The 275,731-nt window shown below is 42.7% G+C and overlaps 11 protein-coding genes, 3 long non-coding RNA genes and 1 other non-coding gene across 21 annotated transcripts; 2 read left to right on the top strand and 13 right to left on the bottom strand.

Moving 5' to 3' along the window:
* Window positions 1-26,028: 26,028 nt before the first annotated feature.
* c9h11orf96 (chromosome 9 C11orf96 homolog) lies at window positions 26,029-28,031 on the bottom strand. Its single transcript, XM_071326636.1, has one exon. The coding sequence runs from the start codon at window positions 27,294-27,296 to the stop codon at window positions 26,913-26,915; it is 384 nt and encodes a 127-aa protein (XP_071182737.1). The 5' UTR covers window positions 27,297-28,031; the 3' UTR covers window positions 26,029-26,912.
* A 24,781-nt stretch (window positions 28,032-52,812) lies between these two features.
* alkbh3 (alkB homolog 3, alpha-ketoglutarate dependent dioxygenase) lies at window positions 52,813-69,779 on the bottom strand. The gene is made up of 10 exons (XM_071326635.1): window positions 69,676-69,779; window positions 69,163-69,274; window positions 68,797-68,900; window positions 68,585-68,619; window positions 68,411-68,458; window positions 67,995-68,098; window positions 62,441-62,529; window positions 61,813-62,022; window positions 58,753-58,851; window positions 52,813-53,621 (listed from the first exon to the last, which is right to left on the bottom strand). Exons 2-10 carry the CDS (start codon window positions 69,236-69,238, stop codon window positions 53,505-53,507), a joined length of 882 nt encoding a protein of 293 aa, XP_071182736.1. The 5' UTR covers window positions 69,239-69,274; window positions 69,676-69,779; the 3' UTR covers window positions 52,813-53,504.
* On the bottom strand, window positions 59,294-59,348 carry LOC139531171 (U7 small nuclear RNA). Its single transcript, XR_011666277.1, has one exon. It is a non-coding gene; the product is annotated as a U7 small nuclear RNA (small nuclear RNA).
* Window positions 69,780-77,542: 7,763 nt separating the features above from the next.
* hsd17b12a (hydroxysteroid (17-beta) dehydrogenase 12a) lies at window positions 77,543-103,563 on the bottom strand. Its single transcript, XM_071326634.1, has 11 exons — window positions 103,256-103,563; window positions 89,342-89,388; window positions 88,651-88,726; window positions 86,776-86,883; window positions 85,424-85,488; window positions 85,030-85,074; window positions 84,247-84,281; window positions 83,353-83,434; window positions 80,959-81,024; window positions 80,429-80,578; window positions 77,543-79,312 (listed from the first exon to the last, which is right to left on the bottom strand). The coding sequence occupies exons 1-11, from the start codon at window positions 103,431-103,433 to the stop codon at window positions 79,157-79,159; spliced, it is 1,008 nt and encodes a 335-aa protein (XP_071182735.1). The 5' UTR covers window positions 103,434-103,563; the 3' UTR covers window positions 77,543-79,156.
* A 1,271-nt stretch (window positions 103,564-104,834) lies between these two features.
* Window positions 104,835-138,463, bottom strand: LOC139530332 (uncharacterized). 2 transcript variants are annotated; one of them, XR_011666008.1, is made up of 5 exons: window positions 138,270-138,463; window positions 129,617-129,800; window positions 123,714-123,821; window positions 118,107-118,295; window positions 104,835-105,755 (listed from the first exon to the last, which is right to left on the bottom strand). It is a non-coding gene; the product is annotated as an uncharacterized lncRNA (long non-coding RNA). The 2 variants fall into 2 exon arrangements; XR_011666007.1 differs by lacking the exon at window positions 138,270-138,463 and adding an exon at window positions 135,168-135,606.
* Window positions 138,464-144,556: 6,093 nt separating this feature from the next.
* On the bottom strand, window positions 144,557-147,482 carry LOC139530334 (uncharacterized). Its single transcript, XR_011666009.1, has 2 exons — window positions 147,333-147,482; window positions 144,557-144,871 (listed from the first exon to the last, which is right to left on the bottom strand). It is a non-coding gene; the product is annotated as an uncharacterized lncRNA (long non-coding RNA).
* A 13,559-nt stretch (window positions 147,483-161,041) lies between these two features.
* On the bottom strand, window positions 161,042-176,300 carry LOC139530327 (apoptosis inhibitor 5-like). Its single transcript, XM_071326625.1, has 14 exons — window positions 175,948-176,300; window positions 174,943-175,104; window positions 174,623-174,716; window positions 172,617-172,682; window positions 172,062-172,213; window positions 171,435-171,641; window positions 170,861-170,965; window positions 170,656-170,745; window positions 170,092-170,276; window positions 168,133-168,226; window positions 167,900-167,956; window positions 167,697-167,776; window positions 167,109-167,254; window positions 161,042-161,701 (listed from the first exon to the last, which is right to left on the bottom strand). The coding sequence occupies exons 1-14, from the start codon at window positions 176,020-176,022 to the stop codon at window positions 161,622-161,624; spliced, it is 1,593 nt and encodes a 530-aa protein (XP_071182726.1). The 5' UTR covers window positions 176,023-176,300; the 3' UTR covers window positions 161,042-161,621.
* A 505-nt stretch (window positions 176,301-176,805) lies between these two features.
* On the bottom strand, window positions 176,806-189,007 carry LOC139530328 (sorting and assembly machinery component 50 homolog A-like). Of its 2 annotated transcripts, XM_071326627.1 has the most exons (15): window positions 188,848-189,007; window positions 186,038-186,148; window positions 185,777-185,878; window positions 185,584-185,671; window positions 185,344-185,450; window positions 184,951-185,081; window positions 184,726-184,813; window positions 184,346-184,474; window positions 183,741-183,812; window positions 183,496-183,582; window positions 183,202-183,272; window positions 180,248-180,315; window positions 180,019-180,165; window positions 177,429-177,570; window positions 176,806-177,177 (listed from the first exon to the last, which is right to left on the bottom strand). In XM_071326627.1, exons 1-15 carry the CDS (start codon window positions 188,929-188,931, stop codon window positions 177,132-177,134), a joined length of 1,473 nt encoding a protein of 490 aa, XP_071182728.1. In that variant the 5' UTR covers window positions 188,932-189,007; the 3' UTR covers window positions 176,806-177,131. The 2 variants fall into 2 exon arrangements, with proteins under 2 accessions (XP_071182728.1, XP_071182729.1); XM_071326628.1 differs by lacking the exon at window positions 186,038-186,148.
* A 386-nt stretch (window positions 189,008-189,393) lies between these two features.
* efcab10 (EF-hand calcium binding domain 10) lies at window positions 189,394-190,913 on the bottom strand. The gene is made up of 4 exons (XM_071326632.1): window positions 190,709-190,913; window positions 189,932-190,096; window positions 189,590-189,680; window positions 189,394-189,462 (listed from the first exon to the last, which is right to left on the bottom strand). The coding sequence occupies exons 1-4, from the start codon at window positions 190,809-190,811 to the stop codon at window positions 189,417-189,419; spliced, it is 405 nt and encodes a 134-aa protein (XP_071182733.1). The 5' UTR covers window positions 190,812-190,913; the 3' UTR covers window positions 189,394-189,416.
* A 143-nt stretch (window positions 190,914-191,056) lies between these two features.
* On the bottom strand, window positions 191,057-192,647 carry uqcc6 (ubiquinol-cytochrome c reductase complex assembly factor 6). Its single transcript, XM_071326633.1, has 3 exons — window positions 192,508-192,647; window positions 191,920-192,059; window positions 191,057-191,730 (listed from the first exon to the last, which is right to left on the bottom strand). The coding sequence occupies exons 2-3, from the start codon at window positions 192,025-192,027 to the stop codon at window positions 191,629-191,631; spliced, it is 210 nt and encodes a 69-aa protein (XP_071182734.1). The 5' UTR covers window positions 192,028-192,059; window positions 192,508-192,647; the 3' UTR covers window positions 191,057-191,628.
* Window positions 192,648-192,845: 198 nt separating this feature from the next.
* On the top strand, window positions 192,846-203,163 carry LOC139530329 (G/T mismatch-specific thymine DNA glycosylase-like). Of its 3 annotated transcripts, none has more exons than XM_071326629.1 (11): window positions 192,892-193,026; window positions 193,309-193,379; window positions 194,145-194,368; window positions 194,747-194,946; window positions 195,185-195,254; window positions 195,526-195,661; window positions 195,841-195,923; window positions 196,040-196,134; window positions 196,382-196,556; window positions 202,354-202,479; window positions 202,698-203,163. In XM_071326629.1, exons 2-11 carry the CDS (start codon window positions 193,324-193,326, stop codon window positions 202,841-202,843), a joined length of 1,311 nt encoding a protein of 436 aa, XP_071182730.1. In that variant the 5' UTR covers window positions 192,892-193,026; window positions 193,309-193,323; the 3' UTR covers window positions 202,844-203,163. The 3 variants fall into 3 exon arrangements, with proteins under 3 accessions (XP_071182731.1, XP_071182730.1, XP_071182732.1); XM_071326631.1 differs by lacking the exon at window positions 202,698-203,163 and adding an exon at window positions 200,922-201,006; XM_071326630.1 differs by lacking the exon at window positions 193,309-193,379 and having other exon boundaries at window positions 192,846-193,026.
* A 2,728-nt stretch (window positions 203,164-205,891) lies between these two features.
* Window positions 205,892-207,838, bottom strand: LOC139530325 (uncharacterized). Its single transcript, XR_011666006.1, has 2 exons — window positions 207,318-207,838; window positions 205,892-207,156 (listed from the first exon to the last, which is right to left on the bottom strand). It is a non-coding gene; the product is annotated as an uncharacterized lncRNA (long non-coding RNA).
* Window positions 207,839-221,368: 13,530 nt separating this feature from the next.
* LOC139530326 (G/T mismatch-specific thymine DNA glycosylase-like) lies at window positions 221,369-229,224 on the top strand. The gene is made up of 10 exons (XM_071326624.1): window positions 221,369-221,489; window positions 224,212-224,381; window positions 224,609-224,913; window positions 225,092-225,161; window positions 225,435-225,570; window positions 225,731-225,813; window positions 225,913-226,007; window positions 226,306-226,477; window positions 226,762-226,900; window positions 228,127-229,224. Exons 2-9 carry the CDS (start codon window positions 224,318-224,320, stop codon window positions 226,875-226,877), a joined length of 1,041 nt encoding a protein of 346 aa, XP_071182725.1. The 5' UTR covers window positions 221,369-221,489; window positions 224,212-224,317; the 3' UTR covers window positions 226,878-226,900; window positions 228,127-229,224.
* Window positions 229,225-239,202: 9,978 nt separating this feature from the next.
* On the bottom strand, window positions 239,203-252,536 carry LOC139530323 (E3 ubiquitin/ISG15 ligase TRIM25-like). 2 transcript variants are annotated; one of them, XM_071326622.1, is made up of 6 exons: window positions 251,886-252,536; window positions 245,399-245,494; window positions 244,953-245,186; window positions 243,085-243,244; window positions 241,427-241,474; window positions 239,203-240,358 (listed from the first exon to the last, which is right to left on the bottom strand). In XM_071326622.1, the coding sequence occupies exons 1-6, from the start codon at window positions 252,480-252,482 to the stop codon at window positions 239,835-239,837; spliced, it is 1,659 nt and encodes a 552-aa protein (XP_071182723.1). In that variant the 5' UTR covers window positions 252,483-252,536; the 3' UTR covers window positions 239,203-239,834. The 2 variants fall into 2 exon arrangements, with proteins under 2 accessions (XP_071182723.1, XP_071182724.1); XM_071326623.1 differs by having other exon boundaries at window positions 239,663-240,358; window positions 243,164-243,244.
* A 10,803-nt stretch (window positions 252,537-263,339) lies between these two features.
* On the bottom strand, window positions 263,340-275,267 carry LOC139530322 (nucleobindin-2-like). 2 transcript variants are annotated; one of them, XM_071326620.1, is made up of 13 exons: window positions 275,127-275,267; window positions 271,858-271,995; window positions 271,434-271,541; window positions 271,052-271,184; window positions 270,333-270,430; window positions 268,973-269,158; window positions 265,829-265,919; window positions 265,610-265,668; window positions 265,447-265,539; window positions 265,225-265,314; window positions 264,900-265,070; window positions 264,497-264,557; window positions 263,340-264,288 (listed from the first exon to the last, which is right to left on the bottom strand). In XM_071326620.1, the coding sequence occupies exons 1-13, from the start codon at window positions 275,133-275,135 to the stop codon at window positions 264,179-264,181; spliced, it is 1,347 nt and encodes a 448-aa protein (XP_071182721.1). In that variant the 5' UTR covers window positions 275,136-275,267; the 3' UTR covers window positions 263,340-264,178. The 2 variants fall into 2 exon arrangements, with proteins under 2 accessions (XP_071182721.1, XP_071182722.1); XM_071326621.1 differs by lacking the exon at window positions 275,127-275,267 and adding an exon at window positions 273,304-273,638.
* Between the last annotated feature and the right edge of the window lie 464 nt (window positions 275,268-275,731).

Genomic DNA, 275,731 nt, shown 5'->3' with positions numbered 1-275,731 from the left:
TTTGAGTAATTTCAATACAAGGTTGCATGATGAACAGAGGGATTGAGCTTGGGACTGATATTAAATTAGAGGCCGCCATATGGTGCTTGGGTTAGAGATAAGCTTCCCCTGGCAAATAGATAAGTCGCCAGTAAAGGACCTAGCAGATTTGTTAAACAACAGGTTTCATATTTTGACTAGTTGATGTCACAGGGACAGTCAGTACAGGACATACAGTACCAGTCAAAAGTTTGGACATACCTACTCATTCCAAGGTTTTTACCCCCGTGAAGCATGGAAGAGGAGGAGGTGTGATGGTGTGGGGGTGCTTTGCTGGTGACACTGTCTGTGATTTATTTAGAGTTCATGGCACACTTAACCAGCATGGCTACCACAGCATTCTGCAGTGATACGCCATCCCATCTGGTTTGCGCTTAGTGGGACTATCATTATTTTTCAACAGGACAATGACCCAACACACCTCCAGCCTGTGTAAGGGCTATTTGACCAAGAATGAGCTGGCCTCCACAATCACCCGACCTCTACCCAATTGAGATGGTTTGGGAGGAGTTGAACAGCAGAGTGAAGGAAAAGCAGCTAACAAGTGCTCAGCATATGTGGGAACTTCTTCAAGACTGTTGGGAAAAAAAGCTGTCATCAAGGCAAATGGTGGCTATTTGAAGAATCTAAAATCTAAAATATATTTTGACTTGTTTAACACTTTTTTGGTTACCTCATGGTTCCATGTGTGTTATTTCATACTTTTGATGTCTTCACTATTATTCTACAATATAGAAAAACCCTGGAATGAGTAGGTGTCTCCAAACTTTTGACTGGTACTGTATGTCAATGCAAGAGGTCAAAATGATAAGATTACAAGAAAAGGGCTCTGGGATTGTTTACTTTAGAAGGTGCCTATTAACAGGGCACTGTATACGCATGGTTTTATCAAGACTTCCTGCCCAAGATCCAGTAAGCTCGATTAAGATATAGAATTTGTAGGACTGATTAAGATGTAGCATAGTGAAAACTAAGTACATGCTTATTTTCTTTCGTCCAGGACTGATGGAATGTCCCCTACCAAGTTTTCTGATGAGTTTAGCAATGATTCTGTATCTCTCCCTTTGAAAGGCAGGTGTCTTAGGAGAGAAGTTAATGAGACTGTGTACTATACACTTTAAAGCTACCTGGAAGAGGCTGTTAAGGGAGCTCACAAATTAAGTAAGGCCAGGCCATTTTGTTTGTTTTTACCATACGTTTGTAATTCTAATTTTATTTGTTATCATTTACTTTGACAGGCTACTTAAAGTAACTGTCCAGTGACTGTCCCACCTCAAACTTATATCTCAAACGGACCGTTTAAAAAATGATTGCTATTTCCTCATAGAGAATGACGTCACACTGCCTCATTGGCTGAGCTGGCCAATCAGTGGTCTACTAACGTGAATATTTTTAATGAACAGTATACGCCCACACCATTCTGTTGTTGGGGTATGCCCACACCGTTCCAACACAGAAAAGGAAATGTCACGCCCGGATCTGTTTCCCCTGTTCTTGTGATTGTCTCCACCTCCTCTAGGTGTCGCTTATTTTCCACAGTGTATTTATCCCTGTGTTTCCTGTCTCTCTGTGCCAGTTCGTCTTGTGTGTTTTCAAGTCAACCAGCGTGTTTTCCCGTGCTCTTGTTTTCTATTCTCTTTTTCTGGTCTTCCCGGTTTTGACCCTTGACTGTTTTTTTCTGGACTCCGTATCCGCCTGCCCTGACATCGAGCCTGTCTGCCACTCTGTACCTCTTGGACTCAGAAATCTGGTTTTGACCTTTTGCCTGTCCACAACCATTCTCTTGCCTACTCCTTTTGGATATAAATAAACATCTAAGACTAACCATCTGCCTCCTGTGTCTGCATCTGGGTCTCGCCTTGTGCACTTATAGGAAAAGTATTTCACTCATATTGTAATTAATTATTGGTCATCTGTCATAGAAATCTGGACGCACGGGACAGTTACTTTAAGTATAATTGAGCATTTACTATTACTTTTATACTTAAGTATATTTAAAAGCAGATACTTTTAGACTTTTACTCAAGTAGTATTTTACTGGGTGACTTCACTGTTACTTGAGTCATTTTCTATGAAGGTATCTTTAAGTATGAAAATGGGGTACTTTTTCCACCACAGCAGACAGTAGCCTGCTTACACTTGGACAGAATACATGTCGGGTTATTTTGACACCACCAGATGGGTCACTTAGTTGGGTCGTTTTCTTTTTTATGACTGGAGGCATGTCTTAGTAAGGGTGTGATTTTCTGATCGTTATTTTTGGCCACCCGTAAGAGTAAGTACATTATGGTTCATGTGTTGTATTGTCATCACGCGCTAAGTTTGAGCACTGACACTTCTGTAGCTTTAATGAGGCTTACACAAGAGTATGAGTTTCTTAACACATTTAAATGTTATATTCAAATGCTGTTTTATGCTTTTATGCCGTTTTTATGTGTATACAATGATGTACAAAAACATATATGAGCTGTTTTTAAAGGAAATGTGACAAAACGTTTCCAAAATAAAAAATAAATGTTTCTCAAGTGCCTATGCATATCCCAATGTTGGGATAATTACCACTTTGTTAAAATATTTAAATAATGTTATTAAATTTATATTAAAATATGTAATGTGCATAAATATTTAAGGAAGATTTTTGTTTACAATGTACAACTTAAATTGATGAACAGGAATGACATTTACTCTCACGGGTCTCCAAGAATAACTAGGAAAGCCACACCCCCAATAGGCCACGTGACCTGAAAATTACCTATGGATTACAATAAAAAAGATCCAGCTGCTAGGTCAACCCAGCATGAGTGAATAAAAACCAAACTGATGGTTAAATTAACCTATGTTTGGGTAATCAGGTTATTTTCAGGAGGGGTGGCCTATTGGGAGCATCACTTTCAGTTCTTATTTTTTTGCAGTGTGGTTACGTTGGGGTTAAAGTTAGGGTTAGGTTTAAAATCAGATGTTATGACTTTGTGATGCTAGCTAGTGACCACTGCAGAGCTGCCTCCAGAATAAGATTCATCCCCAAAAATTGCTGAACTGCTGTAAATTTGCAGACTCAAAATGCTACTCCTGAACTCAAGATTTCTTACATCATAACCCCATCTAAAGCTCAGGTCATATGAATGATTATCAATTCCCCTTCAGGGGTCAAAAACACCTGTCACGCCCTGACCATAGTTTGCTTTGTATGTTTCTATGTTTTGTTTGGTCAGGGTGTGATGTGAGTGGGCATTCTATGTTGTATGTCTAGTTTGTCTATTTCTATGTGTTTGGCCTGATATGGTTCTCAATCAGAGGCAGGTGTCAGTCGTTGTCTCTGATTGGGAGCCATATTTAGGTAGCATGTTTGTCATTGTGGGTTGTGGGTGATTGTTCCTGTGTCTACCATACAGGACTGTTTCGTTTTGTCGGTTTATTGTTTTTGTTCTTTGTTTAAGTATTCTTATTAAAATGAATAATTACCACGCTGCGCATTGGTCCTCCTCTTCTCATTCCAACGACGAGCGTTACAGAATCACCCACCACAACCGGACCAAGCAGCGTGGTAACGGGCAGCAGCAGCAGCGGTCGAAATCTCGAGAGGAATGGACATGGGAGGACATAGCCGTATCTCTCATTCAAATGTTGGCATATTGGAAACAATTACAAGATTGATACTGTAACATAATGTCAAGTTATTAAATAAATCCTGTGACCTCTAGTCTCTATTTCTCCATCTTCTATCCTCCCGTGTGTACCCGTTTGTGGCCAAATACAGATTAAGACAGCACTATGTGCCAATGCTGACTGCTTGGAATAAGTGAAACAGAAATAGACAATGTGCCCCGGCACCAGACAAATACCAGACAGCAAAGCTCCTTTCCCAGCCTCAGTGCCCTTCCAAACAGAAAAACAAAGGCCTATAATAGGACTGAGGATTTGGGTTGTGTCCCTCTGTTAGACATGTCACATAGTAGTGTCAGTCAACAAAATTTGACCAGGTAGGCTATAAGTGTTTACAAGACTACTGAAGCTTAAGGCACATCCACAACCAAATAAGTTAATATCACCCTAGACACAAGCTCTCTCAGGGCTGGTTTCCCGGACAAAGAATAAAAGGGCTCTATTCAATCCATATCGCGGAAGTTCCGCGTAAACACTGCATATGTCGGCTCATTTGGGAATTACGCTTCAGCGATACATATTGTTAAGAGCCCTTAGCCTAGTCCGGGACTAAAAAGCATGTTCAATGGAGAATCTACATGTTAAGTGATTTTTAGTCCAGGACAGTTTTATCTGGGTCTGGTAAACCAGGCCTCAATATTTAGGATGAATGGCCTCTTCAACAAGGTAAGCAGTGATGTGAGTGTTTGTAAGCATGATTTAAAGAGTTGGCTTTACACAGTGTCGTGTCTTTGGCTATGCCGGATTAAGTGATATGACATGCTATTCTATAAAATCCTTTCTCTGTAATTAATATTACCTGATTAAGCTAATGATGTAAATGTAATTAACTAGAAATTCGGGGCACCACGAAAGAGTGTTTATAGAGCTGTTATCTTCCAAAAAAACTCTTAAAGACCTAGTAATATTTTACATCAATAGCAGTCAATATAAATCGTCACCTTATTTCAGTCTCATCGGAAAGTTTTAAATTCTTGGTTATCTTCACGAACCCTGGCTAACAAGTTGAATCAGCAATACAAAATTGGGTTTAATTATGTATTTACTAAATACCTAACTAATCACACAGAATTACATATACACAGAATGCAAATTATGTCATACAGAAAACGTCCCTGGTGGACGGAGCCGACATGACGGCTGGTTACACAAAGGAAAGGGGGTTGGGTTTGAGTGAAAAAGCGGGAAGACTGAGGAACAAAGGGAGAAGCTATGCTATCGTAAATACAGTATCTTATGCATTCTAAATTACCGCCCATTTGGAAAAGGGAAATGCAATAAATATTTACTCTGAGCTGCGCTTCGGTAGGTTGGTCGTAGATGCTGGCCGTGTTGCCCAATAGAGATCTTGCTGTCCTCGGAAGAATGTCTCTGGTGGTAAATGGGATACGTTGTAGTATCGTCGTTGTGTGTTAGACTGCATACGTCGTCCGTCCTTTCCTAGCCCACGTTTACAGCGGCCGTTTCTAACTCATAGACTAGGAGGTATCACTTCTGTAGTGAATAAGAGTTCAAAGTTCATACCATTGGCAAAAAAAGCTCACGCTGAGGTTGGCTTAGTTCTGTGATTATTATCTGAATCATTCTGACATCGGACCGTCACCCTAATGTACCCGGAACAGCAAGTTATTTGCCCTTTTAACGCAGAGGCTGCAGGCCTCGTGTACTCGGAACCGGGCGTTACATTTTCGTCAAGGGCTTATATAGTGGAGGGAGAGAAGGGTGTGTTTCATAGTTTATAACCAATGTCTCTTCACAGGGGCGGGCCACTGATTGAGCAGAGCTCTAACCTTATGAAAACCCAATTCTCTCATTTGGAAGCTAAGATTACATTTAATCTTTTCACAAATAGTTTCATATTTAAACATTTAAATTGCACAACAATTCCATGTGAATCTGATAACTAGAATGTGTAGACTTTCCCAGATACAGTTTATGTCGTCCTGCCATCAGTCATAATGTCTCATTAAGTGCCAACGCATTTTCTCCACTGGTTGGATTGCCGAAATATGGTTCCTTTCCCCCCACCGTTTGATGCTCCCAGACTCTCTATGTTTAACAAAGGCTATTCAAGAGTCCTTCAGTAGAGTCAAGAGAGAGAGGGAAGGGAGAAAGGTATATATGGGGGGGTCATAAACCTTACCCACAGGCCAATGTCATGACAACAGTGTAGTGTTGTTTGAAAGTTTTATTCCAAGCAGTTGAAACAAGGCCAAAGTGATGTCAAGACTTCATATTTCTTAGTTCCAAACCCACGAAAAGTAGCTGATAGGTTTTGAAACTTTTTATATATTTAGGTTGGACAGTTATCCTACACCTTTGTTGATACAGACTAGCTGGTGTGTGTCATCACTGTCATGGTCTCCCATCTCTGTCAGCTGTCTATGAGCAGATGACTGGCAGAGACTGCAGAGGGAAAATAGCTGGTCACTAGAGACTGTTTGTCTGTTCTGGCATGCTAAGTGAAGTGTTGAGAGACATTGCATTCCTCTATCGGCCTCTCTCTCTCTCTCTCTCTCTCTCTCTCTCCCTAAAATGGAAAATTCTCTGCTTCACTGCATTTGGCTTTGATCTCCAACTTCATGCATTCCCTCTGGTTGTCCCACCATCCAATCACTGGTCAAATCAGAAACAGATATACTCCATATGGACTTTTGATCATGCTTTACATGGGGCTCCCGAGTGGCACAGCGGTCTAAGGCACTGCATCTCAGTGTAAGAGGCGTCACTACAGTCCCTGGTTCGAATCCAGACTGAAAAACATACGTCCTTGATTGAGAGTCCCATAGGGCGGTGCACAATTGGCCCAGCATCGTCTGGGTTAGGCCGTCAGTGTAAATAAGAATTTGTTCTTAACTGACTTGCCTAGTTATATTTAGAGTCCCTGTACACACATTTGGCACTGTCTATTGTGTCACCAAAATATCAGTTTCATCACAACCAAATGTGTTATACATCAGTTGTACAACCTGAGTGTGTACTGGTTCTAAATGTTCCCACAAAGAGAGATGGTCTCTACACAAACAGGAAGCTTTTGGCATTCAAGGATCAATTATTATTGTTGACCTGAGACAGAACAGTTCACTAGTTCATGTATGGTAACAGAGCAATACATATTATTTTCTCCACAAATTTGAAATGTAAATGTCTTCTTTTCAAGCCTTTTTATGCAAACTACGGTTCCAAGGCCAGTTTAGGTTTGTCTATCATATAGGCAGGTTGGCTGTTTAGTAACAAAACCGACGCGTGTGCAACTATGGTGCAAAACAGACAGGGTTGGCTTAGATTGTTGACAACATGTAAACTATATATCGTCTCCAATGTATATTGAAAACATAAATAGATTTGCACAATGAGCTCTTGTTGTCTTTCAAATACATTGTTACAGTTGTTGGTTAGCTAGCTAGGGAATTTTAGCCATATTAGCATAGACGTGACATCAGTAAAAACACTTCAAAACAAGACATGGTATCAAGAACAAGATCAAATTAGCTGAAACGAGCAACCATGAGCTTCCTGTCATTGTTGCTAACTATCGGGCCATCCAGAATCACAACACACTGGTAGGACTGACGCTGGACAGGAGAAGCAGGTACGGGGAGTCAGACATTTATTTGGGAACTGAAAGGAAACCAGACAGGAACAGCGTCAGAACACGGGTAACACGAACATGAGACAATTAATCCCGAAGCAGGGAACAAAGCTTGGGAACAGACAGATATAGAGAAGGTAATGACATAAGTAATTGAGTCCACGTTGAGTCCAATGATTGCTGATGCGCGTGACGGGGGGGAGGCAGGTGTGCGTACTGATGGTGGCTTGAGTGCGTAATGCTGGGGACCCTGGCGCTGCGCCGGGGAGGGGGAGCTTTTTGCCCCATTGAAGTGCGCACATCGTTTCTGTGACGTTCTCAGCTAACCCGTCTCTATAGTAAACAATTAAGTACCCACTAAACTAGAGACTGCATTTATTAGCCTACTTTAAATATCAATAGATGGAATTATTAATAAGGGGGTTATCAGCAGAACATATGTACACCCATGCACACTCTCACCCGAACAATGACAAGAGCCCACTTTACATGTACAAGCAGTGGGTGGATTTTCAAAGAGGTGCTTTGAAACTACAGTGAAAGAAAATTGTTCCAAAGCAAATATTGATGTGGAAAATATCCTTTAATGTGATTAGGTATTCTACATGAGTGGCTCAACAAAAGGTCTGGTTGGCGTCAGTGCTAGTTGTAGGCTTACGTGCCAAATGGTACCCTATTTCCTACATCACGCACTACTTTGTTTTGACCAGAGCCCTATGGGCCCAGTGCACTAAATAGGGAATAGGTTGCCATTTGGGAAGCAGACATCCAGGTAATTGGGCCAGCTGGGGAACGAAACTATTAAGACATGTTTCCAGCCCACTCACAGGCCCTTTTTCTGTGTGTGTGCGTGTCTTCCTTCCTGTCTGACAGTAAAAAAGATTACACAGCCCTAAAGAAGGTTGTAGTGTATGTTACCCTGTAATAATATATCAATTGAACAACATTCAGCCAACATGGCCAGAAGTGTGTGATGGTAGTCATAATCATATAAAACCTTAGAGAAATGGGGACAGAGTGAAATATCAAGGGCCATTATCTCCAACTTGGTTGATGGCTATAGGTTATAATGATTGTACACTCTGTATGAACAGTATGTGTCAGGTACCAGAGGTGGGACCAAGTCATTGTTTTTCAAGTCACAAGTAAGTCTCAAGTGTTAGCACTCAAGTCCCAAGTCAAGTCCCAAGTCAAGACAGGCAAGTCCGAGTGTCAAGTCTCAAGTCCTAAACTTTGAGTTTCGAGTCCTAAACAAGTCATAATGTGCTCTTCACCAAATGTAATACCATTTTTAACAAGAGTAATAGTTAGTATATTACATTTACGCAAATCATGAATGCTTTCAAAAATATCTATATATTTATTACTTTCCAAATAAACGTTATATTTCCATGGAAATACATGGGTAGCCATGAGAAAGACCCCCCCCCCCCCCCCCCAATAGTGATCGACTATCGAGGATGGCTATAGGGCGCAATCGAGAGATGTAGGGTTGTACACAATCGCCCAACCTTCTCACTCTCTCTCTCTCTCACACACACACACACACACACACACACACACACACACACACACACACACACACACACACACACACACACACACACACACACACACACACACACACACACACACACACACACACACACACACACACACACACACACACACACGCTTGAGGAGGGTATCAAGTCAGGTCGAGTCATAAGTCTCAAGTCCAAGTCAAGTCACGAGTCATTGGTGTTGAAGTCAAAGTCGAGTTGCAAGTCATCATATTAGTGACTCGAGTCTGACACGAGTCCAAGTCATGTGACTCGAGTCCACACCTCAGTCAGGTACAATCATTATACGTACACCTCTGGAACTGATAGACAAATAAGATACAACCATTCAAACCCTGTTACCTCTGATCTCAAGCACAACAAAGATAGCGGTTGACAGGACAGAAATGTTCTGCCTCGCTAGTGTTGCACTTATAGAAAGGATTTCTGCCTATTTCCCAAATTCTGGGTAGAATTTCATCTAGTTAAGGACGGAATGATTGTCATCAAACAAACAAACTGTAGGCATGAATTGGAACCCAAATCACATGTAGCAGATAGCATGACCAAGAGAGTTGTGTTCATGAGGCATCAAATGAAAGAAAACGGACTAAAATAGGGAGGGACTACCTGAACTTTTTTTCCAACTGCTTACACACAAAATCGTTTCATGTCACACGATTTTTGAAACCTCTCACTCAAAGTGCAAAACTACACACCAAATATCCGAAACCATAAGCTATTTCTCAGCCTTTGACTCAGTTGTCAATTGCATAAAACACTTTTTTCAAAACACTACACACAATTCTCTACGTAAAACACAAAAATCTAACAGGAAGTGACTTGCTTTCCTTTCCCAAACACAACCAATCAAAATGCTACACTTATTCACCAGGTCACACACACACTCCTCACATGTGCAAACACTAATAGCTTAACTGATCACTAACCAATCACTGCTTTACTGTAGTATAGACCTATAAATAGGTCAAAGGTCAGATTACCTGTTTTGAACAATGGATGCCAACAATGGACAGAGAGCAAGAGGAGTAGGAGGGAGAGGAAGATGAAGAAGAGGACGAGGGCAAAGAAGAGAAGGAAGGAGAGCCATCTCTGATGAGATTAGGGCAACACTTGTTGATCATGTGATCAACCACGGTTTGACCATGAGAGAGGCTGGACTGAGAGTCCAGCCCAACTTGAGTCGATTTACAGTGGCGTCCATAATTCGAACCTTCAGAAATGAGAACAGGTATGCAACTATCTAATGACTATTTTAGCATTACAGTAATGTACTGTAAAATACGTATGACTGCATAGTATTGCATAAACATTTGTAACTCTAAGCCATCCATTTACTGCACTGCATTGAATGAATGAAGTTGGTTATCATGCTGTACTACATTTTTCTGTACATTGTTTACAGTTCCTATGCTGAACACATACTGTGTTTGAATTCTGTACAGAGTGGAAAGGCAAAGACATCATGGAGGATGAGGACGCTTGTTTACAGATGTACAAGAGACTGCAATTATAAATATGGTTTTGGCCAACAATGCAATTAGGATTCGAGAGATAAGAGAGCATATCTTGAATAATGACACCATATTTAAAGCCAGTCGACCATACAACGCATCCTCCAACGGGCACCGAGTGACGATGAAACAACTTTACAAGGTGCCATTTGAAAGAAACTCTGACAGAGTCAAGAATATGCGACATGACTTTGTAGAGGTATGTATGCAACACTACTTCCAGTACTTCAGACATACCATATTTACTCATCTGTATATCCTTTTGTCTGTTACAGAGAGTATTGGAGCTGGATGCCCATGTAATTCGCCATGAATTTATTTATGTGGATGAGGTTGGCTTCATCCGCGGAATAAATGTAATAGGAGAGAGGGCAATTACCAATGTCCCTGGACAGCGTGGAGGTAATATAACTATGTGTGCTGCCATCACTCAAAACGGGGTCCTCCATCACAATGCCACACTGGGTCCGTACAACACCGGCCATATGCTCACTTTTCTGGATGCAATTTACACAATGCTTGTCCCTGATCCAGATCAGGAGCCTGCTAGATTTGTGGTTTTATGGGACAATGTTAGTTTTCACCGGGCTGTTCAAGTCCAAAACTGGTTTGCCACCCATCCACAATTTGTAGTTTTGTACCTACCCCCATATTCACCGTTTCTAAATCCCATAGAGGAATTTTTCTCAGCCTGGCGCTGGAAAGTGTATGATCGCCCAACCCTATGCCCGCATGCTGCTTCTCCAGGCAATGGAGGACGCATGTGGGGACATAGAGGTTGCACCTGTCCAAGGTTGGATACGCCATGCTAGGAGATACTTCCCTCGATGTTTGGCAAGAGAAAACGTATCTTGTGATGTGAACGAAGTATTGTGGCCAGACCCAGGCCGGAGAAGAGATGAAGCATAGCTTAGCACTGGTGACTGCCCCCCCCCCCCTACCAATTCCTGGACTGCCCCCCCCGGGACCCCACACACACAATTGGAGTATACAGTATGCTACTGTATACAACAGTAATGTTTGGCCTAATAAATATTTTCTGTTTCTACATTGCATTGGTGTTTACAGTGTACTTGTTACCCCTCTCAGCAGATTACTTTCACTGTAGAACATTGTATTGAAATGTAGATATAAGCCTATGAAAGACCAAAGATCTTTAGATTTAGAACAACATTGTTTACATGGTATATCCAAAAATTTACTATTATGAAAGCAGTGTTTGCCATTTGATGCAAATGCTTCATTCTGACATGTGTTTATGGCATTTTGAATGCAGTGTTACATTTTGAAGGAGATGTGAGGCATTTTGCATTTTGTGTGTGCAGTTTTGGGAATTGTGTGTAGAGTTTTGAAAAAAAGGAGACCGTTTTGAAAACGTGTGTAAGCAGTTGGAAAAAACTGTAAGAATTTATCATTTTTGTTTTCTGTTGCAAAACGTTTTGCTGTGTGACCTAATGTGTGACCTAATGAATACTACCCAGCTGTATCATAATCTAAAATGTTCCCAGTTATTTAAAGGCAGAACTAATGAAACTGTACCCTAAACACTGGCACATTTCCCTTGATTTAATATGATGAGGCATGGGGGAAAAACTAACTCAAAACACCTCCAGATTGCCTCACCCATTCTTTGGGTTGTGCCTCAGAGGTGGGTACTGTAGGGGAGAAGGGTTCAAATGAGCCATGTTTTACATTCAGCATCACTCCTTTAAGGGAAATATAGTATACTTTCTAACAAAGATATCTTCATATATTTCAGGATGTTGTGTATCCCTGGAAATAATCAGAATTCATGTAAACATTGCAGTTTAGAAAACATAGCCTGTCCGAAAAAAAAGTGGTCTCTTGGCACAACTTATCCTGGGTATGGAGTTAGTTGAGCTGCGGGACAGGGTAAGTTAAGACAGCTTCAAATTTCTGTACTGAATCAAATATTACCACTACTTTTTAAAATCTGTGTCTATCTTTATTTCCCAAACACAATTCAACACTGTCACAATAGCTTTTTTGTCTTTTAATAATTTGAAGTATCTTATAACACAGGCTTAACACCTAACAAACACTTTGTACTTTTTTAACACTTTTAACATAACCCTGTTGTTACCTCATGTCACAGCGATAATGCCTTGTATTTCGCCTGGGAAGAAAACACTTCAGTTTGCTCAACTTGCCATTGGCTCAACCATTGGCTCAACATACCCCAAGGCAAACATTTGGACTATATTAGCCCACACAGCTACAAGGATGCACTTACATGCTTGGTTTGTGACCTTATATTGAAGCTTAGAGAGACCCCAACTGATGTATAGAACAATTGTACAATTATCTTCTTTGGTTTAGATACAAGCATCATGAAATAGTTAGTTTTTTGGACCTAATTTGCAATTTGTAGTTAAGCAAAAAGCAAATTAGGTCCAAAAAACTAACTATTTCATGATGCTTGTATCTAAACCAAAGAAGATAATTGTACAATTGTTCTATACATCAGTTGGGGTCTCTCTAAGCTTCAATATAAGGTCACAAACCAAGCATGTAAGTGCATCCTTGTAGCTGTGTGGGCTAATATAGTCCAAATGTTTGCCTTGGGGTATGTTGAGCCAATGGTTGAGCCAATGGCAAGTTGAGCAAACTGAAGTGTTTTCTTCCCAGACCTAATTTGGACCTAATTTGCTTAGTTTCATAGACTCCATGACATGAATACCTCATCCTAAATATTTGGTGAAATTATTAATTTTGTGTATGGTTTCCTAGAAACAAAGGTGTCTCAACTTACCTCTTTGGTTCAACTTACCCGACCCTCCCCTACTGTATGTGAGTTTATGCGCAAATTTAAGTTGGATTGCCTTGAGTGGACAGGTCAGTGAAGAAACATGCTGTTAGCCAAGGCTGATGAGATACAATGGAAGCTTGCAATTATAGGAGTGTTTTATAGTACAACATTTAAACATGTATCAGAGAAATGGGTTTGGGGGGAAAGTGGTTAAATTGTGCAGCATTAGCAATAGTAAATAAGAGTCTGTTGTGATGTGTGTGTAGCATGAATGTTCGTGTGTGTGTGTGTGTGTGTGTGTGTGTGTGTGTGTGCGTGCGTGCGTGCGTGTGTGTGCGGATGTGCGTGCGTGTGTGTGTGTGTGTGTGTGTGTGTGTGTGTGTGTGTGTGTGTGTGTGTGTGTGTGTGTGTGTGTGTGTGTGTGTGTGTGTGTGTGTGTGTGTGTGTGTGTGTGTGTGTGGATGTGTTTGTGGATGTGTGTAAGTCTGTGTGGGTGTGCGTGACTCTGACTCTTTCTACTGCAGTCCCGTTTATGTGAATCGGGGCATGTTCCCTCCTCTGCTTCCTGAAGTCAACAATCAACTCCTTTGTTTTGCTGATGTTGAGGTTGTTGTCCTGGCACCACAATGCCAGTTCACTTACCTCCTCCCTACAGGCTGACTCGTCGTTGTTGGTTATCAGGCCTACAACCGTGGTGTCTTCAGCAAACTTGATGATGGAGTTGGTGTCGTGCAAAGCCACGCAGTCGTATCTGAACAGGGACTACAGCAGAGGGCTGAGGACACACTGAGTCAGTGTGGAGGAGGTGTTGCTGCAAATCATCACAGCCTGTGGTCTGCCCGTCAGGAAGTCCAGGATTCAGTTGCAGAGGGTGGTGTCCAGACCCAGGGTTCTGAGCTTGGTGCCGAGCCTGGAGGAAAACAATAGTGTTGAATGCTGAACTGTAGTCAATGAACAGAATGATCATATACTGTAGCTGTTCCTCTTGTCCAGATGTGTTAGGGCCTTGTGAATCATGATGGAAATGGCATCTTCTGTGGATCTGTTGGAGAGGTAGGCAAATTGGAGTGGGTCTAGTGTGCCTGGCATGCTGGCCTTGATGTGGGCCATGGCCAGCCTGTCAAGCAATTCATGATGAGAGGAGTGAGTGCTGTGGTGTAAATTCTAACCAAGTGAGAGAGACTTTGTTATTTCTTCAAATAATCTATCTTTATTATTATAAGGATTGCAATAATGGAGCTGGTCAACGACCACCCATCGGTAATCGTTGAGAGCCCGACGAGCAGATTTGGGTTACAGCTATAACATCTGCTTCCAACTCACACTCTCAAAAACGTAGATCCCCTGAACGCAGCTCACTCTCCAGATCCCAATCACCTGAATTCTGATCACACACCTGTATGTCATTATCACACACTGTTTAGTTCAGTTCTTTGCACCCCATCATTGTGAGGTATTGTTTGTTTTGTGACACACTTCTATTCGGAGCTCTGTTTTTCCCGTAATTGAATCCTACCGTGTATGATAGTTTTTGCCTGCCTCACTAATGACGCCTTTTGCCTATTCCCTGCCTGTACCTTAGCCTATCGGATTTCCTGTTATCAACCTGTTGCCTGATCTCCCAGATGACGTTACTAGCCTTTTCCCTGCCTATACTGTTGCCTTTTTGGACCCCCTGTGTATGACCTTCTGCCTGCCCCTGGACCCAGCTACCTGCCTCCTCCTGTGGTCCTTTACAAATAAACACCTGCTCGCCCTGCGCTTGAAACCAGCTATCTGTCTCCAATCGTGTTCATTAGAACAGCTCTTTATAGCAAAGTACATCCTCCTGAATGTTCATGACAAACACGTTTCACACTCCTTAACACACAGATACTGCACTAATCACTCAATGAAATGCAGGCTGTAGGTTCTATCACCAAGCCATCATAAATCAATTGCTAGCGCCAAGCCCCAAAAGCCCAATTCAGTCCCACAGACACAGATGAGACAGTACTGAGAAACCTTATTCGATGCATAAACAGTATTGAAACATAATCTTGTAATTTTCTCTACCATAGAGCGATGGGGCGATAGTGATTTGGGCATGTCACCTTGGTTTTTCTTGGGCACTGGGATAATGATAGTCTACTTGAAGCAAGTGGGGACTGCAGTATGTGAGAGGGACAGGTTGAAGATGTCAGAGAAGACACCCGCAGGCTGGACAGCACACTCGCTGAGGACACGGCCAGGGATGCCATCTGGGATAGCGACTTGGTGAATATTCACTCTTTTGAGAGTTTTCCTCATGTCAGCCTCGGAGAGCGAAAGCACCTGGTCTTCCGGAGCAGCGAGAGTCTTCCTGGATGGCTCAGTATTGTCTGCCTCAAAGCGAGCATAGTATGTATTAAGCTTGTCTGGGAGGGAGGTCTTTGATATCTGTGATAGTCTGTACACATTGCCACATGCGTCGCAATCCTGAGTTGTCGAATGTCGATGCAAGTTTGAGTTTGTACTGTCTTTTTGTGTCCCTAATGGATAAGCGGAGCTCGTACCTGCTTGCCTTGTACACGTCGCGCACCACCAAGTCATCAGGGTTCCTTCTGCTGACATTGAATGCTGCAGTACAGGCTCTCAGCATTGTATGGATTTTTGCATTCATCCAGAGTTTTTGGTTGGGGTATGTCCAGATTGTTATTGTGGGTACAACTTCATCGGGGTGGCAGGTAGCCTAGTGGTTAGAGCATTGGGCCAGTAACTGAAAAGTTGCTTGATCGAATCCCTTAGCTGACAAGATAAAAATCTGTTGTTCTGCCCACATTTCCTAATGAAGCCTGTGACTGATGGTGTACACTGAGCATATCAAACATTAGGAACACCTTTATAATATTGAATCGCTTGCATCCCCCCTTTTGCCCTCAGAACAGCCTCAATTCATCAGGGCATGGACTCTACAAGGTCTCGAAAGCATTCCACAGGGATGCTGGCTCATGTTGACTCCAATTCTACCCACTATCAGGACTCAGGCTAAGACCCAGATGCAGACACAGGAGCCAGATAGTACAAGTCACAGAGTTTATTATAGTTCAAGAGGCAGGCAAAGGGTGGTAATCCAAATCAGAGTCAGGCAGGTACAGGACGGCAGGCAAGATCAGGGTCAGGACAAGCAGAAAGGTCAGAACTGGGAAGACTAAGAAAAACTATCACACAGGAACACACTGGTAGTACTTGACAGGACAAGACGAACTGGCAACAGACAAACAGAAATGCAGGTATAAATGCACAGGAGAAAATGGGGACAAATGGGAGACACCTGGTCGGGGGTGGAGACAAGACAGGTGAAACAGATCAGGGTGTGACACCCAAAGTTGTGTCAAGTTTGCTGGATGTCCTTTTGGTGGACCATTCTTGATGCACACAGGAAACTGTTGAGCTTGAAAAACCCAGCAGCGTTGTAGTTCAACCGGTGCGCCTGGTACCTTCTACTATATACGTACCGTTTGAAGGCACTTAAATCCTTTGGTCTTGCCCATTCACCCTCTGAATGGAACACATACATAATCCATGTCTCAATTGTCTCAAGGCTTAAATATACTTCTTTAAACTGTCTCCTCTCCCTTATCTACACTGATTGAAGTGGACCAGAATCCATGGATTACAGGCAGCATCTGCACTGGGCTAAAGGCTAGATCTGCCGCTTTCAAGGAGCGGGACTCTAACCCGGAAGCTTATAGGAAATCCTGCTCTGCCCTCAGACGAACCATCAAACAGGCAAAGCATCAATACAGGACTAAGATCGAATCGTACTACACCGGCTCCGAAGCTCGTCTTATGTGGCAGGGCTTGCAAACCATTACAGACTACAAAGAGAAGCACAGTCGAGAGCTGCCTAATGACACAAGCCCACCAGACGAGCTAAACTACTTCTATGCTTGCTTCGAGGAAAATAGCACTGAAACATGCATGAGAGCACCAGCTGTTCCGGATGACTGTGTGATCACGCTCTCCACAGCCGATGTGAGTTAGACAATTAAACAGGTCAACATTCACAAGGCCGCAGGGCCAGACGGATTACCAGAATGTGTAATGTGAGCATGCGCTGACCAACTGGCAAGGGTATTCATTCACATTTTCAACATCTCCCTGTCCGAGTATGTAATTCCAACATGTTTTAAGCAGACCACCATAGTCCCTGTGCCCAAGAAACACTAAGGTAACCTGCCTAAAAGACTACCGACCTGTAGCACTCACGTCTGTAGCCATGATGTGCTTTGAAAGTCTGGTCATGGCTCACATCAACACCATTATGGCAGAAACTCTAGACCCACTCCAATTTGCATACCGCCCTAACAGATCCACAGATGATGCAATCTATATTGCACTCCACACTGCCCTTTCCCACCTGGACAAAAGGAACACCTATGTGAGAATGCTATTCATTGACTACAGCTCAGTGTTCAACACCATAGTGCCATCAAAGCTCATAAATAAGCTAAGGACCCTGGGACTAAACACCTCCCTCTGCAACTGGATCCTGGACTTCCTGACGGTCCGCCCCAGGTGGTAAGGGTAAGCAACAACACATCCACCACGCTGATCCTCAACACTGGGGATGTGTTGTTGCTTACCCTTACCACCTGGGGCGGCCCGTCAGGAAGTCCAGGACTAAGATCACCACGCTGATCCTCAACACGCCCATCAGGGATGCGTGCTCAGTCCCCTCCTGTACTCCCTGTTCACTCATGACTGCACAGCCAGGCACGACTCCAACGCCATCATTAAGTTTGGCATTAAGTTTGCCAATGCCAGTGGTAGGCCTGATCACCGACAACGACTAGACAGCCTATAGGGAGGAGGTCGGAGACCTGGCCTTGTGGTGTCAGGAAAACAATCTCTCCCTCAATGTGATCAAGACAAAGGAGATGATTGTTGACTACAGGAAAAGGAGAACCGAGCACGCCCTCATTCTCATCGACGGGGCTGTAGTGGAGCAGGTTGAGAGCTTCAAGTTCCTTGGAGTTCACATCACCAACAAACTAACATGGTCCAGACACACCAAGACAGTCGTGAAGAGGGCATGCCAAAACCTATTCCTCCTCAGGAGACTGAAAAGATTTGGCATGGGTCCTCAGATCCTCAAAAGGTTCTACAACTGCACCATCGAGAGCATCCTGACTGGTTGAATCACTGCCTAGTATGGAAACTGCTTGGCCTCTGACCGCAAGGCACTACAGAGGGTAGTACGTACGGCCCAGTACATCACTGGGGCCAAGCTTCCTGCCATCCAGAACCTCTATACCAGGCGGTGTTAGAGGAAGGCCCTAAAAATTGTCAAAGACTCCAGCCACCCTAGTCATAGACTGTTCTCTCTGCTATCGCACGGCAAGCGGTGCTGGAGCGCCAAGTCTAAGTCCAAGAGGCTTCTAAACAGCTTCTACTCCCAAGCCATAAGAATAACATTTGATTTGATTTACACTGGTTTCACCTGGTCAATCTCTGTCATGTTCTTAATGTTTTGTACACTCAGTGTATGTCAACTTACCCTCGTTCTCTCACTTGTTGTTTTTCAGCAACAGTTTTTGACAACCATCTACCTCCCCACCACCACCAAATATAATAACCTTTCATTGGAACTCCTTTTGCCCAGCGGCAGGGATTTGATACCAGCAACCTGAGCAACCAGCCATAGAGCAAACTGCCATTACATCATCTGGCTCCAAGGATCTTCCCTCAGAGACGAGGCCATTCCCCAAACTATTTAATAAAATGTAATATTGCAATCCGTCTTTGTTGTTCATTCGGTTAAGACTTTACTAAATTGAACTGATATTGGGCTCCCCTGAAAAAGAAGCCCTGTTTATACCTGGTGTGTAAAGGGGTGTGTAACTGGTGGCACGGAATTCAGACGCAGCAGAGCAGAACTAGGTAGTAGCCGGAGCAGTTTAATCCAAAAACCAACGGCAATAAAAACAGAATATGGGTACAAAAACCCGACGCGCACCAGTAAACAAGTACACAATCCCACACAAAGACATGGGGGGAACAGAGGGTTAAATACACAACAAATAATGAGGGAAATGGAAACCAAGACAAAACAAATGGAAAATGAAAAGTGGATCGACGATGGCTAGAGGACCGGTGGCGCCGACTGCCGAACGCCGACGGAACAAGGAGAGGAAACGACTTCGGTGGAAGTCGTGACATGGTGCTAATATATGGTTGTCGTCATCCGATCAAGATGATCCAATCACTATTTGATCAAGATGATCTACATCTACACTTGGCATTAAAATGTGTCTCGTCTGTCCACAGTGTCTGCATTGTGACCAGATTTTACTGGTCCAGATCCGTCTACACTTGTGAGCTATCGCTACATAGTGCGTCCCTGACTACCTCCGGAGGTGGTCAAAAATATCAGATTATAATCAGTTCGCAGTGTGTTTTTTGATCGTCTACACCTGTCTAAAATATGTGAGCACAATCAGGTCAAAGGACAAATGTTAGCAGGTATAAATGGGGCTCGAGATTCTTATCTCAATGGGACTCACCTTGACTATCCTTTGGACAAGGCATGGATGCTCAAAAGGCAAAGCAATACAAAAATATTAATAAGCACGGCACAAGCAGGAGTTCTGTGCATGTTGCCTTGTTGTTTCCTCCCATTATTGGCACGACTCTTGTCCCCACCACTCTCTTTCCCTGTGAGACTCCATCTGATCTGGAACTGAAATCTTTATGTAACAGAACAGACTGTTACATAAGAAATGACAGAACAACTGATGATTCCACAATACTGCCCAGAACAAAAAAAACATTTCATTGGAACACAAACACCTCAAACAAACATTAACAGTTCTTGGAGACATAGGGTGAGATAAAATATTAGCTATACTAGGTGTATCTCAATATTCAAGTGGCCAAAATACAGCAGCACAGTGAGGATCACCAACTGAGAAACATCGTTAACAATAAGGAAACTGAACATATTGTTAAGCCGGAATGGTTCCTCATGGTCAAAATGTCAGAGGGAGTTAGCATCAGGGGGAATGAAGCGGTGTTGAGTATCAGCCTTGGAGGGAGGTGTTGCCAAAAGCGAAGGGTGGGGGTTGTTTTTTCGTAAATCACATTTTTATCACTCGCTCCCATCTCCAGGGCAACAGTAAAAAAGTAGGTTGTGGGAGAAGGAGAGCGAGAAAGGAGATATGAACTAGAGTGGCCAATCTGTCACCACGACACGAGCAATGAGAAAAACATTTATCTCTTTCTTGCTCTCCTTCTTTCTCAACCCTGCTCCCTCCATCCCTCAAGTCCTGCCCTCTGATCTTTGAAACAAATGTTTGTTGACTTGCATTGTCTGGTAAAATGAGAAAAACAGGTATGAGATACATGACACCTATAGAAGGTCATGGTAAACACAAAGACCAGCATGTTTTTTCTTTCTTTGAGTGAGTGGGGGCCTGGTGGGGACATTTACTATTTATATGCATCCAGCTGTCTGGAGTGCTGGATCTGTTTACGACATTACACTAGCAGGGTCACCAAGCAGGCTCACAACCAATTCACACAACGTTGGTGTGGAGTGTAATAGAGCATGCATGTGCACAAGCATAGATGTGCATTCACCCATAAACTTACACACACATGCACACACATGTGCACATGAGGGAGAGTGAAACGGTTATTCCATCAAACTTCAAATGACTAGAATAGTTAAAGGTGTGCAAAAGGTCTCCACAAATACCATAACACTTAATAGTAATGCTCATTTAGGCTTGATTAAATAAGCCTCAACAACATTTTTGTCTATCACTACATTTTAGTTGTCATATATACCTTTTGCTGGAGGCAGAAAAGAAGAAAGAAAGGAGGTGGTGTATGTTTCATGATTAACTACTCATGTTGTGATAACATACAGAAACTCAAGTTCTTTTGTTCACCCAACCTAAAATACCTCACAATCAAATGCTGTCCACATTACCTCCCAAGAGAATTCACTTCAGTTATAGTCACAGCCGTGTATATTCCCCCTCAAGCCGATACCACGACAGCCCTCAAAGAACTACACTGGACTTTATGCAAACTGGAAACCACATATCCTGACGCCGCAATTCAATGGCTCAGACACGAGACATATGTGGCAGGGTCTACAGACAATCACGGACTACAAAGGGAAAACCAGCCACTTTGCGGACACCGACGTCTTCCATCCGGACAAGCTAAACACCTTCTTCGCCCGATTTGAGGATAACCCAGTGCCACCAACGTGGCCCACTACCAAGGACTATGGAGGCCGACATGAGTAAGACATTTAAGCATGTTAACCCTCGCTGCCGGCCCAGACGTCATCCCTAGCTGCGTCCTCAGAGCATGCGCAGACCAGCTGGCTGGAGTGATTAAGAACATATTCAATCTCTCGCTATCTCAGTCTGGTGTCCCCACTTGTATCAAGATGTCCGCAATTGTTCCTGTACCCAAGAAAGCAAAGGTAATTGAAGTAAATGACTATCGCCGTGTAGCACTCACTTCTGTCGTCATGAAATTATTTGAGAGGCTAGTAAAGGATCACACCTCTACCTTACCTGATGCCCTAGACCCACTTCAATTTGCTTACCGCCACAATAGATCCACAGACGATGCAATCGCCATCGCACTGCACACCACCCTATCCCATCTGGACAAGAGGAATACCTATGTAAGAATGCTGTTCATTGACTATTGCCCATCATTCAACACCATAGTACCCTCCAAGCTCATCATTAAGCTTGAGGCCCTGGATCTGAACCCCGCCCTGTGCAACTGGGTCCTGGACTTCCTGACGGGCCGCCACCAGGTGGTGAAACAACACCTCCACTTCGCTGATCCTCGACACAGGGGCCCCACAAGGGTGCGTGCTCAGCCCCCTCCTGTACTCCCTGTTCACCCATGACTACGTGGCAATGCACGCCTCCAACTAAATCATCAAGTTTGCAGACGACACAACAGTAGTAGGCCTGATTACCAACAATGACGAGACAGCCTACAGGGAGGAGGTGAGAGCCCTGGTGCCAGGAAAATAACCTCTCACTCAACATCAACAAAACGAAGGAGCTGATCGTGGACTTCAGGAAACAGCAAAGGGAGAACGTCCCTGTCCAAATCGACGGGACGGCAGTGGAGAACGTGGAAAGCTTCAAGTTCTTCGGCGTACACATCCCTGACGATCTGAAATGGTCCACCCACACAGACAGTGTGGTAAAGAAGGCGCAACAGCACCTCTTCCACCTCAGGAGGCTGAAGAAATTTGGCTTGGCCACTAAAACCCTCACAAACTTTTACAGATGCACAATTGAGAGCATCCTGTCGGCAACTGCACTGCCCGCAAACGCAAGGCTCTCCAGAGGGTGGTGCGATCTGCCAAACGCATCACCGAGGGCAAACTACCTGCCCTCCAGGACACCTACAGCACCCGATGTCACAGGAAGGCCAAAAAGATAATCAAGGACTTCAACCACCTGAGCCACGGCCTGTTCACCCCACTATCATCCAGAAGGCGAGGTCAGTACAGTGGCATCAAAGCTGGGACCGAGAGACTGAAAAACAACTTCTATTTCAAGGCCATTAGACTGTTAAATAGCCGTCACTAGCCGGCTTCCACCCGGTTACATAACCCTGCACCTTAGAGACTGCTGCCCCATATACATAGACTTTGAATCACTTGCCACTTTAATAATGGAACACTAGTCACTTTAATAATGTTTAAGTAATGTTTACATACTGCTTTACTCATCTCATATGTATATGCTGTATTCTATTCTACTGTATTTTTGACAATGGCACTCCGACATTGCTCAATCTAATATTTATATATTTCTTAATTCCTTCTTTTAGATTAGTGTGTATTGTTGTGAACTGTTAGATACTACGGGAGCTAGGAACACAAGCATTTTGCTACACCTGCGATAATTGGGCTCCAGAGTGGCACAGCAGTCTAAGGCACTGCATCTCAGTGCCATCTCACTGCATCACTACAGACACCTAGTTCGAATCCGGGCTGTATCACAACCGGCTGTGATTGGGAGTCGCATAGGGCGGCGCACAGTTGGCCGGTGTAGGCTGTCATTGTAAATTAGAATATTTTTCTTAACTGACTTGCCAAGTTAAATAAAGGTTGAATAATTTTTTTTTAAACTAAATGTTAAATATGTGTATGTGACCAATAAAATTTGATTTGATTTGAAACAGCTAAAACTAGCTAGCTAAATGTTTCAGTTGATAAGACTTGTTGGATGACAAAACAAATGTATAATGAACCTTAGCTTGCTAGCCAGTTGAGCTGACAGGCATTTTGCACTGGTTTTAGTCATCAATCTAGCAAGAGGCAATATTTTATTAATGTTGTAGTGTGTGTGTCCCAATCCCCAGAAAACCTTTGGCTTTCACCTGGAATTGTTTATTTATGTCTGAGAAAAAAACACTTTTCAACACATATGATCTAGTACACAATAAAAGTATAATAAAACATATATAAATATGACGATATGATATTTATTTTTTTATGTGTGAATGAATAAGCCTTTTCATATTTTACAATATGTCCAAATATAGTTATAATCTGTTTTAGGAACATCTACCAAAAATATTTCACCTTTTCAATTACTGTACTAAATATATCATGACATTAGTGATAGTCAAAATCTGTTAAATTTGTGAACGTCTAAATCAACATTTGGGCCATTTAAACAGCATGCGTCCCTCCTATAGGGGAGAAGAGCTATGTAAAGGCCTCGCTTTTGTTGTTCTGAGCATATGCAATGTGTCTGCCTCGACGTAAAACAAATTTGACTTCTTTACTTATTTTAGGTTTAAGGAAGTGTGTAGGTTGCAATCTTTATCATAGGGCTATGAAATGTATTTAGATCCGCCTGCTCGAGACAAATTCAGCGATTGCTTTGCCATGTCTGTGCCGTGAAGCAGTCAAGCTGGATAAATGTTTTTTTAAGGACTGTCCCTTTGACGTAATGTTTCAGTGAAGTGATATAAATGGATGTAATGATGCAGCCGACCACCAGAGGGAGACAAATACAAGTTTATTCGATAGAGGACATTTACATGGTCCTAGGACGGTCTGGATGGCAGTCTTCTCACATAAAACGGTGGGAAATCAATCAAATACATCATGTAAACATATACATATATTTTTTAAGTAAACCTAGTGCCCAATGTTTTTTTCACAAAAAGTAAGCTATCTAACTGCTGCCAGAAAGCTAACTAGTTAACAAAAACGTGGCTAACTACTCAGATAATTCAGTTTTTCTGATCAAATGTTACCATGTATGGCTAGCTAGACAAATGTACTGTGAACACAAGGTTAGCTAGCTGGATAGGTAGCTAGCAAACGTTAGCTAGCCCATGTGTGGCATAGCTAGCCTAGCATTTTGTCGATCACAAATACTCTTGCCACTTTGAGATGTCCATAAATAAAGATCACTGTAAACAGTAGTGTCATTACAAGTGATTTATTATGGTTAGCTAGAAGGAGAACTGTGTATTGCCTTCTCATTCTGCAGCATAAATCCGACTGACCACCTACCTTCACATTGCAGCACAAAGGAAAAATTAAAACTACTTTGAAATCCCGGCACTGGGTTATTCCTGACTGGAATAGCTGGATAAAATGTAAAACATGAAATAGAGTTCTGATTGTGTTCTCAACAGTACAATACTGAGCATGTGACCTCAGAGATGTGTGAAATTGTACATTTAAAATCTGATAACTTTTAACCTTTTCAAATTATGGAATTTTCATAATGACATAATTTCCAAGCATTCCAGAGGAGCATGCTGACAGGTAGCGATGTCTTTTAGTCTTATACCAAGGATACAAAATCTACCCTGACCAAAATATTATTTCAGATCATTTTATGACACATTTAGCTGTTGTATAAAGAAAGGTTTGGAAAAACAGGGAAACCTTTGCCTGTCACTTTTAAGAGTCAGTGGCCCATAACATAATACACGTTTTTGCAAATTCGTAACATATTGTATGTTTTTGTAATTCTTAGCATATCATACTAAATGGGTGATGGACATTCACAAATGAATACGTACCATACGAAACGTAATATATCCTACCAACAGGAGTGTCTAGATTTACTTATACTACAGAATAATACAAAATGCCCTGAGACCAGGTTGTGCTAATAGGAATATTCCAAGTTCAGACAGAAGGGGGAATCAGATCGCTATGATCTCCAGGAACTTTACTCGTGGTTTATATTTTCACTTGTTGCATAACTAGTACTGTCTGTTGATGTTTAGGAGGCAGCTACAGTAACTGGAAGATGTTAACATCTTCAGTTTGTATTTTATTTCATCTGGGTGCTTATGTACCCTGCTAGCACCCTGGTACTATCTGTAGCTCCCGTCATCGATCGGTCTCCAAGGGACAGCTGAAGGTTTCTTGAAAACTCAAGAGGACACTATCCTTCCAGCAGGGTTTTGTTATGGTTTTGCTTGCTGACGCAAGCTGAACATGATTTAAGTGCGTCATGAAGCCAGTGAGCGTGAAGAAGAAGGTCAAGTTCCTCAGTTGAGTGTTTATATATGAACCAGACCAGAGGAGTTTAGAACGTGGCAGAAATATGTGCAGAGAGATGTGATTTAAGGATGTGCATTTGAGTGAAAAAAAGCTGTGCACCTGTTAAAAGAGGCAGTTTGCAGAACCTTTGATTCTGGGGCTGTCCCAAAAGGGGTCCCCTAAATGGACAGAAATATATGCATATCCTATCCTCTCATCAGGTAATAGATTGATTCCTATTATATCATAACTTTGAACCATTCAGCTAACATTCAAACCAAAATGTTATGTAACTAATTAACAACTAACTTCTACTGTGTATCTTCAAGTGAGCAAAAGAGAAAACAGGGGGATATCGTTGCAAATATTTATTACATATGAAGCAAACTAACAAATATAGATGTAAAACAATGTAAAAAATGATATTCATCTTAGAAATCAAGCGTGACTTTAGAAGTCAAACGAGCCAACGACCAAATAATATTTGTAGATTTGCTATGTTACAAACAAAATAAGAGAATAAATATTTTCACATCTGGAAAGGCATTTTTTTGTGAGTGGCATTCGCTAGCTGCGGAGCTTAACATAGAAATAACAGCGGTGCCAAAACGTTGCAAAATAACTCCTAACTTCAGTTACCATTGAGTATCTTTCAATACAAAGAGTTCAGTCAGTCAAATCTGAATGAGCTGTCTCGTTCGATCGTGACTGCACTTGTAGAATCTGTTTGAAGCAGAATACAAAACAGGTACAACATAGAAAAACAACATTGTTTCCATCCTTTTATAAAAGAAAGGACAAAGACATTCCACAGTTAACACATTTCAAGTTCAAAGCCCCTCCTGTCCTGAAGTCCTCGCCAGTAGAAAAGGAATATATCTGAAGAAGAATATCTCTGAAGTGGTGTACTCAACACTGCGTCATAGCTTATATGCTACACTTAGCTTCTCTAAGAGGTGTTAGCAATATAACCAGCCAGTGATATATATTACAGGGTAGCGTTCTTTACAAAAATGTGTCAAATGCATACCGTAGCCACATATGCTAATATATGTGTATGTGGAAACACATATTTTCAAGGAGAATGGCCTCTATGCACAGGAGCAGCTTGGATATCAGTTCAGTTCAGTTGAGTTCATTGGGCCCCCGTGTGAAGCAGAATTGGAAGGGAAAAGGGGCGTGTGCCAGTGCCAAGCAGGGTGCGTACACTTCTCCACTTCTCCTCAGGTCCTGCCCGTCAATGGGCAGAGTCAGAGTCACTAGAGTCCAGGCTTTGCTGTGTGGCCGTGGCCGTGGGCGTGCGTCGACCAGTCGTCGGACAGTAGAGCGCCTGCGTGCTCCGGCGAAGGTTCTCTAGGGACTGTAGGAAAGACCGGCGTGCCCTCTCCTCTTCCAGGGGCGAGGCGCCCTCCTCCTCCACCTCGGTGATCTCGGCGAAGGTGACGGGCTGGGTCTTGAAGCGGGCCTCGCGGGCCCGGCGGGGGCGGCTCTTGCCACGGGCGGGCCCCTTGGGGACGGGGAGCTGCTGGGGGAACTCCTCCATGGTCGAGGAGAGAAGATGGGCAGGTAGCATGTGGTGGAAGCCCTGGGTCTCCATGGGCATCTGACGGACAGCAGCCATGTGTGGAACACTGGGTGTGAAGGCAGGTGGGAAAAGCAGTTGTTTCGCTCCTTCGTCTCCTGGCGTCCCACAGTTCTCCCTCTCTCTCTCTCTCTCTTTGGTGCCTCCTCTTTTGTCAGATGCTCTTTCTCAGGAACGACGGTGAAGCAAAGTTCTCTTAACCATACCAAAATCTTCCAAAGTCCCGGATGATGAAACTCTGTCTTTACCAAAGCGCTGCTGTATCAGATGTCGGCCTCTATTTTCCAATTCTCTAATCTTTGAGTCCTTGTCAGTACTGCAGAGCCTGTGCGAGGGGGAGGTTGCTACATATGTCCACTCGTGCTGTAAGCTGTTCCTCCTTCTTGTTGTTGTTTCTCTATATCTGCCTCAGTCAGCGAGTGCTACTGACACAGACAGCTCCGGCACTGGCTTTTATAGCGTAGTCTCACTACCCACTCAACTTTACTACTCCACCCCCTTCCCTCTCGGGCTCGGTCGTCACTAGTTAACACAGCCACAATGCCATAAACCCCGCCTATTTCTACAATTTCTCTTCTTAAAATCAGATTTTATACCTAACCTTAACCCTTACCTTAACCACTTTGCTAACCTTATGCCTAACTTTAACCTTAAATGAAGACCAAAAAGAAAATGTTTGTTTTCAATCATTTATACATTTTGACTTTGTGGCTGTATTATCTAGTGGAAACCCTCGATATCTCTCTGTGCCAGAATCAAATCGCTCCCTCTCAGGCATGGTTCCAGCGTCCATAGCAGTTGCCCAGAGTCAGTCTCCCTAAATAGACAGAGATGAAGTGAGAGAGGAGCAAGAGAAAGAGGGGTGTGCCGTGTGGTAGAGAGCGAGAGAGAGAAAGGGAGTGGGATGGGTGGGTGGAGAGTGGGAACGAATGACAGTAAAGAGAAGACTGAAATGAACCAAAAGATTTAGAGGTTGAGGGTCCTAGAGGGGCATGAGCTGTTACTCTTCCAAATTGTTGGGGGAAACATGTAGCTAGTTACCTGTGCTTATATGTATGCTAACAAGCAAAGATAAACAGTGGCATTAAAGGGCAACTGTACTTCCTGATTTGGCCTCATTTTAGATTTGGTTCATTAAGAAATGCTATGACTGAGTTGGTTTTGGGAAGTGTTTTGATGTGTGTGTCTCTTGTGTGTGTTCGCAGGTGGGAAGAGTTACACAAATGATTTAGCCAATTAGGTTCAGCCGGCTGGTGTGCGACCGTGGCAAAATTGGTTTGATTTTGGACAGTCTATCTCCGGGTCTGGATTTACCACGCTTTACGATTGGGTGGCGTTCAGCTGCACTCCAAATTGATGATTACCTGATGGCAGGATTGAAACAAACCCAACCTTCATTTACGTTGTGATGCAGTCACGACCACAAGTCTCACCAAATTCAGTTTTGGACGATACTGATGTTATGAACAAATGATCCTATTTACACTTTTTCGGTCAATTTTGACTGTAGAATCAATGTTCCTGACTCATATCAATGCCACATAGGCTGTTTTCTAAATGAGAAGTTAGTTTTTAGGGGCACTTGCTCTTTAATAAGTTATGTGATCCCCACATAAATACATACACACATGCAGAGAACTGATTAAGTACATACAGGAGGATGCCAAGGATTTCAGAGCGTGTGTCGGACCATTTAACCATAGAGATCCTATCAAAATAATTTTCTATAATTCTCTATGCTTTTACCATTGACTTCATCATTTAGACAATGTATAGAATAACTGTACAAACAAAGATTGTAAAGACGCACACACCTAACAAAGATACACATCTACTGGATGCACATACAGTATATGGATGTATGGGATCTGTACCCATCTACAGGTAACTGCCAAAATAAAGGAAACACCAACATAAAGTGTCTTAATAGGGCATTGGGCCACCACAAGCCGGCAGAACAGCTTCAATGCGCCTTGGCATATACTCTACAAGTGTCTGGAACTCTTGTAGACGACATTCTTTGACCTCAAAATCCCTAATTTGGTGTTTTGTTAAGGGTGGTGGAAAACGCCGCTCAAGAATCTCCCATAAGTGTTCAATTGGGTTGATATCTAGTGATTGAGACACACGCAGACACGCGCACACACATACGCACACACACACACTATGCTCCTTTGAGACCCCTCTTTCAAAGTCACTGAGATCTCTTCTTTAAACAATGGTACAGTTGACAAAATAATGGGCAACTGGGCATTTTTATACATGACCCTAAGCATGATGTTAACTGCTTAAAGGTCCAATGCAGCCATTTTAATCTCAATATCAAATAATTTCTGGGTAACAATTAAGTACCTTACTGTGACTGTTTTCAATTAAAATTGTAAAAAAAATGTTTTTTTAGCAAAGAGATATTTCAGATTACCATAATTTTAACAATATCACAGTATTATTCCAACCTCATAGTGTGTACAAAACATGCTCTTTCAATGACATGGATTGAACAAGTGAATCCAGGTGAAAGCTATGATCCCTTATTGATGTCACTTGTTAAATCCACTTCAATCGGTGTCGACGAAGGGAGGAGACAGGCTAAAGAAGGATTTTTAAGCCTTGAGACAATTGAGACATGGATTGTGTATGTGTGCCATTCAGAGGGTGAATGGGCAAGACGAACGATTTAAGTGCCTTTGAACGTGCCAGGCGCTCTGGTTTGATCGTGTCGAGAACTGCAACACTGCTGGGTTTTTCACGCTCAACAGTTTCCCGTGTGTATCGAGAATGGTCCACCACCCAAAGGGACATCCAGACAACTTGACTACTGTGGGGAGCTTCGGAGTCAACATGGGCCAAGAGCTGAAGGACATACCCGCATCCAGGTACTTTTTGCAGGTGCTGGGGTTATAGGTGGACACTGCTGCTCATTCTCCTAGGTGATTTTATTATAACGTTTTGACCCATAGGTCCTCATCAGACATCCAGCATCCCTGTGGAACGCTTTCGACACCTTGTAGAGTCCATGCCCTGACAAAATGAGGCTGTTCTGAGGGCAAAAGGGGGTTGCAACTCAATATTAGGAAGGTGTTCCTAATGTTTTGTACACTCAGTTGACGAAAACCTCTCCAAAAAAAGTTGCTGTTATATGTCTTGTTGTATGGAAGTCTACGCAATAGAATGTTTGCAGGCTGATAAAGGAATGTTGAGACAAGTTGGAATGTTCACAATGGTCATTCAAAATGACTGTATCAAACAACAATGTTACATTCTATTGGATGGATCTCATCTTTAAAAAAAATTGTATTTAGTCAATTTTGCCATCAGATCAATTGATTTACCTAGATTGACTCATTATTGAAGCAACATTGTTACAAATATCAGAAGTACATATTTGTTTCAGGAAAACAACACAAGTCCAAGAGATCTACATCTGGTAGCCTAGCGGTTTAACCTGGGACGACAGGTAGCCTAGCGGTTTAACCTGGGACGGCAGGTAGCCTAGCGGTTTAACCTGGGACGGCAGGTAGCCTAGCGGTTTAACCTGGGACAGCAGGTAGCCTACCGATTTAACCTGGGACGGCAGGTAGCCTAGCGGTTTAACCTGGGACGGCAGGTAGCCTAGCGGTTTAACCTGGGATGGCAGGTAGCCTAGCGGTTTAACCTGGGACGGCAGGTAGCCTAGCGGTTTAACCTGGGACGGCAGGTAGCCTAGCGGTTTAACCTGGGACGGCAGGTAGCCTAGCGGTTTAACCTGGGATGGCAGGTAGCCTAGCGGTTAGGTGTAGGGGCGGCAGGTAGCCTAGCGGTTAGAGTGTAGGGGCGGCAGGTAGCCTAGCGGTTAGAGTGTAGGGGCGTTGGACCAGTAACCGAACGGTTGCTAGATCAAATCCCCGAGCTGACAAGGTAAAAATCTGTCGTTCTTCCCCTGAACAAGGCAGTTAACCCACTGTTCCTAGGCTATCATTGTAAATAAGAATTTGTTCTTAAGTGACTTGCCTAGTTTACTTTTTTTTTTTAAATGGTTGCCACCTGTAATTGTGTGTTGAGTTGTCCCAGCAAGTTATCAAATTTTACTGTTCACATACACATGGTTAGCAGATGTTATTGTGAGTGTAGCGAAATGCTTGTGCTTCTAGTTCCGACAGTGCAGCAATATCTAACAAGTAATCTCACAACAACTACCTACTACACACAAATCAAAGTAAAGGAATGGAATACGAATATTTACATATAAATATAAATATATGGATGAGCAATGACAGAGCGGCATAGGCAAGATGCAATAGATAGTATAAAATACAGTATATACAGATGAGTAATGATATGTAAACATCATGATTATCATTATTAAAGTGGCATTAATAAAGTGACTAGTGATCCATTTGTTAGAGTGGCCAATGATTTCAAAAGTGTATGTAGGCAGCAGCCTCTCTGTGTTAGTGATGGCTGTTCAACAGTCTGATGGCCTTGAGATAGAAGCTCTTTTTCAGTCCCTCGGTCCAAGCTTTGATGCACCTGTACTGACCTCACCTTAAAAAATATATATTTAAAAAAAAATGTAACCTTTATTTAACCAGGTAGGCCAGTTGAGAACAAGTTCTCATTTACTTAAAATTCTTAAAATTATGCTCTCTAACCTTCAACCATACACGTTATTTAATTAAATATATTACCTCGTCATTTTTAGTCATTAGTTCAGAGGGTGGTTGACAAATTTAGTTGAAATTATGCAATTGGTGATTAGAAAAAAATGCAGCCTTTTTAGCAATTGGACCATTGCTGATGCCTTCGACAACCCTCAGCAGCCACTAACCAATACATATTTCAGTAGGCCCTATACTATAATATATGTTTTTTTCTCTCCATATAGACACTATCTATAAAGGCTTGTAAACCTAAGGCTTTAATACTTCACCAATCACCAGCTATATAAGTTGATACCCTCATTATCAGGTGGTTTGTTAGAATGTTATGTTGGAATGCAATGTATGACAGATTTCAAGATATGCATTTTATATTGAACAATATGGTATAATATTGTTCATCATTCTAATCATTACAAACCAGTAAAATATCCCTTCAGGGATATTATAGATGTAAGTCACAACTGTAACTCAGCCACTCTGGAACATTCTCTTGGTAAGCAACTCGTGTGGATTTGGCCTTGTGTTTTAGGTTATTGTCTTGCTGAAAGGTGAATTCATCTCCCAGTGTCTGGTGGAAAGCAGACTGAATCAGCTTTTCCTCTAGGATTTTGGATGTGCTTAGCTCCATTCCATTTCTTTTTATCCTTAACGATTACAAGCATACCCATACCCATAAAAATATGGAGACTGAAAGTAGACTACATTTTTTTATTGAAAATAAAATGTAGAAATGAAGGATACAAATGACCCAAAATCATCAACATTTTTGGGAACAATGAATATTTTACAAAGATTATATATTTTGCAAACCAAATCGGTTATGTTATCTGCACAACCATAAATGTATTTTTTGTTATCATTAGGCATATTCCACCTATTATTGAAAGAAATATCCTAGCCTCATACGAACCATCCTGATCTTGCGAGCTCACATTCTGTTTAGCGAAACAGAATGTGAGCTCGCGAGATCAGGATGGTTCGCACGAGACTACAAATGTCCGACCAATCCAATTTAAACTAATGGAGCTGGTTGCCCTATGGTTAAATCATCAATAACTAGGCATCATTGTTTCGACTTTTCCTAGCTTTATGTAAAGTTTGGTGCACTCATTATGGGTGGGTAAGCTGTATCTCTCTGCTGGACATAAAGCATAGGGTCGTAACATATAATGCAGTGATAACCACATTTAGCTACCTCCGATGAGGTTATCATACCAAAATATAACCCACAGAGCAGGGACCTCAATAAAAAAATCAGAATTAGACTGCTACTCCAAAGCGGACAAATATGTGAAATTTGGCCCTTCCGACCCATGGATTAATAGGAACTGGCAGGGTCAGGGACGTCTTTAGGCCCTAGCTGGAAATGTCATTGTTGGCATGGCAACGCATAGCCAAACACAAGGAGTCCACCAGGCAACCCCCAGCGCAGTACATACAGTTGAAGTTGGAAGTTTACATACACCTTCGCCAAATACACTTAAACTCAGTTTTTCAAAATTACTGACATTTAATCCAAGTAAAAAATCCATGTTTTAGGTCAGTTAAGATAACTTTATTTTAAGAATGTGAAATGTCAGAATAATAGTAGAGAGAATGATTTATTTCAGCTTTTATTTCCTTCATCACATTCCCAGTGGGTCAGAAGTTTACATACACTCAATTAGTATTTGGTAGCATTGCCTTTAAATTGTTTAACTTGGGTCAAAAGGTAGCCTTCCACAAGCTTCCCACAGTAAGTTTGTGGAATTTTGGCCCATTCCTCCTGACAGAGCTGGTGTAACTGTCAGGTTTGTAGGCCTCCTTGCACAAGCTTTTTCAGTTCGGCCGACAAATTTTCTATAGGATTGAGATCAGGGCTTTGTGATGGCCACTCCAATACCTTGACTTTGTTGTCCTTAAGCCTTTTTTCCACAACTTTGGAAGCATGCTTGAGGTCATTGTCCATTTGGAAGACCCATTTGCGACCAAGCTTTAACTTCCTGGGGGGGGGGGGAAGTTTCTTCCTGGTTTAGGAGCAGTGGCTTCTTCCTTGCTGAGCGGCCTTTCAGGTTATGTCGATATCGGACTCGTTTTACTGTGGATATAGATACTTTTCTACCTGTTTCCTCCAGCATCTTCACAAGGCCCTTTGCTGTTGTTCTGGGATTGAGTTGCACTTTTTACACCAAAGTACATTCATCTCTAGGAGACAGAACACTTCTCCTTCCTGAGCGGTATGACGGCTGCGTGGTCCCATGGTGTTTATACTTGCGTACTATTGTTTGTACAGATGAACGTGGTACCTTCAGGAGTTTGGAAATTGCTCCCAAGGATGAACCAGACTTGTGGAGGTCTACAATTTCTTTTCTGAGGTCTTGGCTGATTTCTTTTGATTTTCCCATGATGTCAAGCAAAGAGGCACTGAGTTTGAAGGTAGGCCTTGAATTAAATCCACAGGTACACCTCCAATTGACTCAAATGATGTCAATTAGCCTATCAGAAGCTTATAAAGCCATGACAACATTTTCTGGAATTTTTCCAAGCTGTTTAAAGGCACAGTCAACTTAGTGTATGTAAACTTCTGACCCACTGGAATTGTGATACAGGGAATTATAAGTGAAATAATCTGTCTGTAAACAATTACTTGTGTCATGCACAAAGTAGATGTCCTAACCGACTTGCCAAAACTATAGTTTGTTAACAAGAAATTTGTGGAGGGGTTAAAAAACGAGTTTCAATGACTCCAACCTAAATGTATGTAAACTTCCGACTTCAATTGTATTTGTATAGCTGTCGTCATCCCCTTCAGTATCGTCATCTTGACTGTAATGCATAGCGGTAATAAGAAAAATGATCTAATGTGGCTGTGGATTAGATACTTGCTATCCGGGATCCTCGGGACGTCCCTAATCCATTGAAGTTTGCATTCAAAATGGTTAAGGTAAGGGTTTATGGTTAGGAGTTAGGGTTAGGCTTTAGGGGTATGGACGTCCCAAAGATCCCGGATAGCAATAACCCTGTGGATTGAGGCACATCATCTCTGAGGCAAGTTTGTCAGTGCTGCAATGAAATTGACCCTTCTGGGCAGTACGTTTATGGCTTTGATGTCATCCTAGGGTTATGGCAATGATGGCAGGTTCTAAAATGGTTTCCATTTCATCATGTACTGTATTCTTAGGATGAGACCTCAGGAGAATTGGAAGGAGACTGGGTTGCCGTATACCAATACCCTTCACTTAAACACACATCAGGGGTGTATGTAGATGTACAGTCGTAAATACACCCTACACCTCTCAACTCTATTTTTGGTAACTCAGTAGTAAGGTCATTCCCTCAGGCAACCAGTTGCCATTCAAGTGATATCACGCTCACATGACATTCTTGTTTGGTGGTAAGACCATGTGTGTGGGGGGGGGGGGGGGTGCGCAAGTGTGTGTGTGTGTGTGTGTGTGTGTGTGTGTGTGTGTGCAAGTGTGTGTGTGTGTGTGCAACTGCATATGATTTACTGCTTTTGTATCCACCCATGCTCCTAGACGAATGAGCAGTTTGCACAGTGTTGGCCCAGAGACAGGCTCGTTGTTGGGAAAGACTTGAATGTGCCCTCTGTGGCACATTGTTTTTCCTATTATGATCTGGGGGCATGTAGATGCGGTTTCGTAACGGGGCTGTAAAAACAAGTAGAAGGAACGAGAGTCTCGGACTGCTCAATTCTATCTTGAACCCAGTTCTGGTTGTGTACACTCATAGACAAAAGGGCTCCAAAAGGGTTCTTAGGATGTCCCCGTAGGAGAACCCTTTTTTGATTCCAGGTAGAACTCTTTTTGGTTCCATGTAGAACCCTCTGTGTAAAGGATTCTACATGGAACTCAAAAGTGTTCTACCTGGAACCAAAAAGGATTCTTCCAAGGGTTCTCCTAAGGGGAGAGCTGAAGAACCCTTTAAGGTTTCTAGATAGCAACTTTATATCTAAGAGCGTAGTTATGAAACCTCATTAAAAACGACAAGGTCGTCGGACGGATGGAAAACAAATGTCTGTGTTTTAATTAATGGTTAGGCTTGCCTTTCACTTTCCATTGGGTAGATTAAGTAATGCCAGATGGTTGGAGTACAGCGGTCTATGGGGGAGTAGTGTCACATGGCTCAATAGAGGCGATCCTCAGACCGGAGGGACTGCAGAGAGGGAGAGGATTGTTTTTCACTCGTTATGTCACGCCAAGGCCGGAGGATAGAGGAGGCTTGTCAATCTGTCTGTGTGTCATAGTAACGCTATGCAAGCTACAGTATACAAAAGAGGTCCTTGCTGTATGATAAAAATGTAATGAGCAAATGGTTGCTGAGACGTTATCCTAACGGTGTCAAGGTCATTTCAAAAAAGGGAAAGTAAATGCTCAATTATACACTTCAAAAAACATCAGTTATCTGCACAAAGATCCAATACTTCTACCCTGAGCCTGTCAAGGTTGTGCTGGCCTTTGAAATGAGCTCCAGACCAAAAGCACACACACACACACACATATATGCATGTGTTCAAACTACATAAACACACATACACACACAGCTCCATGGCTCCTCACGGCTCCTTGGCTCCAACCAACCTCTAAGGGGCTCCACCCTCTCTTCCTCCTCCTCCTCCTCTCCTCTCCTCTACTTTCCAACAGTTCCGAGTAGAACGTATGACCCACTCTTTTATTTTTTAAATGTAACCTTTATTTAACTAGGCAAGCCACTCTCTGGACCAGGGCCGGCTGCTAGGGGGCCCCCGACCCCCCTCTCCCTCTATTCTTACTCTAAGAATAGTAGAATACACCAGGTGTCATTTCAAATTTGATTGTGCATCAGCAGTTTTTCTCTTGTCATGATTGTCACTGACAGTCACTCAATTAGCCATGTCAGCTAACACATTTTTGGGTTGGTAGTCTAGCCAGCTATCTAAACTATGGCCGAATACTATTCAGGCACGCAGGGCACCCTGACCTCCAGGGGGCCTCCATTTATTTTGTTAGTCATTCTCACTCAGATATCAAATTAACATGGCATAAGTTACGGAAAAAATGTGTAGACTTGTAGGAAATTAGCGTTAAAACTGCAAAAATGTCTCTCCACTCCATGGCAAATGGGTAGAATTTCAGGGAATTTGCTGCAAAACTGAGAAAAAAACGTATCTCTGCACCCCGGAAAAATGTGTAGAATTGAACTAAATGTGTTGAAAATGTGCCACATTTGTAGAATTGCTGAAAATGACCTTTAAAACTGCAACATGTTCTCTATGCAACAGTGGCAAATTGTATATAATTGCAGGAAATTAACTTCAAAAGTATAAATGTTCTCTCCGCCGTCAAGTGAGGGGGGCCACCAAAGGGCCCTGCTCTGGACAAATCCCAATTGTTAGCCCAGGACCCATGCTAGTAGATACCCATTGGCTTCCAGTCATTGTGCTAACGCTAGTTAGCATTGTCTCGAGAAACTACCTCTAACTTCCTTCATACTGAACACAGAGACATACAAATGGTATCCACGAGTTCATCTGACTCACAGGAAGTAGATAAAGGGCCTCATTGTCAAAATCCCAAAGTATTCCTTCAATGCCACATAGACCTAAAACAAAAATGGGTGGAAAGTGAACGCAGCAGAATGGTGGAAATTCCACCTAGTCTACCACGTGGCTAGGCAGAGGGTTTTCTACCTATTTCCTTTGTAATCTATGAAAGGACAAGTGTTGATGGTTAGGGGACAAGGGTTCGATTGGACAGGGTCGATTCAGTTCACACACCATTTAGCAACGTCCTCTTTTCAATATGTGAGCGAATTCTCTTTCCTGTGTCTGATTTGGCATTCTCACGGTTTCCATCTGTGTGTTGCTAACTTTAAGGAATTGTAATATAATTATCATCTGCTGTCACCTGATAAATATTTAATTTAAGTTCATGTCAGAGAAATAGGGTTGCAAAATTCCGGTAACTTTCCAGAAAAGCCATTTGGATGATTTCCGGAATCAGGAAAGAATAAGCCGGGAATACGCAATCCTGTAAAACCTTGAGGAAAGTTTCTCTCAGCAGTTAAATTTATACTTGGTTTCCTCTATGGTAATCCCTCCTCTTTCACCCCAGCTGCCAAACGAACCCTGATTCAGATGACGATCCAACCTATGCTAGATTACGGAGATGTAATTCAGAGATTGGCAGGTAAGGGTGCTCTCGAGCGGCTAGATGTTCTTTACCATTCGGCCATCAGATTTGCCACCAATGCTCCTTATTGAACACATCACTGCACTCAATACTCCTCTGTAAACTGGTCATCTCTGTATACCTGTCGCAAGACCCACTGGTTGATGCTAATTTATAAAACCCTCTTACGCCTCACTCCCCCCTATCCGAGATACCTACTGCAGCCCTCATCCTCCACATACAACACCGTTCTGCCATTCACATTCTGTTAAAGCTCCCCAAAGCACACACATCCCTGGGTCGCTCCTCTTTTCAGTTTGCTGCAGCTAAGAACGGGATGAAAAAAAAAAGACTCAAACTGGACAATTTTATCTCCGTCTCTTCATTCAAAGACACAATCATGGACACACTTACTGACTCTTGTTGCTGCTTCGCGTGATGTACTGTTGTCTCTACCTTCTTGCCCTCTGACATTTTCAACATGTACCTGATTAAGTCTGTAATACCAACATGTTTCAAGCAGACCACCATAGTCCCTGTGCCCAAGAACACTAAGGCATCCTGCCTAAATGACTACCGACCTGTAGCACTCACGTCCGTAGCCATGAAGTGCTTTGAAAGGCTGGTAATGGCTCACATCAACACCATTATCCCAGAAACCCTAGACCCACTCCAATTTGCATACCGCCCAAACAGATCCACAGATGATGCAATCTCTATTGCACTCCACACTGCCCTTTCCCACCTGGACAAAAGGAACACCTACGTGAGAATGCTATTCACTGACTACAGCTCAGCGTTCAAAACCATAGTACCCTTAAAGCTCATCACTAAGCTTAGGATCCTGGGACTAAACACCTCCCTCGGCAACTGGATCCTGGACTTCCTGACAGGCCGCCCCCAGGTGGTGAGGGTAGGTAGCAACACATCTGCCACGCTGATCCTCAACACTGGAGCCCCTCAGGGGTCCGTGCTCAGTCCCCTCCTGTACTCGCTGTTCACCCACGACTGCGTGGCCAGGCACGAGCCCAACACCATCATTACATTTGCAGATGACACAACAGTGGTAGGCCTGATCACCGACAACGACGAGACAGCCTATAGGGAGGAGGTCAGAGACCTTGCCGGGTGGTGCCAGAATAACAACCTATCCCTCAACGTAACCAAGACTAAGGAGATGATTGTGGACTACAATAAAAGGAGGACCGAGCACTCCCCCATTCTCATCGACGGGGATGTATTTGAGCAGGTTGAGAGCTTCAAGTTCCTTGGTGTCCACATCACCAACAAACTAGAATGGTCCACACACACCAAGACAGTCGTGAAGAGGGCACAAAAGTCTATTCCCCCTCAGGAAACTAAAAAGATTTGGCATGGGTCCTCAGATCCTCAAAAGGTTCTACAGCTGCAACATCGAGAGCATCCTGACTGGTTACATCACCACCTGGTATGAAAACTGCTCAGCCTCCGATCGCAAGGCACTACCAGAGGGTAGTGCGTACGGCCCAGTACATCACTGGGGCTAAGCTGCCTGCCATCCAGGACCTCTACACCAGGCGGTGTCAGAGGAAGGCCCTAAAAATTGTCAAAGACCCCAGCCACCCCAGTCATAGACTGTTCTCTCTACTACCGCACGGCAAGCGGTACCGGAGCGCCAAGTTTAGAACCAAAAGGCTTCTCAACAGTTTTTACCCCCAAGCCATAAGACTCCTGAACAGGTAATCAAATGGCTACCCGGACTACTTGCATTGTGTGCCCCCCCCCCAAACCACTCTTTTACGCTGCTGCTACTCTCTGTTTATCATATATGCATAGTCACTTTAACTATACATTCATGTACATACTACCTCAATTAGCCTGACTAACCGGTGCCCCCGCACATTGGCTACCCGGACTATCTGCATTGTGTCCCACCACCCGCCAACACATCTTTAACATTACTGCTACTTTCTGTTTATCATATATAGTGGGGCAAAAAAGTATTTAGTCAGCCACCAATTGTGCAAGTTCTCCCACTGAAAAAGATGAGAAAGGCCTGTAATTTTCATCATAGGTACACTTCAACTATGACAGACAACTATGACAGCAAATCACATTGTAGGATTTTTAATGAATTTATTTGCAAATTATGGTGGAAAATAAGTATTTGGTCACCTACAAACAAGCAAGATTTCTGGCTCTCACAGACCTGTAACTTCTTCTTTAAGAGGCTCCTCTGTCCTCCACTCGTTACCTGTATTAATGGCACCTGTTTGAACTTGTTATCAGTATAAAAGACACCTGTCCACAACCTCAAACAGTCACACTCCAAACTCCACTATGGCCAAGACCAAAGAGCTGTCAAAGGACACCAGAAACAAAATTGTAGACCTGCACCAGGCTGGGAAGACTGAATCTGCAATAGGTAAGCAGCTTGGTTTGAAGAAATCAACTGTGGGAGCAATTATTAGGAAATGGAAGACATACAAGACCACTGATAATCTCCCTCGATCTGGGGCTGCACGCAAGATCTCACCCCGTGGGGTCAAAATGATCACAAGAACGGTGAGCAAAAATCCCAGAACCACACGGGGGGACCTAGTGAATGACCTGCAGAGAGCTGGGACCAAAGTAACAAAGCCTACCATCAGTAACACACTACGCCGCCAGGGACTCAAATCCTGCAGTGCCAGACATGTCCCCCTGCTTAAGCCAGTACATGTCCAGGCCCGTCTGAAGTTTGCTAGAGAGCATTTGGATGATCCAGAAGAAGATTGGGAGAATGTCATATGGTCAGATGAAACCAAAATATAACTTTTTGGTAAAAACTCAACTCGTCGTGTTTGGAGGACAAAGAATGCTGAGTTGCACCCAAAGAACACCATACCTACTGTGAAGCATGGGGGTGGAAACATCATGCTTTGGGGCTGTTTTTCTGGAAAGGGACCAGAACGACTGATCCGTGTAAAGGAAAGAATGAATGGGGCCATGTATCGTGAGATTTTGAGTGAAAACCTCTTTCCATCAGCAAGGGCATTGAAGATGAAACGTGGCTGGGTCTTTCAGCATGACAATGATCCCAAACACACCGCCCGGGCAACGAAGGAGTGGCTTCGTAAGAAGCATTTCAAGGTCCTGGAGTGGCCTAGCCAGTCTCCAGATCTCAACCCCATAGAAAATCTTTGGAGGGAGTTGAAAGTCCGTGTTGCCCAGCAACAGCCCCAAAACATCACTGCTCTAGAGGAGATTTGCATGGAGGAATGGGCCAAAATACCTGCAACCGTGTGTTGAAAACCTTGTGAAGACTTACAGAAAACGTTTGACCTCTGTCATTGCCAACAAAGGGTATATAACAAAGTATTGAGATAAACTTTTGTTATTGACCAAATACTTATTTTCCACCATAATTTGCAAATAAATTCATTAAAAATCCTACAATGTGGTTTTCTGGATTTTTTTTTCTCATTTTGTCTGTCATGATGAAAATTACAGGCCTCTCTCATCTTTTTAAGTGGGAGAACTTGCACAATTGGTGGCTGACTAAATACTTTTTTGCCCCACTGTATGCATAGTCACTTTAACCATACCTACATGTACAAACTACCTCAATCAGCCCGACTAACCGGTGCCTGTATATAGCCTCACTACTGTATATAGCCTCGCTACTGTTATTTTTCACTGTTCTATTGTTCACCTAATAATTGTATTTATTTTTTTGTTTTACTTAAGAATTGTACTGTTGGTTAGTAAGTATGCATTTCACTGTAAGCATTTTACTGTATTTGGCGCACGTGACAAATAAACTTTGATTTGATTTGTGCTGTTGTCTGTGCACAATACTGTTTGTGCCATGTTGTGTTGCTACTGTGTTGTTGTCATGTGTTGCTGTGTTGTTGTCATGTGTTGCTGCCATGCTGTGTTGTCATGTGTTGCTGCCATGCTTTGTTGTTTTCTAAGGTCTCTCTTTAAGTAGTGTTGTGGTGTCTCTCTTGCCGTGATGTGTGTTTTGTCCTATATTTTTAATCCCAGCCCACGTCCCCGCAGGAGGCCTTTTGCCTTTTGGTAGGCCGTCATTGTAAATAAGAATTTGTTCTTAACTGACTTGCCTAGTTAAATACAATTACTATTATTTTTAAATGAATAAAAAATGCATTTTGCAACTCTACAGAGAAATCCTATTAGATTGATGTATTCCCATTTTATTATTTTATCAAGAGTCACAGTCTTTTAAGAGGATCAGACACAAATGTATCACCACAGATGCCGGATCAAGAATAAATTGGCTGTAAGGTTACTTGAGTGCATCTAAGTATGTTATTAGAAAGATATCTGAAGGTATTTGCCCCAGCGTGGGAATGTCTCCCCGGCACAGAGCCCTTATCTATAAATAATCTTGTGGATCGCTGGTGTTTTCCAAGGTGAGTCGGATCTCTGAAGGAACTCTTACTCCATAGATGGGCTATATTTTCTTACCCCCCTCCCTTCCCTATCATCCCACCCCTTTACATGCATTCTACATGGAGCTCACACACGTCGTTTATATACACACACTCATAAGATCGAGGACACACGACCCACACACACTGTATGTACTGTACACACAGGCACACATCTTGTGTACAAACACACTCCCTCTCTTTACTGAACTGTGGTGTTATACACACACAAATTGTCCCTCTCTCCCGCCCTTCTTCCCTTCCTCCCTTCTTGGTGCCCTGACATTTGCAGGGTTACGATGGCGATGGATGCTGTCAATACCGTGGATATACACTAAAAACAAATGGTTCTATAGTTCCAAATAAGGGTTATTTGGCATGTAACCATAGCTGAAGCCTTTTTGGTGTTATATAGAACCCCTTTTTGAAAGTTCTATAAAGAACCATGCACATACGGGTCTAAATGGAACCTTTATGGTGCTATAAAAGAACCCTTTCCTACAAAAAGACTTCCGATATGGTTTCAACCCTTTTTGATGCTGTATAGAACTCTTTTTAATGGTTCTTTATAGAAACTCTATGGAGAAAGGTTATTTATAGAACCATTCTCAATCTCAAAGGTTCAACAAAGAACTGTAGAACAGTACAGGGTTATTTTCTCTGCTTAGCCATATTGCATTGTTCAAATTCCATAGGTGTGGTTATTATTGACAAGTTGAATCAGGTGCGTCAGCTCCGGAACATCTGGGGGTCTCTGAGGAGACAATTGAGAACCACGGATTTACACAATTGTTCTCAATTGACACAAGGCCATCATTTTTAACATGTACTGGCATAACACAACAGATTAGATCAACTGGAATGACACTCTCACTCCCGGTTGCACAAAAAGACCTGTGAGCAAACAACACTCCAAAATATTCTAGTGAGCCGCCACCCCATTATTTTTAATTATCAATAAAAGAGGAAATAACTATTTCTGAATTCTAAAGAACCATTGAAGGGCTCAAAATGGTTATTTGGGTCAGTATGGTTCCACATAGAACCATCGCCCTTCCCAAAGAACCTTATAGGAACCCATTTGTTTTGTGTGAATCGAGAGCTGCTGTGTCAGGAATGTGGCCTGTTTCTCACCTCGGACCAGACCTGTACTATTCACACACACACACACACACACACACACACACACACACACACACACACACACACTCAAAATCAAATGTATTCGTCACATACACATATTTAGCAGATGTTATTGGGGGTGTAGCGAAATGATAGTGTTCCTAGCTCCAACAGTGTAGTAGTATCTAACAATTCACAACAATACACACTTCTAAAAGTAATAGAATGGAATTAAGAAATATATCAATTAGGACGAGCAGTGTCGGAGTGGCATTGACTAAATACAGTACAATACAGTATATACCGTGCCTTCGCAAAGTATTCAGACCCCTTGACTTTTTCCACATTTTGTTACGTTACAGCCTTATTCTAAAATTGATTCAATCTTTTTTTCCCCTCATCAATCTACACACAATACTCCATTTATTTTTAATGGCCAGTCTAAGATATGGCTTTTTCTTTGCAACTCTGCCTCGAAGGCCAGAATCCCAGAGTCACCTATTCACTGTTGACATTGAGACTGGTGTTTTGCGGGTACTATTTAATGAAGCTGCCAGTTGAGGACTTGTGAGGCCTCTGTTTCTCAAACTAGACACTAATGTACTTGTCCTCTTGCTCAGTTGTGCACCGGGGCCTCCCACTCCTCTTTCTATTCTGGTTAGAGCCAGTTTGCACTGTTCTTTGAAGGGAGTAATACACAGCGTTGTATGAGATCTTCAGTTTCTTGGCAATTTCTCACATGGAATAGCCTTCATTTCTCAGAACAAGAATAGACTGACGAGTTTCAGAAGAAAGGTCTTTGTTTCTGGCCATTTTGAGCCTGTAATCGAACCCACAACTGCTGATGCTCCAGATACTCAACTAGTCTAAAGAAGGCCAGTTTTATTGCTTCTTTAATCAGAAGAACAGTTTTCAGCTGTGCTAACATAATTGCAAAAGGGTTTTCTAATGATCAATTAGCCTTTTAAAATTATAAACTTGGATTAGCTAACACAACGTGCCATTGGAACACAGGAGGGATGGTTGCTGATAATGGGCCTCTGTACGCCTATGTATGTAGATACTCCATAAAAAATCTGCCGTTCCCAGCTACAATAGTCATTTACAACATTAACAATGTCTGTATTTCTAAGACTGTATTTCTAATCAATTTTATTTTAAATGGACAAAAAATGTGCTTTTCTTTAAAAAACAAGGCAATTTCTAAGTGACTCCAATCTTTTGAACGGTAGTGTATACATACTGTATATGTCAGAGCGGCATTGGACTAAGATAGTGGCATAGTATAGAGTACAGTATATACACATATGAGATGGGTGATGCAATATATACACACAATTAAAGTGACTAAGATACCGTAGAATAGTATAGAGTACAGTTTATACATATGAGTAATGCAAGATACGGAGACATTATTAAAGTGGCTAGTGTTTCATTACCTTAAAGTGGCCAGTGATTCCTAATCTATGTCTATAGGCAGTTGCCTCTGATGTGTTAGTGATGGCTGTTTAGCAGTCTGATGGCCTTGAGATAGAAGCTGTTTTTCAGTCTCTCGGTCCCAGCTTTGATGCACCTGTACGGACCTCGCCTTCTGGATGATAGCGGGTGAACAGGCAGTGGCTCAGGTGGTTGATGTCCTTGATTAACTTTTTGGCCTTCCGATGACATCGTGTGCTGTAGGTGTCCAGGAGGGAAGTTTGCCACCGGTAATACATTGGGCAGACCGCACCACCCTCTGGAGTGCTTTGCGGTTGTGGGCGGTGTTGTGGTACCAGGCGGTGATACAGCCCAACAGGATGCTCTCAATTGTGCATCTTTAAAAGTTTGTGAGGGTTTTAGGTGTTAAGCTAAATTTATTTAGCCTCCTGAGGTTGATGAGGCGCTGTTACGCCTTCTTCACCAGACTGTCTATGTGGGTGGACCATTTCAGTTTGTCAGTCATTTGTACTCCGAGGAACTTGAAGCTTTTTTCTCCGCTGCGGTCCCATCGATGTGGATGGGGGGGGGGGGGTGCTCCCTCTGCCGTTTCCTGAAGTCCACGATCACCTCCTTAGTTTTGTTGACGTTGAGTGAGAGGTTATTTTCCTGGCACCACACTCCCAGAGCCCTCACCTCCTCCCTGTAGGCTGTCTCATCGTTGTTGGTAATCAAGCCTACTACTGTTGTGTCGTCTGCAAACTTGATGATTGAGTTGGAGGCGTGCTTGGCCACGCAGTCATGGGTGAACAGGGAGTACAGGATGGGGCTGAGTACGCACCCTTGTGGGGCCCCATTGTTGAGGATCAGCGACGAGTAGGTGTTGTTTCCTACCTTCCCCACCTGGGGGCGACCCGTCAGGAAGTCCAGGACCCAGTTGCACAGGGCGGGGCTTAGACCCAGGGCCTCGAGCTTGATGATGAGCTTGGAGGGTACTATGGTGTTGAAGGCAGAGCTATAGTCAATGAACAGGATTTTGAAGTAGGTATTCCTCTTGTCCAGATTGTCCAGATTGGATAGGGCAGTGTACAGTGCGATGGCGATTGCATTGTCTGTGGATCTATTGGGGCGGTATGCAAATAGAAGTGTGTCTAGGGTGTCAGGTAAGGTATGATATGATCCTTAACTAGCCTCTCAAAGCACTTCATGATGACAGAAGTGAGTGCTATGGGGCGATATTCATTTAGTTCAGTTACCTTTCCTTTCTTGGGTACAGGAACAATGCTGGACATCTTGAAGCAAGTGGGGACATCAGACTGGGATAGGGAGAAATCGAATATGTCCATGCTCTGAGGATGCGGTTAGGGATGCCGTCTGGACCGGCAGCCTTCCGAGGTTTAACGCGCTTAAATGTCTTACTCACGTCGGCCACGGAGAACGAGAGCCCACAGTCCTTGAGAGCGGGCCGCGTCGGTGGCACTGTGTTATCCTCAAAGCGGGGAGAAGGTGTTTAGCTCGTCTGTGAGCAAGACGTCGCTGTCCGCAAAGTGGCTGGTTTTCCACTTTGTAATCTGTGATTGTCTGTAGACCCTGCCACATACATTTCGTACTGAGCTGTTGAATTACGACTCCACTTTATCTCTGTACTGACGTTTTGCCTGTTTGATTGGCTTATGGAGAGAATAACTACACTGTTTGTATTTGGCTATATTCCCAGTCACTTTGCCATAGTTGAATGCGGTGGTTCGCGCTTTCAGTTTTGCACGAATGCTGCCATATATCCACAGTTTCTGGTTTGGGTATGTAAGGGTCACTCACACACGGTAGACAAAAGTCTCTGTCTGAACCTGTCTCTTTCTGTGTGTGTGTGTGTGTGTGTGTGTGTGTGTGTGTGTGTGTGTGTGTGTGTGTGTGTGTGTGTGTGTGTGTGTGTGTGGTTTGATGGAACGGAGCCGTCTGTCTGAGAAATTGAGCCTATTGGTCACATCGTTCCCAGACAGCAGGCCTCTTAGCGAAACACAGCAGGAGCCTGGACATCATGACCATGCATACTGCTCACACACACACACACACACACACACACACACACACACACACATATCCACACAATGTGTCCCAGTTTCCATCAGCCCATGAGTGTGTACTTTTTTTTTGAGTGCATTCTATACCCTGTCTATTTTCACACATCAGAGGTCATGGTAACTCCCTTAGGGGTGGTTTCATGGACACAGATTAAGTCTAATCCTGGACTAACAAGTATTTTCAATAGAGATTCTGTTTAGAGTTTACTTTTTAGTCCAGGACTAGGCTTAATCTGTGTCCATGAAACTGGCCCTTAGGGTTAAAACTATAATCTCCTAAATCAACTGAACCCCAGACTCCTGGCCTAGCAACTTGTCAATAGATTTTTGCAAATCTTAAGGAACCTGTACGCAATATGGCGGGAACTCCAAGGCTATTGGAAACCTAAATTGAGCCATCATCATGTTGCTTAGGGAAGAAAGGGGCAAAGGGTCGTGTTCAGTAGACACAAAACGGGGGAAAACGCTATGAAACAAAGTGGGAGGTATAGGCTATCAGTAGGTCCACTTGTCCAAGGAACGCTTGTTTTTGTTTTCCCATTGCAAAACATTTTGCTACAGTGTACCATAATGAACATGACCCTGGAATGCCTCTACTCAGTGCTCTCAACAGTGTTGCATAGGCATTTGTCAAGGCAACGACAAGTTGGCTAAAGCACGAACAGAACCATCAAGAAAATACTTCTGTTACTAAATTTACAATACTGAGATAGCCATGTATAAATCAGTTAACAATAGCATAATTCCTGTTTGACGCAAGCGTTCGAAGACCCTATCTTAGAAGCAAACATGAGCCTTATCAAGTGAACTGTTTCTAATGAAAAGTAGGCTTTGGTTCTGGGTTCAGAGATTACCTTATGAGGGACATTTCTGTCAGTGAAGGCCAGCGATAGCACAATACACGTCACGGACTACTGTAATAGCATTAACAGTAAAGTCACTGGGCTGCCCACATGAAAACATACTACAGTTTACTATAAAATACTACAGTACTTACTCTAGAATTATATAGGAAATTGTAGTATACAGTAGAATACTATACTACACACTGTAGTATCCCTTGATCTTGTGTAGTACTTACTATAGAATGGTGTAGTATACGGTAGAATACTACATTAAATACTACAGTAATGTCCACAAAAACACAACACTTATTATCTATAGTAAATATTACAGTTTTTAATGTGTATATACCCTGACCATTCCCTTCCCCTATATCGCAATTTCTGCCACCCATAAGAGAGAAACCTACATGGTAAGGATAGACCATATTGTGTTCCCTACAAGTTATAGAAAAGAGCAGAAGCTCTGAACTATTCATTAAGACCCCAGTCCTACCTACCTACAGGTTATGTAGAATGTGCTCTTTTACTATTTCTCCAGTAGGTTTCATGAGGGAGAAAGCGTCCACTTCTATGTCAAAGATAAAAAATAAAAAAATAACACTATAGTAAATACTACAGTAATATCCCCAAAAACACAACAGTAAATACTACAGTATACTACAATCCCCAAAAACACTACATTAATTACTATAGCATAACAGTTCTATTTTATTACAGTATTTATACTGTAGTTAACTGTAAATACTGCAGTATACTACAGTAAATACCAGAGTACTACAGTAACGTCCACAAAAACACTACAGTGACTACTACAGTATTTATAACATAGTACTCTATAGTATTTTTTCATGTGGGTGAGTCCAGACTATTTGGGAATCCAGTGGCTCCTGTGGCTAACACGCGATACCACAAGGACCCGTTTCCAGCTTGTAATAACAGGTGTCGGGATCAGGGGCTAGCACACAGCGGCTAACGTAGTAATTATCAGCATGACGTTTGTGTTCACATGCCAAAAACCTTTCCAGACCGAGAGGAAACGTCGAACAAGAAAAAGATAAGGCTCAAAAAGCCAGGGAGATACTGGAAGGTAGGGTTTAAAAGTGCTCAGAGATGAGAAATTGGATTTGTCCCATTAGAACATAAAACACGTCAACTATGTATATAAATGGAATATGTTCCAAAGAATTAATAAAACATAAAAGTGATGCTAAAATAAATATGCTTCAATGTTTGAGCCTCTATATATTTTTACATTTACTGTAAGGGGATGGCAATACAATTTGCTGTAAAGCCTATGTACCTATCTATTTTAGCGTGTCAGTAGAGTATAATGGAAATGGAAAGAGGAATGGAACATTTAGAGATATTGCATTTCCTGTCTAGGAACTTTAAAGCCCTTAACATATATAGGGGAGAGTGGGGTAAGTCGTGCCAAAGGGTTAGTTTAGCCACCTCTTGTTTCTAGGAAACCATACACAAAATGAATCATGTGACCAAATATTTAGGAAGAGGTCATGTCGGCTGTGAAGCAATAAACCGCAATTGAATATATTTTCAAATATATTTATTGTGTTATAGATTTCATGACGCTTGTATCTAAACCAAAGTAGATTGTTTTTAGACTTTCATACATCAGTTGGGGTCTCTAGCAGCTTCAATATAAGGTCTTAAAAACCTAGCATGAACGTGCATCCTTGTAGCTGTGTGGGCTGATATAGTCAAAATGGTTGCTTTGGGATAAATTATGCCAAGGTTCCAGTTGGCTCAACGTACCCCATACAAATTATGATTACATTTTTTCAGTAATATGCATTGTATTTTAGCAATTTGTCATGCATAAGTACTCAAGATAGTGCATTCATTCAGAATATACATTTGTAGACGTGGAAAATCTTACCACCAAGGCGGCTCAACTTTTTGGGGATACGCTATGTTTTCAAAACTTAAATTCGGACGAATTTGGATTACTTCTAGGGATACACAACATCCGGAAATATATGTAGATATCTTGGTTAGAAATTGTATTCTCAAACAAGAGCAGTATACAAGCGCTTTACCCACAAACACAGTGCGGAGGCATTTCTCTGTCCATTTGTACACAAGAGTTCCACCTTCAACCTCTCTCTAGGAACAAATAGTCCCACCACAGTGTGGGCTGGCGAGAGTTGGCTCCACACACACACACACACATCCCTGCTCAACCAAGGGGCTTTAACCTGTTACACAACATCCCTGTGCTTGCCACCCACGCACGTACGTGCTCACACAGAACAATTATTCTTCAAGGGATGTTTATTGCAAAGTGAAGGTGCCAAGGTGGCACCCACTGAACCCACAGCGTGACTCTCCAAATGTACTGGGTGTCTGTCTGACAGAAGAGCAAACAGAGTACTACCTCTCCTCCTCTTTTCCTCTCCTCTCCCCTCTAGGTCAGTCCCAGAGGAGTAAAGGGGAGGGAGGGCACTGGGTAGTGATTGGGGTGCCACTGCCCATTAAGTGTTTGGGAACACATTATTACTTTCATTAAATGCTTCAACAAATCACTATGGGAGAATAACTCACGGGCGAGCGGCCTGGCCGGAGGGCAGTTTATACTAGTACTGAAACTAGTTTAAACTGAAAAGTCTTAGTCTCTACACTGGCGGCAACAGTAGCCTAAGAAAGTGAAGCTTCGGATAAGTCACTGCCAATGTGCTTCACCAGTGTCTACACCTTGAAGTTTATCACCCTCATATCATGGTGTTTCACAGGGGTGTGTCTCAATAGTGCAGCCTGGCATCCTTTATTTTTCTCCTCTCTTTCAAAGCATAAGCAACATATTTTTCAAAGCAATGTGATGGATGCTAGTGCCTGCAGGACATGATTTCACTTGTCCAGATCTTTTCTATCAGTGGCGGAGGAGGGGGAGAGAAGACAAGGATAGGACGCCAGTTTAGGTTATTGAGATGCACCCCTCCAACCAGAGCACAGGGTCCTGTTCAGTATGCACAAAACAAAAGAAAACGGGGTGAAATGAAGATAAGAAACGCTGGTTTTCATTTTCCATTGCGAAACAGGTGCCTTAATGAACATGAACCTGGGGTGTATTCATTCGACATCAAACAGAAGAAAACTGACTGAAACGGGGTTGGTGAGACCTGAACTCATTTTCATTTTCCATTGCAGAACGTGTTAAAACATTGGGCCCTCATGAACATAGCCCTGGTCTAAAAACTCTGGCACTGTCACAAGGAGAGCTTCTGTTTGCAATGATGCAGGTAATAGATATCTTACTAACACCTATTAATAAATACATCTTCTAATGACCTGAGCTGCTGTGGTATGACTGGATTACGTGCTTTGACATGTTGATGTAACCTAGTAGCCAGAGATTGAGGTAGTGTCTATATATAAACATATAGTAGTGCATCTGCTTGGAGAGGTCCATTCAAAACCAAAATTCTCATCAGTCAACTGTAAAATCTCACACAACGTACAAGACTCAAAGATATCTTAACAGCAGGCCTGTTTACTGCAAAACACATCATGAGACTTTTTGCTCTTGCTTGCTTTTTGGGCAAGAGGACAATGCTATCTTGAAAACTTGAACGTGGGACTGTATAAAAAATGGACTGATGAAGATTTTTTTTTTTTTTTGGGGGGGGGGGGATGCCCCTTTAAGTGTGTTGCAAAAATAAATGTATTACTGAGATTTAACAACTTTCATTAAATAAATTCAAACTTACGTCCATTTTATAACATACATTTCTCTCTCCAACATCCTGGTGCGTTGCGAAATATGTATTACCTTACGTACATGTGCATGTCAACACAAATGAACCAGATGGATAACCAAACTAAGAGGAGACATTCTGCTTAGGTTGGAGTAATGAAATTGGCTACTGTAGTTACGAGGGGAGAGGGGAGCCCTCCATGGTCCACGGTTGTGAAGGGGAAACTTTCCCCATGGTACTGAATATACAGGTAACTGCCAAAACAAAGGTGTGGTTCATGAGTTAATTAAGCAATTAACATCCCATCATGCTTAGGGTCATGTATAAAAATGCCCAATTGCCCATTATTTTGGCTAACATTGGTGGAAGAGATCTGTGACTTTGAAACAGGGGTCTCAAAAGGAGCATAGGGGGTTTAAAGGGTGTGTCTCAGTCACCAGATTTCAACCCAATTGAACACTTATGGGGGATTCTGGAGCAGCACCTGAGATAGGGTTTTCCACCACCAAAACACCAATTGATGGAATTTCTTGTGGAAGAAAGTGGTCGCATCCCTCCAATAGAGTTCCAGACACTTGTAGAATGTATGCCAAGGCGCATTGAAGCTGTTCTCGCGGCTCATGGTGGCCCAACGCCCTATTAAGACGCTTTGTGTGTGTGTGGAGTGTTTCCTTTATTTTGGCAGCTACCTGTATCACCTTAGTGTGGGGCCATGACTCTCTCAGCATCAGGTCCAAGCTGTGATGTGTGTGAGGAGGACTGAGGCTAATTTATCTCTACATAAAACTTCACAGGCACTCAAATGGGACTTCTACATGCTGAGGGTGAGGTGATGGGTGTGATGGCTATACCCATGGAACCACTCGGGCCGTTGAATAAGATATTATCTCGGTACGAGCTTACTCCAGGGCACACTGTTGGGTATGTGCCTTGATAATGCCTTATAAATGGCCTTGAAAATACCTGAAAATGAAATGAAGGCATTTCAAATGAAATGTAATGGCATGAAAAAAAAGGTTGCAAACAGAAGGCAGAACCACTACCAACGTGTTTCTCCTCCTTATACACGGTGATAATGAAAGTGAGAGATCTTTTCAAACGTCTGCAAGCTAAACATTTCACTACACCCGCAATAATATCTGCTAAATATGTGTATTTGACCAATAAAAAAAATGTATGATTCTCTCGCTCTGTTTTTATTTACCAAACATTCAAAACAACAACTTCATCCTTTAGTGTTACAAAATAAACAGGGCTATATTTGGTCAACTTGGCCACTAGTTGTTCTTTCACATTTTATATAGCTGGGATGTTCTCTCAAACGGCTACAAACCAAGGGGTATTAAATTATGACTTGTAATTGTAAATAGAATACCTAACTAAACAAAATCTAAATGTGAAGCCAAAGAAATATTAACTGAAAAGGCAACCAGGTAGAAAGCCAAAACTCCATCTTCTCCTGATTAGCCTTCTCAAATAAATACATGTGGACAAATTATTCAAAATTATATTTTAACTTCATAAGGCCTTCAGAGAACTTGACCCCCGAGATTCCAGTCCACACAAACTATAGTTGTCAAACTAATCCGTTATGGGATATATTTAAGGCTAAATCTACTCCACATATTTAGTGAGCATAACTGTAAACGTTGACAACTCCTTCCAAATCTTGTCTGGTGGTTTTAAGCTTGTATTTTCCCCTGATGTCAACACTCATCTTCCTCACTATCCCATAAAGTGTATTTAACGATGTCCATCAAGGGTTGAGGTCATTTCCTCCTCCTCCGCCACACAATCTTCCATTACCACTCTTTATAGCAGTCCCACCCAGAGTGTTAAGTGTGAAGGTGTTTGTGAAGGACAGTGTGTTTAGTGTTGGGGTGGTAGTCCGGCCCTTGGTCTCGGTCCCTCAGGCTCTGGGTACATGGTGCGGAAGGTCAGGTTGATACGAGGCCCTCGGTCGTGGTACTCTTTGGCCACTGAATGCTGTCGAGGACAACAAAAGCATATAACAGTTCTGTGTATTAGAGAGACTTCACTGAACTGCGTTAGTCAAGTACCTCCACTACGTTGGTTTTTCCTGTTTTAACCACCGTCACTTTAAGGAGCCTTCCCATAGCGCAGTTAAGTCCAGAGACAAAACACATGCACAGCTCACACACTGTATACAACACAGACAGACAGTAACATCAGTCCTTTGTCCTACTGCTCCTTGGCCTTGTATCAGAGACCGGAGACTATTTCATTCTCTCTCCCTCACTTCCCTGTCACTCTCTTATACACACACACACAAAATGTCTTACTAGTGACTTGGCAGACAGTCACACTTCTCACCTCCAACTTCAACCAAAATCAGATACATTGTTCGTTGTATATCTAAAAACTGTCACCAGGGAACGAGTCTTGGCGAAGACAACCGCTCAGTCCGGATTTAGACGGGGGGAGAGTTATCGCAGCGGTTACACAACAAGATCTACGTCCCAGTCTAAATATTTAGTGTCCGTTTCAAACAGATGGGGAATTAACTAAGCACTGGGTGGTTTTGTGTGAAAAGCAGCTTGAGTAAGTGGGGGCAAGGTGGGGGCCAGACTAACTACGGCAATCCAATGTGTACTTTCCTGAATTCTCTGGGACGGGACTCCTGTCAGATGTTGCCATAAAACCCAGCTGACCTTTTTGGTCTGAATACGTTTCTCTCTCTTTCTCTTTAAATTAAGGAGTGGGTCTTTCAAGTGGCTCTTCTCTAGGGCCCAGTGCCGAGGCCAGGAAACTACGGGAACTGACTGTGGAGCGGGAGAACACGGGGTCGAGCAGGATTGGAAGACTCCACTGTCTGACAGGATAAATGGCTCCTACCGTCCTAGTGACGGAGACAGACGGTCCGGCAGTGTGATCCGACCCGAAAACACACACAATCATCCACATATACACCTATGATATCCACAGATGACCACAGCCACGTGCACACTCTCACACACACGTTGGACCCTGAGAGCAAATAAATTGCTATCGTTAAATCTGACGTCATTTTTCCTTCTTCATGCTCCCTATCAATCCCTCGGTCTGGCTGTCAATCTGTCTGGGAACTCTCTTACTTTACATCACACAGCATTCTTTGTGTATAATAGAAAAACAGCATAAGCGTAACAGTCATAAATAAGTGCAGTTTGTTATGGGGGCTAGGGTTATAAAACTGCAGACACTGTTCTATCGTTTCAGGTCACTGGAAGTGTAAGGAGGTAGTCTAGACACAAACACACCCTCTCTCTCTCCCTCTCTCTCTCTTAAGAAATCCTTGTCTGATAGAAAAGCTCAGAACGACAGAGACAGACATAATGTTCTTTACTTTAGAAAGTCTTTGCTGTTGTCTGATAACTCCTAACCCACTAGGACTAAAGCCTGTTATGACATACCATATGATTTGATAGCAACACGCTCACGTGGCTAGCACTAGCAGTCGGCTAACTGGGTTGTTGTTCCTGGCAAGGTCGATAAAACGTATGATTTTGAATACCAAAACACTTCTATTTGGCATAGATCAGTGTTTCTCTACCTTTTTGCGCCAGGGACAGGCAAGCTACAGTACCAGTCAAAAGCTTGGACACCTACTCATTCAAGGGTTTCTCTTATTTTTACTATTTTCTACATTGTATGAACTATAAAATAACACATATGGAATCATGTAGTAATCAAAAAAAAGTGTTAATCAAATCAAAATATATTATATTTGATATTCTTCAAAGTAGCCACCCTTTGGCCTTGGTGACAGCTTTGCAGACTTTTGGCATTCTCTCAGCCAGCTTCATGAGGTAGTCACCTGGAATGCATTTCAATTAACAAGTGTGCCGTGTTAAGTTTTTTTCCTTCTTAAGCCAATCAGTTGTGTTGTGACAAGGTAGGGGTGGTATACAGAAGACAGCCCTACTTGGTTAAAGACCAAGTCCATATTATGGCAAGAACAGCTCAAATAAGCAAAGAGAAACGACAGTCCATAATTACTTTAAGACATGAGTCAGTCAATAAATGTCCAGAACTTTGAAAGTTTCTTCAAGTGAAGTCACAAAAACCATCAAGCGCTATCATGAAACTGGCTCTCATGAGGACCGCCACAGGAAAGGAAGACCCAGAGTTACCTCCGCTGCAGAGGATAAGTTCATTAGAGTTACCAGACTCAGAAATTGCAGCCCAAATAAATGCTTCACAGAGTTCAAGTAGGAGACACAACATCAACTGTGTGAATCAGGCCTTCATGGTCGAATTGCTGCAAAGAAACCACTACTAAAGGACACCAATAAGAAGAAGAGACTTGCTTGGGCCAACACACACGAGCAATGGACATTAGACAGGTGGAAATCTCTCCTTTGGTCTGGTGAGTCCAAATGTGAGATTTTTGGTTCCAACCGCCATGTCTTCGTGAGATGCAGAGTAGGTGAACGGATGATCTCAGCATGTGTGGTTCCCACCGTGAAGCATGTAGGAGGAGGTGTGATGGTGCTTTGCTGGTGAAACTGTCAGTGATTTATTTAGAATTCAAGGCACACTTAACCAGCATGGCTACCACAGCATTCTGCAGTGATACGCCATCCCATCTGGTTTGCGCTTAGTGGGACTATCATTTGTTTTCAACAGGACAATGACCCAACACACCTCCAGGCTGTGTAAGGGCTATTTGATCAAGAAGGAGAGTGATGGAGTACGTCATCAGATGACCTGGCCTCCAAAATCACCCGACCTCAATCCAATTGAGATGAGCTGGACTGCAGAGTGAAGGAAAAGCAGCCAACAAGTGCTCAGCATATGTGGGAACTCCTTCAAGACTTTTGGAAAAGCATTACAGGTTAAGCTGGTTGAGAGAATGCCAAGTGTGCAAAGCTGTCATCAAGGCAAAGGGTGGCTACTTTGAAGAATCTCAGATATAAAATATATTTTTATTTGTTTAACACTTTTTTGGTTACTACATAATTTCATGTGTTATTTCATAGTTTTGATATCGTCACTATTATTCTACAATGTAGAAAAAGGTAAAAATAAAGAAAAACCCTTTAATGAGTAGGTGTGTCCAAACTTATGACTGGTAGTGTACATGTTCGGTCAATCGTTCTTGGGGGACCATGATCTATGAATGAACATGAGCTTTATAGCTAGCTAACTCAATTTCCAATATGTATTTGTGAAATGTAAATTGTGAATAAGAAATATCCCTAATAATTATAAACTCACTTTTACATTCATGTGTGTACCTTGTCGACAAAATGTAATATATATATATACACTGCTCAAAAAAATAAAGGGAACACTTAAACAACACAATGTAACTCCAAGTCAATCACACTTCTGTGAAATCAAACTGTCCACTTAGGAAGCAACACTGATTGACAATAAATTTCACATGCTGTTGTGCAAATGGAATAGACAAAAGGAGGAAATTATAGGCAATTAGCAAGACACCCCCAATAAAGGAGTGATTCTGCAGGTGGTGACCACAGACCACTTCTCAGTTCCTATGCTTCCTGGCTGATGTTTTGGTCACTTTTGAATGCTGGCGGTGCGCTCACTCTAGTGGTAGCATGAGATGGAGTCTACAACCCACACAAGTGGCTCAGGTAGTGCAGCTCATCCAGGATGGCACATCAATGCGAGCTGTGGCAAGAAGGTTTGCTGTGTCTGTCAGCGTAGTGTCCAGAGCATGGAGGCGCTACCAGGAGACAGGCCAGTACATCAGGAGACGTGGAGGAGGCCGTAGGAGGGCAACAACCCAGCAGCAGGACCGCTACCTCCGCCTTTGAGCAGGAGGAGCACTGCCAGAGCCCTGCAAAATGACCTCCAGCAGGCCACAAATGTGCATGTGTCTGCTCAAATGGTCAGAAACAGACTCCATGAGGGTGGTATGAGGGCCCGACGTCCACAGGTGGGGGTTGTGCTTACAGCCCAACACCGTGCAGGACGTTTGGCATTTGACAGAGAACACCAAGATTGGCAAATTCGCCACTGGCGCCCTGTGCTCTTCACAGATTAAAGCAGGTTCACACTGAGCACATGAGCACATGTGACAGAGTCTGGAGACGCTGTGGAGAATGTTCTGCTGCCTGCAACATCCTCCAGCATGACCGGTTTGGCGGTGGGTCAGTCATGGTGTGGGGTGGCATTTCTTTGTGGGGCCACACAGCCCTCCATGTGCTCGCCAGAGGTAGCCTGACTAGAGGTATCACTAGAGGTAGCCTCGCCAGAGGTATCACTCCTTTATTGGGGGTGTCTTGCTAATTGCCTATAATTTCCACCTTTTGTCTATTCCATTTGCACAACAGCATGTGAAATTTATTGTCAATCAGTGTTGCTTCCTAAGTGGACAGTTTGATTTCACAGAAGTGTGATTGACTTGGAGTTACATTGTGTTGTTTAAGTGTTCCCTTTATTTTTTTGAGCAGTGTATATATCCAATAAAAAAACATTCACTTTTGTTTTCTGTTTTTAAATGTTTTCCATTGTGTGCCCTAATGAACACGACCTGGTGTTGTTGGGGCGTGTCCCTGTGTTTGATTGGCTTTGCCTACCTGCCAGTCATCCTGTGTGGGACATACAAGTAAAACAAATGGAAACACTTGAGTAAATGAGGGATACAAAGTATATTGAAAGCAGTTGCTTTCACACAGGTGTGGTTCCTGAGTTATTTAAGCAATTTACATCCCATCATGCTTAGGGTCATGTATAAAAATGATGGGCAGGCCATTATTTTTGTCCACCATGGTTATCCCCACATAAGATGACAATGCTCCCATCCACCGGGCATGAGTGGTCACAATGGTTTGATGAGCATGAAAACAATGTTAACCATATGCCATGGCCGTCTCAGTCACCAGATCTCAACCCAATTTAACACTTATGGGAGATTCTGGAGCGGCGCCTGAGACAGCATTTTCCACCACCATCAACAAAACACCAAATGATGGAATTTCTCGTGGTAGAATGGTGTCACATCCCTCCACTAGAGTACCAGACACTGTCAGTTCGTGGTGGCCCAACGCTCTATTAAGACACTATGTTAGTTTCCTTTATTTTGGCAGTTACCTGTAGATGGTGTTGTTAGGGTGTGTCCCTATATTTGATTAGCCGGGCTTACCTGCCAGTCATCCTGAGTGGCTCCTTCCATCATCAGGAGAGTGCCGTGAGTTAGAGGGATCCGCAGCCTCTCCACATACGTGTAGTCCCCGTCCTCCTCCTGACACACACGAGTACACAAATGTATACACACACATACTGAGTCTAGGGTACAAAACTAACACCACATATCACCTCTGTATACTTACACAACTAGCACAGTTCATCTACATTATGATGGATGAGTGTTACCACCTAGTTAGAAAGTAGCTGAGTATAAACACGGATGTACCCACATGAAAAACGGTATACTACAGTAAATACTAACAGTATTAACTGTATTGTCTTTGCGGGCTAAAGACTTAAGTCCGCAAAAATACTACAGTTAATACTGTTAGTATTCTGTAGTATTTACAGTTAACTATATTGTAAATACTGTAGTAAAAGAAAACTGTATTATATACTAAAGTAATTAATGTAGTGCTTTTACGGATTGTAGCGGATTGTAGTATACTGTAGTATTTACTATAGTGTTCTTGTTTTATTATCTTTGACATTGAAGTGCAGGCTTTCTCCTTGAGGAAACCTCCTGGAGAAATAGTAAAAGAGCAAATGTTTCATAACTTGTAGGTAGGACTGGGGTCTGAGCGTCTGTTCTTTACTATAACTTGTAGGGAACACAATATATGGTCTATACTTGGCATGTTGGTTTCTCAATTATGGGTGGCACAAATTGGGATATGCGGGAGGGGAATGGGCAGGGTACCTTATATGCAAATTAAATACTGTAGTATTTACTATAGTTCAAAAAGGGTCGTGATTTGCGGACATTACTCAAGTACATCATACTTGAGTAAAAGTAAAGATAACTTAACAGAAAATGTACTCAAGTAAAAGTCACCCAGTAAAATACTACTTGAGTAAGTAAAAGTATTTGGTTTTAATTATACTTAAGTACAAAAAGTAAATGTAATTGCTAAAATATACTTAAGTATCAAAAGTAAAAGTATAAATCTTTCAAATTACCTATATTAAGCAAACAAGACGGCACCATTTACTTTTTTAAATGTGAATTTACGGACAGCTAGTGGCACACTAACATGCTGACCAAACCAGACGTGCGCCCTCGTGCACCATCGCGTGCACGTTGATTTTCTTCACCCACACCAGAAGCGATCAGAACACACAGGTTGAAATATCAAAAACTTTGAACCAATTATACTAATTTGGGGACAGGTCAAAAAGCAATAAACATTTATGGCAATTCAGCTAGCTAGCTTGCTGTTGCTAGCTAATTTCTCCTGTTATATAAACATTGGGTTGTTATTTGACCTGAAATGAACAAGGTCCTCTACTCCGACAATTAATCCACAGATAAAACGGGAAACCGAATTAGTTTCTCGTCATCTCTCCTCCTTCCTTCAGGCTTCTTTTTCTTCTTTGGACTTTATATGGCGGTTGGCAACCAAATTTACAGGTTACACATCAGTGCCTGGCCACGCAGACGCTCGCTGAGGCGCACGAGCAGTGGGAGTGCAATGATTGAATAACATGTATGCGTAAATGTATTTTGCAACGCTCGCGTATGGTCAGCATGTAACACTCAGACATAATTTACAAATGAAGCATGTGTGTTTAGTGAGTCCACCAGATCATCAGTTGGGATGACCAGGGATATTCTCTTGATAAGTGTGTGAATTAGACCATTTTCCTGTCCTGCTAAGCATTCAAAACGTAACGAGTACTTTTGGGTGTCAGGGAAAATGTATGGAGTAAAAAGTACATTATTTATTTAGGAATTAATGAAGTAAAAGTAGTCAAATATAAATATTAAAGTACAGATACCCTAAAAAAACGACTTAAGCAGTACTTTAAAGTATTTTTACTTATGTGCTTTACACCACTAATAATATTACACTAAAACTGTAGTATTATATAGTAAACTGTAGTATTTTTTTCATTTGGGTAATAACATTGTATGAACAAGACTATGGCTAACTGCCCAGATTTAGGCCAAAGTAATCTATGGCAAACTACTATCACAGAGGTTTCTTCCTGGTTCAAAACAGGGCATGGGTGGTGGGCGTAGCAATGAGCGTGGTTTGCACAGCAAAACATTTTTGAGACCATTTTAGAGGCACCCATCATGGTGGTGTAGAGACATTTGTGCATGTTTATGGCAATTTCCTGCAATTCTACACATTTCTCCATGAAGCAGAAAAGATTTTTGCAGTTTAAAGCTAATTTCCTGCAATTCTACACATCTTACATTTAAAGCTATGCATTTGCTATGGCTAATAGCATGTTATTTTGCTCAAACATAAAATGAATACTGCTAAATAGTTTAGGGCATTTTTTGTTCTCTGTGACTGTCTAGTTTTTATTTTGGTAATTGTGAGTTCTCAAAGATTATATTACTTAAAAAATATATATAGGTTCATTATCTTTTATAGATAATTTATATCTATTTTTAATCGTTTAAGTTTACACTGAAAGCGTTTTTCCATCCCCCACAAAAATAAATAAATACAAATGTTTTCTTTTTTGACACTGTTTGGACTAAGGCAACCCGAAAAAAAGACTTGGGCAGCCTGCCCAAGGATGGAAATGGCAGAAAAATCACTGCTCATACGTTAACCCCTGTGAGTACTTTCCATTTCCATAGGGGGTACTTGGGAAGACCCATAGGAACATAGGCCTACTGGTAAAATCAACATATGAGGTATTTCGGGGGTACTCCAAACAGAGCGAAACCTCATCCCTACACGATTGTAACCCGTCCCTCCATCTCTCCTCCAGTCTAACAGGCGTTGACTGCTTGTGGAGGCTGAACACTCATGTCCACCAGGCTGAGGGAGGCAATGGTGGGCCTTATATCCCCTGTCTCTCCCTTCCCTCCCTCTCCCCCCACCCTCATGTCTCCCAGGCTGAGTGAGGCGATGGTGGGCCTTATATCCCCTGTCTCTCCCTTCCCTCCCTCTCCCCCCACCCTCATGTCTCCCAGGCTGAGTGAGGCGATGGTGGACCTTATATCCCCTGTCTCTCATCTCTATCTCCCTCTCCCCCATGATCCCAGTCTTACCGGTGCAGGCTGCTTGCGGAGGCTGAACACCCTTATGTCTCCCAGGCTGAGGGAGGCGATGGTGGGCCGGGTGCCCAGCGCGACCTCATCGTCACTGTGCCAGCCGATGCTGTCTTTGCAGTTCCTATACAGGTTACACATCAGCGAGTTGAAACGGTGGCCACTCGCCTTCTCTACGGCGCAGCGCAGGGTGACCAGCAGCGGGTGCCACTGAGAGAGAGGGCGAGAAGGGCGAAGAGGGAGAAAGAGGTTATGCACCGCGGCTCATGTTAGATGTTAATAGTGCTCTTTTCTTTTAACAGTGTTTCACCATGTTCACTGATTATTTATATGCTTAGCATTTCTTAGGGAGGTAGTAGGGGATAGGGAATAAGTATATAGATAAGCTGCTGTTGTGTGAGCAGTACTAGTGTACACATTGGCAGAGGAGGAGAGTAAAAGGAGGAACAAGAAGAGTGAGGTAGAGCGAACGCAAGAGTCCGAGAGAAATGGTCAAGAGCAAAAGTGGTTGAGGTAAAGGGGAAACACATGAGGAAATGGTCAAATCTCTTTTACAAGCAGGCACAACGCTCATTCAATTCAGCTCCACTTTTACCGTCATGCAGCAACAGGTGCAGATATACCATACCTGTGCGTTGGCCTCCAGAGTAGAGTGGGCGTATGTGTATGGCAGTTCTCCATACCAGCAGGTTAACCTGGGCTCCTCATAGGCCTCACCTATACAACACAGTGACAATACAGTTACACTGCATGAATAACCTGTGTTCTTGAATAGACCCTAGTGATAGAAGCACATTTTCTGTACATGTGGAATTTCTTTCCTTCTTAATGCATTTAAGCCAATCAGTTGTGTTGTGACAAGAAGACAGAAGACCTATGTGGTAAATGACCAGGTCTATATTATGGCAAGAACAGCTCAAATAAGCAAAGAGAAACGACAGTCCATCATTAGTTTAAGATATTAAGGTCAGTCAATGTGGAAAATTTGAACTTTTCTTCAAGCGCAGTCGCAAAAAAACATAAAGAGCTATGATGAAACTCTCTCTCATGAGGACCGCCACAGGAAAGGAAGACCCAGAGTTACCTCTAATGAACTTATCCTATGCAGCAGAGTTAACTGCATCTTAGATTACAGCCCAAATATATGCTTCACATAGTTCAAGTAATAGACACATTTCAAAATCAACTGTTCAGAGGAGAACGCGTGAATCAGGCCTTCATGGTCAAATTGCTGCAAAGAAACCACTACTAAAGGACACCAATAATAAGAAGAGACTTGCTTGGGGCAAGAAACACGAGCAATGGACATTAGACAGGTGGAAATCTCTCCTTTGGTCTGGTGAGTCCAAATTTGAGATTTTTGGTTCCAACCGCCATGTCTTTGTGAGATGCAGAGTAGATGAACGGATGATCTCTGCATGTGTGTTTCCCAAAGTGAAGCATGGAGGAGGTGGTGTGATGGTTTTGGGGTTGTTTGCTGGTGACACTGTCAGTGATTTATTTAGAATTCAAGCCACACTTAACCATCATGGCTACCACAGCATTCTGCAGTGATACACCATCCCATCTGGTTTGCGCTTAGTGGGACTATCATTGTTTTTCAACAGGACAATGACCCCAAAAACACCTCCAGGCTGTGTAAGGGTTATTTGACGTAGACTCCACAATCACCCGACCTCAACAACTGAGATGGTTTGGGATGAGTTGGACCACAGAGTGAAGGAAAAGCAGCCAACAAGTGCTCAGCATACGTGGGAACTCCTTCACGACTGTTGGAAAAGCATTCCTCGTGAAGCTGGTTGAGAGAATGCCAAGTGTGCAAAGCTGTCATCAAGCCAAAGGGTAAATAAAATATATTTTGATTTGTTTAACACTTTTTTGGTTACTACATGATTCCATATGTTGTTTCATCGTTTTGATGTCTTCACTATTATTCTACAATGTAGAAAATAGTCCAAATAAAGAAAAAATCTTGAATGAGTAGTAACTTTTGACTGATACTGTGTGTGTGTGTGTGTGTGTGTGTGTGTATATATATATATATAGTATCATATATATATATAGAGAGCATTTAATCATAAGTTGTACTTGATTTCTTGAGAAATTACCAAAAAACATAATTTGCATCCATATTTGGCAGTGTGTGGGCTAAGTAGTGGTCATTGTTCTAAGTGCCTTCCACTGCTTTGTTTCACTCCAAGGGCGACATTTTCATGGTGCAAAAGATAAACTATTTTGTGCCATGAAACAGTCACCCCAAATGTGGCAAACCTGCAGTTCCCAGGTCATCTTTATAAAACCTTGCTCCATCGCTCTTTTCTATGGAAGCAAGCACTAATACATTTCTCACAGAGCTCCATTTGGGCATTTCGTAAAAGAAAACAGTCACAAAGCCAAAACGTTGTCCCACTGGTCCTCGAGTTGAGACTTCACAGTTCATACATTAGGCCCAAAGCAAATATTTAGACATGACTTCATTTATTATAGCTAAAAACAAAACCTTTCACTGTACCCATAAAAAAGATGATATCAGGACAAGGATAAACAAAACTCTAGTCAGTCATGGGCTGCAACCCAAACGGCACCCTATTCCGTTCACAGTGCACTACTTTTGACCAGGGCCCATATGGGTCCAGTAGCAGTGCGTGGGTAAAAACATTCGGGAAGCCAAGCCAGGAAAAAAGCCATATTACAACCGGTGTGTTGTGATAATTGCGTTGTTTGCTCTATTACCCGTTAGTTTATACACCACCGTGATATATATGCTGAACAAAAATATGAATCCAACTTGCAACAATTTCAATGATTTTACTGAGTTACAATTCATACAAAAAAAATGAATACATTAGGCCCTAATCTATGGATTTCACATGACTGGTCAGGGGGCATGCCAATTGCATGCTCCCTCAAAACTTGAGACATCTGTGGCATTGTGTTGTGTGACAAAATTGCACATTTTAGAGTGGCCTTTTATTGTCCCCAGCACAAGGTGCGCCGGTGTAATGATCATGCTGTTCAATCCGCTTCTTGATATGCAACACCTGTCAGGTGGTTGGATTATCTTGGCAAAGGAGAAATGCTCACTAACAGGGATGTAAACACATTTGTGCACAACATTTTTGAGAAATAAGCTTTTGGGACCTTTTATTTCAGCTCATGAAACCAAACTTTACATGTTGCACTTATATTATTGTTCAGTATAAGTGTAACCGGTGTAAAGTTGCTAACTAGTTAGCAGTGCGCCCAAGTAGCGTTTCAATTGGTGACGTTACTCGCTCTGAGTCCTTGAAGTAGCTGTTTCTCTTGCTCTGCAAGGACCGCGGCTTTGTGGAGCGATAGGTAACGATGCTTCGTGGGAGGCAGTTAATGATGTGTGCAAATGGTCCCTGGTTCAAGCCCAGGCTGTGGCGAGGAGCGGGACGGAAGCAACATTGTTACATAAGGGTGAGACAACTAGAAGACAGTCACAGTAGGCAGAATAAATTCAACCACATGTTTGTTTCATCAAAAAACCTGAGAGCAACATCTATCCGGTGAAGTCCACAAAGCAAATATTGAATGTAACAAACAGTTACATGACCTACAGCATGGTCAAGCAATTTAATGTTTCCAACATTTTCGGACTACTAAACAACTATTGATTTAGAACCATTGCAGAATTACTGCAAGTCACAAAAAAACAGGAGCTTCTGCCGCCAACATCATTCCCTCACCATTTCAACATCATCAAATCACCTATGCTTAGTCTAATACCGTGACAACTTAAAGATATCATAAACAAATTTTGTCCAATCAACTTAAGCTAATTATCATGTGGCTGTCCATAACACTGATTTCAAATTAAATCTGTGTGCATGCGTGTGTGTGTGTATGTATGCATTCAAGTAGAAAAAAACATGTCACCCTACTTGTAGACTGAGGAATGCCAATGCCATCGTCCTTTGTTTCAAGTTAGCAAAACGGTCTATGACTCCGTATAGAGTAGCCTACGCGCGTTTTGTTTTTGTTGTCCTAGACTACGCTACCTGGCTAAAAGGCTTGCTTACTTTCATCGGTAACGATGAGCCAGCTAGTTAATGTAAGCCTACAATGTACATCTAGCTACATATTGAACTTCCATCCTCTCAGGGTAGGGGCACAATGTATGAATTTAAGGTTGGATCAAAATTGCCGTTACAATCATTGGCCGGTACACCAAGTCCACAAGTCCAAATCCCTATCTCCATCCACGGCTAATTTACGAAAGTACCGATTTTAGCTAGCTAGCTAGCCACCGGAGGACGACACAACGAGATGCAACAATTCACATTGTTTCTGTCAATGACGTTTTGCTTTTGATGTGATTGGTGTGAAGCCAAATCCGAACTGGCTTCCCTTGACACTTTCTTTTGGTGCACTCAGTTTGGAGCTCACTCAATTCAGCTCAACGCTGATTGGCTTTTCTTTTATATTTATATATTTTTTTATCAAGGGAGGCCAAATGCTCACTGGCTTCCATTGCTATTGAATTTAAAGCTTTGGGCAGCAACAATGTCATACTCTTTTTGACCAGACAGCATCAGATAGATGGACTACACATACTGAGACAGAGGGGCGCCGTTTCGCTCACTGATGTTTTCTCCGGTGAGATGCATTCAGCCACTTGCGAATTAAAGAACAATTATGAAACACAGAGCGACTTAATAAATTATTTTATACATTCTTTCTTGGTAAAATTTGGGGGAAAGCCTGGCTTCCCTTGGCATCCTAGCAAAAAGGCTTGCAGATGGCAATAGAGTCATTTCCATCTTACCATCCAAAATCATTGTATTTCTGCCGGCAATAAACTCGTATCCCCGTGAACCAATTCGTACCTAAAACATTTCCTCCTTAACTAGATTTAATAGCGAGAAGGCAGTTAACAAACAGGGAAAATATGCATAACTTTCTTTATGAAACACAATTTTCCACCACCATGCTAAAGTGGCTAATGCCTAGGAATGCTAGTCCCGGATGTTGCTTATCGCGTTCAGCCAATCAAGTTGCAGCAGTCCGTTGTTCACCCCTGGCTGTACACAGGGCGCAACATCGGGATGTAGCATTAGCCACTAGCAAGGTGGCGGAAAATTGTGTTTCATAAAGAAAGTATGCATATTTTCCAAATTCTTCTCGCCATTAACTCTAGTTAAGGAGGAAATCAACACCTTGGCAGCCTGAATGGAGAATGTTTTAGGATACGAATGTATTGCCAGCTGCATACAATGTGTTTGGATGGTAAGACAAAACCATCAATACCAGATCAATATCGCCATCTGCCAGGCTTTGGATTATTGGCATCCATGAATACACGCCACTTTAAGGCTCTGGTCAAAAGTAGTGCACTCTTTAGTGAATAGGGCGCTATTTGGAACACAACTTTAGTCATGTAGAGCCTATTTAGAGTCTTGCTTGAGTAGGAAAAAGTGAGTCAATGTGCAGCAAGGCTATAAAGAGGAGTGGGTGTATGTGTGTAGTATGTGTGTGCATATAGAGTGTGTGTGTGTGTGTAGCAGTAGCACCCCCTCCTCTATTTCCTCTTGAATCTAGATGTCACAATTGACTCGTGTTGACACAATGTGAGGGGCAGCGGCTGGGCCATGTTCTTCCTACATATGCTTGTTGGGCTTAATGGTTTTGAGTCATGCGCCTCCTTCGTGTTGTTGTCGTCTGCTACTGTGTCTTGCTCAATGATGGAACGTGGCTGGATTCAATCCAACAGAGAGACCAATGGGAAATCTGATGCAACTTCATTCAAGGCTGGGTTCCAATTCCACTTAAATGATCTTTCCTTGTCTCTTTTCCTTCCGTGACCTATGGTTGGAGAAGACTTGTCCTGATCCAGTCCTTCCGTCATGTGGTCAAAATGGGAAGGAACGGTGGGTAAAGGAGGCTATGTAGATAGCTATGGTTTTGGTAGGGCAATGATTAGCATGTTAGCTTGAGAATAGGAATTGTTGTTGAGATTGAATCCCGGGTCAGCTGTACAGGGATGGTCGATCTTACATTGGTACCAAACGTTCCATGACAATAACATTCTAATTGGGAGAAACTTCCAATGCCAACATGGCACCCATAAAAAAATGTTTTCAGTTTGCTCACGTCTATAGGCTGTGTGTACAGTATTGCTCTGTGGTCTATCCTTGGAGACATGATTATCGACCTACCCTGTCTGTAGTTAGTCTTTTGAGACCAAGGCAGCTCTGCTAGCAGTTTACTGAAGGCCCAGTCAGCCTCCTCTGGTGGTAGGAACCCATGGATCAGCCTCAGTCTGAGGGGGGGGTAGAGAATTGTTGAATGGGGAAGCAGACTGGTTAAGTGGGTGGAAGGCAGTAGCTGACAGAGATTCTGGGTTGTGTTCAGTAGACACAAATGGAAGGAAACAGTTTGAAATGGAGAGGTATTATCTGAACTTTCCCCCCCCCACCCCAAAAAGAAAAAAATTAAGAAAGAAAAGCACAATTTAATTTTCCATTGTGAAACATTTTGCTACGGTGTTCCCCTAATGAACAGGACCCTGTTGTCATTTATATGGTTGATCCAATGTCTATTGGACCTCCTTATGCATTAGATTTGAACTCACCTTGACACTCCTGATGGACAATGGCTGATCTCATAATCACCCCCCATTCTGAGGAACAGGAAAGGGTGCATGTGTAAAGAATTGTTGTTATACTTCCACTAGGCGTAACCATTTTTCATTTGGGTTGTTTAAATGACGGAGTAGAGAAGATGACTGTTTGATCAAGTTACTCACTCTATCACCTTCTCCGTAGGGACATCTCTGACTGGCTGAGCAAGGGAAAGAAAGGAGAGAGAAAGAAAGAAAGGGAAACTTTTTAGTTGATCCTTGTCAGCCCGAGGCTGATTTAATCTGTCGTCAATGGCGACACCTCAATCAAAAACTTCTCTCGGAAAAGATCTATTAATAACACAATAAAGTCCAGTACTTTTTATTTTATTTTTTACCTTAGCAGGCTGTTGATACTCAAACATCCGCTGTCCCACTCCCCAACCTGCAGGTGGTGGATTGGCACTTGGTATCACGACAGTGCTGGAATTGGGAATTGCTCCTGCCAAAGAAAATGTATATGCCTCCATATGACCATTTAAAAACATGCATATTACCATGGATGGAACTTCTCAAAATTACAGTAGGAGAGTTGGACTTGTTTTCACAAAGTGTCTCAGAGTAGGAGAGCCGCCCCACCACCCATATAATCTTTCTTAATCATTAACATCTGAAAGGTAAAACTGATCCTAGACCAGCCTATACTGAATCGCTTTGTGAATATGGGCCCTGGTCTAATTTAGTCTGCATGACAGAGAGAAAACCTGTTGGACGTGGTTGTTTGGGCAGTGGTTTGGCCCAAGAGCCCTGGACCCTTGCACGCTGACGTTTATCCGACATCACATCTAGAGGAGGACCACGATTGGAGGTCTGAAACTGGTTGAAACAAGCAGTCACATTTAGTTCGCATATACTGCCACCCAGAGGCCAACTTTGTGTAATAACATCAAACTGCATGTTCTCTCTGAAGCTAGCAAGCTGGTTGTGCTTAAATGCATTTCAAAAGCCATGTAGAATTCTGTAACAATAACACAATTTATAATAAAAATGCAGAGCATAAATGGCATGATTTTATCAGCCACCAAGCTGACGTTACAAGATAGCAAGCTAAGCGAATAGCATGGTGGCCACCCATTTGGAGTCCATAGCTTGCTAACGTTACTTATAGCGCTAACTTACAGCTTGAGTGAAATGCATCACTAGATCAGTACATGGACTATGAACGTCTCCAACATATTTTGGTATTAAATATCATCTTCTTGCTTGTTGTTACTTACCAACAGGATTAGAACAAATTAAAAGCTAGCTATCCACATATCAAATTTGACAGCTCTATCCTGTGTTACTTGAAAAAAATCCCCCTGAAACTTCAACAAAATGTAAGGGTTCCTATTTAGTTATGCAATCCTAAACGGTCCAACAACTTTACAGTGTAGTCCCAAAATAAGTATTATTATCTATTTCAAGCTACAAATGTTATATCATAAATATCACATGTATATATTAGTGCAAATTTAACCACATGTCATCAACCTTTTCCCCATCTAAATGTGACATTGCGAGGCTGTTGCTCAGTAGGAAGGTCCATATGTCCATCAGATAATGAAATGTCCCACTTGAATGCCTGACTTGAACTAAAATATGTGCCGGTGTTCAATTTGGGTGTCAGTACTGTTTATATTTAGGTATAGGAGCTTCATTATACTTTATAGATAATATTCTATAAGAGGATCAGGAGCTCAAGCAGTAGAAGGTTTTAGGTGCCGGTACTCAGCTCCATTGAGCTCCTGCCCAAGTCAAGCACTGCCCAGATGTCTCTCCAATCTGTCTCCACTCAGATCTCAGGTTTCGCTGAGCTTATTGACTTCAAATCAGATCAAATTGTATTTGTGACATGCTTCGTAAACAACAGGTGTAGACTAACAGTGAAATGCTTACTTACGGGCCCTTCCCAATAATTCAGATGAAACAAAAATTTAAATAGTATAAAAATTGAAAAATAATAACACAAGGAATAAATACACAATGAGTAACTATAACCTGGCTATATACACGGGGTACCGGTACCGAGTGATGTGATTGTCTCTCGGGTACCTGAATACCCAGAGGTTTACTCTGAGTAACCAGAAAGCTATGCGGGTACAAAGACCTAATCAAATTCAATAGCTCGGCAGCGAAAATAAAAAGTCTATTTGAATTTTCCCCACAAAAATATTGGCCCACCTCCTTTTTCTGTTTGGATGTTGTAGGTAGTGGAAGCTTACAGAATGGAAAGGAATGTCTTTGTCTAATTTTCATACAATGTTTTTATTTAATTAATATTATTTAATGCATCTGCCTACCAATTGTTTAGTGTAACGCGTTATTTCATTTGTATATTATAGTGTTGACTCATTTGTTTTAAACTAAAGCAATAAAAAGTGGGGAAAAAACACATCCAATCTGTCACGGCAAGGTTATTGAAATGCTCAGAACGTCAACTGAATATTTAATTGTTGATTCCCCCACCCCTTTTTATTTATGAAATACTTTTGGGTCAGGAAACTTCACTTTTCCACAAATCCTTTTGGCTTGTTTCTTATTTTACTGGAGGAGCCTTTTAAATGAAACATTTTTGGGAACCTCTTCCCCATCAGAGTCATAAAGACAACTAGGCAAGCTACCCTGCTGCCTTAAAAGCAGCACGATCAGCCTTCCTCTCTGCCATGATTGACAGTAACAAAGGTAACTCCAGAACCCTGTTCTATACCATCAACCGCCTTTTCAACCCTGCAAACTCATGCTCTCCTGCAGCCTCATCTTTGCAGTGCAATTGTGTCTCAGATTTCTTCAAGAAAAAATTGACACCATCAGTCACACGCAGCGCCCCGCAGGGGTCAGCCCTGGAGCCTATCTTGTTTTTAATTTACATGCAATGCTCCCTCTCGGGCAAATCCTCAGAGATTATAACATCAACTTTCACTGCTACGTTGACGATATCCAGGTTTAAATTAACAGCAAACCGGACACCATCTCTGCCCTAGCAAAACATCTGCCTAGAGGACATCAGGGCATGGACGAAAGAGAACTTCCTCTAGTTGAACAGTAGCAAGATTGAGGCTATGCTTACTGGGACACCCGAGGAGGTCATCAGTGCTGGAAACATCTGCCCTAAAATCAACGCCCAGGCCATCCAGCTGTCCTCTGTCATCTCCAACCTAGGAGTCAAGTTTGATCCTTCTCTGTTCTTTGATGCCCACATAAAACAAATACAGTTGAAGTCGGAAGTTTACATACACCTTAGCCAAATACATTTAAACTCAGTTTTTCACAATTTCTGACATTTAATCCAAGTAAAAATTCCCCGTCTTAGGTCAGTTAGGATCACCAGTTTATGTTAAGAATGTGAAATGTCAGAATAATAGCAGAGAATGATTTAGTTTAGCTTTTATTTCTTTCATCACATTCCCATTGGGTCAGAAGTTCACATACACTCAATTAGTATTTGGTAGCATTGCCTTTAAATTGTTTAACTTGGGTCAAACGTTTTGGGTAGCCTTCCACAAGCTTCCCACAATAGGTTGGGTGAATTTTGGTCCATTCCTCCTGACAGAGCTGGTGTAACAGAGTTTGTAGGCCTCCTTGCTCGCACATGCTTTTTCAGTTCTGCCCACAAATTTTCTATAGGATTGAGGTCAGGGCTTTGTGATGGCCACTCCAATAACTTGACTTTGATGTCCTTAAGCCATTTTGCCACAACTTTGGAAGTATGCTTGGGGTCATTGTTCATTTGGAAGACCCATTTGCGACCAAGCTTTAACTTCCTGACTGATGTCTTGAGATGTTGCTTCAATATATCCACATAATTTTCCTGCCTCATGATGCCATCTATTTTGTGAAGTGCACCAGTCCCTCCTGCAGTAAAGCACCCCACAACATGATGTTGCCACCCCTGTGCTTCACGGTTGGGATGGTGTTCTTCGGCTTGCAAGCATCCCCCTTTTTCCTCCAAACATAACGATGGTCATTATGGCCAAACAGTTCTATTTTTGTTTCATCAGACCAGAGGACATTTCTCCAAAAAGTATGATCGTTGTCCCCATGTGCAGTTACAAACTGTAGTCTGGGTTTTTTATGGCAGTTTTGGAGCAGTGGCTTCTTCCTTGCTGAGCGGCCTTTCAAGTTATGTCGATATAGGACTCGTTTTACTGTGGATATAGATACTTTTGTACCTGTTTCCTCCAGCATCCTCACAAGGTCCTTTGCTGTTGTTCTGTGATTGATTTGCACTTTTCACACCAAAGTACGTTCATCTCTAGGAGACAGAACGCGTCTCTTTCCTGTGCGGTATGACGGCTGCGTGGTCCCATGATGTTTATACTTGCATACTATTGTTGTACAGATGAACGTGGTACCTTCAGGCGTTTGAAAATTGCTCCCATGGATGAACCAGACTTGTGGAGGTCTACAATTTTTTTTCTGAGGTCTTGGCTGATTTCTTTTGATTTTCCCATGATGTCAAGCAAAGAGGCACTGAGTTTAAAGGTAGGCCTTGAAATACATCCACAGGTACACCTCAAATTGACTCAAATTATGTAAATTAGCCTATCAGAAGCTTCTAAAGCCATGACATCGTTTTCTGGAATTTTTCAGGCTGTTTAAAGGCACAGGCAACTTTGTGTATGTAAACTTCTGAGCCACTGAAATTGTGATACAGTGAATTATAAGTGAAATAATCTGTCTGTAAACAATTGTTGGAAAGATTACTTGTGTCATGCACAAAGTAGATGTCTTAACATACTTGCCAAAACTATAGTTTGTTGACAAGAAATTTGTGGAGTGGTTGAAAAATGAGTTTTAATGACTCCAACCTAAGTGTATGTAATACATCATTTTCCCATCTTAAAAACATTGCCCGGGTCAAACCATCACTCTCCCAGCCAGATGTAGTGAAACTCATCCACGACTTCATCTTCTCTCGGATCAACTACATCAATACGCTGTTTGGGGACATTCCTACCAAATCACTACAGAGGCTCCAACTAATCCAGAACAGTGCTGTTAGGTCCTGGCCAGACCACATCACCCCGATCCTGGCCCAACTTCACTGGCTACCGGTCAACTACAGGATCAACTTCAAAATCCTGATAGTATTTAAAGCCCTGAATGGAAACTGCTCCACCTACATCGAATTTGATTTGATTTAAATCAGCGACATCATCTCAAGCAGCGAGCCACTTCGCACTGCTTCAAGTCCCCAAGACACTCCTCCGAGCTATGGGGGACCAAGCCTTCTGCTCCCTTGCCCCTCGCCCATGGAATGCTCTCTGACCTTCTGAGAGCCACTCCATCACTCAGAACTTTTAAAACAGGCCTTCTCTTAAAACCCACTTCTACGGACTCTTTTTCAAAGTGCTAGTCCCAATCTAAAATATTTTTAGCACCTGGCCCACTATTGCTTGACACCCAGCATCCTAACACGTAACCTCCCCTGCAGTATTGGTGAGAGGTTAGCATGTCTTGGGGGTATGATATCTGTGCATCTATAACTTTCTCACTCATTATTATTCACAAATCATTCAGGACTATCCGTAATCATGGTAGCATCCAGATTAATGTAGAAGTGTTTAGAAACATATTATATTCTTATTTACAATAAAAGTGACTACAAGATAACACAATACATTATTTACCATTAATTTCTGTTGGGAACAAAAACTTTTCTGGTTGAAAACGGCCTATGTGGCATTACTGAGTCAGAAACATTTATTCTAGCTTCAAAATGTACTACAAAGTGTAAATCCGATCATTTTAGTCATGAAATGTAATCTCGTCCTAAACAGAGCTTTGCAATAGAATTCGGAAAAAAAGGTATGTCACGGAATGAAGGGTACACAACAGTATTCCTTGGATTGGGTTCATTTAAATCTTGCCCACATGCCTACAGCTGGCAGCACCCAAGTAATCATCCATTTGGAGCTCTCTGCACATGACTCGATCGTAATGCCGTGCACACTGGCCATAGTAAATTTGGATTCACTTTGGATATCTATATGGGGCTCGTTAGGGACCATCAGTAAAATACACAATGTGAGCATGGGACAATATACTGTAGCTTAACATTTAAATTACTTAAAAACAACAAACTATGAATTGTAGAAGTTCATACATAAATATGAGATATCCATACAATGCTGAGAGCCCGTACTGCAGCATTCAATGTCAGCAGAACTAACCTCGATGACTCGTGCCGCACGACGCATACAAGGCAAGCAGGTACGAACTCCACAAAACCATTAGGGGCACAACAAGACAAAACAGTCTCAAACTTGAAATTATGTTCGACAACTCAGACTTGTGTTACATGTGGCAAGAACTACAGACTATCACAGTCTATAAAGGAAAATCCAGCTGTGCGGTGCCCAACGAAGCCTCCCTCCCAAACGAGCTTAACACATTTTACGCTCACTTCGAGGCAGACAATACTGAGCCATTCAGGAAGGCTCTCGCTGCTCCAGAAGACCAGGTGCATTCGCTCTCCGAGGCTGACGTGAGGGACCCACCCAGATGGCATCCCTGGCTGCGTCCTCAGAGTGTTTGCTGACCACCTGGCAGGCATCTTCTCGGACATATTCAACCTGTCCCTCTCCCAGGCTGTAGTCCCCACCTGCTTTAAGGAGACCACCACCGTCCCAGTGCCCAAGAAAAATAAAGTGACATACCCAAATGACTATTGCCACATCTCGCTTCAATCAAGGCCAGCATGCCAGGCACACTGGACCCACTCCAATTTGCCTACAGCTCCATTAGATCCATGGAAGATGCCATTTCCATCACTATTCACACGACCGTAACATACACTACATGACCAAAAGTATGTGGACACCTGCTCATTGAATATCTCATTCCAAAATCATAGGCATTAATATGGAGTTGGTCCACCCTTTGCTGCTTTGACAGCTTTCCACTAGATGTTGAAACATTGCAGCGAGGACTTGCTTCCATTCAGCCACAAGAGCATTATCCCAAAGGTGTTAGATGGGGTGGAAGTCAGGGCCCTGTGCAGGCCAGTCATGTTCTTCCCCACCGATCTCGACAAACCGTTTCTGTATGGACCTCACTTTGTGCACATGGGCATTGTCATGCTGAAACAGGAAAAGGCCTTCGCCAAACTGTTTCCACAAAGTTGGAAGCACAGAATCATCTAGAAAATCATTGTATGCTGTAGTGTTAAGATTTCCCTTCACTGGAAATAAGGGGCCTAGCCCGAACCATGAAAAACAGCACCAGACCATTATTCTTCCTCCACCAAACTTTACAGTTGCCACTATGCATTCGGGCAGGTAGTGTTCTCCTGCAACCTGCCAAACCCAAATTTGTCTGTCGGACTGCCAGATGATGAAGCGTGATTCATTACTCCAGAGAACGCATTTACACTGCTCCAGAGTACAATGGCAGTGAGCTTTACACCACTCCAGCCGATGCTTGGCATTGCGCGTGGTGATCTTAGGCTTGTGTGCAGCTGCTAGGCCATGGAGACACATTTCATGAAGCTCCCGATGAACAGTTATTGTGCTGATGTTGCTTCCAGGGGCAGTTTGGAACTCGGTAGTGAGTGTTGCAACCGAAGACAGACAATTTTTACACGCTACGAGTTTCAGCAGTCTGCGGTCCCGTTCTGTGAACTTGTGTGGCCTACCACTTCGCGGCTGAGTCATTGTTGCTCCTAGACGTTTCCACTTCACAATAACAGCACTTACCGTTGACCGGGGCAGCTCTAGCAGGGCAGAAATTTGACTAACTGACTTGTTGGAAAGGTGGCATCCTATGACGGTGCTATGTTGAAAGTCACTGAGCTCTTCAGGAAGGCCATTCTAATGCCAATGTTTGTCTATGGAGATTGCATGGCTGGTTGCACGATTTTATACACCTCTCAGCAACGGGTGTGGCTGAAGTAGCTGACTCCATTTGACACGGTGTCCACACAAGTGTTCCTCTTGTCCAGATACACTATGTGAGAATGCTGTTTACTGCCTACAGTTCAGCATTCCCCTCCAAGCTCAGAGCCCTGGGTCTGGCCACTACCCTCTGCAACTCGACCCTGAACTTCCAGATGGGCAGACCACAGGCTGTGAGGATTGGCAACACCCCCTCCACACTGACTTAACACAGGGGTATGTCCTCAGTCCTCTACTGTACTCCCTGTTCACCCACTCCATCAAGTTCTGACGACATCACGAGTCAGCCTATAGGGAGTTGGTAAGTTTACTAGCATTGTGGTGTCGTCACAACAACCGCTCCCTCAACGTCAGCAAAACAAAGAAAATGATTGTTGACTTCAGGAAGGTCACATGCTCCGATCCATATCAATGGGACTGTAATAGGGAGAGTCACGAGTTATGTTCCTCGGCATTCACATCACCGAGGACTTGTCATAGACCAACAGCACCACTCTTGTCTAGAGGGCGCAAAAGCGTCTCTACTTAAGGCGGCTGATAAAAATGTGGCATTCCGCCCTGGGACCTCTCCCAATACTACTGCTGTACCATGGCACATCCTAACCGCTTGCATCGCGACCTGGTACGGGAATTGCTCTATCCACAACCACAAGGCCCTCCAGCAGCTGAAGACAGCCCAGTAAATCACCGGGACCGTACTTTCACCCATCCAGGACAGCTACTCGAAACGGTGCCTGAGGAAGGCACACAGCATCAAGGACCCCCCACCCGACCTGTTCTCTCCCTTACAAATCAGGCAGACTGTCGGAGCATGAAGTCCGATAACAGGCTCAGACTCTCCACACGTTACTGCTGCAACCAGACTCATTATACTGCTCAAATTACACTTGCCCCCCCCCCCAATACATGTAAATATTGTACCTTTCTGTATTATACTACAAAAATGTTCTATTCCACCGCCATTTACTTCAGTCGTAGAATGTATTTGTTGCATTGATAAGGAACCTGCAGGTAAGCATTTTGTTGGATGTATACCATGCGCATCCCATGCAGACTAATGAAACTTCGGTGGGGGTCCGAAATGGCACCCTGTAGGGAATATGGTGTCATTTGGGATAAATCTTAACATTAAGGAACAGCTGACAAAAAAGGGATTGCAAAGGCATAATTCTTGTTCATTAATATCCAGGAAGCAAGTCAGAGGAAATAAAATACAGACCACATTCTTTATTGTACAGAATTTGTCAAGTAGAAAGTTCAGATTAAATCGTACAGGCGCAAAACAGCAAGAGTGACAGAGTACATTGCAATTCCAAAATTCCTGATAAACTGGTATCGTTTCACACCTGAGATCTTCATAAGGCACCAAGTCTGGACATCGGTCAGAACAAGTCATACAGAGATCCAAGTCATACATAGAGCAACACCCAGACAAACAAAAAACAGTTGTGCATGTTGTTGAAGTCCCTCACCACTCCAAAAGGCTCTCGTGCACAATATATAGTATACAGTCTTTGGCAATACAGTCTGAGCCTGTAAGGCAAGTGTATAGTATTAGCTTTCAAAGGAACTACTATCATTTAGGGCATTCACAGCTCCATATAAAGCCTTCAATGTGCAAGACTCCCTCTCATTGGACGTGATCAATGCCAGCATGAACTGGAAGGCATGTGGATAACAATTACATTTTATAGGGGGGGGGGAAAGAAGAAAAAAAATACTTAAAGTTTAGACAACTGAAAAAAAGCGAAATACATCAGTGCAACAAATCCCACCACATTTTTTTATATACACAAAAAATTTAAATATGCACAAAAAGCCAACACTCTTGATTGACAATAACTCAGCTAGACAGTTAAGGCGAACAAGCTGGGGGGGGGGGGTGATAGCTTGTAAACTTTTCAGGCACAGCCAGTGTGTAAACTGCACTTCACACTGTGCGAAGTACCTGAAGATGTGCCTGCGGCTTGGTTTTACGTACATGTATAAAAATATATATAAAAAAAAAATTGGCCCGCCACCATTCTGCTTACAACAGCAGAGTCAACGAAAATCACCCTGTTTAAAGGTCAAATGAAGATGTTTCTCAATATCAAATATGTTGTTTTGGGTAACAAGTAAATTACTGTGATTGTTAATTAAAATGGTCAAAAATAACCAAAAATAGCTTCTTAGCAAAGGGCAATTGCTCAAGCAAGGATTTTGCTAGGATTGTCTGGGAGTAATCAGTGAGGGGACTGAAAATTAGCGGTTATTGGCAGAAAGATTTGGAACGCTTTCTTATTGGTCTATTAACTAATTGACTGCATGGTGACGTCACCATAGAAGACCAAAACTCTATCCCACCAAAACAGACTGAAGTTCAGGCGGTCTTTTCAAACAGCTCTTACACTAAAAGGGCATTTTCATTACCACAATTTCACAGTATTATTTCCAACCTCAGTGTGGAAACGAATATAAAACAGGAAAAATCACATTTGACTGAACTGGGCCTTTAAAGATTCTTCTCTGCAATTATTTTTGGTCACAGTTATTTTTCTATTCCCTGTGCTGAGAGCAGAGTATGTATTTGTCGCAGCCACTTTGTTAGAGCTGCCGTTTTGGTTAGAGGCGTTATCGCTGAACCACTTCATTCAAAAGACGTGTCATGTTACGTCAATATGGGCTCCGAGGAAGATATCCGTTAGCTTCAACATACAAAAAGATCCTCAAAACACACCCGTGAATCATTTGACATTACTAACTAAATGGACAGTCAGGGCTAGTCAGTGGTAGTTCTATGGTCAGCTTTCATTCTCCATTCTTTTCTATGGGGGGGTTCTTATTCGCTCTTCAGCCTGTCACTCTTCCCGTTACTCTGGTTGGCCAGCTCCCTCAGCTTTCTCCTCTTCAGGTAGCCAGTACGCTGGGCTCGGTTCATCCTTGCCCCAAAGTAAATGACCAGGTTGATGGGCACCAGGACAGTGGTCAGCCAGCCCTGAGGACACACGGACAACAAAAGGTCAGAGGTTAGCTGACACTCAGTGTGGACATAAACACATTGAGGGCGTATTCACTCTTCAGTGATGTGAAACTGGTTGCTTCTACATGACAAATCGATCATATCAGTTCTACACGTCACATTTCTAAAAGAAAACGGTAAGTTCCACACCAAACGGAGGAAAACCGACTGAAAAGGGAGGGACTACGTGGGGTGTATTCAGTTAGGGGTCTTTCACACCAAATTGGTTTGATGTGGTTTTTCCTGAACTCTGGCGCGGTTACCCCCTTGGGTAGCTTCGTTTGGACTGCTAAACGTTAAAAATCGCCACTCTGGAGCACACTAAACGTACTGCAGTTCACTCAAAGGGTGATCTCTGGCTCGGTCTGATTCAATTCGTACCGTGATGCGGTTCGCTGCAGGTGAGAACAGTCCGGACCAAACATCGGAAAAGAACCATAGTTGCACATTACTATTGGTTGTTTGACTGCAAGCATTTGATGAAATGCATGGAGCATCATAACTTGAGCTCTCTGAAACATTGTGCGTAGCAGAGCATTTGTGAGCGCATCTGACGCAGATTAGAGGAGACGGGGGCTATACAATAGGCTATTGAATATAGCCCATTCCTGTCAGTTATAACAGCTATTGCGCAGGTTTCTCCTGCATGTTGTTGGAAGACCAAAGCGAAAATATGAAGTTTAGGACACATAAGTGATGCTTGATGATAATCCTACTCTAAACGGATTTAACTTGATAACATTTGTCCAATCAACAAATGACTCGCATGGACATGTGGTTTTGATTACGCATTTTTCCCCCCTGTTGGACAAAGTTAACCCAGCCAGAACAAATGAAATACAGCGTAACAAATAGTCTAGCTTAGATTTGAACCATAGCTCAAAATTGTGTAAAAATGCCCTTAGAGACGAAGACCGTAGAAAAAAATGGCAAAACTTTCTGGACAAATTCAGGTAAGTCCCTCCAAGTTTTGTTCCGTTTGGCTTACCATTTAGTTCTTAGTGACCACACCCCTGGATTTGTCCAACAAGAATAATTTTTTTTTGTAGTTAACAAAAGCAAAACAAAGGGAGATGAGCGGTGGAGCCGTACCATGACTGCGTGGGGGAAGTAGCCGTTGGTCTGGTCCTGCAGTCCGATGGTTGTCAGCTCAGCAGCCACATAGCGCTCCGGGGTGGGCTTGTCCAAGGTGGGCTTCCTGATACGGGTCATCTTGGTCGCCACAAAGAACGGCAGCACGCTCTGGAGGACAGAGGTTAGCTTAAAATGAAACAACGTATAAAACACAGCAAATGTAGCCACGTTAAAAAGAGACGAGTTACACTGAGGTAAACAAAGAACAGTCTCGTAGCGTGAGCAAATAAAAACAGAGGCATGACTGTACGGTTCTGTGCTGAGGATCAGTCAGGAAGAAGCAATACTAACTACCTTTGTGGAACTGTCACATGAACTGGAAAGCAACTAGTAGCGAACAGGACCATGTTCAGTACACAAAACATTGTTGAACTTTGCAGATAAAATGCCAGAGAAGCAGGTTAGGTTTTACATAATACAAGTATCTGAACGGTGGCCAACATTATGTCCTGCTGAATGTGGCCCAGGTGAACAGGATGACTTCTCACCTGGACAATGATTCCCTTTGCCTTATACTCCTCCTGAAGTCCCCGGGAGAAGAAGTCCACAAAAGCCTAAAGGAGTGAACAAGAAATACTGACCATTACCACCTACGAGAGAAAGTGCTTCCCCCACTGAACTGTGAGACTGGGATAACCAAAAAAACAGCTTTGCTAATAACACTAATTTGCCATCATTTCTATATGTAACAAATCCTACTATGGAAAATGCCTGCAGTATGATGGGCACCACAGGAGGTTGGTGGCACCTTAATTGGGGAGGACAGACTTGTGGTAACGGCTGGAGCGGAATTGTATCAAATACGGCGGAACACATGGCTCCCGTGATTGATGCTATTCCATTTGCTCAGTTCTGGACATTATGAGCCGTCCTCCCATCAGCAGCCTCCTGTGATGGGCACCAATAACTTTATTTATATTGTGCTTTTCAATACAAGTAACAAAGTGCTTCACATCATTAAATAAAATAAGTACTAACAAAGAAAAAGAGGGAGAAGTGCCAATTAAAATCTATAGAAACAGGGTGTTTCCAGGGCGGATTTGCACTAAATCTGCAAGCCTGACCACCTCTGGGAGACCATTCCAAAGTCTAGGGACCCTAATGGAAAATACCCGGTGACCTTTGTTTTCAACCTAGACTTTGGAACAGTCAACAGTGCTTTACCAGGGGACCTCAGGCTGCGTTTTGGCTCATACGGGAGAGAAGTTCTGCAATGTAGGTTGGAGCTAAACCAAATCTAGCCTTAAACTTAATTTTTATACAAAAAAAAGTACAAAAGGAAAAATAAGTGGCTGGTAGCCAGTGCAGAGCAGCTAAAAAAAAATAAAAAAAATTAAGTGTGATGTCACATTTCCTGGTGCCTGGTAAAAGCAGTACTGCAGCATTGTGAAATAACTGGATGGAGTGATTTGACAGATGGGTACACAAAGATTTACAGTAATCTAGGCGTGCGGAAATAAAAACATGCATAACTTCAAATCAATGACAGACTTGACTTAAGAAATATAGCTTAGATGTTAAAAAGCAGGACCGGACCAGTCTAGAGCAACACGAGAGAGTCACTCACCTCTCCAGCCGGTCAACAAGGACACTTTATCATAAACACAGCACAGAGATCCAAAAGAACTAGAGAGCATTTACCGGCAGAGACAGGTCATTATTACGGACTTTCAATAAAGCAGTTTCCGCATTATGACGTGAGCGGAAGCCTGACTTCATACTCAAATTGCTTGAAAACTACTAACATCTTGGATAAATAAGGAAGCCAAGAGGAGTCTATAATTACTCAGGGAGGAGGGGGTCTAGACTGTGCTTTTTAATTAAGGAGAGGTCAGACAGGAGCAGTTTTAAAATAGTCTGGAAAGGAGCCAGAGGTCAGGGAGCTATTTACAAGACAGAACACTGGGGACAAAAGTCATAACCTCTTTTAGTAGTCTAGTAGTGATCACACCCAAGGGGCAGGTCTTCAGTATCAAGGAGGGACTCAAAGGATATGCGCAAAGGAGCAAAAAGGAAGCAGTAGACAGTCTCAGAGTAGTCGTCTCAAGTGCCTCCTGACCAGAAAACCTGTATGGGGCCAAGCTACTGTCAATCTAGGATCTTATCTTTAAAGTAAAGAGTAAAGACTCAAAAACAGTGTGAAGTGATCAGGGGATGCAGGCATGTCATTGTTGTGTGTAAGACACAATCGTCTTCCACAGAATTGGATTGTGGAAGTACTCAGATCAGGGTAGAGTGGAAGTACTCAGATCAGGGTAGAGTGGAAGTACTCAGATCAGGGTAGAGAAGTAGTTCACTCTTGCATCTTCAACAGCAACAAATGTAACTTCTCAGATCCTTAATTAGCTCAGAATACTTGAAGTTAGGTCATCCATTTACGTTCAGCGTTTCTGTTACTTTTTAAAGCACGAGCGTGGCCATTTAACCAGGGTGAGCCACCAGAAATCATTTTTGGGGGGTGGGGGGGTATATATCTGGTGCCTAGATAGCCAGTATTAAGGTTTGAGGTCAGGCTAGAATGAAAGGCAGCCGGCGCGTGGGAGAGAGAATCTGTAGAGTTCAAAAAGTACTTGCACTCAAAACCATTTTTTTTTTTTTTTTAAGAATAAACTAGAGGCCCGAGATGCAAAGCATAAGTTTCAGATTTATGCCTTCATCAGTGCTGTACCATTGCTGCTGCCAGAGTCTGAAGTCAGCAGACATGTTACTGAAGCTGTTCCACCAAATCAGTGTGAAGAAAAAACTGAAATCAGTGGTAGGGGACAGAAAAGCACTCAGACATTGACTAGCAGTTATGCAGTTAAATGATGCAATGTATATAAAGTGTGTGTATTTAAGGTATAAATGTAAGACCTCCACACACACACACGACTGGCACTTGCCTTGGAAGAGGAGTATACAGTCAGAAGAGGGACGGGGTACATGCCACTGGCAGAGGAGATGTTGAGGACCACACCTTTGGACCTGAAACAACAAAAATAAAAAGTTTTTTTTTTTTTTTTTTTCCTGGCATGGAGTGCCAAAAGAGCCTCCTGTCCGTCACAAAAGAGTACAAGCAGCCTAGTGCCACTGTAGGCTGCCATACACACACTAATCATAGTCGCTGTGCGGGTTGCCATGACAGCGGCTTGCTTACGCATTTAGCACTCCGGTTGCTGTAGTGATGTAGTGAAAACGGGGTTGGTTAGCCCCTCAAGGCACTAAATGTGCCCCGCCTTCCCATTGGCGCAGAGAGCCCATGTGATTCGTCAGAGCCAATCGGAAGAGGGTGCACTTTGTGTGAATTGAAAAGCAGCTGGTCAGAACGGGGAACAAAGGGATAGAAAGAAACAGGGTAGAAAGGCATCCTCTGTATAACACTGTTGAACTCATGTCCTGAAAATTTGAAGCCCAGGTCTTCATTTCATGGTCCTTCTAAAAAAGTTGAGAACATTTAGGCTTTTCTGATGTAGGTTCCAGTGTTAGGACAGCCTTGGTGCCGGCCTGTCCCTTAATGAAAAAGGAACAGCAAGCAGTGGGATGATAGCGGAACAGACTGTAGACCTAATATTATTTTGGGTACCTAAGGATTTGATTTAGTGTTTGTAGTTTTACAGTGAGGCACAGCTTTGTCATGTGCATGAGCGTGTAAACCCATTTTTTTTTTTTAAAGAATGACATCTGAGAACCTTGTTTGACCAGTCAGACACACTTGAACAGACTATCAATAGCATCAAAATAAAAAAGTTAATGTTCATTTATAATGTGGCAATAGCACTTAAAGAAAACACACTCACCTCTCTACCATTCTGGGCAGAACTAGTCGAGTCATCTGAAAAGGGAGCACGGAAAGAACGGTGAACTCCTGAGCAAACAGTTCGATTACCTGACAAAACAGCATGGTCAGGAATCACACTGGCTGTGCCAATACACATCACACATGAAAGAAGTCATATGGGACACCATTATATGTTACATTTTATGCAAATATTTAACTTCAAGACAAATTTCCATTTCGATGGATGCTAACACGACCTATACATAGTTCTTTTTATAAAATACTGAAATAGCAAGGGAATGAAGTCATACAGGACCAGCGAGGAAGTTCACATTACCGCTACAGATTTACCCAAGCGGCATTATGGGAGATTTATAGCACACCGGTACATTTCAGCAGCGTAGGAGGCAAGGGCGAGCGAGAGAAGGAACGAGAGAAAGCGGGGGAAGAAATGGTGGTGCGTGGGTGGTGAACACAGACAGCGTTGGTGTAGTTCACCGTTGCTCTGGGAACCACAGGCAGCACGGCAGCAACAGTGGAGGTAGGAGAAGAGGATGAAGAGGAAGCGTGAAAGATGGAAGCCCATCGACATGCCACCTGTGCCACTGTACGGTCGACACATTGTAACACTAAACTCCATTAACTTTGCCGCAGACCGACAGTGCGCACAACCTGTGCAATAAAATACAAATAAAAAAAGAACTGAAAAACTAGATGAATATCTATGGTATAGACATGCATAGCTGCCCAATGGTATAGATTTATACACACAGAACTGCTACAGAAGCAAGAGAACTCTTACCTGGCAAACGGAGGTCATGTTGACATTGATCATGTTGGTGATGAACTAGAATGAAGAAAAAGAACAAGGAGCTTTGACACCTACTCTCCCCTCTTAACTCCAAATGCAAGTAAGTGCTTGCTATTTGCTAGACAAAGTACAGCTAGGAACTTTGGCTGTGTTAAACAGGCAGCCGTGTTCAATATTGATATTTTGCCCAATTACTGGTTAAAAACAAATAAGTAAAAAGCTGATCTGATTGTTCAAAAGAACAATTAGTAATTTTACTTATTACTGAATTTGGCTGCCTGTGTAAACACAGCCTAATTGACACTCAATTGGTTTCGAAGAAGTCTCAAGTAACGTGTTACCATGTGTCGCTCAACTACACAGAATTAACTCCAGAAAAACTCACGTTGTCCAGGTCAGGAATATGCAGGAAGTACTCAGGGTAGGGATAGGATATTCCCACATTATTCACTGTTGAATAAAAATAGAAGCCAACGAGACCATTGTTACGGCAAATAAGAACATTCTAACTGATGGCGTTACACTTCCAAACCACCAGGAGGCAACAAGACCTCACAAGAGAACCAGGCATTCCATTAAAAAAAAAAAAGAATTGTAAAGAGGCATATAACCGCACCTTAAACTGGAAAAGCAAGCCAAGCAGCACATGAACTTGTATGCCCTCTCACAAAGAACAAAGCATTACCTGAATGTGACAGTCACTCACCAAGAATGTGGACAGACATCACTTTCTGTACGAACACATCCTAATAAAAACGCCTGAGAAATTCAAATAAAAATCACTAGTAGGCGGCTAATTGCAAATGACGACACTGCCCCAATAGCATTCCACTTAAATTGCTTTGGCTTAGTGTCTCCAGGGTTAGAACTCAAGACTGACTGTGGTATGTGTTGGTGTTAAGCAAAACGCTAACATGCATTTTACAACACATTGTCAGTCTGTTCTGGAAATGTACTTAAAATATATTTTTACACACTTCTGCACGACTACGGACAAATAAAAGCTCAATGGCAATAGTGTGTGCCCGCAAGAGTAGTTTCTCAGTGTTGATTATGAGACCGATGACATTATTGCCTTGGCAGGGGAAGGCAGTCATTGTAAAGTCATTGTGAATGTTCTTAACAGACTTGACTAGTTAAATAAGTTGTTTGTGGGGGCAATGTACAAAACATTAGGAACACCTGCTCTTTCCATGACAGACTGACCAGGTGAAAGCCATGATCCCTTATTGATGTCACCTGTTAAATCCACTTCAGTGTAGATGAAGGGGAGTTGACAGGTTAAATAAGGATTTCAAAGCCTTGAGACAATTGAGACACAGATTGTGTATGTCTGCCATTCAGAGGGTGAATGTGCAAGACAAAATATTTTATTGCCTTTGAACGGTGTATGGTAGTAGATGCCATGCACACTGGTTAGAACTCTGCTTTGCTTTTCACACTCAGTTTCCTGTGTGCGTCAAGAACGGACCACCACCCAAAGGATATCCAGCCAACTGTTGGAAGCATTGGAGTCAACATGGGCCAGCATGCCTAGGGAAAGCTTGAGGCACCTTGTAGAGTCCATGCCCGGACAAATTGAGGCTGTTTCGAGGGCAAACGGGAGTGCAACTCAATATTAGGAAGGTGTTCCTAAAGTTTTGTACACTCAGTGTAAAGCGAGAGGATAATGTAGTGTGGGGACAAGTGGTATACACAGCCACGCTGTGACGAAGGCCAGACCAAAGGAACACCTACCCAGGACTCCGATCTCCAGGCCAGCCAGTCCAGCCTCGATCTTTGGGTAGATGTCCGACAGGCCAAAGTCCACGGCGATGGTCTTGGTCTCCACCTTGTACTGCTCCTCTGTGGACAGGAGGCAAATAGAGAAGATAATCACACACTCAGCGGTCACCCCATCAAACAGGTGGTACCCTTTCAACACCAAAAATTCCATTGAATAATGAGCAGTAACAATAGAGAACTCCTCAAACAGGAGGGGGCGCTGTGTACCCGCTAATAAAACCTGAAAATGCCTGACGCTTTCCTTCCATCGATATGCCTGCTGCAATTAGCATGTATAAAACTTGTTTGTCTGATGGGCAACCCGGTAAATTCCAAGAGGAAAAATCCCAGGATGTGCCACTCATAGGGATACGCAGGCAGCCGTTACCACTGCTGGATAGGGATGAAGTTTCCACAAGAGAGTAGAGAAGTCTAGTGAAGAGATACAAGGCTGGGCTGGAATATCCCCATGAACCGACACACCCTATTCATGAAGCTATATTTAGCTAGTGACATTGATTTTTTTTTTTTTTTTATCCTCAAAGGGTCCAAGACTGAGGGGGAAAAGAGTTGGAATTGGTCACAGGGTTTGTATTGGAATTGCCAGATTAAGTAGGTTTGGGTTACCAGGTTCATTGTGAGCCAATTGAAGAAAAAAGTAAAGGTGACTAGAGGTACAGAAAAGGGATCGTGTTGGCACAGTGTTTGGGGATGCCAGATTGAAGGGGGGCGGGGTTAAGTTGCCAGGCTGATTGTTCGAGGGGGAGGAGTGCCAGCGGTTTGGAACCTTGAGCCCTGCTCGTGACAACCCATCACCCCACTGACTCATCAGCACGACAGGGGACATTGCACCCAAGGTGACGGCTTAGAATCGTCGCTTTTACGGTTGCATTATCGGAAGACATTCTGGCCTAAGGTAATGGTGCTATTTTCCAAAATAAAGGATCATCCATTCAAACGCAGTGAGGAAACCTGACCACTGACTTATGCAACCAAACGATTTTGGTCATTTAAAATAAAAACTCCCCTTTAGTCAGTGTGTCGTATCCTTTATGCATTTAATATACGGCACCTGAGAAACAAATTGCACAGCACTGAGAATTTGAGGGTCTTCAGATCACCTAAATATACAGCCAACTCCACACCCAAAAAAGGGAAGATAAGGGCTACACCCGGCACAACCAGAAGAGGACTGGCCACCCCTCATAGCCTGGTTGCTCTTTAGGTTTCTTCCTAGGTTCCGGCCTTTCTTGGGAGTTTTTCCTAGCCACCGTACTACTACACCTGCATTGCTTGCCATTTGGGGTTTTAGGCTGGGTTTCTGTACAGCACTTTGATATATCAGCTGATGTAAGAAGGGCTTTATAAATACATTTGATTGATGGATGATTGAAGGGCCAAGGGGACAGACAGACATGCGTCAAGGCAGGCCTGCCCATATGGACACCCTCATCTTCCAGGATTTCACGGAGGTGCGTGTGTGCATCCCAGTGTCCTGTAATGACATACACAGGCTAGCCTTTTAGAGAGGGCTGGGGAAGCTTTTTACAGTGGACATATTTTGTACATCAGAAGTAGAGAGTTGGCTGACGAGGCACACACTATACTCCACCAATTAGCATGTCCGACAGACAGAAAGGGGCACTTTTGTCTTTGAACACCTTTATTTAACTTGGCAAGGGAAAAAAATAATCTTATTTTCAATGACTGCCTAGGAACAGTTGGTTAACTGCCTTGTTCAGGGGAAGAACCACAGATTTTTAACTTGTCAGCTCGGGGATTCGATCTAGAAACCTTTCGGTTACTAGTCCCACGCTCTAACCACTAGGCTACCTGCTGCCCACTTACCAAGCTGCCTGGCGACATCATCCAGCTTGTCCTGGGACCGACTGATGAGAATCATTGCGAACCCTTTACGAGCGAGCTGAGAAAGGGAGCAAGAAAGATGGGATGAGTAGACTAGAACAGTACACCACAATCACTGAAGACTATATTGAACCAGGGAACTCTACGGTTCTTTAAAATGGAGAGACTTACTAGATTCCTATTGAACCATGTCACGGTTGCCTCGGCCAACTACGGTCTTGGCTAAGCCTTCACTACTGCTCTAAACACATGCATAGGCCATTGACAAGGGTGTGCCAACTCAACACGGAACTGCGTGAGGAGCTGAGTGGTAGCCTTGTTACCACCGCTCTTGTTCTTCTATCCTCGTGGAGACCGGAAATTCCCCAACGTCCCCACAAGGATAGTCAAACAAGATATTATCCCGGGTGGGAACATTTCCCAGAAGGACAAAGGCCTTTTTTAGCTTAGGGGTTAGGTTTAGCGTGAGGGTTACAATTAAGGTCAGGCGTAAGGGAAAATAGGATTTGGACTGGAAATTTTAGGTCCCCACAAGGACAGAAAAACAAGTGTGGGTGTGTGCAAGAATCCTTTTCCACAATAGACCTGGAAGAGCCCTCCCTACCACGGCCTGTGCGTCACTAAGCTTTTCCAATGGAGGAAATTAAATAAAGGGGTCATGCAGGAAACTCACCTCCTCCGCATAGACTTTACCGATGCCGTCTGTGGCTCCCGTCACAACTGAAAAAAATAAAAAATAATCAGTACTCATGGTTGCATGTTTCGTACATTCGTTTTGGACCGATGCCTCGACTGAGCATTCAACTCAATTCATCGTCAATGAGAGCTGATGAAGATGGTCCAAAGTGCATTACTGTGGCTTGGAAATACAATGCCATTCAAAAAAGGAGGACAACTAAATTAGTAGGAAAACCTTTTGCTGTCACCAGATGACGTTAGCTAGCTAAGATTGAGGAGAGGCCACCAGATTTTAGCTAGCTAATGACAACATTGCCATCTGTCTAAAGTAAAGTTGACATGCTGCTGGCAAAGTCGTTTCCTACGAAATATTTGGACTACTTTGGCAATGTCATCGTATTTCCAGGCACTATAGTGGAATTCAGACTAAACAGTAGTTATGCCCAGTCATTCTGGACAGAGGCGATCACCACTTTGGTGCCATCGAGGGCAGCTTGAGAACGTTCAAAACAACGGCACGACGCAACCGAGTGACAGACGTGCAACCTATGAATAGGTTTCGTTTACATTTTTGCAGCCTGGCTCCAAGTCACTATACCTGAAACAGTGTAGTGGGGAATACGCAATATATTGGGGGTCGAACAAAGTAACACATAAGTGTCCTCATGTAATTTCTGTCAAGGCTTTCAAAGAAACTAATTGCAGAGAAAATTGTCTTAGCCGAAATCATGACACACCTTCATTTCCGGTCAGACTGCTTCTTTGGGGGATCCAAACAGCAACAGAGTTTACATAGTACTGTAGCCTTCACGGGTGACTGGATAGCATTTTTTTTTTAATATCTTTGACAAAAGCAAAATCAGCTGAAACGCACCCAACAACCTTGTTCGTCCATTATCGTGTGGTACCGAATAAAAACGTAAGTCTAAATGTTACCGTTAAGCTAAAACTACATTTTAAAACAAGGCTTATAAACAATGCTCTTTTACAGTTGGCCAAAGAGAGTTCCATTCAAAGTGGTTGCAAGAGACTAAAGACAGTGGAGGTAAAGCAGAATGGCTAGAGGTACAAGGAGTCCGGACGGATGTTCGTGTCATTCTCGGCTGGCTTTGTCAAGACAGCGTACAGCTATTTTTAGCCAGCTTATGCCCATCACATCACCCCTATTCCATGCCTGACTGATCGTCAGTCACACCTCTTGCTAACACTAACCAAAGCCCCCCCCCCCCCAATACAGGATTTTTAGGGTGGGAAGATAAGTGGGCACCAATACGTACTATTCCCCCAGTACAAACCATTGTGCACTATGAAATAGCACAGAGGAACCAACCCAGGGTTGATGAAAAGATTCAGACAGGCAGTAGCCATTCTCTGGCACCAAGCTGGAGGGGGAAACAAGGAGGGAGGGGGAGGAAAGATGACGAACAAGGAGCACGAGAGAAAGCGTGGATGGAGGGAGAACAGGGATCCTAGGGGCGGCTAAAAATAGAAACAGAGAGAGGAAAATAACAAGTGAGTGAAAGGAGGGAGAAGAGAGAGCGCGCAGTCAAAAGTGAAGAGAGAAGCAGATTCTGTTTTTTCCCCCCGCCCATCTTAAGAATGAAACGCTCCTTGGCAGAAAAGCCTCAATGGGCAACTGACTGCGGCGCATCAGTCTGAGACTAGAGGAGATGGTACACTCCCCTGCACAAGGGGCTACATGCAGAGTTTGGCCAGGCTAAAGATGACAGTATACCAACACATCCCTCAAAAGAAATGCCATAGTGAACTACTCTACCTACACATACTGTATATGAGCAACAGAGGAGCTGTATGCTAGATAGTGAGCCACGCAGTTGGTCGTGAGATATATGCCCGATTAGGAATACACCAGGAGAGTGCATGATGCCTACACAAATTGCACATGTAATTTAATCTACGGTTTGTTAAAAAATGGTGGCACATCGTTTTGTGAACGCAACAGCATAGGTTCATTATGACAAGGGCAGTGTTGTCAGGACTGGAAGTTCCTGCACCCAAGAACTCCTTGAACTTCCTCCCCCGCCCTGCTTCACCCGAGACTTGACCCAAAGTTCAGGGCACGTACACCCACTCAGCAACACATTCTCTTTCAGGGAACAACGACCATATAGTCCCACGGATTGGTTGGACGAACCAACAAAACAAGACGGACTGAAACAAAAAGAACGGAATGGGCCGAGGGGGGTGGAAGGAGAGGTTCTGAATCTGCACCGACCGCATTCCAGAGATATTAACATGTGGAACAAAGGGTATGCAACTCACTAGAAGTTAAATGCCTATGGAATCCCACAGGAACTGTAGGGCGCATGTTTTGTTTTTTTCACCTGTCAGGGGAGGAGTAGTTTGTCTGCACACTCAAGTGCATTACTGCTTACACTTTTGCCACTGTTTCATGGTCGCCGGAATGTAGTGTGTTCATGTGGGAATAGAAGACGGGAGACTGAGGGATGGGAGAGGGGTATTCACGAGACACAGGGTGAGTGGGAGGGAGGAGGAAGCACCATGTTCGCATACCACGCCATCTGCCTACAGGAACGATGAATAGGAGAGAGGAGACGAAGGGGCAATGGGAATATAAACTGGGTTTTGAACCCTGATTCCACCTCAACAAAAAAATAAAGACCATTGCAGATTCAAGTTAATCCGATGGTTTTGCAGCTCAGAATGTCCTATGTAGCCGCTTCGCGCCTCCCTCCTGTAACTCCTGAATGGCTACACCGCTCCCTCATATTATAGAAAAGAACCATGCCCTCAAACTAATTTTGGTAAAGATGAGAAGGACAATAACATTTTTGGCAAGTGGATATCATAATTCATGGCACCCTCACTGTATAGGTGGCAGGTCAGTGTGCCATTCCGGACGTACCATTATTCCCTATGAAGTGCACTACTTTTCGACCAGGGCCCAAATAGGACTCAAAAGTAGTGTACTATATAGGGAATAGGGGGCCATATCAGACACATTCAGACTTGACTTACTATCCCGTCGCCCCCATTGTGTTGTGCGCTACATCTACACACTACAATGACAACCAATGTTAAAGACTTGCATTTACTCATTCTAACCAAAATACTCTGATATGTAACAGAACGAATAAAATAGATTAAACTCAAATCTGTTGGTAAGATCCTGGAATATATATATATATATATATATATTTAAATATTAAAACACATCACCCATTCAGTCAACATTTCCACCCATTGGTCCCAGAAAGGAACATTGTGTCCAAATTTCCCCATTGTTAAATTCACGAAGAGCAGGATTTTAAAATTCCCCTCACGTGAGTGGAGCATTACGGTCAGTGACGCTGCACACAGGACGGAGCTACGCAAGCAGGCACACAACTGACACCACAGCAACTGGCGCACGTAACAAAGGTACGGAGGGACGAGCGGTTACTTTGTCCATGGACACCTTTTTACTGTTGAATTTGTTTTATTCCAAGCCTAAGAGTTTACTGAGTTAGTTCGTATAAAAAGGAAATCAGGCAACTTAAAATTAGGCACTAATCTATGGATTTCACATAAGGCAGGGCTGCAGACCACTTGGGAGCCAGGCCCAGCCAAATCAGAATTCGTTTCAACCCACAAAAGGGCTTTATTACAGACAGAAATAGTCCTCAGCACCCCCCCCCCCCCCCTCCAAGTGAAGCCACCGGATGTACAGGTCCTTGGCTGGCTCGGTTACACTTGGTCTGCAGTTGAGGCTGGTTGGACATGCTGCCAAATTCTTTAAAAACAGGGTTTAAGGCAACTTATGGTAGAGAATTAACCATTAAATCCTCTGGCAACAGTTCTGGTGGACATTCCTGCAGTCAGAATACCAATTGCACACTTTGTGCAACAAAACTACACATTTTAAAGTGGCCTTTTATTTATTTTCCCCAGCACAAGGTGTACCTGAGTAGTGATCATGCTGTTTAAAATCAGCACTTTGTGCATATGGGACATTTCTGGGATTTTTTTAATTTCAGCTCATTAAAAACATGGAACCAACACTTTACATGTTGCGTTGATATTTTGTGTTCAGTGTAGAATGGTCTTAGAGGCTCAGATGTGTCACTCCCATCTCTATATATTTCAGACAATAACACATTTTCAATGCCATTTTGGTTAAGTTATTCCCTGGTGGAGGGGGTGGGGGGCTTAAATTGCACTCGGCGCTCAGTGCTACACATCACGTAGCCGAGGTAGTTGCTGCATATTGACGTTCCCACCTCAGAGGCACAGTGGAGCTGCCCCTGCCTGTCGCCTGCTCAATATTCATATTGAGGGCTAAAAAAAGCAGCACGAGTTAAAAATAGCAGCGAGGAGCCGAGCGCAGCCTCGTCTGGATCTCGCCTGCCTGCCGCAGCACCTGAATACCAACAAGGAAGGAATGGACACAGGTGGGGGGAAACAACTGGTATGGCTAAAAACGGGGTCTACACTCTGCAATGCATCCCAAAAGAAAATACAAAACGGCATTGGAGCAATCATACTTATTTCAGCATCCTATTGCAGCACCGTTCATGGCTGTATATAATATAGCGCTGTAGCTCCCGAAAAAAAACTGCGCAAGTCAAAATGGGTGCCAAACTGAAAGTGGATGCCCATCCCTCACTAAAGCCCCAATTAACATTCGTGGAGAGGATGCGGCCCTCGTGTTGCCCCTCTCCATTCCTCAGGAACTGTTAAGTCATTTGTCGTACCCCTGTCCCTCCTATCAACGAGCCAGCCCTCTGCCAGAGGTAGGTGTGGTAGGGGGGCGGGCTGCAGTAGAAAACCCATCGCGACCACCATCCCTGCCTTCACCCACCTCAAACAAGTTGCTTTAAATAACAGAAAGCGGCAAGTCACATGGGCAAACATAAATAAATCAGTCGACAACTACTGCTTTATGAGCCGAGAGCAAAAATAAGTCTACTTCGAGAAGCCCACGACCAAATATAGCATCTATATTTGAGTACAGTGTGCAAAAATAGGCTCCCACAGTCACATGCTTGTTATTTTCCTTCATATTGCAACTTCTCACGGGGGATAACTTTTTTTTTTAAATCAAAGAAATGGAAGGAATTCATTTCAATGGACAATAAACTGTCGCAGATATAAATTTGATGACCAGAACAGGCTTTCCTTTACAACCGTGTAACTATGAATCCGTGGTGGTCAGTGCCGTTTATGATGAGGGAGGACGGTTATTTTTTCCATGAGCATGGCCTTATTTCTATTACAGCATGTTGGATGACTGTCATTCATATTCCATTCACCCAGTTGAACTTAACGTCAATAGGTTTAGGCTACTATATGATACACACATTTTCCCTATACCCATCATGAGGTTGCTAGAACCTGGCCTATGAATGAAAGTTTACAACGTAGGTGCACACAGGTCGAGATTAACCTCGTGTGAGACTGACACATTCAATACTGCTTTTCACACTCTTGCCTGCATCTAGCTTATCTAGGGTGTAATCATTAGTCCAGTGGCAAACGAGTCTATTGGACAAATTCAGGTATTTTTTATCCCCGTTTCGTTTGCTTACGTTTAAGAAGAATGAACACACCCCTGATAATAGCAGCCACATTGTATTCATTCTAGCCTCTATGCATTCTCCTCCTCACATTTTCCCTTTGTTTGTGGACTTCAATATACAACACATCAACTGTATGTGACCAGGCGGAAAAGCCTATCCAAGCAAAACCATATCATAACCGCTACACAGCCTACATCGTTGTCACCATATTAGCTAAAGTAACGGCCTAGTCAACATAGCTTGTAGAACTAATGCGTTAGTAAACACGCTACAATCATGCAGTTACACTGGCACACCCAGGTGACAACAAATTAATAAAACCAAAAGCTTACCTTGACTTGGAAGAGTTCCAGTATTGTGTTGGATAGTCAGTCAGCTAGCTAACATAGCATCGCTCTGAGCCACTAAACTAGCCCGCTGCATTTGCTAGCTAAGTGAAACTGAAAAGATAGAAACTTCCATCTCCATTCAAGAAATGTATTTGTTGAAACTGTTGAACTATTGTCTCTGAGTCAACTACTCATCACATTTTATGCAATGCAGTGCTAGATAGCTGTAGCTTATGCTTTCAGTACTAGATTAATTCACTGATCCTTTGATTGGGTGGAGGACATGTCCGTTCATGCTGCAAGAGCGCTGAACTTCCGGAGGACATCCTCCATCCGGTCATAATTACTGTGTAAGTCTACGGAAGGGGTGAGAACCAAGAGCCTCCTACGTTTTGTATTTTAGTCAATGTACCCAGAGGAGGACGGATGCTAGATGTCCTCCGGCTACACCATGGTGCTACCCTACAGAGTGCTGTTGAGGTTACTGTAGACCTCCATTGCAAAACAGTGTGCTTTAATCAATTTGGTCACGTGAATATATTTAGAATCGTTTTATCTAAAAAGGATAACTTCAATGCGTTTCCATTTTTATGAAATTCACTGAGGATGGTCTTCCCCTTCCTCCTCTGAGGAGCCTCCATGATGAATCCCTAGTTACCCCATTCCATGAAAGTCTAGACTTGAAATTGTAGTTGTCTAGATTCAGATGAAAGTATATTATCGATCACTACATTAATGTTACCTAACCTTATCTGCAAGACAAACTACAAATTTAAAAAGTCTAGATTTAGCAGGTTTTTCTGCAGAGGGGTAACAAAGCGCACTAGAGATTTCAGACGCCTCAACAGGAGACAGCAGGAAAACCCAGTAGGACAGCGTTATGATGCCCAGACAGAGTCCGAGAGAACAGAGCCCATGTACTGCACTACATAGGGTATAGGGTGCCATTTGGGACTTAACCATTGCTTCAGTTGAATCCTAACCCAATGCCCATCTTACATACTCTTCCAATAAGGTCTTGGTTATCAAACATAGTGGAGACACACGCCTCGTCGACAGTGTGCAAAGCTCTGCAGTGAAGTGGTTTTGCCAAGGAGGTAATCAATAACCCAAACTCTCGACTGTAGAGCTTCACACAATGTCAATGCAGGTCTTTAATCTTTCACCGTCAACGTTGTGCAAATCTTCTCCACAAGGTTCTCAGAAACCAAGACCTCCTAGGAAGTCTGTGCAAGAGGAGAATTGGGTTAGGGTTCAGAGTTATTGCCTAGGGATGTACCTATTCCAAAACCCAAGAACTCAACTGAAACAGAGAATAGGCCTTAAGTAAGTTGATTTATGATGCAATACAATCACAGGTGTCACCACATTGTGTTGTGCATGCACGGACTTGCCGCCAAATGCACTGATGGACTCTGGTTCTGGGCATGTTGGGCTACCAAAATCAACAAGAACCTTGTGCAGTTCTATGCAGTGAATAGTATTCAATTCACCCCATTACAACTATACTGCTAAGGCGGCCTCTCCTAACTTGGTGGAAATGTACCTCATGCGCCTGAGCACTAACACCATCCATTACTAAAAAAAAAAGTGGAATTTATTTTACCCTTATTTAACTAGGCAAGTCAGTTAAGAACAAATTCTTATTTTCAATGACGGCCTAGGAACAGTGGGCCAACTGCCTTTTAAAAACCTGTCGTTCTGCCCCTGAACCTTGTCAGCTCGGGGATTCGATCTTGCAACCTTCCAGTTACTAGTCCAACGCTCTAACCACTTGGCTACCTGACGTAAAAACAGACATTAACAAAAATGTATTTGAAAAGAGCAGGTTTAAACCAGTCTCATTCATACACGTACCGACTAGTCTGAACAAGTGGACTGGAATAGCAGTATTTCTTTGATTGCATTTCTTTTTTTTGAGACTAAGTGCAAACATGGGCTATTTAAAAAAATAAAAACATTAAAAAAAAGATAGATGGAACTTCCTTTTCTAACAAAGAAACACGAGTCGTGACAGTGGAGCGAGAAGGGGGGGGGCTCGCAGAGGGCAAACAAACAGAGGGAAAGAAATGAATGAGAAATTGATAGGAAGAGGGATAGAACAAGAGAGATGGAGATAGGCTGGCTAGAGAAGGAGTGACGGGGGGCTTGAAATTAAGAGCTACAGCTTTCTCTACCCAGCAGCCCCGGCTGCAGCACATGTCACAGAGCGTGTTCGTCACATGAAATGCAACGCTGCTCTCTGTCTCCAACCATCCACCCTCACTTTTTCAAATCCCCCCCCCCCCCCCCCCATTTACAACACTAGGGGGAAGCACATTCACAAGCATAGATGGAGTTGCTGACCCTTCCTCAGTGACCAGCACATTTCATTCACATACAGTACCAGCCAAAAGTGGACCCCTACTCAATAAGGGTTTTTAATTCTTTACATTGTAGAATAGTGAGTACATCGAAACATATGGAAAAAGTGTAAGACAAATAAAATTATTTTTTATATTCTTCAAAAGTAGCCACCCTTTGCCTTGATGACAGCTTTGCACCCTTGAATTTGTTCCTTCTTAATGCATTTGAGCCAATCAGTTGTGTTGTGACAAGGTAGGGGTGGTATACAGAAGATAGCCCTATTTGATAAAAGACCAAGTCCATATTATGGCAAGAACAGCTCAAATATGCAAAGAGAAACGACAGTCCATCATTACTTCAAGACATTAAGGTTAGTCAATCCGGAAAATTTCAAGAACTTTGAACGTTTCTTCAAGTGCAGTCGCAAAAACAATCAAGCGCTTTGATGAAACTGGCTCTCATGAGGACCGCCACAGGAAAGGAATACACAGTTACCTCTGCTGCAGGAGGATAAGTTCATTAGAGTTATCAGCCTCAGAAACTGCAGCCCAAATAAATGCTTTACATAGTTCAAGTAACAGACAAACTGTTCAGAGGCATAAGTCAGGCCTTCATTTATTTTTTTAACTAGGCAAGTCAGTTAAGAACAAATTCTTATTTTCAATGATGGCCTAGGAACATTGTTCAGGGGCAGAACGACAGATTTTTACCTTGTCAGCTCGGGGATTCGATCTTGCAACCTTTTGGTTACTAGTCCAACATTAACCACTAGGCTATCTGCCACCCCCAAATGGGTCAAATTTATGGTCGAATTCACTACTAAAGAACCCACTACTAAAAAGACACCAAGAAGGAGACTTGCTTGGGCCAAGAAACACAAGCAATGGACATTAGACTGGTGGAAATAAGTCCTTTGGTCTGATTAGTCTAAATTTGAGATTTTTGGTTCCAACCGCCATGGCTTTGTGAGACGTAGGGTAGGTGAACAGATGATCTCCGCATGTGTGGTTCCCACCGTGAAGCATGGAGGTGTGATGGTGCTTTGCTGGTGACAGGGTCTGTGATTTATTTAGAATTCAAGGCACACTTAACCAGCATGGCTACCACAGCATTCTGCAGCGATACACCATCCCATCTGGTTTACACCTAGTGGGACTATAGGACAATAACCTCTCACCTCCAGGCTGTCTAAGGGCTATTTGACCAAGGAGAGTGATGGAGTGCTGCATCAGATGACCTGGCCTCCACAATCACCCGACCTCAACCCAATTGAGATGGTTTGGGATGAGTTGGGCTGCAGTGTAAAGGAAAAGCAGCCAACAAGTGCTCAGCATATGTGGGAACTCCTTCCAGACTGTTGGAAAAGCATTCCAGGTGAAGCTGGTTGAGAGAATGCCAAGAGTGTGTAAAGCTGTCAAGGCAAAGGGTGGCTACATTGAAGAATCTCAAATATATTTTGATTTGTTTAACACTTCTTTGGTTACTACATGATTCCATGTGTTATTTCATAGCTGATGTCTTCACTATTATTCTACAATTTAGAAAATTAAAACCATTGAATGAGTAGGTGTCCAAACTTTTGACAGGATGTGCATGTTCCTTACAACGAATGAAAGAGCACCTATTCATGACAAGTACACCAACTGAAAACCTTTTGCATGTCACTTTTAAACAACTTTCCCTTCATCAAAAGATGAATTTCCCCACATCCTTAGGCTGTTGCCATGACAGTCAACCAAATAAAAAAGGGTCCTTTACATTTTGTAAGAACTGACCAGTCTTCCATGTCACGCCTACACTAACTCCTGAATGGCTACACACCATCCCTTATAATATGTAACAGTTCCAATCTCTGAATAAACTAATGTTGTCATGGAGGGGGAGAAAACGGGATAAGAAGAGTTAGAGGTTGTGTGACAAGGTGCACGTCAAATGCCCTGTGGAAGTCTCTGCCCATCAACGTCAATGGATGAACTACACCGCAGAGAACCTAGTCGCCCTAATGTTGAATTCAATTACCTTTTCATGAGCTACATCCTAAGAATAACCTTTCAAAGTCTCCTACACCGTAGCGTCATCCATTCGGTTAGATTTACAGAGGCAAAAACACCAACCCTAAAATCTTACTCCTTGGTTCCTCTAAAAAGGAATTAGAAGCTTCTGTACTGCCACCCCCCCCCCCCCCCTCACACATGCAATGTATATCAGCTGCAGCACACTGGTATCCTTATGTAAGAGGTGCTGCTCTGAGCTAATGAAGAGGTGGGGAGAAGGAGAATTTCTACAAGACAGACCGGTCGAGTCTAGAAATAACTTCTTACATGTCTCACATTAAAAAAAATAGGGATCGCTGAGCTCTATGAAAAGTATATTCAACCTACAGAATATGCTGGTCATTTCTAAAACAGCCTCAACTATTCATTTTTCCCCAAACAAAAACGTCACATTTTTGGATATAAATGTTTTACGTAGATCACTTGAATTTCATAACTATTGGAGGACACTGCATACCACATAAGATGCTATAGTTAAGCAAAAGCTTTAGTCTTTTACAGACGATGGATAAGGCAGGAGAACAAGAGGGGATGCCTCCTTGAGTCAGGCAGGGTGTATGACTCCAAACCTACCACCAGGGGTCCCCTCCACTCAGGGAACACAACAGCCTCGCTGGAGCATCCAAAGGAACGCCAGTGAAATTCTTGCGTAGCTCGTAAATCAAGTATGTGCGCAAGAGATTTAGCCAATGTACTGGCAGGCTACAGCAAGACACATGAAGGTTGAAAAATGGGGACTAAAAAAGAATGGAGATTTGAGAACGTCTCCTTTCATGAATTTCTTCACTGGAGACATTTTAGTAACACTCTCGGGCCTGTATCCCAGAAACAGATTAAGCCTAGTCCTGGACAACAAAAATGTGCAATTGAAAATCGTGTTTTTGTAAATGTACTTTTAAGCCAGCTGTCTGCATATTGCAAGACATGGCATATCCAAAATGTGATGGTCCCGTTCTGTGCACTTTTGTGGCCTACCACTTCGCAGCTGAGCCGTTGTTGCTCCTAGACGTTTCCACTTCACAATAACAGCACTTACAGTTTGACCGGGGCAGCTCTAGCAGGGCAGAAATGTGACGAACTGACTTATTGGAAAGGTGGCATCCTATGACAGTGCTATGTTATAAGTCACTGAGCTCTTCAGTAAGGCCATTCTACTGCCAATGTTTGTCTATGGAGATTGCATGGCTGTGCTCGATTTTATAGACCTGTCAGAAAAGGGTGTGGCTGAAATAAGCAAATCCACTAATTTGAAGGGGTGTCCACATAATTGACCTAAGTATGAATACATAATTTACAAACGTGTATGCATGTAAGCACAGTGCTTTTTAGTCCAGGACTTAAGTCCGAGAAACCAGCCCTCGAGGTAGAACTTGCGCTTGACAGGTCTAGGGTCAGATTTCCAACCTTTATTCCAAACCTTAGCCATAGGGGGAGAAAACTTAACTGATACTGCATCAGTGGTTTGGGGCTACTTTTACCTACTCAGCTACCAGTACAGGGGTGCGTGCACTGTTCTGACAGTGGCTTTGGGCAAGTGGAACTCGTCAGGCGAGATCTGTCACTTGTGTTAATAGCCAGGCCATGGGTATTGCAATGGGAACTGTGCGTTGAAACCTGAGCTACATGCAAGTCAGCAAACTTGGCATCTTTTTTTTTTTTTTAAGGCCCTATGGTACACACATTGCAATAAGGTAACTTTATACTCTGTTGAAGATGCCAACAGACAAATAGGCCTACAAAAACATTTGGTATGATATCCATGAACAGGTAGCCTGGTCCCAGATCTGTTTGTGTGGTTTAAACAATGATCATAAGAGTTGGCAAGACAGCACAAACAGATTTGGGATCAGGCTATAAGAGAAGAGGCTGTAAGGTGACTTGAGTGAGTGAGCATGCATGTGTGGTGCAACCTGGCTGCTAGACCTGTGCTTCAGGATCAGGAACCAGTTTCTCCATACCCTGGTGCATTGTCACCTCCAACTGCTGTGCATACTCTAGGGACTGTCATTGGAAATTAATTTGAGAAGAGACTAGTCAGACTGGTACTCTTATGACTGTTGGTTTCAGGGTGAGGCATGCATATTTCACAACAAAAAAATGTTATCTATAAATACCAAGGTAGCACTTTAAACAAAAAAATAGCACCCCCACAAAAAATGAAATAAATCCAATTATCAGTCAGAAATTATTAATGATAATATTACAGCTTTTCATTAGTATATAGTGATGTAGGCTAGCAGCATGCCAAACCTCAGAATGTGCAACAATAAATTCGGAGATGGGCTGCAAGAGTTATATAATGGTTACATTCAAGCGACCATTCAACGTGAGCGCCATGACATGATTTTGGAAATGTGTCGCAATCTATGACAAGGCAATGACCGATCACATAGCTAGAGCGCCGATGTCCACTGGTACCCCGAAGCATATAAACCAAGAGAACATCAAACTATGCCATTACGCATTCAATAAGCATTCCACCAATGCGACACATGTTGGATTCCTTCATCCAACGCACATGACATTCATTTTAAACCAAATAAACAAAGCCATCCAAACCCAGAAACAACTTTAGACAAACGTACGTTATGATGCAGAGAGAAAGGTGTAGCTTTAAAAACAATACACTGTCATCGTTTTGGATAAGAGAACGTAAAGGATGGTATGGGGGCGCAAATTGCGCAGCAAGACGAGAACGCGCTTTTGTTCCAGACGCAGTAGTATTCTCGAAAGAGAAGACTGGATAACTGGGTCAAGCTAGGCCAAGGCTATTTCAACGAGACTAGTCTCCACATTATGCAAAGACACGATCCTAAAATGTCTTAACAGCGAATATACTCTTATTTGACCAGGACGGCGACAGAAGCCCCTAGTTTAAACAAAAAAATAAACTTGAAAAACACAGGATACGAGTTAAACCAAATACAGTTGGATGCTTAGAATGAGAAACTCAAATCAATTTCAAGCTAATCAGATAAGAATATCGAAAATTTAAAAACAATCCATTTGATAACACATTTTAGGTAGGCTATTAATTGCGTAAACAAAAAACACATGGCAACAATACACGCATGACAAATAGCCTGGGGTATATTATAAACTGTTGAATAAAATATGAAATGTTAACATTAAAGAGAGGAATCTATATTTGGGGTAAATTCAAATATAGGTCACGTCTTAAATTGGGCATATATATCATGTGGATGGGCTGTCGTTCACTGTGCCGCTGGATGAATTCTCACCCACATATTACCTCTCTAAATGAGTGCACAAACTGCGGAATTTGGTTTATCTATACTGGACATCTTCATCCTTTCGAATGGAGAGCGAACAACAATGCTGGTTTGGGGTCTGGAACTTCAGTCATGGGCGCTGAAGTGCGGCTGTTGCACACTGGAAAGCCAATAAGCGTGATCTTGTTAACCTGTTAGTGCGTTTACGCGATAGTCCTGATACACAACTTAAGTTCCTAAAGTCGGTGATACGTCAAATATGATGAGAATGCAGTATTTTCTTGATGTATAATAAAGTTGGCGTAAATATCCAAATTTTTACATTTTCTTGTCGAGCTCAAGGCTTCTTGAGCAGCCTTCGTGACTTGTTTTTTTTTTTTCGTAAGGAATCCATGTGACCAACTCACCTGCCCATTTGCCCAGTTTCGGCGAGATCAACTGTCCATTTCCCCAGACCCAAATTCGAAAACCTTGGAGGAGTCGGTGGAGCACCCACAAAGACAGTGAGGCCACGGTGAATGCTCCGACCCAGAAGAGTGGCGTCTCGGCCACATGAAGCATGTCCTCCACGTTCAACGAATACATGACAGCTGTTTTTCAGTGACTCTGTGGAGACCTCAAATTTAGGCAATGTGCTCTAATTTCAAGCCACAATGTGCGAATCCCTTTATAAGGAGGTTGTAGCATCACACTCCCACAACACTAGTCTATCCTGATTTAAACACACACCCACCACCTACTCTATAGCCTGCCTGAAAACCCACCTCTGCTCGTGATTGGATACAACAGCTGTCTAACAATAGAAACTGCCCACCCTTTGGTGAATTTACATGTCAATCCCCAAGACTCCATTCCCATTCATGCATTGGGCGCATTCGTTTTGCATGTCCCGGTGTTCCGGGTAGACGGAGTATGTACATTATAGACCATTCCATTGGTCTCCATTCCCCTGAGGCACCGGGCCATGCAAAACAAACGTGCCCAGTGTTCTTTATGAAGCAGGGTGGCTCAAATGTGGTCCTAGGTGAGGAGCGATTGGGCGTACAATACGGCAATTTCTCTTCCGAACCTTTCATTGGTTCTTGTTGAAACAGGGTTTTCAGGATTAGTCAGGATTATGAAACCCTCCAAACCCACGCGTTCCAAAAAAAACTGCCCACACCACTTTATGAATGGAAGGATGCTCCGATTGGTGGAACAATAATCTATCCACCCGCCTCCCGGAGAGTTTTGGGAAAGACGTCATTCGATTATGAAATCAGCTTGCACCCTACTTAACATGACTCATTCACCTATTTTAAGCACCCTGGTACCATTATATTGACAATTACAACAAGTGATGGGACACACTACACTGATAAAGCTTATATACGCCCTAAAACAGAACAAACACATGCGCTTACATTTTATGAGCACAAGAGCACCCGTCCCCCCAAAAAACTACAAACCCCATAAGGCCATTTCATTCTATTCTCACGATTCGCGAGACCCGTCTACCCTAGTCAGAGAAGACGAGACGAAGCGAGATTGTTTACTCCATCCAAAATCTGTACACGAAAATAAGACCACGAAGTGAGGAACGTTAGTATGGAGGTCAATGAGAGAGTACCGAATTTGGTCCCCCAAAAATATATCTGCTAATTTGAAGTTTTGTAATGGTCAGGTTGTTACGAATGCACTGATATGAGTGGACACACGTGGTATTTCGGCAACTTTGGGGAAAGCCTTTATATCGGAGTAGTACCTGTTGTTCACACGCGATATCTGCCCTCTCAATGGATAGAATGGTCCCACATGATCTCGCCTCCAGCTTGCCTTCCATCTTTCAGGACGTGTATCTCCATTGTTAGAGCGGTCACTCGATTATCTTGTCAATATCATAGAAATTCTTTGCCATAGTACATTTCCCAAACACGGAAGAGATGGGAGGATGTGTGATTAACGGGAAAAAAGTGTTTCCCCTTACATAAACACAGAGACAGTCAGTGGATGTCTTAACACTTTATTCAATCGCACTGTACATTTGTGAACCACACAACTCGAACAGGATTGTTGAGAGAATATGCGTCTCCTTGGCGGGATGTCACGACTCGGGAGAGTTGGGCATTTTGATGTTAAATGCATTAGTTTGTAATCCAGACATAAAGTCTCACAACAGTGTAGCCTAGGCTGCTTTTGTCTTCAAGACCCCCCACCCCCCACTATCGCCATACTAGCTGTATGCTTACACCGACATGTAACTAAACATAAAGTATTGACCAACCAGAACTGCCTGAGTATAACTGACAGGTGTAGTGTACTCATCAAAATGTGCTTGTTGGGAAAATCAATTGACTTGTAGAAATCGTCATGCCGTCATTTGCATTCTTTGACAGAAGTGAATATACCCGAATGTATACGTGACTTGTGGAGCCGATGGGATTGGGTGAACTGGCTTTTCAGCAGTTTACAACGAAATCCCTTTTTGTAGCCTATTTGACATATCACCAAACATATATTTTTACATGCATATCTCTTAACATGATAGGCTATTCATCCAAAATTGGTAGTTCATTAAGACGTAGCCTATTCTTTTCATCCTGCTTCGATGACCAGGCGTATGAATAGGATGTCATTTAACGTGGCCAACTATAGTGTTATCTTATAAAGGTCCATCAGAATTCATCTATAAATGGAAGTCAGCAAAGAGCCAAATAAACACACCAAGCATGTATTTTGACAGGATCTTTCAGCATTTGAGATTTTATGAAGAGACGTTCTATAAGCATCAAATGAATACAGCAATTCCATGTGTACAAATTAGGATATAAATACATGGATATATTCAGCACATTTCATACGTTACGTCCATCTGCACGAGGTGCACCTGTAGTTGTTCACATTGCTCTCAGATCCCACCATGAACATCTGAAAAACAGTTATTCAAAGTAATACTTAATGACACCGCAGCCAAAAATAGAGGTTTTAAAAATAAATTTAAAAAATAGAAGTGAAATCAACAATTCATCACCCCATTCACACACGCATATTCTGAATGAGTTAAAACAGCGACAACCTCAATGCTGAAAATATTCGACAGCCTCTCTTCTCCAGCAAAGAAGTATACATATTTACCCAGCCAAAACACAACATAACTCACAGCTGTCATTATCTGCCATGATTTCAAATATGACACTACACAAATCAAATAAAAACAGCAGCAAACTCTAAATATTCTTCACGACTGTGTAGCTTCTCTAAACACCCGACAGCTTCTTTTGGTACAATTTTATACTATCATGCCATGCAAAAAAACACATTCTCTTTTGGAGAACATGTTGGCACATGTCATTTTTCAATGGATCATCACGTCTGACATCAGAGACAAGTATGTATTCACACATGCCTATACGCAAACACACACATCGATAATACATTAACAGAAATTGTTCCCAATAACACATACAAAATATGGCAGTTACTGAAATTGCGATAGCCCCTTTGAGGGGAAATATAAACAAAAGAGTCTTGTGCATGGGACAAACTCATTCAGAATTATAGCAAATATATGGACTCTCATCTTGACAATATTCTGAAACTCCTCTAGTATCGATACATTCAAGTGTGCCCATAGCCCATCCACACGATTGCTGACTCTAAGTGTCTGACAATGAAAACTAGGCTGCTATACTTTCCCTCATTTTTGTCCAGTGCATATAACTTTGCACCCATTTTTTTTTAAATCACATGTGCATGTTTATCTCTGTTCTGCACTAAAAGTCCACATTTGACATTTGTTATATGCCAATCAATAATTTCCTTGATGTGTATGTGTTTCAAATGGCTTCTGACAGTCATACGAAGAGCGCTACATTTCAGCACCACCGTTCATTGGACAGCGACACTCGTCTACAGTCCCCACCTCGGCCACTCACATGTTCCCAGATGTCGAATGTTTCCTCGATATCAATGCAGTTGTTATGAATTTTTCTGTAACTTTTTTTGGGTTCCAAAGACCGGTATGCACAAATATGCACAGGGCCTGCATTTTTCGAGCTCTTCACTGCTGCCACGTGCTGCATGTGCTTCAACATTTACAGACCTGCACCTAAATTATCGGATCAATTCTAACCTGGTCACACAATGAAACTGCCATATTTAGGCTACCGAATTGCTCTAATATTTCGCAACTTTTGAAACTACAAAATATGAACGTGGTAGTTGTACACCGTCCTTTACGTAGGAGTAATGAACAAAATACTGGTTTCCTGGCAAACGCCTGCATATCTGTCACAGTACTACACATGCAGGGTTTTCAAATAGGCTACATCAAAACCGTCTGCTCCTTCACAAACGAGTAAACCGTATTCAAACTGAGAAGAATAGCAATACTCTACAGATCCCAAGCACAGTCTTCTTACCATGTAGGTTGCTGTATGTATCAATAATTTCAGTTCTAACTTTAACGAACACTTCTTAAACTAACAATCTACTGGGCAAACACTGGTTGAATCAACGTCGTTTGCACGTAATTTCATTGAAATGAAGTTTAACCAACGTGGAATAGACGTTGAATTGACGTCTGTGCCAAGTGGGAAGCAATTTACTATTGTCATACTTTTACAGCACAGAACAAATTACATTTTATGTGAAATTAACGTATTTTTATCCTCTTAAAAATTACATTATGGTGATAATATCTGCGTGGTCAAATCACATCACTACACAAGGTCGTCAATATAGGCTACATGATTTTGCTAGCAAAAATAAATAGCTGTATACTGCTAAAATGCATTACATTTCCAAGAGAGAGTACTTCAAAACGTTTCAATAAAGATATTCAATGTACATATGCACATCCTTTCACACACATACACCCTTTCACACAATCTTCTTACACACTGCATACACACACTCTTGAAACACAAATCCAATTCTCTCTCTCTCTCTCTCACACACACACACACACACACACACACACACACACACACACACACACACACACACACACACACACACACACACACACACACACACACACACACACACACACACACACACACACACACACACACACACAACACACACACAATAATTTCAGTTCTAACTTTATAAAAATCCCAAACAAATTAACCAGCAATTTTCTATTGTTTTACTTTTACTACATAATTAAAGTCAGTCTGAAAAATTACAGTACAATGATAATATTTGTGTGGTCAAATCAAATCACTACACAGACTCCTCTTACACACTGTATACTGTCACACACACTCCGTCTTTCAAACACACACACTCCCTTTCACAGACTCCTCTTACACACTGTATACTCTCACACACACACTCTTCATACACACACTCCCTTTCACAGACTCCTCTTACAGACTGTATACTTTCACACACACACTCTCTTCAAACACACACACTCCCTTTCACAGACTCCTCTTACAGACTGTATACTCTCACACACACACTCTCTTCAAACACACACACTCCCTTTCACAGACTCCTCTTACACACTGTATACTGTCACACACACACTCTTCAAACACACACACTCCCTTTCACAGACTCCTCTTACACACTGTATACTGTCACACACACACTCTCTTCAAACACACACACTCCCTTTCACAGACTCCTCTTACAGACTGTATACTCTCACACACACACTCTCTTCAAACACACACACTCCCTTTCACAGACTCCTCTTACACACTGTATACTGTCACACACACACTCTTCAAACACACACACTCCCTTTCACAGACTCCTCTTACACACTGTATACTGTCACACACACACTCTCTTCAAACACACACACTCCCTTTCACAGACTCCTCTTACACACTGTATACTCTCACACACACACTCTTCAAACACACACTCCCTTTCACAGACTCCTCTTACAGACTGTATACTCTCACACACACACTCTCTTCAAACACACACACTCCCTTTCACAGACTCCTCTTACACACTGTATACTGTCACACACACACTCTTCAAACACACACACTCCCTTTCACAGACTCCTCTTACACACTGTATACTGTCACACACACACTCTCTTCAAACACACACACTCTCTTCAAACAGACTCCTCTTACACACTGTATACTGTCACACACACACACTGTCTTTCAAACACACACACTCCCTTTCACAGACTCCTCTTACACACTGTATACTCTCACACACACACTCACTTCAAACACACACACTCCCTTTCACAGAATCCTCTTACACACGGTATACTCTCACACACACACTCTCTTCAAACACACACACACTCTCTTCAAACACACACACTCCCTTTCACAGACTCCTCTTACACACGGTATACTCTCACACACACACTCTTCAAACACACACACTCCCTTTCACAGACTCCTCTTACACACTGTATACTCTCACACACACACTCTCTTCAAACACACACACTCTCTTCAAACAGACACACTCCCTTTCACAGACTCCTCTTACACACTGTATACTGTCACACACACACACTGTCTTTCAAACACACACACTCCCTTTCACAGACTCCTCTTACACACTGTATACTCTCACACACACACTCTTCAAACACACACACTCCCTTTCATAGACTCCTCTTACACACGGTATACTCTCACACACACACTCTCTTCAAACACACACACACTCTCTTCAAACACACACACTCCCTTTCACAGACTCCTCTTACACACTGTATACTGTCACACACACACTCTTTTCTCTCCCACTGAATATTATTTGGGAGTTCAAAGGACATTTGTGTATTCTAGTAATCTAATCATAAATCATCTGCATCAAAATTGACTTCCTAATATGTGCTGGACATAGCCTATATATTAATAGCCTAATATACAGTACCCGTCAAAAGTATGAACACACCTACTCATTGAAGGTTTTTCTTTATTTTTACTATTTTCCACATTGTAGAATAATAGTGAAGATGTCAAAACTATGAAATAACACATGGAATCATGCAATAACCAAAAAAGTGTTAAACAAATCTAAATATATTTTAGATTTTAGATTCTTCAAAGAAGCCACCCTTTGCCTTGATGACAGCTTTGCACACTCTTGGCATTCTCTCAACCAGCTTCACCTGGAATGCTTTTCCAACAGTCTTGAAGGAGTTCCCACATATGCTGAGCACTTGTTGGCTGCTTTTCCTTCACTCTGCGGTCCAACTCATCCCAAACCATCTCAATTGGGTTGAGGTCGGGTGATTGTGGAGGCCAGGTCATCTGATGCAGCACTCCATCACTCTCCTTGGTCAAATAGCCCTTAGACAGCCTGGAGGTGAGATGGGTTATTGTCCTGTTGAAAAACGCAAACCAAATGGGATGGCGTATCGCTTCAGAATGCTGTGGTAGCCATGCTGGTTAAGTGTGCTTTGAATTCTAAATAAATCACCAACAGTGTCACCAGCAAAGCACCTCCTCCTCCTCCATGCTTCATGGTGGGAACTACACATGCGGAGATTCTCTGTTCACCTACTCTGTGTCTCACAAAGACACAGCGGTTGGAACCAAAATTCTCAAATTTGGACTCATCAGACCAAAGGACAGATTTCCACCGGTCTAATGTCCATGTCTCGTGTTTCTTGGCCCAAGCAAGTCTCTTCTTCTTATTGGTAGTAGTGGTTTCTTTGCATAAATTCGACCATGAAGGCCTGATTCACACAGTCTCCTCTGAACAGTTGATGTTAAGATGTGTCTGTTACTTGAGCTCTGTGAAGCATTTATTTGGGCTGCAATTTCTGAGGCTGGTAACTTAATGAACTTATCCTCTGCAACAGAGGTAACTACGGGACTTCCTTTCCTGTGGCCGTCCTCATGAGAGCCAGTTTCATCATAGGGCTTGATGGTTTTTGCGACTGCACTTGAAGAAACTATCAAAGTTCTTGAAATTTTCCGGATTGACTGACCTTCATGTCTTAAAGTAATGATGGACTGTCATTTCTCTTTGCTTATTTGGGCTGTTCTTGCCATAATATGGACTTGGTCTTTTACCAAATAGGGCTATCTTCTGTATACCACCCCTACCTTGTCACAACACAACTGATTGGCTCAAACACATTAAGAAGGAAAGAAATTCCACTTCTAACAAGGCACACCTGTTAATTGAAATGCATTCCAGGTGACTACCTCATGAATCTGGTTGAGAGAATGCAAAGAGTGTGCAAAGCTGTCATCAGGGGTGGGTACTTTGAAGAATCTCAAATATAACATATATTTTGATTTGTTTAACACTTTTTTTGGTTACTACATGATTCCATATGTGTTTTTTCATAGTTTTGATGTCTTCACCATTATTCTACAATGTACAAAATAGTCCAAATAAAGAAAAACCCTTGAATGAGTAGTCGTGTCCAAACGTTTGACTGGTACTGTATATATTTTTTTTAAAGTATACTCATTAAACATAAACATAAATTGTTTCTCTCGTTTTGAAATTGTTTGAACCTTTTCAGTGTTTCTTTGACAGAAACCACCCACAGGATTGCAGTCAAAAGACATAAGGAGTTACAGTATTAACATCCGGAATGTTTTCTGTATGTTTATGGACAATCAAATTGTACAATTTTGTTTCATCCCATGGTTATAGCATAGACAAGGACCGTGTCACAAATGGCACCCTATTCTCTTTATTTGTGAATGACTTTTAACCAGAGCCCCATGGGATGTATACTGTGGATTATTACCTGTGTTTTCTTCTGTTGGGAGAGTGACAGGTGTGTGTCACGTTCCTGACCTGTTTTCTGTTGTTTTGTATGTGTGTGATGGTCAGGGCGTGAGTTTTGGGTGGGCATTCTATGTTGTGTGTTTCTATGTTGGTTTAGGGTTGCCTGGTATGGCTCTTAATTAGAGGCAGGTGTTTTGCGTTCCTCTAATTAAGAGTCATATTTAGGTAGGTTGTTTCACTGTGTTCGTTGTGGGTGGTTGTTACCTGTCTCTGTGTTTGTGTTCTGCACCAGATAGGTCTGTATCGGTTTTGCACGTTTGTTATTTTGTAAGTTGTTTGTAGTGTTCACTTGTTCTTATAATTAAACATGTTGAGCACTGGCTACGCTGCATTTTGGTCCTCTCCTTCACCCCAGGAAGAAAACCTTTACAGAACCACCCACCAAACCAGGACCAAGCAGCGTAGCAACGGGGAGCAGCAGCGGCCCAGTACACAGGACTACTGGACACAGGAGGAATGGTCTTGGGAGATCATGGACGGAAAAGGACCCTGGGGAAGGGTTGGAGAGAATCGCCGCTCTCGGGAGGTGAAGGAGGCAGCCACAGCCCAGGAGCGGTGGATTGAGGCAGCACGTAAGAGAGGCTGGAAGCCCGAGAGGCTCACCCAAAAATTTCTTGGGGGGGGGCTAAAGGGGAGTGTGGCGAAGCCGGGTTGGATACCTGAGCCAACTCCCCGGGCTTGCCGTGGAGTGAGAGAGCGTCGTACTGGTCAGACACCGTGTTATGCGGTAAAGCGCACGGTGTCCCCAGTACGCGTGCTTAGCCCAGTGCGGGCTATTCCACCTTGCCGCACTGGGAGGGCTAGGTTGGGCATCGAGCCGAGTGCCATGAAGCCGGCCCAACGTATCTGGTCTCCAGTACGTCTCCTCGGGCCGGCGTACATGGCACCAGCCTTACAGGTGGTGTCCCCGGTTCGCCTGCATAGCCCAGTGCGGGCTATTCCACCTCGCCGCACTGGCAGGGCTACGGGGACCATTCAACCTGGTAAGGTTGGGGAGGCTCGGTGCTCAAGAGCACGTGTCCTCCTTCACGGTCCGGTATATCCGGCGCCACCTTCCCACCCCAGCTCAGTACCACCAGTGCCTACACCACGCATCAGGCTTCCAGTGCATCTCCAGAGCCCTGTTCCTCCTCCACGCACTCTCCCTATGGTGCGTGTCTCCAGCCCAGTGCCTCCAGTTCCGGCACCACGCACCAAGCCTCCTGTGCGTCTCCAGAGCCCTGTACGCACTGTTCCTTCTCCCCGCACTCGCCCTGAGGTGCGTGCCCTCAGCCCGGTACCTCCAGTTCCGGTACCACGCACCAGGCCTAGAGTGCGCCACGAGAGTCCAGTGTGCCCTGTTGTTCCCCGCACTAGCCTGAAGGTGCGTGTCCTTAGCCCGGTACCTCCAGTTCCGGTACCACGCACCAGGCCTACAGTGCGTCTCAGCCGGCCAGAGTCTGCCGTCTGCCCAGCGGCGCCTGAACTGCCCGTCTGCCCAGCGGCGCCTGAACTGCCCGTCTGCCCAGCGGCGCCTGAACTGCCCGTCTGCCCAGCGGCGTCTGAACTGCCCGTCTGCCCTACGCCGTCTGAACTGTCCGTCTGCCATGAGCCTGCAAAGCCGCCCGTCTGCCATGAGCCTACAGAGCCGTCCGCCAGACAGGAGCCGCTAGAGCCGTCCGCCAGACAGGAGCCGCTAGAGCCGTCCGCCAGACCGGATCAGCCAGAGCCTTCCGCCAGACCGGATCAGCCAGAGCCTTCCGCCAGACCGGATCAGCCAGAGCCTTCCGCCAGACCGGATCAGCCAGAGCCTTCCGCCAGACCGGATCAGCCAGAGCCTTCCGCCAGACCGGATCAGCCAGAGCCTTCCGCCAGACCGGATCAGCCAGAGCCTTCCGCCAGACCGGATCAGCCAGAGCCTTCCGCCAGACCGGATCAGCCAGAGCCTTCCGCCAGACCGGATCAGCCAGAGCCTTCCGTCAGCCCGGACCTGCCAGAGTCCCTCAGCCAGGACCTGCCAGAGTCCCTCAGCCAGGACCTGCCAGAGTCCCTCAGCCAGGACCTGCCAGAGTCCCTCAGCCAGGACCTGCCGCCCCTTATCCCGGTGCTGCCCCTTATCCCGGTGCTGCCCCTTATCCCGGTGCTGGCCCTTCATTTAGGTGGTTTTAGTTGGAGGGTGGTCATTGGGAGGGGGATACAGAAGCGGGGAGTGACTATGGTGGTGTGGGGACAGCGTCCGGAGCCTGAGCCACCACCGTGGTCAGATGCCCACCCAGACCCTCCCCTGGACTTTGTGCTGGTGCGCCCGGCGTTCGCACCTTGAGGGGGGGGTTCTGTCACGTTCCTGACCTGTTTTCTGTTTTGTATGTGTGTGATGGTCAGGGCGTGAGTTTTGGGTGGGCATTCTGTTGTGTGTTTCTATGTTGGTTTAGGGTTGCCTGGTATGGCTCTTAATTAGAGGCAGGTGTTTTGCGTTCCTCTAATTAAGAGTCATATTTAGGTAGGTTGTTTCACTGTGTTCGTTGTGGGTGGTTGTTACCTGTCTGTGTTTGTGTTCTGCACCAGATAGGTCTGTATCGGTTTTGCACGTTTGTTATTTTGTAAGTTGTTTGTAGTGTTCACTTGTTCTTATAATTAAACATGTTGAGCACTGGCTACGCTGCATTTTGGTCCTCTCCTTCACCCCAGGAAGAAAACCTTTACAGTGTGTCTGATTTGGTCCAGGTTCATTGGAATGGCCAGGTGAAAAGGACACACACGCTTCTCCTGTAACGCAAACAAACATACGTTGTATTTCAGCCCCTCAAGGATACCGAGGTTGTCTGAAAAAAAATTATGTTGCTAGAAAAACGTGTTGTATTCTCTATTTATTTCCGTCTCTCACCGAAATACAAAACAGATCAACAGCCATTTACTCGCGGTAAAGACATACATCTTTTCCAACACTCACAGCGTCTCTCCCTTTCACACACTTCATAAACCTTGTATACACACTCCTCTTACACACACACACACACAATTGTCTTTACATGTTGGAGTAAAAAAAATCATATGTCCACCTCAACAACAGCAATATAAGCATCCAATTGCTAGTCCTATAGATATTTCATGCGGGCTAACTTGTGTCTCTCGGGAAACAAAGAAAAGAAGAAAACATTTTTTTCCCTCACATCAAATTAACAATGGGATACTTTACAAATGGGACAGGAAGCTTGACGACTCTTTGTTATTTTTTTCGGTTCTAAGAATGCTTTCTGTTATAATCTCTTTACCAAACTTGATATGTTTTAGAGGGACATGGAGGACAAGAGGTTTCAAATCAATTAACAATTCACTATAGCTACCTACTGTAATTCAGTATTTGGACAAATTTGTGCATTTTCTGTTAAGAACATATATGATGTATAGTTAGTTGTACAGGTGTGGCTTCATATCTGGACTTCTACTTACAGTAACTTATCAAACGAAGCATTTGAAATATAAACCGATTTTCCCGACGTAAAGTCAGGACCACCAATACATGTGGGATTTGCTTGTTCACACACAGCATCGTTTTATGAGAACTGTAGCAGCAGGAAATGACGGAATCTGACGGCAAAATGTCTGCACAATGGTAGAAATGTGCGTCGTACCGTTACGGGGTGCTGTGTCAAAATCAAAAGGTGGCACATACACCTGTCTGCCTGGACTACATTAGAACCATTATTTTAACCATGTTCATTACAAAGCATGTTGGGAAAGATGCTCCTTTTTCTCTCTCTCTCTCTCTCTCTCTCCCTCTCTCTCCCCCTCTCTCTCATATTTATATATATATATATAATAAAAAAAGATGCAATAGTCCCATTGTTATGAGCAGAGTCTCATGCTCTTTGTCTTTTTCTCTTGTGTTAGTAGGAGATTTGTAAAAGACATGATTTCGTAAATGGGGGAAGTGGTAAAACAGAGGGATGTGTCTGTCCTGGGAGAAGAAGAGGAGAAGAAAAGGACTGTGTTTCACCACTTCCCCCATTTACGAAATCATGTATTTTACAAATGTCCTACTAACACAATTGTATTGCATCTTTTTTTGGTGGACAAATACAGTGCAAAGGTCACATGTGCAGCACATTATATTGTGTGCACATACACAGAGACACACACACACACACACGTGTCAAAACAATCCAGACACAAGCGTGTGCGTCTGGCCCTCCAAGCATTTTTTAACGTCTCCTATCTCAAGAAACTGATATACACACAAGTTCCAGATTGGTGAACACTATTTCTCCTGAACCATTTGGGCATTACATTTAGTCTTAAAGCACTCTTATGTGCCTTGACATTACACTTTCATTCAAATACCCTGTGAAATGGAGATACTTTAGAGCAGGGGTGTCAAAGTCAAATGGACGGAGGGCCAAATAAAAAATTTAGCTACAAGCCGAGGGCCGGACTGTTCGAATGTTCATTGAAAAATTTTTAAATGACGCATATAGTCTAGTGAACCTAATTGAACCTACTGAAAACCTAACAAATATATTCCAATATGATCAGATAAATAAAGCAATATTTTCTTATGGCTCTGTCAGTAATCTTTAATTTTCAACAGACACAAAAGACAAATTTCCTTTATATAAAAATCCCCATAACATGAACATTAAATGAAAGAAACCGGTATTCAAGGCACCATCAGTAGCCTATATTTTCTATTTTAGCAAAAGTGGGCTAAATTTACTTCAAAGAAAAAAACAATAGCAATTTTCTATCATCCACTCAACTGAAATATTTTTAAAATATAATTGGATTGAAATACAATAAAATAAAGTGCAAAAATCTATTAATCAAAAACAACACTTTGTTTAAGGAGAAGTAACATGCAGTGAAAACAAATATTAAACTTTAACTTTTAAACTTGAACTGAGTAAAAACTCTAAATATGTGATTGCACAGTAATGTTCACTTGTTTGAGGTTGAGGGTGATACTTGGTGGTGTCCCATCTTTTCCACAAGTTCATCAATGTTCGGGGTAAGGCTCTGAGCTGAGGAAATCCTCAGAATTGAGTGGAGGTGTTCAGCAGTAAGTCGACTTCTGTGTGATGTTTTGTTCAGGTTCATCAAAGAAAACAGTTGTTCACACAGGTATGTGCTGCCAAACATAGACAACGTTTGAGCAGCCTGGATGCGCAGCTGGGGCATTGTGTCGGGGAGGAAACGGGCGAACTCCGCAGCACCCACTGCCGCATATTTTGCCCTCAGTGCATCATTGCATTGGAGGTCAATCAACTCCATTTGGAGGTTTGGTGGTGAGCTTTCCACGTCAACAGCAAATGGGTTACCGAGCAGTTCCAACCTGCTTTTTTGTGCTTCAAAGTCAGCAAATCGGCGTCGAAAGTCAGCGGCAAGCATACCTATTTTATCAGCCAACTGTGCGCTCGGGAACGCACTGGTAGAGAGCTTCTCTTTCATGGTCTGGCAGCTGGGAAAGTGGCTCAAATTTTCTTTCCGCATCTGCGTCTCCCACAGAGTCAGTTTGGTTTTAAATGCCTTCACTGTACTGTACATATCAGAGATGACATGATCCCGACCCTGCAGCTGCAAGTTCATTGCATTCAGATGACTCGTAATGTCACACAGAAAAGCCATTTCACACAGAAACATTTCGTCTCGGAGTTGTGTTGTGTCTTTCCCTTTGCTGTCCAAGAACAGACAAATCTCCTCACGAAGCTCGAAACATCTTTGAAGCACCTTTCCCTGGCTTAGCCATCGCACCTCTGTGTGATAAGGCAAATCACCATGCTCCGTTTCTAACTCCGTCAGAAATGCCTTGAACTGGCGGTGATTCAAACCTTTGGCTCTGATAAAGTTAACTGTGCGCGTGATGATGCTCATTACATGCTCCATTTTCAAGGCTTTACCGCACAACGCTTCCTGGTGTATGATACAATGATAAGCTGTCAGCTCACCTGTCGCGTTTTCCTCTTGCATCTTTTCCCGTATCTTCGCCACCAGTCCGCTCCTGTGTCCACACATCGCAGGTGCTCCGTCGGTTGTCAAACCCACGAGTTTTTCCCAAGGCAGCTCCATCTCATTTACACAGCAGCCTACTGCTCGGTGCGTCACCGTTGCATTGTGGGAAATGTAGTATTGGTGCGTGTAAAAGATCTGCGGGCTGCCGGCTTGCTGCGGTCTGCGGGCCGGTTCTAATAATAAATCAAGATCATCCCAGGGGCCGTAAAAAACCTTCTCGCGGGCCGGATGTGGCACGCGGGCCTTGACTCTGACATATATGCTTTAGAGTAATGAGGATGGTTGCCTGAATTCAAGGAAAAACACTAAGCATAAATAATCAAACAACACGTTTCAGTCGGCCTAGGGTTTCCCCGATTTTCCTAGAAATCCCAGTTGGAAGATTCCCGGAATCAGGAGGCAATAAGCAGGAATCCCGGAATCATCCAATCAGGATTTCTGGAAAACCTGGGAATTTTAGGAAAGTTACTGGAGTTTTGCAACCCTAGAAAGGCCCCACATGTGGTGCTGTGTCACACTCCGTTTGACATTACTTACAAGGAACTGTGTCATCGCCCCGAGCGGAGCACATGTTACATGGGGGTACAGTAATTAACGGAGCACCATTCTGTTCGTGTCCAGGTAGGGGGAGTGGTGCTCCTCTTCGGGGCAGGACTCTGACTGTGGGTGTCACAGTCTTAACAGCCCCCAGACATCTCTGGACAGACGGTTTACTCTTCTTTGAATCTGTTGGCAAGATCAGCTTTGTTACTTCGGTGGGGAGGACACACACACACACTCAAATGCATAAACACAAGCATACACACACACAAACACACAAAATGGCTGCCATGTTCCATCCAGAAGGGTGCTGTTGAAAGGAGTCACCATACCACAATATAAGGTACAGTGAGACTGGATAAAACGTCCTGTATCAGTGAAATTATTGCTATTTGTTTCACTATACCAACAGCTTTAACAAGTAATGCCCCTCTTTTTAACACACTATACTTTCCACGTTCCAACAAGTTTGTCATTCTTCAAACCAAAGTGACAAGGCTTTAAGTTTGTCAAAAGTATTATTGTTTGCTGACATAGTTGGACGTGATAAAACACTACATGTTAGCGATTCCTATTACGTAACCTGGCACGTTTAGCCCTATGCTGACCTGACCAGGTGGCCGTGATTAGATCCTCGAACAAGTTCGCAAGTGTAGAATCCGAAATAACCCAGTGACTGCACAGACGTACTCTGGTATTGTTAACGGGCGATCACATCCGTCTGGTGAGAGCAGAAACCTTTGGGCTGGTCCCCCCACATCACACACACATCACACACACCGTTCATTGAAATTGTTTACAGCTCCAATTTACCTTTGGCCTCCTTGTCACGTTCTGACCATAGTTCTTTTGTGTTTTCTTTGTTTTAGTGTTGGTCAGGACGTGAGCTGAGTGGGCATTCTATGTTGTGTGTCTAGTTTCCCGTTTCTATGTTTGGCCTGATATGGTTCTCAATCAGAGGCAGGTGTTAGTCATTGTCTCTGATTGGGAACCATATTTAGGTAGCCTGTTTTGTGTTGGGGTTTGTGGGTGGTTGTCTTCTTTCTTTGTGTCTATGCACCAGATAGGACTGTTTCGGTTCGTCACATTTGTTGTTTTTGTATTTTGTAGTGTTCACGTTTTTCGTCATTATTAAACATGATGAACACTAACTATGCTGTGTCTTGGTCCGATCCCTGCTACACCTCCTCTTCAGACGAAGAGGAGGAAATCTGCCGTTACACTCCTAAAAATGTACATCCCCTTTTGTTTTTGGTATACAAGCTACTTTCCAGAAACAGCTTCCAGTCAGAATACCTGTCACTCATGTCTGTGTCTTTGTTAAAAAGTACAACAACTAAAAAACAGGACTTTGACATTCAGGGTTTCTTTCTATGTTTCTGGAGACTAAAGGGAAATGTACTATTTCCCAGACTGAGATTAAGCCTATTCCTGGATAATTAAAAAAAAAACATTATTGGAAGAATCTCCATTGATATGGTTTAGTCCAGGACTAGGCCTAATCTGTCCGGGAAACCGGCCCTAAGAGTTTGCATCTATACTGTTTTCTTTTTAGAAGGGAAAACAAAACTAACAGCGATCAATTATTTCATTGGTAGTTTACCTTAGTCAAATATTTATCCTCCCCCACCCCTACCCCCCTGTAACTCATCCCCAAGTCGTTGCTGCTGGAGAATGTGTTCGCATTTAAAACCTTTATCAACCCAGCATGAACTGTAAATCATTAGAATAGTTCAAATAGTTAAAAAACCTCATAGCGATCTGGTACAGACCTACAGAGTAACTATTTGAAATGGTTCAAATAGCTGAAAATCTGTGGGAAAGTAATATACAGTTGACATTGTAATTAAGAGAGTGTACTATTGTGTTTAGTGTATATATTATACACATGTATATGTCCTTGTCTATGCTTGATTCTGTGTAAGAAGGCCATAATAACTAACATCTAACTGCATCAATCTACAGTAAAACCAGAATCATATCAGTCAATGGTTCCACTTGAACGAGTTACAGGGACTTTTTAAAGGGACGCAAACTCAAAATGACAATTCTGTGTTTTCATGTATGCACAGAGCCACAACCAAAATGTCCCCACATGGATAATAAAATCATCTTATCTTTACAACCTGATTAATTAATGAGAGTGGTTCAAATAGTTGAAAACCAGTAGAAAGCCAGCATGCACAGCAATGACTAACAATGGATAAAATAGAAAAACCCTTTAAAAAAAAAAAATGCGAAGACAAATAAATGATTTGGAATGGTTCAAATTGTTCAAATAGATCCCAAGGAACTGTCTTCTTTTTTACAAACATTCCTTTACATCCAATTGTCTTTTCTTTCTTTACCTCTCTGAATCTAAATCTTCCTCAACTCATTTGTTTCTCCTTTTGCTTGCTTTTCTTTTTGTTTTGCCCTTTCTATATTTGCCTCTATTTTCATCTTATGTTTTTGCATCTATTCGCATCGCTGTACACGCTGGTTTGTAGAAACAGACGTTTACTTGATGTTTGAGCAAAACAATGTTGGTTCTTTAGTGGTGGAATGATAGAGCATCAATATACTGCTTTGACCCACCTTCACAGACAGACACATACACTCACTCTAAATTATTCATCTTTTAGGTTTCATATGTACTGTACAGGCCTAATACACACACAGAATCCAGTAGTAAGTAAGACTACTTGTTTGGACAAGTGTACAAACCTGCCCAGTAAATCGATTCTTCCTATGGCTACAACAGAACTTGTCAAACACAATGAAACAGAAAAAGTAAAATGGTTTTTGGTGGGTGAGAGAAAAGGTATATGCAGTTTTTGGAAAAGGAGAGTTTGCTTTGTTAGCTTCAACTATGGACTAATTGCAGGTTGAATAATGCTGTATCTACAGTATTTTGCACATGACTATTACTGCAACAAGGTTGACCACATTTCTTTGTGTTATCATACTGTATATACAGGCTAGCAATACAGAGAGAAACTCTTGATATTGGTTGAGCACAAAGATACAATGGAAACCAATTTCAACAATCACTACGATGATTAAATACCCTTCTAAACTTCTACAATGTATTATTTTCTGTCAGAACAATTGTCTCGATCGATATTAGATATATTTCTAATTTCAGCTTCAACGGTCAGTCTTGAATTTGATCCCGTTGACAATTGAGCAAAAGAAAAAGAAAAAGATTTAATCTGTGATTCAATTGTACATTTATTGTATCCAATGAAATGATGTACTTAAATCAAAGCTCTCAAACCTTTTATAAATAAGTGTTTATTTTCACGTCGCTTTTTATTATGACATATTTCCTTATAAGAGCACAAGAAAGAGCTAGTTGCTCATTTTCTTGTGATTTGAACGAGTCCATATCATACAAATGTTGTCGTCTCAATTTACTGTGACGTGGTACATATTAATTCTCAACTGAGGCTACATAACTGTATTTTAATACAACAAAACCCTTTGTGTAATAAAAGTAAGTCAATTGGCATGAGTATTTTTCTTTCTGTTTTGGAAAATGAAAATATAATATTCCAAACTCGAAAGAAAATACACACCAAGAGTATAAATCAACATACTTTCAAAGTATTTGGGCAATATCTTCTGTTGCACTGGTCAAATTCATAACTAACATTGTTTATGTTGAAGTGAAATTTCCCCCCCAAAAAGGTGACAGAACAATGTAATTCTTTCAATTAAGCACTCTCTTAAAGACAGTCGTCTTTTCAGAAATATTACTCGATAGATTAGATATAATTTAGTCATTTGTTTTGCTAAAAATGTATTTCTGCAGCAATGAATACTTAAACTATACTCAAATCAGAATGGATAAATACGTTCTGTTTTGAACCTCATAGTGTGTGTGTGTGTGTGTGTGTGTGTGTGTGTGTGTGTGTGTGTGTGTGTGTGTGTGTCCAAGAGAGAGAAAGTGTGTGAGTGATAGAGTGAGTCATCGTGTGCGAACATGAGGGGCGTCGTCATAACTGAGAACTTACAAATGAATGTGCGTATGCACGGCATATGTATGTTTCTGAGCCTGCGTGTGTGTGTGAAAGTCAAGACGTTCACTTCTGTGTCCACGTGTGTGTGTGTGTGTGTGTGTCAGATCCATCTATGTCAGAGGCTCCATAGAGGGTTAGAGTTAACCCCAAACCCCCCCCCCCCCCCCCCCCCCAAAGTACCGCCCTTCCCCCTCCAGTAGGCTGAGTCATCCCTCAGCCTGCCCCATTTTCCACCACCGCCTTACAACGACGGGCACCTCTCCTTCCGTCAGAGATGGGAGGGAGCGTGAGAGAGAAAGGAAGAGATGGAGGGGAAGGCCGGGTGTATGGCAGCTGCCAGCCTGGTACAGAAAAGTGCCCCGTGTTTTAGTTTGACCTAGAACTCACTTTCCACTAAACCAACTATCAACCACCCTAGCATATGCATGGATAATGTGAAACGACGTGAAGTATTCCTTTTAGCTCCTAACTGTCTGCGACAGAAAACAAAAATGAGCTTTTGCTATTTGGAACAATCCAAGGGTGTATTCACAAGGAGCCAAATGGAACCTAAGTTGAAAATGTTTATTTTTATTGCAAAAAATGTTTCCGTTGCAAAACGTTTTGCTACGGTGTAGGACTAATTAATACACCTCAGGTAGTCCCTCCCATCTTTCAGTCTATTGTCTTCCCTTTGGTGCCAAATGAACACAGGTTCAGTATAGGCTGGGCACACACAGGAAGTGGATCATGATTGAGTCCTTTCACACTCACTCAACCAGGTGACAAGTGTACAGTGTGGAGGAGTAGTGAACTACTAATTTAACTGCATTTTGCAGTAGCTTGGTGGTAGTTTATTAACTAAATTCAACTTTTGGTATTGTTTACAGTAGTTAATAACTTTTTTGCCACGTAGCAGTGTAGCGAACTACTGGAACTACACACTACTTTTTATGCAAAAAGAAAAGAAAATAGGACTGAAGTAGGCAAGAATTTCCTTTCTTTTTCAGCATCAGACCTTCCCAATTCTCCCTTGAAACATAGTTTTTGTGTTTAATAGGCACACTGTTAACGTATGACCTCAAAGTGATCTGTCCTTGCAATTTGTACTCTATGACCTTTCAGATTCAAATATGATCATTTGATCAAATATGATCAAATATGATCAAGCAGTTTGGATGTCGTGAACTATTTTTCCAAAGAAACTTTAGTTGAGTAAAATATATTTTTTCTTAAAACTTCTGTCAGTGTGAAGTAAACGGTAGCTTGGTAAACTATATTTTCACAGTAGCTTCGCCAACACCGCAAGTGTAACAGTAATAGTCCGAGCCGCCGTGCTGCATTGTAAGAGTACTAGAAACAGGGATCTTTTTTTGGGTGGAATCTTTTCATTGATAGCAGCGAGCACAGTTGCATTGCAAAATGATTGGAACCTACACTGGGGAATCATCTAAGACACATTAAGTTCCAAGGTATGGAACAGTACAAATAACGCTCCTTCTGCAAAATACATCCCTCCTATTTGTCCGTTTCAGAACAGCAACATTTGAGGAAAAGTGCTTCATCTATTTGGGACTTTTTGTAAGTCTTTGAAATGTGTGTGCGGCTATAGTGATCATACCTTACTCAGAAGCAGCCGGGAAGAGGTGGGGGGGGGGGGGCAGTAAGGCATCGTAGCGTCATTCATGGCGTCACTCAGGACTCCCTCTGTCACACAGTCAGGAAGGCCCTGACCATAGGAAAGAAAAAGAGACAGAGGTGGAAAGTGTGAAAAATAAAGAGAGAATGGGAGACAGAATGAGAAGGAGAAAGAAAGGGGGAGAGAGGGGGAGAAAAGAAGACAGAATACCAGCAGGCTCAGAGACAGTTTCTACCTACAAGCCATCAGACTGCTGAACACTTGAACTGGACTGACCACCTGCTCTGGTTCTCCTCACCTTAACACACACTCACTCATTCACTCACGCCCACACACACACACATTCTTGCTAAACACACAAACATCACAACTGCTGCTACAAGACTCTTATCTACTATTGCTAATACTGCACAATTTAAACACTTGCCCCTCAATCCCCCCTTCCCTGATACATGTGTAAATATTGGACTACAAATTGTGTCTTCCTGCATTATACTTACGCTAAAATGTTTATTCTATTCTACTGAGCCATTTACTTTATGTTAGTATTCTTATCTTTTATTATTTATTATTATTGTTGCATTGTTGAAAATGAACCTGCATGTAAGCATTCCGTTGGACGGTGTACACCATGTGTAGCCCGTACAGTCGTGGCCAAAAGTTTTGAGAATGACACAAATTTTGAATTTCCACAAAGTTTGCTGCTTCAGTGTCTTTAGATATTTTCGTCCGATGTTACTATGGAATACGGAAGCATTTCATAAGTGTCAAAGGCTTTTATTGACAATTACATGAAGTTGATGCAAAGAGAATATTTGCAGTGTTGACCCTTCTTTTTCAAGACCTCTGCAATCCGCCCTGGCATGCTGTCAATTAACTTCTGGGCCACATCCTGACTGATGACAGCCCATTCTTGCATAATCAATGCTTGGAGTTTGTCAGAATTTGTGGGGTTTCCATGCTGGAAAAGGCATTGTTTGTCACCAAACTGTTCCTGGATGGTTGGGAGAAGTTGCTCTCGGAGGATGTGTTGGTACCATTCTTTATTCATGGCTGTGTTCCTAGGCAAAATTGTGAGTGAGCCCACTCCCTTGGCTGAGAAGCAACCCCACACATGAATGGTCACAGGATGCTTTACTGTTGGCATGACACAGGACTTTTTTCCGGATGCCCCAAACAATCGGAAAGGGGATTCATCAGAGAAAATGACTTTACCCCAGTCCTCAGAAGTCCAATCCCTGTACCTTTTACAGAATATCAGTCTGTCCCTGATGTTTTTCCTGGAGAGAAGTGGCTTCTTTGCTGCCCTTCTTGACACCAGGTCATCCTCCAAAAGTCTTCGCCTCACTGTGCGTGCAGATGCACTCACACATGCCTGCTGCCATTCCTGAGCAACCTCTGTACTGGTGGTGCCCCGATCCCGCAGCTCAATCAACTTTAGGAGACGGTCCTGGCGCTTGCTGGACTTTCTTGGGTGCCCTGAAGCCTCTCCTTGAAGTTCTTGATGATCCGATAAATGGTTGATTTAGGTGCAATCTTACTGGCAGTAATATCCTTGCCTGTGAAGCCCTTTTTGTCCAAAGCAATGATGACGGCACGTGTTTCCTTGCAGGTAACTATGGTTGACAGAGGAAGAACAAAGATTCCAAGCACCACCCTCCTTTTGAAGCTTCCAGTCAGTTATTCGAACTCAACCAGCATGACAGAGTGATCTCCAGCCTTGTCCACATCAACACTCACACCTGTTTTAACGAGAGAATAACTGACATGATGTCAGCTGGTCCTTTTGTGGCAGGGCTGAAATGCAGTGGAAATGTTTTGGGGGGATTCAGTTCATTTGCAATGAATTGCAATTCATCTGATCACTCTTCATAACATTCTGGAGTATATGCAAATTGCCATCATACAAACTGAGGCAGCAGACTTTGTGAAAATTAATATTTGTGTCATTCTCAAAACTTTTGGCCACGACTACATACGACTGATGAACTTGAAAAAGAAAGAGCGAGAGACAGAAAGAGATTGAGAGAGAGAGAACGAGGGAGAAAGAAACGGCGAGAGAGAGAGAGAGAGAGAGAGAGAGAGAGAGAGAGAGAGAGAGAGAAAGAGAGAGAGAGAGAGAGAGAGAGAGAGAGAGAGAGAGAGAGAGAGAGAGAGAGAGAGAGAGAGAGAGAGAGAGAGAGAGAGAGAGAGAGAGAGAGAGAGAGAGAGAGAGAGAGAGAGAGAGAGAGAGAAAATGACAGACAAAAAAGAGAGGAAGGGAAAGTAGAGAAAAGTGAGAGAAAACAGTAAGAGAAGAGAGGGTGAGGAGTCAGAGAAAGACAAAGACAAACAAGTTGTGGCCAGCTCTAATTCTGCCTGTAAGATATAACACCAGGCTCATGACAGAATAGTGTTGGTTCATTACTGTGTCAATGTACACACCCACAGTACAATGAACATCGTCATGACACTAGCTATAATCCTGAGTGAACAGCGTGTGAACATGCACATGAATATGAACGTTAACAGTGAATGTGAACGACCCCTACACACGACCATAAAGAGGAACAGTTTGCAAAAAAGAGAGGCCATTGCCTCAGCTCAGCATAAGCCAGACATGGAAAGGAGCATAAAGTTCTGACTAGAAGATAGCCCTCATCACCAGTCATAGTACGTATATCATTAAAAGTTCAGCATGTCTATAGGGCCAAGGTCTGATGTGACTTAGTCGCATAAGTAAAAGGTCTGATGGCAACAACAACAACAAAAATGACACGCCAACATGGGATATTAAAGATTCAGCACCGCTCGAGCGGACAGCGACGGAATCGGCATCCCAAAGTTCAGCACCACATGACGACGGACACCGACTGTCTCAGGTGCAGCCACTCCCCACTGAGAGAATCTCTAGAAATAAATCCAGAAACGCCTAAAGAAGAAGTGAGGAACTATTTGAGGTTCAACACCACTCAAGTCAACCGAGATGGGTTATTAACTAATCTGGACATAAAAAAAAAAATCACGTCTTGAAGCCTTGGCCAAATCACAATCAATGAGTAGATGGATGTCCATTCAGTGTCCTGCGGCTACGAAAGTAAACTAGTTTGAGGAAAATGTTGTCTTGTTACTACCTGTTGATTGTAGCTGTTCAGAGGTAGAATAACCTCCTGTCCAGTCTCTAACCCACTGTGCTCCTCTGTATTCAAGGGAACTTTAACTATAGCTTAACTGAGAAGTTAACAAGTCTCCATCATGTGTTAAGAGGAATCCCCACTGTTCTCTCCTGTCCAAACGTGGTCCATTCCATTCAAACGCTGACTGGCTTCACAAGTTTGCAATATGTAACCATCTCCTGAAAAAAGGCATTCACTTGCTAGACATTAATAGGCCTCTGAACACCTCCCCTACACACACACACACAATACAACATCCTTTACAAATAAATGGACACAAGTGACTATCATCTTACAAGGGTTGAGTTCTTCTCATTAATGAGACTGGTATTAAACTACAATAATTACAACCACATAGAAAATAATAGGACCTAAAGCCTTTGACTCTACTAAATATCTGTGTGGCCCACAGCACAGAGGCTGTGTAGTTCTTTGTGTATAAAGCCCAGCTACATTGTGTGTGTCTGTGTGTCTGTGTGTCTGTGCGTGCGTGCGTGCGTGCGCACCTACATGTATGTATGCATACCTTATGTTCATGTGAACAGAACACGTTTCCCCTAAAAATAGACAAAGACATTTGGAATGAGGGGAAAAAAGAAAAAAAAAGCTTTGTAATGATACGAGTCACGACAGAACTGAGTGATGACGTTCTTCCATTCAAGAGGAGAAGTCCCCATTCTTATCTCTGTTTAGATGGCTAGACAGTCGCCTCACCCCTTTTGGCTAACAAATCAGGCATCTGGTAGACAAAAACAGGTATTTCTAGATGTTGTGACCTATACAGTTGTATTGAATATAGAAAGAGGTCCTTTATGTCCTAGATGAAAGTGCAACAATATAGTTCTAAATATCCTTGAAAGGTTCATGCTTTTCGTAATAACAGGAAGCTCAAGAAGGCATTGTTTAACCTGACTGCTTCCTAAACCCACACATACTGCTTCCTAACTTCACATATCTCTCACAGAGACAATAGGAAAATGCATCCTGAACGACAAATACTGTACTAGTCAAACAAATCTCACTATTAACCGGTAGATTTTGAGGGACACACCTTGATAAGCCGAGCCCAGAGGTTTTACCCCGAACTCACAGTCTTTGAGACTTAAACTTTAGTAGTCATAAATTAACAAACCCAGTGGGCATAATTTGACACATGACGTCTTGATAACGTTGTTTTCTTGTTGTAAACTGGTTTGGTTGAGAAGACGTTATATAACCAGATTACGACAAACAGGTCTCTGTTACAAACAGGTAAAGACTTTTCATGACAAAATCAAGGCTTCATGGGAAAGACTTCATATGTTGGTTGATATCTAGTCAGATAATCAGAATACAAGCAGAAAAATACGTATTTTTCTGGTTGCTAGAAATACACTTACAGAATTATTTTACAACCAGCATAGAATCTGACCATAAAAGACGTCATAACAACAGTTTTGCTTTCTGGGAAACATCTGGAGACAAGTGTTCAAAATGAAGCGAATTCCCCAAAGAAGTCTGAACATTGAAGAGTTCTGCTTGTCACGCTCTGAACAAAGATGGGAGTTGCATGGTCACCATTTTCCACACCTTTACACATAACTACGTGTGCACTGTATTTGGTGAACTACACTGTATTCTATTGAATTTAGTCCTCCGTGCAGGTCAATAAGTCTGACTCTAGAAGTGCTTGATTGACCAACATTTTGACCAGATTTCAAACTGGATTTATGATCATAACCAGTTATCAAATTGTGTATCCCAAATGGTGCATTATTCCCCATAGAGCCCTATGGGCCCTGGTCAAATGTAATAGGGAATAGGGTGGTATTTGGGAGCCAACCCACAACTATCATTTTGGTGCAACTGTTGCTCCACTATAGACTAGCTATTCTTTAACAATGCCCATAGCTACACCTCTCCTCCCCTTCACGTTATCTTTGTGTTCAGACATACTACACTGCTATGGAATCGTGCAAGCCGTCAGAGAAACACACTTAAAAACATCGCAAAGCAAACTCTTCAAAAATACAGTGTTCATACATGTCAATCAAGTGTATAGGGCCAAGATATCATTACGAGACTGAAGTTTCCCCGAGGTAAAGATCTAGGGCATGTGAGGGAAATGCAAAACTGACCCAAAACCAGTGTCTCGGAGCAACTTCACCCTGCACCTCTCATGCATCCCTCATTGGCCCTCCTTCTCATTACTCAATAAATGTCATTCTCATTTTCGGTGATATTCACTAACTGCATAAAATGTAACACAATCGGCCCATAAACGTTGTGTGGTAGACAGAGAGATATATAGAATACAAGTTTTTTTTTGTTTTTTCCCCATGATTTAGAACACAGTACTTACACACATTACCCACCAAAACACAATTAAAAAAAAAAAGTAGGGTCAGACAGGCCTATATGGGAACCATAAATAGGCCTACACATGCCTACAGACCAGTAAAATTAGGCACATATTGCCTACCCCTCACACATGCACTGGAAGAGGTCAAACCTCAACAAAAACAATTGTCTTTGCTGCATTGACGTCTGTTAAATCTATAAAGTATGTTTCTAACAAAGGACTGCAATGATTGGCCATCTTGATGCCAAATTAATGGGCGGTCAACTTCTGCTCACGTGCGCAGCGGTGAAAATGCCCAACCAAAAAAAAAGCAATTTCAAAGGGAAGCGATTTTTGTTTGACGTCATCTTTCCAGTTGCCTCTATTAACACTCTCGGGTTAACAATTACCTTGCGCTGAACACGAGAGAGGAAGGACCAAGAGGTGCTGATTTTAGTGGTCCACGGGTGATAGGCCGGCTCCCTTTCTCAACGGAGATGATGAAATCCCAATTGAGTCGACATTTCTGGCCTGGATGTCACATGGCGCTCGAGCCCTTCACGGTCAAGTTATCGTGCCTACGTCTTCCCTCACCTGCAGAAAACAAAAAGACAGAGGTATCATTATTTCTATAAGATTGATAGAGCATTGCCATTAAAAGTGTACAACATAATTGGGTGGAAGAGGGACATCCCGTGCGCACAAATACAGAGTCTTCGAAAAGACGCGGCGCGGGAATGAAGGCCCTTCGTCAACGATGCCCACTGAAACATCCTCAAATCACACTCATTCAAATGACTGACTCGAAAGGTTTTAAAACATGTAAACGTAGCCTTGTTGTTTGCCCACATCTAGTTCGAATCTCTTCCGAGACACTTTTTAACAATTGTTAGAGAATACAAGTATGCATTGTTAGGCCTAGGCTTTGTCCATCCATACTGCACCACGCAAAATAAACTACAAAACAACACATCTATATTTGGGCTATGGAATTGGCATTTATTGCATGCAGTTGTGTCCAAATACAAAAACACGCAATAGGTGGGCTATACTTATCGGAAATGCACGTTACAGCACCCATACAATACCATGCAAAACAGTGGTTTTGTCTCCACTGTCAAGTGTTAACCATTGTGTGCTACTTTCTACTATAGGTATATGACTACTTGGTACTCTTTAGTCACGGGGTGTTGAGGGTTTTTACAGCATTCGTGAATTGTCAGCCGTCTCCTCATTTTCACGATCTGACAAAAAACCCTGAGTGCCAAAAGGTGACATGAATCCTAATTTATGATGATTATTTAGAGACTTGACAAACTTGAGCTGCAGAGTAACAAAGTGTGACGCCACTGAAATCGGGCTGATCAATAACAAAGGCCCGTGACGCTGTCCGTGGTGCTGAAAAGTTGAAGGGACGCAAGACCGTGGTCAGATTGGTGAAAATATGACGCTGTCCATGGTCCTAAAGTGGAGTGCACTGTGCGACCATTGCAGCGAAATGACACTGTCCATGGTGCTTAAAAGTTATGCAGGTAGGGACTCCCCTACACGACACAATACTGCTGTCTTTATCATTATTTTGAGTTAACCCGCATTTATTGACCTAGCAAATGTGTTTCTTTTGTCATAGTAAAACAACCTTTGACCTCCAGAGATAATCACAGGGTGGGAATCCCACATCTTATATATTGTAAAGTTACACTCTAAACTTCAGCTGAGTTTGTATGTATGTCGCTATAGGTCAGAGATGCTTGTCAATAATGATAAAGCCAAGGATATATGTCATTCACCTCGAGAGGAGAAGTAGACCGCCATGAGTTCATTAGCCTAAGCGAACTGCACGCACTATTTTTACCACAGTCACTTTACAATCGTGTATGGGACAATAAAACACACACACACACACACACACACATATATATTTAGTTTCCTGGCAAAATCATTGATACGTTATATTTCTATGGGCAGCCTATAACAGGGCCCTCATCGTGGTTTTAATCGTTTGTTTATATTTGATTTATTCTTTTGATGATTGATTTTTCTCACTTTGAATAGCAACTATGTCCACGTGACCAACATTTACGCCAGCGGTCACCGTAAGTGACCAGTTATGCCCAGGATTGCAATGCTATAGCAGACACCTGACTGTAGGGATTAGTAGCCAAATATTTTGAATTAAAGAAGCAAATACTATTCCAACATTCATGTAAATGCCCCTGAAACGGTTGCACTGATGCTAATGGCCGGGTATACCCTAAACTCAGAGACAATATACAGTTCTCTCCGTAATTATTGGGACAGTGAAGCATGTTTTCTTATTTTGGCTCTATACTCCAAAAGTTTGTATTTGAAATCAAACAGTGTAGACTGTCAGCTTTAATTTGAAGGTATTTTTTTATCCATATTGGGTGAACAGTTTAGAAATTATATTACTTTTTTTCATAGCCCCCCATTTTAGGGCACCAAAAGTATTGGGACAAATTCACTTATATGTGTATTAAAGTAGTAAAAAGTTAAGTATTTGGTCCCTTATTCATAGCACGCAATAACTACACCAAGCGTGTGACTCTACACACTTGTTAGATGCATTGGCTGTTTGTTTTGGTTGTGTTTCAGATTATTTTGTGCCTAATAGAAATGAATGGTAAATAATGTATTGTGTCATTTTGCAGTCACTTTTATTCATTCGGAACTATCCGTAATCATAGTAGCATCATAGTGTTCACAAACATATTCTATTCTTATTTATAATGAAAATGACTGCAAAATGACACAATACATTATTTACCATTCATTTCTATTGGGCACAAAATAATCTGAAACACCAAAAAAACTGCAAATGCATCCTACAAATAGGTAGAGTAACAAGCTTGATGTAATCATTGCGTGCTAGAAATATTGGACCAAATACGAAACTTTTGAATTCTTTAATACACATGTAGGCCTAAGTGAATTTGTCCAAATACTTTTGGTCCCCTGAAATGGGGGGACTATTACAAAAAGTGCTGTAATTTCTAAACGGTTCAGCCTTTATGGATAGAAATTCCCTCAAATCATAGCTGATACTTCATCTTTATAGTCATTGTATCACTTCAAGTAAAAAGTGCTGAAGTTCATAGCCAGAAGAATACAAAATGCTTCACAGTCCCATTGTTTACTGACTGTAGTATAGGGCAACGTAGTATAATTAAGCTACCGGTATAGCTCTGCTTTTTAACTTTGCTTTTCGGGGGTAAATCTAATTGTGTCATCACTGCACTATTTTATTCTATCGAACTGGACAAGAAGTCAAAAACTGGGAGTTCTATTTTCATGGTTTTACTTATGTGCACAAGCGTGATGGACACGAACGACACTCCCTGCTTTTGGAAACAAACTCGAGGAATATGTCGGAGTTCGACAACTGATCAAATTGATGTTTCCAATCAACTTTGTTCTCTCTCTTACATGGGCCAAATATAGAAAGACGTGCTCTATGCTTTAAGTTTGATGAAAGTGGTAATGGTGGGCGATGCTCGAGGGTGAATAGGCTATATCATAACATTAGGGAGAAAAACGTGTGCGAGAGAGAGAGAGAGGAAGAGAAAGGAAGAGAGAGAAAGAAATAGGAAGAGAGAGAAAGAGACAGCAGGCTGAATAAAGCATTTCAGCCTCTGCTTGTCTTAGAGAACGGCCGCACACACAGCATGGCTCGTTCTCTCTCACACACATTCACACGCTCTCGCTGCATGGTCATGTCTCATATATTGAAGTGTGTGTGCGTGTGTGTGTGTTCAATTCCCCCTACACTTAAGTATTTGGAGATTGGAACATTTAAATAAATGTTGTATTTCCCAAGTGCACGCAGGGCAGAGAGGTCCAAGTTCCCACACCCCTCCTCCTCCTCATTCTCCCCTTCTATCCTCCCACCGTATCTGAATGGAATCACTCTGTTTCCCCACGTGCAACTTGTTCATTCCGAGGGTGTCCCTTTGTTTAGACTTATTCTGCGTCTCAAATGGTATCCTATTACCTATATAATGCAACAATAGTACACTATATAGTGAATAGGGTACCATTTGGGTCCCAGATGTATTCATCAGCAGGGCGTTCTGTGTAATGCTGAGGGGACTATGCACCGATCTTGTGGATTTGGGGGGTGGGGCGCTATATGGACTGATTGGCATCACATTACTCCAAGTTGAGTCCAAAACATTTTTGGAAACTCTGGAGCTGAGAAATCTTTTAAGTATCCCCGGGTTGGGAGGCATACCAAAGTTTAGAAATGGGACCTAAGCCTAACGATACAAACACATACAAAATAAATTACAATTAGCACTTAACAATTATATCAATAGTAAAATCAGAATAAAAATAAGTATGAAAATAATATGAATAATAATTGTAGAAAAAATTATCATGTGAAAAAGCAAGAGGAAAAATAGATTTTTTGGAATCCACGAAGCGTGCTTGCAAGACGTCTTGCGATGTGACTCGGCGAATGCGCCCTCCGCAAATGCTTTTTGGGGTAAGGGCTTCCCAGCTTGTTAGTTATGTACAGCAAGCCCAGACCGCAAAAAGATTCGCGAAGGACTGATCGGCTTCTGCCTCTACGTCCTGTCGAGAGTCCATGAGGTTTAAGAAAGTGACATCAAGAAAGACCGCTTCCATCGCCAATCCCGGATTGGGTCCATTCAGCCATCGGCAACCCGAGGCAATTGTGTGTCTCCAACTCAATCACACACTACGAGGGGAGAAATAGGGTTTCCAAGCGAAGCTACATACGAATGCCAACGCTACTGCCTTCTACCGCTGTCCGTGGTCCTAAATCGCATTGCTTCTCGGTAGTTGAATTTCTCCCCCACCTCCCCTCGAAGTTCTTCCTACTCACTCCCTCTTTCGAATATAATTTGGTCTAAATGCGCAAATGTTTAAACCAATGTGGTCATTTAGGCTCCGAGCATCGGAAGCAGCACTGTTTTAGTTGTTATTATGATTCTATAGATATGTATACATATATAAAAAAATATATTCCCCTCGTTCGTGAAGTCTCCTGGAGAACTAGCTCGCTCTAGCCGCTCGAGCGGTCTGGGTAAGGCGGGAGCAAGCAGTAATCTGCTAGCAATAAATATAGAGCAGCGAGGGACCTTATTGGAGCAAACGAAAAGCCGTCATCGACCAATCGGTGTCTTGCTCATATAGGGGCCCCCCTTTTTGAAAAAAAGAAAAGAAAAGGGAAACCAAATTGTGTTCTAGCTGGCGAAAGTGACTTGATAAATGCGAGCGAATAGAGTTATGTACACAGAACATTTGGGTGGATTTATTATATCGATTGATTGATTCTCGAGTTGTGCATGTATTGCAGCTTGGCTATGCATGTGGGAGATACACATATCGGATCACAATGAATTTTATTGACTTTAAAATGACGAAAAAATAAACGACAACAGGTTCGCTAGTTAAATCCTTACTGCATTACAACCTGTCATGTCAATACAACTGTATATAGGCTAGACATGAACCATTTTGAAACGCTAATATGAATACGGCCCCCTGAACGCATGTAAACCAATCGTGGGAAAGCGCGGTGCCTCCTCCCCGCGATAACAACAACATGACAAGCATCTGAAGCGATTCTATTGCATGACCAGCGAGAGTTCACTGGAGTATACCACTGGTAGTGACGACACGGGGGTCTCGAAACACACTTGTTGTCAAAGTACCACATGTCAAAGATTCCGAAATACAGCGCAATATATTGTAATAGATGCAATCCAGAACGACAATAAAAGGCACCCACATAGTAGCATTAGCAGTAGTCGGAACAAAACACTAGAATGTTAGTGATAACAAGTCAATGACAACAATAGTCACCCAGCCCAATTATCAAACTCTGCACACACCAATAGTGAAACAGTCTTTAATAAACTTCATTAATTAAGATGAATCGGGAAAGTTACAGAATAGTAGAAGTCTACTTACCCTTGAGGTTATTTATTCAGTGTTTTTAGACCCCATCAATTTGGAGAGAGACATACCACAAGAGTCCCGGTATACCTAGTCCCCCCTTGGAACTAGACAAGTTACTGTACCGAGTAGGAGGTCGGGTTCACGATCTATATCTGGATCCTCCCTCCTCAATATGTGTCTCGTTTTTATCCCAAACCAATCCCCCCCCCCTCCTCTTTCCCTCCGTCTCCTCCTTCCACTCCACTATCCCTGTAACTCTTCTCCCTGTATTCAAGTTGGTGCCCGGATCAGTAAAACAAGGTAAAGGAACGAAGTCGTATTCAGGGGGACAGCAATGCAAATGTATCAAAAAAACGTTTCCCAATCCCCATTTTGTCGCCCTGTTGTGGATTTTTATTGGGTGGTCTTTTCATTTGCGACCGTCTCTACAGTCAGTCACGACCCCCCCCCCCCCCCCCCCCTCCTTCAGTCTGCACTGCACAGTGACTGCCTCTCCTGACGCAGCCAACGCGCGCATTACTCACTTTAGCAGTCACGACTCAAGAATCCGTGTTGTTTCCACTGAAATTACACGGCCCGGCATTTAATTATTGAAGGAAGGAGATCTGGCCCTATCTGGTGCTTCGTTTGGCAAAAAGGAAGGCTAAAAGGCGGAGGTTTTTGAAAGGTGGAGGTAATATAGCAGGTGAATGGTTCCACACTCTATCACAACACGAGCCAGCCATTGAAGATTTATTTTTCATGACAACGTGGATGTCGTGTACTGCAACTCTTCTCCCGCGGCGAAAAGAATGCTATATATAGGCTTGTGGACAAAAGTCGTGCGAGGACTGTAGCTATGAGTGAGTGAGCATGATTCTTGTGTGGCGTGAACGAAACTGCAGGCAGATACAAGCGTTGTTTGAATTCGATTCGACATTTTGACATGCGAGTCGTCGCTTACTTTATTTTATACATTATCACTAAGTTGGCACTGATTGCCTCGACATCCCACTGGGGAAAAACTGGTTGAATCAACGTTGTTTCCACGTCATTTCAACCCAGACAATCTATGTGATGACGTTTAATTAACGTGGAAAACTAATTGGATTTTCAATAAATCGTCAATGTAAGGGCATTTCGTCTTTTTTTCGCCCAACTTTGAACCTAAATCCAATGTCATGATGAAATTGTTTGTTGATTTGATGTTGAATTCACGTTAGTTGACAACAACCAAATGTAAATCAAAACTAGACGTTGAACTGGTGTCTGTGCTCAGAGGGATGACACTATCTTAATTGGATGGGTGATTCCTTGCAAATTTGTCAGCCCAATATCTTGTTGTGGAACCATCAATATAGACCCCCGCTCCTTGCTTTCTCTACCACATCTACAGTACAACGCAAAGTTACTCTGGAGAGAAATTAGACGGGATGGTCAATGGCCCACAACCACTGGAATCGTACTAAGTACACTGAGTGTACAAAGCATTAGGAACACCTGCTCTTTCCATGACAGTCTGACCAGGTGAATCCAGGTGAAAGCTATGATCCCTTATTGATGTCACTTGTTAAATCCACTTCAAGCCGTGTAGATGAAGGGGAGGAGACAGGTTAAAGAATGATTTTTAAGCCTTGAGACAACTGAGACATGGATTGTGTATGTGTGCCATTCAAAAGGTTAATTGGCAAGACAAAATATTCAAGTGCCTTTGAAAGGAATATGGTAGTAGGTACCAGGCGCACTGATTTGAGTGTGTCAAGAATTGCAACTCCGCTGGGTTTTTCACGCTGAACAGTTTCCCATGTGTATCAAGAATGGTCAACCACCCAAAGGACATCCAGCCAACATGACACAACTGTGGGAAACAATTTAGTCAACATGGGCCAGCATCCCTGTGGAACGCATTCGCCACCTTGTAGAGTCCATGCCCCGACGAATTTAGGATGTTCTGAGGTCAAAAGGGGGTGCCACTCAATATTAGGAAGGTGTTCCTAATGTTTTGTACACGCAGAGAATAGCGCTGCCTCCCATCTCTTCCCAACGAGATTGTACTTGTCATGAAGTCATCCATATCCGATTCAAAAGCAGCATATCCGAAAAGCAGCAATGAAACGCGTATGGTGACTGGCGGTTTTGCCAGCAGTAGTTAATTAAGCCGTATGAAAACTTTCACATTGCTTATGCAAAGTAACAAAATGACTGGGGATGCTGCAGATGATGGTTTTACATTGAAATAAATACAATCGATCATAGCATACGGTATAGCCAAATACACTGACGATATAAATGGATGGCGTGGGCAGAAGGGTAATCCAAGTCTATCTGCCTATAGCCTCCCTGTCTGTGCCTGTACATCATCTGGTAAAACTGTTCAAACGACGCAGGCGGGAAATCGGTAGTTTCAGGTATTACCCCTGAGGTAAAGGACTCCGCCTCCGATAACGCTCCGTGAAAGAGCAAACGTTTTCAGGCTATCGTTCGTTGAAATAACATTGGTTTTCTCTCTAAACGCACTTGCCTATGGTTTGGTGAATCGCGGAACGCTCCCCAGTGCCACTCGATGTATTTTCAGCACCATTACTGTTGGACAGCTACCGGGTTTCCCCCAAGTACGTGCAACGTTTCGGGACACTGCTCCCCCTTTCCTAGGTGCTTGTTTTCTTCCTCTTCAACCCCCCCCCCCTTCTTCCTCCTCCTTCTCCATTCCTGTCTTTATGCCTCCTCTTTAAAAAATGTTTTTTTAAATAAAGACAAATTAGTGCCCATTTAGTGCTCATTAGAGAAGGGTTTTCCCTTGCAAGCGTATGGTTTTTGCGGGAGGAATGAGATGTGAAAAGAGACTCAACAGCGCCAACAGACAAAGGAGTTTTCACTTATTTACCATTGCGGTGATTCCCTTTCTTTAGAGAAAGGTGCATGGTTTAATTTGAATGTTGTCAAAAACTACAAAAACATGCCGATGTGTCCAAGTCAAGACCAAGAATAATGGCATTTTTCTGTTACTACACTGTGAGCTAAATGTGATGGGAAGCACGACAAGACACGACAGTAGACACGCACCGGAACATGCAAAAATGACACAGAGAAACTACAGTGAATTAAAAAACAGTGCACGTGCAAAGTATCACTTACCGTAGCAGGGACCACTTGCTGAAACGAGGGAAAGAGAAATCAAATGCATTTAGAATTCATACATGAACATGTTTTACAGAAACAGAGGCAAATGAAATTGGATATGAACAAATATTCAGTCCATGGTTAATATAGCCTAAATCATGGCACGTCCAAGTTTTCTCAGGGTCGCCTTCCTTTTTATACAAGTGATACCCTCCGTCTATTTCTGGCGCACGATCAAACCCTGCTGCTATTTTTAGGTGGCAGTAAGGGGGAAAAACACTCACAAAGGCATCGCTCAGGGACGTTACGTGTAGTGCATGTAATGTACATTATTTTGCCTCTCCAACTCTGCACAAGAGCCCCCTCCCCGTATCTCAAAGCACAGTACTTTACTCCACTAATATCCCTCTCACTCCTTCTTTTCATATATTATTATTATCGACATTTGACTGCGCCGTGCTCTCGCTCAGCTCTTCGAATCCTTCTCGCTCGTGTGTGTCTCCATGCAACTTTCGCTGAAGAATTCACTACGCAGCTGTTGGTTGGTTTGCAATTCACAAAATAGCCTACATACGAAATGGAATAGGTCCCTTCACATAATAGGGATAACCCCACGTTATCCCAGTGGTTTTTGCTTCAGAAAATTGTACAACAAAATAAACGAATAATTAAAAGCTTGCTGACCAGAGAGAATAAAAGCCGTATTTTTTTTGTGAGGGGCTGCGTCAGTTACTAGGCATTGACGTCACGTTAAGATTCTCCCCACTTTACAGATATGGCCTACAGCGCCCGATTAAAGACGCTGCTTTTGGTTTGGAGAATAAAATGGTAGGGGAAACAGCCTATGCGTCTCATATAGCTCCTTGGTATGAATGAACAATTCTGGAATCTCCTTCTCTCCATCTCCCCCTCCACTGTTTCTCATGCGCTTTTCTCGTCTACTGGATTGGTATGAACTGTAGTCTTGAGGCTTGGTCCCATCCGTGTATTTTCTAGGCAAACATTCTAGCCGAGCTAGTGAGAATAACAATGCGATCTCTACGTGAACTGGCTCCTCTGTTCGCCGCTGCCCGTACCCACGCGCCAGACTCGCTCACCCACTGCATCGTCAGCGCAACCACAAGCACACCAATACGACGGATACAACCTATACACACACCCTAGACATAAATAGTCACTCTCGCTCTAAATAGTCTCTCTCGTATCCTTACACAACCCCACCACCACCACCACCTCTCTCTACAATCTACATCCCCTATAATTCCTTCCCTTACTCTCCTCTCCCGGGTTCATCCTGACGTCCTGCCAGCATCCCGCGTGGAAAGTCACGAGACCAGTGTGTGTGTGTGTGTGTGTGTGTGTGTGTGTGTGTGTGTGTTTATGTGTGTGTGTGTGTCTGCCCAGAGATTGGCGGTTATCCTCGAAAAGTCATCTCAGATGAAAAAAAGGGTTGCGCCTGTCGCAGCGGTAGATGCTATTTATATCGCGTATTGGCTTGTATCATTATAACATATTATTATTATAATACAAGCCAATACTGTATGTCCACTTGCTGCTGCAGGTTTCACCCCGCTGTGGAGTGCAAGTTAGGACAGCCCCTGACACTAAGGGCGAGGGGTGAGGTGAGATGGGGCTTTTGGATAGCTATAGAAATGCAATTCCTAACTAATAAATGACTCTTACAGTTCTCCTTTGTTCTCTAAACTGTTGAACAGTACTCTATTGCCATCTGTAATGTTGTTTGAAGTTTCCCCCCTTCCCACTTCCCTCATCTCTTCCATCCCTCCATCTCTCTGTCTTTCAGCCGTCTTTGCTGCAGCTGCAATCTTTCAATCAGTGAACCAGCAACAAATATCAATGAGCGGGTCTATCAGTGAAGCGCACTGAGTTCGCCGCACGATGTCGCCACACTCAGCCCGAGACCTCTCCTTCCAATCCCCCCTCTGGAGAATGGACTTCTGCTAGTTTCAATGGACCTTTCTCTCGGTTTAATGAAAATGTCAGCTGGAGAATTTGTTTTTGAAGAACCAGTGTTTCCCTGACTCTGAGCGCTGCCCGACCCGGCCACCCGCCAAATGCCAGACAATGCATGGTGGGGGCACCTCCCTCCAAACACACAGCGTGACGTGTCCTGCTTGTTGGTTATCCAAACCAACCAGCTGACGACGGACCACAGCACACACACACACACACAGACAGGCATTTTTCTTACCTGAGACAGCTGTAAGAATACAGTCTCCCACCCCTACTCCTCACACAATTGACACCAAAGTTATGGTACAAAGCCCTGAAGAAAGAAAACAATTTATGCAGGCTAGCTCCTCCCTTAAGGAACTGTACTCTTTGAATGATGTATACTGCATAGAAATCTATTTTTACAGGATCTTATTAGTGCACCAGCCCAGGTGTATAGCCAAACGTTTGCCTAAAATAGCGTAAGCTCACACTTTTTTGTGTTGAGCTATTCTAGCTATTCTTCTTCAAATCTTGGAAACGCCCTATGTTGAAAATTGTTATCCCAGACATTTCATATGCCATCTTCCTGAAGTTATCTACACTCAATGTTCATTTCAGTTGGAGCCACGTGACGCCTAGTTAACAAGTTGTTCAACTTTTCAGTTTGTGTTCCTATATGGGTTTTAAAAGCTATTTCAATTCACCTCCCTTAGCACGGTGACGCTGTCCATGGTGCTGAAAAGCTAATAGGGGTAGCACTTCGTGGCCCGCGGCGATATGTGCAAGGTGGCGCTGTCCGTTGCCCTGAAAAGGTCAAACGGCGCAAACAAAGCACTTTGTCAAAACCGATGTGAGAATGGCGGCACAGTGGCGCTGTCCGTGGTTCTGAAAAGTTAAGCGGGGAGCAGTAACGTACTGCTCGACCGTGGTTATTAGCAACAAGGTGACGCTGACCATGGGTCTGAGAAGTTAAGCGGCGCAAAGGCTTTGCGTTGAACGGAGCTCCTGCACCATATAGTTTACTGCGTATGTCTTCCTCATTATCTCATGCGTGTCCATATAAGCGAGTAGACCTATAGCCTATATTGACCAGTTGCAAGTTAGTTGTTTCTTTGTCAGCATAACAAGACTTATAGATCCTTTTCATTTGCCTTTAGGACACGCATACAGTCTAGCTAAATAATTGCTCGAATACTTTTTTTCACACGCTACAAGGCAAAGGGGGTCAACAAAATAATCTGTGACCGACCTACGCAACTACTAAGGTGAGCTAAACGGTCAAATAACTCCGTCTATGCAATTCGGATGCCTTGCATCAGCGGGATATACAACAAGTGCTCACTGACGCAACTACCCCCTGAACGTATTATCAAAGTGTAGTAGCGTAGCCTACAAAAAGTGCATACCTCTTAGCCCCTGAATCAACTTTACAGCTTTGTCTATTATGCGCCGTGTGCGGAGCTGCCATGGACAGCTATAGGCGATGTGCCATGCTCTCTGTTACTAGGCATCCCAGCAGAGTAGCGGGCTAAGCGGAGGAACACCGACACGTGAATACGCCTACGCATTAGCTCAGCCCGCACTGTCTACGACTCACAGTGTTTATTGCGGAGCTCTCCCAAAGTGCAGAACTCTGAACAACATATCCACTGTCCATATAGCCACAGTGTTAGTTATCATCGCCTAAACGATAACAATAACGTTTTTGCACATGCATGTGTTCAGATGCCTCAGATATAAGGCTATGTAGCCTAGGCTAAAACATCTGTTCATGTAGGATATCAGTGCAAAGGCTACATAAAACAGCATGCTGCAAGGTTATGCTGAACTAAAGACTCATCATAACTGCGTGTGGTAGGCTACCCTGATTGCCAGGGTTAAAAGAGACAACTTTCCGCACCTCTGGGGTAGTCACGATTCCCTCCGGTACAAAAGAAAGCGCTTACCTGTGTGAGAAGTCTTGTCTGGTTGTGCTCGAGTAGTCTACAAAGGGCTTCGTCTGAATGAGATGCTTTTTGAGACAAAGAAAGGGAAAGAGTTCTAGGTCGGAGCCCAGAGCAGGACGGCGAAAGGGGGTCACGCCGTGCGCCTCGTTTCAGTTCTCTATCTGGGGCGAACATATTTGGTGTTGTTCTTATTCAGGAACAGAGCGCGGGCGGGAACACCGAGTTAAGCGCGAAAACCAACTGATGAAAGAAGCCCGCCAAAAATCGGGGTAATTTCAATCATCATCATAGGCTATGCGATGCGCACCGCGATAAATGTGAATGACTAGGGAGCAGGGAAGTATGAATGATCCGTGCAACATGTGATATTGTGATGCAGGTCGACTTATCTCCCGCTCCATTCACAGTGTTTGACGACCAGGTCCAACCAGCTCTCACAGCAATTGAGTCAAAGAACGAAGTTTAGTGTGAAGGGAATGATAGCCTATCAATAGGCAATCTTTCTTATAATGGCTATACCATGGGCAAACTAACGGATTTACTCGTTCCCGGGTATTGGGAGACAACTAAATTAGTTCACACGCAGCCACAGCCACACGGTAGACTCAGCCCGCCAGTCCGCTTCACCAGTGTGCTATTGACCTGCATTGACGTCATTGCGTCATTAGGTAGGCATATCCCTGAGAAAGACTGACTTTCAAAAAAAGTATCAAATGAATTCAGCTGGCAAGGGGAGAGGGGCGAAATGGTTGGTAAGGGGTGAAGGGGAGAGAAAGGGGGTAAATGTTGGGTGGTTTACATTTCCCCATTTAACCATTCGTGCTGCAAGGCAACTCAGACCCAGGAGACAGGTAGGCAGGCAGGCCTGCGGGCGGGCTTTATAGCCAGACGGACTACAGCCTACACACAAGAACAAGTAGCCTCAAAGACTGACGTACTACAGGTTTTATGAGAGCTGAGCTGGGCGTCACATCTGTATATAAAGTAGGGGAGCCTTTGTTGATGGGATGTATAATCTAAAAACAAACTACAAAATCCATTCACATATAGCTTTTCATTGAGATTATATACCATAGATATACATTATAGATATTACTTAGCTGCAATTCATTCACCAACTTGGCGTCATTGAGTGATTCTCTCTCAGATCTTGTGGGGGAGGCTGGGTTCTTAATCTCATCCAGACTGCAGCTCAAACCTGGAAGCCCCAGCCCCCTGGACCTGCCAACGATTCTGACTTAGTTTGCCCTAGGGTTGCAAAATTCCGACAACTTCCAAGGAATCTTCCAAACAGGATTTCTGAAAAACCTGGGAATTTGTGAACTAAAATAATTATATCATAGTGAGAATTTGCACCATTATTATGTTGTTCTTCACAGTTTTGTTACAGACAAATTGTTACAGGCTACTTACTGCACGACCGCAAACGTCGATATTGAGGTGGCGCCCTAGAAAGGCGAGGTGGCCCTGTCCAACGCTAGGCTCCTGTGCGTGTTGAGACAAACGGTAAATCCCGGCTACTGTATCACTTTAATACGTAACCATTCGCCACATGAGCATACCCTACACAACAACATCTAATAATTATGATCTAACCAAACTACAAATAGGTTGATAATAGCGAAATATGAACATTGGAAAGTCACATTGTACGTCCCAAAAGGCATCCTATTCCCTATACAGAGGACTACTTTTAACCAGAGCCCTATGGCCCAGGTCAAACTTAATGCACTACGTAGGGAATATGATGCTATTGTGACGTAGTCATATGCCTCACCTCAGGAGTGTCTGAAACCTTTAAAGTATCACTAGGTGGGCCTTGGTTAAAAGTAGTGCACTAGGGAATAGCGTGCTTTCTGGGAAGTAGTCATACATCTCACCTCAAGAGTGTGAGGTACCTGCCAAGTGTCCCTAATTTCGTTCCTTTATCATTTCACCCTCTGCCAACATGGAGTTGAGAGAAACACTTTTCAGATCCCGCAGAATGTTACACATCACCCTTTAGACGTGACCTACAGGATAATATTTCGTAGAGTTGTTAAGAGAATCGAGCGGCATATTCAAAAGTCTCGATATAGCCTATGGGTTACCCATTACTGTATGCCTGGGGGAAAGGCTATGAGCGACGCGGTCCGGTGCTGAAACGTTAAGGGGTAGAGTAGACTTGGCCTACTTCAATAGAATATGATAGCTCCGTGATTTAAAGACGTGTGTGTGGAACCAATTTGTTGAGATGAAATCATTGGGGTGAATGAGATTGTCCGTAGCCTAAAGCAAAGGATTCCTTGTATGACATTGTCAAGTAAACGATGAACTAATAGGCTATATAGCCAAGGCCGATAGACTGTCAATACTCAAACATGGAGAATTACATGATGTAATAAAAACACATTTCAGATATAATACGCGGTGTTTTTATTTACTTGCATAGGCATATATCATGAAATCTACGACCAAATTACCAAGGGTGACAGGCCTATATGAGTGTTTTGGCTTAAAACAAATGTGTCGTCATCCTTGCCTTTCCAGAGCTCGAGGGAAGACTTGATGTGTGATAGGGGGCCAACGAGCAGAGATGGATCATAAGACGTCATCGGGAACCATCAGGAGCCAAGCTGCAGCAGCACTCAGGGTTCAGAGCCAAGGCTGGCTGGAGAGAACGATTCAGGAGATGACTAAGAACCACCGACCATGGAAACAGAGTGCTGTCCTCCTCTATGAAAACATAAACAAACCAGTCACCTCACCTCCTGTTTAAACTCTCTCTCCATCATAACGGAAGCATGACTTGATAAAGACATTTAAATACGGCCGCCATCTAAAAACGGTTGGATTTTAAGTATGTCAATAATACATGGTTTCCATTTCCATTATTAAAAAAAGCTATCCAAAACATTTGCCTTATGGGTGGCCCCCGCGTCTCCCACATGTGACTGTGTGTATACACGGCTGCTTTTAATTTGTTTGCTGTCCCTCCCATCTGCCTTCGGGTTTCCATTCCATCTCGTATTGGGAGACGCATAGTCGTTCTAGGAAACGGACAATGTTTAGTTTTTTTACTATGGGGGTGGGGGGGGGGGGGGCTATTTGAATTTCAAGCTCAGATTAAGGATCCCTTTCCTCCCCTCCCCGATTCCTGCCTGTTTATTTTTCCATCTCTCCTGCCTAAATGATGTCAATGGAAGCTGAGCTACATGAGCTATTTATAGAATTCCCCCCACCCACCCCTCGACATCACATGGTTCAGAGCTGCTGCACAATAACCACCTCAAGAGAAGAGTCTGCATGAATAGAGGCGGTGGATATTTATCAACGGACGGGTGCCCTGCCATTGTCACATTTACCCGCTGCGCAACACCAGTTTTTTTTAGTGCGTGGGTGTTTTTGCGAGTGGGTGGGTGTTTTCTTTCTTCATTTACCCGAAACCTTTATGTGCAATATCGCCCCCGCAAACGTGTAGCTAGCTAGCTGCCTGCAACTCGCACTCATTGACAGGGAATGCACACACACACACACACACACTCTCACATTGGGTTAATTCATTCATCCCTTCACCCAGTCATTCACAGAATTTCCCCAGAGTTCCCCGAATGAATAGATTAATGAATTTGGGAATGCACTTGTTCTTCTGGTGAGTATAGTTTGCAGTATACCGCTGTTAAAAAAAAAAAATCAAACACCCGAATCTTCGAGGACACAAAGTACACAGTGTTCCCTCGTTATGGGTGTTTGGAGCCCTTTATGCATAGACCACATAGCATGGTGCTTCTTCTCTTATCACTCCCCCTAACCCCCTCCAACCGGTTTCCGTCTCTCGCCGTTCACATGCTATATTACATAACGAGGCTTTAAAGTCTCCCTCCCATCACAAATAAAGTCACGGTTTACTGCACAAGCGTCTTCGATTGAGAACTGAAGTCTATTTTTATTGCTTTTGTATTTCTGCAATGTGGCAGGTAATAAAAATATACTAGAACCCCCACAGAGCTTTCAAACACAAATCCTTTGTGTGAGATATATATACATATATATGTATGTATATATATATATGTATATATATGTATATATATGTATATATCAATATCATACAGTAGCCTATATCCATCGTTGATCAGCTAGAGCACCAACACTACAACAAAACATTGATGATTTAACCGAGACCTTTGTCAGAAATACTTAACATAGGGAGAATACATCCCTTCTAGATACGCAGATGGTCGCAGTATTTACGCAATGTTGCGTGTTTTTGTTTCGTGCTCAATCTCGGTTATCATTCGAACATTTATGTTTTCACATGCGACGGGGTCATAACCACGAATCTCGTTCAACGCATGGCGAGGTTGATATTTATAGCAAGCTGTGTATATTCACCACAGTCACACGTGTAGCAGCACTCCTGCTGAAGTTGACACGCTAGCACTCACTGGCTGCTATATTTAGCATGCCTAGCAGTGCTGTTACTATTCCCAGCATTGTACATGAGGGGGCGGGCAGTGTTCTTTTATGAAAGGGAAGAATAAGAACGTTTTTGTTCACAATTGATGTATTTATTTCTGCGTGTTGGTACATCCCTGCCCTGGTGTCTTGTCTGCATTTGCAAACTGCTGCATAGATACGTTAATCACTTCCGCATCAATCACTAGAATCTGCCCATGGTGGTGATCTGTACAAGGCCCCCCTCAGAACTTGTAAAACTATGGCGAGATCTTGCTAAACAATGCCTTCATCTGGACAGGTCATGCAGCCTACAATCATAAGGATATTCAAGGTACCCTTGCTGCACACGTGTCCTCTAAGGATAAAGACTGGGATTCGATAAGAAGTTGCGTTTTGGGATTGAATACCTTTATGATCTGAGGCTTTAGAGGCAGGAGGTACTGTTGTTACTCCAGGGCCGTTTCCATAAAAACCTATCAGAGTATGACTGCTGATCTAGGATCAGATCCACCTTGTCCATTTAATCTTATTCATTGTGATCTAAAAGACCAAACTGATCATAGATCAGCACTCCTACTCTGAGACGCTGGATACATACGGCCCCAGGTACGTGACGTAGAGTTTTTGGGAGCAATAGAGCTCTATTGGGGTTCTACATCATATAGTCTACCAATAGAGGCCAGATACGTGTCAGCATTTGAGAATGCTCATTGAGTTTCTCTACGTTTTTAGGACTCACCTGGTTCTCCTGCTCTCTCCTCATGTTGACTACTTACTGAGGAACCGTATCAGCGCTCAGTCTTTCTCATCCTCTGCTTTTGTCTTCCACTCCTGGTGTTGCTGCCACCCACTCCTTCCCCACCTCCTGGTTATTTTCGGCTGTGTGTTTGTGCGCGTGCGCGCCAGGCTCCGGATGGCTGGTTTGGGAAATACCTGGTCACGATCAATCAGGGGGAGGTTTAGCTAAGAGCATGTCTCCCCCTACTGCCTGGAAAAGAGAATTGCATGCATACACAGATGGTAGTTTGTCGATGCATACTGTACGTCAACGCAAACACACATCGCAGGAGGTTGGTGGCTCCTTATTAATTGGGGAGGATGGGCTCGTGGTAATGACTGGAATGGAATTAGTGGAATGGTATCAAATACATCAAACACATGGTTTCCGTGTGTTTGGTGCCATTCCATTTACGCCGTTCCAGCCATTAAAATGAGCCGTCCTCCCCCTCAGCAGCCTCCACTGACACACAATATACAAAACACCCCCTTTTGCCCTCAGAACAGCTTCAGTTTGTTGGGTTATGGACTCCACAAGATGCTGGCCCATGATGACTCCAATGCTTCCCAAAGTTGTGTCAAGTTGGCTGGACGTCCTTTGGGTGGTGGACCATTCTTGATACAAATGGGAAACTGTTGAGCGTGAAAAACTCACCAGCGTTGCAGTTCTTGACACAAAGCGGTGCGCCTGGCACCTACTACCATATCCAGTTCAAAGGCACTTAAATCTTTGTTCTTGCCCATTCACCCTCTGAATGGCACACATAAACAATCCATGAAGTCAAATAGGCTTGTAAGACATGAGAATCTGGGAGACAATGGTTGCACCCCAAGTAGCACCCTATTCCCTATTTAGTGAACTCAGCATTGCCAAGAGTATGGCAGCGGTAACTTGTGCAACTCAAACGGCCCGAGACTAATAGACTGAGTGAACACATCCAATCAGATGACTCTTCTTTGTATTGGTCCAACCCATGTCATGACATAGTCATATTGCCCTTAAGTGAATCTTCAGGATGAGTCTCCCCCGTCATAGATCTGCATTTACTGACACCTACACCAATGCATGACAATGTCAGCCAAGAAGGTCATGATGTTCTGTCTCCACTTGACAAACAGGGATTCTCTCTACCAGACTACCAGGGCCGTGTTCAACAGGGCACAACGTTGCGCAACATTTAATTGGGTTGTTCTGAACGACCAGTTGAAGAGCGTTGTGATGATGGTGACTCAGAGGGTGATTGTGTGCAGTGTATTGCACTGCTTGTGTGAGCTGCTGCGCACGTTTTGGGATTTCAAATGGGCACGCTCATATGGATCAGTTCACACCCCGAGACACCCACAAAATGGGAGCAGTGTTGGAGAACAGTGTACGCAGCTTGGGGGAAAACATGTTGTTCAATTGACACTGTTACGAAATGTAGCAAAACGTTTCACGAACTGAACGCGCCCCGAGTTTCAAAGCATCTCTTTACCAGATCACAGCGGTCTTAGAGTGGGATGGAATCTGTTCTGCAACGCAAAGAGAAACAGAAAGACATCATGAAGCTTAAATGACTAGTTTGTACTGTAGTTCTGATCTAGGATCAGTTTGTCATTTTAGGTCATAATGGATATAATTAGGGGGGACCTGATCCTGGATCAGCACTCCTGCTTTGAGATGCTTTATGAATATCGTCCCAATTGTTCAAACTCAATTATAAACTGGGTGGTTCGAGCCCTGAATGCTGATTGGCTGACAGACATGGTATATCAGACCGTAAACCATGGGTATAACAAAAAAATACTATTTACTATTCTAATTACATTGGCAACCAGTTTATAATAGCAATAAGGCACCTCAGGGTTTGTGGTATATGGCCAATATACCACAGCTAAGGTCTGTATCCAGGCACTCTGTGTTGCGCATATACCACACCCCTTCGTGCCTTATTGCTTAAAGGATGTTCTTTGCTGCATCCCAGCATCCCAAATGGGCCCTTATTCCCTTTATAGTGTACTTACCTACTCAAAAGTAGTGCACGAAATAGGTTATAAGGTGCCATTTGGGACCTGGACCCTGGACAAAAATAGTGCACTTAATAGGGAATAGGATGCAATATGGAACACAGTCTCGTCTCGCTATTAAAGATTCCTCAATGAGAAATAACCACAGACTAGAAATCCCAAACGCTTAAACTGTCCAGCTAAAATCTCACTTTTAAAAGTTCATATTTTGTTAACTCATGCCCAAATAATGTGGTTTACTCATTTAATACTCGTATTTGTGGCCAAAACATAAACTTAAAAATGCTTGATATTTCCTCATAGAACATGATGTCATGTTGGCTCATTGGCTGAGCTGGCCAATCAGCGGTCTAGTCAGATGAATATTTTTAATGACCAGTATACCCTTGAGGTACACCCACACAATTCCAACACAGAAAATCTGCTTTGAAAATATTGAAATTAAATATTTTAAAAAGTAAAATGACATCACTCATATTATAATTAATTAGAGGTTGTATTTCATAGAAATCTGGAAAAACAGAAAAGTTACTTTAAAAATAGTATGGTACGTATGTTAACTTTCAGATTGATTTCATCATCACTGTCATTTGCTCACGTGAGTTTGATCTTATCCTCGTCCTCAGGCAAATTGATACCATGTAACAGAGAGAGAGCCTAGTTTGGTCTCAATCAAAAGAAACAGGAGACTATTAATGATACTGCTTGCCCTTCGCAATAAGTATTTTTCTTCACTGAAAAACAAACAATCTATTAATATAAAGAGGTGAAGTGAAACTACCATCCGATTCAGATACAGAGAGCAAGAACTGCCGCCACACACACACGTCCCTACATGCAGACCTGTAGCTCCCACTGTGAGCCTGTGTGTGTGTGTGCCTGTGCGTGTCGAGCCAAGCCAGCATGTGTGCGATGCGTGAGTGAGGGAGAGAGCGAGTTGGCGCTCCATCTGGGTGTGTAAAATAAAAAGCTTTCTAAACAAGGCAGATGCTATTTTTATCTCCTTCAATTATTGAGTGCCAATTCTACACCCCCTACTTCAAAGCAGCCCCCCCCCCCCAGTCCTAACGCTGGGGAGCTGGAGGGAAGGAGGGAGGGGGAAAATAGGGAAAGAGAGAGAGAAAGAATGGGAGGGGTTCCCAAGGCAGGGGGGATACAGGAATGGGCCCATAGTGCTCTGGTCCAAAGTAGTGCACTATATAGGGAATAGGGTTCAATTTGGGAGGCACCCAAAGAGGAGGGAGAGAAAAAAAACAAGAGCGTCCAAGCAAACCTGGGAGCAGACTCAGCAGGTAAGGGGAAAAGAGAGAAGAGGGGGTGACAGGGAGAGAAAATGAGTGAAGGTGAAAAGGGAAGGTGGGGAAAGAGAGAGAGGGTGATGGGGGAGTGTCGAGGACAGGAGCATACAGGTGTCTATGCTGTCTTTTTCCACTTGTCCTTCAATCACCTAGGGTTTCCAAAATACATCTTACACAGACATTTCTCTATCCGGACCACACACCGAAACGCATACATTTACTTACGATCTAGCAGTCTTGCCTGCCTGTGTTTAGAAACACCCACGCTGTGGGACAAGACATGGCATTGAATACTGAACTGTAATGCATTCTGCCAGTGTGTGTGACGCCATATGATTCTGTTCACTCTACTCAACAAGTCCTCGGAGAGGCCCTGCCATGTGGTGTGGTTCGGTTGAGTCCTTGTCAACAGCCGTTTCATCTCGCCCTCAGCGAGTGTCCGTTCTCTCCTAGCCAGTGTCCAAGGTGCTGAAGATAAGGATTAAAGGCTGCTTGTGAGGCTGAGGTCTTCAGGATTATCAGCAATCTAAGCACAATGTTTGTTCCACCTTTAGATAGGGGTCACAGTAATACACAACATATACACAAAAGTAAGTGGACACCCCTTCATAGTAGTGAATTCGTCTATTTCAGCCACACCCGTTGGTGACAGGTGTATAAAATCGAGCACACAGCCATGCAATCTCCGGCATAGACAAACATTAGCAGTAGAATGGACTTTTTTAATTTCACCTTTATTTACCCAGGTAGGCCAGTTGAGAACAAGTTCTCATTTACAACTAGACCAGGCCAAGATAAAGCAAAGCATTGCGACAATAAACAACAACAGAGTTACACGTGGGATAAACAAAAGTACAGTCAATAATAAAATAGAAAAATCTATATACAATGTGTGCAAATGGCGAAAGGAGGCAAGGCAGTAAATAGGCCATAGTAGAAGTAATTACAATTTAGCAAATGAACACTGGAGTGATAGATGTGCAGATGATGATGTGCAAGTAGAAATACTGGTGTGCAAAAGAGAAAAAAAAAGTTAATTAAAACAATATGGGGACGAGGTAGGTAGTTGGATGGGCTATTTACAGATAGGGTGTGTACAGCTGCAGCGATCGGTAAACTGCTCAGATAGCTGATGCTTAAAGTTAGTGAGGGAGATATATGTTTCCAACTTCAGCGATTTTTGCAATTCGTTCCAGTCATTGGCAGCAGAGAACTGGAAGGAAAGGCGGCCAAAAGAGGAGTTGGCTTTGGGGATGACCAGTGAGATATACCTGCTGGAGCGCGTGCTACGGGTGGGTGTTGCTATGGTGACCAGTGAGCTGAGATAAGGCGGAGCTGTACCTAGCAAAGACTTATAGATGACCTGGAGCCAGTGGGTCTGGCGAAGAATATGTAGCGAGGGCCAGCCGACGAGAGCATACAGGTCACAGTGGTGGGTGGTATATGGGGCTTTGGTGACAAAACGGATTGCACTGTGATAGACTACATCCAGTTTGCTGATTAGAGTGTTGGAGGCTATTTTGTAAATGACAACGCCGAAGTCGAGGATCGGTAGGATAGTCAGTTTTACGAGGGTATGTTTGGCAGCATGAGTGAAGGAGGCTTTGTTGTGAAATAGGAAGCCAATTCTAGATTTAATTTTGGATTGGAGATGCTTAATATGAGTCTGGAAGGAGAGTTTACAGTCTAGCCAGACACCTAGGTATTTGTAGTTGTCCACATATTCAAAATTCAGAACCGTTCAGAGTGGTGATGCTAGTCGGGCAGGCGGGTGCGGGCAGCGATCGGTTGAAGAGCATGCATTTAGTTTTACTAGCATTTAAGAGCAGTTGGAGGCCACGGAAGGAGTGTTGTCTGCGTAGAGGTGGATCAAGGAATCACCCGCAGTAAGAAACACGTTTTCTTGAGTGATGAATCATCATTGATATATACAGAGAAAAGAGTCGGCCCGAGAATTGAACCCTGTGGTACCCCCATAGAGACTGGCAGAGGTCCGGACAACAGGCCCTCCAATTTGACACACTGAACTCTGTCTGAGAAGTAGTTGGTGAACCAGGCGAGGCAGTCATTTGAGAAACCAAGGCTGTTGAGTCTGCCGATAAGAATACGGTGATTGACAGAGTCGAAAGCCTTGGCCAGGTCGATAAAGACGGCTGCACAGTACTGTCTTTTATCGATGGCGGTTATGATATCATTTAGTACCTTGAGCGTGGCTGAGGTGCACCCGTGACCAGCTCGGTAACCGGATTGCACAGCGGAGAAGGTACAGCGGGATTCTAAATGGTCAGTGATCCGTTTGTTAACTTGGCTTTTGAAGACATTAGAAAGGCAAGGCAGGATGGATATAGGTCTGTAACAGTTTGGGTCTAGAGTGTCACCCCCTTTGAAGAGGGGGATGACCGCGGCAGTTTTCCAATCCTTAGGAATCTCGGACGACACAAAAGAGAGGTTGAATCAATTAAATTGATACATAAAGCCCTTCTTACATCAGCTGATGTCACAAAGTGCTGTACAGAAACCCAGCCTAAAACCCCAAACAGCAAGCAATGCAGGTGTAGAAGGAAAAACTCCCTAGAAAGGCCAGAACCTGGGAAGAAACCTAGAGAGGAACCAGGCTATGAGGGGTGAACACTCCTCTTCTGGCTGTGCCGGGTGGAGATTATAACAGAACATGGCCAAGATGTTCAAATGTTCATAGATAACCAGCAGGGTCAAATAATAATAATCACAGTGGTTGTCGAGGGTGCAACAGGTCAGCACTTCAGGAGTAAATGTCAGTTGGCTTTTCATAGCCGATCATTCAGAGGATCTCTCCCGCTCCTGCTGACTCTAGAGAGTTGAAAACAGCAGGTCTGGGACAGGTAGCATATCCGGTGAACAGGTCAGGGTTCCATAGCCGCAGGCAGAACAGTTGAAACTGGAGCAGCAGCACAGCCAGGTGGACTGGGGACAGCAAGAAGTCATCAGGCCAGGTAGTCCTAAGGCATGGTCCTAGGGCTCAGGTCCTCCGAGAGAGAGAAAGAAAGAAAGTAAGAAAGAAAGAGAGAAAGAGAGAATTAGAGAGAGCATACTTAAATTCACACAGGACACCGGATAAGACAGGAGAAATTCTCCAGATATAACAGCCCCCCGACACATAAACTACTGCAGCATAAATACTGGAGGCTGAGACAGGAGGGGTCGGGAGACACTTTGGCCCCGTCCGACAATACCCCCAGACAGGGCCAAACAGGCAGGATATAACCCCACCCACTTTGCCAAAGCACAGCCCCCACACCACTGAGGGATATCTTCCACCACCAACTTACCATCCTGAGACAAGGCCGAGTATAGCCCCATCTCCGCCACAGCACAACCCAAGGGGGGGGCGCCAACCCGGACAGGAAGATCACGTCAGTGACTCAACCCACTCAAGTGACGCACTCCTCCTAGGGACGTCATGGAAGAGCTCCAGTAAGCTAGTGACTCAGCCCCTGTAATAAGGTTAGAGGCCGAGAATCCCAGTGGAGAGGGGAACCGACCAGGCAGAGACAGCAAGGGCGGTTCGTTGCCCCAGTGCCTTTCCGTTCACCTTCACACTTCTGTGCCCGACTACACTCAATCATAGGACCTACTGAAGAGATGAGTCTTTAAAAAAGACTTAAAGGTTGAGACCAAGTCTGCGTCTCTCACATGGATAGGCAGACCATTCCATAAAAATTGAGCTCTATAGGAGAAAGCCCTGCCTCCAGCTGTTTGCTTAGAAATTACAGGGACAGTAAGGATGCCTGCGTCTTGTGACCGTAGCGTACGTGTAGGTACAGTTGAAGTCGGAAGTTTACATACACCTTAGCCAAATACATTTAAACTCAGTTTTTCATCATTCCTGACATTTAATCCAAGTAAAAATTCCCTGTCTTAGGTCAGTTAGGATCACCACTTTATGTTAAGAATGTGAAATGTCAGAATAATAGTAGAGAGAATGATTTATTTAAACTTGTATTTATTTCATTACATTCCCAGTGGATCAGAAGTTTACATACACTCAATTAGTATTTGGTAGCATTGCCTTTAAAATGTTTAACTTGGGTCAAAAGTTTCAGGTAGCCTTCCACAAGCTTCCCACAATAAGTTGGGTGAATTTTGGCCCATTCCTCCTGACAGAGCTGGTGTAACGGAGTCAGGTTTGTAGGCTTCCATGCTCGCACACACTTTTTACTTTCTGGCCACAAATTTTCTATAGGATTGAGGTCAGGGCTTTGTGATGACCACTCCAATACCTTGACTTTGATGTCCTTAAGCCATTTTGCCACAACTTTGTAAGTATTCTTGGGGTCATTGTCCATTTGGAAGACCCATTTGCAACCAAGCTTTAACTTCCTGACTGATGTCTTCAGATGTTGCTTCAATATATCCACATCATTTTCCAACCTCATGATGCCATCTATTTTGTGAAGTGCATCAGTCCCTCCTGCAGCAAAGCACCCCACAACATGATGCTGCCACCCCCGTGCTTCACGGTTGGGATGGTGTTCTTCGGCTTGCAAGCCTCCCCCTTTTTCCTCCAAACATAACGATGGTCATTATGGCCAAACGGTTCTATTTTTGTTTCATCAGACCAGAGGACATTTCTCCAAAATGTACGATCTTTGTCCCCATGTGCAGTTGCAAACTGTAGTCTGGCTTTATTATGGCAGTTTTGGAGCAGTGGCTTCTTCCTTGCTGAGTGGTCTTTCAGGTTACGTTGATATAGGACTCGTTTTACTGTGGCTATAGATACTTTTGTACCTGTTTCCTCCAGCATCTTCACAAGGTCCTTTGCTGTTGTTCTGGGATAGATTTGCACTTTTCGGAACCAAAGTACGTTCATCTCTAGGAGACAGAACGCTTCTCCTTTCTGAGGGGTATGACGGCTGGTGGTCCCATGGTGTTTATACTTGCGTACTATTGTTTGTACAGATGAACGTGGTGCCACCAGGCGTTGGCTGATTTCTTATGATTTTCCCATGATGTCAAGCAAAGAGGCACTGAGTTTGAAAGTAGGCCTTGAAATACATCCATAGGTACACCTCCAATTGACTCAAATGGTGTCAATTAGCCTATCAGAAGCTTCTAAAGCCATGACATCATTTTCTGGAATTTTCCAAGCTGTTTAAAGGCACAGTCAACTTAGTGTATGTAAACTTCTGACCCACTGGAATTGTGATACAGTGAATTATCTGTGAAATAATCTGTCTGTAAACAATTGTTGGAAAAATGACTTGTGTCATGCACACATTAGACGTCCTAACCGACTTGCCAAAACTATAGTTTATTAACAAGACATTTGTGGAGTGGTTGAAAAATGAGTTTTAATGACTCCAACCTAAGTGTATGTAAACTTCCAACTTCAACTGTATGTACGGCAGGACCAAATCGTAAAGATAGGTAGGAGCAAGCCCTCACCATGTTTCATCGAAATGTACAGCTGTGTGACATCCGCATAGCAGTGAAAGTTAACATTATGTTTCCGAATGACATCACCAAGAGGTAAAATATATAGTGAAAAGAATAGTGGTCCTAAAACGGAGCCTTGAGGAACACGGAGAAGAAAAAAAAAAAAATATATATATTTTTTAAATTTTATCCCATTTTCTCCCCAATTTTCGTGGTATCCAATCGCTAGTAATTACTATCTTGTCTCATCGCTACAACTCCCGTACGGGCTCGGGAGAGACGAAGGTCGAAATCCATGCGTCCTCCGAAGCACAACCCAACCAAGCCGCACTGCTTCTTTAACACAGCGCGCCTCCAACCCAGAAGCCAGCCGCACCAATGTGTCGGAGGAAACACCGTGTACCTGGCCCCCTTGGTTAGCGCGCACTGCGCCCGGCCCGCCACAGGAGTCGCTGGAGCGCGATGAGACAAGGATATCCCTACCGGCCAAACACTCCCTAACCCGGACGACGCTATGCCAATTGTGCGTCGCCCCACGGACCTCCCGGTCGCGGCCGGCTGCGACAGAGCCTGGGCGCGAACCCAGAGACTCTGGTGGCGCAGCTAGCACTGCAGTGCCCTAGACCACTGCGCCACCCGGGAGGCGGAACACCAAAATTTAAAGTTGATTTGTCAGAGAACAAACCATCCACAGAGACAAACTGATATCTTTCCGACAGATAACATCTAAACCAGGCCAGAACATGTCCGTGTAGACCAATTTGGGTTTCCAATTTCTCCAAAAGAATGTGGTGATCGATGGTATCAAAAACAAACTAGTAATAGGGGTTGCAAAATGGAAGCGGATAATTTTAGAAAGAGAGGGTCCAGATTGTCTAGCCCAGCTGATTTGTACGGGTCCAGGTTTTGCAGTTCTTTCAGAACATCTGCTATCTGGATTTGGGTGAAGGAGAAGCTGGGGAGGCAAGTAGCTGCGGGGGGTGCGGAGCTGTTGGCCGTGGTTGGGGTAGCCAGGAGGAAAGCATGGCCAGCCGTAGAGAAATGCTCATTGAAATTCTCGAAATTACTTTTAAGAGCTCAGGGACTTTCAATGTGGCACCATCATAGGATACCACCTTTGCAACAAGTCAGTTCGTCAAATTTCTGCCATGCTAAAGCTGCCCCGGTCAACTGTAAGTGCTGTTATTGTGAAGTGGAAACGTCTAGAAGCAACAACAGCTCAGCCGCAAAGTGGTTGGCCACACAAGCTCACAGAACGGGACCGCCGAGTGCTGAAGCGTGCAGCGTGTAAAAAATAATTTGTCCTCGGTTGCATTAGTTCCAAACTGTCTCTGGAAGCAACGTCAGCACAATAACTGTTCGTCGGGAGCTTCATGAAATGGGTTTCCACGGCCGAGCAGTCGCACACCAGCCTAAGATCGCCATGCGCAATGCAAAGCGCCGGCTGTAATAGTGTAAAGCTTACCGTCATTGGACTGGAGCAGTGGAAACGCGTTTTCTAGAGTGATGAATCACGCTTCACCATCTGGCAGTCCGATGGACAAATCTGGATTTGACGGATGCCAGGAGAACGCTACCTGCCTGAATGCATAGTGCCAACTGTTAAGTCTGGTGGAGGAGGAATAACAGCCTGGGGCTGATTTTCATGGTTCGGGCTAGACCCCTTAGTTTCAGTGAAGGAAAATCTTAACGCTACAGAATACAATTACATTCTAGATGATTCCGCCCTTCCAACTTCGTGGCAACAGTTTGGGGAAGGCCCTTTCTTGTCATGACAAAGCGCCTGCGCACAGAAATGGTTTATTGAGATCGGAGTGGAAGAACTTGACTGGCCTGCACAGAGCCCTGACCTCAACCCCATCAAATACCTTTGGGAAGAATTGGAAAGCCGACTGAGAGCACGACCTCACTAATGCTCTTGTGGCTGAATGGAAGCAAGTCACAGCAGCAATGTTCCGACATCTAGTGGAAAGCATCCCAGAAGAGTGGAGGCTATTATAGCAGCAAAGGGGGGACCAACTCCATATTAATGCCAATGATTTTAAAAGGAGATATTCGAAGAGCAGGTGTTCACATACTTTTGTTCATGTAGTGTATTTTAGGTAGGAAATTAAATTAATGTAACTGAACAATACTATTAATCTCTGTATATAAACTATACGTATACCCCTTTCCTCACCGCGGTGCTATGATGATGTAAGGGACAATTTCACCACATAACTGCAGAATTCCACTGTTTGCTGTAGACTTGAGAGGATTGGTTAGGTGGAAGCAATATTTCCACACAGCGAATTCGAAGGCAGGATGAAGAATCACCATAATGTTAATGTCTATTCACTCCCGAGTGGCGCAGCGGTCTAAGGCACTGAATCGCGGTGCTTGAGGCATCACTACAGACACGGGTTATGTCCCAGGCTTTATCACAGCCAGCCGTGACCAGGAAACCCATGAGGCGTCGCACAATTGGCCCAGTGTCGTCCGGGTTAGGGAAGGGTTGAGCCGGCCGAGATTTCCTTGTCTCATCGAGCTGAAAGCTGACTTCGGTCCCCAGCTGGACAGTTTTTCCTCCGACACATTGGTGTGGCTGGCTTCCCAGGTTAAGCGAGCAGTGTGTCAAGAAGCAGTGCGGCTTGGCAGAGTCGTGTTTCAGAGGTTGCATGGTTCTAGACCTTCCCCTCTCCGTAGCGGAGCTGCAGTGATGGGACAAGACTGTAACTACCAATTTGATATATCGCAAAATTGGGGCAAAAAAGGGGTCAAAGAAAAAAAAAATATATCTGTTCAATCTTCTCAGATCTACAGCAAACAGTGGTCATGATACCTTCATCCTCCTTTGACAGCAAAGTAATTTGGTTCACTCATTCACTAAACGAATCCTAGCAAGTGAAGCTCATCAGAAGAAAAGAAAATATAAGGGGTGTTCAGTTGGTTGAAAAAAATATTTTGCTACATTTTACAACAGTACATACCAAACACCATGTCTTCCCAAAATGGTGCAAATACCAGGAACTTGGAGGTTAGCTTGATTGTTGCACCAGATGGGATTTAACCAATGATTTTTGGTATCCATTACTGGGAGTTCCAGGTTAGGTACTGTTTGGTGTAACACAGAATCTTCGACTAACCTTAGCGATACTGTCGTCCTCGATTCGTGGAAAAATATAGTCTCATAAAATGTCTGTGTCCAGTTGCAGAAGGTTCATTTGAATTTAGAAAATGCCCCTTTATTAAAATAAATACATTTCTTGCTCAATGTGTACACCACCATCTTGTCTTTTTCAAGTCTTCTCTCATTGAGACAGGTGGGCGTCCACCCCAAAGTGCCGCATGTCATGAGACACCTGCCTTGGCTACTAGCTACTACAAACGTTAGACATTTTCATCTTTCACGCATATATGACAAAATCCCACAATTTTGTATGTTTCACACACATCCATGTGGTTTTATGGAAAAAATATGAATGAGGTCCTAACATGTAAGTTAATCGTACAACATTATAAAACATTTTTAACCCAGAGGCTTATGGATTTGTCAAATAGCAGTAATGTGGGCTACCATTATCTTTATAGGTGGCGCACACTGCTAAAGCAGTGGGGAAGCAGGTAGCCTAGTGGTTAGAGCGTTGGGTCAGTAACTGCAAGATCGCTAGACCTGCCCCTGAAAAAGGCAGTTAACCCACTGTTGCTAGGCCGTCATTGTAAATAAGAATTTGTTCTTAGCTGACTTGCCTAGTTAAATAAAAAATTGAAGTGGTTGACACAGCAACCATGTTTTTTAGCCTCCCTCTCTAGTCAAGCTTTTTTTCTTGAGAAAAAAAAACGATCACTGCTAGATTCAAAACGCACGTGACGAAGTGGATGAAACCACATAGCTTAGGCTACTAATGATAGCCTAGTCTCCTCGCCAGGAGAGGGCGTAATCACCCTATGGGTATGCTCCACCATGCTTTCGCCTCCCCGGCCTGGAAGCCGAGGCTACATATGGAATTAAGGGGGTCAATTGGGTTCATCATGAATTGAAGTGTACCATAAGAAGTAATTCACCATCCGATAGTCGCATATGCATTAGCAGGTTATAACAATGCGGACACTATCTGATGTGAATGGTTATATTGTTGATTGGAGTTCCTATAGTAACCTACAGAAAAGGATCAGAGTTAGATTACTTTGTCAACGTAGTAATTCACCATCCGATACGAATACAGCCAAGTGTTTTCCAACATTTAGACTGTCGATTCGATTTGCGATAAACCTCTAATAACTGCAATACTGCCATCAGTAGGATGATGGGAGTGCAACCTATACTACTACCGTGCACTTTGTGACGCTCATCCTCGAGGCATAACGCATGTGACAAAGCAGGTGATTATAAAATTGCATATAAAGCATTGTAGTCCTACATTTAGGTGTACACGTCCATGTAATATAGCATATGCAATATGATTAGGCAATTGCAGTGTGTTTGTGTACCAAGGCTGAAAGAGGTCGCTCCTTAATAACTGTATTATTAATCTTCTGTCATCTGTAGGCTACGTCCCGTTTCCCACACACTAACACAATATACGTATATCCACATTTCAAATGGGAGGGAAAAACATGTGTGATTGCCACAATCACGTTTACTAGGCACTTTACAGAGAGCAATTTGACCAGTCAGTCAAATACATGGGATAGTGAACGTGCAGTTGGACTGAGGTATGAACAAATATTGGAAGTCCAAGTAAACCTGCGATTTTAATTGGCTAAAACGCATTGAGCCAGAGAAACTTTAAAATGGTTGCTTATGTTCATGGGGACAAGTATGGCCCCCGATGTCCTCAATCTGCCATGTCTGGTTTGAATGACAACCTACATGCAATTAATAACAATCTGTACTAATGGGCATCACACAACCTATTTTGTGGAGGAAATAATCTAGTTTTACTAACAAGAAAGTCAGAATACATCGAAAACCAATGTAACGGTCTTATTTTAACAAGGTGTTACACAAACAAAAGGGTCAAGGTGTTTGAGACTTCAATACAAGTTTATGATAAAATTCTGATGAAAACTTCATTATCGATCAATACAAAGTAGGGAAGAGAGTAGGCCAATCCAAATGTAAGGATTAAATAAACAAAAAAAGGTAGAAAGAATGCATTCGTCACCATTGTGTAAAACAAAGAAAGATTATCCAACATCTGACTAAAATATCAAATCAGGTACAACTTGGCAGTCTCTGGTTCCACAAAAATACATTCACAATAATTAAAAAAACACGCTGATCTACTTGAACAACCGCTTCGCCGGGGAACAGTGTCGGGGTAGAAACACCAGGTAGAAAAGTCTGAAGCCCGGTCTTCTTGAAGTAGATTTACTTTGAAGGAAAAAAAACAGGAAACAAAAAAACAACTTCCTTTACCACAGGCGTTTGGAGCCAGAGAAAAAAAAGAACAATTGGACACAGGTTGAGGAGCAGTGGTCGTGGAGACCACCTCAGCTACGGCAGGGATTCTGATGTGCTGCAATTCAGTGTGTGTGAGATGGTGGACTCAGTAGATTCGGCCTCGGCTCCTGCCTCCCCTGCCTCCGAAGCCTCGTCCCCGGCCTCCCCTGAAGCCTCCGCGCTGCTCTGGAATCACAACAGACAGGAGGTCAGTATAAGGACTCATCATTAGGGCCATGAGTTTTTCCGCACTGCTTGACCTGGCCAGGAAAGACTGGGCCCTAGTTTGAGTAATTTAGCATGTTTGAGGGGAGAAAACACGATGGCAATGTGGTATATCTCAAACAGCCTGTAAAAAGTAAGAAATAAATTGGGTTACATGGCCAGGGGGGAAAAAAACTACTGCCCAGACTCATAATGTATTAAAGCTAAAAGGCCCAGCGCAGGCATTTCTCAATATCAAATCATTTCTGGGTAACAATGAAATACCTTACTGTAATAGTTCTCCACTCAACTGGTCAAAAAGAAAGAAAAATTACTTAAAACGAAACTATTTCTCAAGCAAGAATTTTGTTTGGACTGAGGGAGTTCTATTAACCTGAGGTGCGGTGCACCGTCTATGGGCCGTGACATGAACGGGCAAAAGGGGTGACACTGCGTTTACATGGTACGAGGTAGAAGGCAAACCAGATGTCATTGTTTTCAATGAGAGCACGACGGTAAATGCGGTTGATGCTGGCGGTGAATGCCGTCAGCTGCCAAGGTAGACGGGACTCGCCCGCCAGAGTTCAAATATTTCGACTTTTGACGTCTTCATTAGCATTGTTTTCAACCGGATGTTGATTTTCATGGTTTTGTTTACTGAAATCACCAATCGCATACCATCACGTTGGCTTGCTTTTGCCGTCATCAACTCATTCTTCCACTATGCCGACTGGTATGACGTTTTTTTGCGTCCCTAGTCTAAACGCTGCATGAGGGAGGAGCGCCCTTCTCAAATCGAACAGGAATCTGCGCAGTTCGGTTATATTGTCAACAAAGCAGCATGGTGGATTGTCCAGAAACATACAGTAGCAGTCATAAGTTTGGACACACATACTCATTCAAGGGTTTTCATTTTACATTGTAGAATAATAGTGAAGACATCACTACTATTAAATAACACATATGGAATCAGTAACCACAAAGTGTTAAATTAAATTAATTTTATATTTGAGATTCTTCAAATAGCCACCCTTTGCCTTGACCGCTTTGAACACTCTTGGCATTTTCTCAACCAGCTTCACCTGCAATGCTTTTCCAACAGTCTTGAAGAGTTCCCACATATGCTAAGCACTTGTTGGCTGCTTTTCCTTCACTCTGCAGTCCAACTCATCCCAAACCATCTCAATTGGGTTGAGGTCGGGTGATTATGGAGGCCAGGTCATTTGATGCAGCACTCCATCACTCTCCTTCTTGGTCAAATAGCCCTTACACAGCCTGGAGGTGTGTTGGGTCATTGTCCTGTTGAAAAACAAATGATAGTCCCACTAACTGCAACCAGACGGGATGATGTATCGCTGCAGAATGCTGTGGTAGCCATGCTGGTTAAGGGTGAATTGAATTCTTAATAAATCACAGACAGTGTCACAAGCAAAGCACCTCCACATCTCTTCCTCCACGAAGGGAACATGCTTCACTTACTCTGCGTCTCACAAAGACACATCGGTTGGAACTAAATATCTCAAAATTGGACTCAAACCAAAGGAGAGATCTCCACCGGTCTAATGTCCATTATTCGTGTTTCTTGGCCCAAGCAAGTATTTCCTTATTTTTGTTGTCCTTTAGTAGTGGTTTCTATGCAGCAATTTGACCATGAAGGCCTGATTCACACAGTCTCCTATTAACAGTTGATGTTGAGATGTGTCTGTTACTTGAACTCTGAAGCATTTTTTGGGGCTGCAATTTCTGAGTCTGGTAACTCTAATGAACTTATCCTCAGCAGCAGAGGTAACTCTGGGTCTTTCTTTTCCTGTGGCGGTCCTCATGAGAGCCAGTTTCATCATAGCGCTTGGTTTTTGAGACTGCACGTTCAAAGTTCTTGAAATATTCCGGATTGACTGACCTTCATGTCTTAAAGTAATGATGGACTGTCATTTCTCTTTGCTTATTTGAGATGTTCTTGACATAATATGGACTTGGTCTTTTACCAAATAGGGCTACCTTCTGTACACCACCATAACTGATTGGCTCAAACACATTGAGGAAAGAAATTCCACAAAATAACTTAAGACACCTGTTAATTGAAATGCATTCCAGGTGAATACCTCATGAAACTGGTTGAGAGAATGCCAAGACTGTGCAAAGCTGTCATCAAGGCAAAGGGCGGATACTAAGAAGAATCTCAAATATAAAATATATTCTGATTTGTTTAACACTTTTTTGGTTACTACATGATTCCATGGGTGTAATTTCATACTTTTGATGTCTTTACTATTATTCTACAATGTAGAAAAAAGTAAAATAAATAAAAACCCTGGAATGAGTAGGCGTGTCCAAACTTTTGACCGGTACTGCACATCTCTTCTCCATAAAATACATGTTTGAATTTTCAAACTAGTTTTAATTGGGAAGGTAGTCGATCAAAGGCAATCACTTTTGCGTGTGAATCCTACTCATTACCACATGTGCTCAATCTAGTCCACGTCACTTGTTGAGACCGCTTTACCGGTGCCTTTGAATGGAGCACCTGGCTCCGTTCCAAAACAAATGCATTCCCTTTTAACATGGTGCAAACTCCTCCCACCGGGGTAATCCAGGCCAGATCATCCAATCCCCTCACTGTCTGGGAGTGGTCTGCTTGAGGGACCTAATGGGAGGGATATGTAACCTGAAATCTCTCTGGCAATAATGGCTAGTTTTGGAACTCTACTAACTCCAATAACAAATAGAGCGGTAACTTAAGTTATTCAAGTATAAATCACCCATCTATTGATGGATTCTGGGTTCTGACTCCTAAAACTTGGAATAGGATTAATTATCAGGTATCCTATTGAAATATTGAGTGCTATGGGCCAGAGCTGGTATTCCCAAACTGGGGTACGCCAAATAAAAATGTGATTACATTTATTTTATTTTTTAAATCACATTTTCAAAGGATATTTTTTAAGTACTGGACAGCTTTGTAACATCAAATGGACTTTGGTAGTCGAGATGTGTTGGTGTCTGTACTGACGGCGCAAAAGACATGACAGGGATACATAGTGGAGTGGTAACGCACGTGCAAGTAGTTGCTCCCAACTCCACTTGGGTAGACTGCAGCATCCTCCGAGAGGCTCTTGCTGCCAAGGGAATGCCTGACAGCTTGAAAGACGTTTTGGACACTACAGTGAAAATTGGTTAACTTTGTTAAAGCAAGGCCCCTGAACTCTCGTGTATTTTCTGCACTATGCAATGATATGAGCAACGACCATGTAACGCTTTTACAACATACAGAAGGGCGCTGGTTATCAAGGGGCAAAGTACTGACACACTTTTTTAAATTGAGAGACGAGCTTAAAGTTCTTTACTGACCATAATTTTCACTCGTCTGACCACTTGCATGATGACGAGTTTCTCACACGACTGGCCTATCTGGGTGATGTTTCTTCTCGCCTGAATGATCTGAATCTAAGATTACAGGGACTCTCCGCAACTATATTCAATGTGTGGGACAAAATTGAGGCTATTATTAAGAAGTTGGAGCTCTTCTCTGACTGCATTAAAGGACAACACACAGGTCTTTCCATCATTGTATGATTTTTTGTGTGCAAATTAACTCAAGCTTACGGACAATGTCAAATTTGATATAGCGAAGCATCTGAGTGAGTTGGTTGAGCAATTACGCAGGTACTTTCCCAAAATGGATGACAAAAACAACTGGATTCGTTATCCCTTTCATGCCCTGCCTCCAGTCCACTTAACGATATCTGGACAAGAGAGAGCCTCATCGAAATTGCAACAAGCGGTTCTGTGAAAATTGAATTTAAAATCAGAAGCCACCGCCAGATTTCTGGATTGAGCTGCACTCAGATAATCCTGCCTTTGCAAATCGCGCTGTTAAAACACTGATGCCCTTTGCAACCACGTACCTATGTGAGAGTGGATTCTCGGCCCTCACTAGCATGAAAATGTAATCCAGGCACAGATTGTGTGTGGAAAATGACAGACTCTCTCCAATACAACCCAACATTGCAGAGTTATGTGCATCCTTTCAAGCACACCCTTCTCATTAACCTGTGGTGAGTTATTCACAATTTGATTAACAAATAAAGTTTTATATGCAATATGGCTAAATAAAGAGCAAAATTATTGATTATATTATTATTTGTGCACTGGTCCTATAAGAGCTCTTTGTCACTTTCCACGAGCCAGGTTGTGACAAACTCACTCATTCTTATGTATAATAAATGTATCGTATAGTGTGTGTGTGGCAGGCTTACAATGATGGCAAAAAACAACATTTGAGAGTAGCACCAGGGTCAGCGCAGAGGGGGTACGCAGCAGGAGGTTGAATGTTTGAAGTGGTACGGGACTATAAAACGTTTGGGAACCACTGGTATAGAGTGTCTACACCAGAAGTTAATGGTTATCTGTAGGAGGAAGGTTTATGGTGTGTGCAATTAAGCTTGGAATGTACTGAGTGTAGGGAAAATGATCACGTGGCAGGCACTCATATGGGTAAAGAACCGTGGATTAGTGATGAAGAGGTCAGGTCACGTTAAGGGAGAAGGAACAGTTTATTACCCGCGTCACTTCATTTCCTGCCTAGCAACAGAGACGTAGTGTTTAGAGAGGAGGAGATTCCACCCCAACTTGGGATATATATATATACACCGCCACTATTGGAAATGTGTCTTTGTCTGTTCAGCTGTTCAACCCTTTGGGATGCATAAACTTAGTTTAAGCTTTCATAGTGTCCGTCGAGTTCTTACTCTGATATTTCAAACCTAACACCATATATAGCATTCATTTTTAAAATTTTTATATCTGTATCCATATTGTCTATGAGTTTCTAGTGGATAAATCACATGGTTCAAGAGAACATTGCCTAATTAATGAAAAAAAAGCATCTCATCAACAACGGCATTATTTTCAATTAACTCTGCAACACTTTAGTAAAATAGAATGTTTTACAGCTACGCCATTCTATTGTCATTCTAAAAATCACCTTATTTGATATGTTTTCCATGTGATACAGCCCACACAGAGGGCCAGAGATAATTAGACAACTGTGATCATTGGAATTGCCCAAAAGGCCACTAAACTTAAAAGAAACTTGAGTCACCAAAATTCTAGTCATTTACTGGTCAACTTTGAAAGTTTCCAGTAATATACCCTCCCGTTGCAACCCTAGGCACAATGCAAGGTGGAAGTGAACAATATCCACCACACACAATGGATAGAAACAGTAGGCACCAAACATGTTTACAGTTCAGTAATTGACTCATACCCAGAGTGATTAAGTTACACCAAGTGCAGTCGACTAAGGTAGGTGAGACCAAACAAGAAAACCCAGATACAATGTCCGTGCAACGTTCTACTGTTTAACATGCTACCCAAGTGCCACCCTCACCGTTGGTGAAGTTGCCAATGGTGGCGCTGTACTTGCCGCTGGGCGGGTTGTATATCTGCCGCGCGTTCCTTCGGGGCAGTGGGGGGGACAGCAGCTTTTTCATGGTACTGCCTGTGCCCATCTCCTCCCCGGATGGGCGCTTCAGTCTGTGATGGACACAGAAGGCAAAGGTCACAGGGTTACATAGAGGTCAGTTGGGGGTTATAACGCTAACACTACTGTTGCGCTTGCAGTCTTGTCTGACTAGGTGCTTGTACTGAGAAGTTGCTAGTTTCCTTACATTGATGTGGCCAGGTCAGTTCAACCACAAATTAACATTAAAAGGGACATTGTACTCAAACATCAACTTTTGTCAGATGTTTCCCCACACCATCCACAAAATCTGGACACTACATTGTACTCATAACTTTCCTTTCTTTTAGATTGCGGCATAGAGATGGATTTACATAAGATGGCCTGGGATGTAAACTCATCGACTACTTTCGAGGTCTGAACATTCTGGATTTTAGAGTGTAAGGTTAATAACACTCCATCAGAAACCAGGTATTCTCGGTCACCAGGTAACCCGTGACAACATGAGAGGCTTACGTTACAGCCTCAGCCTTCTGGACAGGCCTCCAGGACAGAGTGACCGTGCTCTTGTACGACGGTGGGTTGTGGAAGAGATCCTGCAGAGAAAGGGGAACAGTAAGGATAACGTAAGAGACGCAACTAGCTACGTAGGGCCGGGACCCAGTGTCTCTCAGGGGTCGGAACCCAGTGTTGTAACACATTGAATATGAACGTCTCACCTTGATCAGAACGTTGATGTTGTTAGTGATCTTCAGAGCCACCACTTTGATCTTGTTCTAAGAGGGACGACAACAAAACTATTGCACTAGAACGGAAGGAACGCACGGTTAACAAGGTCTACAGAGACCTGATTAAATCCGCGCGATTCTTTGCGGCTTGTGAGATACCGTCAAGAGGAAACAAAGCAAGTTCTCGCTCAGAGAGCCAAAACAGCCGGTGAGACGATACATACCTCGTCGGTCTTCAGTGCATCTCCCGTCTTGCCTTGAAGGGCTACTCGCAGCTGGCGAATGTATACCTGCAACCCTCTGGCAAAGTACTGTAACCTGAAGGTGGGAGAGAAGACAAAGTAGGGTTAAAGTGACTGAAGAAACAAGATGACTAACATTACTGGCATCCAGACTCTACAGTGGAGACCAGGGCCTAAAATTTACTTTTTGGTCCACCAGACACTGTGGCAGGTAGATTACATACAATTACCAGCCAAAATATTTTACCCCCACAATTACATTAAAAATAAAACACATGATCATGCTTTGTAATGTTTCTAAAACAAGAAATGTATTAGTAAGAAGTAATGCGGAATATTGCTCCATTTCATTTCATTTTTTGTGACCCGAGTTTGTCAAAATAGAGAAACCGTTCAGCTAGCCCTTGAAGGGCGGGAGGTTACCGTGGTAACGGGGCTAAGATTTGGGATCTGAATAGGCTAGGGCGTCTATTCGCCACCAGTTGAAGCAGCAGAATCAAGCTAATGTTGAAAAACAGCAGCTTGTGAACAAAAAGTTAAATTGCCAAGAAACTCAAGGACAAAGTCTCACTTTTAAGTAGGGCTGACCCCATTTGGTCGACAGGCTGTTGGTCGACCGAGATTTCTTCAGTCGAGCAGTAGCAACAAAAAAATATATAATCTATAAATACATTTAATCGCATGGTGTATAAGACACCTGTCTGATTTACGCCTGTCTGAGTGGACAGATCCACTGTGGAGGCTAAGACATGTCCTATTAAAAATTGTATATAGTTATGGTGCAACACTAATCAAAATGATATTTAACAAATGCGCCTTCTCCCTCGTTGGATAGCGGTCGCTGTCCGCGGTTCTGAATCGCATCAGTGTGCTGCTGAATTGCCACCGTTTCCCAGACCATGTTGCTACGTGCATAACAGAAAGGTTAAACCAGCATATTGGTGGAGCACAATGCCACGGAGGAAGCAGCAGAATGAGGTGAGAAAACAGCCCTTGCCTTGTCTAAGACAAGTGAGGAGAGGAACCCAACGTAACTAGGTCTATAATCAATAGCCTAACTGTTAAACGGGCCTGGCTTCGTAGATCATCGATATGTCTACAGAAAGAAGACAGATCCTGCATATGTTGCCTGTTTGCGTGTTTGTATAGCCTACTGATTCCGTGAGCACCAAGCCTCGCGCAACATGTCAACTAAACAATTGTTTTTCATATTTGCTTAAAGACTTTACACTTTTGTTAGAACAGCCTCGAAGGTATTATTGATTTTTTTTTTTTAATTGACCCTATTTAATGCAACCCTTGCTGTTAATAGATTGCAAAGCAGCATACAACTGACCCAAACGTTTGGAAATGATAACTGTCATCCATAGCGTTAAAATGCATCTCAAGTGCAATTGCACTGTTCAGCTCACATCTGAAAGCTGGGGGGGGGGTATTTAGGACATACTGCGGATCGCTAAAATATCCTAACGTTTATGATCACACTTCCTCAACTCAAACATTACGGCGACACTATAGGAAAGAAAGGTTTAGAAACTTGGGAACCAAGCTCGAGTTATCAGTGTGACCCTACCACACAGACATGTTGATATACTATCGTCACGCCTAAAATAAAAACCTCCAGGCTTTAGTCATAAGTCAATTTATTGGGGGCAAAAATAATTACAGGGGGCAGTTTGGGGGAAAAAATAATCCTGTCCAAATCGTCCTTCTTGAACGACGGTCATTCTGGAGTAGTCCCGTGCAAATAGGTCATGCGCATGCGATGCATACATTCATCACGTAAAGAGAGCAAGGGTTGAGGGAATAGGGAATGTTTTTCCTAAACAAATTAGGGATTTCGGTAAAATAACTTTTACGTCAGAAATGGCTGTAAATATGTTGCAGATTCACCCACACAGACAGCGCGATAAACACTGATGATCTGTAGCCTCCCTCTACCTGATCTTGAAGTCTTTGAGGCGCTCTGCATTGATCTTTTCGATGAGGAAGTCGGGCAGCTTCTTGCCCAGCTGGTGGAAGCTGAAGAGTAGACACTCCACGTAGCTGAACTGCAGCTTGGGTTCCTCGCTCATCGTGTTCTCGCCGTTCTCGCCTTCCGCCTCCGGGGGAAGTGGCATGAACTCCTAGACACAGGGAGGAAGGGGTTGATCAGTTCGTCGTTTACCAGCCAGGACAACACGGACCGCTGCGAACATTGGCCAGGCACACCAGAGTACCTCATGGATGTTGACAAACAGTGGCGATTCAACATGGAGGATCTTCAATAAAACAAAAAAGAAAATGACGCTCAATGTTCTGTCGTAAGATGCGATAGGACGGCCGCTCGTTGGCACGGTCCGTCTTGGCCATTAGCCTTTAACCAGTCTAAAACCAAATGAACATGTCCTGGTCAACTCCTAACCACTATCCCTCGATAGTGACATCTGAAGGTACTAGAGGGGTACACAGTATGGTGAAAGCACACTGAAGTTCATTAGAAGGCTGAGCTAGGCTGTTACTTACCAGCAGCTTCTCAAACAGCATAAGGAGGTTGGCCTCCACCTTTTCCATGTCCCCACAGAACAGACTCATCTCAGCAAGCAGCTTTAGCACCTGCACACACACCACATGTCAATGACAATGCTATTATCCTGGCATGTTGGCGCCAACATGGAGGACTGGTTGCCTGAACTCTGTATGGTTGGTACAGGGGAGGGCGGTAACTGACCTCCTGCTGAATGTCCAGCTCTGCCACGGGACTGGTCAGGGTGCTGAGGTTGGGCAGGACATGGTCACAGAAGTAGGTCACAAAGCGGGAAGAATGGACATTTTTCTGGAAGGGTAAAAAAGTTTAAGTCTCAGAAGAAAACAAGTTCTAAGGGGTGGAGGGGGGTTATCTACTTGATGTGGTTGGTCAAATCAGTTCAGAACCTTGACCAACAAACATGCAGAAATAGGAAAGAAGTAACAATGGGACGTAATGGCACAAACAAACGCAGGGTTCTTATTACGAGAGTAATTAGCCATTTGCAAAAAATTGACAGTACGTGTGTTTGGTGATACCGTGCGTGTGTTGTGAGTGTGAGATTGCAGTTTCCTCAGTTGGTAAAAGTGTGGAGCTAGCAATGCCAAGGTCATGGGTTCAAGTCCTACAGGGGGCACACAAAATTGTTTGCACTCACTAAGTCCCGAAGTGAAGTATATTATTATGACTTGGCCTGTGTGTGTGTGTGTTATAACACACAGAGAAAAGACGGGCAGGGCCTGGCTTGTGTGATATAATGTGTGTATGCATCACTCACCGAGAAGAGGGGCAGTGCCTGGCGCGTGCACTGCAGCAAACGGTCCACAGTGTCGGGGTCGGCGGGGTTCAGCGCCTGCTCCAGGAAGGCCTGCTCCACCACCAGCTCCACCAGCTGCTGCCGCCCGTTCACCGTCTGCAGGCCCTTCAGCGCCATCAGGATGCGCATCAGCAGCACAAACTCCTCCCCTGTCACATCCTCCAGCACCTGGGGTTGGAGGGGGAAGGGTTCAGAGGTCAACGTAGGACAGAGGGCTGAGAAGTTCAGTGGGCACAAAGCAAAAACGACTAAAAACGACTAAAACGGGGAGGGACTACATGGAATCATCCAATCAGAAAGTAAGTCTCGCTTGCAAGACATTTGCTACGTTGTGCCCTAATGAACATGATCAAGGAGTCAATGTTAGGCAGACCAGTTACAAATACATCCAACACACAACTATATTACAGATCCTTCCTATGGAGATCTTCTATTCAGTTTGCCAACAATAGTAATAAAAACACATCTACTTCATCCTATTTCAGCCCTTTCACAAATTGCTCTACTAACCAGCCCCCAGCATGGAGTGTATCACTCCAGGTGATTCACTTTGATAGCTGTACCAAAGCAGAGAGATATGGAACAGACCTTCTTTGTCTCTGTGAACACATAGTCCTCCACCTCCTTGGTCATGGTGTCCTCAGGCAGTGTCTTCAGCTTGATGGAGAGGAACTTGATGGCCCTCTCCCTCACTATGTCCTCCCCCTGCAGGATCTGAGAGAAGAGGCCTCGCAGGGTAGCTGAGGCAAAGCGGAGATACAGGTTGGCTAGACAATGTACTTAGAGGCTATACAGAACTTGTGCCTTGGGAGGGGGATCTTGAGCCAAAGGGGGAATAGAAGCATGTTATGCTCACGTCAACAAACTACATCTTCTAACTCCAATCCAATGCCCATTTCCCCCCTTCTTTTGGGATTGAGGCCTGCCAAATCTCTTAAAGCGTTATGCGAGGTTCTACACAACAGATCACGTGGAATAAAGCCAGCAGCAGGTATGAAAACATCTGAGAAACAGTTCTCTCTTCGGCGAGTCTTGCATGAATACATGAAAATCAGCCACATTATCCTGCCTGCTCACTCGTGAAGTTGTCCGTCTTCTCACAATTGAAAGCCAATTCAAGCACGAGAGAAAAGAGACGCTTACCCTTTGCGTCCATCTTGAAGATCGAGACCAGCGCTGCGTTCACTTGACTGAATTCGGCCGAATCATCTGTAAGCACCAACGTAGAAGAGAGTATAACAATTGGTCCATCACTGTCACAGAGAGTACATATCTTCCATTGACACAAACTACACCATAGCATACATAATGTCCACTCCCACCATAGCATACATAATGTCCCATTAGGGGGATGGAATGTAGGAGCATCATAGCAGAGGGGTTGACCCAGGAGTGGCAATGTGAGTGGGAGAGAGAGGAGAGGGGGAGGCAGTTTCTCTCTATCCAGAAGTCTGTGAGGAAGGTCAGTAGGTATTGGGGAGTAACAGGGGGATGGGGTTCTGTTGTGAAGGCTGAGGTTGGGCTATTGTGGATTGGGAAGTGTGTTATTGGTAGAGACTAGAGGTCGACCGATTAATCAGAATGGCCGATTAATTAGGGCCGATTTCAAGTTTTCATAACAATCGTAAAACGGTATTTTTGGACCCCCCCCCTTTTTTTACACCTTTATTTAACTAGGCAAGTCAGTTAAGAACACATTCTTATTTTCAATGACGGCCAAGGAACGGTGGGTTAACTGCCTTGTTCAGGGGCAGAACGACAAATTATTACCTCGTCAGCTCGGTGATTCAATCTTGCAACCTTACAGTTAACTAGTTCAATGCTCTAACCACCTGCTTTACATTGTACTCCACGAGGAGCTTGCCTGTTATGCGAATGCAGTAAGAAGCCAAGGTAAGTTGCTAGCTAGCATTAAACTTATCTTATAAAAAACAATTAATCAATCAATCATAATCACTAGTTAACTACACACGGTTGATGATATTACTAGTTTATCTAGCGTGTCCTGGGTTGCATATAACCGATGCGCTGCGCATTCCCGAAAAAGGACTGTTGTTGCTCCAACGTGTACCTAACCATAAACATCAATGCCTTTCTTAAAATCAATACACAGAAGTATATATTTTTTAACCCTGCATATTTAGCTAAAAGAAATCCAGGTTAGCAATATTAACCAGGTGAAATTGTGTCACTTCTCTTGCGTTCATTGCACGCAGAGTCAGGGTATATGCAACAGCTTGGGCCGCATGGCTCGTTGCGAACTAATTTGCCAGAATTTTACGTAATTATGACACAACATTGAAGGTTGTGCAATGTAACAGGAATATTTAGACTTATGGATAGGAATATTTAGACTTATGGATGCCACCCGTTAGATAAAATACGGAACGTTTCCGTATATCACTGAAAGAATAAACGTTTTGTTTTCGAGATGATAGTTTCCGGATTTGACCATATTAATGACCTAAGGCTCGTATTTCTGTGTGTTATTATGTTATAATTAAGTCTATGATTTGATAGAGCAGTCTGACTGAGCGATGGTAGGCACCGGCAGGCTCGTAAGCATTCATTCAAACAGCACTTTTGTGCGTTTTGCCAGCAGCTCTCCGCAATGCTTCAAGCATTGAGCTGTTTATGACTTCAAGCCTATCAACTCCCGAGATTAGGCTGGTGTAACCGATGTGAAATGTCTAGCTAGTTAGCGGGGTGCGCGCTAATAGCGTTTCAAACGTCACTCGCTCTGAGACTTGGAGTAGTTGTTGCCCTTGCTCTGCATGGGTAACGCTGCTTCGAGGGTGGCTGTTGTCGATGTGTTCCTGGTTCGAGCCCAGTTAGGAGCGAGGAGAGGGACGGAAGCCTGTTATATTGCTGAGGATAGGAGGACATTTTTCTGTGAGCTGGCCAAGTTGGGTGTAACCAAATGTTCGCTTGTAACAGTTTTGGGTTCAAATGACAGGCAGAGTGAAATACCAAGGAAGTTGTGGTTTCTCCATTCCATCGGCCTGCATCTACGGGTGTGAGACTATTAGATAATGGAATGTGTCATTTGAACGCCAACCTGAGAAAGGCAGCAATACGGAACGCAGCGTATTTCCCGGGAAACGTACAAGAAGTAGTAGTCTAGGTGGGTTAGCTCAAGAGTACTGTACCGGTCTGGAGAAGCTGGGTGAGGATATCTGCTACCCTGACGATGTTCTCCCCGGCTGCAAAACGGGGGAGCTCTTTGATGGCCTGCCTCCGAATCTACAGGAGGAAGGAAGAAGAAAAACTAACAGGTGAAAAATAGTGTGACTACTCCGACCAGGCATTATACAAGTACACTTCTACATTGATTGATTTCTCAAATCTAACTAGTTTTTTTATGTTTCAAGTGTGTATAGTGGTATATGCATGTTATATTTTGTCAACTCCATTGTGCACAATGGTATTTTCCAAATGGAAATTATAGTACCACTGACAAAATCCTTACCGAGACATCTTCATCCTCACAAAGGTCAAGCTGAGCATTGATTGCAGCATCTGCCAGCTCTGGGAAACTGCTGAAGAATTTGGGAATGAACTGTGCAGCCAAGCGCTTCTCCTTGGGACCCCCCTTCACCCCATCAAGGATCACCTGATAGGCATATTTGTGCTGGAGAAGAGATGGAAACAAATTGATACATTCACAAGTTTGTAATGCATGACACCACTGTCCAACATGAATTTCAAGAGCTTCCAGTGATTTGGTCAAAAGTGTTGAGTAGAGGACTAGAAAACAGAGTTCTGCCAAACAAGCATGCAATGTTTGAAGCCAATGGCATAATAGTTAGCTAGTTGCCAGCAATAGTAACTAGCGCTGGATGTTGGTGGCATTTTAATTGAGAGGGACGAACTCGTGGTAATGGCTGGAGCGGAATGGTATCAAATACATCGAAAACACATGGTTTCCATGCGTTTGAGGCCATGCCATTCGCTCCGGCAATTATTATAAGCCGTCCTCCCCTCAGCTGCTTCCTGAGCCAGTTAGCCTTTGAGTTTTACATTGTAAATCTTACCAACATGACAAGTTGCCAGTCATGGCTTAAGTACCTTTTCGGCAGCAGCTGTGCGTGGGAATCAACATCAACTCATATTGGCCAGCTACAGTACTTAGTTAGCTATCACCTAAAACCGTCGTTAAAGTTGTTCGCACATAACTAACTACTGTAGCTAGCGTAGTTCCATGACCGAGCTAGCTTGCAAGCTAAACTAAAAACGCCGGGAAACGTTAACTGAAATGAAGCAGGATTAACGTTAGCTAACGTTACCTAGCTAGTTAGGCCTCTTTTAGCTAGTTAGCAAGCTAACAATTGTTAGCATGTCCAGACAATGCGGGCTATGTAGCCAATACGTTGGCGTAACTTTCACATTAACTTCCACTGCTGATATACTTGATATGAAAATGTACCTATTCTGTAAGATATTTCAATTAGCTAGCCAGTCATCTGATGCTTACCTGGCTCAGGTCCTCTGGCTTAGCATCGGCAAGGATCCCATAGTTACGATACAGCTCCTCGATAGTGACCGCCATCAGCGTGCGTCGGACTGGTTGTTGTCGAAATGAGAACGCCACCAACAATATTCCACAGATATGACTTTCAATTCGCCACCTTTAGTATAGAATTTCTCCAAACATAAGCAACACTACGTTCTGGTAGTACTGTGTATTGGAAAAGGGGATGGGGAGAGGAAATTTCTAGTAAGCTCGCTGTGAACGAAACCCCGCTGTCCGTTCCTTTACTTCCAAAATTAACATCAGGAAGAACGTTAATGCGCATGGGCCCGCTTCAAACAACATCCACGTTCTGCAATGTTAATCTTCATCATATTCCCTAAAATACTGTTGTTTACATTTTACGAGTGCCGAGTGAAGTAATCAATTTGATAGCAAACACATATCCTATACATAAAGTAGGGATACTGGCCCGTTCATTTACTTAATTATTTATTGGCACAGCTTCTTTTTTATTTTATTTAACCAGGCAAGTCAGTTAAGAACAAATTATTTTTTACAATGATGGCCTAGTAACAGGGCAGAACGACAGATTTTCTACCTTGTCAGCTCTGGGATTTGATCTAGCAGCCTTTCGGTTGCTGGCCCAACGCTCTAACCACTAGGCTACCTGCCACCCCAATAACTAATATACTGGCCCAACGCTCTAACCACTAGGCTACCTGCCACCCCAATAACTAATATACTGCTGTCCTTAATAACTAATATACTCTCTGAACAACTCAAGCACTAACCACAAATCCATGCCATGCAAAATCAACCGGAAGGTAGGTCAATGCCATAGAAAGACGCATACTAGTGTGGTTTTTGAATACCTGTAGAGGGGTACATAATTTATTACCGAGCATAATAATCCAGACCACATTATTTGACTCATGATAAGGGCACTCATGGCTGATATGTCACCTTTGGCTTCCACATCTTGAGCACTGGTGGCTCCAGTCATTCATTTGTACTGGAGGAAAACCTCCATTGTTGCCTCGTCCATTATACAATAGTTTGGTTGTAGTAGCCATTGCATTCCCAGCAACCTTCGGTGTGCTGCAAGGGTCCAGACGTCTCACTTACTAAAACCAATTAAACAAACTCCTGTAGTCCACAACTCAATTCAGCAAGACAGCAGGACATCACAGGAATCGGATTCCAGCTCCAAACTGAAACCCGTCGCATATCCTAAACAAAAAGACTTGTGTTATTTTTAACAGTAACTCGATACCCTTTTCACAATATTGAGCCAAACTGATCAAAGCCGAGCTGTACTGGGCTGGCCTGGTTATGCATCCACCGTAGTTGCTGAAACCATGCTGGAAAGGACAACACGGTTCGAGTCGGCCTTATAGTTTGAATCAGGCATAAAAGTGTACTGCTCATCTATATACTATCACGTCATGGTTTGACAACAGAATGGGCAGATATTAGGCTACCTGTCGCCACTCTGGACGCCCATGGGAATGCAATAGTTGAGCTCCAGCCGGGCGATGTTTCCGAGTCGCAGCACAATTCCCGCTCCGTAAGACCAGCGGATACACTCTGCCAGTTTCCTCAGGTGTGCTTGAGGCCCGTCACCTACAGGAAAACACAGCCTGAGTAAACCTTGAGCAGTGGTTCCCAAACTTTTTCACTCAGGCTCCCCTTCCAGCATTGAGGAACATCCCGCGCCCCCCCCCCCCGCGCCACGTCTATTTCTATGGGCACAAGCACTGTTCTTGACGCAACCTGTTCACATCCCTCTTGTTGGCAGAGAGAACATTTTGCAGGTTTAAAGCTCATTTCCCACAATTCTACACATTTTGTCATGAGGTGCATAAAATATTTTGCGGTTTAAAAGCGAATTGTCTTGCAATTCTATCCATGTCTAATGTGTATTCATGTGATATGAGTGACTCAAACATTACTACACAATCTATGGGCTAAAAAAAACATTTTGATCTGGACATTTCTGACAAGTTATAAGTAGCTCTCTAAGGTATGCAATGACTGACATGACCAGAGAACAACTGATGATGCACTACCCAATCTCGAAATTGCACATTGTGCATTCTACTGCGACAACTTTTAAGAGTAGGTTGAAAGCCGAGCTGAGTTGCCCTAGGGAGCGCGCCCCACAGTATGGGAACCACAAAGCTAGAGTACTGAAAAGCATAGATGATTCTCTTTCCCTGTATAAAGTCGCAGAATAGACCATTGTGCAATGAACTTCCATTTCTAGCAAGCGGGGAAGTTAGCTATCACCATAGTGACCACAAAGCTCATCACTAAGCTAAGGACCCTGGGACTATACACCTCCCTCTGCAACTGGATCCTGGACTTTCTCACGGACCGCCCCCAGGTGGTAAGGGTAGGCAACAACACATCTGCCACGCTGATCCTCAACACTGGGGCCCCTCAGGGGTGCGTGCTTAGTCCCCTCCTGTACTTCCTATTCACCCACGACTGTGTGTGACTATAGGAAAAGGAGGAACAAACAGGCCACTATTAACATCAATGGGACTGAAGTGGAGCAGGTCGAGAGTTTCAAGTTCCTTGGTGTCTACATCACCAACAAACTATCATGGTCCAAACACACCAAGACAGTCGTGAAGAGGGCACAACAACACCTTTTCCCCCTCAGTTGACTGAAAAGATTTGGCATGAGTCCCCATATCCTCAAAGAGTTCTACAGCTGCACCATCGAGAGCATCCTGACCGGTTGCATCACCACCTGGTATGGCAACTGCTCGATCTCTGACCGGAAGGCGCTACAGAGGGTAGTGCGTACGGCCCAGTACATCACTGGGGCCAAGCTTCCTGACATCCAGGACCTATATACTAGGCGGTGCCAGAGGAAGGAAAGTGGTACCAGAGCACCAAGTCTAGGACCAAAAGGTTCCTTAACAGCTTCTACCCCCAAGCCATAAGACTGCTGAACAACTAAACTAATCAAATGGCCACCCGGACTATTTACAGCTACTCGCTGTTTACTATCTATGCATAGTCACTTTACAAATTACCTCGATTAACCTGTACCCCTGGACATTGACTCGGTACCCCCTGAATAATGCCTCTTTATTGTTATGTACATTTGTGTTACTTTAAGATACATTTTTTGGGAAATATTTTATTAACTCTTTCTTGAACTGCATTGTTGGTTAAGGGCTTGTAAGTAATAATTTCACGGTAAGGTCTACACCTGTTGTATTTGGCGCATGTGACAAATAACATTTGATTTGCTTATTAAAAAATGCTGCTTATTACTAAAAATGCTGCTTATTACTACTAACTGCCTGCGGTTATGGAACCCCTACCTGTCCCAGACCTGCTGTTTTCAACTCTTAATGATCGGCTATGAAAAGCCAACTGACATTTATTCCTGATTATTATTTGACCATGCTTGTCATTTATGAACATTTTGAACATCTTGGCTCTCTCTAATTCTCTCCTTCTCTCTTTCTTTCTCTCTCTCGGAGGAACTGAGCCCTAGGACCATACGTCAGGACTACCGGCATGATGACTCCTTGCTGTCCCCAGTCCACCTGGCCTTGCTGCTGTCCCAGTTTCAACTGTTCTGCCTGCGGTTATGGAACCCCTACCTGTACCAGACCTGCTGTTTTCAACTCTTAATTATCGGCTATGAAAAGCCAACTGACATTTATTCCTGATTATTATTTGACCATGCTTGTCATTTATGAACATTTTGAACATCTTGGCCATGTTCTGTTATAATCTCCACCCGGCACAGCCAGAAGAGGACTGGCCACCCCTCATAGCCTGGTTCCTCTCTAGGTTTCGGCCTTTCTAGGGAGTTTTTCCTAGCCACCGTGCTTCTACACCTGCATTGCTTGCTGTTTGGGGTTTTAGGCTGGGTTTCTGTACAGCACTTCGAGATATTAGCTGATGTACGAAGGGCTATATAAAATAAACTTGAGTGAGTGGTGCCACTCCTTCCAATATAATGCTGATTGAGTCCTGCATTTCTCATACTGATGTATTTGAACAACATTGATTGTGGGGTGAATTACATCTTTAAACACCCACCATAGTTGAGGTTACACAGGTTCCCGGCATTGAGGAAGAAGTGGATCCTGAAGAGGTCTCCGAATCCCCCTTTGCCTAGATGGAAGGGCAGCGGACTATACAGGTGGACGGCTCCAGCCCAATACACCTCACCTCCCAGGTAGTCACCTGTCATACCAACAATAAAACCACACATGTGATGTGAGAATGTAACCTAAATCGGACTTTATTGAAATGGATAACATCTCACCTTCACTCTGAGGGCCGATGCTGTACATACTGAAGCCCCTGACGCTAGTAGGACCACCGAGATAGAACCTAAGAGACGAATAGGTCAGAAATCTAATCAAATTGTATTTGTCACATGCTTCGTCAACAACAGGTGTAGACTAACAATGAAATGCTTACTTACGGGCCCTTCCCACAATGCAAAGAGGGGAAAAAAGTGAAATAATAGAAAAATAATAACCCAAGGAATAAATAAACAATGAGTAATGATAACTTGGCTACATACACGGGGTACCAGTACCGGTTGATGTGCAGGGGTATGAGGTAACAGGATAGATAAGAAACAGTAACAGCAGTGTACGTGATGAGTCAAAAGAGTTAGTGCAAAATGTGTCAATGCAGATAGTTAAATAGTTAACCAATAGCTACTTGGACAAACAATTTTTCAGTCTTATGGCTTGGGGGTAGAAGCTGTTCAGGGTCCTGTTGGTTCCAAGACTTGGTGCATCGGTGCCGCTTGCCGGGCGCTAGAAGAGAGAACAGTCTATGACTTGGGTGGCTGGAGTCTGACAATTCTTAGGGCCTTCCTCTGACACTGCCTAGTATAGAGGTCCTGGATGGCAGGGAGCTCGGCCCCAGTGATGAACTGGGCCGTACGCACTACCCTCTGTAGCGCCTTGCGGTCGGGTGCCGAGCAGTTGCAGGTAGAAAACCATTGAAGGGTCAAGAAACAACATGGTATACAGATAACGTGGGAGGCCACATTAAAATCGTCTCGCGGGCCATGTTTGACACCTGCCGTGGAAATTCATACTGACAGAGACTTTGTCATTTCCTCAAACAATCGTCTATATTTAATATCGATGAATTATTGCAATAATGAAACTAGTCAACCGAGTAGCCTAACCTTTGCGCAAATGCAGAGTACTATACAGTGCTGTGAAAAAATATTTGCCCCCTTGCCGATTTCTTATTTTTTTGCACATGTCACACTTAAATGTTTCAGATCATCAAATAAATTTAAATATTACACAAAGATAACCCAAGTAAACACAAAATGCATTTTTTAAGTGATGATTTTATTTATTAAGGGAAAAAATCTATCCGAACCTTCATGGCCCTATGTGACAAAGTAATTGCCCCCCCTCCCCCTTGTTAAATCATGAATTTACTGTGGTTGATCACATTTTTTGGAAAGCTGAGTTCAATTTCACTAGTCACACCCAGGCCTGATTACTGCCAGACCTGTTGAATCAAGAAATCACTTAAATAGAACCTGTCTGACAAGGTGAAGTAGCCAAAAGATCTCAAAAAGCAAGACATCATGCCGCGATCCAAAGAAATTCAGGAACAGATGAGAAACAAAGTTATTGACATCTATCAGTGTGGAAAGGGTTACAAAGCCATTTCTAAAGCTTTGGGACTCCAGCGAACCACTGTGAAAGACATTATCCACAAATGGAGAAAATTTGGAGGGCAGCGACGACTCATCCAAGAGGTCACTAAAGAACCCACAACAACATCTAAAGAACTGCAGGCCTCACTTGCCTCAGTTAAGGTCAGTGTTCATGACTCAAACCATAAGAAAGAGACTGGGCAAAAATGGCATCCATGGCAAGTTCCAAGGCAAAAACCACTGCTGACCAAAAAGAACATAAAGGCTCATCTCACTTTTGGCAAACAACATCTTGATGACCCCCAAGACTTTTGAGAAAATATTCTGTGGACTGACGAGACAAAAGTTGAACTTTTTGGAAGGTGACCGTCCCGTTACATCTGGCGTAAAAGTAACACAGCATTTCAGAAAAAGAACATCATTCCAACAGTCAAATATGGTGGTGGTAGTGTGATGGTCTGGGGTTGCTTGGCTGCTTCAGGACCTGGACGACTTGCTGTGGTTGATGGAACCATGAATTCTGCTCTCTACCAAAAAATCCTGAAGGAGAATATCCAGCCATCAGTTCATGACCTCAAGCTGAAGTGGACTTGGGTTCTGCAGCAGGACAATGATCCAGAACACACCAGCAAGTCCACCTCTGAATTGGCTTTAAAAAAAACAAAATTAAGGTTTTGGAGTGGCCTAGTCAAAGTTCGGAATTGAATCCGATTGAGATGCTGTGGCGTGACTTTAAAGGTGGTTCATGCTCGAAAACCCTCCAATGTGGCTGAACTAAAACAATTCTGCAAAGAAGAGTGGGCCAAAATTCCTCCACAGCGATGTGAAAAACTCATTGCCAGTTATCGCAAACGCTTGATTGCAGTTGTTGCTGCTGAGGGTGGTACAACCAGTTATTAGGTTTAGGGGGCAATTACTTTTTCACATAGGGCCATGAAGGTTTGGATAGCTTTTCCCCCTTAATAAATAAAATCATCACTTAAAAACAGCATTGTGTATACTTGGGTTATCTTTGTGTAATATTTAAATTTGTTTGATGATCTAAAACATTTAAGTGTGACAAATGTGCAAAAAAACAAGAAATCAGGAAGGGGGCAAATACTTTTTCACCGCACTGTATATAGCTGACACTAACAATGCTGGGTCATGGATGGTTCCACCCCCTTCATGCAGATTGGGGGCATCATAAGCCACTCTGGGTTCATCCGGTCGTTATCTGCACAGGGTGGCTGTCTTAACCCCGCCCTGGCTTAGTTCCCCAGATGCAAGAATGATTTTGAGACAATGAGGGATTGTTCTACTCCTAAGCTATCCCTAGTAAAACACATTCTTGTCTTTGCAACGCAGTCTTTAACTCATTTGTCAGCTCAAGTCATCTCTAGTGACCATTCGCCCAGATTAGCTGCAGGGAACTAGAGCGGAGACCATAAAAACACAGCATTAGCAGGACAGAAATGTCTTCCTATTCGTTACGTATTAATTGCTAACTATTAATATCAAACAAATCAGGTAAACACAGTTTCTCTCACACACCCCAGCTTTTCAGTGACGGCATTGTGGAATAGAGAGTATTGTCTTACCTGTCAGCAATGCAAGTTGGCTTATCTCCAATGGGCAGGAGGCATCCCCCCCAGAGAGATGCAGACAGGACCTGGAAGATAGAGGAAGAGGTCTCAACAAAAGTGCTCTCCTACTTGCTCTTTTTCCCCCAACCTGACCACAACCATTTTTCAACCCTCCATCAACAAGCTGTTGGTTAGAACTTGTGTTTACTGTAAAGGTGATTATTACTATTCCAACTTTAGATCCATGTGTGTAACTCAAGTTCACACACAAATTTCTTCCTGATAAATAAAAACAATTCAGGTTCTCACCGAGTCCCAGAAGAGACGTCTGTTAAACTGGATCTCAAAGTCCTCCTTCAGGAAGCTGGCATCTCCTCCAGTGTATCCTGCCAACTCCTGAAAAACATTTACATTTACATGATAAACATCAACATTTAAAACCACAACGATGCATCGCCTGAATGTGTTGTCGGTTCAAAATGGTTTGGGAAATGGTTTAAATAGGAAATCATTACTGGCTGCAACACCGGGTCAGGTAATGTAAACCTACACACCTGGTTGATCTTCAGCAAGGCACCCCTCCTGGGAAGGATTGCCGAGTTTCTGGTGTCGATGACCATGGAGTGCTGTGATTGCAAAGGAGAAGAGACATATTGATGAAAAGTATTGTCTCAAATGTCTCAGTGGGTCGAATCCTAACTTGAGATTTTGACAACATCAATGCAAGATTTACACAGAAACCCAAATTAAGTATACAGATCTGAAAATAGAATTTGAGTCCAAATGTATCATCACGATTAGGCAAGACTGCCTTCTCATCTTGTGCACCAGAGGCATGGTATGGTCTACAATCCATGCTTAATCTAGATATGTTAAGTGTCACTGAATTAATTAAACATTTTGATGGGAGACTCTGTTACAGAGGAGTGTAAATCCTTTTTTAAAGGCTGGATCATGTTGTTGAATTGTTTGTATTGTTGTATGTTTTTAATTCTGTAATGTATTGAATGTTGCTGCCTTCTTGGCCAGGTCTCCCTTGAAAAAGAGACACTGGGTCTCAATGGGCTTTTCCTGATTAAAAATATATATTTTAATGTTTTATCCCTGGTACTAAAGGTAGTTGTGTGGGGACTGTGAAGCGGAACTGAAGTCCCGGTACCGAGAGTGATGACTTGAGGGAGTGGCCGCTCTCCTCCCGGACTGCAAACGATGCGGTACGCTCCAGACAGCCCAGCTCTCGCCACACACCCTCCCACTTCAGGGTGTGGTTTGTCTTCCAGAGAGGGAACTGTTTGCATACAAAAAAGAAAGGGAGAAACCCGAGAGGATCAAGCATTTGCAAAAGCATTACCAGTAGGATGAAATTGAATAGAAAAATAGCAGAGAAATTCCATTCTACTCATATTAGTTAGCATAACAGCAAAAATAAACCAATCACCTTGGTTATTTCACACAGAGTCCAGAGGTAACACAGAGCACAGGAGTATACCAAATGAGAACTTGTACAATAATGATAGATTAATGGAAAATTATCTTTACACTGAATTCTGTGGAGACGCCGCGATCAGTCTCTCTCAGCGAGCTCCATGGAAATTGGCCTGCAACTTTGTACAAGTTGACAGCGAAACTGCAACATCCAGAGAAAGTCAATTAGATTGATACCAAACAAAAAGAGCTCAGGGAAATGCAGAATAAACAACAACACAATTCACTGTTTTTGAAGCATTGCTAATAATGGAATTAGCAGCTTTGTTTATCTCATACTTGCGCTCAAAGTGGCCAGGTTGGGGCTTGAAGAACGACAGCCCATAGGAAGTCTCTTTGGTGCCGTAGGAGACCTGGAAAGTGAGCTTTTCTGCAGAACCGAAGACATTGGGCAGCTTGAGACCAAGAACCTAAAGTAGGAGGCAGTAAAAACAGAGGATGGTACCTCAATTTCACTTGTAATCACCACCATGGCTCAAACTAAATGAATCTTTCCTCAATTCCTGGTATCCGCTCTCCTCGCTTCCTTCTCAAAAGGCATTGGAGAAGGTCCTAGGGGAGGGATCTTGGACCTTCTCCTCCAGTACGGTTGAGAAGGAGGCGAGGCGATAGGACGTGAGGAATGAATTGAAACAATGCATTGAACAGAGCCCATCACTCAGGAGTTCTCACCATGCAGCCTTCGTTATTTCCAACCATGGTGTTATAGCTACCAGTCATGCGTCTCAGCTCAGTCACATCAAACGTCACATCTAGCCCATTAGGCAGAGCATCCACCCCTGAAAGGAAGTATTGTTGTTGTTGTGAGTGCTTTACCTACTTTCCCATTCATTTTAGTCCCTTCCAAAGTAACATACTACATTTTGGACAAGATACTGTCGTCAGAATAGATCCCCTTTCTAACCACAGTACCTCGTGAGGTATCGATGACAACCTCCACTTGTCTGAAGATACCGAGACGCAGGAGCTTTTGTCTGGCTTCGTGGGCTCTCCTCATGACCTAGAACAAACAGTAAACAAAGTCAATCCTACTTTTGCTACAGTCTCTATACAGACTCCACACGTGAATAAACATGGTCTGTACTGTACTGATAGAATCACTCACATCAATCAAGTTCTTGGCACGGAAGACATCAGCAATCTCGTATGTTAAGCAATCCTCCTTGGTTCTTCCGAGACCATCTATGTGTACACGCTGGACTATGACCTACAGGACAAATATATAAAATGTGTTATAATCAGCAGTGACAGCCAACAATTAAAAAGGTAACTTTTACATTCAACCACACAGAAATTCTTATGGATTAAGTCACAACTTGAGTCAATGCGGTTTTCATTCAGGACTGAGTGACCAAAAAAAACATACAGCTTTGTTTTCAAGGACCTCTTGTTTTGACTCCTGCTCCATATCTGGCCTCTCAATGTCATCTGCATGAAACCCCAGCTCGGGTCCCTGCATTGGCAGAGGATCAAGACTCTGCAACAAAACAGATTTAGTGATGAATACGATGACTTATCAGGCTATATCTTGAATATTAAAGCTATCTGTACAAAACTCATTAGCTGAACAGGTAATTAGGTGGATGTAGTGTTTTGGTCATTATGATAAGGTACTAGTTAATCTCAATATTTGTATTTATTATGGAGTAGCGGCCCTCAAGCCACTACTCTACTACCATATACAGTTGAAGTGGGAAGTTTACATACACCTTAGCCAAATACATTTAAACTCAGTTTTTCACAATTCCTGACATTTAATCCTAGTAAAAATGCCCTGTCCACCACTTTATTTTAAGAATGTGAAATGTCAGAATAATAGAAGAGAGAATTATTTATTTCAGCTTTTATTTCTTTCATCACATTCCAAATGGGTCAGAAGTTTACATACACTTAATTAGTATTTGGTAGCATTGCCTTTTAATTGTTTAACTTGGGTCAAACATTTCGGGTAGCCTTCCACAAGCTTCCCACAATAAGTTGGGTGAATTTTGGCCCATTCCTCCTGATAGAGCTGGTGTAACTGAGTCAGGTTTGTAGGCCTCCTTGCTTGCACACGCTTTTCAGTTCTGCCCACAAATGTTCTATAGGATTGAGGTCAGGGCTTTGTCATGGCCACTCCAATACCTTGACTTTGATGTCCTTAAGCCATTTTGCCACAACTTTGGAAGTATGCTTGGGGTCATTGTCCATTTGGAAGACCCATTTGCAACCAAGCTTTAACTTCCTGACTTATGTCGCTTCAATATATCCACATAATGTTCCATCATCATGATGGATCTATTTTGTGAAGTGCACCAGTCCCTCCTGCAACAAAGCACCCCCACAACATGATGCTGCCACCCCCGTTCTTCACGGTTGGGATGGTGCTCTTCGGCTTGCAAGCCTCCCCCTTTTTCCTCCAAACATAACGATGGTCATTATGGCCAAACAGTTCCATTTTTGTTTCATCAGACCAGAGGACATTTCTCCAAAAAGTACGATCTTTGTCCCCATCTGCAGTTGCAAACCGTAGTCTGGATTTTTTGTGGCAGTTTTGGAGCAGTGGCTTCTTCCTTGCTGACCGGCCTTTCAGGTTATGTCGATATAGGACTCGTTTTACTGTGGATATAGATACTTTAGTACCCGTTTCCTACAGCATCTTCACAAGGTCCTTTGCTGTTGTTATGGGATTGATTTGAATTTTTCGCACCAAAGTATGTTCATCTCTAGGAAACAGAACGTCTCCTTCCTGAGTGGTATGACGGCTGCGTGGTCCCATGGTGTTTATACTTGCGTATTATTGTTTGTACAGATGAACGTGGTACCTTCAGGCGTTTGGAAATTGCTCCCAAGGATGAACCAGACTTGTGGAGATCTACATGTTTTTTTTCTGAGGTCTTGGCTGATATCTTTTGATTTTCTCATGTCAAGCAAAGAGACACTGCGTCTGAAGGTAGGCCTTGAAATACATCCACAGGTACACCTCCAAGTGACTCAAATGATGTCAATTAGCCTATCAGAAGCTTCTATAGCCATTACATAATTTTCTGGAATTTTCCAAGCTTTTTAAAGGCACAGTCAACTTAGTGTATGTAAACTTCTGACCCACTGGAATTGTGATACAGTGAATTATAAGTTAAATAATCTGTCTGTAAACAATTGTTGGAAAAATTACTTGTGTCATGCACAAAGTAGATGTGCAAGTCCTAACCGACTTGCCAAAACTATAGTTTGTTAACAAGAAATTTGTGGAGTGGTTGAAAAACGAATTTTAATGACTCCAACCTAAGTGTATGTAAACTTCCGACTTCAACTGTATCTACAACACAAAATCCATGTGTGCGTGTGTGTATAGTGGGTATGTTATCATGTGTGTCTGTCTCTTCACAGTGCCCGCTGTTCCATCAAGTGTATTTGTATGTTTTTTTAAATCAGATTTTACTGCTTGCATGTGTTACTTGATGTGGAATAGAGTTCCATGTGGTCGTGGCTTTACTAGTACTGTGCGCCTCCCATAGTCTGTTCTGGACTTGGGGACTGTGAAGAGACCTCTGGTGGAATGTCTTGTGGGGTATGCATTACATGAGGGTCTGAGCTGTGTGCTAATAGTTTAAACAGACAGCACAGTGCATTCAACATGTCAATACTTCTGACATAAACAAGTAGTGATGAAGTCTAGCTCTACTTTGAGCCTGGAGAGATTGACATGCATATTAACGTTAGCTCTCCGTGTACATATGCAAGGACCAGTCGTGCTGACCTGTTCGGTTCTTTCCTTCCCTCTTTGTGGCACCTGACCACAAGACTGGTATTTACAAGACACATTCTTCAAAATGTCATTAGTTTAATTTACTGGACATTTTCAGCTTGTGGTTAAGCATCTAATAGTGTAAATGGTTAATGCACCCCCATGCATATGATGTGTCCTCACTATTTCAGATCAGTGGCTGTAGTGAGCGCGATACACGAGCAACGTTCACCAATGTTGTTGTTGCAATTATGCAACACTGTTAATTTCCTTCACTTACAAGGACAAGGTATGGACAGTTCGTGTTTCTGGAGTTTAGCTAGCTGCCATAGTTGGCAAGCAGTCCAACTGGACCCCTTTCGTTTTGCGTGCTGACTACGCTAGCTATTCCGGTTACTGTACTCAGAGGTCATGCGTTCACCCTTTGCATTTTAAGCAGTTATCCTTACCCTCGCGTGGACGGTGCCCATGATTAAGTCTTGAATGTAACGCACTTCAAATGTTGGTGTTTGTTTTAAGAAATGAAGGGACATTTAATTCACACTCGGCTCAAGAGATATGTGGCTTCGTGGACGCCATGACACCACCAACACCACGCCCCCTCATCCACCCTGGGGGTGTTCAAGATGTCAACGTTTCACAATATATTGCAGAACAAAATAAATTGCAAACAGTCGCTTACTGTAAACACAAAACAATAGTGTACACATAAAACCTCTTGATAGCCAGTAAAATGAATATTTTCAAAACTGAAGCTTTGCTTAGTTAACATATAATAACATGTACTTGGATTTGTGTAGGACTTTTGGAACGGGTGCATGCCCATTTATGTATGGTGGACAAGCCGAGACAACTTGCATTCAAGACTGTGACAATACTGGGTCCAGACAACACACATCTGACTATAACTAATCCAATTTGACCATTACTTTCATTATTATGAATAGTTCATATAGCCATCATAAACATATCAGTCACATATCAGTCACTCAGAGTGATGGGACAGAGATCTCCAATTTTATTTAGATATAAACGTTGCTGAGCTTCTCTGTAAGCCCTCCTTCCTGTAAATAAATATAGAAAAAATGACAAAGATAATCACATCACACAGTGTCTCACAATAACAAACATTTTATCTACTGAATGAATATTTGTCTTATGTTTGACTTAAAAGAGATCCATAGATCTTACGCCTCTCTCTTGAAGGTTTCGTGAGATATCTTGTCCTTGGCCACACCTTCAGGACACTCATTAAACTTCTCAATCCCCAAAGTGGTTAGTGCTGTGAAACAGAATCATACATAGTATGTTGAATGAGTGTTTCCTTGGGAGTGATGGAGAGGCATAAACATTAGGTTGTGGTATAGTATTATTAGACTTATAGGCTTAGACTTATATAGGCTGAATCCTCTGTATTCCCTTGGTATGCCCCCTACTTGTCTTTGATGCACTTATCTGATACAGTCCAATCCCCTCCATATTGTTTCTCGGCCATTGCCTCGCACATGATCAAATGGCCAATTTCTGACTCACCCTCCTTGTACTGAAAAAAAGTGATGTGCCCTTGGTTGTTAGGATCCAAGATGCCCAAAACGGCATCCAGGTTTGTGTCATTGAACAGGCTTGGGCAATCCAGTGACCGCATTTTGGATGCTCTCAGTTGTTCAAGCTGTGTGATCAGGAACTCGTTTGGTCTCTCTGTAGTAGAAACAGCACAGATGATGGGGGAAAAGACATGTCATGTGTAGGTAGGCTATGTCATAGGAATGATCCTCCTGTTTTGCAGTAGATCACACATTGCCTCTGTACCGGTACCCCCTGTATATGGCCTCGCTATTGTTATTTTACTGCTGCTGTTTAATTATTTATACTTTTATTTTCTATTTTTTACTTATTTTTTTTTTTAACTTCTCAAAGCATTGTTGGTTAATGGCTTGTAAGTAAGCATTTCACGGTATGGTCTACTACACCTGTTGTATTCGGCGCATGTGACAAATACAACTTGATTTGACTTTAACCCGACCTTATATCTCAACCATTCTCTTTTGCAAACTAGTGTGAAACAGATCATGAAAAACAACACTATAGTATAAGAAAGAATACAAAACACGAGATTTGGGGGGGGATTTAAATGACTAATGTTGCCAAAGAGGATGCTAGTGAGGAGTTTATTATGACGGCCCTCTTTCCTAACGTTAGTCAATCAGTCAGTGTAGTTAGCGTTAGCACATCAGGCTAGCTTACGTTTTACTTCAACCACCAAACAAGATGGGAAGAAAATGTTAACAAATAATGAAAAATAAGTCTAACCTGGTCTGTAAAAGAAGAGCATGCTTGTTAAATTATCCATGAGTTCGATAATTTTGTGTTTTCTAAGATAATCTGCAGCCTCTTGCTCTCTTGGTGTCGCCATTCTTCTGAAAAGTATATGTAGCTAGCTACATTGGTTGCTATGGATACGCCAAATCGTCTGGCGCTGTCTGCGAGAATGGTCTGCTGTGCGCTCCTCCTCGTCTAGCGCTCTGAATGATCAAAATCAGAATGATAACTATAAGAATAATTTAAGTTTATTCATTAATAAATAATGACTCAGATTATGATATATATTTTGTTGTTGTTGCGTGTGGACCCAACATAAAAGTCTATTAAAAGCATAAACACAATAAACATTTTATTCACATCTGTTGATTTAAAACCCAATGAACATTTCATACATACAGTATCTGACATACTCATACTAGTCTGCGCAGAATCTACATGAGTGATCCATCAAAAGACATGGTTAAAACTTGAGCTCACTTTGCTATGGCTCTCACATCAAGAACAGCAAAGAGGTGTCTGCTCTGGAAGTTGTCCTATACTCTAGACCTCATGAGTTCTCCATGACAATAGGTTCGATAAACACAATTGTAGGCTCCTGACCTAAATGTAAATAAGAATTTGTTATTAACTAACTTGCCTAGTTAAATAAAGGTTCCATTTTTTTTATAGTCTGAGGAGCCTGAAGCTCCATCCAGCCATGTGAACACATCATTGCCTGGAGCAACTTTGAATAGCATTGCACACGTCAACTTATACCACATTCGTTTCAAAACAAATGTGATACACACAGGTACATCCAATTTTTCTTATTCACATTTGTCCCTATGTGGTTTTTAAACATGTGCAATATGTACAAGGATTGCTCTAGTTAGATACTGTACAAAAATTTAATCAGTCTATGGAAAGGGTCACTGTCTTTGGGCAGCAACGGCAGCAGCCTCTTCTCTGGCTTTAAATCCCAGCAGTTCAGTCCTCAATTCGCCAGGTTTGGGAGGGATTTCTGGAATAGTCTGGCAAAGGGAAATAAAAAGGTGCATGCATTACATTGGAGTATCAGCAACATTATAAGCAATGCATTTATGATCTTATGAGCAAGTACGCAAAACACAAGACAATGTGGACCCTTCATTTTACGATACATGTGGTCATATAATGAAAAAGCAAAATGGGGAAGGATAGGAGTTTGTTTCCATGCTTACCAGATCGGGTCTGTAGTACTGATGGACAACCTCTGCTCCGACAAACATAGATAGTACACTGGCACCAAACATCCTCAGGTACCGAGGCCAAGACACACCAGCTGGCATCTTCACATCAGCCAAGAGGACCAATCAGTTACCTATACGGGGGAGAGACAGACAGTGGTATAGTGATAGTCATTAGCATGAAGCTGGAAAATTTTGATTGGTTCCAGGTGGGTGGGCGTTGTGCTAACCCTAACATCATTATTGTATCGAATAATCAACACAACATGCTAAGGAGTTGTAGTAGGGTACATTCATGACTTTCAATAATCACAGCCACAAGAAACACATAGTTTACATGTTAAACCCAGATTTTCTGACATTACATGGCACATCATCAGGGATCCATTGCCATACTGCTACAGTAGTTCTAGGTCTCCAAAATCTCTTATATCTCAATCCTTAGCTAGCTATGTCACTTAGCATATGTAACGTTACCTAGCTAGCTAGCTAAGTAGCTAGCAAGCTAGTAGTAGATATTTTGTCTTTGCTCCATAGTCATACCACCTAAAATAAACACTTGCACTCAGCTATTAACATTACCTTGCTCTATTCTGAAACAGACAAAAGGCGGGTTTGAAAAACGGTCGTTATCCAACAGAAATCTATTTATCATTGAAGCACATCGGCAGGTCACTTAACGTAACAGCTCTGCTAACACAGCCTTCTTCTTCTTCTTTTTTAGAATGTTATGTTACCTGTGTGGGTAATATTGGCGCGCTACTGCCACCTATCGCGTTCCATTTTCGAGAGATGGAATCTTTAGTTGTGAAATTCTGAAACTACTTTTTCATTCTGGTCAAAAGCGTAATGTACCTACATTATGTAGATAAGCTACATTTAAATATAATGGGTTAATGGCACAAAAGCCAAGTTGATGTGAGCCCAGCTCCATACTCCAAACCAGTAGGTGGCGACAATGCAAATACTTTTGCTAAGCAAAAGCCAACAAACTGAAGACAGATCCCCCCAATGTTCCTAAATGGTCTTTGTTTTGGGTGCATTGATCGCCCTCATTCGGTGCATTTGCTGAAAAGGGAATTGTAAACATATGTATAACAGGTATGTCTCTACACAACATATTTTATTAGTTACGCTAGCACGTTTATATACCCTCCTCGCAATTTTCCAGAAAGCTTTTTTTAGTATAGTAGACTGTGTAGCTAGAATGAATGTTGGTTGTCCGTAGCCCTTCCTACCACCAGACGTCTTTGTGGTGCTATGATAACAATCCGTTTGCCAAATCTAAAGACCTACAGCTTGTCAATACTCCTACTGTGGTAACTTACAGCGTAAAGGCATATCATTGTAGCTAACAGCAACATGAATATTAATTTATTTAAGTAAATCCTCGTAAAGATGGAAGAAAAGCAGTATACGTCACTGACGGTTCCTACGGATTATCTCCAACAGTGGTGAGTTGTCCTCCAAATGCATTGGTGTTGGAGGGTTTGCTTAAAATAAAATTGTTGTGGAGTGTCAGTGCAGTCTATATCAAAATACATATATGAAATAAATAACTGACAAAACAGTTACTATTGTCGAGGCCTACACTAGGCTATGCTTAATTGTCATCACAAACACATTCAGGAAAAGCATGCTTCTTATTGCAACACTACTTTTAAAATGAAGAAGCAATAATGGTCCTGTATAGACTGACAAGACAGGCGGGAATTCAGAAAAACAGACCGACAAAACAAAGACATCTCTACATGGTACATGATCAAATGCAAGAGTTGCAAAGAAAAAACGGTCATTGGAAGTGTATATGCAAAGTTACTCTGTTGATGCAGAGTATGAGGCAACGTGTCATTGATAGGCCATTGAGATTTAACTAAAGTAATTCTAGACCTTAAAAAATGTGCTTCATTAAAACATGGTCATTAATAGCACACATCCATATCAAATGATTGGGCCATAAGTTTTTTTTTTTTCTGACCAGGAAACGACATGTCAAACCAATGTGTGTGTGAAACATGTATTCTTTGAAGGCCGCTATCATTGATGTAAACTCATTCTGAGATCCTAGGAGCCTGAACAATTCCTCTATGGGCCCTCCCATCGTTGGTGCGTCATTTGTTTGTCATCAGTTTCGTCTCATCTCGGGACAAATCCCATGAAAACAAGAAGATAGTGTCACCCCAGTCTGCCTCTTGTCCTGTTGTCTTCTCGACCTGTAGGTACCAGTCCACCCAGCAGCACCCCCAAGCTCAACATGTGATGCAGTACCATAACACAGGTCATATGGGCCATTACATGGAGGGATCCAGAGAGGACCTGGTCATGACAGAGCTGTCGGTCCACCAGGAGCTCCCAGTCCACCAAGAGCTGGACTTCCATCATGACTTCCTCGGCCATCAAGAGCCAATTGTCCAACATCATCAGCCTGTGGATACATCACAAGGTACGTGATTACTGCCCCTCCCCCTACTTAGCCATGCAATCTACCATGTTTGCTTGGTAAATATTTGTACAGCTCGATTTGCCACTCTGTGCTCTCTTTCCTCCACATACCGTAAACACATTTTCCCCAGTCCCCATCTCCCTGGTATTAACATGAATTCACCCATCCTTGTGCAGTGCTGTTCCTGTAATCAATTGGTCAATCAATTCAATTATATTTGTCTAGCACCATTCACAGAATCAGTGGGAATGTTTGAGATCACTGATCTAGAAATCACCTTGCTTCCCAGATAGGCACTCATTATGTGATCAAGATAAGTGATTCTGCACCTCGCCTCAAACAGATTCCCGTCAAACGTGTTCATTTTCTTTCTTTTAGCTCCAATGCCAGGGAAGAGAAAGAGAGGTAGGCCTCCCAAACAGAAGCCGGGGGAGGGCCAACCGCAGGAGGAACACGATCAGGCAGAAGCTCTGAAGAAAGCCAAAAGGACCCTTAACCGCTTCAATGGCATGTCAGTGGATGAGGTCATGGCCAAAACCCTGCCAGACATTATTGACCACAACCTCGACATTTTGATAGTGAGTTTTAACGTCATTCAATGGGTGACATTTTCGGAGTGGGAATGTCGAGTAGGACTTTTGATGTGAAGTTTGGCTACATTTTGTTTTATCTGCCCCCTAATGATAGCCCGTGGATCAAACGCAAATGCTAATTAGATTAAAGCTATGAATTATGTGTAAATCTCAAAAATTACTTATTTAAAAAAAAATCTCTAGCATGTTGCAATAATAAGGTATTGTATTATCCCTTTCTCAGATTGGTATCAATCCAGGACTATTGTCAGCCTACAAGGGACGACATTACCCAAACCCAGGAAATCATTTTTGTACGTTTCACTCAGTATTATTTTTTTCTCTTCTATTTCCATATATCCAGAATACTGTAATATGACATTCTGACTGCTTGATCAGGGTCATGTTTATTGGGGCACACCGTAGAAAAACGGTGTGCAACGGAAAACAAAAGCTAGCTGTTCTTGTTGGACAAGTTCAGATAGTACCTCCCTGCTTAACTCATTTGAGACAGCTTTCTTCCGTTTCGTGCCTAGTGAGCACGATGATGAAAGTGATTGAGCTTGTTCTTGTTTCGGAACTTAGGGAAATGCCTGTTCCTCTCTGGTCTCACTGATGAGCAACTCAACCACATGCACGATCAAAACCTACCGGAGAAGTATGGCATTGGCTTTACCAACATGGTGGAGAGGACAACGCCAGGAAGCAAAGACCTCTCAAGGTGTCAAACCCTTTTCTTTTTTTTTTTCAAATGTATAGTAATTGTCAAATGTATGTTATTAAACGTAACATCACAGTAATAAAACTAACTTGCATGATGTGTTTTCTCTTTTAGTTTAGAATTGTCATCATGGTTAATTGGCTGTTCATTGTCTAGGCTAACTGTTGCTATTTCTACAGCAAAGAGTTTCGTGAAGGAGGCCATCAATTGGTAGAGAAGCTGAAGAAATACAAGCCACTAATTGCAGCTTTCAATGGAAAATGTGAGAACATTTTAGAGGATATCAGTAATTATAATTGTAGTTTTTTTTTTAATGCTGTCTTTTACACTTAACTTACTATTAAAAATGATATTCATTGCATTGCTCTTCTTTGGCAGGTATTTACGAAATTTTCAGCAAAGAGATCTTTGGTGTGAAGGCAAAGAAACTCGAGTTCGGCTTACAGCCGTACACAATCCCAGAAACCAAAACGGTAAGTAGTTTTACCAAAATAGAAAGAAGTCGCAAATGTTTGTATCTTGATGTTTGTAGCCATTCTCTGATTGGCTGGTCCTACTGTTGTTTTGGGGTCTGTTCAAGAGGGTGCAGTGTTCTAGAATATTCGGATAGAAATGTATTGTGTGTAGATCAAGTTTAGTGTTTGTGAGTCATGTCGGCTCTACACATTACATTCCTACCTGCAATGTTGCGAACGTTTTCACTCATTAAATACACCCCAGGTGTGCTACTTGATGCCCTCGTCAAGCCCCCGCTGTGCCCAGTTCCCCCGCGCTCAGGACAAGGTTCACTTCTACATCAAGCTGAAGGAGCTACGGGACAAGATCAAGGGTGTGGCCCCAGTCGCCCGTGAGGTGCAAGAGACAGAGTACCACTTCGACTTGGGACTTGCCAAAGGTAACTGAATTAGTCTCCCTTTGCCACACTTCAAAGTCTCGTTCATTTGGCTATTTCAGAACGAACGTGTGAAAGCCGGATACTGAATCTCTTATACACTGCATCAGAAAGTATTCAAACCCTTTGATTTATTCCACATTTTTGTTGTTACAGGCAGTAAATGGAAATGGATTACATATATACAGTACCAGTCAAAAGTTTGGACACACCTACTCATTCCAGGGCTTTTCTTTAGCTTGACTATTTTCTACATTGTATAATAATCCACAAATTAACTTTTAACAAGGCACACCTGTTAATTGAAATGCATTCCAGGTGACTACCTCATGAAGCTAGTTGAGAGAATGCCTAGTGTGCAAAGCTGTCATCAAGGCAGAGGGTGGCTACATTGAAGATTCTCAAATATAAAATACATTGATTTGTTTAACACTTTTTTTTTGTTACTACATGATTCCGTATGTGTTATTTCATAGTTTTGATGTCTTCACTATTATTCTACAAAGTAGAAAATAAAGTCAAACCCTGGAATGAGTACAAACTTTTAATTGGTACTGTGTGTATATATACATTATCTACACATAATACCCCCTAATGACTAAGTGAAAACATGTTTAGACATTTTTATTGAAAACTAAATGCAGAAATGTTTTCTTACCGTAAATATTCACACCCCTGAGTCAATACATGTTAGAATCAACTTTGGCAGTCTTTCTGAGTAAGTCTCTTAATAAGAGCTTTGCACACCTGGATTGTACAATTATTTGCACATTCTTTTAAACATTTCTCAAGCTCTGTCAAGTTGGTTGTTGACCATTGCTAGACAGCCATTTTCAAGTCTTACCATAGATTTTCAAGCAGATTTAAGTCAAAACTGCAACTAAGCCACTCAGGAACATTCAATGCTGTCTTGGTAAGCAACTCCAGTGAATATTTGATCTTGTGTTTTAGGTTATTGTCCTGCTGAAACGTGAATTTGTTTCCCAGTGTCTGTTGGAAATCCGACTGAACCAGGTTTTCCTCTAGGATTTTGCCTGTGCTTTGCTCCATTCCATCTCTTTTTTTTTATCCTGAAAAACTCCCCAGTCCTTGCCGATGACAAGCATACCCATAACATGATGCACCCACCACCATGCTTGAAAATATGAAGAGTGGTAGTCAGTGATGTGTTGTGTTGGATATGCCCCAACAGTTTAACAGTTTAGTAATATCGAACAATTCACAACAACACACACGTCTAACGTAAAAGAATGGAGTTAAGAAATACATAAATATTAGGACGATTAATGTCGGAGTGGCATTAACTAAAATACAGTAGAATACAGTATGTACATATGAAATGAGTCGAGCGTTATGTCAACATTTGACCAGTGATTCTATGTATATAGGGTAGCAGACTCTAAGGTGCAGGGTTGAGTAGCCGGGTGGTAGACGGCTATTTAACAATCTGATGGCTTTGAGATAGAAGCTGTTTTTCAGACTCTCGGTCCCAGCTTTGATATACCTGTACTGCCCTCACCATCGGTATGGTAGCGGGGTGAACAGGGCGTGGATCGTGTGGTTGATGGCCTTGATTATCTTTTTGGCCTTCCTGTGACATCAGGTGCTGTAGGTGTCTTGGAGGGCAGGCAGTGTGCCCCCGGTGATGCGTTTGGCAGACTGCACCACCCTCTGGAGAGCCCTGCGGTTGAGGTCAGCGCAGTTGCCGTACTAGGCGGTGATATAGCCCAACAGGATGCTCTCAATTGTTAATCTGTAAAAGTTTGAGGGTCTTAGCGGCCAAGCCAAATTTCTTCAGCCTCCTGAGGTTGAAGATGTGCTGTTGTGCCTTCTTTACCACACTGTCTGTGTGGGTGGACCATTTCAGATTATCGATGATGTGTATGCAGAGGAACTTGAAGCTTTTCACCTTCTCCACTGAGGTCCCGTCGATGTGGATAGGGGGGGTGCTCCCTCTGCTGTTTCCTGAAGTCCACGATCATCTCCTTTCTTTTTGTTGAGAGAGGTTATTTTCCTGGCACCACTCCGCCAGGGCCCTCACCTCCTCCCTGTAGGCTGTCTCGTCATTGTTGGTAATCAGGCCTACTACTTCTGTGTCGTCTGCAAACTTGATGATTGAGTTGGAGGCATGCGTGGTCACGCAGTCATGGGTGAACAGGGAGTACAGGAGGGGGCTGAGCATGCACCCTTGTGGGGCCCCAGTGTTGAGGATCAGCAAAGTGGAGGTGTTGTTTCCTACCTTCACTATCTGGGAGCAGCCCGTCAGGAAGTCCAGGATCCAGTTGCACAGGGCGGGGTTCAGACCTAGGGCCCTCAGCTTAATGAGCTTGGAGGGTACTATGGTGTTGAATGATGAGCAATGGTCAATGAACAGGATTCTTACATGGGTTTTACTCTTATCCACATGGGATAGGGAGGTGTGCAGTGCAATGGCAATTGCATCGTCTGTAGATCTATTGGGGCTGTATGCAAATAGAAGTTGGTCTAGGGAATAAGGTAGAGGTGACATGATCCTTAACTAGCCTCTCAAAGCACTTCATGATGACAGAAGTGAGTGCTACGGGGCAATATTAATTTAGTTCAGTTACCTTTGCTTTCTTGGGTACTGGAACAATGGTGGCCATATTGAAGCAAGTGGGGACAGCAGACTGGGATAGGGTGAGATTGAATATGTCTGTAAACACTCCAGCCAGCTGGTCTGTGCTGTCTCTGAGGACACTGCTAGGGATGCTGTCTGGGCTGGCAGCCTTGCGAGGGTTAACAAATTTAAATGTTTTACTCATGTCGGCCTGGGAGAATGAGAGCCCGCAGTCCTTGGGAGCTGTCTGCGTCGGTGGCACTGTGTTATCCTCAAAGCGGGCGAAGGAGGTGTTTAGGTTGTCCGGGAGCAAGACGTCAGTGTCCGCGACGTGGCTGATGTTCCCTCTGTAATCCGTGATTGTCTGTAGACCCTGCCACATACGTTTTGTGTCTGAGCTGTTGAATTGCGACTCCACTTTGTCTCTGTACTGACGTTTTGCCTATTTAATTGTTTTACGGAGGGAATAACTACACTGTTTTTATTCAACCATATTGACTTGCCAAGTTAAATAAAGATAAAATAAATTCCCAGTCACCTTGCCATGGTTAAATGCAGTGGTTTGCGCTTTCAGTTTTGCGTGAATGCTGCCATCTATCCACGGTTTCTGGTTTGGGTAGGTTTTAATAGTCACAGTGAGAACAACATCTGCTATACACGTGTCAGTGTTTGCATCGATGTTATTCTCTGAACATATCCCAGTCCGCGTGATCAAAACAATCTTGAAGCATGGATTCTGATTGGTCAGGCCAGCGTTGAATAGACCTTAGTACGAGCACTTCCTGTGAGTTTCTGCCTATAGGAAGGGAGGAGCAAAATGGACTCAACTCTCAGTTATTTATTCCTGTCTGCGCAATGTACTGAGAACCCAGCTGCCTGTATGGATGGGGACAGTATATCCGGAGAGAGCCATGATTCCGTGAGAGTATGTTACAGTCCCTGATGTCTCTCTGGATGGAGGTCCTCGCCCTGAGCTCGTCTACTTTATTGTCCAGAGGCTGAAGATTAGCGAGTAATATACTCTGAAGCGGTGGATGGTGTGCACGTCTCCTTAGTCTGACTAGGAGTCCACTCCGAATACCTCTTCTCCGCCGGCGGCATCTTGGAGCAGCCTCTGGGATAAGTTAAATTACCCTGGGGAGGTACGAACAAAGGATCCAATTCGGGAAAGTCGTCGTCTTTGTTGTATTGCTGGGGAGTTACCGCCGCTCTGATATCCAAAAGTTCTTTCCGGCTGTATGTAACAACACAAACTTCTTGGGCTAATAATGTAAGAAATAACACACAAAAATCTTGTCATCAAGTCAGTTAAGGACAAATTCTTATTTACAATGAAGGCCTACCCCCCTGGCCAAACCCTTCCCTAACCCGGATGACGCTGGGCCTATTGTGTGCTGCCCTATGGGACTCCCGATCACGGCTGGTTGTGACGCAGCCTGGGAACAAACCAGGGTATGTAGTGACGCCTCTTAGACCGCTGCGCCACTCGGGAGGCCCCTTTTCACTCTGTAATTTAGGTTAGTATTGTGAAGTAACTACAATGTTGTTGATCCATCTTCAGTTTTCTCCTATCACAGCCATTAAATTCTGTAACTGTTTTAAAGTCACCATTGGCCTCGTGGTAAATTTCCCTAATCGGTTACCTTCCTTTCCGGCAACTTAAGAAGGACGCCTATCTTTGTAGTGACTGGGTGTATTGATACGCCATCCAAAGTGTAATTAATAACTTCACCATGCTCAAAGGGATATTCAATTTCTGCTTTTTTTCCCCCTTTACCATCTACCAATAGGTGCCCTTCTTTGCGAGGTATTGGAAAACCTCCCTGGTCTGTGTTTTGAAATTCGCTGCTTGACTGTGAGGGGTACAGAGATGAGGTAGTCAATTAAGTCATGTTAAACACTATTATTGCACACAGAGTGAGTCCATGCAACTTATGTGACTTGTTAAGCCAATTTTTACTCCTGAATGTATTTAGGCTTGCCATAAAAGGGGTTGAATACTTATGGACTCGAGACATATAATCTATTCATTTTTTAAATTAATTTGTAAAAGAATTCTAAAAACATAATTACACTGACATTATGGGGTATTGTGTGTAGGCCAGTGACACAATCTCAATTCAATCCATGTTAAATTCAGGCTGTAACACAACAAAATGTGGGAAAAGTCAAGGGGTGTGAATACTTTCTAAAGACACTATATACACTGAATATAATGTCATTGATAAGTAGGGTGTCCAATCAAAGACACATTTTGAACAATGGGTAACATATGTTAATTGTGTAGATAACCCTCAAAGAAAACCAATGGTCCAAACATCAGGTCTCTATCATAAACGGTTCAAAAGTTGTTGGAGTGTTTACCCTTGTAATATGGTCAGAATTAGGGTGACTAAATCCATGGCAGTGGAAAAAGTGGTAAAAATAAAATCTGGAAAGTTGCGTCGCGTCAGCTACGCTGGATTCTGTGCAAGAATTAAAGGCGACTGGCTACCTGACAGGCTCACTTTCCCGTTGAACTCATGTTTCTTCTTGAATCTGCAGGACATAAAACAATATAGAGGTAGGATTTTGAGACATGACATGTAGTATTTTCATATTTTAGTACACATTACTCATATTAATTTTGAAATTCCTGTTCTTGTTCAAGGAATTCTCACAAAAACAAGCATATCTTTGTGACATGTCAACGGAGCATTGAGAGTTTACCAAGCTTATTTTCAAAAGCCTTTTACATTAATTCAGCTCATGTCATGCTAATTTTACTTTTTGCCACCCACGGAAACAACGACCACAAATTGTAAAATCCTCAAAAGTTATGAAAAACCTGCATGGCTATGTCAGAGCTCGGTACTTATTATCGGATCTATTATCTTACAAAGTCCAACTTTTTAGATATTATGTTAATTATATGTTAGAGAAAGATCCCACTGAACGATTCAGAACATGAATAATCATTTGTCTTGCTAAAATGTATTTTATAACATAAGGAAGTGAAATTTCATCACCAAAGCACGTTTTCACCCACTCTGGGCACAGTGGGTAGACACCCTAGCATAATGAATATGACTGATATGATAATAATCATACCCTTCATGTTACGCAAATTATATTCAATCATTTGGTGTACATGACAAACAAATGACATTCATTTATCCTTTGCAAGGCAGTTCAGAGTGTTGAAGATGAGTAACCTTGTATTTCTGGATCACTGCGCTACAGAGGATGCTAAGAGGATGGCCATCAAGGAAGAGCAGGTGGATCCTGAGTACGAGAACTGCGGTGGGGCGCGCCAGGATGCAAAGCAAAGCACCAGCTACTGCAACATTTCCTCCACCAAAGAGACAGGTGAGAGTAGGTTTCTGAAGACCAGAGTGCTTGTGTTTTTTACTTTCGTTAGTTAACCCGGGCCATCTGAGGCTGATCAAAAAGTAGACCCGAAAGATGAGACAAGTTAGCATCACTAGTCATACAGGTTTTAAGTTTGTTAATCTAAAATGACATTGTTAATCTAAAATGACATATGTAATTAATATTATTCTATTTGTTTTTTTTGCTTCTTTCAGGAATGCCCAATAAGGACCAAGCTACAGCAATGAGCCACATGCCATACGACCAGTGGATGACACAGTCGTTTGCGGACCAGATACCGGACATTAGCTGTAACAGTAGCAATGTACCTCAACCTCAGTTGGGAGCAGAAACCTTTTGAAGAAGGTCCCACAAGAAGAGTCATTGGGTCATACCGTTTCTGAGGCATCATAATGCATGCGTTACACTAGAAGGAAGACTGAGGGGAAATGGCCCATCTTGACTGGACTCCCATTTTCAAATCCTCTTTAAAACACAGGCCATTTTTTTCTTAATTTTGTAACTATTTATTGCATTTCATACAGCATGTGTCCAGTGTCTTATTTTTATATTTTTAAAGAATGGAATTTTGTCGTATATCTCACTTGTGTAATTGTGCTCTGGAATTTTCAAGTTTGTTATTACCGAGATATTAAATCAGTTGTAAAACTGACACAGTTATTTTGTGTGATCGCAGAACTTATTGATGTACATTGTTCATGACTCATTAGGGCACACCGTATTGCAACGGGAAACGAAAACAAGTGTTTCTTTTGTTGAGATATTCGGATAGTTACCTCTCCGTTTGCTTCCGTTTTTTGTTTAGTGACTTCAACTGCGGAAAGCTTTGAAGAAAACAGAACAACGGGGATGAACTGAAATGTTTAGTGTTTTTTTTTTTACCGTACCGTGTGCCCTAATGAACATGCCCCTAATTTTCATCTTCTGGATTCACGGCCACCTTGCCAGCAGGTCTCTCGAGGCCTTTTTGCACACAGACAGTTTCAGTTGCTCAAGATCAGGTGAAGGTAGCCCCAGTTTCCTCCTTGTGACTGATGATTATGGCGTTGTATCATTAATTTTAATACTGACCCATATATTTCACTTCAGCAGAGCAGCAAAGTAATTGCCAAATAAATGAAACGGACAACTTACAATTTCACATGTGAAAATGTTAATGGACCCAGAATTGAATCACGCCTTTCATTAAACAGAAATAAGCATGTCTTACCGTAACCAAAATGTTTAGGTGGAGGTGTTCATAATTTTACATGGATTGTAGCTTTATTTATTTTTTAATGTAACTAGGCAAGTCCGTTAAGGACAAATTCTTATTTACAATGATGGCCTACTGGGGAACAGTGGCCTAACTGCCTTGTTCAGGGGCAGAACGGCAGATTTTTACCTTGTCAGCTCAGGGATTCGATCCAGCAACCTTTCGGTTACTGGCCCAACGCTCTAACCGCAAGGCTACCTGCAGCTGAATCAAGCTTTCCTGACACACCTGTGGTCCTCTATAGGAATAAGGACAATTCTTCTGTATACATCATGTCAATCAGTCTATAAAGTGTAGCGAGTGGCTGAATTCTACTCATGGATTATGAGTGTGTTTCAATTTACTTACTGGGTTGTATCTTTTTGAGGACAAAATCTTGCTCCCTGTAACTCAGTCTTGTTTTGAGGCTATACTTTGTTGTGTAATTGAGGATTTATATTGACCCTAAAGAAAATATAGATTATCCCATTCAAACCTTAAAGCCTGGCCTGAATAAACGCTGGACTTATCTGGTGTAGATGATGTTGGGTTTAAAATCTTCAATATTAAAACACAAATGGTAGACATGGGTAAGTTCAGTTGTTCTGACACTAATACGCTATTGTAGTACTGTTGTAATTGCATCGTTTTTTTGTTTTTTTTCACAGCCACAAGTGGAATAGGATTGTCTTTATTCCTATAGAGGACCACAGTATGAGTCATAATACCCATAAAACCTAGCAGTCAAACAAGGAAAGGGTTCTAATCGTTTTTCCACCATTCATTTTTCCCATAGGGGATTTTAGAAACACTTAAAATAAGGGATGTGTTTTGTGTAGGCTTACCCTGGCGTGACATTTTGATAACCGTGGAAATCTCTCTTGGACCACCAGGTAAAATCAATATTTACTGTATTTACCCCCCAAAATTAAACGCTAATTAGCTGTTAATGTGGCTATCATAAAGAACTACAAATGCCATGATCTAGATGAGACTGCCGAATTGAGGCAAAGGTAAGAATTTCTGGATTACGATGTAATGTTAGCTAAACTGAGTAATTCATAAATTGGCAAAATTTCTTGAAATTGGCAATTCTTTGAAATGTCTTGTGCAAGTTTTAAATTGACACAATACCTGTTAGCAAAGGTGTCAGCTGGAGATGACAAGCAGGAACTTGCAGGGATTTGTAGTCTTGCATGATGTCTACTTTGATGCTAATTAGCATTTTTGAATCAAAGTAAATAGAGATTAATATATTGATAAAAATCACCTGGTCCGAGAGAAATTTACATTGGTTTTCAAAACGTCACACCAGGGTAAGGCTACACGAAACACAACCCTTATTTGAAGTGCTACTAAAATTCCCTATGGGAAAAATGAATGGTGGAAAAAACAATTGGAACCATTTCCATGTTTGACCGCTAGGTTTTATGGGTATTATGACACCATCGTGGGGCTCTATTGTGTAACAAATCTTTCAACACAATGCAAAACATGGCTAAAGTAGTAAAGAAACATGTTAATGCAATGTTGTTACTACACACACACATTTTTTTTATTGAGGGGTTCTTTGAGGGTGATGTGTAACCATTTTTCAGGTAGGGTGCTTAAGTGGTTTATGGTTATGTTGTCAAAGGTTGACCACCTCTTTTATCAATGTCAGTTCTGCAATCTTTGTAAGAGCATGTGACAATTAAGAGGCTACTGTGCATTTTACAGTAAATTAATGGAAGTTAGTAGCCTGTAAGTTGCTGTGAATTTTGCTTTACCTAACTGGCAACTAGCTATCAGTAGGGCTGGGCGACATGGCAAATAAATGATCACGATATATATATATTTTTTTCCATTCAATAACAATAATTATCACAATATTAATCAAATAATGTTTTTAAAGGGTAATTTCTGCTTCAGACTCAAGCCTGCCTGAAAAAAACGAATACTTTAATGTTTCTTATTTATTGTCAGAAGTAGAACTCACAAATAACATTTTAACTCCAATTTTTTTTAAAGCTGTAAACCCTTACAAGTCATGAGTAAGAAGTAATTTTTTTACAAATAATATAGTGCATGTCAATATGCATTATAACTGTTAGCCTAATGGCACATCACAGTTTATGTTGACTAGTTGTCTTGCAAGTTACAAGCAAGAAAGACAAGTCTGTCTACTGTCTCTAGCTTTAATGATAATTATCACAATTTTAATCAAATAATGTTTAAAAGGTGCATATCTGTTTCAGACTCAAGCCTGCCTGAACAAACCAAAGGCTTCAATGTTTCTTATTTATTGTCAGAAGTAGAAGAACTCACAAATTACATTAACTCCACTTTTTTTTAAAGCTATAAAACCTTAAGTTATGAACAAGAAATAGAAAAAAACAGTGCAAGTCAATATGCATTATAACTGTTTGCCTAATGGCACATCACAGTTGAAGTTGGGGTAGTTGTCTTACAGGTTACAAGCAAGAAACACAAGTCTGTCTACGGTCTCTGGCTTTAAAGCTGCCCTATGGCAGGTCACTATGTTGCCACCTGTGCTAAAAACACACTGAGGGGGAGCTGGTCGCAGGAATGCACAGGTAGCGCTTTTCCAGGTGGCTGACTTTGGGAAAGTTGTTTGGGGTGGATCTTCCACCAGTCCAGTGGATTGGTTTCACCGTCAGCATCAGGAGATTGGAGGTAGCAGCTGAGTTCCTTTTCTACCAGCTGGATTTCAGTAAGACCTGTGATGGTGGAGCACGGCTTTTTGAAAAAACTGCCCAGTGACTTTCTCTTTTTAGCTGGCAGTTGTAGTGAAGCGGCAGCAATGTCTCCCTGTGCTGGGCTTGGGTTTTCTTGTCACTCATTGGCCATCTCTGAGACAGCTCTTGCTTTTATGTGGCCCACCTTCTCCTCTTTGATGTAATGTGTTTTAAATTCGAGGGTCGACCAATGAGGCTATGTTCAGGAGGTCATCATATTTCTCATTCAGATAGTCCATGACTACCGTTTTGATGGTTTGGGTGAGCTCTGTTTCAACATCATCAGGTTTCATGACCTCTGTATTGAACAGGTGTAGTACTGGCAAGACACACTTGACATAATACTCACCAGACAGAGCATCCGTGAATTCTAGGAGTGGGGTCAATGCCTGGTTGATGGACTCAAGAACATCTATATTCGTATAGGTGGGAGATAAGTGCCGGGTCTTCTTGTCACTGGACAAGACCTGTGAAATGGCTTTCTGCTCCAGTACTCTTTGCACCATGTTTTGACGTGATCCCCACCTGGTAGGCGACTGTCACCAACTTGTGCTGTGGTAGGTTGTGTTCTTTTTGAGCAACTGCCAGGTCTCTTCTTTTTCCACGAATAGGAAAAGGCACCTACCAGTTTCTTACACACTTCAATTGCTTGATCCACCCGTTTGTCTCTACCCACTCTCTCTAAGAGAAATCAAGAGATTTTAATGAAATGTTAAAATCACAATAATCCCTTTAGTTATGTACAAATGTAATATTTAACTTTATCAGTTGATGAAAAAAATTGCACATTCAGTTTCATCTAACCAATCACTTCAATATACACAATTGACAAAGTTACTTACCAATGGCCAAGTGCAGATGATGTCCAAAACATTACAGTCGGGTCCATTTGTTGATTTGAGCAGCCTTCACGACGTTTGCACCACTATCCGTTGTAATGCAGACTTGTCTGTCTTGACTGAGTCCCCAGGAGGCGAGAGCGTCAATGAGCCCCCCTGCTATAGCTTCACCCGTGTGGTCGTCGGGAACGTATGATGCTTGAAGGCATTTATTTCGAAGATTCCACTCTTTGTCAATATAGTGGATAGTGAGGCTAACGTAAGGCTTACGTGTTACTAGACCACATATCGTAAAATCTGTCTGTTCCTCAACGTTTTTCCGACATTCAGCGTAGAGTTTAGGCAGTGCGGTGTGAGAGAAATGTTTGCGTCCAGGGAGCACGTACCTGTGGTCAATTAAATTGATAAGCCTCTTGAAACCTTCATTTTCGACTGTGCTAATTGGTAGCATGTTCTTAGCAATGCAATGCATAATAGCATTTGTGATGTATTTTCCATGTTTGTGTAACGGATGTGAAATGGCTAGCTAGTTAGCGGTGGTGCGCGCTAATAGCCTTTCAATCGGTGACATCACTTGCTCTGAGACCTTGAAGTAGTGGTTCCCCTTGCGCGGCTTTTGTGGAGTGATGGGTAACGATGCTTCGTGGGTGACTGTTGTTGATGTGTGCAGAGGGTCCCTGGTTCGCGCCCGGGTCGGGGCGAGGGAACGGACTAAAGTTAAACTGTTACATTTGCTCGTAGGGCATAAACGCTGTCAGTGTTGACTGCTTCGGGCAAACATCCCTAGATTGGCTAGTGCTTGAGGGGCGTTTATCAATACCGTGGCTCAAACTTTCTAAAGGTCGTACCAGACTTGGTAGTACCAGACTTGGTAGGGTAGCCACCTGTCTACGGCACAATTTGCACCGAACATCGCTCTGCTCTTTGTCGGACTTCAAAAAGCCAAACCACTTCCAAATAACTGAAACAGTTTAACCTTTTTTTATCAATAATTTCTTCGTTGGTTGCTCCTTCTCCATGGCTATCACTGCCACTGTTTTCGCCTACACCACTAATTTTTCGTGGTTAATAGTGGCTACTCCATCACTCGAGGTGCTAAGTGGTTTTTAGTGCGCGTATACCTCTTCACGTCCATATTGTCACTTCTCCGCACGTCCCTGCTGCGTCACAGAGGTGAAATGGACCGCTGTTCCTAATTATTCTACATCACATCAACATATCGAACATGTATCTAAACGTTTTTATATCGTTATTGGGGTAAGTAATTACCTCGACAATTATTGATTTATCGCCCAGCCCTAGCTATCAGTGTCAAAAAGCTATCCAAATTCACTGTAACTTAATAGCCAGTAACTGCTAGTAACTTATCTGCAACTAGCTGCCATTAACTTACTGTACTTTCACTGAACTTTACTGATTACAAGATAGCTTAACATTAGCTGACAACTACAAATCATTCTTTGTGGTGAGTACACTTGACTCAGCCTCCCTCATCAGACCTCAACATTTTTGTTGAGAGCCAACTGACCTTCCTGTCACACCAACAAGTCAGTGAGCATGACAGGGATCAGCCACAGTACTGTGAATTTTACAATAACTACTTGTAGCAAGCTGACAGTAATTTATTGAAAAATAAACATGAACTTCCTGGTGACCAACTGCCATTAAGTTACTAGAAAATGCACAGTAAACCCTCTTAACAGTGCAGCTCTTGATTGTCACAGGCTCTTACAAAGCTTGTAGAACTGGGAGTGGACAAATGAGGTGCTCAACCTTCATCAACATAACAATAAAACCACTTAAACTGGCACACACTACCACTAACGGTTGCCACAAAAACACTATATACAGTGAGGGAAAAAAGTATTTGATCCCCTGCTGATTTTGTACGTTTGCCCACTGACAAAGAAATGATCAGTCTATAATTTTAATGGTAGGTTTATTTGAACAGTGAGAGACAGAATATCAACAAAAAAATCCAGAAAAACGCATGTCAAAAATGTTATGAATTGATTTGCATTTTAATGAGGGAAATAAGTATTTGACCCCTCTGCAAAACATGACTTAGTACTTGGTGGCAAAACCCTTGTTGGCAATCACAGAGGTCAGACGTTTCTTGTAGTTGGCCACCAGGTTTGCACACATCTCAGGAGGGATTTTGTCCCACTCCTCTTTGCAGATCTTCTTCAAGTCATTAAGGTTTCGAGGCTGACGTTTGGCAACTCGAACCTTCAGCTCCCTCCACAGATTTTCTATGGGATTAAGGTCTGGAGACTGGCTAGGCCACTCCAGGACCTTAATGTGCTTCTTCTTGAGCCACTCCTTTGTTGCCTTGGCCGTGTGTTTTGGGTCATTGTCATGCTGGAATACCCATCCACGACCCATTTTCAATACCCTGGCTGAGGGAAGGAGGTTTTCACCCAAGATTTGACGGTACATGGCCCCGTCCATCGTCCCTTTGATGCGGTGAAGTTGTCCTGTCCCTTTAGCAGAAAAACACCCCCAAAGCATAATGTTTCCACCTCCATGTTTGACGGTGGGGATGGTTTCTTGGGGTCATAGGCAGCATTCCTCCTCCTCCAAACACGGCAAGTTGGGTTGATGCCAAAGAACTCCATTTTGGTCTCATCTGACCACAACACGTTCACCCAGTTGTCCTCTGAATCATTCAGATGTTCATTGGCAAACTTCAGACGGGCATGTATATGTGCTTTCTTGAGCAGGGGGACCTTGCGGGCGCTGCAGGATTTCAGTCCTTCACGGCATAGTGTGTTACCAATTGTTTTCTTGATGACTATGGTCCCAGCTGCCTTGAGATCATTGACAAGATCCTCCTGTGTAGTTCTGGGCTGATTCCTCACCGTTCTCATGATCATTGCAACTCCACGAGGTGAGATCTTGCATGGAGCCCCAGGCTGAGGGAGATTGACAGTTCTTTTGTGTTTCTTCCATTTGCGAATAATCACAGAAACTGTTGTCACCTTCTCACCAAGCTGCTTGGCGATGGTCTTGTAGCCCATTCCAGCCTTGTGTAGGTCTACAATCTTGTCCCTGACATCCTTGGAGAGCTCTTTGGTCTTGGCCATGGTGGAGAGTTTGGAATCTGATTGATTGATTGCTTCTGTGGACAGGTATCTTTTATACAGGTAAGAAACTGAGATTAGGAGCACTCCCTTTAAGAGTGTGCTCCTAATCTCCGTTCGTTACCTGTATGAAAGACACCTGGGAGCCAGAAATCTTTTTGATTGAGAAGGGGTCAAATACTTATTTCCCTCATTAAAATGCAAATCAATTTATAACATTTTTGACATGCATTTTTCTGGATATTTTTGTTGTTATTCTGTCTCTCACTGTTCAAATAAACCTACCATTAAAATTATAGACTGATAATTTCTTTGTCAGTGGGCAAACGTACAAAATCAGCAGGGGATCAAATACTTTTTTCCCTCACTGTCTACACACAAGTGTTTGGACACCCCTTAAAATTAGTGGATTCAGCTAATTCAGCCACACCCGTTGCTGACAGGTGTATAAAATCGAGCACACAGCCATGCAATCTCCATAGACAAACATTGGCAGTAAAATGGCCTGACTGAAGAGCTCAGTGACTTTCAAAGTGATACAGTCATAGGATGCCACCTTTCCAACAAGTCAGTTCGTCACATTTCTGCCCTGCTAGAGCTGCCCCGGTCAACTGTAAGTGCTGTTATTGTGACGTGGAAAAGTCTAGGAGCAACAACGGCTCAGCCGCGAAGTAGTAGGCCACACAATCTCACAGAATGGGACCACCAAGTGCTGAAGCGCGCAGCCCGTAAAAATTGTCTGCCCTCATTTGCAACACTCACTACCGAGTTCCAAACTGCTTCAGGAAGCAACGTCAGCACAAGAACTGTTCGTCGGGAGCATCATGAAATGGGTTTCCATGGCCGAGCAGCCGCACACAAGCTTAAGATCACCATGTGCAATGCCAAGCATCGGCTGGAGGGGTGTAAAGCTGACCGCCATTGAACTCTGGAGCAGTGGAAACACGTTCTCTGGAGTAATGAATCACGCTTCACCGTCTGGCAGTCCAACGGACAAATCTGGGTTTGGCGGATGCCAGGTGAACGCTACCTGCAGCAATGCATAGTGCCAACTGTACATTTTGGTGGAGGAATAATGGTCTGGGGCTGTTTTTCATGGTTCGCGCTTGGCCCCTTAGTTCCAGTGAAGGGAAATCTTGACTGGCCAGCACAGAGCCCTGACCTCAACCCCATCGAACACCTTTGGGATGAATTGGAACACCGACTGCGAACCAGGCCTAATCGCCCAACATCAGTGCCCGACCTCACTAATGCTCGTGGCTGAATAGAAGCAAGTCCCCACAGCAATGTTCCAACATCTAGTGGAAAGCCTTCCCAGAAGAGTAGAAGCTGTTATAGCAGCAAAGGGGGAACCAACTCCATATTAATGCCCATGATTTTGGAATGAGATGTTCGACGAGTAGGTGACCAAAAGTATAACATAATTTAGAACATGCGCCCAAATATGCTAATGAGCCCCTGTTTATTCTCGCTTCTCTTCCTCGTGAAGAGTATCTCTACTCTAGCGCTCCAAATTTGATATTGGATCCCTGGTTTCCGGCTTAACTGCTCACAAGTGAACCATGAAAAATATCGCTGCAGGGCGTAGGTCTTAGGACTCTGTCGAGAGGTTGGGTCGAGAGGTTGTGGTCCCGTGTGGCTCAGTTGGTAGAGCATGGCGCTTGCAACGCCAGGGTTGTGGGTTCATTCCCCACGGGGGGACCAGGATGAATATGTATGAACTTTCCAATTTGTAAGTCGCTCTGGATAAGAGCGTCTGCTAAATGACTTAAATGTGGGTACTAACCATTTTGTTCCTCACAATGACCAGTGCTATCCCGTCCCAGGACAAACCTAGCCTGTCACTCAAACCCCCCACGTTCTAGTGCTTGCAGTTCCATGATTGCGGGAAAGATTCCCACCCTCTATGCATCAATTGCTTGGATTAAGAACACGCCGAAGAGGTGCTCAAGGACCCGGAGTCAAGAAAGCAGGTCTGAAAAGGAGGCTTAAATGGGCTTCTATCTCGATAGTCCCTCTTGCCTCCGAGCCAACAGCGATAGCTGAGGCTCAGCTCTCTGCATCAGAGCCCAGTTGGGCCGAGGTCATGGATAGCCTAAACTCCCCCCTCCTCACTGTCTGACGACGTAAGAACTGACTTGCCTAGTTAAATAAAGGTTAAATAAAAAGGAAGACGAGGATGACAATGGGATTAATCTTATGGATATCCTTGAGATAGCGCAGGTGATGGGGATGACCCCAGCCTGGAAATGCGCAATAAGGAGGAATCCGGGTTTGGCAACCCTCTCACTGGCTCACCACCTCATCCTCTCGTGACATGTTACTATCGACACCAGTGCCTCACTCCCTGGGAAGGCGGAACACTTTACTGCCTCCGTTTTTTCAGAGGACTTACAAGCCCTCGGCCCAAGCAAGAGCTTCTAATGTGACCTTTTTATCTAAAGGTTATGGAAAAGATAATAAAACAAAAACATTTTAGTAAATATTACTGTACACAAAAACACTACAGTAAATACTACAGTATACCGTAGCACAGTCTGCAAAAACACTACAGTAAATACTACAGCATACTACAGTCCGCAAAACACTACAGTATACTACAGTCTGCAAAAACACTACATTAAATAGTAAAGTACCCTACAGTGTGCAAAACCACTACAGTAATTCCTATAGTATATACTACTCTTTTTTTACTACAGTATTAATACTACAGTAAACTGCAAAAACACTACAGTGAATGCTACAGTAAAGTCCGCAAAGTAATAGTATATAGTAATCTTACCATAGTATACACTATAGTATTTTTTCATGTGGGTTCCTTCTGCTCTATTGCTTGGCTGCTCTGTCCCAAGGGAGTGATACACGGTAAAAATGGGATGGGGCTGTTGTTCATCTGAAGTGCTTTTACTGATCGGTGTCGGCTTTGGTTCATTCAACGTAATCTATTCAATTTGTCTGAAATCAAACAACAAATTTGGCAGATCAATGTGGTATTTGAATTGAATGAAGGTTTCTAAATATCTTTCAATACCTCAAGCACGTGCATTGCATAGCATAGCAGTGGGGGCAGTGTAGAGGCGGCAGGCGATCAGAAGATGAGGTGTGGTTTATTTGGGGCAAGGCTTTCAATTTGTTATTTTTAGCCAATAGCCAGAGTGAATGTCATTCCAGGTAATCAGTTCTGTTGAATTCACCATGCAGAACTGTACTGCCAACACGGAATCTGTAATGATACTTGCATAGGTGTATGTAGTAGTTTGAAGCCTCTACTCAACAATCATGCCATTTATCTGGGGTTTACAAAGGCTTTTGTAAAGCTCACCTGCAAAAGCCCAAGGAAAGTGGAGGCCTAGGCCTACCTATCTTTAAACACTAGTACTGGGCTGCAAATGCCAAGGTGTTGACTCACTGGCGATTGGGTTTCCCTGATGTGTTAGACGCTGATGCCATCCTGTGGCTAAGTATGGAAGTCTATACCACAATAAATACCTATCTTATTTAAAAATACATATATTTAACCTTTATTTCACTTTATTTATAGCCATGTTTTTCTCCAAAGCAGAGTGCCCAAACAAATGAACAGGCAACAAGTTTGTTTTGAAATATTCTTTAAGAATTCTAAACCAGATGAAGCATGTTTATAAGGTGCCTGATACCTCTGTATACATCCCGATATGCTTTTATCATTATTTGGTTCCATCTCAGGCTCATAAGGTGTTTGTTGAATGGAAGAAGGGGCTGGCCGCAATTGAAGACCTATACTAGACTGTTGGGGAGTAGTGAACTACATGTAGTTCAACCAGTAATTTAACTACATGTGGTAGTTGAACTCAATTCAATTTGTTGCCATGTAGCAGTGTAGTTAACTGCTGGAACTACACACTACTTTTTTAGCAAAAAAGAAAAGAAAATGTGTGAAGTAGGCAAGATGTTTTTCAGCATCAGTCCTGCCTAATTCTCGCTTGAAACAGTTTTTGTTTTTAATAGGCTAAATGACACATTCTGCTACCAGTCTATGCAGTCTATGACAATTTGTAGTCTATGACATTTTAGATTTAGATATAATTTATCGCAAAGTACTTTTGTAGTGAACTACTTTTTCAAAGTAACTTTAGTTAGGTAAACTATATTCTTTTAAAAAGGTAGCTTTAGTGTAGCTTAATGAGCTGACAGAGCACCCCCCAGAAAGCTATGACCTTTGGCTTTCACCTAGAATTGTTTATTTATGACAACAAAAAACTTTCCAACCCATATGATCTAGTACACAATAAAAGTATAATAATACATATACAAATATGATGGTATGATATATATTTTTTTGAATGAATAATCATTTTAATACGTTATAGTATGTCCATATATAATTATAATCTGTTTTAGGAACATCTACCCAAGTATTTCACCTTCTTTATTACTTTACCAAACATATACTGAACAAAAATCTAAAACGCAACATGTAAAGTGTTGGTCCCATGTTTCATGAGTTGAAATAAAATATCCCAGAAATGTTCCATACCCACAAAAAAGCTTATTTCTCTCAAATGTTGTGCACAAATTTATTTTCATCCCTGTTAGTGCGCCTTGTGCTGTGGACAATAAAAGGCCACTCTAACATGTGCAATTTTGTCACACAACACAGTGCCACAGATGTCTCAAGTTGAGGGAGCGTGCAATTGGCATGCTGACTGCAGGAATGTCCACCAGAACTGTTGCCATTATTTGAATGTTCATTTCTCTACCATAAGCCGCTCCCAAGGTAGTTTTATAGAATTTGGCAATATGTCCAACCAGCCTCAAAACCGCAGGCCACATGTAACCACGCCAGCCCAGGACCCCCACATCCGGCTTCTTCACCTGCGGGATTGTCTGAGACCACCCACCCGAACAGTTGATGAAACTGAGGAGTATTTCTGTCTGTAATAAAGCCCTTTGTGGGGAAAAACTAATTCTGATTGTCTGGGCCTGGCTCTCCAGTGGGAGCCAGGCCACTGGATGCGCCCCTGCCCAGTCATGTGAAATCCATAGATTAGGGTTTAATGAATTTATTTAAATTGACTGATTTCCTTCTATTAACTCTAACTCAGTAAAATCCTTGAAATTGTTGCATGTTGTGTTAATAATTTTTGTATGTAATGACATTGGTCATAGTCAAAATCTGTTAAATTTGTGAATGTCTAAATCAACATTTGGACCATTTAAACAGTGTGCATCCCACCTATAGACAAGGGGACAAGGGCTATGTAACGAGCTCAATTATGTTGTTCTAAGCATATGCAATGTGTCTGCCAATGACATAAAACAAATGTTTGACTTCCACACAAAATTCCTTCTTAACTCATTTTAGGTTTAAGGAAGTGTGTAGGTCGCATTCTTTATCGTAGAGCTTTAAAAGTTATGTATTTTGATCTGCCTGCTCGAGACAAATTCAGCGATTGCTTTGCCATGTCTATGCCCTGAAGCAGTTGAGCTGGATAAATGTTTTTCCTTTTAAGTAAAGTTGCAGTGAAGAGATATAAATGAATGTAATGATGCAGCCGACCACCAGAGGGAGGCAAATACACGTTTATTCGACAGAGGACGTTGACAAGGTCCTAGGAAGGAAGAACACATTTGAACTCTAAGTCAGACACTATATAAAGGGAAAATTCCAAACTTTGAAACCCTCACTGTGCAATGCTCATTTTATGACTTGTTACAGCGCCCTCCCAACTCAAAACACCTAGTCTCCCAGTTTGTATCCTTTTTTCTCCAAATATACAGAGGGCTCTACTAGTCATTTTAAGGAGACCTGGGATGAAGAGTTGATATCTGGGGAGAAGCCCTGTCTAGAATTAACTCTCGTTCCATCCATGACGGGTATCAATTGGTACAATAATGTAATGCAGACTTCTTTACTGCAAAAACAAACTACATAGAATCTACCCTCAGGTTTCCCCAATGTGTGACAGATGTAAAACCCCAGAGGGCTCATTCACTCATCTTTTTTGGCTAAGCCCACTTCTAAATGACTTCTGGTTGAATTATTATTATTTTTGAATAGTATTCAAATGTGTATGAGAGGGCCATTGAACCTGATCCAGAACTTATTCTCTTCAGTTGTTCAGAATCCCATTTTAAATAATTTTACGAGGAACAACATGCTTTGATGTTCAGATTGGTTGCTGCTGAAGAAAACAAAATCCTCACAGAATGGAAATCACCCACTTCCAGGGATGGTTAGCCAAAATGATCAACACCATAAACATGGGGGGGAAAATACACTGATACAGCACCAACTACTCCAAAAGATGACTAAAGATTTGGGGTCCATTTCTTGATCTTCTGGATAAAGACTGATTGTGAACTAACTGTAAACGGATTGTGAACTAATTGTAAACGCCTACCTGACTACTTGTGTTGTTGTCATGATTATATTGTTGTTCTATTGTCGTTGTATGCCTTAAGCAATATTCCACGTTACAGTGTATATGTCTGGCAGCTTTGTTTTTGTGTTTACATTTAACTGGAAAATAAAATCCAGTAAAATAAAGGATGAAGACCTCCATCGCGGCAGTGGAGAGGGTGACGTCAATTGCCTGAGGGTCAGCCTGCAGAACTGGCAAGTGTCCTTTATTGTCCAACTCCGGTGCGCGTGTTGTACTGCTTGCATTGCGAGTGCACACAATATACTTTAATTTGCTGATTCGTTTCCTACCTCCTCGCCATCCATATGTTTTCCGTAGGATCCTGTATTGAAGGCCATCCTTAAGCTCCGTACACAGGGTTGTTTCAATCTGTTCGAAACTTCTGAGGAATCCTTGTATGTAGTGGAAGAACGTTGCTGCCATTTCTGAATCTTTGGTCCTGCCTTAAAAAGGGACAGGCCTATTTCATCCAAATCACAAAATGACACATTGGTTTCCTTACCTTGTAAGCAGTCTATGGACAAGGTATGACAGCAATCCATGTTTCGGTTTAGTTTCCCTTGCAAAGTTTCCAAATGCATCTGTGTTACAAATCCCATTCCAGATCGATATGAGCATTTTTCGCACTTCATGTTCAAATCATCTACAGTGCCTTCAGAAAGTATTCACACTCCTTGACTTTCCACATTTTGCGTTACAGCCTTAATTTAAAAGGGACTTAATGACAAAGTGGAATTATTGTATTAGAAAGTTTGACAAGTTAATTCAAAATGAAAAGCTGAAATGTCAAGTATTCAACCTCTTTGTTATGGCAAGCCTAAATAAATTCTGGAGTAAAAAATATACTTAACAAGTCACATAATAAGTTGCATGGATTCACTGTGTGCAATAATAGTGTTTAAAATGATTTTTTTTATGACTAACTCCTCTCTGTACCCTACACATATAATTATCTGTAAGGTCCCTCAGTCGAGCAGTGAATTTCAAACACAGATTCAACCACAAAGACCAGGGAGGTTTTCCAATGCCTCGCAAAGGGGGGCACCTATTGGTAGATGGGTAAAAAAAAAAAGGCAGACAATGAATATCCCTTTGAGCATGGTGCAGTTATAATTACATTTTGGGTGGTGTATCAATGCACCCAGTCACTACAAAGATACAGGTGTCCTTCCTAACTCATTTGCAGGAGAGGAAGGAATCCGCACAGGGATTTCACCATGAATCAAATGGTGACTTTAAAACAGTTACAGGCTGTAACTGGCTGTGATAGGAGAAAACTGAGGATGGATTAACAACATTGTAGTGACTCCACAATACTAACCTAAATGACAGAGAGAAAAGAAAGAAGCCTGTACAGAATACAAATATTCCAAAACATGCATTCAGTTTGCAACAAGGCACTAAAGTAAAAAAATAACTTTTTGTCCTGAGTACAAAGTGTTATGTGCATATACAACACATTAGTGAGTACCACTCTCCATATTTTCAAGAATAGTGGTGGGTCCATTATGTTATCGGTATGCTTTTAATCGTTAAGGACTGGGGAGTTTTTTTGTGTAAAAAAGTAGATGGAATGGAGCTGAGCGCAGGCAAAATCCTAGCGGAAAACATGGTTCAGTCTGCTTTCCACCAGACACTGGGAGAATAATTCACCTTTCATCAGGACAATAACCCTAAAACACAAGGCCAAATCTACACTGGAGTTGCTTACCAAGAAGACAGTGAATGTTCCTTAGTGGCCAAGTTACAGTTTTGACTTAAATCTACATTAAAATCTATGGCAAGAGCTGAAAATGGTTGTCTAGCAATGATCAACAACTCATTTGACAGAGCTTGAAGAATAAATGGGCAAATGAAAGCTCTTAAGAGACTTAACCAGAAATACTCACAGCTTTACATCGCTGCCAAGGGTGCTTCTACAAAATATTGACTCAGGGGTGTGAATACTTATTTAAATTAGATATTTCTGTATTTCATTTTCAATAAATGTGCAAATTCTTCTAAAAACATGTTTTTACTTTGTCATTATGTGATATTGTGTGTAGATGGATGAGAAAACAAATATTTAATCAATTTTGAATTTAGACTGTAACAACAAAAAGTCAAGGGGTATGAATATTTTCTGAAGGCACTGTATAAGTGACTTTGTTGTGCTTCATGAGATGAGAGGAAGATCAAGGCTTGAATTCGAATCCAAAATCTGCATGATTTCAGTAAAATAAAATCGTTAAGATTTCAGCGACACAAAGGTAGCACCTCATTGGAGCATTGCTGTGTGCCACAATGTGAGGCAATGGCGAATTTCAACTTTGTGTTGAGCTTCAACACATTCCCCATATTAGAAGACGAACGGAAGAGATGGATTGTAAATCTTCGACATGACAAGTTCACCAGGGTTTGCAGCTGTCCTTTCTTAGCTGAGGGCTTGCTTGAGCCTTCAACCAGCACCGGGCACAGAAGATTAAATATTAAAAAGTTGTATATGAAATTATCCAGTTTGCAATGCAAGGTAGCTTGCTAGCTACATTAGCTAGCTACCCACCTTAAAAGTTGTCAATGTAGATTGACTCACATTTTTAAAACAGTAATGTTTCTTGCACATAGGGGTAACAGAAAATGACTTAATTTGATTAACATCGTTCACAGTCATTTGAAGGAGATCTTGCAGGCAGCAGTTGTAAAGTGCCAAACAGGTAGCTAGCTTGATGTTGATGTTGTTGACATAGACCGGCTGCTGAGTAGAATGCTTAAGTACAGTGTCATAATGCGTCGAAAGAGCCTATTAATTTAATATTATAAACTGAATAGTTAGTGCTCTGAATGGCTGAAAGTCGTTTTATTACAGACCGCATACCATGGGTATGACAAGAAAAGTACTATTTACTGTTCTAATTACGTCAGTAACCAGTTTATAATAGCAATAAGGCACCTCCGGGTTTGTGGTATATGGCCAATTTACCACGGCTAAGGGCTGTATCCAGGCACTAAGAACAGCCCTTAGCCTTGGTATATTGGCCATATACCATACCCCCAATGGCCTTATTGCTTAAATATAGGCTAAGACTGTTAGGTTGAATACTATGACTCTGGATGTGTTCGTTTTGTGAATAAATAACATGCAACTTTCATTTGAATGGTCAGCAACTAGAGAGATAGTAACCAGAATTTTACATTTCCTAAGTTTATTGACATATCAGCAGGGATGTAGTCCTGCCATAGTGCAGGTGAGGGGTGCTCCCTCACTTTTTTCAATTTGAGAACACACGCCGCTGGTAAAAAGTATTTCTGGAAAATTAACAATGGTAAATTCTCAAATTCTATTTAATTACCACATAAATTGCATGAAAATTATAGAATGACAAAGTAAATAAATATGCAGGCAATAGCAGTTTATATGTAGGTAAATGGTGGTTTCTTCCCCATCTTCTCCCTCTGCAGAGTGCGAATGATGAATAACTGTAGTGTGTGCCGAGGCCCATAGGTTGGAGGATTCGCCACTTTGAGCGGGCCTAATCCGACATAAGAACTGCTACAGACAGAACTCCAGGGGTTGCTAAAACTGCTGTCCTCGAAACAGTTTGTTATGGAGTTGGGGCTCATGTAAGACGCACTTGAACTCACCCTACTGTTCGAGTGCTTAGCTTATGGAAACGTATTACTATTGCATATGCAGATAAACTGATCCATCACATGAACCTTATCACAGCAAAGAGATCTAGGATCCAAATTCACCACGTGTATGCCTTGATGTTCATATAACTCTTGTGCAGTGAAGCCCAGAACCATATGTGACCACTTGGTCATGGTGCCGTCCTTTCAGCACCATGATTTGAAGGGCGCTCAAATCGCTTAAAAATAATCCTCATCTGTTAGCCTGCGTCTAACAGTCCTATTCATCACTTATTATTATTATTACAAATAGAAGATTATAACTTCTCACAATGGTGCTTGTTTAGTAAAGTTAGATCAAAGCTCAATCAAATCAATGTCTTGCAAGATCACAATGTTTAATTAGTATTAAACAGAACCGAATATAATAGCATATATGCCTACTGTAGCATAGTAGGCCTATAAGTAACGCCAAAAACACCTCAGTCATTTATTTCCGCTATCTGAATAGTAGCTTTTCTTTTCTCATGTGGCCAACACTCAACAGCGCGTGCCACTAAGCAGGACAAAATAGGCCCACCAGAAAGGCTTATAAATTGGTTACCACCATCTGCTTTAATTCGCTCACGAAACAGTAATACAAGAAAATCTAAATGCATATTCTCATGTAGCTAATTCATATCAAATGAATGAAACGGCAACCTTGCCTGCTTGCAAGTGGTCAGAGGGTTGGAAGCCAATTGAAAACCACCTCGTGAGTTTAAAAGTCCGTAGAGCAAACCAACGCTGATATGGGGGGAGTGTGGCTTGGGTTATGTATATTTTTTGCAGTTCATATTATATTAGCATAAATCCCTGATGTCAATATAAATGTTTGTTATACATGCACTAAAAGTTGACGTATTATTTCAGGAGAAGAACGTTTTTACTTTGTTTCCCTATTAATCATGTTGGTATATTCCCATGTCAAAGTTGACGTGCATCTCTTTCTTTGTTGCTTGCTAGCAAGTCCAAAGAGGAATTGATAGAGTACATTCGTTTTCAAGAAAGAAAAACACATTTAAACATATCTGTAAGAGGTATGTATGTATGCATTTGATCAATTACATACGATTCGTATTCATTGGACAGCGAACCAGCTCATTGCTAGTTAGCAAGTCATTCATCCATGCTATTTAGCGGAATAGCTAACTAAGCTAGTTTGCATAGCTATATTCGCCAGCTAACGTTAGGTATCCATAATGGCTTAGATTTGGATTGAAAGTACACTATAGACGAAGTAGGGGTAGAATGTGTGATTGTTTACTTTGTTGACAAACAAGTTACTAAAGCGACAATAGTCTAGCACAACATTTATCCTTTTGACTTTTCTCCCTGACACTTGCTAGCTGACGTATTAATCCTACAATGCCAGACATTGACAATGACCAGGAAATGTGCTATATCCAAATCAGAATAATAATGTCAATATGAATATTGATCAGACTAACAAAGTAAGTCCACCATAAAGAGAAGCAAAGCTGTATGGATGACTGCTTGTCCCCTCAGAATATCTTCAACCGTGTTGAGTTCTTACCCCGTCAAAAGGAGGCCCAGGAGGACGCCGATTGAACGAAATCCCCCTTGAATGGCTAAATGTTGTGCATCTGAAATAACAGCATGTTTTGCAACTTATTCATTGTGAAACCTACATCTATGAAATCCTATTACCTAATGTATTGAATTGAGTTATTCACAGAATTACTTTTCTTTACTTGCATGCCTAATTTATTGTGCAATCAGACAGACTTATGATCTTAGATCCAATCACACACAGACACATGTGTATGAATATAATATATATATACACACACACACCCATATAGTTGAAGTCGGTAGTTTACATACTCTTAGGTTGGTGTCATTTAAACTCGTTTTTCAACAACTTCACACATTTCTTGTTAACAAACTATAGTTTTGGCAAGTCTTTTAGGACATCTACTTTGTGCATGACACAAGTAATCTTTCCAACAATTGTTTAAAGACAGATTATTTAACTTATAATTCACTGTATCACAATTCCAGTGGGTCAGAAGTTTACATACACTAAGTTGACTGCCTTTAAACAGCTTGGAAAATTCCAGAAAATGATGTCATGGCTTTAGAAGCTTCTGATAGGCTAATTGACATAATTTGAGTCAATTGGAGGTGTACCTGTGGATGTATTTCAAGGCCTACCTTCAAACTCAGTGCCTCTTTGCTTGACATCATGGGAAAATCAAAAGAAATCAGACAAGACCTCAGGAAAAATAACCAAAATAATTTGGTTCAACCTTGGGAGCGATTTCCAAACGCCTGAAGGTACCACGTTCATCTGTACAAACAATAGTGCGCAAGTATAAACACCATGGGACAACGCAGCCGTCATACCGCTCAGGAAGGAGACGCGTTCTGTCTCCTAGAGATGAACGTACTTTGGTGCGAAAAGTGAAAGTCAATCCCAGAACAACAGCAAAGGACCTTGTGAAGATGCTGGAGGAAACGGGTACTAAAGTATCTATATCCACAGTAAAACAAGTCCTATATCGACATAACCTGAAAGGGCGCTCAGCAAGGAAGAAGCCACTGCTCCAAAACCGCCATAAAAAAGCCAGACTACGGTTTGCAACTGCACATGGGGACAACGATCGTACTTTTTGGAGAAATGTCCTCTGGTCTGATGAAACGAGAATAGAACTGTTTGGCCATAATGACCATCGTTATGTTTGGAGGAAAAAGGGGGATGCTTGCAAGCCGAAGAACACCATCCCAACCGTGAAGCACGGAGGTGGCAGCATCATGTTGTGGTGGTGCTTTGCTGCAGGAGGGACTGGTGCACTTCACAAAATAGATGGCATCATGAGGATGGAAAATTATGTGGATATATTGAAGAAACATCTCAAGACATCAGTCAGGAAGTTAAAGCTTGGTCGAAAGGGTCTTCCAAATGGACAATGACCCCAAGCATACTTCCAAAGTTGTGGCAAAATGGCTTCAGGACCACAAAGTCAAGGTATTAGAGTGGCCATCACAAAGCCCTGATCTCAATCCTATAGAACATTTGTGGGCAGAATTGAAAAGGCGTGTGCGAGCAAGGAGGCCTACAAACCTAACACAGTTCCACCAGCTAAAATTCACCCAACTTATTGTGGGACACTTGTGGAAGGCTACCTAAAACGTTTGACCCAAAACGTGGGTCCCGAGGACCGACTTTGGGAAACCCTGTACTAGAATATACACTGAGTATACAAAACATTACAGACCAACCAGGTGAATCCAAGTGAAAGTTATGATCCCTTATTGATGTCACTTCAAACCGGTGTAGATGAAGGGGAGGAGACAGGTTAAAGAAGGATTTTTAAGTCTTGAGATAGTTGAGACATTGATTGTGTGTGCCATTCAGAGGGTGAATTAAGTGCCTTTTGAACGGGGTATGGTAGTAGGTGCCTAGCGCACCGGTTTGTGTCAAGAACTGCAACGGTGCTGGGTTTTTCCACGCTCAACAGTTTCCCGCGTGTATCAAGAATGGTCCACCACCCAAAGGACATCCAGCGAACTTGACACAACTGTGGGAAGCATTGGAGTCAACATGGGCCAGCATCCCTGTGGACCGCTTTTTGACACCTTGTAGAGTCCATGCCGACTTATTGAGGCTGTTCTGAGAGAAAAGTGGGGGGGTTGCAACGCAATACTAGGAAGGCGTTCCTAATGTTTGGCATAGTCAGTGTATTTCAGCTATATAATTAACACTGGGGGTCTTTTTTTTTGTCTTCCTTTTTTCAGGATTCAGTCTACTCAACAGCGTCAAGCTCTGCAGGGGCAGTAGCCGGGCATCAACCACCATCACAGTCCTCACCCTCACTACACAGAGGGACCAAGACAGAGGGTCATGTCTCATATGGTTGTCAGTCATGAGCTCATGGCTCAGCAAGAGCCCGCCAACATAGCGAAAGGTACCCTGGTTCTTTATTCCCGCAGAGCTGTATTCAATAACGGACATGAGCCTTAATGTATTTCTGATGGATTTAAAGTTGATTAATTTGTGGGGGAAGTGTTCTTTGATGCATTTCCCCACAGATATAAAAACAAATGTTTCATCGACAAATCAGTGTTCCTGTGACAGTCGAGGCTAGTGTGAAGGTTCACAGCAAGGTGATTGGAAGATCTCTCCCTCTTGCAGCTCCAGCAAAGAAGCGAGGGAGAACGGCACAACCAAAGGAACCCAAGCCACCCAAAATGCCCAAGGCCAAACCGGGACCCAAGACCAAACCGGGACCCAAGGCCAAACCGGGACCCAAGGCTAAACCGGGACCCAAGCCCAAGAAAGGTAAGGAGGGTCAAGAGGCAGACGGCACGCAGGAGAAAATAGACAAGACCTTCAAGAAGGTCAAGAAGAAAAGGGACCGCTTCAAAGGCATGACTGAGGATGAGGTCATGAGTAGAACTCTGACCGACATCCTTGACTACAACCTGGACTATGTTATCGTGAGTTCACCGCTTTTGTTGCTTTGTGCCAGACATTTTTTTGATGTGCGCCAGACAATGGCGCTACTTGATTTGTCCAATGAGAAATGCTTATTTTCGTTTTCAGCTGCAAAGCGTTCTGTCTTGCGTGCTCTATTGAGAAAAAACGGTAGTATAATATGCAACTTTTTTGTTCTAGATTGGAATCAACCCAGGCCTCGTGGCAGCCTATGTTGGACGATGGTTCCCTGGCCATGGAAACCATTTCTGTAAGTTGCTTTGCGTATATATTCAGTCTCTTACTTTGAAAACATCATCAATCAATCTTCCTGCTTAGTATTTATTTTGTCAGCTCTTTCATTACTCTAACACCATTTATGAATCAAATACATTGCTAAACTTTACATTCAAGGTAATGTTATGTTACTCATGCCAAACAGGATGATGCAGTTGTATGCGTAGTGCGGAGAGCATACAGATTTTCACCCCAATTTCATAAAAATAATGGTACAATGACTTTAATGCGTAGTTATCCTCTTCAGGGAAGTGCCTGTTCTTGTCCGGATTCACTGATGAGCAGCTTAACCACATGAGCGACACCAGCCTGCCAGAGAAATATAAGATCGGCTTCACCAACATGGTGGCAAGGACAACACCTGGAAGCAAGGACTTGTCAACGTAAGCTTAGGAAGAAAATAATAAAATACCTAAAGTCAGTCTGCAATGTGCTGAAAAATGAGTGAGATGGAGACATTTGTCTCAAACAGTGGCCACATAGCAAGCTGAATTCACATAGATGGAATACAATGTTTGACACAAATCTTATGTTTCTTCACAGCAAGGAGTTACGCGAGGGCGCCTTAATTCTTGCTGAGAAGTTGAAAAAGTACAAGCCCCTCATAGCTGTTTTCAATGGAAAATGTAAGTAGCTACATATCCCTAATAAAGAGGAGAAATTCCAGTGGCCAGAACTTTCCATTGAAATTTGATATTAACCATTGAAATTCTGTGTATTTTCAGGTATCTATGAAATGTTCTGCAGAGAGATGTTTGGTAAAAAGCCCAAGAAGCTTGACTTTGGTCTGCAGCCACACAAGATACCGGACTGTGAAGTGGTAAGGGCTCTGCTACCTGGTAGTGTGTGCGTGTTGTGGTGCTCCAGATACTGTATTTCATGATGAATGGATGATAAAGAAATGGAAGAGTTGAAAAAAAAAGTACATCCTGGATCCAGCTCTTTCTCACAATAACTGATCAAAATGTCACCGTTTGGACTAAAGATTCAAATCGAACCAAAAAAATATTTTGAAATAGTCAGCATTTTAACTATGATCATTGGCATTGAGCATACAGTGGCAGTACCGTGCCATTTCCCCTTTGAAATGACATGTAACCCTGCCCTCGCCCATACAGGCGTTGTATCTGATGCCCTCATCGAGTGCCCGCTGCGCCCAGTTTCCCCGTGCCCAGGACAAAGTGCACTTCTACATCAAGCTGAGGGAATTGAGGAACCAGCTCAGGGGCGTGGCCCGATCTGACGAGATTCAGGAGTTGGAGTACAGCTTTGACCTGGGACTGGCCAAAGGTAAGAGAACATGCTGCAGGCAGTGCTATAATGACTATTCAAACAGGAACATCATTGACCTAATTAATATAAAATGTACATTTTATTATGATATGGTACAATAAGACATTTCATTTTGAAGAATGACATGAAAACCCATCACGGTCCTGTCCCATCTCATGGTCTCGAGGTATTCCCTAGTCACCTGAAGGAGCTGATTTGAAAACTGTTTTGTTTACCAGATAAATTACAACGACAAAAAAAAAAGTCAGGAATTGAATTCTGTGTTTTTCTCCCCATTACAGAGGACGCTAAGAGGATGGCGATCAAGGAAGAGGCGTACGACCCAGGCTACGAGGCCGCCTTCGGCGGAGCGTATGGCGAGGGCGGGCCTGAGGAGGGCCAGAGCAACGGTCACTAACTTCTCGTTGACTGGAAACACAGGTCAGCACCATACAAATAGAATGAGCAGTAACTATATCAACTGTGGTCTTAAAAGTGATAGTTAACCCAAATTACGAAAGTCCTTCCGCATCCTCACCTTGTAGTGAGTCTACACGCCAAGAGGTATCGTGATCCAAGCACTGGATTTGTATGTGCCTCGAATTCCTCCTCTTCTGACACTGCTATAGATCTAAAGGGTCTGGATAGGTGGGAATAATATGGCGTAAATTACATCCAGCCTATCAAAAGGCATATTTAGCGTATTCCTATCCAATCCCTCGAGATCTACAGGAGTAGCTAGGGGTCGGTTTGGAATGCAGGGTGTGTCATAAATCCTGTGTCATAAATCCTAGCGGTCAAATAGGGAGTGTCATAAATCCTAGCGGTCAAACGGAAAATGTTCCAATCGTTATTCCACCGTTCATTTTTCCCATAGGGTTTTTTTTGAGGGGGAAAAATGCACCCCTTGGGGTCCCCAGGACAGAGTTTGGGAAACGCCGAACTACAGCCAGAGGATGGGTACATGACGGACACATTGTAACTTGCCTAGTTAAATAAAGGTTAAATATATAAAATGTTTTTTTTTTTAAATGTGCCCCAAAGCCTGTTTTAGCATGGGCAGCGCCATTGAGGACTTTCACTATTTTTCCTATGGGTTAAGGAAGGATCACATAGTTCCATCCAGGTCATCAGGAGAAAGTAGCCACTGAGCAAACATTCCTTAACTGCAGGTGGCAGTGAGTAAATCACCAACTTTGGCTTTACACATGTTCAGACAACACACTCCAGGTGGCAGTATGCACCTATTCAGTTTGTTTAGACTCAGAAGTAGAAGAAGAAGAAATTGACTACTTTAAAATAGAGAAAGCCCTAAATTGGTGCTGCCCATGCTGTCACAGAAGCCATAATGGCAAAGAAGCCCGATCTAGCGACCTCCATGCCTAAAACACTTTATTTTTTATTTTTTTTCCTTTATTTAACTAGGCAATTCAGTTAAAAACAAATTCTTATTTACAATGACGGCTTAGGAACAGTGGGTTAACTGCCTTGTTCAGGGGCAAAACAACAGATTTTTACCTTGTCAGCTTGGATTCGATCTTGCAACCTTCCGGTTACTATTCCAACGCTCTAACCACTAGGCTACCTGCTGCCCCTAACAAGGGGCTTGAGGTAGCGTGCTCAAATTCTCACCTCAGAGCCTCAAAGGCTTTTTCTTCTAATTTCAGACGCTGCCGAGAAGGCAAACACTTACCAACCTCCTACGGCCGCCACCACCACAGAAGGACAACTCCCAGACAGACAGTGGATGATGCAGTCTTTCACTGATCAGATTCGACATTGGTGGCTCTAAAGAATCACAGGCATGGGTGGGCAATGTATAAGAAAGGGTAAATGGCTCCTAACGAGCCCTATCTAGAAGTGCACAAACCACAACCCAGCACATCCTTTAGCCTCCCTTCAACAAGAAGCTGCACCTCCGTTTGAAAACAGAAATTATAGTTTTTAGTATTTTTTTTTGTTGCCATTTTGGAATATACACTTGACTAGTTGATAGATGGAATTGTCTAAATGTATCATTTTTAAAGGATTTGTGGAATATTAGCTTTTTTTAATCAGGTTTTGTCATACACATGTGTGTGTGTTTGATTGCCCACAAGGCAGTCTTTTTTAAATATGTGAAATCAGGGACTTGACACTTTGTTTTAATACCGTACCTTGCCACAGGCTGGCACAGTAGGTGTAAGCAAAGCATGCATACTGTATTGGTTACTGCTCTGACAGTACAAATGGCTCTAAATCAAACTTTTACATACGTGTCAGAGTCCCAAATAAACCTGTGGCAGAACACATACAGTAAGATGATACTGTAAGTAATGCATTGTGAAGTTTAAGATTAGCTAGTACTCTACTTTTATAAATTCTGTACCTTGAGGAGAATGAACTAGACACATGGTCAAAAAGTGATTCACGGAGGGATGTTTTAGTAATGTCTTTACAAGCCTTTTATCATGGAGTTGCAATACTCAAGATGGGTGTTATATATTTTTTCTTTTACTTATGTTTAGTATGTTTCTGAAAATGTTGTTTATAAAATTATGGGGATTTTCTATTTTACTTGACTTTTGTTTTTTACTTTGCAGTCTGAAAAGATACAGTATCAGGTAGCTGTGTTGGTAATATGGTTTTTATAAGAGTTCTGAAGTTGTGTTGGTTGAAAACCTTGCCTCTAGCCTTCGTTCTGTTAGCATACCAAGAAATTGTCTTCTGTTGCATCCTGAGTGACTAAACCCTGGGACGTGTTCATTAAAAAAAATGTTTTTAAACGTTTTTAAATTATTTGAAACGGATAATTAAACTGAGTTTCGGACAGAATGTCCCTTCCAGTTTTTTCCCATTTGGTGCCTAATGAACACGACCCTGTTCTTTCTTAAAATAGTTTCATACTGTATATTACAATATACTCTATGCACACGTTTTTACTTCTGAGATGCTAGTCATGATCCCTCTGGGCAAATGTATGGATGCACGCTGAGAAGTGTTTTCATAGTACTTTTTTTTATGCATACAGTTCATTTGGAAAGTATTCGGACCCCTTCACTTTTTCCAAATTTTGTTACGTTACTTCCTTATTCTAAAATTGAATAAATAATTGTTTTTCCTCATCAATCTACACACAACACCCCATAATGATGAAGTAAAAAAACAAAAAAAACAGAACTACCTTATTTACTTAAGTATTCAGACTTTTGATTGGAGTCCACCTGTGGTAAATTCAATTGATTGGACATGATTTGAAAAGGAACACATCTGTCTATATAAGGTCCCACAGTTGACTGTGCATGTCAGAGCAAAAACCAAGCCATGAGGTCGAAGGAATTGTCCATAGAGCTCCGAGACAGGATTGTGTCGAGGCACAGATCTGGGGAAAATTCTGCAGCATTGAAGGTCCTCAAGAACACAGTGGCCTCCATCATTCTTAAATGGAAGAAGTTTGAAACCACCAAGACTCTTCCTAGAGCTGGCCACCCAGCCAAACTGGGCAATTGGGGGAGAAGGGCGTTGGTCAGGGAGGTGACCATGAACCCAATGACAGTGTTCTAGAGTTCCTCTGTGGAGATGGGAGAACCTTGCAGAAGGTCAACCATCTCTGCAGCACTCCACCAATCAGGCCTTTATGGTAGAGTGGCCAGACAGAAGCCACTCCTCATTAAAAGCCCGCTTGGAGCCCGCTCACATGACAGCCCGCTTGGAGTTTGCCAAAAGGCACCTAAAGACTCTGACCATGAGAAACAAGATACTCTGGTCTGATGAACCCAAGATTTAACTCTTTGGCCTGAATGCCAAGCTTTGTCACGTCTGTAGGAAACCTGGCACCATCCCTACGGTGAAGCATGATGGTGGCAGCATCATGCTGTGGGGATGCTTTTCATCGGAATGGACTGGGAGACTAGTCAGCATCGAGGGAAAGATGAACAAAGCAAAGTACAGCAAGATCCTTAATGAAAACCTGCTCCAGAGCGCTCAGTACCTCAGATTGGGTCGAAGGTTCACCTTCCAACAGGACAACGACACTAAGCACACAGCCAAGACAACGCAGGAGTGGCTTTGTGACAAGTCTCTGAATGTCCTTGAGTGGCCCAGCCAGAGTCCGGACTTGAACCCAATCGAACATCTCTGGAGAGAATTGAAAATAGCTGTGCAGCGACGCTCCCCATCCAACCTGACAGAGCTTGAGAGGATCTGCAGAGAAGAATGGGAGAAACTCCCCAAATACAGGCGTGCCAAGCTTGTAGTGTCATACCCAAGAAGACTTGAGGCTGTAATCGCTGCCAAAGGTGCTTCAACAAAGTACTGAGTAAAGGGTCTGAATACTTATGTAAATGTAATATTTATTTATTTATTTGCCAACATTTCTTAACCTGTTTTTGCTTTGTCATTATGGGGTATTGTGTGTTGATGAGAGAAAAACGATTTAATCAATTTTAGAATAAGGCTTTAACGTAACAATGTGGAAAAAGTCAATGGGTCTGAATACTTTCCGAATGCACCTGTCGATGTAACAGTATGTCAGAAGTTATAATACTGAAGCATTAGTCTTTACACCAGTGGCGAAGTTACAGCAGAATTCCATGTCACAAGTACAAGTTGCTTACCGTGAGCTAGATCAGGGTTTAAATGGCTACAAGCTCACTGTTTGAGGTTTTGTATTGGTTTATTTTTTTGACCAATGTGAATTTAAATAAAAAATAATAATTTTGGCAATTGTAATTCAATTGGTCACTTCCTGTACATGTTATCCTTGTAAAGAGACTAAATAATAATAATAGACTTAGGCTGCGATTCAGTCAGAAACCAAGCTATAGTGGCTTGACATTTTATAGGACATTTCTAAAATGAATCTGACATCTGCAGCGTTTACCTTGAATGCGATCTAATGTTAAAGTGGTATTATGTTTTGATTTTTTTCAAATGAATTAATAGTGATGCTGATGTCTTAGACCAATAAATATTCAACCTCTGTAATGGCAAGCCAAAATAAGTTCAGGACTAGAAGGACACCTATTAGTAGATGGGTTTAATCATTTTTTTTTTTTTAAACGACATTGAATATCCCTTTGCGCATGGTGTTCTTAAATAGCACTTTGGATGGTGTATCAGTACACCCAGTCACTACAAAAAGTCCTAACTCAGTTGCCGGAGAGGAAGGAAATCGCTCATGGATTTCACCATGAGAGCAATGGTGACTTTAAAACAGTTACAGAGTTTAATGGCTGTAATAGGAGAAACTTGAGGATGGATCAACAACGTTGTAGTTACTCCACAACACAAACCTAAATGACAGAGTGAAAAGGAAGCCTGCACAGAATAAAAATATTCCAAAACATGCATCCTGTTTGCACTAAGGCATTAAAGTAATACTGCAAAGAAATGTGGCAAAGAAATTAACTCGGCGCAAATTCAACAAATCACTCGCCACTTTTACATGCACCCCAATATCCCGTTATTATTATGGGATAGTCAAGTATTCTGTTTTTGAGTTTCCGCATATAAACATATCCCTTTGCATCAACCAGAAAAAGCTTATATCCCGGTTATGAGAAACCCGGATAAGATGCCTGATCTTAGATGGGGTACTGGGGCATGTAAACATCTTATGCCGTTTACTGTTGTTTTTCACGGTCTGTGCAGGCTCAGTTTCCTATATCATCACCGTTGTGATGTTTTCATCTGATTGTCAAACAAATCACTTCAAGAAGCAGGCTACCTGTGCAGTTCAATACACAATTTATTTAGCTGATATGCTGTATTGGACCGTATAGTTTACTGGCTTTGGCTACTTTTACCCCTAATTTAGAAACTCCTCTGATTATAATTTTAAACATTTGGTTTGGCCATATAATAATTTCCGACATATGGCAGGTCATTTTTTTTTTTGTCAACTATAGTTAGATGCCTGCATCTTCTCTTCTGTCATAACTTGTTGCCCCAGAAGACTAAATAAAGTAGTACTAACCAGAATGTCTTACATTGATAGAATGAATGCATTAGTAATCTAGTTAACACCGGATAAGTTGTCTGTTTAGTTTAGGGACCGGGGAGAAAATGCAATAATTTAAAAACAGTGGAAACCGTGTATAAGGAAATGAAAAGCTGAGAAAACTATGAAACACATTTCTGATAAGACTTCAGTTCGACTTGGGTGCATATTTTATGTGGTTAAAATACTGCCTGCTTTCATAACAGTGTCAAAGATAACAATTACAGTGGGGCAAAAAAGTATTTAGTCAGCCACCAATTGTGCAAGTTCTCCCACTTAAAAAGATGGCCTGTAATTTCAACTATGATAGACAAAATGAGAAAGAGAAAATCACATTGTAGGATTTATTTATTTATTTGTTTGTTTTTTAAAATAAATTTTATCCCATTTTCTCCCCAATTTTCGTGGTATCCAATCGCTAGTAATTACTATCTTGTCTCATCGCTACAACTCCCGTACGGGCTCGGGAGAGACGAAGGTCGAAAGCCATGCGTCCTCCGAAGCACAACCCAACCAAGCCGCACTGCTTCTTAACACAGCGCGCCTCCAACCCGGAAGCCAGCCGCACCAATGTGTCAGAGGAAACACCGTGTACCTGGCCCCCTTGGTTAGCGCGCACTGCGCCCGGCCCGCCACAGGAATCGCTGGAGCGGAGCGCTGGAGCGCAATGAGACAAGGATATCCCTACCGGCCAAACCCTCCCTAACCCGGACGACGCTATGCCAATTGTGCGTCGCCCCACGGACCCCACGGACCTGCGACAGAGCCTGGGCGCGAACCCAGAGACTCTGGTGGCGCAGCTAGCACTGCGATGCAGTGCCCTAGACCACTGCGCCACCCGGGAGGCCCTACATTGTAGGATTTTTAATGAATTTATTTGCAAATTATGGTAGAAAATAAGTATTTGGTCAATAACAAAAGTTTCTCAATACTTTGTTATATACCCTTTGTTGGCAATGACAGAGGTCAAACATTTTCTGTAAGTCTTCACAAGGTTTTCACACACTGTTGCTGGTATTTTGGCCCATTCCTCCATGCAGATCTCCTCTAGAGCAGTGATGTTTTGGGGCTGTTGCTGGGCAACACGGACTTTCAACTCCCTCCAAAGATTTTCTATGGGGTTGAGATCTGGAGACTGGCTAGGCCACTCCAGGACCTTGAAATGCTTCTTACGAAGCCACTCCTTCGTTGCCCGGGCGGTGTGTTTGGGATCATTGTCATGCTGAAAGACCCAGCCACGTTTCATCTTCAATGCCCTTGCTGATGGAAGGAGGTTTTCACTCAAAATCTCACGATACATGGCCCCATTCATTCTTTCCTTTACACGGATCAGTCGTCCTGGTCCCTTTGCAGAAAAACAGCCCCAAAGCATGATGTTTCCACCCCCATGTGTAACAGTATAACTTTAGTACCGTCCCCTCGCCCTGACACGGGCGCGAACCAGGGACCCTCTGCACACATCGACAACGGTCACCCACGAAGCGTCGTTACCCATCGCTCCACAAAAGCCGCGGCCCTTGCAGAGCAAGGGGAAACCCTACTTAAGTCTCAGAGCAAGTGACGTAACTGATTGAAATGCTAGTAGCGCGTACCCGCTAACTAGCTAGCCATTTCACATCCGTTACACTCACCCCCCTTTCAACCTCCTCCTTTTCCGCAGCAACCAGTGATCCGGGTCAACAGCATCAATGTAACAGTATAACTTTAGACCGTCCCCTCGCCCCGACACGGGCGCGAACCAGGGACCTTCTGCACACATCAACAACGGTCGCCCACGAAGCATCGTTACCCATCGCTCCACAAAGGCCACGGCCCTTGCAGAGCAAGGGGAAACCCTACTTAAGTCTCAGAGCAAGTGACGTAACTGATTGAAATGCTAGTAGCGCGTACCCGCTAACTAGCTAGCCATTTCACATCCGTTACACATGCTTCACAGTAGGTATGGTGTTCTTTGGATGCAACTCAGCATTCTTTGTCCTCCAAACACGACGAGTTGAGTTTTTACCAAAAAGTTATATTTTGGTTTCATCTGACCATATGACATTCTCCCAATCTTCTTCTGGATCATCCAAATGCTCTCTAGCAAACTTCAGACGGGCCTGGACATGTACTGGCTTAAGCAGGGGGACACGTCTGGCACTGCAGGATTTGAGTCCCTGGCGGTGTAGTGTGTTACTGATGGTAGGCTTTGTTACTTTGGTCCCAGCTCTCTGCAGGTCATTCACTAGGTCCCCCCGTGTGGTTCTGGGATTTTTGCTCACCGTTCTTGTGATCATTTTGACCCCACGGGGTGAGATCTTGCGTGGAGCCCCAGATCAAGGGAGATTATCAGTGGTCTTGTATGTCTTCCATTTCATAATAATTGCTCCCACAGTTGATTTCTTCAAACCAAGCTGCTTACCTATTGCAGATTCAGTCTTCCCAGCCTGGTGCAGGTCTACAATTTTGTTTCTGGTGTCCTTTGACAGCTCTTTGGTCTTGGCCATAGTGGAGTTTGGAGTGTGACTGTTTGAGGTTGTGGACAGGTGTCTTTTATACTGATAACAAGTTCAAACAGGTGCCATTAATACAGGTAACGAGTGGAGGACAGAGGAGCCTCTTAAAGAAGAAGTTACAGGTCTGTGAGAGCCAGAAATCTTGCCTTTTTGTAGGTGAACAAATACTTATTTTCCACCATAATTTGCAAATAAATTCATAAAAAATCCTACAATGTGATTTTTTGGATTTTTTTTCTTCATTTTGTCTGTCATAGTTGAAGTGTACCTATGATGAAATTACAGGCCTCTCATCTTTTTAAGTGGGAGAACTTGCACAATTGGTGGCTGACTAAATACTTTTTTGCCCCACTATACATGCACATTAGCTTTTTCTCAAGAGTTGCTGAAAGAAAGAAATCATATTTCTCCACTCCTGATCCAGAGATAAAATTAACATTTGTTGTATAATTTTACTCCAAGAAATGCATAATTCTGCAGGAGTTAATATTATATTTGGCTACATGTGAGAGGTTATAGGCCTACAGTCAGTGTCCATATGTCAGTTACTATTCCATTTAACCCATATGAACTTAAATTAGGAATATTCTGTTTATTCATGAGTGGGATATCAAAGATGCATGTAAACAGCGTATACCGAATAAGACCTTAAGCGGGATATGATCTACTATCCGGAATACTGTGTGCATGTAAACGTGGTCACTGAGTACCACTCTTCATATTTTCAAGCATGGTGGTGGCTGCATCATGTTATGGGTTTGCTTGTCATCGGCAAGGACTAGGGAGTTTTTTGGGGGATAAAAATAAACGGAATAGAGCTGAGCACAGTCAAAATCCTAGAGGAAAACCTGGTTCAGTCTGCTTTCCAACACTGGGAGACAAATTCACCTTTCAGCAGGACAATAACCTAAAACACAAGGCCAAATATACACTGGAGTTGCTTACCACGAATGTTCCTGAGTGGCAAAATCTATGGCAAGACTTGAAATGGCTGTCTAGGAATGATCAACAACCAACTTAACAGAGCTTGAAGAATTCTTTTAATAATAAATGGGAAAATATTGTACAATCCAGGTGTGGAAAGCTCTTAGAGACTTACCCAGAAAGACTCAACACTATAATCACTGCCAAAGGTGATTCTATGTATTGACTCAGGGGGTTGAATACTTATCAAGAAATATTAGTGTTTTATTTTCCATTATTAAAAATAAAGTGTCGTTGACAATTTTTTAAATCTATTTTAATCTCACTTTGTAACAACAAAATGTGGAAAAAGTCAAGGGGTGTGAAGGCACTGAAGGTGTCACTGACTCTTATTGTTATTAAGGAATTGTGCATGCATGATATAGGCATGTGAAGTAACATCACTTTTCATGGGGGGCTGGCTGGAAAAAAAACATTTCATAGGGCCCTCCCTGCACACTTCGGAAGCTTCAACACAGACCATTATTGGTTTACACAAGTCAGGTCCACACACAAGTGCACCACACCCATATTCAGTGCCTGGTGTAAGTATTCACTATCCTAAAGTAATTAGGTTGTGTTGCACATTTCACAAATGTAAACAACCTTCTCCACACGTTTTGTCTTATCTTTATTAACGCCATCATAGCATCAACTTAAACAGCTATTAAGAAATGTTTCACCAATGTCTCCAACAACTAGAAGTATCCCAAATAGTGTGTTTTCAAGATGAAGGGTGGGGACTATAGCCTGGGACAGGTTGAAGATGTCCGAGAAGACGCCCGCCAGCTAGTCAGCACACACTCTGAGGACGAGGCCATGTGTGCCATCTGAGCCGGGTGCTTTGTTAGTATTAACAATTTTGAGAGTTTTCATCAGGTCAGCCGCGGAGAGGGAAAGCACCTGGTCTTCTGAAGCAGCGACAGTCTTCCTGGATGCCTTTTGCTCAATTAAGGTGTTAACGAGCTAGCTAACTATTTATTTGCCTAAACACTTATATTTGTAGGTGAATACTTTGCTGTCTATTCATTAATACCAATATGTCAATATGCTAGTGTCAGTGTTCAGTAGCATGTTAGCTAGCACAACAGCTAAGGTAGCCACAATATGAGCTGACTTGACATTAAAGCAAAACTTCATTTTTTATATATATTTTTGTCTTCGAATAAACAGTTTCTGCTTTGTCATTATAGTGTATTGTGTGTAGATTTAATCCATTTTAGAATAAGGCTGTAACGTAACAAAATGTGTAAAAAGTCAAGGGGTCTGAATACTTCCCGAAAGCCTGTATGCAGCCGTTTTCTTTAACGATTAGTTAGGTTAAAGTTAAGAGACAAAAGTAGTCTGTATAGCAATCCTGCTGGGCACAGACGTCAATTCAACGTCTATGCCACGTTGGTTCAACGTAATTTCATTGAAACAATTTTGAGTCAACCAGTGTGTGCCCAGTTGGATGATAGTCATGTCAACCACCTCTTATTAATCTTCTACTGAAACCTGTGTATTGCCTCGTTCACGTCATGTCGGGGACTCGGAAATACGACATCCCTACTGGGAAAAAGGAGGAAACTCAGGTATGATCTCTGGAGCCCGATCTTTCCTACGTGCTAAACTCTGACGTCATGCACCACTGAAAATGGCAGCAAACGGGGCTGCGATTTCGTCAGTCAATGGTGAGAAGGGTTCTTGTGTTCCTCCGATCACTCCAACGTAACGTGAACGCGGCATAATATATCCCCAGTGAAGGCAGGGGCCTATCTCATATCTTCAATAACTCTATGGAAGGAAGTGAACATTTCCCATGTTAAGCATATGGAATGAATTGTACATTTTATGACTTTTAATACCGTTTTATACACTTTCTTGACATGTACTGTAATTATTTTGTGCACTACAATTCTGACAATGGAAAATACTAAGTGATTAATCAGAGAAGAAATAACTTAGTAAAACTGTTACATTAATCATTGTAATACACAAACAAGAGAAAGGAGAGTATAGAGGAGACATTGTATTGTTGACATTTAGGATAAAGAAGTTGAAAGCAAGGGTTATTTGATGTCAGATAGGAAGATAACTGTTCAAAAATAATTGTCTCCATCACCTTTCTCCTGTTTCTCATCGTTCTATCGTCACCCCATGTGTAGTGGGGAAATGACTACACCAAAAGAATAGAGGCCAAAGAAACCATATTGAGGTTGTCTGCAGGGCCAGCCCTAGCCTTTTGGGGGCCCTAAGCGAGATTTGGTTAAGGCCCCCTCCCCAACTTGCGGGCAAAACATTTTAGTGGAGAGAAAAATTGGTCAAAGACTCCAGCCACCGAAGTCATAGACTGATCTCTCTGCTACCGCACAGTGCACCAAGTCTGGAACCAACAGGACCCTGAACAGCTTCTACCCCCAAGCCATAAGACTGCTAAACAAGACTGCTAAATAGCTAATCAAATGGCTACTTGGACTACCTGCTTTGTCCCTTTTTTTCACTAACTCAATGCACACACACAATGGACTCTACTCACACATTCTTACACTGACACAAAGTACGTGTGGATAGCTGGGTTGGGTGGTCCAGAGGGTGACTAGACTTCCCGTGCGGAAGTTGGAGAATTTAGCATTTTTCAAACACCTGAAACATGCCTTTCCTTTGTTTCTAGAGCCATAGTCATTATGCTTAATTCTATGTAAAAATAAATATATATATGTCTGCATATCTAAGCATACCTCGTCGGGGGCGACCTCTTATGCCTGGAGCTGGCCCTAGTGAGTGAGAGAGTGAGATCAGGTAAAGTTCTGGAGATGAAGAAATACAGGTACTGTATGTGGAACTTTAGTTAGACCCGTATGGCGTATCAATACCACTTAGAATCTGTCCCAGTTCAATGAGAGGATGTCTAAACACAAATGGGGAATGTCAGCCATGAAGTATTCCAATGACAGTGATCTGAAATATACACTGTATTCCCAATGTAGTGCACTACTATTGACCTGGTCAGAAGTGGGTGTCATTTGGGACAGAGCCATTAACTCTCCTGTGTATGCAAATCTTTCTCTACCTCATATGTCTTCTTTATCGTTATCTCCTCCCCTCCTCCCTCTACTCTCACCACACCACAAACCAGCTTCAATACAATCCATTTAAAAGTAAAATACATACCTCGGAATACTATTACTATAGTGTTTGTTAATGTCATCTGTTAATGTCAGACATAAACATCCAAACAAAAAGTACCGGTGAAACGCAGTATTTAACGTTTTAGGAACTTGCTTATCCTATTCGAAAAGAAATTTGACAATCCAAATCATGACCTTGTTTTTGTTGTATTTATTTCCCATCACCAGAAATATTTTTGAATCACTGAACAATAGAAGGCCTAACTTAATCTATTCCTAACTCTGGATAGTTGATTTAAAAGACGATACATCTACAACGATATTAGCGCAATATATTGAGTGGCAAATCATTGTTTGGTCAGTAGCACCACCTGTTGGACAGGTTTAATGTTGCGCCTGAGAATTATGGGTGGATAAAATATGCCAAATTTAGGGCTGGTTTCCCGGACAGCTCCATTGAACATGCTTTTAAGTCTAGTACTAGGCTTAATCTGTGTCCGAGAAACCATTCAAAATAGTTTAGTTAGCAAGTAAGCGAAACTACCTGTCCCATGCCACTGAGGAAAATTGCATAGAGAGTGATAACCAATAGAAAACATCAATGGTTCTCAATGCAAACCAATATACATCAAAAACATACACCATGGGGAATGTACAAGATTAAAACATTGCATTTTATAGAATATAAATACATTACATTTTTATTAAGTATATCTCTGAAGATCTAATCAGTCCGATGAAGTAACTGCAGAAAAAAAACTAAGCCGAATGAAGCATCACCATATGGGGACTGTCACCACCAGCATGACTAGTATCTATGTGGGCCCCTACCACAGTTTACACAGCTCAGCAGTATCATTAGCTCCATAGAGACGAAACCCAGGATAGAGGGGCTGAGGAAATGTGGTGTGGACTCTGTGGAGGAGGGTCATTGTGTCAGAGACGCTGTAGAAGGACAGAGTACCTGCCTTGTGATCCAGGTACACTCCCACTCTGGAGGACCAAGGGCCTGGTACATTAGTCACAACATTATTGTGTATGAAACGATAACCACCCATAGAGCACCCTAAACTCCAGGACTTGTCATTGGATCCGAATGCATGACCTGCCCTTGTTCTGCTGATGTCTTTATATGAGACTGCTGTATGAACCCAGTGCCCACTCCACTCCACCTCCCAGTAACAGCATCCAGACAGACCCTCTCTACACAGAACCTGGTAGTAGTTGGTGAATCTGTCTGGATGGTTAGGATATGGTTGGGCTTGATCTGTAAAGATGACCTTTCTCTTCCCTTCAGTCAGAAAGAGTTCTTCACATGCTGTGTTTGGGTCCAGTGTGAGCTGACAGGAATCTGGGAGAAGAGCAGAGCAGAGACCAGCAGAGTTTAGAACAACAAGTTGTCAAATAATGTATCCACACTGTAATTTTTTTTTACTGGCAGCACAGTAGCCAGTAGGTTACTGTAGATTTACAGGAAAATGTTTTTTTGGTGCTACAAAAATACAGTATGGGTTGGTACTGCATTATAGTAAATGATTGGCAGCACAGTAGCCAGTAGGTTGCTGTATTCTGTGGCTGTACCATTTCCCACCATGCACCATAATTTACAGTATGCTGCAGTAAATGAACAGCAAAACAGGTAATACAGTACTTTATTGTAAAATTACAGCAATTGCTAACAGTGTAGCTGAATGTCATTGAGCCCCCATAATGCATTGCTTTTAAAGTACTGTAACAAAGAATTCCAGTAGCTAACTAAGATTTTTAGCTGTACATTTTCACCAATTTGTTACAGTGTACCCTGTCTTTGATTATAGCAGAGCAGAGATCAAAGGAGCAAGACAATGAATCAGATAGCTGCAGTACCCAGTCTTTGACTATATCTACTATTGCTTTAGTATATATTCCTATCTCAGGGTTTGTGAGGAGTGTCCGTAAAAAGAGAATTAGTGATAGAGATAGCATCAACTGAGATTACACCAATCGGATTAAAACAGTTGTTACATTAATATTGAGGTCTATTTAACTTGACCAGTTCTGCACACACAGACACACCCTCTTCTGCGCTAAACTATGCCGTTGGCTTTTCTTTGCTGCTTGATATTGCTGCCGCGGTAACATCGCTTCTACCCGCTATACATTGTCTGTTTTCTGCTAGCCTCAACACCACCCCAGCCTCCACCTGTTTGGTTCTGCTATTTGTTCCTGTCAGGGGGATTGGTATATATCTCGCTCACTGCCTGTTGTTGATTGATAATGGTAATAACGGTACTCATTGATATGGCATTGAGGCATCCCCTGAAGTAGCATTGCCTAATGCCAAGACCAAATGTATTGTCATCTATTTTCTAATAAATGGTAAAACGAATATGTGGGTTTCCTGTCTAAACTGTTAGTTACTTTGAATAAAGAGACTCACATTGTAAGAACTGTTCTCTGGTCTTGGGCTCTGTAGGCAAAACATCCACTACAGACAAACAAACACATTCACAGTGAGAGGGCATGTTATCGTCATACCATATTGCACATGTACAGTGCATTGTTATGTTACAGTGCATTATTACATTACAGCCTTATTCTAAAGTGAATTTAATTGTTGTTTCACCCTCAATCTAAACACAATATCCCATAATGACAAAGCAAAAACAGATATTTTAAAAATGTATAAAAAAATCAAATATTATATTTATATAAGTATTCAGACCGTTTACTCAAGACTTTGTTAAAGCACTTTTGGCAGCGATTACAACCTCAAGTCTTCTTAGGTATGACGCTACAAGCTTGGGACTTTCTCCCATTCTTCTCTGCAGATCCTCTCAACCTCTGTCAGGTTTAATGGGGAGCGTCGCTACACAGCTATTTTCAGGTCTCTCCAGAGATGTTCGATCGGGTTCAAGTCCGGGTTCTGGCTAGGTCACTCAAGGACATTCAGAGACTTGTCCCGAAGCCACTCCTGCATTGTCTTGGCTGTGTGCTTAGGGTCATTGTCCTGTTGGAAGCTGAACCTTCGACCTTCTCCTGAACGCTCTGGAGCAGGTTTTCATCAAGGATCTCTCTGTACTTTGCTCTGTTCATCTTTCCCTCGATCCTGACTAGTTTCCCAGTCCCTGCCGCTGATAAACCTACCCACAGCATGATGCTGCCACCACCATGTTTCACCGTAGAGATGGTGCCAGGTTTCCTCCAGACGTGACGCTTGGTATTCAGTTAAATCTTGGTTTCATCAGACCAGAGAATCTTGTTTCTCATGGTCTGAGAGTTCATTAGGTGCCTTTTGGCAAACTCTAAGTCTTTTACTGAGGAGTGGCTTCCGTCTGGCCACTCTACCGTAAAGGCCTGATTGGAAGGTTCTCCTTTTGGAAGGTTCTCACATCTCCACAGAGGAACTCTGGAGCTCTGTCAGAGTGAACATCGGGTTCTTGGTCACATCCCTGAGGTAATCAGTTTGGACAGGCGGCCAGTTCTAGGAAGAGTCTTGGTGGTTCAAAAACTTCTTCCATTTAAGAATGATGGAGGCCACTGTGTTCTTGGGGACCTTCAATGCTGCAGAGTTTTCCCCAGATCTTTGCCTCGACACTATCCTGTCTCGGAGCTCTATGGACAATTCCTTCGACCTCATGGCTTGGTTTTTGCTCTGACATGCACTGTCAACTGTGGGACCTTATATAGACAGGTGTGTGCCTTTCCAAATCATGTCCAATCAATTGAATTTATCAGAGGTGGACTCCAATCAAATTGTAGAAACATCTCAAGGATGATTCATGGAGACAGTATGCACCTGAGGTAAATTTCCTGTCTCATAGCAAAGGGTCTGAATATTTATGTAAATAAGGTATTTCTGTTTTTTTTAAATAAATTAACAAAAATTTGTAAACACCTGTTTTCGCTTTGTCGTTATGTGGTATTGTGTGTAGATTGATGAGGATTTTTTTTATTTAACCCATTTTAGAATAAGGCTGTAACGTAACAAAATGTGGAAAAAGTCGAGGGGTCTGAATACTTTCCGAATGCACTGTATATGAATTGTAGGGATCTTTCAGTGATCTAAAGTTGATGTTCTTATTATTTTCAACACACCTGTAGTCGAGATCTTTGTCCATTCTCCTTTAAGGAAGTATTCTAGTTTCTCTCTCAGCTCAGACACAGTCTTACTCACATATCCAAAGAACTGAAGAGGACGGACAGTGATGCTGGGAAAGTCTGAAGATACACTGGGACTGGAGAGAGACTGATAACTCTGGACGGACAGACAGACAGTCAGACAAATAATTGAGAGTTTCATCCATTCTACACTGATGTGTTACATGTACAGTTGAAGTCGGAAGTTTACATACACTTAGGTTGGAGTCATAAAAACTAGTTTTTCAACCACTCCACAAATTTCTTGTTAACAAACTATAGTTTTGGCAAGTCGGTTAGAACATCTACTTTGTGCATCACACAAGTAATTTTTCCAACAATTGTTTACAGACAGATTATTTCACTTATTATTCACTGTATCACAATTCCAGTGGGTCAGAAGTTTACATACACTAAGTTGACTGTGCCTTTAAACAGCTTGGAAAATTCCAGAAAATGATGTCATGGCTTTAGAAGCTTCTGATATGCTAATTGACAACATTTGAGTCAATTGGAGGTGTACCTGTGGATGTATTTCAAGGCCTACCTTCAAACTCGGTGCGTCTTTGCTTGACATCATGGGAAAATCAAAAGAAATCAGACAAGACCTCAGAAAAACAATTGTAGACCTCCACAAGTCTGGTTCATCCTTGGGAGCAATTTCCAAATGCCTGAAGGTACCACGTTCATCTGTACAAACAATAGTACGCAAGTATAAACAGCATGGGACCACACAGCCGTCATACCGCTCAGGAAGGAGACGCGTTCTGTCTCTTAGAGATTAACGTACTTTGGTGCGAAAAGTCCAAATCAATCCCAGAACAACAGCAAAGGACCTTGTGAAGATGCTGGAGGAAACGGGTACAAAAGTATCTATATCCACAGTAAAACGAGTCCTATATCAACATAACCTGAAAGGCCGCTCAGCAAGGAAGAAGCCACTGCTCCAAAACCGCCATAAAAAAGCCAGACTACGGTTTACAACTGCACATGGGGACAACGATCGTACTTTTTGGAGAAATGTCCTCTGGTCTGATGAAACAAAAATAGAACTGTTTGGCCATAATGACCATCGTTATGTTTGGAGGAAAAAGGGGGAGGCTTGCAAGCCGAAGAACACCATCCCAACCATGAAGCACGGGGGTGGCAGCATCATGTTGTGGGGGTGCTTTGCTGCAGGAGGGACTGGTGCACTTCACAAAATAGATGGCATCATGAGGATGGAAAATGATGTGGATATATTGAAGAAACATCTCAAGACATCAGTCAGGAAGTTAAAGCTTGGTCGCAAGGGTCTTCCAAATGGACAATGACCCCAAGCATACTTCCAAAGTTGTGGCAAAATGGCTTCAGGATAAAAAGTCAAGGTATTGGAGTGGCCATCACAAAGCCCTGACCTCAATCCTATAGAAAATGTGTGGGCGAGCAAGGAGGCCTACAAACCTGACTCAGCTACACCAGCTCTGTCAGGAGGAATGGGCCAAAATTCACCCAACTTATTGTGGGAAGCTCTTGGAAGGCTATCCAAAACATTTGAGCCAAGTTAAACAATTTAAAGGCAATGCTACCAAATACTAATTGAATGTATGTAAACTTCTGACCCACTGGGAATGTGATGAAAGAAATAAAAGCTGAAATAAATAATTCTCTCAACTATTATTCTGACATTTCACATTCTTAAAATAAAGTGGTGATCCTAACTGACCTAAGACAGGGAATTTTTACTCAGATTAAATGTCAGGAATTGTGAAAAACTGAGTTTAAAGGTATTTGGCTAAGGTATATGTAAACTTCTGACTTCAACTGTATCAAGGCAATATAGTTACCTGCAGGAAATGGATGTGGTCCTCTGTGTGTGAGAGCTGGTCCAGCTCAGCGTTTCTCTTCCTCAGTTCAGCTATCTCCTGCTTCAGTTGCTCCAGAAGTCCTTCAGCCTGACTCACTTGAGCCTTCTCTTGGGCTCTGATCAGCTCCTTCACTTCAGAGCACCTTCTCTCAATGGAGCGGATCAGCTGAGTAAAGATCTTCTCAGTGTCCTCCACTGCTGCCTGTGCAGAGTGCTTTTAGGACAGACAGAGAGAGAGAGAGAGAGAGAGAGAGAGAGAGAGAGAGAGAGAGAGAAGAGAAGGCTTCATGTTAAACAGTCTATTCTCTCTTTAACTAGGAGCCCAGACAGCCTGTTCCCCACAGTGGGGATCAGTGAGTTTGGAGAGGGGTCTCTCTCTATCTCTGAGAGAAGTGAAAAGGTGCATCTCTTGTCAATAATATTCACCTTGAGAGACTCCACAGCCTGTTGGAGCTCCTTCAACTCCTTCTCTCTCTTCTGGACTCTCTGCTGGACCTTCTGCTGACTCATCCCCAGTTGCTTCTGTGGAAAGTCACTATTCAATGAGTTATCAAGCTTTATGTGTCCAGTAGTTCCACTAACACAGTAATGAGACATAGGTCTATAGAGAGTAAGGTCTAAAATAATGAGGAAATACCTTTGCAATATGATAATTGATATGTTGCTATGTAAACCTACATGTAATCAAGTAGTTTACACTGAACTTTGGAGTCATGAAAGGACATATTCCGAATGATGATGGTGTTTGACTTGAGAAAATGGTGATACATTTGAAGCCTCTAGGTTAAAGTAATTGTGTACCACATCATACATTCCGTATTATATGGTCATGTCCATGTAAATGACCCATGAGCACCAGCATGTGAAGTTCATAGGAGCATATCAAATTGGGTGTCAAATGAAAGCTAAGAGTCTATATTTTTGGGAAATGAAGGCATAGATACATTTTTCAACCATTTTCCATTTTAAAAATTAGGCATATGTTTCCATCCACAGTTTTTATGCGAGTAAAGTCATGCTATATACAAAAATGTATCACAACAGCTTTGAAGGAAACAGGAAGTTTCCGTACAATTTTATAAATGCCGACAGATCATTTCTTTGTGAGACATGGTGGGAGGGATCTTTTTAAAATGTATTATGCTAGACATTGTGGAAATGCCTTTACGGCGCAAATATTGATATAACAACCATCCAATCGAAGTAAATATGGGAGTCACGCGATGGCATGGTGTGTGGTCCTCCAACTACTACTCGGGAAACCATGAAGTTTATTAGGCTACAGATGAAATTAATTATTATGAATTTCACAGGGTGGTGAAAGTGCACAGTGACCTTTCCAATAAATATTGAGGGTCTTATTCTAGTGACATGATGATTGATGCTTGACCGCAGTTTGACAAATAAAAAATGTCTCGCTCTTATCCATAATAATCTCATCCTGTAAACTAACCTACCCGCACAGCCTACCCACCTGCCAAGACCAGAGTAGGACATTTGCTATTTAACGCAACAGGTTTTGTGACAAACCTTTAGATTTTTATTCGGTACATGAAAATGTAAGCAAAAAAAGTATATTTTGTGTGCACTACGTCATCACGCACTGATTCGTATGTCAACATGTCAGTTTGGTGGATGTGCATATTTTCTTTATGCAGATTTTTTTTATATTTGCATGAAAATCTGTCGCCAATTGGATCGAAACCTAGCAACTAATGGCTTTGATTTCTGGTCAAACAGGTGGAAAAGGAGTTTTAGATGTAAAAAAGTCTTAAAATGTATTAGAAATACAAGTACAGACCCCTGCCAATTAATATCAACACTTATATGTAGTTTTGGATAAAATATTTTCCTTCTGTAAGTTTAAGAAACATGTGACATCCCCAGGTGGTAAATTAAATAATAGACCAATAAGAAAGAGTTCCAAACATCTCTGCCAATAACAGCTAGTTTTCAGTTTTCCCCTCCCCACTCAGACCACTCCCAGACAGTCCAAACTAAATTCTTGCTTGAGAAATGTATCTTCGCTAAGAAGCTATTTGTTTCTTTTAGACCATTTTAATTGAAAACAATCATGATTTGGTATTGAAATAAAATAAAAATGTCTGCATTGAACCTTTAAGATATTTTCAAATTTCACTCATGAGGGAGGATAATGAAAGTTCACAGAAGTAACAAGTAAAGGTAGACCTACCAATTAGTTAGTGTTTTCATTGATAATTTAAAAAATTATCATTATTAAGTCATTAAAACTCGTAATTCTGTTACCAAATTAGGAACGTCCATATCTGAACCAATCATAGAAGTCTATGTTTTATAAGTTTGTACAGCACAGTAAAGAAAAGTTTTTTATAGTTCAGTACAGCACACTAGAGTACAGTATAATGTACTGCATTGTACTGAACTCTACTGTGATGTACTGTGCTGTACTGTGATGTCCAAAATTGTGAAACAAAGACGTCTACAATAGGTTCAGATTGGGTCCAGCGTCGTCCAGGTTAGGGGAGGGTTTGGCTGGGGGGGCTTTACTTGGCTCATCGCACTCTAGCGACTCCTTGTGGTGGGCCGGGCACCTGCAGGCTGACCTGAGTCGTCAGGTGTGTTTCCTCAGACACATTGGTGCGGCTGGCTTCCGGGTTAAGCAGGCGGGTGTTAAGAAGTGGGGTTTGGCGGGTCATGTTTCGGAGGACGCATGACTCGAACCTTCGCCTCGCATGCGCGTTGGGGAGTTGCAGCGATGACACAAGATTAAAATTGGGTAGAAAAAAAAATTCTAAATAAAAAGAATAATAGCCAGTGTGTAGAATAAAATCCATATATGTAAAGGATTATATTGCATATTTCTAACGTTCTGTACCTATTCAGGATACATCACCAATGACTTTCATATCCATAATTATGCATTTCTGTGTAGTACAGATCAGGGACACATGATGTAATTCCGTCATAACTGACACCCCCATTCTTTATGCAGACATCTTTGAATCTTAATTCAGAGTAGATATTTAAGAGTTTTTGGAAAACGCGGTCGCATAAAAAACTGAGGGAGATTTGACCGTAATTCTGTTGCCAAACTTTGCATCTGCACAGTTCTTCCAGTAAATGGGATATTGTGAATTTTTCTGTGTAGACTGTTCCAAGTAGTTCTTGTGCATAGTCGTATGGTTTGCTAAGCTTTGAAATCAATGGTTTGTAAATGTAATGTAAATGTTTTTGTTTGGCATACATTTTAAAGTGAAAAATCGGAGTCTCATCTTAATTCCGTTGATATGAAATTGCCCATGTGCTCCAAACTGCAAAAAAAAAAAAGCTATTCCAATTCCAAAGTGCTTAAAGAGCGACTGCCCCAAAAAGCTACTTCTTGTTTTGAAAATGGCCTATATGGCATCGATATGAGTAAGAAACATTTATTTCAGTATCAAAATTGACTACAAAGTGTAAATAGGATAATTTTGGTAGTAAAGTCTGGTATGACTATGTCATGGTATGTCACAGAATGAAGGGTACTGTAACAGTTTTCCGTAGGTTGGGTTTATTTGAATCCTGCTCACAGCTGGCAGCACTCAAGTAATCATCAATTCAAAACACAGCTGCACAAGATTCACTCTTAATGCCCATGGCAAAGATTGCTGATTATATTGACAAGATATTAGAGTGACCGCTCTAACAATGGAAATACAAGTCCTCAAAGAAGGAAGGTAGGCAGGAGGAGGCGAGATCAGGTGGGACCATTCTAGCCAATGAGCGGGCCAACGAGCGAGTGGCGCAGTGGTCTAAGGCACTGCATCTCAGTGCAAGAGGTGTCACTACAGTCCCTGGTTCGAATCCAGGCTGTATCACATCCGGCCGTGATTGGGAGTCCCATAGGTCAGCGTATAATTGGCCCAGCGTAGTCCGGGTTTGGCCGTCATTGTAAATAAGAATTTGTTCTTAACTGACTTGTCTAGTTAAATAAAGGTTAAAATACACGTGTGAACAGCACACCATAGAGATAGATAGAGGACTCATCTTTGTATCTGTGGCAATATAACGACTTTGACAGCATGGGCAGCGCCATTAACCATCTTCATTTTAAAGTAGTCAATTTTCTGTTCATTGGCTGATTGCTCCCAACTCATAGGAATCCCCACCCAGTTGACTACTTTAAAATGGTGGAAGCCCTCAATGGCAATGTCTAACACGGCTTATATCCAATATCTATTTATACCTATGACAATATAAAGTAGTTTTGGGTAATTTGTCAAAATGCCACTTATATCAGTGCATTCGTAACAACCTAGCCATTTTTGAAACTTCAATTCGATCAAATAAGCCTCACGTTGCCTAATATATTGATAAAAGTCACCTTGTCCGAGAGAAAGATTTACATGGTTATCAAAACGTCACACTAGGGTAAGCCTACACGAAACACAACCCTTATTTTAAGTGTTTTTAAAATACCCATATGGGAAAAATGAATGGTGGAAAAACGATTGGAACCATTTCGCTGTTTGACCCTTAGATTTTAGGAGTATGACACCTCCTCTGTGGGGCTCTATTAGTGGAAACCAAGACTGTTCTCAGGGCAAGACCACTGGTTTTGACTAGGAGAAGTTACTTTTCATAGCAGGTTAGGAGAAATTACACAGCAAGTTAGGATAATTAACATGGCAGGTTAGGCTAATTAGGTTAGGGTTTGCTAAAATTATCCCTGAGTGTACAAAACATTAGGAACACCTTCAATGCTTCCCACGGTTGTGTCAAGTTGGCTGGTAGTGGATCTCTACTCTAAATAGCTTATTCCATCTTATCCCACAGATGCTCTATTGGATTGAGATCTGGTGACTGGGCAGGCCACTGCAGTAAGCTGAAATCACTGTCATGTTCGTGGAACCATTCCTAGACAATCCTAGCCTTGTGACATGGGGCATTATCCTGCTGAAAAAAATCCATTCTCAGATTGATAAACTGCTGCCATGAAGGTATGCACCTGATTGTTAATGATATTTATATATCCTGTGGCATTCAATCAATTAATCAAATGTATTTATAAAGCCCTTTTTACATCAGCCGATGTCACAAAGTGCTATACAGGAACCCAGCCTAAAACCCCAAACAGCAAGCAATGCAGATGTAGAAGCACGGTGGCTAGGGAAAAACTTCCTAGAAAGGCAGGAACCTAGGAAGAAACCTAGAGAGGAACCGGGGTCCACTTTTAAAAAGGGGCCCAATCTGTGCCATGAAAACACACCCAGTCAAAGTAACCAGATGTGGTATGGTGTTGATATCGTGTGTATCAAAAAAGTGCAAAAGGAGCGTGCATTGCGGTTCGCAAAATGATCGATGCATGAAGTGGACAGCTTTGATTTTCGGAGCAGGGCACCGGTGAAAGGTGTTCTCTGGCATTAGTTGGACATTGATAATCAATATTTTAGGCAAAAGAAATTCTCGGAGTAGATTATGCACGCCGCTTGACCTGTATGGAGAATGGGGGAAAGGAGCAAAGTGTATCTGAATTATTGATGTTTGATGAGTATTTACCACCCTGTGTAAAGTTGGGATATTTAAGATACGCTGTAAGAGCGTTCGTGTAAAACCCGATGCAATGCATGAAGTGTAAAAAAGTTGGCCATGTGTCAAGTGTTTGCAGAAGGAAAGAATATGTAATTGAATAGTCTGTAAATGTACATTGTTGCAACTGTGGTAGGGATCATATTTCCAAATTCCCCGAGTGCCCTGTTAGGGTGAAAGAGGTTGAGGTGTCAAGGATCAGGGCTTTACAGCAAATCTCCTATGTGGAGGCGTTGAAGGGGCAAGAGGCCACATTTCTGAAGAAGATATAGTGGCGGATGCACCACAACCAAATGTTATATGTCAATCAAGTGATCTGGATACACTTATTGTGAAGGTGGATTTTGTAGCATTTATAGCCACAGTTATTAATTGTACTGCACAGGTATCCAAGAAGTCCAAGAAGCTGGACATCATTATATCTGCAGCCGAGAAGCTTTTGGGCCTCTAAGACTTAACGGCAGAACCACTGCAAGGACGACTGTCGCCAGGTAATGTCCCGCCATCAAAGGATCCTTCTGAGCGTAGTGTGACTAAAACAAAAAAGCAGGCTGATTTAGTTTAATTCACAGTTCGTTATTATTTTTGTTTTTTACCCCGCATTTTTTCCTTTTTGGAACTTTATTATCCACCTGTACAGTAGGTGGCGGAATACACATATAATTGTTGCGAACGCCATTATACCAAAGATGAGACGACTAGTTTTCATGCAATTTCTTTCACTTGAGAAATACTGCGGCAAACATCTTAGTGAGATGTACAATTGCGCACCTAACACCTTCTCTGCAAAAAATGTCCAAATGAATTACGGATTTCTTGCGTTATCTTAGATGAATTCAGATATAATATTTTGAGAAAGTGCAGTGGCTTACGGCGTCTCTAGGGACAAACAGTAATATTGCGTTTTTCAAGCGAATGTATTTTAAGGGGGTATGCGAGCGCACACGTTCACTTCGCCTAGCTGAGTTCTACTATGAGCAACACGAACCTATGTATACGGAAGAGTGTGCAAAGCTGTCATCAAGGCAAAGGGCGGCTACTTTGAAGAATCTCAAATAAAACAAATCTATTTTGATTTGTTTGACCTTTTTGGGTTACTACATGATTCCATATGTGTTATTTCATAGTTTTGATCTCTTCACTATTATTCTACAATGTAGAAAATAGTGAAAATAAAGAAAAACCCTTGAATGAGTAGGTGTGTCCAAACTTTTGACTGGTACTTTATATTCTCACAGTTTGTGTTACTTCTGCTGTGGGTCAATTATATTTTAAATATATATCATTCAAACAGACTTAGTTCCTACTGTATCTTTAAGTCTTTGTTCATCAGACAGTCACCAACAAGTTGAACAGGTCCTACCTGTTTCTCAGTTCTCTCTGCTGCAGCTGACACTGTATCATGGCCTTTATGTACATCCATCACACACAGCATACAGATACACTGCTGATGTGTACGACAGTAAAACTCCAGCAGTTTGTCATGATGAGAGCAGATCTTCTCCTGTAGTTGAGATGTGGCTTTAATCAATTTGTGCTTCTTAAAGGCAGGAACTTCATAGTGAGGTTGGAGGTGAGTTTCACAGTAAGAGGCCAAACACGCCAAACAGGACATGAGGGCTTTCTGCTTTCTGGTCCCAGTGCAGAAATCACACGCCACATCTCCAGGTCCAGCATAGCACAGAGTAGGAGGGGTAGCAGCCTGGAGTACTGTCTTCTTCAGTTTCTCAACTACCTCAGCCAACATATTATTTTTCCTCAGAGTAGGCCTTGGAGTGAAGGTCTGTCTGCACTGGGGACAGCTATAGACCCCTTTCAGAACATTCTTATCCCAGCAGTCCTCAATACACCTCCAACAGTAACTGTGTCCACAGGCAGTAGTGACTGGCTCCTTCAGTAGATCCAGACAGACAGAACAACAGAACTGGTCCTGATCCAGGAGAACTCCTTGCTGAGCCATTTGGACTGTTGTTCACTCTCACACAGACAGATACTCAGATCAGCTTTGTTTTCTCAGAAGATAATTTGTGGGAGGGAGAGGGACTTCCTGGTTCTGCCAGAGGGGTGGGGTTAGAAAGAGAGAGAGAGAACTGGGGCGGGTTCAGCAGGACGCAACGTTTTAGAACATTCGGATAGAAATATGTTATGTAGAATTAACATGCCACTCCGACATGTAGAATAAGGAATCACTTCGGCTCTATTTGTGTATTTCTATCTGCAATGTTCAAGAAGATTTTGCAACTGAACGTGGCCCTGCAGGCAACTTCAAGAGAGAAACAAACCATTTTGTTCCTAGGTTAGGGCCTGAAGTTTAATATGGAATAAATCAAACATTCTCAAATGCGAGTTGTTAGAATATATGAAGTATGTTGTTCAAGGTTCCAGTTTATTTCTGTATAATTAGTTAGGTTGGACTTAGAAAAGACCAAAGTAGCTTTTCAGATAAGCAGTGAGTTGTGTTTGAGGCAGTTTAATTAGGCTGAACCAGGGTGCACCGGGCTATGGCCCATGACATGACTGGGCAAAACCGGTGAGGGAGGAACGCTCTTCTCAAATTGAACAGTGGGTGAACTGGTTTTACATCGCCCGGTTCCCCGGTTGGGCAAGGTTTGCCATCCGCTTTGAACTGGACACTCGGCTCATGCCCAGGAGGCAGCCGGTTACAAAATTAATGCAATTACTTTTCACCCAGTGAAAACTCCTCCTACCCGGTTAACCGTACCATTTGAACCCTATCAGTCCCGAGACCCCAGTATCACGTTTCAGGTAAGACCCAAATGCAGACTGTGTTGAAGTAACAATGTTTATTACAGCAACAGGGACAGACAAACGAACAAGTCAAGGCAGGCAGAGGTCGGTAATCCAGAGTAGGAGCAAAGGTACCGGACGGCAGGCAGGTTCAGGGTCAGGTCAGGCAGAGGTCGGTAACCAAGAGTAGGGGCAAAGGTACAGGACGGCAGGCAGGCTCAGGGGCAGGCAGAGTGGTCAGGCAGGTGGGCTCAGAGTCAGGACAGGCAAGGGTTAAAACCAGGAGGGCGAGAAAAAGAGAGACATGGGAAAATCAGGAGCTGAGACATAACGCTGGTTGACTTGACAAACAAGACGAACTGGCAACAGACAAACAGAGAACACAGGTATAAGTACCCATAGGATAATGGGGAAGATGGGCGACGCCTGGAATGGGGTGGAGACAAGCACAAGGACAGGTGAAACAGATCAGGGTGTGACACCCAGCAAAAATAGTCTTTTCATTGATGACTTTCATTCATCTGCATGTCCAGCTCTTATACTGTATTTAGCCTCACAAGGAAGTGTTTTACCCGTTTCTTTTCAGGATAACCAGGGCTGCAAGTGGAACACAAAACTATTTGACAAAATTCGTTTTATTGACAAATGTAAAAAATAAAAATAAAAAAGGCTGCCAAAGCAAAAACCTGATAAAAATGAATTTATATGAATGCTGTACAGAAATTGTTTGCTCACTGGGAAATTAATATCCAACTAGTCGATGACAACTGTGTGGAGTTTGGAGTTTGTGACTTCAACTATGTGAGCTTGTTACAGTATTGTAGACACTATGTCCTAGGATTTCCTATGATCTTCTATGTAGAACCCCTTACCTTCTAACGACTCTATTGTAGTTTGTGAACATCAAAGAGCAACGCATGTTACATGTTCGTGAATCTCAGCTTTTCATAAATACCTTTTAATAGTTTGTAGCTCAAGCCGTTCGGAATCTACAGACGTTTTTGTTTAAAATACCTGGCACCAGGCTCCTTCGGGATTCGCCCTTGTCTCACAAACACCGCTCTAGCTCAGCCCCCGTTAATTACATAAACTGGTTGGTATCTACAGATGAAGAGGAAATAGATAAATCCAACTGTTCCAACCCAGAAGTCTGTAGCTCAAACACATAATGATTCAAATGGGTTAGAAGTTCAAAACACGCCATGTTTTGTCTTTATTTAGTATGGTCAGGGTGGGACTCAATGGGTTAATCGAATCCCCTACCACACCCAATTCCGTTTTTAGGGGGCCCCCAATCAAATTATTATAAAAAAAATCTAGGGAAGTCAACTTACTGTTCGTATAGTATGTCACGCCCTGGCCTTAGTTATCTTTGTTTTCTGTAATATTTTGGTTAGGTCAGGGTGTGACAGGGGGGATGTTTGTGTATAGTTGTCTCGTCTGGGGTGGTTGTATGGTATAGGGGGTTTTGGGAGAGTGTATGGGTTTGTGTTGAGTGTAGGTGTCTAGGTAAGTCTATGGTTGCCTGAATGGTTCTCAATCAGAGACAGCTGTCATTCATTGTCTCTGATTGGGAGCCATATTTAAGGCAGCCATAGGCAGTAGGCTTTTGTGGGTAATTGTCTATGTGTAGTGTTTAGTGTCAGCACTATTTGTTTGAATAGCTTCACGGTCGTCTTCATAATAAACGAAGATGTCTTTCCATCACGCTGCGCCTTGGTCCACTCTTATTCAAAGTTACGACGATCGTGACATAGTAGTAGTATACACAACTTGGAATTTCGAAATTCGGTTGTGCATCAGCAGTTTTTCTCTTGTTATGTCAGTCACTGATAGTCACTCAATTAGCCCATGTCATTTAACATTTTATAGATTGCTAGGTAAATTAGTCTAGCCTGCTATCTAAACTTTGTAGTAATCATGGCCAAATTACTGACCGGGCACGCAAGATATGTGTCCAGGGGCCCTGACCTCTTGATTTTGTTAGTCACTCTCACTCAGATATCATATGAACGTGGCATAATGCCGTGTTCCCGTGTGTGTCAGAACTTCCTATTTCTTAAATGTGATGTCAGAAAAATGACTTATTGTCGTTGATGTACTTTCTGGTCGGAACACTTATACTACAAACCAATAAGATTTTAGCGAGCTTGATAAGTTAACTAGTGTTGCTTGCTTAACATTGACAATTGTCACATTCTGACCTTTATTTCCTTTGTTTTGTCTTTATTTAGTATGGTCAGGGTGTGATTTGGGGTGGGCAGTCTATGTTTGTATTTCTATGTTTTGCTATTTCTGTGTTTGGCCTGATATGGTTCTCAATCAGAGGCAGCTGTCAATCGTTGTCCCTGATTGGGAACCATATTTAGGTAGCCTGTTTTGTGTTGGGTTTTGTGGGTGGTTGTTTTCAGTCTTTGTGTGTCTGCACCAGATAGAACTGTTTTCGGTTGTCACTTTTGTTGTTTTGTATTTTGAGTGTTCACCTTTATTAAAACAAGATGAACAATTACCACGCTGCGCATTGGTCCTCCGATCCTTCTAACTTATCCTCCTCAGACGAGGAGGAAGACGACAGCCGTTACAACAATATTGTCAGACTAACTACATTATCTATATTGATAGGGTTGAGGTTGTCAAAAACGAATTTGTTGTCATCTTTTGGTTGAAAGGTGAAACGTCACAACTCGGCAACTCGGGCCACAACATTTTCTCTGAGCCTCCCACTTGTAATTCCGACTTGGAGGGTCATTCAAGTGAAACTTCCCAGTCAGAACTAGGAATTTCCGATAACACTGATAGCAAGTGAACGCGGCATATGTCATGGCAAAATATGTAGAATTGCAAGAAATTTGCTTTAAAACTGCCAATTTTTCTCTCCACCCAATGCAAAAATGAGTAGAATCGCATTGAATTTGTTTTAAAACTGTAAACGTTTCTCTCTGCCCCATGGAAAAATGTGTATAATTGCAGGACATTAACTTTAAAGCTGCACTTTTTTCTCTCTGCTGCCAAGGGGGGCATTAAAATGTTTTGCAGGCCCAGGAAAATGCTAGACGGCGCCTGTGTAATATATCCCACCGTGAAGGCAGGGGCCCTCTCTTCGAAATCTTTATGGGAGGAAGTGAGTATTTCCCATGTTAACAATACAATATTGGGCTATGTACAATGCTTGCCTGTTTCATTGAGACAAAATGGTGACAAAAATAAATTACAGTGCCTTTGGAAAGTATTGAGACCCTTTGACTTTTTCCACATTTTGTTATGTTACAGCCTTATTCTAAAATGGATTAAATAAAAGATACTCAGCAATCTACACACAATACCCCATAATGACAACGCAAAAACAGGTTTCAGCTATTTATTTACATAAGTATTCAGACCCATTGCTATGAGACTCGAAGTTTAGCTCAGGTGCATCCTGTTTCCATTGATCATCCTTGAGATGTTTCTACAATTTGATTAGAGTCCACCTGTGGTAAGTTCAACTGATTGGACATGATTTGCAAAGGCACACACCTGTCTATATAAGGTCCCACAGTTGACAGTGCATGACAGAGCAAAAACCGTCGGTAGAGCTCCAAGACATGATTGTGTCGAGTCACAGATCTGGGGAAAGGTACCAAAACATTTCTGCAGCATTGAAGGTCCCCAAGAACACAGTGGCCTCCATCATTCTTAAATGGAAGAAGTTTATAATCACCAAGACTCTTCCTAGAGCTGGCCACCTGGCCAAACTGAGAAATTCGGGGGAGAAGGGCGTTGGTCAGGGAGGTGACCATGAACCCAATGACAGTGTTCTAGAGTTCCTCTGTGGAGATGGGAGAACCTTCCAGAAGGACAACCATCTCTGCAGCACTCCACCAATCAGGCCTTTATGGTAGAGTGGCCAGACAGAAGCCACTCCTCAGTAAAAGGCACATGATAGCCCACCCAAGATTCTCTGGTCTGATGAAACCAAGATTGAACCCTTTGGCCTTAATGCCAAGCGTCACGTCTGGAGGAAACCTGGCACCATCCCTATGGTGAAGCATGGTGGTGGCAGCATCTTGCTGTGGGGATGTTTTTCAGCAGCAGGGACTGGGAGACTAGTCAGGATCGAGGGAAAGATGAATAGAGCAAAGTACAGCAAAGTACTTGATGCAAACCTGCTCCAGACCGCTCAGGACCTCAGAATGGGGCGAAGGTTCACCTTCAAACAGGACAACGACCCTGAGCACACAGCCAAGACAACGCAGGAGTGGCTTCAGGACAAGTCTCTGAATGTCCTTGAGTGGCCTAGCCAGAGCCCGGACTTGAACATCTCTGAATATACCTGAAAATAGCTGTGCAGCAAAGCTCCCTGTCCAACCTGACAGAGTTTGAGAGGATCTGCAGAGAAGAATGGGAGAAACTCCCCAAATACATGTGTGCCAAGCTTGTAGCGTCATACCCAAGAAGACTCGAGGCTATAATCGCTGCCAAAGGTGCTTCAACCAAGTTCTGAGTAAAGGGTCTGAATACTTAGGTAAATGTGTATTTCATAAAAATAAAAAAAATTTGCAATCATTCCTCAAAACCTGTTGTTACTTTGTCATATTGGGGTATTGTGTGTAGATTGATGAGAAAAAATGTCTGTAACCTAACAAAATGTGGAAAAAGTCAAGGGGGAATACTTTCCGAAGGCACTATATATACCCGTTTTTGCAACACAATGATGCAAGCAAAAATACATTTGGGACTGATTTGTTCGTAAAAAAATGTGTGGGGCAGAAACAGGCCAGTTATCTCAAAATATATAGGTCAATTATCATTTCTACAAAACTGGTGGTTTAAAAAAAAATCCTAAATAATAATTATCATATATACGCTGAGTATACAAAACATTAGACAGACTGACCAGGTGAATCCAGGTGAAACCTATGATCCCTTATTGATGTCAATTGTTAAATCCACTTCAATCAGTATAGATGAAGGGGAGGAGACAGGTTAAAGAAGGATTTTTAAGTCTTGAGACAATTGAGACATGGATTGTGTATGTGCACCATTCAGAAGGTGTTCCTAATATTTTGTACACCCATCTAGTACTGGATCAGATCCCCCTTTGCCTCCAAAACAGCCTGAATTATTTGGGGTCTGGATATGTTCAGATACGCTGTGGCGTTCAAACGTTGCTCAATTGGTATCAATTGGAAAACATTCCCCACACCATTACACCACCAGTCTGAACTGTTGACACCAGGCAGGATGGGGCCATGGACTCATGCTGTTTACACCAAATCCTGACTTTGCCATCAGCATGAAGCAACATCAACCGGGGTTTGTTGGACCAGGCAATGTTTTTCCACTCCTCAATCATTCAGTGTTGGTGATCGCGTGCCCACTGGAGCCACTTCTTCTTGTTTTTAGCTGATCGGACTGAAACCTGGTGTGGTCGTCTGCTGCAATAGCCCACCCGTGACAAGGACCAAAGAGTTGTACTTTCCAAGATGTCGTTCTGCACACCACTGCTGTAATGTGCCGTTTTTTGTCCGTTTGTGGCTCACTTGTTGGCTTGCACCATTCTTGCCTTTTCCCTTCCACCTCTTTCATCAACAAGCTGTTTTCACCCACAGGACTCCCGCTGACTGGATGTGTTTTGTTTGTCGCACCATTCTCAGTAAACCCTAGACACTGTCGTGAGTGAAAAGCCCAGGAGGCCGGACAGTTCTGAGATACTGGAACCGGCGCAACAGGCACCGACAATCATACCATGCTCAAAGTCGCTTAGGTCACTCGTTTTGCCCATTCTAACGTTCAATCTGTCACACCCTGGCCTTAGTTATCTTTGTTTTCATTATTATTTTAGTTAGGTCAGGGTGTGACATGGTGTAGTATGTGTTTTTGTATTGTCTAGGGCACAGGTGTCAAACTCATTCCACGGAGGGCCGAGTGTCTGCGGGTTTTCGCTCCTCCCTTGTACTTGATTGATGAATTAACATCACTAATTAGTTAGGAACTCCCCACACCTGGTTGTCTAGGGCTTTATTGAAAGGAAAAACCAAAAACCTGCAGACACTAGGCCCTCCGTGGAATGAGTTTGACACCCCGAGGTCTAGGGTGTTGTATGGTTTAGGGGGTTAAGTAGAGTAGATGGTTTAGTGTTCAGTGTAGGTGTCTAGGAAAGTCTATGGTTGCCTGAATTGGTTCTCAATTAGAGACAGCTGGTTATTGTTGTCTCTGATTGGGAGCCATATTTAAGGCAGCCATAGGCTTTAGCTGGTTGTGGGTAATTGTCTATGTGTAGTGTTTGTGTCAGCACTATTTATATGTATAGCTTCACGGTCGTCAGTTTGTTATTTTGTTAGTTTGTGTATAGTTGTTCGTTTCTTGGTTTTTCTCTCTTCTTTAATAAAAGAAGATGTATTTTGCACACGCTGCGCCTTAGTCCAATCTCTCTCAAGAAGAGGATCGTGACAGAATTACCCACCAATCTAGGACCAAGCGGCGTGTCAAGCGGCAATAGGACCCACCTACACAGGATTCATGGACATGGGAGGAGATACTGGATGGTAAGGGACCTTGGGCACAACTGGGAGAATATCGCCTCCCTCGTGAAGAGCTGGAGGCAGCTAAAGCCGAGAGGAGGCGATATGAGGAGGCAGCACGGAAGCAAGGCTGGAAGCCCGTGAGTACAACCCAAAAATTTCTTGGGGGGGGGCCTTAAAGGGAGTGTGGCGAAGTCAGGTAGGAGACCTGCGCCTACTCCCTGTACTTACCGTGGAGAGCGAAAGTACGGGCAGACACCGTGTTACGCAGTAGAGCACATGGTGTCTCCTGTACGGTGCATAGCCCGGTTCGGTACATTCCAGCTCCACGTATCGGCCGGGCTAAATTGAGCGTTGAGCCGGATGTCATGAAGCCGGCCCAACACATCTGGCCACCAGTGCGTCTCCTCGGGCCGGCTTACATGGCACCAGCCTTACGTATGGTGTCCCCGGTTCGCCTACATAGCCCGGTGCGGGTTATTCCACCTCCCCGCACTGGTCGGGCGACGGGGAGCATACAACCAGGTAAGGTTGGACAGGCTCAGTGCTCAAGGGAGCCAGTACGCCTGCACGGTCCGGTATTTCCGGCGCCACCTCCCCGCTCCAGCCCAGTACCACCAGTGCCTACACCACGCACCAGGCTTCCTGTGCGTCTTCAGAGCCCTGTGCCTCCTCCACGCACTAGCTCTAGGGTGCGTGTCTCCAGCCCTTTACCACCAGTGCCAACACCACGCACCAAGCCTCCTGTGTGTCCCCAGAGTCCTGTGCGTCCTGTTGCTGCTCCCCGCACTAGCCCTGAGATGCGTGTCCCCAGTCCGGTACCACCAGTTCCGGCACCACGCACTAGGCCTAATGTGCGCTCCCAGGGTCCAGCATGCCCTGTTCCTTCTCCCCGCACTAGCCTGAAGGTGCGTGTCTTTAGCCCGGTACCTCCAGTTCCGGCACCACGCACCAGGCCTACAGTGCGTCTCAGCCGGCCAGAGTCTGCCGTCTGCCCAACGGTGCCTGAACTGCCCGTCTGCCCAACGGCGCCTGAACTGCCCGTCTGCCCAACGGCGCCTGAACTGCCCGTCTGCCCAACGGCGCCTGAACTGCCCGTCTGCCCAACGGCGCTTGAACTGCCCGTCTGCCCAACGGCGCTTGAACTGCCCGTCTGCCCAACGGCGCTTGAACTGCCCGTCTCCCCAGCGCCATCTGAGCCATCCGTCTCCCCAGTGCCATCTGAGCAGCCAGATCCGTCAGCCAGCCATGAGCAGCCAGATCCGTCAGCCAGCCATGAGCAGCCAGATCCGTCAGCCAGCCATGAGCAGCCAGATCCGTCAGCCAGCCATGAGCAGCCAGATCCGTCAGCCAGCCATGAGCCGTCCAGCCAGGATCCGCCAGAGCCGTCCAGCCAGGATCCGCCAGAGCCGTCCAGCCAGGATCCGCCAGAGCCGTCCAGCCAGGATCCGCCAGAGCCGGCCAGCCAGGATCCGCCAGAGCCGGCCAGCCAGGATCCGCCAGAGCCGGCCAGCCAGGATCCGCCATTCAGTCCGGTGCTGCCCCTTAGTCCGGTGCTGCCCCTTATCCCGGTGCTGCCCCTTATCCCGGTGCTGCCCCTTATCCCGGTGCGGCCCCATATCCCGGTGCTGCCCCTTAGTCCGGTGCTGCCCCTTAGTCCGGTGCTGCCCCTTAATCCAGTGGGGTTAAGTTGGAGGGTGGTCATTTGGAGGAGGCTACGAAAGCGGGTAGTGACTATGGTGGGGTGGGGACCACGACCAGTACCAGAGCCGCCACCGTGGACAGACACCCACCCAGACCCTCCCCTAGACTTTATGCTGGTGCGTCCGGAGTTCGCACCTTAAGGGGGAGGTTATGTCACACCCTGGCCTTAGTTATCTTTGTTTTCATTATTATTTTAGTTAGGTCAGGGTGTGACATGGTGTAGTATGTGTTTTTGTATTGTCTAGGGTGTTGTATGGTTTAGGGGGTTAAGTAGAGTAGATGGTTTAGTGTTCAGTGTAGGTGTCTAGGAAAGTCTATGGTTGCCTGAATTGGTTCTCAATTAGAGACAGCTGGTTATTGTTGTCTCTGATTGGGAGCCATATTTAAGGCAGCCATAGGCTTTAGCTGGTTGTGGGTAATTGTCTATGTGTAGTGTTTGTGTCAGCACTATTTATATGTATAGCTTCACGGTCGTCAGTTTGTTAGTTTGTGTATAGTTGTTCGTTTCTTGGTTTTTCTCTCTTCTTTAATAAAAGAAGATGTATTTTGCACACGCTGCGCCTTGGTCCAATCTCTCTCAAGAAGACGATCGTGACACTAACAGTAACTGAATGCCTTGATGCCCGTCTGCCTGCTTTACAGATCAAGCCACGGCCACGTGACTCATTGTCTGTAGGAGCAAACTATTTTCATGAAACTGGCCACTGAGTGCATCTCTGTATGGGTCTGTGTGTAATGATGGGTACTGTCACAGTTGCGTGTATAAGTGGCAGGGAAGTCAGGCGCAGGAGAGTCAAATAGAGTGTAGAATGGAGTTTTTTAATTATAGTCCCAGTAATCTGCTCCATAACACTCATAGGAAAACATAAAACAAATATGGGTACGATGACCCGTCGCACACCTATACACATAAACACAACACTTGACAAAGAACAATCTCTGACAAAGACATGAGGGGAAACAGAGGGTTAAATACACAATAGGTAATGGATGGGATTGAAAACAGGTGTGGGAAGACAAGACAAAACCAATGGAAAATGAAAAATGGATCGATGATGGCTAGAAGACCGGTGACGTCGACCGCCGAACACCGCCCGAACAAGGAGAGGCAACGACTTCGGCAGAAGTCGTGACAGGTACTGTGTGTGTAAAAGATTGGGTGGACAAGAGAATGGCTACTGTAGTCAGAAATGCAACCAGGTGATTGTCCTTTGAAGCAAATATATAACATATCTAAGAAATATCCCCCTTGTCAAACCATCGCTCTCCCAGGCAGACGCAGGTAAACTCGTCCACGCCTTCATCCTCTCCTCGCTTGACTATGGCAACGCTCCGTTCAGCAAGCCTTCCAGCCAAATCACAACAGAGGCTACAATTTCTCCAAGATAGTGCTGATAGAGTCTTGACCAGAACCAGGAAGTCAGCCCACATCACCCCCATTGCTGAACTCCACTGGCTAACACTACAGCAACTCACCACTGCTTCAAGTCCCGAAGACAATTCTCCGTACTATGGAGAACCAGGCCTTCTGCTCCATTGCCCCTCGCCTATGGAATTCTCTCCCTGACTATCTGAGAGCCGCGCCATCAATCAGAATTTTAAACAGGCCTTTCTTAGTGCTAATCTGGAAAGTCCTTGTATTCTAAATGTGTTTTTAATAGTAATTTTTATGATAATTATTTTTGCCTATGTAGAGCTTTGAGATAACACTGCAATGAAAAGCGCTATACAAATGAAATGTATTATTGTTATTATTCCCACAATAGACTTTGGTCCTAAACTGTGATCATAATATGTACTCTCACAAATAAAGACAAGGTCCAACACAGAAATACAGACACTGGAAATGAAGATAAATGACATACATTCAAGACTCCTTTTTATCACTATTGTCCCTATCAACCACAATGAAACAATTTACAACATTCAACATCAATGGGGCATTTTTGTTACACGAAAACAATTGGCAGTTTGTGGCATTTAAACATTCTTTCGGCCAATATTAAATTACTACAGTACCTTAATGTATCTGTATGGGTAATTATTTATATCAGGAATGAATCAGCAAGGCTATCACAGTAAACCATCTCCAGGTAAGTTATACATTTTATCATGACAGCATTCTATCCAGCAGCATATCAAAATTGACATTCATTTGACCCACCTCCGTAAACTATTTAACCAAAATGTCTTTTGTATTTTAAACAAATCTTTCCCCACGGAAATAATCCCACTGGGTAGCATGCCTAACTTGGTAGAAAACAAAACATTGCACGTATTCAGGAACAAAACCTCTTCTCAATCATCCCAAATGAATTCCCATATCGAACCATGAGCTGGTTGTGTCAAGAGGGAAAATAACTAATAACAAAGAGTGGATTGTCCACAAAATGCCTGGTTCAGCAATTATTTCAAGTCTCGTTGGTTGTGCTGGCTGTTCCTGCCAGCTCCGGAATGCAACGTCTGGAAGTGGGTCAAAATCCAAGGCTTCATTCTGATTGGTTTAGCTGGTCTCGGGAAATTGTTGGACTGTATGTGTGCATCCGGGTATATTGTGGGACCGTAGAGCGTTAAAACTACACATTAAAACTAACTCAAATGGATTTGTTGCAAGATTAATTTACACACCGATGCACACGAAAACACACATGAGCCCACACACACATGTACAAACACACACAGAAAAAGTTTGCCGGGCCTGCTAAGAGTGTGCAGGTAAGTCTTGCTGGTGACTAGGGGGTAGAGGTTGGCTGTCTCCTGGTAGTACTGGCAATGCTTGACCTCCAGGGGGCACTGCTACTGTAGCTCCATCTAAAGCACATCATCGCGTTTGAAACAGATAAGAGGAAGTTAGGATTTCCCGAGTCAAATTTTCACTTTGTCTTCCAATGACATCAATGCTTGATTAAGTGAAAATTTGACTTGAGAGGAAGTTAGGATTCGACCGATGGTCATTATTCATGTTAGCAATACTAGTCTATAATAGAGGATGTTATTACTGAAGGCAACTTGTACTGACCTTTGACCTCAACGGCCGCATTTGCTTTTTCAAATTTTATTATCTGCATTTGTTCCACCGCCTGAGGACAAGACAGACAAGAGATGGAGATGTTATTTGACCCCAAAAAACAGAGAGCGATGACCCAGTTCAAAAGTGTTACAATAGACAAATTGTAGCTTAAAATGTGCTCTCTTTTGTTTAGGGTGAGCTAATGTCACAGAATAAAAAAGTCAAATTACGAGTCACTTATTTATTAAGTTAGTTACCCCTCTAATACCGAGCACTTAATGCTACTGTGTCAAAGCTTGTCTGCTATGGGACTGCAGATGCATTTTGTGTCAAAAGGGTACGTTAGCTGTTAGACGTTTATTCTGACATTTTATAAATGCTAACATTGATATGAGGTACTGTATTAGGTTACCTGCTGCAGCTCGGCTTTCTGGGCGTTGAGTTGCTCCTGCTGCCGTTCCAGCGCCTCTTTCTGTTTCTGCAGCTCTACGTTCTTCTGGTTGAGGTTGCTCTCCTCCTGGGCCAGCTGCTCCTCAAACAACTTCATCTCCTCGTCCGTGTAGGCTGGGGCCTGCTCCAGAGTCTGGAGAGGAGAAGACGTGGAGAGAGGAGTGGAGGGGAGAAAAAGAGGAGGGTAGAAGTACCATTATTGGGGTCAATAGCATTCAGTTCCTCTTGACCACTTGAAGCTTCAGCAGGAAACCACACTGAGGTGGCAGTAGTTGCCTGTCCCTTACTTCCCAGCTGTCTGGCTCTTGGAACTCTTTCTTGTTTGTGGACATCAGGAACTCATCCAGGGAGACCAGTCTATCCTTGTTGGTGTCCACCTGAGTACAGATGAAAGGAATGAAACATCAGCAAATAGGTTGACTGAAGAAGCAGTGTTGATTTTGTGTGTGTCTGTGTGTGTCTGTATGACTCAGTGACTCCACCATACCCCATCCCTCCTGCTAGCTCACCTCATTCATGACGTGTTCCCTCATGCGCAGTCTCTCCTCCTCCATCTCTGTCATGTCATCCTCTTCAAGATTAGGGCTGTACATCTTCTCTAGCTACAAAAACATACACATATTTCAACTCTGGGCCTGCTCGAGTTACAACACACACACCACACACACACACCTCTTTAGTGAACAGGGCTTCAAGCTCCTGTTGATCAATGTAGCCATCTCCGTTGGTGTCTGCAAAAAAAGAGGAAAAAAGAAAATGGCTTCAATAAAAAAAGTGCTTAATTTGATGATTTCTTAGTATGGTCCATTGTGATTGGTGTGTAATTTGAGAACGTGACACAATATTTTATTAGGCTTTTGAACCTGTGAATGGCTACTTGTGTGAGCTTACCGTGGAGCTTGAAGAAGGTCTTGGGGTCAAAGTCATCTGGGTCCAAACCGTCAGACTCTTTCCAGACCTCTTTCAGCTGGTCCTGACTGCCCTACACACACACACACACACACTTCACTAGTACAGTTTATAGAAATACCAATATACAGTGTAAACTAGGGAACCAGTGAGGATTTCCTACGCCGGACAACTTATTGATAATAATCAGCATTTTATACAGTACCGGTAAAAGGTTTGGACACACCTACTCACTCCAGGGTTTTTCTTTATTTTTACTATTTTCTACATTGTAGAATAATAGTAAAGCCATCAAAACAACACACGTGGAATCATGGACTTCAACTGTATACATATGCTCAAGCACACGAAACACACATACATATTGACACCACACACACACTTTCACACACGCTGCTGCTACTCTGTTTATTATATATCCTGATTGCCTAGTCACTTTTACCCCTACCCACATGTACATACTGTATTACCTCAACCATCTCGTACCCCTGCACATTGACTCGGTACTGGTTCTCCTTGTATATAGCGTTCTGAGTTTAAAAAAATTGTGTTACTATTTGGGGCGGCAGGTAACCTTGTGGTTAGAGCGCTGGACTAGTAATTGAAAGGTTGCAAGATCGAATCCCCGAGCTGACAAGCTAAAAAAAAATCTGTCGTTCTGCCCCTGAACAAGGCAGTTAACCCACTGTTCCTAGGCCGTCATTGAAAAAAATTATTTGTTCTTACCTGACTTGCCTAGTTAAATGAAGGTAAAATAAATGTTTTATTTAGCAAACATTTGTCTTACTTTTTAACTCTGCACTGTTGGGAATGGGCTCATACGTAAGCATTTGACTAAAGTCTACACCGATTGTATTATATGATGTGATATATGACCAATAACTTTTTATTTGATCCTCAGTTTTCTCCTATCACAGCCATTCAACTCTGTAACTCTTTTAAAGTCACCATTGGCCTCATGGTGAAATCCCTGAGCTGTTTCCTTCCTCTCCGGCAACTGTGTTAGGTAGGACACCTGTATCTTTGTAGTGACTGGGTGTATTGATACACCATCCAAAGTGTAATTAATACATCACCATGCTCAAAGGGATATTCAATGTCTGCTTTTTTTTTACCCATCAAATAGGTGCCCTTCTTTGTCAGGCATTGGAAAACCTCTGGTCTTTGTGATTGGATCTGTGTTTGAAATTCACTGCTCGACCGAGGGACCTTACAGATAACTGTATGTGTGGGGTACAGAGATGATGAAGTCATTCAAAAATCATGTTAAACAATATTATTTGCACAGAGTAATTCCATGCAAATTATTATGTGACTTGTTAAGCAAATGTTTACTCCTGAACGTATTTAGGCTTAACATAAGAAAGGGTTATTGACTCAAGACATTTCAGCTTTTCATTTTTGATAGTAATTTGTAAAAATTCCACTTTGACATTATAGGGTATTGCGTGTAGGCCAGTGACAAAAAAATCTAAATGTAATCAATTTTAAATTCAGGCTGTAGCACAACAATATGTGGAAAAAGTCAAGGAGTGTGAATACTTTCTGAAGACAGTGTATAGTCCTTGGCCTATGTTGTTGTATAGGTGGAGTTGTGATTTCATTTATTTTTTGTTTCAAACCACTTTAAAAATGTTTATCCCAATGTCACACATTGGCCCCATTATCTATAGAAATACCCATATACAGTAACGGAGTCTTTGTTAGATTAGTATCACTGTAAATTCCTACGGGGTGGTTAAGTTGGAGCCTTATCCTAGATCTGTTTGTGCATTATAGCCAACTCATATGGTTGGCTACAGGTCTACAGCACAAAAAGATTGAAGATCAGGCTAGTTCATTTGGGGTTCAGTAATTTGGGGTTTAATATCACTGAAATATCTTAGAGGGTGGTTGATTGTCAAGGTAAATGTCTTACATGGTGATTGATTTTGGGTTTAGTTATAGTATCATTGTAAAATCTCAGGCTCCAGTATTTATGCTGCAATAGTTTGTGTCGGGGGGCTAGGGTCAGTCTGTTATATCTGGAGTACTTTTCCTGTCTTATCCGGTGTCCTGTGTGAATTTAAGTATGCTCTCTCTCCCTCTTCCCTCCCGGAAGACCTGAGCCCTGAGACCATGCCTCATGACTACCTGGCCTGATGACTTCTTGCTGTCCCCAGTCCACCTGGTCGTGCTGCTGCTCCAGTTTCAACTGTTCTGCCTGCGGTTATGGAACCCTGACCTGTTCACCGGACGTGCTACCTTGTCCGGGACTTGCTTTTTTCGACTCTCTCTCTACCGCACCTGCTGTCTCTAACTCTGAATGATCGGCTATGAAAAGCCAACTGACATTTACTCCTGAGGTGCTGACCTGTTGCACCCTCTACAACCACTGTGATTATTATTATTTGACCATGGTGGTCATCTATGAACGTTTGAACATCTTGGTCATGTACTGTTATAATCTCCACCCGGCATAGCCAGAATAGGACTGGCCACCCCTCATAGCCTGGTTCCTCTTTAGGTTTGTTTCTTCCTAGGTTCCTGCCTTTCTAGGGAGTTTTTCCTAGCCACCGTGTTTCTACATCTGCATTGCTTGCTGTTCGGGGTTTTAGGCTGGGTTTCTGTATAGCACTTTGTGACATCGGCTGATGTAAAAAGGGCTTTAAAAATACATTTGATTGAAATGTCCAATACGGTGGTTGATTTAGGGTTTAGTTAATGCAATCATGTTTCCGTCCAACCCTTTTTAAGCAAGTAAAGTAGCTGATAAAACAGCAAATTGTCTTTAAACTTCCCTAAATATCGACAAAACAAAATTATGCTCGATGGGTGGATAATTTTTGGGCCGGTGAAACGGTTCATGCAACAAATTGGCAGTGGGAACTATTTTATTGGCGCAATTGTTGATGGAATAGGTCTAACCATCATGTTGGGGTAAATGTGCAGTCATGCAATAGAGGGTTTAATTATGGTATCATTGTAAAAGTCTTACAGGGTGGTTGAATTTGGGTTAAGTCAAGGTAAATGTCTCGCATGGGTTTAGTTATAGTATCATTGTAAAATCTCAGGCTCCAGGCTCCAGTATTTATGCTGCAATATTTAGCTTTGGGTTTAGTTATAGTAGCAGGGTAAATGTCTTACAGGGTGGTTGATTTTGGGATGGTTTGCGTGTTTCTTCCTCAGCTCTTCGTAGTGCTGTTCCTCGTCCTTGCGTTGCTCCTCGTCGAGGTTCTTCAGGTGCTCCTTCCTCTTGTGCTCCTTCATCATCTCGTACCTCTTAAACTCCTCGTGCCGATCCTTGTCATAGTTTTCCAGGTCACTGGTAGCCTATATATATCAACCAGGAAAAGGAGAGAACGAGAACTGAACAAATGAACACAAAAGCACAATTTCAATTCAACACCTAGCCTTAGATACTTCTGAAAAGGCTTTATATCTGGGTAGGTATGGAATTGAGCAAAATAAATACTATTTAAGCCCACAGTTCTGTGTCAGAGACTAGTTACCCATAGACCTGGAGGGATTTCAAGCCAATAAAAAAATGTGGATAGAGACTATTATAGAAGAGACTGAGAAAGGATGTGACATGCTCTTGATGATTAGTTTGAAGTGCAAATGATATTAGTTCACATAGGAACATCACTGATTTCAGACTCATCACTTAGAAGTAGCACGCTACCAAAGGATTCACATTAGGCGCTGAAAAGGTCAGAGTTCAAACTGAAATCACTTTTAGTTGAGTGTAAATGTGCAAAATAGTCTTAATTCAGATATTAAGAAAAACAGGAAGTAGGTTTGCGTCCTTCTTTACCAAGGAGAAATATTGAATTTAAGATTAGTTCACACACAACCCCAGGCTCTCTCTCAACTGTCAAAGCTGATTTGGGCATTTACCTCTGGCAAGCCAGCTCTCACCAACAAAGGACAAATAGCTCAGAATGCTTCAGTGCCTCTGTGTAATTAAATCTACAAGTGAAAGCTCAGGATTGTTAATAGCAACAAAAACGGTAATTTGTTCACCATGGATAAAGAGGAGCATTAAAAAGGTCATTCAAAGACCTCTATAGGTCAAATCGACCATATAAATGTCCTGGGGACACTGTTGTCCTCTAAACATTTTTCCATTGTCTAACATCACCAGACAGAGCACATGTGCATGGTCAGGATGAACTTTCCAATACATTTGCTACTCAAACAATAAGTTAGCTTCAAGGCTATAACCCCTTTGGGCTGTTGGCTCAAAATGGATGTCCTAGCTCACAAGAGAGTTTAAAAGTTATTTTATGCTTATTCATTCAAGAGGCATCAAGTGCAGAGCAAACATTTCAGCTGTCAGGCAATTGTCAGCGTGTGCACTTTTAAACTCTCTTTTCGAGTATGGACCCTGGTATCATTTTGGTCCATGCACCATATGTTCTGAGCAGGGTGGCTTCAAGAACCATTGTGTGGCCATTTGAAACATTGCATCATGTTGTAGTGTGTGTATAAACAACATTCCTACCGATTTAATAAGCTTATCCAGGTCCTCCACTTCAAAGGTGTGTGGGTTCATGTGGTTCATGTACTCAAACTGCATGAGCAGCGCCTTGTGGTTCATTTCTGCGGGGGGAGAGAAGTTTCCTATTAGGAGGGAAACTAATACTGAACAATTTAAGTGGTTACAAGTTGCTTGCTGACAACTGCTGCCAAAAAGTATGTGCATATTTTATAAGATGAGGTAATTGTATAGTTACAGCTCAAATGTATCCACAATTCAATCATTGTAATTAACTGTGTTTGTAATAAATTATAGTGACCTTTACTCTAGAATATTGTACATTAAAATCCTCCCTTAACAATAATAAACTAGTCACTCACACCTCTTTTGAATGATGACACCAAGCAGTTATTAACATTGTGGATATTGGACAATGGTAATGCGATGCTAAAAGACTGTGCTAAAAATTCACAGGCAGTTGAGAGATTGTTTTGATGACTGACTCTTGCTTTGGCGGTGACCGCAGCCAGGTATTTCTGGCTGTCCCAATATAAGCATGGTCTTGTTTGAGTGCAAGACCATGCTTGTTAGTAGTACCCCAAGCCCTCTTCCAAAATGTGTCAACATGGACATTTTGGTGGTGCATTGCATCATATGTCCTGTCAATTGGACAAACGTTCCTGCTGATAGGATGGCTGCCAGTTGGACAGGAAAGGACATATTTGAACAACAGAACAGCGTACCATGCCCTCCCTCAACGTCTTGTTTAGCTTTGATGAGTGTCCGTAGCCTGTTCACCTCCTGCCTCTTCAACTCGTCAAGTTTGGTCCTCACGTGATGGCCGACAAAGTCCAGCTCTTTGGCCAGCTTGCCTTGCTGCTCAGAAACAAAAGCAAACAGAGATTTCCGAGTGACCAATAACAATAAATTAAAGCCGACCAGGAGGCCAGCTGGGTCATGTTCATTAGGGCATGCAACGAACAGTTGAAAACATTTTGAGGCAGAAAAATAAAATGAGCATTTCTTATTGGACAAGTCTGGGTAGTCCCTCCCTGTTTTTTTGTTTTTTTGTCCGTTTGGTGCCTAATGAACACAACCCTGCAAATGCTGTAGCTGCTGGGGTACCTTAATGTCCTCCATGTCTGTGTTGTGGAGCTTCTCTCTGAAATGCTGGTCCTTCTCCAGGAAATCAATGACTTCCCTGAGGTAGCGGTCATAGTGAAGCCCTGTGTCCTGAAACAAAAAAAACTGTCAAAATCCACATTGTAGTGCGTAAGTGGGACAGAGATGAAAGGGGAGAGGTTTACATTGGATTCATATGGCCTAGGTCTAAACCTCCTCCCGTTTCCTGCAGCCCTTCCTCTTTCTTACACATTATTGATGCTCAGAGTGCCTTTCTTCTTTCTTATGCGTTCAAATAGCCTAGCCTTAGCCAGTCTTAAAATATTATTTGTCAAGTATTAAAAGACCATCTGCTTCCTACACAGTCGTTATCACTTCTTCATCAAATTGCACATGATAAGTACTGCAACACACACACTCCACTCACCACACTCTGTGGCGCCTCTAGTTTCTGCTCTGGGGTTTCCACTTTAGTCTTGTCCACAGCGATGGGCACTGCTTCCACACAGAACCACAAGCTCAGGACGAGCACAGGGCAGCAGCAGAAGGCTTTACTCCGCAACATCTGTGTACACAGGAGAACATTACCAGGCTAAGGTTAATAAGTGGCTACATCAACAGCTGCTTCAAGGGAAAGTACACAGGAGAGCATCACCAGCCTAAGGTTTATTGGCTACACAACAGCTGCTTCAAGGGAAACTATGAGAAATTGCTGATGGTAAAACAGACAAATGTCATATTTCACAGTTGGTCAAATGAAATAACACTAATCTATTTTTCACAGACATAGAATGGCAAGATGTACAGCATCTGTTTGAGCCTATAGGTACGTAATTGATATTGCCAGTTGCCAATTGAGCTCTTTATGTATAGAGTGTATATTACAATCCTAAATGTTTCATAGTGATAAGAACAAATAGGTATATACTGTAAACATCACCTTCTTACAGTAAGCTCACTGGCCTGGGAAATGGGCCATTGATTTTGCAACCAGTGAACCCACACCCACTCCTCCCTATTGACCAATGTGTTGACAAGTAAAATGTTAAACTAGTTTAATCTCAATCTCCACAGTAACCTCCCCACCAAAAGAAAACAGTGGTGATTGTGCCACTCACGTGTCTGTGGGATAAACCAGGGAGTGTGTTCAGCAGGACATAACGTTTTGGAACGTTCAGATATAAATATGTTATGTAGAACAGCAGGACATAACGTTCTGGAACGTTCAGATAGAAATATCTTATGTAGAAAAAAAATGCCTCTCCGACATGTAGAACAAGGCATCGTGTCCCAAGTGGCGTCACTACAGTCCCTGGTTCGAATCACATCTGGCCGTGAATGGGAGTTCCATTGGCCCAGCGTCGTCCGGGTTTGGCCGTCATTGTAAATACGAATTTGTTCATAACTGACTTGCCTAGTTATATAAAGGTTAAATAAAAACATTTAAATGTCGACTCTGTTCAAGGCATTTCTATCGACAAGGTTTGGCAACTGAACTTGGCCCAGTTCTCTTGGGCTTTGACACCTGAAAGAGAACCTTATCAACCTGTTTAGGTATTACTTCACGACACGACCACATCAGCAGCATCCAGTAGTTTTGAACCTGTTGTTACATCTGTGATCTGGCTGTCTAATTTTATCAGGTCAATATTGTGGGTCTTAGTTAATAATATTCTTGATAATAATGAGTTCTGGCTATATGTGTAAGAAATACTGGAAACATCACAATAACTACTTAAGTGTCCAACAAGTAGGTTGTGGATGATTTCCCTTCAACTGGTCCAACATGTCCAACTAACGTTACTGAACTGTCATTTGTCCATAATAGCATGATAATAAATGTCATTTAAATCTAAGAGAAACAGAAACTTACTTTGACAGCTGCCCCTTTCAAGTAATTGTCTGTCACGTTGCGCCTTTGAAACGTTAATTTATCCAAACGTTAAAAAGACTGGAGTCTGTTTACAGCTGTCATGCACTTTACACCGGCCAGAGTCTCTTCCTAACCCTAGTGGTCATCACTAGTTATCACAGCCACAAAGTCATAATTGTGCTAAACCCCGCCTATTTAAAAAAATATATATAATCCTTCTTCGTAATATCTGAATTTAAAGCTAACCCGAACCCTAACCTTAACCACACTGCTAACCTTATGTCTAACCATAACCTTAAATTAAGACCAAAAGGCAACAAAACATTTTTTTACGATGCCAATTTTGACTTTATGGCTGGGGTAACTAGTGACAACCCTTCCTAGTAGTAAGATCAACCTACCGGCTAATTGCCATGGTAACGCCCCCACGTGGCCTCAACTATCCTCATTGGGTAGACATATATCTCGTCGCTTTGTGAAATAGTCGCATTGGCAGCCAGTTGGGCAGAAGATGTGTCAGTCAAACTGTTCCTCAAACATGTTGGTCAAGGTGCTATGAAGCTAAATGTACGTGGCGTTTGCAAATCTGTGTGAACCAAGAACATGTATGGTTTAGTATGAATATATTAAACCCACGTTCACGTTTGTAGGCGATGGGCGTATTCAAGTGGATCACTTTTGTCAAGTCGGAGACCCCCGCCTTTCAAAGTGTGTTGCATTAAATCAAATCAAAGTTTATTGGGTGCATACACATATTTGAAGATGTTAACATAGGTGCATCAAATGCTTATGTTTCTAGCTCCAACGGTGCAGTAATAACTAACAATACATTAACAATACACACATAATCCAACATTTAAAAAAGAAAGAAATTAAGACAGATCAGAAGAGCAATATCAGAGACCGGAATATAAATATATATTTACATTTTACATGTTAGTCATCTAGCAGATGCTCTTATGCAGAGCTACTTACGGTTTGTGCATTCATCTTAAAAGATGGTGGGAAAAACACATCACAGTCATAGTAAGTACATTTTCTAGTCAGAGCTAGTAAAGTGTGAAAAAAAAGTCAAGTGTGAGTGTTAGTTTACAAAAGGCATTCTGAATTGAATTTTTTCAGGGTGGGAGTCAGAGGGGTAGAGGAGGGGGTGTGAGGGGGGGTGCTGTGGAGTTATTTAAGATACTCTTCGAAGAGGTTGGTTTTAAGATGTTTTTGTCAGATAGACAAGGACTCTGCTGTCCTAGCTTCAGGGGGAAGCTGGTTCCACCATTGGGGTGCCAGGATAGAGAAGAGCTTGGACTGGGCTGCACACTCCCGTAGGGGTAGGAGGGCCAAGAGAACAGAGTACTCTGAGAATATGATGTGTATTGACAGTATGGACAGTATATTAATAGAAAAGGTATGTACAGCAGTATTTATAAAGAATGAGTTTTGACTAGAATACAGTATGTACATATCAAGTGGGTAAAACGGTATGTAAACATTAGTAGAGTGAATGGTGTTCGATGTAATATTCATATGTGTAAACATACTGAATTATAATTGGATGCATTTTACCACCATATCATACTGTGCTATGATTGGTTAAGACCACCCAAATGGTTAGGTCATGGTCAGTTTGATCCTGGTTGGCGATACGTGAACATGCCAGTTATAGCTAGCTAATAAAGAGCTACGTTAAGAAATATCCTGTAGTACTGCATTTTATTATTTTGTACAAAGTGTGCAAAACAAGACATGGTGTCAGAGTAAAAGGTCTTAAAAGATGGATTTTTCTGGAGTTCCTTCACCTCGAATGGACTGGGAGTCTACAAACTTACCCGATGCATGGCGTAAGTACAAACAGCATGTGGAGCTGATGTTCACGGGTCCTCTGAAGGAAAGAGGAGAAGAGGAAAAGTGCAGCTACCTGCTCCTCTGGATCGGTGAAAAAGGGAGAGATATTTACAACACATGGACACTTACTGAGGCTGAATCAAAGGTACTGAAAACATACTACGATCGTTTTGAAGCATATGTTGTGCCGAAGACCAATACGATATTCGCTAGGTACAAATTCCATGAGAAAGTACAGGGAGCTAGCGAGTCTTTTGAACAGTTTGTGACAGAGCTGCGTCTGCTTGTGAAAGACTGTGATTATGCAAACAAGGATGAGATGGTCAGTGGATATTGTGGATACAAAGTGCATGGCGAACAAGGAAATTGCCCAGCTAAAGGCAAACAATGTACTAAATGTGGTAAATGGAATCACTTTGCAAAAGTGTGCAGAGCTTACCGTGGAAAAACAGTACACACAGTGAGTGAAGATGAAATGTCAATCAAAGAGTCAAACGCTGATGAACTGTTTATTGATTCAGTGACACAGAAAGTCAAATATCAGAGACAGAGCAAGCCTTTGCTGACATTGAGATAGGAACACAAGGCA

The sequence above is a fragment of the Salvelinus alpinus genome, chromosome 9 (assembly GCF_045679555.1).
Source record: "Salvelinus alpinus chromosome 9, SLU_Salpinus.1, whole genome shotgun sequence".
NCBI classification, from domain to species: Eukaryota; Metazoa; Chordata; class Actinopteri; order Salmoniformes; family Salmonidae; genus Salvelinus; species Salvelinus alpinus.
The sequence above is the reverse complement of the archived record's forward strand: the minus strand, read 5'-3'. Positions and strand labels throughout refer to the sequence as shown.

Excerpts from the sequence above, each read along its gene's own strand:
- LOC139530323 (XM_071326622.1), bottom strand. The coding sequence starts at position 252,482 with ATGGCTCAGCAAGGAGTTCTCCTGGATCAGGACCAGTTCTGTTGTTCT. Across the intron at positions 241,475-243,084 it reads GACAAAGATCTCGACTACAG|TGGATGTTTTGCCTACAGAG; the intron begins GTGTGTTGAAAA and ends GTTTGTCTGTAG. Across the intron at positions 240,359-241,426 it reads CAGAGAACAGTTCTTACAAT|ATTCCTGTCAGCTCACACTG; the intron begins GTGAGTCTCTTT and ends CTCTTCTCCCAG.
- hsd17b12a (XM_071326634.1), bottom strand. The coding sequence starts at position 103,433 with ATGTATTCGTTGAACGTGGAGGACATGCTTCATGTGGCCGAGACGCCA. Across the intron at positions 89,389-103,255 it reads GAAACTGGGCAAATGGGCAG|TTGTGACGGGAGCCACAGAC; the intron begins GTGAGTTGGTCA and ends TATTTTTTTCAG. Across the intron at positions 85,489-86,775 it reads CCTGGAGATCGGAGTCCTGG|TGAATAATGTGGGAATATCC; the intron begins GTAGGTGTTCCT and ends TTTATTCAACAG.
- efcab10 (XM_071326632.1), bottom strand. The coding sequence starts at position 190,811 with ATGGCGACACCAAGAGAGCAAGAGGCTGCAGATTATCTTAGAAAACAC. Across the intron at positions 190,097-190,708 it reads GCTCTTCTTTTACAGACCAG|AGAGACCAAACGAGTTCCTG; the intron begins GTTAGACTTATT and ends TTTCTACTACAG. Across the intron at positions 189,463-189,589 it reads GAAACCTTCAAGAGAGAGGC|GAAGGAGGGCTTACAGAGAA; the intron begins GTAAGATCTATG and ends ATTTATTTACAG.
- alkbh3 (XM_071326635.1), bottom strand. The coding sequence starts at position 69,238 with ATGTCGGATAAACGTCAGCGTGCAAGGGTCCAGGGCTCTTGGGCCAAA. Across the intron at positions 68,099-68,410 it reads TGTCCATCAGGAGTGTCAAG|ACTGAGGCTGATCCATGGGT; the intron begins GTGAGTTCAAAT and ends CCCCCCCCTCAG. Across the intron at positions 53,622-58,752 it reads CCACTCAGGATGACTGGCAG|CATTCAGTGGCCAAAGAGTA; the intron begins GTAAGCCCGGCT and ends TGTCCTCGACAG.
- LOC139530327 (XM_071326625.1), bottom strand. The coding sequence starts at position 176,022 with ATGGCGGTCACTATCGAGGAGCTGTATCGTAACTATGGGATCCTTGCC. Across the intron at positions 168,227-170,091 it reads CTCAAAGACTTCAAGATCAG|GTTACAGTACTTTGCCAGAG; the intron begins GTAGAGGGAGGC and ends TCCCACCTTCAG. Across the intron at positions 167,777-167,899 it reads ACATCAACGTTCTGATCAAG|GATCTCTTCCACAACCCACC; the intron begins GTGAGACGTTCA and ends CTTTCTCTGCAG.
- c9h11orf96 (XM_071326636.1), bottom strand. The coding sequence starts at position 27,296 with ATGGCTGCTGTCCGTCAGATGCCCATGGAGACCCAGGGCTTCCACCAC.
- LOC139530326 (XM_071326624.1), top strand. The coding sequence starts at position 224,318 with ATGTCTCATATGGTTGTCAGTCATGAGCTCATGGCTCAGCAAGAGCCC. Across the intron at positions 224,382-224,608 it reads GCCCGCCAACATAGCGAAAG|CTCCAGCAAAGAAGCGAGGG; the intron begins GTACCCTGGTTC and ends TCCCTCTTGCAG. Across the intron at positions 226,008-226,305 it reads AGATACCGGACTGTGAAGTG|GCGTTGTATCTGATGCCCTC; the intron begins GTAAGGGCTCTG and ends TCGCCCATACAG.
- LOC139530329 (XM_071326629.1), top strand. The coding sequence starts at position 193,324 with ATGGAAGAAAAGCAGTATACGTCACTGACGGTTCCTACGGATTATCTC. Across the intron at positions 195,255-195,525 it reads AAACCCAGGAAATCATTTTT|GGAAATGCCTGTTCCTCTCT; the intron begins GTACGTTTCACT and ends TTCGGAACTTAG. Across the intron at positions 196,135-196,381 it reads CAATCCCAGAAACCAAAACG|GTGTGCTACTTGATGCCCTC; the intron begins GTAAGTAGTTTT and ends AATACACCCCAG.
- uqcc6 (XM_071326633.1), bottom strand. The coding sequence starts at position 192,027 with ATGCCAGCTGGTGTGTCTTGGCCTCGGTACCTGAGGATGTTTGGTGCC. Across the intron at positions 191,731-191,919 it reads AGTACTACAGACCCGATCTG|ACTATTCCAGAAATCCCTCC; the intron begins GTAAGCATGGAA and ends TCCCTTTGCCAG.
- LOC139530328 (XM_071326627.1), bottom strand. The coding sequence starts at position 188,931 with ATGTCCCTTCATTTCTTAAAACAAACACCAACATTTGAAGTGCGTTAC. Across the intron at positions 185,451-185,583 it reads TGTCATCGATACCTCACGAG|GGGTGGATGCTCTGCCTAAT; the intron begins GTACTGTGGTTA and ends ACTTCCTTTCAG. Across the intron at positions 183,273-183,495 it reads GACGTCTCTTCTGGGACTCG|GTCCTGTCTGCATCTCTCTG; the intron begins GTGAGAACCTGA and ends TCTATCTTCCAG.
- LOC139530322 (XM_071326620.1), bottom strand. Across the intron at positions 271,185-271,433 it reads CAGACATGGAGGACATTAAG|CAAGGCAAGCTGGCCAAAGA; the intron begins GTACCCCAGCAG and ends GTTTCTGAGCAG. Across the intron at positions 269,159-270,332 it reads TGGATAAGCTTATTAAATCG|GCTACCAGTGACCTGGAAAA; the intron begins GTAGGAATGTTG and ends TGATATATATAG.